Source organism: Sander vitreus, chromosome 4 (genome assembly GCF_031162955.1).
Source record: "Sander vitreus isolate 19-12246 chromosome 4, sanVit1, whole genome shotgun sequence".
Taxonomy (NCBI): domain Eukaryota; kingdom Metazoa; phylum Chordata; class Actinopteri; order Perciformes; family Percidae; genus Sander; species Sander vitreus.
In genome coordinates this window covers 4,100,957-4,366,992 of record NC_135858.1, presented here as the reverse complement: position 1 = coordinate 4,366,992, position 266,036 = coordinate 4,100,957, and the positions used below count along the sequence as shown (strand labels likewise).

Sequence of the window (266,036 nt, the reverse complement as noted above, 5' to 3'; positions counted from 1 at the left end):
TTGTGCACATGTACGCATGCACAAAGTCTTCAAACAAAGCTAAAACTGCCTTGTTGCTCCAACAAGACTTAGTAATATCTCACATTCAGCAGGCAGGTGCTCACCTTGTGCTGCGACCAGATAGGGGAAAAGCTTTGCTCCCAGCATTTTCTGTGATGATGTCCTCAAAGTTATTAGCATTTAAATGAGAAAAGAAAAGCATCATATCTAGATATCACAGGGAAACTTTCAACAATATAAAAACTTGTTTAACAATTCAAGAGTGTTTAGAACCAACTTTTCTCATCTCCTGAGGTGAGTGACTGAATGTGAGTGAGTGAGTGAGTGAGTGACTCAGTTAAACAAGCAAATGAACAAATTAGGTAGGAGAGGAGAGAGGAAGGGGATTTCAGGCTCTCTGATCACACTGAATGAAAGTAAGCAACTCCTTGGAGCCAAGTTCACTTGAACGACCTTCCTTTTCCCCTACCTGCGGTTGGTACTTTTGAGCAACAGTTTCCTCTGTTATTTTTTGGCAAGATGTGGTGCTCCATACACTTCCCAGACTCTGCAGACTCAACGATACTTTACTGCCAGTCTCGCCTCTCCTGCCCCAGGGAAACACAACCCACAGCAGCCAGAATGAAGGAAATGACTTTGATTTCCTTCCACTTTTCACACATCAAATGGGGAAGGGGACGAGGACCGTATGCTGGTCTTGACCGAGCTGGATAAACAAACTCATGCCAAAGTGTGTGTGTGTGTGTGTGTGTGTGTGTATGTGTGTGCGCGCGCGCTCACGCATATGTATTTCTGTGTCGTTTCAATTGTGTGTGTTCGACACAATATAATGTGAGGTACAGGTGAGTTAATTTCTACCCACCACTGCTCTACATCAGTGTTGACATTATGTGAAAGGTAAATAGTGTGTAATTGAATAAAATCACAAACCGAGACATCAGCCTGGGGAGGACTAGCCAACCCACTTTGAGATTCTCAATACACCTCTGTTCTCCGAGGCTGGCTGTCTGGGGTCTTTTTTTGGCTGTCACTGTAAAGTTGAGTGGCAAAATTTGAACAAATAATCCATCTACCCAAGTTTGAATGGTGATTTCATTCAGCAGAGGACTGGGTCTGATTATAAAAAAAAAAAAAGAAACACTACCAAGTCCTCTAGGTGGGTCATATATGATTCATACTTAGTATGTGTCATACTTCCTCCTCACACCAACCTTCTGGGAGGTACTGAACTAGGACAGAGTTTATGTTGTGCTGCTAGTATCCATGGGGGATGTAAAAACTGGATTACATCACTGAGCCACTGAAGTGTTTAGATACGTATGCGTGAGAAATCATTTTCACACATACAATGATTATGTATCAGAATCTGTAAAACTAGTTGTCTGGGAGGTCCTGCTACCATCTCAGGACAATTTAACCATCAAATTCACAGAAAAATGGGAAGGGCTCTGGACTTTTTCTGCTCACTGAATTTCTCTATTCTTAAAGTGACTAGATGTAACTTTTAAATGTTTCTGAAACTGAGTAATTTTCCATCTGATGATCATAAATGACCTGTAACAGCAAACGAGACTAACAGTGAAAAGAACGCTATTTTTATTTAGTTTTTATTAATGCCTCTGCCCGGGTCCGATTTCCCCACAAAGTCACAAAATGATTTAAGGCAGGTAGACGACGCTACAGAGCACACATTCTGACCGGTCACAGATTTCAGCTGAAGACGAAGAAAAGCCTGTGTTATTGTATCCAGCCAGGTAAAAGGTAGCAGGAGATTTCTTTATATAGGCCTAATTGTATTTTAATTTTATATTAGAAGTTATCTGTTGTAGTTATGGCTGATACTGGAGCAGGGCCAACACAGGAAAAAAGGAAATTAAACGAAGAACTTAAAGCTAAAAGGGAAAGTGAAAGACAACAGGCGAAATCACGAATCACACTCGGTCGGGCTTTCAACAGATGGAGACAATTACGGGATTGTAAATGATTCAAAAACGTCCCAAATTGGCCTTCAGGTATATAATATGTCTATTTCATTCATAAAATAACTTTAAAGTGCGCAATGTGGTTGTACGTCAGTAGCCAAAATTAAATGACGTCCCCCTTCCATTTAGTGCGGACGTGTTATTCCTTTTAGTCCGTGTTTGTGTTGGCCTATTTTCTGTTCCCTTGTCCCCCTGTACCTGTGTAAATTGTCCTTGGGTTTCTTGAAATGCGCTACATTAATCTAAGTTATTATGTTGGTTGCTACAAAAATCTCTTGTGCTTTTACAGTGACAGTGATACTGGGTTTAGCTCACGAGACATCCAAAGTAGGATAAGTTAATGTGTGCAACACTTGAAATGCAACAATGCATCTGCAATGTATTTCCTTATTGTAAATGAATGATTTTCTGTCTGAGCAAAACATTAAACTACTCGCGACTACATGACCTCCCGCTAACGCTAACTCAGTAATCTACAGTGAGCAATACAGCACCGTAAAGAAAAGACCTTTATGACAGCAGGTGTGGTTAAAACACTACCACTTTTGTCCAAAGCGGCCGCTAGAATCAACACAAAAACTGAAAGTTACTCATAGCCACTTTAACATGAAAGTCGGGTAAGGTCCAGACTTTTTCTAGCACTAACTTCCTGGAGTCTTTGCTAGTCCCAGCTCAGAAATAGTCCCCAAACACAACACATATAAAGTCACAACATGTCATTTTTACACTCTGGTTTTAGTACAGATTAAACAACCAAGATATAACATGTCTATTAGTAAGAGTTAAGCCATGGTTACACTTGTCTTTTCAATGGGACTTTTGTCATCTGATCATGCCAGGACGCAGTAACTCTCACGTCTGTACACTCCGAGATCAGAACTTGCTCGCATTGGGATCCGATCAGCCAGACCACATGTCGAGGCGGCCTAGCTCACATTGAGTTCAGATTTCAGTAAAGTGTGGACAGCACGTGGGCACAATACAGACAATTAATCAAAAGTAGGTCTAACGTCATCTTCCTGCCACACAGGAGTACCTCTCCCGAGCGAGAGCAAAGGCAAGAGAGGAGGAAAACTGGGGCTGGAGCACAGCTGAGACCCGCTGTCTTATAACATTGTGGTCACTGTAGTTGCGTTAATCACTCGTCTCCGCTGCTCTCTCCTCAACAAAGTGCATCTTGTACGGGCCCTGCCACCATTACAAAATAAAACGAAATATAAAGAAAAGGCAGGCTCTCTCTTGCACCAAGTGCCACTTTGGATGCACCTATTGCACGGGAATATATCCGCGTGGAAATATATTTGATCACTATCTGATCAGGCAGGTCGCATTAAAGTGTCACACACATACACGGACACAGCTGAAGTCCAATCTGGCTTCCAATCTCTGTTTCAAGTCTTCATGCTAAGCTAAGATAACTGGCTGCTGGTTCCAGCTTCAAAATAAATGTACTGATGTAAAGAAATAAATGAATAATTGAAACAAATAGTTTTGGATTGTTTATATACTGGTATCTTTAATTTTCTAGTTTAGGTTGTTTCATTGCCAGGCTTAGGGCATGGTCATTTTATTCCATGTTTCTGAGATAAAGTGCTTCCTCATCTTGTGTTCATATTAAACAGCTGGCAACATGATACACACTTTGTTCCCACAGCTGCAGTAGCTGCTACTACAATCTCAAACACTTAGCAGAAAACCCATTACACAACCACCACACTAATAACTACTGCCAGTCATGCTGCTGGGCAGATCATTGGTGTCCCACTCCCCTCACTCCTGGACATACCAAACCTGCCTCACCCGCTAAGCAACCAGCATTGTGGGTGACCTCAGCCACCCCTCAAACAGCCTCTTTAGCCTCTTGCCATCTGGGAGACGGTACCGAAGCATTCGAGCCTGTTCCACCAGACTGACAAACAGCTTCATTCCCCAGGCAGTCAGGAAGCTCAACACTCTCCCCCTCCCCCTCTGCCCCCAAGAACTCTGGACTCTGAACCCCCGCCCCCCCCCCATCAGGATCTACACTGGCCACTCAGGAACTCTTCCTTTATATTGCACATTTCAAATAGCTTCATCTTTAGCTTTCTGTACTGTTTGATTTTGCCTTACATTTGCACTATTTAGAATTTATTACTGTATTGTACATATTACGTATCTTTCTTTATCTTATTTGTACATATTACTTATCTTTTTTATCTTTATTTGTATATATTTCTTATCTTTTATTTTATACTTGTTGTACATGTCCTTATTGCACCGTGAGTCAGAGAGAAACGTATTTTCAATTGCTCGGTATGTCTGGCACATATTGCAGAATTGACAATAAACTTGACTTGACTTGACTTGATAGTCTCTCTGCCTCTGTTGTAGTGTGCGTCCTTTTTGGCTTAACAGTCTGGCTCACAGAAAAGCATGACTCTTTGTAATGAGCTCTCCTCTACAAAGTGAAACTGCCTATAGGTTGACAAGCACAGTGTGTTTGTGTGAATGCAGTCTCACAGAGGTGGAGACCAAGGATATGGAGAACAATTTGTGCACTCTCTCCCATTGGCTTTTTATCTATTGTGCTGTTGACTTGGCACTGCTCCGCTCCATGGATGCTTCCTGAGGATGTCATGGCACTCCTAGTGGGTAAGAGTGCAATACTTCCTCTCGGCTTTCGTTCACTTCCTGCCTTGCGATAGGACGCCGAGGTCATGACCCCATCAAGCGAACCCATATTCAAGTTCTACTAATCTGACAGAGCTTCTGTCACTAAATACTGTCCAAACCTGCTTGGCCAGTTGCACCTTTGGTGCATGTTATGATTTGATTGTAGACATCATTAGCAAAGACAGGTGAGTTTAAACAAATGTCAACATTGTTTGTTCACATACTACAAGTATTGAAACGCCGTCAGGCAGACAGATGATAGATTGAATGTTAACTGTTGAAATGCCTGAAAGGAGAGTAAAGGGAGATCTGAAACTGAATGTTGCAAATATTTTAACTCAGCATTTGTTAGTGTTAGTAGTGTTAATTCTAATTCATTTCACTACTTTATAATGTGACTCAGTGTTAAACTTGTTAAATAATTGCCCCAAAAAGCATTCATACTTTTCAAAGGAGAATGCAACATTGCATCATCAAGTTTCTCTGCTTTAGTTTATCTATACATACATCCATTGACATTCTCCGCAAGGAAGTGAAGTAAAGGTAAAACAGTGGAATGAACCCACTCAGCAAAGCCACAACTGTGGTACCACTTTTGTTTTAAGTTTTTAAGTGTTGGGAGTTGCCACTGAAAGGTTATCTTAAACTCCATGGGAACTTATCCTGCAAACTCTCACTACTGACTTGTACAACTATTGTTTCTGCAGAGACAGGATACTCCCTTCCTCTCCCACACCCTCACTCATCCCACCATGAAGTCACAAACACCCTCAGAATCTCAACCTAATTCATTTGACTTGATTGCTGGTAGACCAGCACAACACACGTAAATGCAACTTAAAACATATATCATTTTCAGAATTTATTTTTGGGCATCTTCTACTTCAACCAACGTAGAACGGACACAGAGCTACCCCCTTCTTCTCTTCTTCTACAGTACATCAACCTCAATAGACCAGAGTGCAATTCCTCAGATAAAGGTTACTGACTCCACCTAAATGAAGAGCCAACATGAAGCCAGCTGGAAAAAGGTCAGCAATGTCCTCAAGGAGTGGGTGAAAGACTTGAGGAAACATCAAACCAAAGTAGAGGTAAACAAAACAGTGTGGGTCTACAAAAAAGTTTAAATACAATTATTTGCTTTTTGTGTAGCAGCTGCTATTTCCATTTTCCAAAAGAGGATAAAACAAAAAGATTTAAATGATAGTTTTGGAAGCAGCAGAAGTTAAGTTTCCTACACAATAGATTTTAATTTTCCAGAAAGTTATTGAATAGAAATATGTCTTAATAACTTTTAATTATCATCACTCACTAAACCAATAAAGTAAGGATGTTTAAGTAATAATATTAATAATAATAATGATAACTTTTATATATATAGTGCCTTTCAAGAAACCCAAGGACAATTACTTGGGTTTCCCCTTCCCTATGATGCTGGCCTCTTTCCTCTTTACCAGCTCAAAGGATACCAGTGCCATGGTTACAGCTCTAATATTCAAGGGTGTGCCTTACAAAAAAACAGTGGGTGACTTGCATGTACACCACCTAATAGTTATGGAAACTCACTTCTTAATACAAAGCTTTTACGACGTGTCATCCTGATACCAATTGTTTTCTCCTGTGTTAAATCCAAGTATGGTGACTCATGTTATCTCTCTGTTGCTGTGCTACTGTGACTGAGATACAGTCGGTGTGAGCCTGAGGAAATAACAAAAACATGCATACTGGCACTTCAGTTTCACCCATAAATCTCTCAGCAAGATTCTAATAAAGACTGGCAGCAGGAATGATTTGTATAGTCATCCTCAAACGTAACTTAAAACTACCTCCGACTGTATCCGTTTGCATGGTGTATGTACACTTGGATGTCCCCACATTGCCTAAGTGTATAGGACAGCATAGATACATGCCTGCATGGCAGGGTGACAAGAGACTTAGTAACATTGTGTTATAAGTACAGTGAAAACTCTCCATGTGAGTTACTTGTGTTGTCTGCTATAGTGCTGGAGGGGCTGTGGGCCCTGCATGTCTGGGCTGCTTTGCTTCTCAGTTTGTAGACTACACAGCACCAGCAGCACTAAGGGCCAAAGCCTGGATTGAATTAGTTTCTTTGGGAACTGAGTAACACTGTCAACATCACTAAACGATACACATACTTTAACAGTTTTAAGTTTGGATTTATCCTTAATCACTACAATATACTTTTGCGGACTTTACACAAACATGATCAATCCTTTTTAATGCATTAATCCTTAATTGTGTTTGGGTGTGAACTAAACCCACATTAAATGATGTCATGAGAGTGGCTGCTGGGCTGAACATTGTGTGCCCCTGGATGTTTTCAGTAACCCTTTCTCACTTTTCTAAAAAACACATATTAATGTGAAAGGTGCCAAGAAATGATCGGGCATTCAGACCAAAAACAGCACTGCATTAAAAAAAAAAACTTAAGAGGCTGTGTTGGTGTGGGTATGTAGTTTCAAGTAGCAGCAAGACCAAGTATTCAGATCCTTTACTTAAAGTGGCTATATGTAACTTTCAGTTTGTGTTGATTCTAGCGGCCGTTTTGGACAAAAGGGTTAGGGTTAGGCCTATATTAAGAAATCTCTTGTTACCTTTTACCTGGCTGGATACGCTAACACAGGCTTTTCCGGTGATACAAAGAAATCTGTGAACCATCAGAATGTGTTAGTGTAGAGCCGGTCTACCTACTGCAAATCATTCTGTGACTTCGCGGGAAAAATCGGACCCAAGCAACGGCACTTCTAAAAGCTACGTAAAAATACCGTTCTTTTCACTGCTGTTACAGGTCATTTAAGATCATTATATGAAAAATTCCAGAAAAAAGAGTTCCAGAACCACTAAAAAGTTACATATAGTCACTTTAAGTGAAAGTTCAAATACGACACTGTAAAAAAACTCTGTTACAAGTAAAAGTCCTGCATTGAAAATGTTACTTAAGTAAAAGTATTTAAGTATAATCAGGATGTACTTAAAGTATTAAAAGTTAAAGTACTCAATGCCAAAAAATCCTCACATTTTAGAAACTGGAAACGATCCAAACAGTTCTATCAATCAGTGTGTTTAAGTGTTTAATGGTCTAATCATTTCAGCTGTACCTGTAGGCCTATATATTGTTGGGCGGTTTGATTTATAATAAAAACATATTTTATAAACTACACTTGTTTTGTGTGCAAAAAATATAAATTTTTAAAGTAACTAGTAACTGAAGCAGTCAGAATAATGTAGTGGAGTAGAAGTAGAAAGTGGCATGAAAAGAAAAGACTCTCAAGTCAAGTACAAATGTATTTAGTTACATTCCACCACAAGACACTGACATAGTATGTGTAGGAATATAGTAGTGGAGACAGAAATGGTAAATCAACGCTTTTGTGTGTGTGTGTGTGTGTGTGTGTGTGTGTGTGTGTGTGTGTGTGTGTGTGTGTGTGTGTGTGTGTGTGTGTGTGTGTGTGTGTGTGTGTGTGTGTGTGTGTGTGTGTGTGTGTGTGTGTGTGTGTGTGTGTGTCTGTGTGTCTGTGTGTCTGTGTGTGTGTGTGTGTGTCTGTGTGTGTGTGTGTGTGTGTGTGTGTGTGTGTGTGTGTGTGTGTGTGTGTGTGTGTGTGTGTGTGTGTGGGGTTAGGTACTTCATGCCACCTCTGCATAAGTCAGTGCCCCGCTTGGGTCACAGTGCTCAAGATAACCCACAGACCTCACTTTTTTTCATTAGAAATAGTTTTTACCCAAAACATTGTTGACAGTATGTTCTGTGGCTGCTGTTTATGGTATAAAACATTTTAAATGTAATTTTTCAAGTTCTGCCCCACTGACAAAATTCAATTCACCTCTATTGTATTGCTGTGGCAACAGAAATCTCAAAACCTGTTCAAATAAAACCATCTGCATCGATAGATATTCCTACATTAGGAAAATATAATTTTTTCTTTTCTTTTAGTTTCTAATTTGGGTAAATTTATATTCTTTTCCATTAACAAAAAATAAAAAAGAATCACTGAAGGCTAGTGAGTGGATGACCTGGCAGGCAGCGGGGAAAGGCATCATTATCAGATGTCATCCATCCTATGCTCATATGCTACAGATGTTTTACCCAGTGCTCCAGGTGACAAAGTCATTAGGTTTTACTGTATGTACTTCTGATTATTGGTAGTGTTGAGTGCCACAGTGGATCATCCTCTACTAAGATGATATATGAGCAGGTTATGTGAAGGCCTGTGCCAAAAAGGACCCCCTTGCTCTCCTAAACACCATCTGTCATGTTCTTTAATAGTTTTCAATTTAGCAATAACACAGCAATCCTGTCAGTAACGCGCAGTTTGAAATGACACTGGCTTTCATTCTTTTTAAAACATGAGCAGGAGACTTCATCAATCAGCACTCTGCATGAACCTTCTGAACCACACACTGTTTTGGTTTCTAGGCTTGGCTGGATTTCTGTCCTTTCCTGAAACCCTCTTTTGCTCTCCTTATACGACTTATTGGCAGTGTCACCTCAAGAGGGTTTTCCAGCACGGATCTGCTCCCTGGCATCAAACATTAGCTTGATGCACAAAAGAAACTTTTAGTATGACTCACGCTCGAAAAAAAAATCCTTTCACCCACAGTTAGAAAATACTTAACTTCAAAGCAGCCTTTTTGGTGTTACATGAGGAAAACATATTTGTGCAACTGCCTCAGGAGTTTATGTCTAATTATGGTATACAGTGTGAGGGAAGTTTGAGGACAATGTAAGCATGTCACCGAGTCGGACTGGTGCCATGTCTTTAAAACAGGCCACAGATGGAACACACTCAAAAAAACTACTTATTAAGGGTGGATCTGTTGCTGTTAGATCTCTGCGGGCGATATTGATGACAGGCAAAGCACTCTTCATAGACGCTTCATAAAAAGGAAAATAAATATGCTGTGCAGAGTGGCTATTCTTATCAGACATTTAAGTTGTTACTATGCACCGATGCAACCCTAGTAACAACCCTAGCCCTATTTACTGTCATCGGTCTATATCGGCAAATACGGTGACAAGCGCCGATGGCAATAACCGATGTTAATCTATTTTACGCTGCCTTAATGTTGTGTTAATTGGTCTGACTCATACAACAGTAGCCTACCCAGCTTCAAAAAAGAATGTTCCTCTGAGTTGTACCTAGATGTTACGTGATTGATGAGCAGCTCACAACAGCACAGACTGGAGCCAATGGCTAAGCATGTTGGCCTGGTCGTCATTTAAGGGTTGATCACTGTTTGCATGTCTTGGAGTGCACGTTTAAAAGACCTGTCCCAGCTTGGAATGCAGTGTATAGATTTTAGCCTCTTTTAACTCATACAGTAGTTTCTGGTAAATTACTGTTATAACCTTTCAGGCACTTTTCACTAGCTATTCATACATGCACTACATTCAGTAACATTTTCATCTTGCGCCTTTTCACACATGCCATGGCAATGCCGAAATAGATGGGGCAAGGGACAGTCCAGCAGATGGCAGTAATGCAGCACTTTTCAATGCCTACTGCCATAAAACACAACAGAAGAAGAAGAAGATGTGGGGGGGCAAGGCCGGATGTAAGTGTACGTGGGGGAAGACGTCTCTTATTATTTTTAGGAACATGGCGGGCGAGGAGCTGTTTTTGTCTGGTGCCTTATAATGTATTTAATATTTAACAAGTTTGTGACGCAAGTAATATTTTTATGTGATCTATTTGAATCAGAAACACGCATTTGATACATTAAATGAAATATTGTTGGATGCTTGGATGCAGTCTTGTAATTGGTTCGCTCGCTCCACGTGAAAGCGTCTTTCGTCAGACAGACATAACCCTTTATGGGCTTGTCACATTTTCCCTGAAATGTTACTAGAAATTGAGGTGGGAAATTGGCAGTACAGATTTCTCTGAATATCGATGCCTTCTCCCATTCACACATGACACCATGCAGGAAATGTTCCTGAACATTTCAGGGATAGACTGCATGTGTGAAAGGGGAGATATTTGACTCAGAAATAGAGGGCACTGCTATTGTTAAAGCTCCAATGTGAATAGTTTGCCATCTGGCTTAAATGTTAATACCACTGGCTTGTCTTTATTGTAAGAACTAAAGTAGGAAATGACCCACTACAGGAACGTGTTAGCAAATGTCTCCAGGGCACACAGACTATTTCCCTCTTGAATAAGAAAGGATGAAAGGATCTTTTGTTGGGCTCTGGGGTAACAATTCTGGCCATCCTCACCTTTGCATTGGGAGTTTTCTCATGAGAAATACCTGGAGGGATGCATGCAAATGTTTGGTGTCAATAGCGACCCTCAATGGTGAGTAATTGGAGGACTGTCCCTACTTAGCAGGTGAGAAAAGGTAATGAGGGAATATATAACAGAGGGAGGGCTAAAGAGGAAAACCCCGCCTGCAACTAAAACCTGCAGCTCTCCTGGATAGAGAGTGAGGGAATGCAGCGTGGAACAGGTGATCAGATAATCCCCCTATCCCAGCATGCAGCACACTCAAGTATTAGCAAGCACCTCTCTGATGGAGGTCTGGATAATGACACACAGCTTAGCGATGAGAGAGGAGAGATAGACGAAGAGGAGATTAAACATAATGGGCCCTATCTTGCACCTGGCGCGGCGCGGCGTGGCACGGCGCAGCGCAACGCAGCGCAAAGCCCGACACAATTGTCTTTGCTAGTTTAAGACCAACGCAGTTGTCAGTTTCCCGTCCAGCCCCCGCGTCGTTTAAATAGCAAATGCACCTGTGCCCATCTTTGCGCCCATGGGCGTGCTGGTCTTACAGGGAGGTGTGTGCACACTATGCTTGTTACACGCACAGGGACGCGCAGCAGCACACAAACATGCAAAAGATTAAAAATAAAAGTATTACAATGTGAAATAGTATTATTGTGTATATCTATAGAGTTTATATTACATGTTATTATGGTTACTGGTGCTTTCACGCACGAGCAGATCAGTTTCTTCATTAAACTAGCAAAAATTTGAACATGCCCTAAACGCACCTGCGCCAGGCGCTTCACGACGTACGCTTAGATCGTTAAAATATGGCCCAATGTCTCATACAAAACTGCACCACTTTGTGTTTTTATATTTTTTTTACTGCTCGAGAAATAACTGCATGGTTGATATCAGTGTGTGATTAGCATGTCATTCAGCATGCTCAAACTCATCTTGCGGATTTTAACATCAGGAAAAGCCAGAATAGAATGATCACAATTTTGGTGACGTTTACCATGTTCACCATGTACTATATGATGTAGCCATTTTGCCATGCCTTTGGATTTTGTTAACTATAAGCTGACCTGCTGTTTGAACTGAATACCACACTACTTTAAACATGCGCCAATTATTTACTTTGAAGGCTGTTACATAAAACATTTACCCCTGTCAGTCAAGAATAATGTCCCTCAGTCTACAGAAACAAACCCATCCATCATTTATCAGCCTGAGCAAACAAACACTTTCAAACATCATCAGAGGTTGTAGTGAGCATTCTGCTCAGTGAACTCTGACCTGGCCTGATGTGACTTACACAGCTCATGCTTGACAGGAGTTCTGCTCGGTCTCTTTAAACCATTTCTTCTCTAGCTCTTTGTTTCTTTTTCCCTCTTTCTAATGCACATGTATGCAAATACACAGACTCCCGTCCCCATTGCATACACACACAAACACGCAAACACTACATGTACCTCACCCCAAGGTTTTCCTGCTGTGGGTATTTACATCACAAGCAGCTGCAGGACACTGGTGGTCCATTGACGGGGAAATGTGCCTGTCGCAAGCAAACTAAGATCAGTTAAAGTGTCTCTCCAGGAACAACACATCTTACAGACACAGTTGTTGCCGACTGGTCTCCTGCCTCTAGGTGTTCAAGCTTGTCTGCTGGCTTTTACATAATACATATTCATGTGCCAGGTCTCTTGTTGCTGGTAAATTTCATTTGAAGAGACAATAAAGGAGTAGAAATGAATGCCATGGAACTTTATACAGACATTTATGATTCCCAAAGGATAAAGTCTATTGAGTTTGGTAATGCCTTAACTTTACCTCTAGTGCAACCATCAGGTCAATTTCCTGCAAAAACTCTTGTTTTTTTTCATCAGCTTCAGCTGTACTTTGGGTTTAGAGCTAATTAACAAATATTAGCATGCTAAACTAAGGGGGACTGCCCATTTCTCCGACGCTCCATTGTGCCGACCTGTCAATTAAACGAAAACTTCCCTATGGTCCTACAGCCCACTAGTCCGACGTCCCGTTGGTGGCGAAATTACGAATCCCACTATGGCCACGCCAAGACCCGCCCTACGAAGCAGCTTGATTGGTTGGGGTTAGGCATTTGACCTTGAGTGGTTAAGGTTAGGATAGCCGATTGGTCAGGGGATAGGACCTATATAAATGGGGTTACGTTACCTAACGTAAGCATGGACGCCTGGCCAATAAATGCTATTGAAGGGCGGGTCTTGGGGGCGTCAGAGAAATGACATGGCACCAGACTAAGATGGTAAACACACAAGTCATTGTTAGCGTGTTAGCATACTGGTGTTAGCACTTAGCTCAAAGCATTACTATGCCTAAGTGCAGTCTACACAGTACAGTGTTTTTCTAGGCCCTTAGTGTTGTTGATGTATGTTTACACCCCTTGCAGTCCAGTGCCCTTGCAGACTTGACATGATGATTGTAAGCAAATAAGACCTAACGTCTGCAAAGGCCCTGTTTGGAAGGTCAATAATTGGACTCGGCCATGCTGATGATGCTTTCCAAAACTACCAAGCCAGCCCTTAAAAAAAGACTTCCGCCATGGCAGGTTAGGTGAGTTGGAGCTGAAGAAATGCCACTGTTTGATTCAGACTGATATGGAGATGGAAGGGGGGAAAATGAATAAACCACATTGAAATTCTCCAGCCTTGCACTGTTGCTCCCATGAGAGCAACCAAGCAAAAGGAATATCTAATAAAAACAGAGAGGAGAAACAGGCAAAGAAACTTTGGGCTGTGAATTATTGAGACATTTTGAGGTTGTAGTGTGTGCATAGGATTGTGTTTATGCACAGTTTCATGTGGGAGACCTCATGAATGAAAGGGTATATGCAGGATTGTAGTAACACATGGACTCTGATATTGAAGGTGTCTGATCGAGTCAAATTCAAATCCCTCATAATCCAGTTACACTTCCAATTTTTCACCATATCCAAAGCCATAGTCGTGGCTCATGTATGACAAGATAATGTTAATAACAGTCAGTTTGATCATGACCTCCATCCTGTGATAGATCACCAGGCATGAAGACTCAAAGCTTTCATTTCTGATGCTTTGAGTTGGATTTCTGATGTAGTGTGGCCTTCGCACAGTGCCATGTGGAGAGTAATAGAAATTGGTGATGAGTATGTGGTATCCATGGTGACCACCCCATAGTTAAAGGGAGGGAATCTCTGCCAGCATTGTGTGTCTAGACCATGTGAGTGTCTCCAGTTGGATGAAGCAAGTCTGGCCCATCTCTCGCTTTCATGTGCTAGATCAGAGCCATGCTAATGTTACTTTCAGCAGTATTAGCAGCACTCAGCTCAGCCTCGCTTTAATTGTCAAGTGCACAGCAACCTGTGATTGTAAATTACACTGTTTTTTATTTGTTTGTAAGAGCAATGCCAAAATCACTAAAACCTGCTGCCTGTTTCACTGCGATTTAAGAAACCAAATTTAGAAATTTTAATGTTGTAGAAATTTTTTTTGCCATTTGACAACCAATATTAGTCTCATTGGCAAGTTGTTGACTCAAATCTATCTTCTTATTTTTTAATACTTATGATTGTGTGTGACAAGCATCAGTGTGTTTAAAGAAAAGTGTTATTTTTTGAGCAGCTATTTCACTCACCACTGTTTCAAGCATTGTTGCACCGTTGTATACTGTATGCGTAGTCTGGATATCACCAGACCAAGCTCAATCTTTAAAGATTGAACATTAGTCTGGGGAGTTTGCTCTGTATTTTCTACTGCACAAGAGGCGTGATCAACAGGCATAGTTCAAATGACTCTGTACGCAATTGGATAGTCCTTCAACCAATCAGACCAACTGATGTGACGTGTGACTGGGTGACGTAGCAGCAACAGCGGCATCAACGTGTTGCTGCGGTTCGGTGGCTGCTATGTTGAATGTAAACAAAAAGTTGCTTGGTCGCTTCTCTATCGTCATTGTGTTAAACCTGCCAATAGCGCGCCAGGTGGATAAGCCAGTTTGTGATTGGTCCCCGCAAATATGTAACGGAAGCAGGATAGAATAACGTACAGGTTTCCAGCCTGAGCTGCAGGACGAAATCAAATCGCCGGCAGATCAAGCTGGGTTTACCCGGTATACTGTATGCGCCTACAGCAATTCAAAATAATGATACAGCTAATTTACGTTGGCTTCTGCAAGTGCTGCTGCTATAAGATTGCATTAAATTAAATATGAACTAGAAGGGCACCTGGACAGCACAGACCTCCACCAAGGCATACTATCTCACAATGTTAATTTAATGTGAATTTTCCCAGTCAGTAACTAATATTTCCGATTAATCCGACACCACATGAATGCAGCTCAAACGCCTTATCTAGCAATGTTAACGAAAGTAAAAAAGAAAAGAAAAGTGTGATTCAGATCAGCTCCAAAAAATGAATAGGCTCTTCCTTGGCCCATGCTACATCCTTCCACTTTTCCATAATCCTGCTGATAGACAAACAAACCAACAAACTGAACCCAAAAAAATAAACTCCTTAGAAGAAGTATTAATGACAGATTGAAACATCTGTTAATCAAGGGAAGACAGTTAAAAACTACATATTTAAAAGAGTAATCAAACTTTCACTAGCAAGATGAAACAGCTCCCATAAATAGCTGGTGCCCCTCTCTAAACAGAAGAGGCTATCAGAGATGTTTCATGGGTTTATGGGTATTTATAAATGTCCTCTTGCACATGCCTGATTTGATACACACCAACAGACTTGCTCTGTAAATCACACCGTAGAGCTAGGGTTCTGTGCATCTAACTGACGTGAAATCAGTTCAATACAAATCCATAGAGTCTGTCCTGACATGTACGTATACAGTCCTCCTAATAATAATAATAATTTACAGCTTGTGTACTGTAGAGATGATACACCTCTCGTAAACAGCTATTATTGACCTCCCTGTCATCTCAGCAAACATTCAGCCTGACCATGAGCAGACATGTTTAAGAGAAGCGTTGAGGTGTATGATCAGGATGCCTAAATGTGTGTGTAAGTAAGGGAGATACAGTACCAATACATGTGTGGCCACAATGCATATTATATATAAATATATATATATATATATATATATATATATGTTGTTAGCCAAGTTATTGGATATAGGGAACATAAAGACACCATGGACACATAGTGATGTCAATACAATATGATTGCACTATTGTTTTACTATCGGAGTCTTCATGTATTTTTCTCTGAGTTTGAAGTGACATAAAACAAGTTGCAACACCTGTACATTCAGGCAGACAGCAGTAGAGAATTATTGTTATTATATGTAGATGTATTCATACTTTCCTCCAGGGTGGCATTAGTTCATAGAGCTTGTCAGTGTAGCCAAACGTCTCAAATAATAAAACATAGTCTGTTTTGGTTACAATTGCTTAATGATGTGGTTTTAGCACAACTGTTATGTTTCCAGGGTAATTGATAGAGAACAACACTTCCTTACCACATACAAAAGCTGTAAGTAATGACTTCCTGGGGCTTTAAAGGAGCAGAGTAGAGGTCCCAGTCTGAGCTGGATTTAGGCTGGAGCACCTGTTCATATCTGCAGACTTAGCTGCTCATCTCTTGCAAAGTAAAGCCATCAGACTGTCCTATTTGGCTTCTTAGTGCTGAAAATGAAGATGTTCAATTTTTTTAAGGAAGTATTATCTTTGAACATGGTCAGCTACTCATCCACTACCTGAGAATTGAGAAGACTCTGTAGACCTGTGTTTCCATAACCACATCATGGCCTATAGCAAGGTAACTCTGCCCGTCCACGCAGCCAATAAAGTGAAAGTTCAAAAAAGAATAAAACAGAATTACATATTATTTGAGATAAGCATCCGCAGACGGGGCGGGGGGGGTGAGGGGGCAGTGCTCTGATAAGCATTTACCACCTGTTCCCCAGAGCCACAGATCCTGGCATTTGATAGCAGCTCAATCAACATGGCATTGCTGGTATTTGGCAGCGTTATCGAATGACAGATAATCACCTCATTGTCCTGCATCCATATCCTGCCACTGCTCAATACCAGAGCTGGATTGAAATCAGCCAACCATCAGTGACCTTTAATGAAATACTGTATTCCAGCATCCCTCTGCTAATCCAGTCAGGTATCTCATCATTAGCTATCTGGTTGTGTGGTATTTGGAGCAGGTGGGCAGCCTTGTTGCGGATGCTGACTGACATCCCCTTTCATCTCAGGCCCAGACCTGCTCTTTCTTTTATGGGTCTCAGCCTCACATAATGAGAGCTGCAGAAAAACAGACGAGGACTACATAATGTCTCAGCTGCAATGGTGCCCAAGAGTGAGATCACCATCAACAAGTAAAAGCTGTACTTTGGCTGTGACAGATAAACCCTATAGTAATATGTACATGCTTCAGAAAACATGTAATGATGTTGGATCCAGGAATAAACAGTCTTGTATTGATTTAACGATGATTTATGAATGTGCTAAAATGCTTTTTGTCATAGGACTATTCATGGAACTCTAATTTTATTTAGCTACATAAGCAGATCATGTCTTAAGATAATCTAGATCTTAGTTTACATGTGTGAGGGCTGCTTTCTCTGTAGGTTACGATGTTACACTGTTTTAACACCTTTGTAGTCCCAGATATCTCATTTTAAATAGCCCTTTATGTGTAAATCAAAAACATTCTACAGGATGTCAAAGTAAGACATATCATGGTAAAACAAGGTTTTTACCAACATAAAGGTGTTTACAGTATTAACTGTAACCTCTGGAGTGCTGTCAGGCTGTAGCAGGTACTAATCTATAAGGCCAGAACAGGTACTTCTCTCTGACCTCTCTGGCCTCTCTTTTCAAGCCACTCTGTAATTACTTTGACCTGCAAAGACTGACTGGCTCTCCCCTTCACACTTCAAAAGAGAGCATCCCTCACACATTCACTCTGAAGATGAATACAGCTGTTACGATATCATCTGAGGTGACCTCCAAGAGTTCAAATTCCTATTCTTTTCAATGGACTTTGTGTTTTTTCTGGCTCTTCGGCCAACTCAAAATGTTTGTCATTTTTCATCCCTTTTTAAGTTAAAGCAGAGTGTGCAGTGTGCATTGTGCAGAGGAGGCCAGCTACAACATATAATGAATGCTTTATGCAGTATGTTGAAAATGCACACAACACACAAACCTTTTTGAGATTTGAACACTCAGTATGGCACCACATATTTATTTATTTTGTGTAAGATTTAAGTGAATTCCACTGACACCAAAATGAACAAAGAAATTAAAATATTAATGTATATTGTTTTTAGGCTTATTAAACTACAGCCCATTCATGAATGCTACATTTTAAACCACAGTAACCCCTGTACAGTGCACATCATGCCTTGGCAGAGTAAAACTAGGCTGTAACTCATCAGTTACAGAAGCAGCATGGCATTCCTTTACAAAGTGCTGAATTGAAGTCAAAGCCTCCATTATCTATCAAAGGTACCACATTGTAAGCAGTGTGTAGCAGCAGGCACGTGCTTGGCCTGCCTCCTGCGATTTCCAATTTTATTTTCTGTATGCACAGCTACATGGCTTTGTACCAAAGCTACAATGGGTAAAGCTGTCTAAAAACACAAAAGTACAATTCTTTAAATGTATTTTACATTTATTACCAAACATAGTATTGGACATAGTATTGCACAACAGAACAGAGCAAGGTTCTGCCATTAAACCCATTATACCCTTGTGCAAGCTTTGAAAATAATAAATAATTCACGTGCAATTTGAATCAGAATTTGCCACTCAACAGTTCCTCTGCAGCTCTACAACAAACTGTCTCAGTGCTCACACATAGTGTCAGCATTTCGGTTTGGTTCAACACTGTTCTTATGAATTGAGTCTGAATAAATTACTCCTATTCAGTTGTATTTATGTAACTAATTCATATTTTAAACATATCAAACCCAATTATTGATACTAGGGTACTAGGATGTAATTGTTTTTGCTATAGTCATTAAATGTATTTACACTCATTAGTTACCGCTATATATAAACTAGTAGTTTGCATTGTCAGCGGCGGAGTCCGCCATTCCCGCTCGGAATTCAGATGGTGTGCACGTAAACAAGGGATTCACCGCGGCCGTGTTGGGTCAGTGGGTAGAGCAGGCGCACATGTACTTGGAGGTTTATGCCTCAACGCAGGGGTCCAGGGTTTGAGTCTGACCTGTGACGATTTCCTGCATGTCTTCCCCCCCCCTTTCTCACCTATCTGTCCTATCGAATAAAGGCAGAAAAGCCCAAAAAAGAATCTTTAAAAAACAAACAAGGCATTCATGCATGCAAGTGCTGGATGAAATTCAAAAGAGAGCGTGCACAGTGCATGCATTTTATGCACATGTGCATACAATAATTCTTTAGTCTTGTTTTCTTGTTGACTGTATTCTTTAGTCTTAATTAAGCAAACAGTCTTTACAGCAATGTAATGTGATGAATCCCTGGAGCCCGGGGTTTGTTTGAGTGCAATGTAAACAAATACATAAGTTGCACTTCTTTTATTGTAATTTTAAGTGGCTATTTTAAGTGGTAATTTAAGCCTCTTCCTGTCCCTAGTGATCAATAAACGTGTAATTCCAAATAGAACTCTGGGACTTGTATTTTTCAGACTTTCATAGCTTTGCCATAATTAACTACAGGTGTCACCAAATCCGGAAGTCAAATCTTAAGGAATGTAACTTTAACAAGTCAAATTAATCTTGTGCTTGAACTCGAACTCTTGCTGTATTTTTCTTCAATCAAATGAAAAAAACACCATTAAAGAGAAATCATTCACTTGTTTTTCATCGAAATGACTTTGCTTCTAAATTGATCCGTCTGCTCATGAAAGTAGCAAAGGGATGTCCTTTGCTCTGCAGTGATGTATATACTGACAAACAGTTGGATGGATTCAATGCCTTCATTACCCTAACACACCGAGAAAACAAACTCAGAATTACTGAATCTGCAGGCCTCGTGGGAGTCGACTGCCACTTTCCTTCTCCCAGATTTTCCATTCTTCATCAGCTGGTTGATTACCCGAACAAGCCTAAACCTTGTCTACTCTCGCTTATGGTAGCCCATTACTGCCAGGATTAGCATGAGCCTTGTTCAAAGCAGAGAGGATAACAGGGTAATTAAAATGAACAAGCTGATGTCATCTAAATTTAGTAGTTTGGCAGAGGGCACCAACTAATAATGCTCTATTGAATCCCTTCATTCACCCATGTTCCTGGGTGCAATTAGAAGCAACACTTGTTCCACAAGGGAAGTCACACAGGACGCTTTGGGGACTGGCTAAAGTCCCTATACTGCAATACTTCTGCTGAAATAATGTGGGCAGAGCAGTGGTTAGTTAAAATTAGTGTTCTGGTCTCAGAGTAAAATACCTAATGGCCAATAAAAGATAATACAGGAATGCCATTCTCCTCTATGGGAGGCATGGCTGTAATTCACTGTCTTCAGTTAAAATACCAGTTGTCATTCTGCAATAATTTGTAGTGGCCTTTCTTGTAATTTGTAGTGGCCTTACCTTGAACTCAGCTTGAAAGCATCATCAAATACAGATGTGCATGTGGCGGCAGGTCAACAACTTGTTGAGTAAAGTTATGAGCCACAATGTTAGCAGTGTGATGCAGTAGCAAGGCCTGATATGTGTACTGAAGGTGCCTTGTTTTCAGTACTGTATGTTACAAAATTTCACAAGTACTTTGGCTGATGCACAACAGGGTCTGCAGCAGAAAGACTCCACATTGTATTCCCAGTTTTCCCTCATGCAGTACCCTTGACCCTTGAAGTTAGTGAGTCCATGAGTCATTTATAAAAAGAAGTTAAAGGACAAGATATAGAAGCAAAAGATAAGGTTGGAAAGTACTGAATAATGGATGAATGCATTGATGATTTTACTTGGTACTTTAATGGGATTTGACAAAAAAAAATGAAATGTACTATTGCTAACTTTATTCTGTAAGATACAGAATACATAATATGATTATCAATGAAGTTTAATTTACTCATTATATTGGTTTAACTGTGCATTATTCATTTTTAAAAACATAATCATAATTTCAATTCAATTTTATTTATAGTATCAAATCATAACAAGAGTAATCTCAAGACACTTACAGATAGAGTAGGGCTAGACCACACTATAATATACAAAGACCCAACAATTCCAGTAATTCCACCAAGAGCAAGCATTTAGTGGCGAGGAAAAACTCCCTTTTAGGAAGAAACCTCAGACAGCCCCAGGCTCTTGGTCAGCGGTGTCTGACTGTGCCGGTTGGGGGTATGATGAACAATAGCAATAATAGTCACAATAAAGATAATGGAACAGTGACTAGAAATAGTAGTCGTAGTAGTTCATGGCATAGCAGGACACTGCAGGGTGTTACAGGATGTAGCGTGGCACAGCAGAGCATAGCAGGACGTGGCAGGACGCAGCAGGATGCAGCAGAACAAAGCAGGACACTGCAGGGCACTGCAGAGTGTGGCAGGGTGTAACAGGGCATAGCAGGGCATGCAGCAGGACCACAGCGACAGCTACAACCATGATTTTGGTGCCACCCTAATCCAGGTAATATGATGGGCGAAAAAAAAACATAAGGACTCTGGGGAATAAGCTCCCAGGAGCTAGGTTAGTAATAATAATAATCAATTTCCTTCTGTTTATTAGAAATAAATTCAGAAGTGGCCGGGTTGGGTCAGTGGGTAGAGCAGGCGCACGTATACTGAAAGGATTATACCACGACGCAGAGGTCCAGGGTTTGAATCCGACCTGTGACGATTTCCTGCATGTCTTTCCCCCTTTCTCACCTAGCGGTCTGTCAAAAATTAAAGGTGGAAAAGCCCAAAAAATAATCTTAAAACAACAACTATGTTTTAACCAATATAAAACAAAGAAATAACTCTCAATATCTTGTTGAAAGTGAGATTTAAAAGTAGCCCAGAAGATTATGTTATCATGATGTGGTGTTGTGTATAGCTGCTGCATTAATAGATATATAATAGATTAAATGACCATGTGTAATGTGAAAAGGGGTCGCTAGTAGTGACAAATCACCCAATTCTCCTAATGGAAGCTAATGGTTTTCTCTAATAAAACCACTGTATGCTACCTGCCCAGCACAAAAAAAAATGGCAAACAGACAGTGTTGTTAGCTAGTGAACATTGTGGAGCTTTTACCAGCTAAAGAGGCAGATATTTCCCTCAGGAGTTGGTGGAGACCAAAACAGAGCTAAAGGGAGGGTGAGTACTGGACTCGGGTGGCCATGCAACACTTTTGACTCCAAATTAATCAATGTGTTTACAGCTTGTTCTGCTGCCTTCAAGTGGACAAAGAGAGCGTAAAGTTTGGCAAAAAAAAGGCATGTGAAACTAAATGATTTACAAACACCATACGTACTGTAGATCAAAATAAGAGAAAATTATTTGAAGCAAGCCATTACTCTTTCTTGAAATAAAGGTTTTTACAAGTAATCTGATCCCAAAAACCCATATCTCAATTACCCTTTCTCTCTAAATCTTTACTGATAGAGATGCATTTATTTTCCCGCTTCCTCCTGAGGAATCAAAAGCAGATGTAGGGAAACATTACCGTTGGCAAAACAGCACAGCATGATTAGGAAAAGAGGATGAATGACAACATACGGGGCCCCAAAACCTATAAATGGACACTTTTCAGGGGGACAGGCAACATTGTGTGATCTGGAGAAGAGGTCCAATCGCTCCATAGCAGAAGAGGCTCAATGGAGCTTTTTAAAGAAGTAAACTCTGAGAAAGTGCCAGATCACGATGAGGGCAGGGGTGGAAAAACAGTCATGACGGTGAAGGCCAGACCTAGCATTTAGATGAGTTAGCTTCCACATCCTACTTACATCAGGGAATAAGCATTAATTCCACACTGTGACTGGAAAGACGAGCCAGAGCAGCTTTCTGTGTTTTACATTTACTGGAAAGGTGGCTGCATTCCTTTTGGTTTATCATATTCGGATATCCGGCTTTTAGACATTGACCTTTGGTTGCAGTCTGCAGCGTTAAACTCAGTCTATGTGGAGCAGAGCTAGGCTGATTTTAATGTAAGCTGGTGGCAGTTGAATATGCTGTGACAGGCCTTGGACCCTGTTCTCCTGTCCTTCTGCTTCTGCAGACAGCCTCCAAAGGAGACTTGTCAAGCCCAAGGGTCTGGTTAATGCACTCTCATCCACTCAGACATATACAGACACACGCAAAAAAAACACACACCCACACAAAGACCTTTTCACTTTTTCTCCGAGGAAACTAAATCATTCACCATCTTCGTCAAGCTTAACAAATCGCCTCCTATACCACTTTGGAAACATTTGCAAAGGCTTACATGTATGGTGTTCTACTAAATAATGCATATTTCAATCATAGGTACATTAATGACATTCCCAGAACAAACTGGTTTGGTGTCTGAGTTTGTCCAAGTTTGTTTAGAATATGTGATGCCCCAGGGCTCGGGTCCTTTCTCCAACTCCACTGATACTTTAAATCAACTTTAAATTTGGGTCTTATTTCTGACGTTTTGACGATTATTTCTATCAGTTATACTTATACTTACTACAGTAATTGCTGAGATGAGAAAGAGCCAACTTCACTAAAAAAAGAAGTCAGACAGGGCAAAGAATATGTGCGGGAAGACAATCATACAGGTTTTAAACCAACTCCCATGTTAGCAAAACCTATTTGGAAGAGAAAACAAAGGAAAATCTAATTCTTGTCCAAAATGTTTGGTGTTATTACAGGTGCTGATTCCTGTTGATCGTTGTCTAATGAAGATAAATAGAGACATGGACACGATGTTGAAGCAAATCCTAATTTTAACCATGTGGTTAGCATTGGGGTGGGGAGAAAAATCGATACAGCATAGTATCGCGATATTTCCCGTGGCAATACTGTATTGATACACGGACGCCAAGTATCGATCGTTTATTATATAAATTTCACATGAGAATTTAACTTTTTGGTAGTAGAATAATAAAATCAATAGCTTTTTCAGTCCACTAGATGGTGCCGTTTGTTTTCTGGTGAGGTCAGCAGGGGTTACTGTCAGCATGCAGGAGAAAGTAGGTAAAATAAAGATGGCGGCATCAGAGAAAGAAGCAAGGGGGTAAGCCTTTCCCCAGAACCAAGCCCCCAGGAAGAGCGCCATGTCTAAAAGCCACCATGGGCTTAGTGGATAGGGGTGGTTCTGCACCCCATGGCCCAGAAAGACTTTTCACATAGACTTTGCATGGCGAAAGAAACGTCTATATTTCAGCGGATCATTTGTTTCGGGGTATATCAACTTACCAGCCCGAACAATTAAAGGGTCCTTGTTTAAACGTCACGTTTTTAACATTTTTAACATTCACTAATAGCGAATCCAGAATTATTAAATTAGGCATGATGAACGCGCATAATGGACGCGAGCAGAGCCCGTTCACATGACTGTTCTCCTGAGGTCATGTAGCTAGCTGTAATAATGGATATAGCTAATGGTTGTAATTCACCATGTGTTCTATTAATACATCCATGGTATTATCTTATGAAGTTATGATACATCCGAGGGATGTATGTATGCTGTAAAGCCTGTTAGCTATCGGCTAGCTAGCTAGTTGCTAACATCAGGGGTAGCTAGCATGGCTGTATTAAGATCTATACATAGCTAGCTATATGCCTACATAACGTTACTACAGACATAGTGATTGCATCGCCTTGGTTCTCGCTTATGATACATCCGAGGGCCGTATGCTGTAAAGCTTGTAACGTGAATGAGAGCTGAAGCCATGGATGAGCTTTGTTCACGAAACTGCAGGTTAACTGCTAGCGCTAGTTAGTAGCTAGCTAGCTAGCTAGTAGCACGACATAATTCTTAAATCTCCTTGGTTGTCTAGCTAAATACATCTATCGTTTATTTAGCTAAGCATGTAAACGATCGGAAACAACAAAAACACAATGTTTAACGTTAGTGAATATTTTAGACAATGAAAATGGCGAATTCATGAGTTTGCCACTTGTAAGAGACACGAGCGATAAGCTCATTAACGAGCATGTTGCTACCGGTTGCTAAGACAACACAAACAAATTGTTGCTAGTGCGCGTGTCCATCGTGACGTCATGGGCCAACAATGCAGAAGATCCGAGCTCCATGTTTGCTTTATGCACTTTTGAGCACTCTCATTGGAATGAACTGGGCTTCCCACCGAACACTGTATCCAGTTCTCTTAGAGAGAGAGAGAGAGAGAGAGAGAGAGAGAGAGAGAGAGAGAGAGAGAGAGAGAGAGAGAGAGATGATGTTGTCTCGTGTTGTATTGGGGTCCAAGCCGAGGCGATACTACTTACTGATTTACCTGACGGAGAACGTTGCAGATTCAGAATGTAATCACAAAATATCACAATGAAAATGTGGAGTAATCAGATATTAGCGTCATGGACTCATGACAGTGCGCTACCCACCCACCCGTTATGAGAGCTAATCAGCACATATCTGCGTTAATCACCACCAGAACCGGACCGTTTGTGTGTGTGTGTGTGTGTGTGTGTGTGTGTGTGTGTGTGTGTGTGTGTGTGTGTGTGTGTGTGCGCAGAGAAAGAGAGAGAGAGTGACTCCCTTGCTGCTGCAACAGTGTGAATTTCCCCATTGTGGGATTAATAAAGGATTTTGAATCTTGAATCTTGAATCTGGAGAGGGAGAGACAGAGAGAAAGAGAGAGAGAGAGAGAGAGAGAGAGAGAGAGAGAGAGAGAGAGAGAGAGAGAGGAGACACGATGTTGTCTCGTGTAGTATGAGAGACTCATGAGTTAATTTAAAGAGTTGGGTGAACTCAAACAGGTTTAGTGCTCAGTCAGTGTGCAGTGGGAGCGGGGGAGTGGCCAACGGCTAGAGCGGCAAAAGCCAATGTGTGCTTCTTGTAACGATATATATTTAACGATATCTTTTGCATTTCTAATCCGAGCAACGTCAGACGTGGCACTGCACTTACTCGTGCCTGTAGGAAGACACCTGTCAAGTTTGAAATCCATTGGACTAACGGTTCGAGAGATAATCGCATAACACACACACAGACACACACACTGACAGACAGACGTTCCTGCAATTTATACAGTGGGGCAAAAAAGTATTTAGTCAGTTTGTAGGATTGTTAATGAATTTATTTGCAAATTCCTCAGGAAAATAAGTATTAGGTTACCTACAAACAAGCAAGATTTCTGGCTCTCACCGACCTGTAACTTCTTCTTTAAGAGGCTCCTCTGTCCTCCACTCGTTACCTGTATTAATGGCACCTGTTTGAACTTGTTATCAGTATAAAAGACACCTGTCCACAACCTCAAACAGTCACACTCCAAACTCCACTATGGCCAAGACCAAAGAGCTGTCAAAGGACACCAGAAACAAAATTGTAGACCTGCACCAGGCTGGGAAGACTGAATCTGCAATAGGTAAGCAGCTTGGTGTGAAGAAATCAACTGTGGGAAAAATTATAAGAAAATGGAAGACATACAAGACCACTAATAATCTCCCTCGATCCGGGGCTCCACGCAAGACCTCACCCCGTGGGGTCAAAATGATCACAAGAACGGTGAGCAAAAATCCCAGAACCACCTAGGGGACCTAGTGAATGACCTGCAGAGAACTGGGACCAAAGTAACAAAGGCTACCATCAGTAACACACTACGCCACCAGGGACTCAAATCCTGCAGTGCCAGACGTGTCCCCCTGCTTAAGCCAGTACATGTCCAGGCCCGTCTGGACTTTGCTAGAGAGCATTTGGATGATCCAGAAGAGGATTGGGAGAATGTCATATGGTCAGATGAAACCAAAATAGAACGTTTTGGTAAAAACTCAACTCATCGTGTTTGGAGGGGAAAGAATGCTGAGTTGCATCCAAAGAACACCATACCTACTGTGAAGCATGGGGGTGGAAACATTATGCTTTGGGGCTGTTTTTCTGCAAAGGGACCAGGACGACTGATCCGTGTAAAGGAAAGAATGAATGGGGCCATGTATCGTGAGATTTTGAGTGAAAACCTCCTTCCATCAGCAAGGGCATTGAAGATGAAACGTGGCTGGGTCTTTCAGCATGACAATGATTCAAAACACACCGCCCGGGCAACGAAGGAGTGGCTTTGTAAGAAGCATTTCAAGGTCCTGGAGTGGCCTAGCCAGTCTCCAGATCTCAACCCCATAGAAACTCTTTGGAGGGAGTTGAAAGTCCGTGTTGCCCAGCGACAGCCCCAAAACATCACTGCTCTAGAGGAGATCTGCATGGAGGAATGGGCCAAAATACCAGCAACAGTGTGTGAAAACCTTGTGAAGACTTACAGAAAACGTTTGACCTCTGTCATTGCCAACAAAGGGTATATAACAAAGTATTGAGATGAACTTTTGTTATTGACCAAATACTTATTTTCCACCATAATTTGCAAATAAATTCATTAAAAATCCTACAATGTGATTTTCTGGATTTTTTTTTTTCTCATTTTGTCTCTCATAGTTGAAGTGTACCTATGATGAAAATTACAGGCCTCTCTCATCTTTTTAAGTGAGAGAACTTGCACAATTGGTGGCTGACTAAATAATTTTTTGCCCCACTGTAGATAGATGTCACAAGTGCATAACCCTAACCCTGCCTTACTTGTAGAAATAAAGGCTGATAGTGGGTCCCAAAATGCTCCCAGTTTGCCATAGCTCAGTTGCAGTTGTTGAACTCTAAATTGGGAGCACAGGACTTGCTATCACACTTATCATCTCTCCTCTCTTATCAGTCAGGCGTGCTCTGAAGGCAAAACAACTCAAGACTGAAACCAAGGCACGCTATTATATTTATGAAGTTCTGCATGCACAGTTCACTTACCTCTCCTGGTTCACATTTATACAGGCAGTTTGTGCTGTCTGTGTTACTTGTTTGAATATTTTTCTAAAATTTAGTATGTTTTATTACAGAAGTATCAGTTCCCTCTGACAAATAAGACACATCTGTTAGAAAACAACAGATTTCCAGATGAGCAAGTTCTTCAAGTTTGGCATGCAGAGCCTGCTTACTGTATCATCCAATCATGTGTTCAAGGCACCAGGCTAGCATTGGCTATATTTAATGTAGGTCTTTATTGCTTGTGAGTGTTTTTGTGATTTACTGTTCAGTATTAAGTCAGTGTGTGTGGCCACTAAGGGAATAAAAAAGTCCTCTCACCCAGTACAGAGAAAGGCTGGAAGGCCGATTGGCTGGATCAGCAAAAAGTGTCAGCGTTGTAGTATTCTCCACTGTAATATTAGTAGAGATGCACCAATTACAATTTTCTAGGCCGATCCCGATTTCCGATTTTTTATTGAGTTTGACCTGCCGATACCGATTTTAGCCGATTCCGATTTCATTTTTTCTAACCACTTTACAGCACACACACATATTTATTTTCTATATTTTCTTTAATAGAAGAGTTTGCATAGAACATAGAGCATTTTTTGAACAGATAATCGATCGCTATAAAATAGAACTATATAAATTACTCCTGGTGTGGGAAATTCACACACATCTAAAGTGTAATGTTATGGAAGAACCATTTCCTTCTTTTCACGTCCAATATCCAACTAAAAAAACAGCGTGTAGTTCCTTTTTTAGCAAGTTTGCTTTATTTGTCATTGTGCATAAATATGAACAATACCGTTGCTGTCAACGGGCTTATCTGCTAACGTTAGCTACCGACGGTTACCTCGGAAAAATCCAGCAAATAGCCGGCACCCTACAGTGCCGTTACATGAAACAGATGATTTAACGTCACCGCTCATTTTACACACAGTTTAGCAACAAAACTAAACGCTGAGGGAAGATTACTACGCTTTAATGTTGGTTTTGAGCGGTATGCATCCCCACTGACCTGGAAAGCGTTTTAAACAGTAACATTAATACAGCGTGTCGGAGGAATACAGCGTCTCCTGCAGCGGGGAGTCAGAGGCAGATGGACCACAGCATTCGCTAATGTTAGCTTCTTGTCTCATCTGGGGTCTGATAAACAGTAAATTCATCAAAGTCAGTGTGCCCAACGCTATTTTCCGATAAACTGTAGCTGTCATGGCCCATCACGTGAAAATCGTCAATCTGTACATTTCTAAATATTAGTAATTCATGTGTTCATAATCATTGTGAAAGCAAGAGATAATCAAAAACCTACAACCTCTTTATTGCAACACAATCTGTTATGCAAAAGCAATGCACAGATACAGCTGTGTTGTATTGTCTCCTTTGGAATCTGTATATTTCCATCAGAAAACACCATCAATCAGATTGTGTACAATAAACTTGCCTGGATTGTTTCCCCAAGCTTCACTTTAGAAATGCTAATCATAAACAGTTAGGGAATCCGGACTCCCATATAAGGGGTTCTTAAACTTTTTCAGCCCACACTGAATGAATTTGGCCTCATCCTGAACTTTATTAAAACCAGTTGGTGCTCTTGTGATGCAGGGATTCCTAATAAGCCCATGACCTAGAATATTTCTGCTCTCAATGCAGTTTCAAAACAGACCAGCAGACCCTATGGGTTTCATTACTGGAAGTACTGGAAACACAACAAAGAATTAGGGTGTAAAGTTTAGTTTCAATTTAGATTAGGTGAACCTTACCATATCCATCTCTCAGCTATCAGCTCAGACGAGAGGTCCACTGTGAGGTAGGATCATCAGTGTGTATGTGCAACTCTAACGCCAGACAAGAACGTCAACATTGGACGAATTGACAAATTTCAATTTTTTAATTAACGCTGAATCTACATATTTGCAACTGCAATATGGGTAAGGTTAGGGAAAGATAGCAAATAAAATAAGGTTGAGGTGGGGTTAGGGTTAGGCAACAAAAACACTAGATTAAGGTCAGTGAAAGAAAAAATATGAATACAAAAACCTGAACGTTAATTACTGTTGCTACACATGCCAAGCTTTCTGTTGTAGCATAGCACAGATTTACCACCCGCAAATGCTTAGCAGTTTTTGAAACAATGGGTCCTTTATTTCAGACTTCAGGCTTCCCATTTCTAGTTGCCGATCATTGTTTTTTAGGCTGAAATGACAAAGCTGGTGTGGTAAATTAAGTTGCAGCACTGCGTTGCCGATGTGTGAAAAAGGAACTTCGTTGACACTGTTCTTGATTATAAAAGGTTTATTACATCAAGGATTTCAGCATCATGACGGATCCTGCAGAACCCGGAGAGTACAAAGCCAATATGCACTCTGTCTTGCTGCAGCAAGAACATGGCTTATAAGGGGTACGTTTAGGTAACATGTTAGATAAAGTAAATAGATGTGAGTTGGCAAGTAAAGGTCTGAGTCTCTTTGAGTCTTTTTGGGGGGCTCCAACACTACACATAAAATCATTGATCCCACTCAGCCCCCAATCACAGAATCACATAAAACATCCTCTTCAACACATCATTCCACTGAGAGGAAAATCATTAAACTTACTTCACTAACACAGTGCTTATTATGTCTCAGCACATTTGAGCTTTATACAAACTTTAACCTTATAGGCTCTTCAGATACTACACTGGCACATATTACCAGCTGTAACTTGCTAATTAAGCCAACAGTAGCTCCATAAATTGGTTTCAAATGCTCTGTATGGCTGACTTTTTTTATGTTTCCAGCAGACTCTTCGAATCTTGTAAAAAGGTCTTAAATATGCACGTCATGGCTACATACCTGACATTGTGCTTAAAGATGGAGGCTAGAACTGCATGTCCCAGGCATAGGTATAGAGGACATTAAAAAAAAGAAGCATTGTGCAGTATAGCGCTAGTTAGTCCTAGTATTTGATAAGGAACAATGTAAGGTTAGTCATGGTTAGTCAACATGAACCTACTTTGGCTGCCCAGCTTACACACTTCCCTTGGTCACGGATGTCATGACTAGTCTTTTTTATTTAACCTACATGCCCACAAATTACTGCACAGGAGTAAGTTAATGGTGTCCTCCCTGACCTTTTAAGTAGTCCACTGAATCAACCTGCAGATCCTTACTCTCAAGCATGCTACATAAAGGGCACACTACTCCCTGCATTGGTTGTAAATGAATGCTGTTGTTAGACATAATCATGAGGTGTGAATTCTTCTTTGTAATTCCTAGGGGTACTGGGCCTGTATGTGGCACACTAGCTGTACTGATCACCACATAAAGCATGCCAGGCTTTCTTGGCTACACTAGCACAGAATCTAACTTCTGGCACCTACATGTATACTGCCAATGCTTCATCACAATGTCTACAGTAGACTGAAAGCAGGCTTTACCAAGAACAATCTCTCCTGGCAGTTGAGCATGCCCGCCGTCACCACATGCTAATGTTTGCACAACATCTAACCAAAGCAAATAAGCAATCTACTGTACGTCCTAGGTCTGCACTCTCAAAACGCTGTGATCCTAGCTTGTAAATTAACAAAACACGGCTCCATCTGAGCGTGTCTCCCATGTGACCGCTTGGTGTTTACACCCATCATGCCCTGTTAATTACCCGCATGTCTCTGGAGCCTTCAGTTATATCCCCAGCGATTACTGGCGATAAACAACCACATTTCATAAATTGATCTTATCTTTTAATCGCCTTAATTGCCTGTATTGCTTTGAGGATTACCTGCCCTGTTCCTGGTGAGTCTTAATCTCTGGACTTCAAAACAAAAGACAGACGTATGTAAAACAATACCTGATATAAAAGAGGGGAGGCTTCACCCCGCTGTGGGTCGAGGTATCTTCACGCAAGTTCTCCGCACGGAATACCAAGTGGCTGCTGGGAAAACCTTTGTTGTGCCATGATGGGGAATAGGGGTATTTGACTTAGATCTCTATGATTGCTTGTGGGCTGTGGCTACACACCATTTGCTGCAGCTCTCAATAGTTGTCTGCAAGGGAATGCATAAAGCGGCGTTGCTTTCAGCACAAGCATTAATAATTTCTCTTCACCATATCTCCAGAAAGAAAATGATATTCCAGAGATATAAATATATATTTTAAACTCTTTCAAATGATCCTGTATTTTAAAAATGGTTATTGTCTTGTGGTTAACTTGTGTATTCTGCCGTGACAGAGTGTGCTTATGCAGTGGAGTTGACCCCAGTCTGTCAGACACTAATGCAGGCACACATGGGACCTGGCTTTATCATTATTGTGGGAATGTCACAGATAGAGATTTCATCTCATATGCCTTTTGTTTGGATGGTTTTACACTTTTATCACTCGCACATGGAGCCTGTCTGACCAAACCGCTCACGCACAGGCTTCAGGCCTCCCCTAACCTCACAGTATCTCAGTTATCTGCCTCACAAGCTATGACTATGTCACCCACATGGGTCATATGACCACAAGGGTTTTGCCACATAGTAAATCATCTTTTCAGCATACTTTTTGTTTTGATTCTGTACATCTGCTTTTCATCAGACAACTGTTTGCGCGTGATTTTTCACAGACCTTCGTTGTATCAGGTCTCCACTCAAAATCCGAAAACAGCTTGTCGCTTAACAGATTATCAGGTGAAAATAGAATTCATATGGGGGTAGTGATTGAAAATGTGTGGTTCATAAGAAACTGCTGATGAGGTGTCACTTCTGAGCCAAAGAAAACATTTAAATGGCACTCCTGAAACGTTGTACTGGAAGTTGGGAGGATGTTAGATGTCTGTTTCTCATTTGCTATTAATACATACACATACATGTGTGTATAGGCTTACTGTTATGCAGCACTGTAGGCACATCACTGTAGGCATGGGAAATTTTAAGACAGGAGAAACACGATATAGTCAGTATATAATCACCTAATTCACAATGTGGCACTAACTACAGTATATATGTTCTGTATCATATTTCCCATTTACCTGTACTATTTAACAACGTTTGAGCCAGAGTATAAATAATATTTATCAACCTTTGGTTTATGGTGTTGCACATCATTAAAATGGCTAAAAGCCTCTTTTTTTTCTATTTTAATTAAATGTTTTGATAAATGTCTCATATTAACTACAAGCATATCCACAAGAAAATGTTCAACAAGACTAAATGCCTTGAAACTGTGCATCAAGACAACAAGAACAACCGTGTAGGTTTATTGCATGTCACACTGTACAACATGGGTCTAATAAAATCTTGGTCACAATCTGGGTCAGACTGTAGTCTAGTGTGTCAGCATCATAATACTAGGGGTTAGGGGTGGGAATCACCAGGGGCCTCACATTACAATATCGTCACGAGTCTTATGTCACAACATGATATTATTGCGATTTTAAACATATTGCAATATTCTGCGATATATTTTCCAGCTTCAAAATTTGCCCAATTTCAAATGATGTCCCCTAAAGGAAACTTTGTCAACATCTGTTTTATCTAAAAAGATACATTTCTCTGTTTGTTCATCTCACTTCAATTGTATTGCTGCAAAATGGGATTGTCAAGCAGACAAACTGACCAAAACATGTATAATAATAGATTGGGTAACACTTTACAATAAGGGTACATTAATTATCATTACTTAATGCATTAATAATCATGAATTAACTGTTAATTACAGTTAAATAAGGTGTCTAATACACATTTATTAACAATGCTCATGTTTGTTCATGTTAACTAAGGTATTATTTGATGCATTATTTACCATTAGTTAATGCCTTAACTGATTGTTAATTACAGTTAACTTTTTAGTTATGGTTTAGTAATGCTTATTCAGTATTATTATACATTAATCAAGTGTTAGTTAAGGTGCCTATGTTCTCAACTTTACAATAAGGCTATCAAAGAGCATTAATGACTATTTAGTTATGGTTTAGTAATGCTTACTCAGTATTATTATACATGAATCAATTGATAGTTAATGTGCATATGTTCTCAACTTTCAATAAGGCTATCAAAGAGCATTTATAACTGTTTAATTATGGTTTAGTAATGCTTATTCAGTATTATTATACATTTATCAAGTGACCAGTTATGGTTAAGTGATGCTTATATAGCATGCACAATCATTTATATAGGTTGGGCTTTAAGTTAATGTCTACATGAAGACAAAGGAACAAGCAAACCTGTGCATGGAGACTATGGAGTATTTTCACTGATCTCACCCTCTACCAAAAGTAAGTCATATGTTGGAGGATGGACAAATATAGTGGACAAAAGTATGTGGACAACCATAACCCGTAAATAAACAATAAAAACAGTTTTCTCATAATGAGATGGCTTGGCTGTGAACCTTAAGACATACATGCTATCAAACTTCTTTATAAACCACCTAGTAATATTAGGACATACCTTTATTAACAAATAAACCCTTAGTTGATGTTATCAAGAGATGTTTGTCAACATTTACCTAATGTTTAATATTGTATCATTAACTGTTAAGTGATGCTTATTACTGTAATAACTCATATAAATAGCATCTTATAAACCATTAAACAATGAATTAATCAATACATTAGTTAACATTAACAACATTTGTAAATGATAGTTAGACATTTTAGTTAGATGTTATTTCCAGGTTAGGCTTATTAGTACATTAACTAATGGTAAAATAAACACATTATTTAACTGTTATTAACAGTTAGTCAAGGAATTAACACATGGTAAATAGACACCTTAGTTAACTGTTACAAACAGTTTGTCCAGGCTTTTTACTATATTAACTAATAGTAAAATAGACACCTTAGTTAACCTTTTGCTAACAGTTGGTAAAGGCTTATTACTATATTAACTCATGTAAAAAACACACCTTAGTTAACTTTTATTAACAGTTATTCAAGGATTAATATTGCATTAACTAATGATATAATAGACACCTTAATTAACTGTTATTAACAGTTAGTCAAGGCCTCCAAAGTCATGAAGATTCATTCCCCCTCAAAACACTGTGTTTTATAGCACAACAAAATCTAGACCTGATAGTCTTAAAATAATATATCAGGTCACCCAAGTTTCATTCTTGTCATCAGATTTCATTTTTTAAAAGTCAATTTAAGGCCCCTTACAGCTACGTCATTGTTCCTGAGACTTGCAACATGTAGCCTTGATAACACAGTCCTGATAAATCCACCGCTGATTGAAAACAGTGAACCCTACATCTCTGGTTGTTGTCTGGAAATGGAGAGCCAGGGAGCTTGTTTGGCTGACCTTTCCCATCATTAATCAACCAGGCCAGGCACGACTCTGCATGTGTCTGACATGCCATCACAAACAACACCATGCTGCAGTTAAGCCTTCGAATACTACACAGATAATTTCTAATCAATGTTAGCATGCTAATGAGATATGCCATATGGGTGAGCCAAAAGGTCATTCCTGTACAGGTTCTGGGTGACAGCTGGCTAACAGCCTCTGTTTCAACTCTATGATCCATATTGTGTGATAGAAAACATTTTTTGGAGGTAGGCTGCAACCTTCTCCCTTTAACAACATACGTATGGTGTTTTGCTTTCTTTAATCAATGATGTCATCCTACATCAATGTTGGCTATGTAAGTAGTTTTGATATTTAATTCACAGTTGAGAAGTCAACTACCTCTAAAATAGGACACAGATCATTTTAAAACTATAGCACATTTCTAAGATCAGAGCGTTCTGTCAACCAAAGTGTTCCTCTGATTCATATGTACGTGATCTGGTTGCATATTTTGAAACAGGTCCAGAAAGCACATAGAACAGGAAGGTTCACCAGAGGATCCCCTTTCTATGGAGTATTTCCAAACTGCCATACTTGGAAAGTAACTGATGACCCCCCCCACCTCCTTACAACTTCACGCAGTGCTTTGCATCTGCCCTTGGGCCATCATTGACAGAGAACCGGCCATTCCGTGTAACACGAGAGGTGGCGACTTGACCGCGGTAGAAAAGCTGAAGTGGTGAGCTATAAGAGGCGTCCCACGTCACCTAATGGGGGACTTCATGCAGGGAAAGACAGACAAGAGAGCGGGGAGACGCCATGAAGATCTGAAGGAAGATTCTGAAGGAGGAGCGGCCGGCTGCTGGCAAGGAGATTGGGTTTCCCAACAACTTGTTGCCTGGTACTAAATAAACGCTGGCATGTTGTGTGGAGACACCCGACACCCTGGCTGAAAGGGTTGTTCACCCCAAGTTGTTCACAGCACCCAATATCTGATTCTCCCTGTGCCCTCTTAACCCCTTCATTCCCGTTTCTCTTTGTGACCTATCATTCCTCTCTTGCCCATTGCTGCTCCTGTCATGTCTGACCTGCCAGAAAATTGCTTCCTAACTGGTAGGGCATAGTCGCCTGTCACTAACAAGGATGTAGTTTAGTAACAGTAATGTACTGTATATGTGCTAGTATGAGCATCTCAGTCTTGGTGATTAGGCATTAAAATGTAATACTTTTCAGAGAATTTACTGCAAATGTTCTGCCTGTGCACAAGCAAACTATTGACCATTCTCCTTAAAGTGCTGCTTGGCCTCAAGACCCAAAACCAATTCCAGACAACACACCGAGAGGCGCCTCAGATTCTCCTGATTCAGAACTCCAAGGATATGCCCCAATATGTTTCTTTTGCCAAAACCATTTCACAGAGAAAAGGTCTGCCCAGTACTACAGACCTCACTAACTGGCTTCCGTAGCACAAAGGGAATTTATCATTAAAGAAGCACAATCAATATCTCTCACCCCCTGCGTGGCAAAAGCAAAGCGAGGCCCTGATAGCTGCTGAGCTAAGAGAGGGGAATGCGGGGTACCAGAGGAGCTAATTAGAGAGTGAATGTCGGCTATCTTGTTAGCCCACATCCAGCTGTGGGAATGGTGCTAATGAGGCGTGCTGTACCAACATAGACAGGCTGTTATTGCAACATGGAAGATCACTGCACTTACTAATCCTGTATGCTTGTATAATCATTCAAATACTGCATAATTGATGCATTTATTCCCTTCTGGAGCTTCATGTTGGCAAGCAAAGGAATTCTGCCAGCTACATGGACACAACATGCAAGATCATGTCTGACACCATGTAGGCACTTCAGAAATGCTCCAAACATTCCTGAGGCATTCAGAAACAGCATGTAGGTCTATGCGTATGAAAATACTTACAAAACATATTTTAAATGTGCTAAAATAGTTTGGTTTGTTCATTAACTTTTTGTTAAGTGTATCAAATGACGTTCCAATGTGTTTGCAGTCACCAACAATCTGAGTCCAGACACAGCAAGTATTTAACACTAAACTTCCACAAATTGAATAACCTGCGTTTGAGTGACTGCTTGAGAGGTACCTCCTCTGCTGAGTGATCTAGTAATTACCAATTAGCAGTGGTAATGGCTTGCATCCAGGCAAAATGCTGTGCAGCGTGCCTGTTTTATCTTCATTAGAAGGAAAGGGGGCTGTGATGAGCGAAGCACATTTTGACCCCTCTCTCCTGGGATACAGCACTTGGCAGCAGGTCAGGCTTCATATCAGAATAAAAGTCATTCCTTTTTTCCCCTTCGTTTCCTTGTTCTTAAAGGACATGCTTCTTGCGTGCTCTCTTGGGAGAGGTTAAACAAAGGTTCTCCGAGATTTTCGTAAACCAAAATTAGCTGTTCAAATCAGCCAAATAAGGTTAATATGATAAAGTGTATATCAGTATAGCTCAACTACACAAAGCTCATCAGGTGAGCTGTAATGTGAAATCATTGCAGGGGCACTATAAAATACTTACCTGAATCGTATTACTCTATAATCGTATTTAACCCCTCCGGCTATGGGCTTCAGTTCATAACTGCCAGTTCTCAAACAACATCTAATGGCCGCCTCATGTAGTTTGGGTTTAAACATGCTCCAAGCCTTTTCTGTGAAATTACAATGTACAATATTGCAGCAGAGCTTTTTCAACACGACCTCTGAGATTGAAAACACGGAATAATTCTGAGGCCAATTTCTGCTGCTCCGTCAGCGTCGCCAGTTTCATAGGCTCCTCACCAGGATAAATATTTACAAATGTGCACTCAATAACATCTGCGGCGGTTTGGGCTCAGCAGCATGGTTGGAGCAGGGGAGATGATGCACATCATGAACTCATGGGAACGTACATGGTTTTAGGTTCCATCCGCTCATCGGGAGGCTTCAAGTGCCACAAACAACTGGTCCCAGATGTATGCCATGATGCAACACAGATGAATTAAAAGCTCAGGGGATATCTTTGATTGTTTAGGGTAAGGAACAGATAAGTGGCAGTTGGTGAGATTATCGTGGTGTAATATAGATCAGCAGATGGGATTCATGTAAAACATCTGGGTAAACAAAGACATTTTTCTACTACTCTAACATATGAGGAATGAGTTTGGCAACTTAATTAAAGAAATTGAGCAGAACAAAGTCTTAATAAAATAATATAACAAGTTAAAGGAAAGTCCAAGTTATTTTTTCCCATTATTAATATAAAACTGTTTGGCTAAATGACAGAGAATATGGCACACATCCTTAAATAATGTTTTCTTACAACCATCAAAACTGAAAAAAAAAAAAATCTACAGATAAGCTTGGGATATTCATTTTCTTCCATGACTAAGGCTTGAGGCTTGCTTGGATACTTATTAAAAGTCTTGCAATGTAAAATGTTACAAATCTTTGAATTTGAATCTATGTATTTATCTATTTTATCTAAGTCCATGCAGCATGTTCTGTTTTCTACTTTAAAGACAGTTACCAGTAATGCTTAAAGCAGGTGCAAAAACATCCAATCCAAGTCTTCAACCTTCCTTGAACCTGTGCATTCAGCACATAATGCTTCAGTGTACACTGAACAGGTGCATGAACACACCCTGCTAAAGGCTTTTTCATGCTTTACCCTGGGAACCTAACAGTAACTGTGCACTTTCATGAGCACAGGGAAGCCCAGTCAAATGTTAAGCTTTGATGGAGTGAACATATGGGACATATGGGACTTCTGGAAGAAGAGACACCTGCTAAGATATAAGCTACTCTGTGTCCGTTCCAGCCATACCAATAAAATGTATTCTTTCTCATATGAATCACTCCTTAAAAGAAAACTACCATTTTTTTCAACCTGGAACCTGTATTTACCTTCACAAAAGTGCTCGTTTTTGCCACTGACAGGCTCAGATTAATATTCTAAGTGTCTAACAACATTATGGAAAGGATTTCTAAGGAGGTTAGAGGAGACCTTTCTGTTCAAGAGTAAGATCCTATTTTTAAACATAAAAACAGCTGGGTTTAGCGAAATTGCGTTCGCTAAACCCACCAGACTCAATGTAAATAAACAGTAATTTTAGCATCGTAAAATACACTTTATTCAAGGTCGACAGAAACTAAATTAAACTATGAAAAGCCGTTTTCGGTCATCTTTCCACTTTTCCAACCATCACAACTCTAGTTTTGGTTAAAATAAGGACATAGTTTACCGATTTACATTTACAATATGTTGGCTCTATACACGCTAAAAGTATTGCTTTTTTAAATGGAGTCTGGTGGGTTTAGCACTAGAGACCTCAGAGCTGTTTCTGGTTAAACAGAAAGGTCTCAAAGAGGTTTTAAAGGTCTATCTCTGAAGGGATCCTTCCCATAATGTTGTCAGACACTTAGAATATTAGTCTGAGCCTGTCAGTGGCGAAACAAGCACTTTTGTGAAGGTAAATACAAGCGGACAATTGCTCTATTAACTTAAATTGCATCTTGCTTAATACTGGACCAATGTCAAAGATAGTTGTTCCCATCAGTCACTTAGACACAAAAACATAGGAAAATAGGTTCCAGGTTGAAAAAAAAAAAAACCTTCAAAAAGAGTGTAACACTTTTAATTGGTATGTACATTCATGGGTAAAGAGGTTGTGACACGGATGATTTAAATAACATTATACATCCCCATTAAGCAAAGAGATGCAAAATGGTGACAGATTTTCTCAGATTTGAAAAAAAAACTTTTGTCAGATATTGGATGTTACAAATCAAGCAAATATAGCCACATTTTAATGTTTTTAATGCTTTTTAATGTATTACCTGTTCCAATTCCTGTTTCAACTTCCTATTAATTCAGACAGTGAATCTTAGGTAATCATTTCTGCAGGATATACTGTAACTAAGGGTTAACAACTTCCAATGAAGCTTTCTGGAAAGAACTATGTCATTTTGGCAATAATTATAGGTAAAGAGAGATCGTGTCCATTTGACACGCGTCCGATTAATTTGTTCAGTTTGTCAGGCAAGCATATAATTCAGGAGAATAAAGTTTCCAAACAGGATAGGATTGGGAAGTAATGGACTCCGGCTGTAAAATACAGCATTGCCCAAATTTCCCTCTTTTAAATTATTTTTCTCTTACACACAATAACACACATTCAGTATACAGCATGAACCATCAATACATATAATGTGCTTTAACCATTAACTTCCAAACATTATTGCATTAATGTATTTGTATTTTTTTATTTATTATTTAGATGCTGTTAAAATACAGACGAAGAGCCAAATTAGCCCTCACACCATCACAGACAGGGTGTGCATTGGGTTTGGAAAGATGGGTAAAAAAAAAAAAGGCTGTATGTAATCCACAATGTCACATAGCTGCAAAACAGCACACAGCTCTGCTAATGCAAGTTACTTAACATGTCTTCTTAATTGCCCTGTCCTCCTTTTAATCATTATTGTGCTGCTTGGATGATTATTCCTATTTCTTCAGCAGTGGAGAGAGCAGATACTTCCGACAGCAGAATATTTTATGCAGTTTCCGTACAAACATATTTACATTTTTATCCCACTCTGTGTTGCTTCCTCAAAAAGCCAAAATGAACCAGAACCTGATGCTTATCCATCTATAATTTGAGGAATCTCTGTATGTGTGTCTCCACACATGCGCAATACAGCAGCACGCAGTACAGCAGCACGCAGTACAGCAGCACGCAGTACAGCAGCGAGGGGCGGGCGTTTGCTACATCCCTACAAGGCTCATTGATTGCAGTGCACTGGCTACCGGTGTCAAAAAGGATGAAAATAGGGAATACGCTGAATCTCTGGAGCCTAGCCGCGACTGGTTGAGCCGTGCTGCATTATATGTTACAGGTTGGGCCTCTCCAGCACGTTGTTTTGTTGCCGGCGGTTGCGAACATTTCTCCAGCCGGTCTGCGCTCTGCTGAGCCGGGTTCCCTGCTTTTACTGCCCGGGCCACATCACCTAAAAACTACCACGACGTGTGACTGCTACACGAAAAAAAGGGGGACACGCAGAATGGGTTGCAGGTTGAGTTTTATAAAAAACTAATTACAAAAACATGCATTCACAAGGTGCTTTACCTATGCCATATGGTAAAACCGCCTGTGACCGCACAGTACAAGTTCTGCTTTCAAATATTTAGTTAAATTAAAAAGACAGGCATTATCAGCCCAATGTACTTCAAGGTGGAGATTTTAAACTCTAATATAATGCTGGATAGTTTACTGCATCATATTTTAACTGTGATATTTCGTGAGTAGAATCTAAATCGGCAAAATTCTGTCATGTAGGCTAAATGTTTGGGGTGCACGATTCAGAAAATGTCACGATTCCATATCGATTTTTAGGCTCACGATTCGATTCAAAATCGATTTTCGATTCAAAAACGATTCTCGATTGAAAAAACTATTCACAGTATGTAAATGTAGTTACTTTTCCCATGTGATTGCAGTAGACATACAATAAAAAAAATATGAATCGATTTTCGGAATTCTATGAATCGGTAGAGCTTGAATCGCGATTCAAATCAATTTTTTTGCACACCCCTACTAAATGTAGTAGTACAATTTTTTCCTCTGAAGTACAAGTACACAGTAAGTCAGTAATATAGGCCCACAGTTGCTTTGGTCCATTTGTAAGGGGGGGGAAGACATGCAGCAAAGGGCTCAAGATTGGAATTGAACCTGCGGCCACTGCGTTGGGGAGTAAACCTCTACTGTACATATGGGCGCGCACTCTAGCAGGTGCGCTACCCAGGCGCCAAAACAAGCAGGCATGTTTTAAACGGGCACTGCACTAGTGATGCCAAATGAATGTTCAGTAGTCGTAGTGAAAATGTGGGTATGAGGTTGACATGCCTCAGGTCTGGTCACAGCTGAATCATTCACCGACTGAGGGATGATTCAGCGGCGGTCTGGAGCAAATCAACTGAGGCTCTAAGATGTGGATTTGTCAAGCCCACTTATGTTGCTCATACCACAAACATACACTTACATCCTGGCTAAGTACATCCAATACGGGAGAGAGATGAGCAACAAGAGCTTACGATCAAGAAGGTCCAACAAGTACATAAATTACCGTCTTTGCTTAGGTTACTATTAACAGAGGTGTAGGAAGATGTGAGCTTTTGGTTGTGAGCAATATGTGGATATGGCCATTTTTATGTGTGTATATAAAAGGTCACAAAGGTCATGGTCTCTGAGGCTCCAGCCTCCACTCTCACTTTGGACAATGCACCATAAAAAAACTTCCACATAACGTGATGGTTAGCCTCCTTTCCCACGCTGGTGTGAGCTGGGGCCCCTGGCACCGAAGGCTTATAAAACGGAGCCCAGGTTGAACCCCTCCAGCAGCGTGACAGACAGGGCACCAAACTATTCTTACCACCCCCATACACACCCCCAGCATAAATAATGCCTGTGTAAGTGAGCTGCATCGCCCCCACAGCTGCTGTGACCATGTTTTTTTATGAGTCGTGGTATGACACTGTGCCCCATGTGAGCTGTAATGAGCCTTCCTACCACTGATCAGGTAAGGATGGGGATACTTTGTTTTAATGGGGTATGCTGTTTAGTGTTAAGTTACCCCATCATTAAAGTGATAGATGGCAATTAAGGTGTGGATGGTGCAGGCTGTCTGCTACCATGCTGGCCTACTGCTGAGCAACGAGGAAATGAAAATTATTCCAATGTTCAAGGCAGGATGGTGTTAGTAGTTATTTTACTAGATGACCTGTTTTTTTTTTTTTTTCACAAAATGTGCAAGCATGCATACTGTAGTTAGAGGTACAGCAAAGTAGAGGTAGACTGTAGGATCACATACATTACATAACGCAATACCTATCATACAAAGCAGATATGGCAATATCAATTTTCTAATGTTATATTTTCGGCCATGTTCTGTCAATGCTGGAATGTCTTTGGACTCACGTCGTGGAGGTCAGAGTTCAATTTATTTGAACTTGAACGGGCAGAAATTTAGATCATTGTGTGCTATGCCCCTCCCCGGCACGAGTACCACTGCAAAATAATGGCAATGCTTAATGTTGCACTTACACGTTTGATGTGAAAGCAGATTAAAAATCGTAAAACCATTTGGATACCTTTTTTTTCTCCAGTGATACTGAATAGATCAATAGATCAGTGAAGAAGCGAAGAAGCATAACTCTAATATAAAATCGATAAGAATTTTTTTTTTTAAGGATTATTGTGTGGCCGTTTTAAGCCTTTATTTGGATAGGACAGTTTAACCTTGAAAGGGGAGAGAGAAGGGGAATGACATGCAGCATGGGGCTGTAGGTTGGAGTCGAACCCACGGCCGCGGCGTTGATGAGTAAACCTTTATATATGGGTACCCGCTCTGCCAGGTGAGCTAACCAGGTACCCAAATTTCGTAAGAATCTAATGAAATTGTCACTTATAATACTAATACTAATATAACATTAGGCCTAACTGTCTTTACCCTCTACTGACTCGTACGGATATGTACCTATTGCATCAGTCTTTTTGCATAACATGATGTACAGTAGGCATCAAGTTCTTAAGACTCTTTTACAGGCTTAGATTCATTCACACAGCAGCGTAATGTGTTCACTTAAGAAAAAAATATTTGCATTAAGCTTCCGTACATTCTAGTGTATGAGTCAGTTGAAGGCAAAGTTTTAAACCAACGCTTGAAGCTAACATTAGTTAGCTAGCTATGGCTGATCAAATCTACCAGCGACAACCTGCTTTTATCTACCTCAGACGGAGGTAGATAAAGGAACCATTGTTTCAGAAATAACTATGAATATTGAGTGGTAAATCTACCATCATTATCATTGTAAACTGCATATTTGCTGTGTGAGAATGGAAAGCTTGAGGCATAGCAACAGTAACTAAAGGGGTCAGGGCTAACGGTCAATAAAACTATTGTGGTATACATTAACCACATCCCTCCATACTACATGACAGACAATAAAGCAAGAAAACTGAGGCTACACAATATGTAAACAAATGAATGACCTGACAACTATAATCTATAAAAGTCATTGTTAATAGACACAGAGGGGAAATGTATGTCTTTTGTGAGGAAGGAAAGAAAATGTTTGAAATGACTTGTTAGCCAACACACTGGAGAACTGAAGACTCGAAGGTGGAGGCTCCTCTCTCCCTCGTTTCCATTAAAGTCACACAAGCAGTTAATGCCCTCCAACTTGTGGTGTAGCATTACATTGAACCCCATGAAACTATCCTGGCTGTGCATTAACCAATGTCATATGTTTACTGAGCGATGGGCCGTTCTGCCCCAAGACGTCTTAAAACCCATTCATGAGTCTAAGACGGCAGGAGAGCTTTTAAATACTGATTCGAGGAGGCACTGAGAGACAGGTCATGGGAGTTTGAGAAGTTATTTTATGTCTTTGTCAATCTGAGGTGAGCCAATAGTAAAAGGTGCTCTATAAGGTGAAAGTCTAACCTAACGAGTGTTAACACAGGTAAGCATCTCAAGACACACTGTTCATCACTTTTATGAGGGTCAGTGGCCATGGCTGTGCAGAGGAGACATAGTGGCTAATGACTCTATGTTTACTCAGGGACACACACAGCAAGACCATTGGCTCATTTTATACCCTGTTTGCTCCACCCTAACCCTTTGGCAACGAACAGGAACCATTTACAGTATATTTACTTAACGGAACGGACTATGTTACACATAGTAGCTGTTTATAATCGTGCTTCACTCCGCCAAGACCCAAGATAACTTTTAAAGGTCTTTGCTCAGCATTGTGCCTCTTAAAGTAATAACCTCTAAGATTTTCATTCAAATAAATGTCTGTTGAGTCATTATCTATCTGCAGATGAGGTAACACAATGGTGATTGAGCCTATGGCCTACTGATGAATGCCCTTGCATTTGCAGTATTACGAAAAAGGTGTCAGAGGCGACATTCCCAGGAAATATTAGAAGCGGCCATACGCGGAGTCTGGGGGGGGAGCACTGCCCCCCCTGGTGGCCTAAACTGGGAAATTGCACCGTTTCAAAAATGAGTGGAATAATTACGTCTGGCATGACCAGATCTTTTATAAATATTTTAAATAACGCAAAACAACCAAATGGTGGTAGGTAATACATCTGATTTCATATACTGCTTTATTAAAAAAAAAAATTTCAGGGCTCTGCCTCTCACCTAAGACCACTGTCAACGCATATGCAGGACGCAAAAATTACTGTTGCACTAGTCTGGACATCTTGCCGTGCCAACGTTGCAATAAAGGTTTCCTAAATGCCATGTAGTCTATATAAATTTGCTGTCAGCTTACTAATTGATAGCGTGTTTTGCGTAGATTTGGACTTTTATAGCCATGTTTTATTCCACTTTGTTTAAACGGCGAAGTGGAGAGGCCACGTTCACCTGTTTGGAGCTGGCTGGTGAATGTGACGCTCGTATCGGCCTTGCTGGATACACCGTGACCCTTTTTGTGGATCTACTGATCGCTGTGGATTACTTTTTTTTCGTGTCATTGGATTACGGCAAAATACAGATCTTTTTTCTTAACGTCTCTTAACGTTTTATGGTGTGATTGCGTTTCGTTTCTGCGTTTGGAGAGGCGTCTCAACAGACTGTAGGTCGAACACTGATTGCTCACTGTTACATTTTAGTTGAATTTAAGAGTCTGGGCATTCCACCACCGTCTGTCTATTGTGTTCCAAGACAGCCGTGCCGTGATTGGATTTCATAAGGGCGGATTGTTAAATTGTTACAATGTAAAATCTGCTTAAAATTTTGGTCTCTGCTAACGTTGTGAGTAAACAGCCCCGGTGCCAACTGCCAACTGACTATTTGGATCTCTGATGATGATGATGATGAACTGTTGGGAATTACCTGATATCTCCAAAGAGAACGCAAACAGAGTTGTTCGAGATTACAACTTTAACAGCTACTGGCCGTTTTGTGTTTGAGAAAAAAAATGTTTTTAGAGCCAGCGTGCGTCATGTAATGAACGTGGGAAGTTACAATACCCAGTTTGGCCACTTGTCAAAATCGCTTTGCAGTACAGTTCCATTCCTGGGTGTTTAGTGGACATGTGCTAGTGAAGGTGTGTTTTTGTGATGACTGTTAAAAAAACTGTTAAATCCAAACAGCTTCAATAGCTGATGGTTTGAAAAGGCTGTGGGGCCTGTTTTGTATCACACAGGTGTTACTTTGTCATGTGTCAAACTGAGAGAGGAAATGTTCATTTTGATAGACAGCAGACTCGTTCCTCCCATCCAGTTCATCTGAAAGCACCACAGTGTGCTGTATGCCTTTGTAAATGAGCGACTGTTAAGTATTTAAAACATGCAGAGGGGGCCCCTTTGACAGACACACAAGTTGTAGACAGGTTCTCTAAAGACATTCTGAGTGACAATGTAAAGGGGTGGAGGTCAGCGGGGACTTGGTACCTTTGCCTCTTTCATTTCCTCCAGGGTGAAGCGCCAGTCCCCTCCTGCCTCCTAGTCTCAGGCCAAGAGACGCCTGATGAGATCCAGAGAGAGGTCAAGCCACATGCTCAGACATAGAAACCTCTGTACAAATTCTGCACATACCAAGCTCTGTTCGTCCATAACAGGACCAATGCACTCTGTCCCCTCTCTCCTCTCATGGGGCACAACACTAAAGGAATCAATAGACTGCACCAAGAAAGTGATACAGTACGTGATGTGCGGTCAGGTGCTGTTATTCTTTCCATGCTTAATCTGCAAGATGACAATGTGCGTACCGGAGCGTAAAGATTATGCCAGGAAGTGTCCTGAAGCAGGAAGACTTAAGGAACATAAATGTTCACCGTCGCAGCACAAATCCTATACAAGACGTCTTTACGCTACTCTCCCTCACTTTGTTCCTGTAAGGCTCAAGGATTTCCATCCTCGCCGTCCCCTGAAAAGTATCAGTTCCAGGTCAACCAACCAGAATGTTCTGCCTGCGGCACCCAAACTTGTCCACTGGACTGTTGCTTCCTGTAATGAGAGATTTGTTGTGATTTTCATCATTGTCAGCAATGGCTCATTTACCACTCCTCCAGATAATGACCTTCTTTTGGTGTCTGTCTCCTGTGAGGTGGGTGAAAGAACAGGAGGAGAACAAAAAGGTGGAGAGCGAGTGAAGATGAATAAAGTTGTTTGTTCTGTGTGTGCTGGGTCATACAGTGTGTGTCTTTGTGTCTACCCGAGTGACTGCAGAGAGGTCAGGACACTGACAGACACACAGGTGTGGCTGCACTTGATGAGCAGTGCTGCCAAGTCTGAACAGAGAGATAATACTTGACCTCTGAAGTGCTGACAAGTAAGAGGAAGAGAGAGGAAGAGAGCAATAGGCAATATTTAACTAATAACTAATATCGGGGAAAAAAAACAAACAAAAAAAAACGATGTGAATCCACAAGAAATAACTTTGCAGCGTGTATCGCTCACTGCAACCCAGTCTCACGGCAGTTCGTGAAATAGTCACATTATTTAATCTATTGATTCGTGTTCACAGGTATGGTTTTCTCCTTTTTATTCGTGGTGGCCAGCACAAAAATGTAAAGTAATGTATCCCCGTTCCCCGTTGTTTTTCATTCGTCCTGTTGTTGTTGTCGAGTGTCCCCTAGAGACCGCGGATCGTGTCCCGAGGTTTGACGTTTGCTTTCCCCGGTAATCTTTTCCTAAACCCAACCTCTGTATAGATGGTTACCATTTCGTGCTGGCCACCATGAAAAAAACGAGATAAACGTGTTGTTGTACACGAATCAATAGATTAAAAATAACGTGACCATTTCACGAACTTCCGTACTGTGTTGCTCACTGCTAATTAAGCTGTAGCCTGGTAGTAGTTCAGTTCTCTTGTAGCCAGTAAAGCACTATACGGCCCTGATAGATCCAGAGGAGACTCATCACTTTGATCCATCCATCCATTCATTCATCCACCCATTCATCCATCCATTATTTAGACCATAACAGGCAGGTAGTGTTAAAACCTTTGATCTGTTTCTTTAAAGAAGAAGTTACTGTTACTGCTACTACTGATGCAATCCAGCTTCAGCCTATTAACACATCTGCAACTGTGGGCAAACCCATACAATCCCTTCATTGTGCTGGACCTTCAACCTGTCAAGACCTACTTTTGTTTTCAGTGTCCACACTACAGCGTCTATTGCCACATTCCCACAGCTCCACACAAAAACCCAGCCTTCTGCGGTCAGAGCTGCAGTAGAAAAACAAAACCCCATTGCCAGCTTCATATGAGAACACTGTGAGATCCTCATGCGATATTGATGAAAGGCTCCACCCAGACGGGTTATAGATTTTTCTAGGCCTCCTTTGAAGAATATCAGAATCTCTTGTTTTTGTTCAAAGATTTATCAGGAATAGAGATGAAAACCTGTTCTATGGGGACTGCTGCCGAGATCAGAGATATGTGCACTTCTGTCTCTCAAACACAGATGCACCCACGTGGTGAGGAGTCTTTCCAGGGTTAGCAAAAACTGCACGAAACGATCAAACATCATCAAATGATGCAAACTCTGACTTGAGAGTGCTGTCCAGTTGTCCAAACTCCACAGTGTGAATGAGAGGAAGGAGCCTTAGCTTTGTCTTATATGCTCTCATCCTAGGGATGAATGACAGCTAAGTTGTCTCTGCCTGCATCATCCTTCATCATTGCCCAAAGGGCATATATAACAGTAAAGCAGTGGTGGAAGAAGTATTCAGATCCCTTATTAAAGTAAAGGTACTAATACCTAGGGTTGGGTATCGTTTGGGTTTTTTCCGATACCGGTGCTAAAACGATACTTTTAAAACGGTGCCTGAACTAGTGCTTATAATGGATATAATATTAAAAAAGGAGCCCATGGTCAGCCGTATGGTCAAAATGAAATGATTGATTAATAATGTAATAACAATAACTTACAATGACTTATTTCACTAGTAAATTGCAAAAGCAAATTTACAAAAACATGCACCATATGGGAAAAGGGTATTTTACAATAACTTAAAATGCACCACGAGGCTGGCGAGTTTCAAGTGAACGCACCATCTGTGTTGTTTTTCTGACAACAGCAGCTGCGGTCAGACTGTTACGTCCCGGTGTTGGAATCCCCTACAGGGAACTACAGTCACAATTTACACCGCTTAACGTAAGCTGTCAGCATTTTAACCATTGTTTTTAATCCATCTACTAGCTAACGGTAACGTAGCGTCCTGTGCAGCGATGCTTTTGAAAAAAAAAGTCAGGCACTGAAATGAGGCACCGAAATTTTCGTTCTTATTCGGTCTCGTTACTACCGTTTACGTCGGAACCGTTTCGGTACCCAACCCTACAAATACCACACTGTAAAACTCCGGTTTAGGTAAAAGTCCTGTATTAAAAATGTTACTTAAGTAAAAGTATTTAAGTATCATCAGGATGTTCTGTGTTTATTCTCCTAATCACTAAAACTGTAAATGTAGGCCTATATATTTTTTTTTGGATAGTTTAATTTATAATAAAACATCATATTTTATAAACTACATGTGTTTTGTGTGCAAAAATCTTACTTTGTAAAGTAGTGCTGTCATTAATGTAGTGGAGTTAAACGTATAATATTTCTAGCGGAGTAGAAGTAGAAAGTGGCATGAAAAGAAAAGACTTAATTAAAGTACAAGTACCTCAAATTTGTACTTAAGTGCAGTACTTGAGTAAATGTACTTAGTTACATTCCACCCCTGCAGTGAAGACTGTTTTAAAGCGTGCTCAGCAAGACATCATACTCACTCTCAAAAAAATATTTTTTTTATTTCTCATCCTAAATTAGTATCTTTACTGCTCCTTTCCTTTCCTCTCTGTACTGCCGTTTTTCTCTAACCACTCTGTCTGGTAGCGTTAACCATAAGTGTATCCTGTCACCCTGAATCTACAAACTCTCTCGGTGGCAGACTGTTCCTTGCGGCAGACCACAGGTACATATACTGAGGGCAGCCCATACTTTTCCAATTCAGAGGTTTTGGCTCCAGATTCATCAACTTATCAAGAACGTTTCCTTATAAAAGTGTGAAGAGCTTGGATACTGACCATGCTTGGTCCCACTAACCTCCCAAATGGCTACACCTTGACCCCCATGATCACAGGCTGTGCCAGCATATATTGTACTAACACAAACACTTGAACACACAATTCTTATCTGCCTTCTATTTTAGTGAGGTCTTGGTACTGAATAGACAAAAGAGGCACTTGGACATAGAGCTGTAACATTTCCAAATTTTGCTGTAAAATTAATTGTCTCAGAAATAATTGTGATTAACAATATAACTGTCTCTTTCAGTCAAATTAAAGTTTTGAATGAATTCAGGATACATCTTTTGGTTATATATTGCTGTTATGGGACCCAGATAATGCAATAACACAGGTACACGGCCTATAAGTAAACCACGTCTCTTTATTATCATAAAACATTTTCTCTAACTGTATCGCCCCCCCTTGTCATTTTTGTTGCTATGAACGTGTATAGTGCCAACAACTAACAATTGAAATAATAATAAAAATATAAAGTCCAACCAATAATCACTTCTTTTTTTTAATTACAATTTGGCACATCTAAACAAAATCAACAATTAGCAGTCCTATGCCTTAAGACCTTAGCTAATGTTAGCAATTAATTGCAGTTAAACAAAGAAACCGTGAAAATGTAAAAAACATTGACAATTAGACAATCATGTAATAATTGTTAGGCTAATGATTACACAAAGTGAAATCTTCAAACCCAAGGGTTATGGACAACTATTATTATTTTATTTACATGGGTTGTTTAATCATGAAACAAGACATCATATTAGCTTCTATTAAACATTAAAATGTTGGTTGTTCTATGTATAAATAAATAAAAAGAAAAGCCTTCAGCCATTTTAAACCAGTCTGTAATTTATGCATCAGCCCAAGAATGATCATTTTTAACCCATATTTTCTAGTGGGAAAAACCGTCAGCTGAGCCAGATGTCCTCAGGTCTGCCACACTACTTCTTAACTCAAGTCAAACACACAGGTCAATAGATAGCGAAGTTCAATGAAATATGTTTGCTGTACTGTTAGCACAAATACAGCAAAAGTGAGGCCTGTTTACCCAGGAAAAGCTGCATCAAAAACCATGCCTTTTTAGGGAGTTGCAACCTATAGTTAAAAAAACGTGCTCATATCATGAAGATGCTTCCAATTGAAAGACATTAGTTTGGAAACGTGCTGAGAGTCACGAGAAAAACGTGTCCGTGTACACGAATCAATAGTTTAAATTTCGTGACTATTTCACGAACTGCCGTGAGACTGGGTTGGGAGTTAACTCTGAGTCTGGTTGTCACAGCAAAAACATTACCCATTATTTACTCATTATTTTCTCAACATCTGTGTAGAGTACCAAACATTTTTTTTAAAGTCATTTTTAGTCAAGAGCTAAAGCCACAGACGTTCCTAAAGCCTTTGATGTCATTACACCACTAATGAGCTTATAGCCAGAGGATTTAACTTTTGGGGCATTTTTAATCATTTCGTAAGAGCATGTGCACAGGCACATATAGCACAAATTACTCATACCTACTTTAAAGATCTTCCAGCCAGGGTTAAGTATGTCATCTGTATGATTATGTGATATTTTATAAGTGGATTCTTAAGGTACAGTTCTTCAGTTTACAGCTGTCTGGGGTTGATGTCTTTTCTCTTCCTGTCCACATTAACTTCTCTTTGAAAACTACAGGGTCTTGCCAATAGAGCATTCCCTTGAGGGAACACACATGAGGGATGTGACTGTGTCAGTGTTTTAACCACTGTATCTGTGCTGAGTGCTTCTCTTCACAGAGTCATCCACGTGCCTGACATCATCCGTCCCAGGAGCCACATCTGGAGGCCACATGTGTTCAGGACCAGGGTGGACTGGAGCCAGGACCCAAAACAGCTCAGGGGGACATTTTATGCAAGGCTGGGATTGCTGGATTAACCTGGCTGCATGTCAATCATTTATAATTACCAGGACTGCTTATTGATGTGAGCTCCTTCACCGCATTTTGACTGAAAGTATTTAGTTAGTAGCAGGGGATACAAACAGTACATGGCATTACCTCTGACCGACTTGATTGAGCTCTACTTTAACAAATTAGGCTTAACAAAAAACTCCGACTTAGCTTTTGATTCATACGTATTCTCCTTATCTGCCAAAGATGTTCCTGGTTGTCAGTGTTTTGGTTTGAGTTTAGTTCATTTCGTAACAGGAAAAAAATACGTTTTCACACCTGAAACCAAGGTCCGGACCAAGGTTTATGTTTTTGTTACATTGTATACATTTGATCTCTTAACCCTGTGTGAGCACAACCGGTCCTTGCGGTCCTCAAATCAGCTGGTTTTAGAAGTCCCAAGGTCAAAGTACAAACGGTGGGGTGATCAGACTTTTGCAGTCGCTGCCCCGACACTCTGGAACAAGTTACCCCCTGAAATTCGGACGACTACAGATGTCGAGCTTTTTAGGTCTAAACTCAAAACTTATCTGTTTAGAAAGGCTTTTAATACATAGTAGTGGTGTGACAATTTCCCTCTCCTATTTATATGTAACCTTTTCTGATTTTATTGTTTCTATGTGTCATTCTTTTTATTGTATGATATGTTATATGATGTGTGTTTTAGTCTTGGTTTCTGATGTGAAGCACTTTGGATACCTTTTGGTTACTGTAAAGTGCTATATAAATAAATGTTGATTGATTGATTGATTGATTGATCTGGAAAGTTTTGGTTTCACACTGCATTTATGCATGCGCACTAAAGAACTATCCGTGACAAAACTACATCCTGTCGTCATCACATACGTGCGCTGCGTCTCCCAACAGTTGTAACTGATTGATTTGTAGACGGGCTTCCCCGTCCTCTCGTATCCTCTCTCTGTCAGAGATTTTGGCGGCCCTTTTTGTTTTGTTGCGTTGTTGAGAAGCAAGACACGGGAACTTCACTTGGGGTTTGAGGAGATGCAGCATTTATTCAGAGACAAACTGAAACCTACTCTGTACATTTACTACCACATAACAAGTAAACTGCTGATTTATTCTCTGCTCTGATAGCCGACAGCTGTCTGCTCTGAGCACATTCACCGTCTCTCTCTCACATACACGTAAGCACTGAGCTATTCCTTAAGGAGCTTGCCCGGTTTTACGATGATAGCCTGCCAGAGCTTCCTGTAATTGGTCCAAAAGTCCGAACCATCCAAAAAGTGTTTTCATACTGCAAACGAACCGAACCATGGTTCAGTTTGGTCCGGACCGAGACCACCTCTTTTGATCGGACCAAAATTTGGTCTTTTGATCCGGACCGTGGTCCGAGGCACCTTTCTCACCTGCAATATTGGTTTGGACCAAACTGAAAAGTCAGAAAGTCCGGACCAAATGAGGTAAGTGTGAAAACGCCCATAAAGAACAGCGGTAAAAATGAATGACCTTTTTATAATGTATTATCATTCCTAAAAATTAAGGGACTTCCCCAAATCCAAGCACACTGCTCTGCAAACATGTAATGCATTTAATACTAACTTTCCTCTTTTTCTATGGCTAGTACTATGTGTTGTGGGGACAGAGGAAGATGTAGTTATAGTGCATTGAAAATCATTTTATCTTTTCTTAAAAGACCAAACCGGGGTTCTTGCATGTTTTAGCCATACATCATAAATCATTTTCCAAAGCACACCATATTGTCGTAAACTGTTGAACGTGTTTGTTTTTTTTTATCTTCAAAAGAGCCATTGGTGCTCCTTTTATTTCCATACGCAAATCAACTTGCAAATGCTTGAAACTTGCTTGAGCTAGGTAAAGTCTTACAGTAAATGTGTCATGTTTTATGTTTGTCTGACTTATGGTGCGTTTATGTCCTGGGAGAAGCTGCCTCCCTCCACTTGTAACCAAGAGAAATCATTTAGGTGTGTCACCAAAGTGTTACAAATACAAATGGTTATGTTTAATAGGCTCTGCTTAAAAAAATATTTCAGTGTTTACCCCTGAAGAGGCAGCACTTCCGTAGTAATAAAAAGTCTCACTTCATGTCCTATGCTATTTAGAGCAACAAGCAGACAAATCGGCCAATGCATTTCGAGGCGTTCTCTTTTTAGAGGACACACAGTTGCCTATTGGGAAGGTGATGCTGTGATGGTGCAGTGGATATGACACATGCCTTTGGTGTGGGAAATCTGGGTTCAATTCCCACTGTGATACATCAACCAGTGTGTTCCTAAGCAAGACACTTAACCCATAGTTGCTCCTCCAGAGGTGTGCAACCTCTGATGTATATAGCAGTTGTTGCTTTGGATAAAAGTGTCAGCTAAATGACCTGTCATGTAATGAGAAGGAAGCATTTTGTATTCAAGATCAGTAATTAACCCCAACCAGATCAGGCCCACAAAACCAAGTTAACAAAGAAGTACCCGTGATAAACAAGTATTTTCATTTTTTATTTTTCTTAAGTTTAAATAGTAGCAATAAGTTCAAATAAATGGCGTAAAGAATGGATGGACTGGATACAATGTGTCGTCAGTAGTAATGTGGACGTTTAATTGGCTGATGCTAGCTGTAGAAGAGTTATGATCTGGCAAACGTCTGACTGTCATCACATCAGCCTCACTTCCACATGTACAGCTACAAATAAAACGTTTTGCCCATGCTTCGACTCATCACTGTTTGATTCACAATCCCTGGATTGTCATGATTTTTGTTAAATGTTTGACTTGATGTTGATCTCAGTGATGACAAAAATTACTTTTTTCAAGCCAACTTTTATAAAATACGGATGAATCGACCCGGGTTGTGTGACACAGGGTTTATAAACAGATCACTCAAAATCATTCCAAACAGTGACGAAACATCAGCCTGACGCACAAGCAACAAACAATGTTCTCTGCTCTTTGATCAATGTCAACTCTTCCCCTGTTGCTTGTGAGCACCACTTGTGTGTGTTGACATATTTACAACTGTTGTGGAAGTTATTTTTTTCAAGTGTTCTTGGAAGTTGAAGACTAAGAGACATGGAGGAGTCTGTCAGCTGCCCCAAGTGGAAGGACAAATCAGTCGTTTTGCACTTTGACACTGATTTTGCTTGGTGTCATGTGGGAAGCTAATATCAACTGTAATCAGATAATAAGAACCAACATCCAGTGTATTTAGTTTCTTGGCTGTATTGCATACAGCCTTTTTTTCACATCGCACACACGACTAAAAACCTTAAATCTTACTGCTTCATTTGTAAATATGTACATATAAATCCCAATTTGAATTCACATGTACTCAAAGGTATTTCTAAAACTATTTTAATGACTTATTGGTGCTCTAAAATCAAAAACTATAGCGAAAACATTCACATTTGCCAATGCACTCACACTCACATTTCCAAGAGTTCACCGACATGTAAGCTACATTACAGAAGAATATAACAGCCCTGTGTACTGTATGTCCACTCAGTTGGAAAGAAATGGACGTACAGAGGGACCTGAAAAGCTTTTTGCAGCTAGCTGTTCTTGTAGCGGCTGGAGACTTTCAGTGTACATTAGTGTCAGCAGGTAACACAGTGTGGAGCCCCTAATGCTCCTGGGACTGGCATCTGCAGGCAGGACAACAGCAGGCAAGGAAACAGAAGGACATGAGGGATGGAAAAAAAATAGAGACATACAACAGGAAGAGTTGAAGAATCAGACAGTGGTAAAAGGCTATGCATACAGCTGGCGTTTAACACTTATAATGGTAGATTTGATCTTTTATCCACTAGGTAAAACCTAGATTGATTGTTAAAGCTGCAGTACGTTGGCCAAAAGACGGTAGCTAAAAAATGAAAATATATGTCAGAATTCCAGAAGAACTGTGGGCTACATTCCTCTATATCCTGATTTAAAACTGAAATGTGCAGAAACCCATGCAGATCCTAACAAGGTCTGAGAGGCAGAAGGCCTGAGTCAATCCTGTCAATCACTCCTAGCCTATTAGATAGCCAGCGGGGGGCTGGGAGGAGGGGGAAGCGTATCATGTCTTGTGCTGGTTTGAATTTCTGGAAATTGAAATTCCTTTCCTCCCAAACATTTCTTAAGCAGCTTTGAGATGGAAAAAAAATCTATTAAAGGATCTAATCCAAGGGTTAAAGCTAGTGTTAAATCCATCCTTCCTTAATGGCAGGAGCTCTTTTTGTCCTATTATAGCAGCTATAATGCCATATAAATTGGAGCATGTCAGATTTGTTAAAAGGCAAGAAAATGCTGGCATCTTTTCAAGTAATGTGTGTCGCTGGCACAGCTTGTCAGTTTGAAAAGGTTAAAGTGACTTTTTTGTATCTTGTATTTTTCAACTTAGAGTGACTGCGGTTTTTCGACAACCCTAATTAGGTTTTCAAAGAGAACAAAACTGCTTTGCAAAGTGTGTGAGAAAGAAAATAATGCTGCTCCTTGTGTTTATGCTTGCAACTATGTTTCAATGCACATACGGATCATATTTGCAAGTTTGTGCATGGGTACATGTGTGCATACTATGCGCAGACACTGAGCAAACTTCTTTAAATGACCCAGAGCTATACCATGCCTGGCACTGGTCCCACAATAAGAGGGAAATACAATCTTTAAAGCTTACTGTATTAGAGGAAAAGTGCAGTGCCCCTCTACGGAAAAGTCTTTATGAAAACAGGTCCTGTTCATTGCCTCACTCTGGAGTGTGTAATGGCAGGTTACAGGGGACAAACAAAATTACATTTTATACACACCCAGGTCCAAACTATTTTTTTATCCTTGCTGTGTGGCACTACTCACTCAGACTCACTTCATGTTTTGTGGAGAGAAATATTTACTGTATGTAATCTATCGACACAAGTTTATAACCGTCAGTACACATCAAGTCTGTAAGACTAAGGGTCCTATCTTGCACCCGGCGCAGTGCAAAGCCCGACGCAAGTGTCTTTGCTAGTTTAAGACCGACGCAGTTGTCAATTTCCCGTCCATCGCCTGCGTCGTTTAAATAGCAAATGCATCCATCTTTGCGCCAATGGGCATGCTGGTCTTACAGGGAGGTGTGTTCAGGTGAATTCTGGGCGTATTGCTATCTTGAGGCAGCGGGAAGTGATCGCACCAAACTAAAAACTGGTCTAAAGTAAATAACGCAGCATTTCATTGTTATTTTAACAGCAAATTAGTAAAATTCACCTAGGCTTACGCACAGCGCGCGCACACTATGCTTATTACACACACACAGGGAAGCGCAGCAGTACACAAACATGTAAAAGATTACAAATAAAAATATTACAGTGCAAATCCACCATCATAATAGCAATGCGCCAAGGTACAAACACGCCTGGCTTTTAAAGGGAATGGGAGATGACACTCTGATTGGTTTATTGCATGTTACGCCCAAAACACACCTATGATTAATGAAGACACTAAGTACAACCCTTTTGAACCATGCGCCCGGCGCACGGACCCTTTTTTCTGCTATCAAACTAGCAAAAGTGGATTTGGACACGCCCTAAACGGACCTGCGCCATGCACTTCACGCCGTGTGCTTAGATCGTTAAAATATGGGCCTAAATGTTAGTGACGTTAGTCGAACATAATCTACTTGACACTCAAAATGAGAGAACTGGAGGACTTTTTTTTTATGTACACAGCTTTATGGATGGCAACGTCGGTCAGTCAATCACTTTGGTCCAGATTGAAATATCTTAAAACTATAGGATCTATTGCCATTGCATTTTGTACAGACATTCATGGTTCCCAGACATGACTTTGATGATCCCCTGACTTTTCCTCTAGTGCCACCATGAGGCTGACATTCATGGTTTTTAGTGAAATGTCTCTTTAACTTTGGATTGAACTATCATATTCAGGTCAAAATGTAAATATGTCCAATACTTTAATTTATGATCTAATATCTGTAAAAACTAACATTAATCAGCTTTAGCTGTACTTTGTGTTTAGGGCTAAATGTTAGCATGCTATAACGTTAAACTAAGATAGTACACATAGCAAACATTAAACCTGCTTAACTTTAACTTAGCATACTGTTGTTAGCATTTAGCTCATAACACCATCGTGCCTAAAGACAGCCTCACAGAACAGCCAGCATGGCTCAATCTTGGTAATTAATATTTTATTGGTTTCAATGAAACCGTTCCATTATATTATTATTTTTACTTATTAGAATTACTTTATTTGTCAGAAGTATCATAATTTGAGATTGCTATTACACTCACTAGCTTTAATGATAGTAATTCTTGCACACACTGATTGTTCATGTATTGTTTTTAGTCTTGTTTTTCTGTATTTAATGTTTTATTTGTTTGCATCTGTTTAGTCAATAATAATGTCCTGTATAAATGTGCCGAAATTGTGTTCATTGTTCTATGTTGCTGCAGAACAGGAACCTGCTGTAAACCAGTTTTTAAGCTCTTAAATTTTTCTGTATAATAAATGAAATGAAATGAAATCATGTTTGGACAGCATGGCTGCCTGAACAAAATATTCTCAAATTAGCATCTGTGCGTATGTACGTCTATTCAGGGATCATCTCTCAGACATTTCAGCACATTTCTTAGTCCTTTTTATTTTACTGTGACTTTTATCTGTATCTACTCTAAAGTGGTTACACATTCAACCTGTTGGGAGGGTCTCAGATCCAGAGGACTAGACTAGGGGTGGAACGGTACATGTAATCGTATTGAACTGAAACGGTACACGGCGTCACGGTTCTGTTCATGAATTTACACGGAGAATACACGGTGTAAAAATAAATAAAACTTGTGTGAAAATGAGTTTATGTAATGCGGCACTACGGTTAGATACGCGGGTTCCTTAGGGACACCTAATCTGTAGCCCTGCCTTAGCTCTGAAGCTGTTTGGCGTGCTGCCTATGTAGCTGTTCTCTGCCTATGTATGCAGTTTTAATGAGTCAGAGATAGCAGCACTAAGGACGAGTGTGGTGAGTGGTGGCGACCCACAAGAGTTAGAGGACCAGTCAGTTCCAGTAGTACAGGCGAGAGAGAGGTGATAAGACTGCTGTTGTAGATTAGTGGTACTTTTCCAGCGTTGCGGTTCCGAACCGTAACGTTAGTTGGGACAGACGCCTTGTTTCCTTAGGCTAACTATATTAGCTTTAGCCAGGCAGGGAGCAGCTTTCTGCGGTGAAAAATGGCCGGGAGACGTCGTGAGAATCATCAGGTCATTTAGTTTGTCTTTGCAGAGAACAGAGATGCTGTATTTTCAGTTTTATAGCTGATTGTCTTATTTTGTTTACAAGTTACAGATGGAGTCTGGAGATGATTTGGGGTACTTATTGTTTACATCTTACTTTACATACTTCAGGCTGTTGCAGCTAGCTCAGGGGAGAGACTGTATGACACTAGGTGGTACAGCCTGAGACATGCACAATAGAAGAAAAAATATTGCCTTCTGCATTTTTGTTTTGCTTTTCCCTCCATTGTACCGAACTCGTACCGAACCGTGATGTCTGAACCGAGGTATGAACGATGACTTCTGTGTACCGTTCCACCCCTAGACTAGACATCATCATGTAACACACTCAACTGAAATGATACCAGGAGTAAAGGTTTAGATAAACAGACAAACACAAATAAACTTAATCAGACAGGGTGAAACTGTCCCACCACTACAGAGACCCTGCTGATTTCACAGACATCAGTGTCTGCTTCACATCAATCAAAAAGATGAAAGACAGGGTTCTCCCTCTTTGCAATCAAGATGCACACTAAGATTTAAAATATGTAACCTTTTTTGTCTCCAGGGGGAAACTGAACAAAGCAGAGAGGTTTAATCAGTTTGGACTGTGATGAGATCATGAGAAAAAGATACGTATCTTTTGTTTTGTCCTATCGTGATGAGAGCAAACATTTTGAGTTAATGCATCAGACAAATGCTCAACTTGGATGGATGGCCCTGGGAGATGCTGGATCCAATTTAGTTGAAGTCTGTTTCTCACAATGGCACAATGGAAGTAGCAAGAGGCACATAAGCTGCTCAAAATCACCCAGATATATCACATATTACACGAGCTTAAATCAACTGAAATATTTTTATACTTGTGTTCGCATAATGCAGTTAGAAGATGCCACCATGATGACATTACAGTATACGTTTTCATGGTTGGCTTCCATGTGGTCAGTGACATAATGTGCCTACAATGTCACATTGTGCAGGGACAAAGAAATCATAGCTAGAACCACAATCTGATTACAGAGAGACAGAAATACTGCTTAAAAGTTCAAAAGCTTCTCCTATATAGTCTATTGAGTGGGTGGTCTTTTGGAACATAGCATCATAATGCCATGTTGAATAGTGTTCTTTTGTCTGCTTAAGGCCACATGTAGCATGAATGCTACAGTTACTGCTTGTACATGGTAGAAGGCCCAGTGGCACAAAAGGCCCTGAGTGTGTAATGCAACTCTGAAGTGGTAATGATCCCTTGCAGTCTGTATGGGAGGTACATGGATGTACAGTAAGCAGTCACATGCCAGCAAGAGGGTAGAAGTAATGCCCCAATGTCAGATCACCCACTTTCTTTCACCAACATCCACAGCTGAAATAGCTGGAACCTATTATAGTTATTGGTTCATATTTCTGATGCAGTAAAAGATCATCAGCTTTATATCTTCTGCTTTCTCTGTGTTGGAATTTTAAACTCCGGGCGATTTCTGAAGACTACGGTTAACTGCTCCTCAGATCTCTGCAGGGTAAATCCAGACAGCTAGCTAGACTATCTGTCCAATCTCAGTTTTCTGTTGCACGACTAAAACTACTTTTGAACGTACACGTGTTCCACCAAAATAAGTTCCTTCCCGAGGCTATTTTTCAGTGGCACCGTGGCTCCGTGCAGCGCTTAGTGCCACTCATGACGATTGTGATTGGTTTAAAGAAATGCCAATAAACCAGAGCACGTATTTCTCCCATCCCAGAATGCTGTGTGGACTAGCCAGACCCTCCTCCGCAGGGCTGTGAAGGAAGGTCTGGCAATGCAAGACTACACTCAGGTAAAATTAAGGTGATTCATAAAGGCATATGCTATTACCTCCAAATAAAGTGATTTACTGTAGATACAGTAATATGGTTAAATTACTGGCTTGCTTTGCTGAGCACAATGTTATCATAACTGATAGAAATGATGGCCAAAAACATTTACATGTTAAATGTATAAAGTCTGGAGACTTTATACATTTAACATGTAAACACAACACAACGCAAGTTTAGCATTTTTGTCTTTAAAGAATTAAATAAAATGCATTTACATCCACCTGTTTTTATTTGCATTTTTATTTGCACATAAAAGGCAGAGTGGAAACAGCGGGGTGGAAAAGTGAAATGTCTTGGCAGAGGTGGAAAAGTTGCGCTATTATAAAAAAAGAAATCAACAACATGCAATGGAAACAGATCTTCTGGAAATTTCATTCAGAAGGAAACCTGACTTATTGGCTACAATCGGTTTTAAATATAGTTTAAGTTTCATGTTTTACCAGACACATCCATTTTGTCTGCTGTTTCTCTGTTGTGTATGTAGAACTAAAACAAACTAATGCCGACCTTACACCAAACAACTTTTTAAGCTACATGATATCATGACTTTGCGTAAACATACATGCCCACTTTCTTAAGCCAAGTGGTGCGTTATCTGTACGCATTTTGAGCTATCCGCGTGTATGTCTACGCTGTATACAGCAGACGTAAACATACACGCCACTTGGCGTGTTATCGCGTAAACATACACGCCACTTTTTTGTTATCTGTACGCATTTTGAGCGCCGTATACAGCGGACGGTTGGGTTTAGGAAAAGAAGAAGCGGTTGAGTTTAGGAAACGTGACACGCGGGATACGATCCCCGCTCTCTTGGCTGAAAGTCCTGTGTTTCGCCCTTTCATGCTACTCGCTACGGTGTAAATTCACACGCAATCGCAAGGTAACGTAAGTCAATGGAGGCCAAACGTCGTTGATAGACACGCAAGTATGCGTCTTGATAACACACCAAAAATGGCATACGAATTGGCGTGTCATACAAATGCCACTTCATGAGATCAGTCTGTTTTAAGCGATTCCAATGTCGCAGACAAATTTCCAATATCGGAATGAAATCGTTTGGTTGAGTCATAAAATTCTGTCAGAGCTGTTTTAAGTCTTTTTCCCTTCTTGACGTTCCGACAAAATCAAACCTGTTTGGTATTATTGTAAGTTTTAAGTCTTGGTAGTTAAGTCTTTGCAAAATCTTATAGTCTGTGACTAAAATCTCAGTGACATAAAAGATTGTCTTTAGATGTGAGATGGCATCAGACTTTAGTCTTTTCAAAGTCTTTTCGGAGTCTTCTAGTGTATGGTAGGTATAAGACACTTAGGTTGGGTTTCCCTGTTATGTACATGCTTTGTATTTTTTTTTTTAACCTTTATTCATCCAGGTAAGTCGATTGAGAACAATTTCTCATTTGCACAAATTCTCATTTGCAACGACCTGTCACATTCACACAGTTCCACATTCATACCTGGAAGCTGCCCAGTACAACCACAGTCTGATCTGCCGGCCACTGAGCAGCTCCACTGGAGCGGTTGGAGGTTAAGGGCCTTGCTCAAGGGCACCTCAGTGGTGGTAATGAGGGAGGGACAAGCTCGCTTCTTTAACATTTGGGCCACCACTGCCCCAATATTGTAATAATTTCCATCCAATTATATTTGTAGTATAGTAAGTATAAATTGTACATCCTTCCTGTCATATTTTTTCAGAATTTTTTCAGAATTGGAAAACTCTGCAAAACTGTTGTATAAGTTCATTTATGTTAGACATTAGAATAAGGAGGGGAATACTGGAGCTTAGAAGAGTGACCTCTCATGACCAAGCTGACTGACCACATACAAACACATTTACACAAGTCTTTAGTTCATGCAGCCCCAACATCTTCTGACCCCCTTCTCTATCTCCACCTCTAGACAATCTATTACTCACCTCTCCACCAGCACACATTCATTCCCACAGCTGACAGGCATCAGGGCCCCAGATCACAACCTCTGTGTAATTTATGCTCGACTGTGCTGCGAGGCCACGTGCCTGTTCATGTTGTTTATGTGGAAGCTGCCGACACGGCATTAGAGGTTTGACACTAAACTGTTAGTTTACTGAACTCTGAGGTCCTGCATGGTACAAACTAAATTCTTTTCGAAAAAACAAACAGTTTTAAAGGTCTTCTAGAAGTCTATAATTTTGAGGTTCAGGACTGTTGTGTGCTACAGAGAGACAAACACAGGCGATGTTACTGACATTTATTAGTGAGGGAGGCGAGGACCTGGAGCATTTAAAAACATTTAAAGGCTCGTTCCAGGGAGAAGTGGGGAGAACAGGTTTGGAGAAAAGCAGTGAGGCACTCTTACGCTGCACTATAACTAATGGATGCTAGTCATTCACGAGGCACATATCAAAACTGTCGTACGAAACAGTTTTAAATCTGACTTCAGGGGCCTCTGCTTTTTCTCATTTTCTGTTTCATTCTGTCTTTTCGAGAGCCATAATTGCTCTCGACAGCTGCTGGGAAACTTGGAAGATAATCTCGGTGGAAAAAATCCTCTGTTTTGACATAATTACCTCTGTACAGAGAGCAACTCGGACCCCCTCACTCACTTTCTACACTTTCTGCACAAGTAAACAAGCTGTTTCTGAAAGTGCTGTGTGGGGGATTTTGGCACTCAGTTGCAACATTGAGGAATAAAAAAAAAAAATGAGTGTGAAAAGAAAGTGACATCAACTTTTCAGTGAGTAATGTGAAAAGGGAGGATGGAAACTTAACAGAAGAGAAATAGATGTCCTGTCTGTGAAATGGCAATTAGCCTTTGATTTTTGTCACACATGATGGGCACGCAGAACAAAAATAAAATGAACACATTGGACTGTTTACTTCAACTTTTTAGTTTTGAATAAGGAAAACTAATTAAAATGCACAGTATGACATAATCACGGTTGTACAGTACTTTTTTTTGTAAGCTTTCTAACTCTTAGAAGTGACACACGGAGCGGGTGGTGACCACGAGGATCCATCACTACTCTCAATTTAGCACTGAGTCAAGTGCCACCCTCTGTCCTTACACACATGCATAAAGAGTGATGATATTTTCATAACCCGGTTATGGTGAGGTAACAGGCTATAAAGGAAGGCCTCCACCAACAGCTGCAGTGAGGATGACATTGGCCCCAGACACTGGGATCTAAAATGAACTGCGCCCTTTCCCTCACACCTAGGCCCTGAAATCCATTTCATTTACACAGAAACCACAGAACAGGAACAGAAGGAAAGGGTGCCACTCTGTAGTCAGCAGCTTGTCAGCATTGGGAGGGGTGGAGTCGTCTTTAGAGGATTTCTACACAGGATAAATATCTATCATTTGTCATCAGTCTTTTAGGTGTAGTTTAGATCTAGTCTAGTGGGTGTAGTACCTGCTCAAATTATAAAAGGTGCAATGTCAAAAGCTGACTATTTAAAAAGGTGTGGTGGCTCGGAACATATTTTCCTTTCCTCCTTAATCATACTTTCCAGAAAGACCCATACACAGAAAACAGCATTGATGACCGTAAAATGAAATACAGATTTAGTATTTATTTGACTTGTAAATGACTTTGAACTGGAAAAACAGCCGGAACAATTAGCCATTAATACATTCGTAATTGAATTTGACAAACAGGGTAATGACACACTTAAAAGACTGAGATAATAAATAACGCTCAGGAAATCCTGCTTTAGTCGCGAGTCAGTCATCTAAATATACATTACTCACTGGCGACGGTATAATCAGCCATCATGCACAAAATAAACACGGTTCACCATCTTTATTTTGAAAAGTAAATGGAAACAATTAACTTGGAGCTGTATTGCCCAGAGGTTCAGCCAACATCTGTATGTTGTCGCAGCTGTCCACATGAAACACAGTGAGCGCGTTTGTGTGTTTATGTGAGTGTGGAGGAAGAGGAGGAGGAGGAGGGTGGTGACACCAGCCATTCAGCTCATTTTAATCCACAGATAACAGAACATTTCGAGAGGGTTAAATTGTTATCTGCTTTTGCCAAGGCAGGCATGGGTTTAATGAAAGGTAAATTGTAGCAAACTAATTTAAATGCTTTAGGTTTTTAATTAAATCAATAGGTTTTATCAATATTGATTTAGAAAATAGGTATCTTTTTGTGTACATTATGCAAATGGTTTTCTGTTCGAAGCCTGACTGACTGCACTGAAATACCTATTTCGCGTGACCATCTACAAATTGAGGTATACTGTGGACCACAGCGGTGTGTTTGTTTAGCTTTGCCATTCCTCTGAGTGTGTATCTGTGTTTGTGGTAGCCGTGGGGGTCCTTGGGGACAGTCGGGGCAGTCATCCCAGAGCAGAAGGGAACAGGTGGCTATTCCTGTAACCAGGCCTTTCCCTAATACCAGTGAGCAGAGTGAGCATGGTGTTAACACTTTTACAGCTCCCCTGGGCAACGTAAGACCCATGGCAGGCCTGTTTAAAAGCCTGTGGTGACAGGTCACCTTGGCAGAAGGTGGCACTGTCTGCCTGGGTGCTCCGCCAGGTCACACGGGTCAAATCGGTGGACAGACACGCAGCCTCAGAATCGAGATGCTGCATACAAACAGGTGGTGTCTGTCTAGTGATGCTTTCCACTAAGGACTGTATTATCATTATATTAGTCTATATCCACGTTTCACTTCTGGGATTGCTCAGATGCCGCGGAAATTCCGCCGTATGCCCTTCTTTTCAGCCGGATGTCCGTCACCTTTCCGCTTTCTCTGTGTTGGAATTTTAAACTCCGGTGGATTTCTGAGGACTATGGTGAACTGCTCCTCAGATCTCTGCAGGGTAAATCCAGACAGCCAGCTAGACTATCTGTCCAATCTGAGTTTTCTGTTGCACGACTAAAACAACCTTCGAACGTACACACGTTCCACCAAAACAAGTTCCTTCCCGAAGCTATTTTGCAGAGGCGCTTAGCACCGCCCAAGATGATTGTGATTGGTTTAAAGAAATGCCAATAAACCAGAAAACGTTTTTCTCCCATCCCAGAATGCTGTGTGGACTAGCCAGACCCTCCTTCGCAGCACTGTGGAGGAAGGTCTGGCAATGCGAGACTATCATTATACAGATTTCCTAGTGTCAAAATAACAATATTTTAATTATTTCACAATACAAATGTTGGAGGTTTGGTTTCTTGTTCAGAAAAAAAACACAAATATTGCACTATTTAAGTAAAACATCTTAATTTTTAAAAATGTACATAAGACAAATTAAAATCACTATTGAGAGTTATGGTTTCACATCAGCCAACACATTCCGGCATAGCTGCAAATCCTATATATCACAACATCTTGAGTCAAACCCTATTATTAATAATATTTAATTATACATGATATTCTAGTGCAAGGTCTTGATTTTCCTTTTTTTCACACAAAATGAATACTGGATGCAAACTAAATATGGGATTTCATCTTAGCTTATTGACTCTCATTGTGATCAATATTGTGTCTCTGTAGGCTGAAGAAAGCAGAGAGCAACTAGCCATAACATAACCATAACTAGCCAGAGGGAAAGAGATATTTTGATCCTCTCACTCGAGTCAATCTATGGTTTGACCCAGGGGAAAATGGAATAGTAATCAATCAAGGCTGTATGTGATCCCTAGGGACATCCAAATAACATTAAAAGTATAACATTATATACTAGTGAATCAAGGTAAATTCACGGGGAGAAATTGTGGGCCTTCAGGCCACAGCATCACACAAAAAAATGTGTCTCTGCTTCTGATCATGCTGTTTTCATGTAATTCATGTCTACACATTTGGTACACTAGGGTGTTCTTTCACATACAACCATCAGATATAACCTGTTAATACATGTGCACTTTGGAGGTACCCTTACCCCCAATCAATAACTATTTATTATCATTGAATTTTCTGCATATACAAATTTGTCTTAGTAATATGTTTTCCACGATGCATATCATCACACAGATTGAAACCTTAAATTAGACCAAGCATCAAACATGCCTTGACTGTAGGCCTACAAATGTTGTGTCGACATATTCGCGCACACACACTTCTGCACTCTCAACAGGCAAGGGAGCAATCAAGTCCTTGACGACGGCATTTGCAACATATAGTGCCCCAACCTGACTTGCAATTGCAGCACACAGCTCCAACACGGATTGAAGAGCAGGGTCCTGGTTGGGATGGATGGGAATGAGGCATTAGTCTTCCATGAGTTTCCCATCCATTCCTGAACCTGATGGTACACTCTGAAGCTGCGAAACATGGCAGACGAAGAGGTTGGTGGTAAATTGCGAGGGTGGATAGCCTAATGCACTCTGTTAAAAAACATTTCAGCCCGATGGAGTTGAGAGAATCAGTTTCTCTGCCTTTGTGGATTAGTATCATTGCCCTTTCCCCTGCAGCAGCAGCAATTTCATCCTTGGTGGCAGATTGTTCTTGAAAAATGCTGGCCTGTACTTGATTGTATGAGTGGCTTTTTCTAACCAGACGCAACTCCAAATGCACTGGATATTGTATCACAGCCAAGCATGGCACGCTTGAATGAGATGTGTGTGCTGTTCACTAGTTTTATAATATTAACGTTAAGACGTATGTTCGGGAGAAAGCTTATGAAGTACGTGTGACAAGTTTACAGTAACCTAAATACAAAAAAAGTATTACTGAGGAGTACACTGAAATACACATTGCTGTGTACTTCATTGGGGCACAGACACTCACCATGTTTTTAAGTGTGTAGTTTGTAAAAGTGAATTCAAGTGGGCTAATTGTTCTATCAAGTACAAGTGACAGCACCATACTAGTACAGTGATTCATCATACTATAGATACATACATCACATAGCTTCTTGCCCTTATCTTAGAACACCTGCAGCTACTTAAAAGCTTGACCTTAGCAACAGAATGAGGTAAATGAATTTCAGTTTAGCTACTTTCATCGTGTGGCTTCTTTATTTCAGCCATAAACGCATCACTTCAAGGTGATAGATATATGTCCTTCATCATGAGGCTTGCATTGGGTGAGACATCAAAGGCATTACAGCCTTAAAAATACTGTTGCCTATACCATTAATCCAATAACCTTTAAGCTCATCAGGACTGTGTTGCTTTCACAAGATAAAGCAATCTTTTGATTTATGTATCAGCTAGAATAAAGAAAGGCTAGGATTTCACAGGGAAACACTATTAAGGACGACTTAACGTTTAGAAGATCCTAGTTCATGTTAGAGGTCCAGCCTGCAGTGATGTATATGGGCTGTCGACTGACATTACAAGTAATATTCTCCTGGCTCAAAAGGCTGGCTTGGATTAGTATGTGAAGTGCTTCATTTGTATACTGAGAAAGCTGAGCCTAGCTTGATCAAAGAAAGATACTGCAGCAATGCTATACAGCCAAACAGAACTGCTAGCAAGCCTGTTGACTTTTAGTCTGCTTACGTAAGTTACATTTTTCTGTTTTTAGTTTGACTATAACTGCAATTTAAGTGAGTTTTTGAAGGTAAATTAATTCCATATGTCTCATATCAATACATGAGATATACATTAAAGGATTTGTTACTCTCTTACATTTGGTCTTGATTTCCCAGAACTAATATGTCCAGTGCGCCCTGGGGCGGCTGTGACACAGCAGCTTATTGAGAAACTAGCCAGTCTATCAAAATTATGAGCAATATCGACCAACCGAAGGGAGATATCATACATCAACGGGGTGTATTTTTCTTTCATAAGTTCAACAAATGTGTATTGTCTCCAAACAAATTCCATCATCTAACACAATACCAAGTTTCACGGAACCATCACAGCAACAATTACAGGGAACAAACGGGTAAAATACAGCTATTGAGAATGGTTATATAAGCTGCAGGCTCATAGCCAAACTGTCCACATCTGTTACCTTTTTTTTTTTTTTTACCTGCACAGTGATATTTATAATCTGAAGGTCTTGGGTAGTACAAAAAATAGGAAAGGAAGGATGAATAATAAGTTCACTTTAGAACCTTTCCTAAATACAGTATGTTTAGAGTAATGCAGGACTATAAGTGCCTTGTTTGGAGTGTTTCTCACACAAATGTACAGAAGGTTGATAATTTCTTCCCGCATGAGCCTCTTCTCGCTCTTCCCAAATATCCCTGGCCCTGACTCTATAGGGGGAGAACATAAATCTCACCCTTTAAGAGATTACACACTATTAAAGGCATATGATCCAGGTTGGATGGAAAGCAGAGCTGTGGAGGGGGCTACAGGAAAGACTCCAGTTTGCCTGGAATGACTCTTGCTGACACACAGACCCCATTCTGTGCCTCATTCTCAGTTTATTACTGGAGTCCTGCCAGTATATTTGATTGCTGCATAACAAATTTCAGTGAAGGGTCATAGTGAATCTTTAAATGAATGATAATGTAATGGCCCAGTGACCCACATAGTCAAACAGCACTGGACATGAGGAACTTTTTGTATTTGTGCTCTCAGATATTCACAGATAGTAGTTAGATATATACGTCATTGTGCCAGTTGATAAAGCAGCAACACATTGTCAGATTAGCACACTTTAGGGAATGGATGGATGGAGAGATAACTGGAATAAACACAATTCAAGGGTGAACTCTTCAGTCAGATATTGTGACTCTTAAAACCTTGGCTCTCTGACCCCCTTACCTCATCAGGAAAAAAGCAAACTATCAGCCTAGCTTTCTGTTATCATACTGCAAAAGTTAGTTATGACAATTCCAGCTCTGAAACAAAAACGAAGACCAGAGTCCAGCCTTGCCAATGCAACGAGCAAACAGACACAGTGTGTAGCATACAGCTAAATACACAGAGTGATGTTAGCTTACCGGTAGCCTGCAGCTTGACTATTCCAGACACCATGACCACTGAGAAACAACAGAAAATCCTCCTGCTTCCCTGAAGTCACCAGTGTGGCAACATTGTGTATTCCCCGTGTGAGTTATGTAAACAAACAACAAAGGTAAAAACAAGTGGACTCTGACGGGACTCCATGATGCTTTCAGGTACAGTCACTAAAAAAAAAAACTCTGACAAACGCAAACTGTTGTTTCAAAGTATCCTAAAATGTTTAAATCGAAAATGGCATTGAATTGTGACCTTCAAAAATTATATATATATATATATATATATATATCATGCTGATAATGTGATTAAAAAACACAGTTTTGCTTCATTTAATCTAATTACATGACTAAGACTGGTCTAGCCATAGGGCAGATACAATATTGACAATAGATTATTATTTTTCATAGTTATTCATGGTTCCATCTTTAAAGTGTAACCCCCAGGGTGTTGTATTGTCTTGACTAAGAGAGGAGTCAGACGTGAGATCTGGAGATGACAATCTCTATATAATCATCCTAAAAACCATCCTGAGGTTAACCCTTTCAACTTAATAATAGACCTACTTCTTATTAGATACAGACTGACACATACACATTCAAAATCCCATAATGTATTGATTGATGATGGAAACAGTATGAACCACACGTCTAACTGTGTCTTTATAACCTCTGTAAAAAGTAAATCAAATAAATGCACATGCCGTGTGTTTGTGGTTACTAAACACACTCCGACACACTGTGAAGCGCTCCTTTTCTGACAGTTGAACAAAAGCTGCTCTGTTTGAAACAAAACATCAGAATGTGCAAGAGGCCCCAGACTTTACTTGGCTTCCCCCCAAGCTCTCCAATGGCTCATCAAAGTGAGAATAAGGAAGGAACTCTGCTGTGGTTTCATGGCAAGCTCAAACATGGGCTCAATCTTTGAGAAGATGTTTGAAAAATTGCCATCTTTTTCCTTTTTACCATTAAGGGAAGTGTAGTAGTAGTGTTAACACCAGATAAAGAAACATATCAGCATTGTTATTAAAAAGTCTTTGAAAATCACGTCTTTTGAGTATATCTAAAATGAGAATATCCATGCCTCATCTGGAGTTAATATCACTTGGCAAAAGAGAGGCACTTACAACAGACTGCCTAACACCCAAGGGTGGAGCTGATGAATCAAGACAAGTTTGTTAATGTATCTGTCCCTGGGTGGGAGGCAGGCGTCTGGCAAGTCAAGCAGAATGGCCAAGGTCCCTGGATGGCAACATGACAGACAGGAGGGGGGAATGGCTGGACAAGATGCCTGGGAACCTTGCTCTAAGAGGATGACAGCTCTATAAGTCAGGCCCTGATAAAGCAGTCAGGAGTGACAATCTCTGGGCCCCAGCCAACGCAGCGTCCGTCCTGCTCAGATAAAGTCAGACAGGCCATCCATCAGTCCGGAGACAGAGAGCTGGACCCATGCTCTCCCACCTCAATGGAAACAACTCAATGACCAGCCGCTGTTGGAATGCGCGGAGCCTCCTGCTCTCAAGAGGCAGCGATGGGAGGAACAAAGATGGCTGTGAACCCTCTCTGGAGAAATCATGCATAGCGATTAGTGGGAGTGTATGACGCCTAGCCTGTTAAAAGAGAGGTGCCACGTCTCTGGAAGAAAGGGTGAAGATGGTGGTTGACAATGGGGGGACATGGCATGTCTCCAGCTAAGAGGACCACCACGGCTGCGGACAGCAGGCCAACACTAGAGAACCTTCATACCATAATGAGAATGCAATAAGCCATGGAAAACTGAAAATGTCACACAATACATTCCACACGTCAAGCCTGTGCAAAGGCTAACAAAGCCAGTGTCATGGGGAAATGAAATACAATACCATCTCCAAGTCCCTTCTGCAGATACAACATGTTACACATTTTCAGACAGAGGAGATAAAAGGGATTGGATGCACAAAGAAAACTATTTTGAAACGTAAAATTGCCAAGAATCTTGTGAATACACACTACTGTAAATTTAATTATTCAGTGCAAACATCTTCACCTGGAATAGCCTTTTCACTGCATCCTCTCTATGGACAACCTCTCTTGCTTTCTGCTCTGTCTATACCCACACAGCTTTGTATTGTGGTCTCAAGCCAGGAACTTGTCTGTCTATCGCTCCAAAGAAAACATAACCAATTTCACGGAAACAAACCATAATTTCCCTCTCCTGTTTACTGAGAATTAGCCTCTTAAGGTTGCACGTGACAGAAGTGGAGCAGGGGGTTTGCATTAGTGAAGGACCAAGCTAAATATGGTTTGATTCTTAAAAGAATTTGCATGCTATAAAATATATTAAAATGAAGGCTACCAAAAGCCATCTATTAAATGTGTTTTTGAATCCCGCCAATACATTAGCTCATTGTTTGCCTCAGTGTTTACAGTGGCTGGTTAATGTTTCTGAGAAGTTATGGAATGGGAGGTGTGTGGCTGTTGAAATGGCCCTGTCACTGGCATCCGGTGTATGTCTCTGGGACTGTTATTACACTGTTTCTGTATCGAGTCTAACATATTAAGGGAATAGTTTCACATTTTGGGAGATATGTTATCACTTTCTTGATGATAATTACATGAGAAGATCCATACCACTCTTACATCTGTCTGTTAAAGCTAGCTTGCTAAATATGAAGCTACAGCCAGCAGCTGGCTATCTTAGCTTAGCATGAAGACTGCAAGCACGAAGGAACATCTAACCTGGCAATATCCAAAGGTAACACTGTTTAAGGTGTTTCATCCGTACAAAAACAAAAATGTAAAAATGGCAAGTTGTGGTTAATTAAGGGGGTCAATGCCAGGTGAACTGATTTCCTCCCTTGTAAAACCACAAATTGTAGTTTTTTACATTTTTCTTTCTATACTGAACCAAGATCTAACTTGTTAATTAATGAGAGGTGCCGGTAGCTGGATTTTGTTACATTTAGATAGAGTCAGGCTAGCTGTTTCTAGTCTTTATGCTAAGCTAAGCGTCTGTGGGTGGTTACTTAATATTCAACGGACAGTTATCAGAGTGGTACCAATCTTCCATTTTTTTGATTTATTATTTATTTACTAGGACAATGCACATTAATCAACATTTCATTTCAGCTCATTTTTAACTGTAGTCCTAGTTACCTAGAATGCATGTCTTTAAGTATGGAGGAAACCGGAGCACCCGGATGAAACCCACGCAAATATGGAGAGAACATGCAAACTCCACACAGAAAGGCCCTGCCCGGAACGGGGATCCAACTCTGCCTAGATCGGGGATCTGCAGTGCCTACTTGCTGTGAGGCAGCAGTGCTCACCGTGTCTTCGCCTACTCCGGTAAGAAAGCAAATAAGCGTATTTCACAAAATGTCAAATTATTCCTTTAACACTGATATCAAAGGGTATAAAACAGTGTGATAACTCTTCTGTAGTTGTGAACTTTCAGCATGTCCTAACTTCTCTGTTAGAACTGCCATCAACACTTTCTGTTAAGTCCCAGCCTTGCATATCCTAGGACACCAGGTTATTGTTTACCACCAACCTCTATTACGTGTCACCTTCAGAGGGGATTGTGCTCATTGTAGCCTGGCACAATGACTTGGAGTCGTACTCCACCAGAAATAGCAACTTGTCCTCATTTCAGAGTCAAATGCCAATAGCAAGGAAACAGCATTCCTGTAAAACAATAGCATTCCAGTCTTCCTTCATCATGCTCCTTTACGGAAGGACTCTCTGCTCAAAGACATGCATATGCTGTGCTCAAATGTTGTTCTATAAGCAACCTTTAATCATGCTCTCAGAAATGCTTTTAACTTGGCAGCAGAGCAAGTGTGAAGGACATGCTACAGTATGTCAAAGAATGTAATTCTTTCTTCAGCTGTGATTGCCATGCCTCGTCTCCTTTCCTGTGTATCCAAACACTTTTCTTCATCAGATCGTGTTCAAACACTTCTTTAATTACAGCATAACACATATAGGTGGTTGGGCTGGCAATCCACACAAAACACGGCAACTGAATTAATGACTGGAAAGTTTGCTTTGGAAATGTCTCAACGACAATATGCTAAAGCAAAACTGCCACTTGGAAACCATTGCAGGCAAGTCAGTGAAATTGAAATGGACAATCCATTAAACTCTCACACACAGAATACAGTGTGGAAAACATGAATGTGTTATAGGAAGGAAAAAGGACGTCATAAGTTAAACTCTGTATCTAGTATGTATTAGTAAGACTTTGCTGTCATACAGCACACTTTCCTGTTTCTCTCGGCAGGCTGCTTGTAGCTGAAAAGAGTGTATGTTCAGGCAGGTGGTTGAAAGTTGCCAAAGTGCTATTTTTCCTATTTCTGTGAATGAGGTAGCTTAGGCAACAGCTGTTTCTCATCAGCAAAACTTCAGCCATATCGCAGTTTATAATGGAGCACAACCCCCAAAGGGAAGACTGTTGCTTTTACTGTATGAGCAATAGTAAATCATGTTGCTCAAGAGACAGTGTTGCAGATTTTTCCCTCATGTAATAAAAAAAATCTATGAGAAAAAAATGCTAACAAATGTAGTCAAGAGGATTAAGCCAGAAGAAGAGCAGCAGATCACGGCATGTCTCTCAAAATGACATCACATACTGGAGGCCTCTTCACAAATCACCTTTCATCTGGAGCTATGCTAACTAGCTATCATTGCTGCACATGCAATGTGATGCGCAGCCATGAGGAATGTATGATCATCCTGTGTCTGCTCTGAACCTGGGAAAGTTGCAGAAGGTGTCCTGGCAGGGGATCAGACAAAGGTAAAGCTGTTCTTCCATCTGATGGGCTTCACGTTGTCTGCCAAGGCCAGCTACCTGCAGAGGAAAGGTTCTGCTAATATCAAAGGCAGGTTACCTGGTCTGAATCCAGCTGTCACTGCGTTTCCAGTTTATCTGGCCCAAGGGAACATCTGTCCCTCTCATTGAACTGAATCCAAAGTCTCATTAAGGCCTTATTTAGAGGAGTAGGGGTGGTGGGGATGGTGCTTAACTCATTCTGGCTTTAAAAACTGAGCTTATAGGTAGCTACACTGTTTGCACTACATTATTTTGCCTCTATTGTTTATCACCGTTTTCCCAACATTCCAGCCTGCAGTGCACCATTTGTCCTGGTAGCCTCTCTATTCACAACATACAGGGTGTTCAGCCATTGTCAACCTGAAACCCCAGTGACTGCAGGATAAAGGGCCCCGTAAAGTCCTCTTAACACACTCACACCTGATGCTGCACGCAAACAAAGACCTGTAGATTCGTCATGCCTCCAGCCAGTGAAGCTGTGAGCGCACAGTTAGAGACATCCTTTGTAAGGATTTGGGCAACGTTTATCAGAAAAGACACATTTTAGTGACATGTTGTTTCTTCCCCCTCATTTTACAATCCTCTTGTGTAGTTCGAAGACCTCTCAGGGTCCAGTATGTTAATGAATAATCAAGTCTAATTACATTGAGTTTGAGGCTCAGTTTTAGACAACAGTGATAGGGTCACACTGATAAATTAAGTCACTTCACCAACATAAGGAGACACAATGAATACATGAGGAAATTAATACACAATCAGACCAATGCTGCCCTTTATGAGCAATGCTGTCATGTTACTGATTGGATTTAAAGTGGACAAAAAAATCTCAGTTTATCTCACATTATTGAGAAAAACATTGTTAACTTTCTTGCCAAGAGCCAGGTGAGAAGATTGATATCAGTCCTAATATAGAGATGGGTATTGATCCTCTCCTCTAGAAAGAAAATATTTTTACCATTTTCCCAAAAAATTGAACTGTTCCTTTAACTGTGCTAATGGTAGTACTTATTTCTCTGGACTCTATGTGCTTGGCATCTCAGTGGAAGAGAGATTGCAGAGGGCCTCAGCACTTGTGTGTTGTGGCTAATGACCTATGTCACTTCCATCTGCTTTTAGATCAGGATAAAGAAAGTGAAGATTGGTATTTTATAGCCTTAAGAGATGCAGCTACTGAGAGTAGAGGTGCAAAGGACATTATACTGACCAAACTGACTAAAAACTGATTTAACCACACCAAAGACACTTCAAGACTTACAAGTTCAGTTGTTCACAGCCGCTGCATTACTATTCACCCCACAAACCAAGTATACTCCCTTGTTCAAAGAATTACACTCCCAACATCAACTTTTCATTAAATATACATAAATCCAACATGGTTATAACGTGGACTACAGTGAATCTGCCTTAAAATGCAGAATGATAAATACTCAATCTATATGTAAATACGCGGTACATTGGGAAAAAAATCAAAACGCAGAAAAAATGCATTAGCTGCCCTATTTGATCAGAGCCCCAGGACCTGAAGTTAGGATTTTTAATGGAATCTGAGGAGAGGAGAGTGTCAGAGCCGAGGTAGGGAGGTGAGAGTATGAAAGCGTTCACAGGAGAACTGGCTATCTGAGAGGACGCCGGATAACAGAATGGACCTGAAAGATTACTTGCACTGAGTGGAAATGGATTTATTGCATTTGGAGGTCTCAGCAGCTTTTCTGCACTCCCACAATCACAAAAAAGACGAGAAAGTCATGGTTTACGTCAAATGGAAAGTAACTTCTCGTTTGACACTCAAACAGTGGTTTTCTGTTATGGCTCTCAAACGAAAACCTCAGTGTTCCATGTATAAAACATAAGAAGATGGTTAAGTTTCTACCATTTTAGGATATATATGGCAATCCAGACAATAGTTGTTAATGTATTTCAGGCTGGGTCCAAAATGACTCCCAGTTTACCATATAGTGCAGTATATTTGTATGCCAGCTCTATGTATGAATGTCTAAATTGTGAGTGTGAAAATGTATCAACTATAGTGCCCCTCAAAAATTCCACAATTGAATGAAGAACGTGTAGTGTCCACGGCATGGACTTTCTGCTAACAATCCCACAATGCAATGCTCCACATTTTATAGAAGATAATTGTGACTCAACAGCTGTCAGTGATGTTGCAAAATGATAATGATTCAAGTGTCTGCAATTTCAATGTACTGGTCACTATTTAGTAAACTATTTAGGTACTGTTATATACAAAGTATATAGAATAAGTATAAGTGAGCGAGGGAGTGGTTTCGAACACAGACTCAGTCTGGAAGTGGTAGACCAACCAACAGACCTTCATTACCATCCATAATGTCATGTCACTGACAGGGCTACTAATTATCTGCTGCTGCTCTAAGCAAAATTTCATATTGTTATTACTTGTCTTTAAAGGAAATGAAATAACTCAAATCAAAATGTGATGAAAAAAAAATCATCAAATCAGATTATTTAAAAACAGCTGAACTGAAAATCACATTGGGTCAAACACACTAAATGGCCGTGGTCAACCCGCTAATTGAGGAATGTATTTGTCTATGGAGTCTTATAAAGAGTCTTATAAATGCTGTGTGCATGTCACCATCTGTCTTTTACAGGGTGTGGAGCAGTAAGGTATGGCGATATGTGCCATGTAGCTCTGTATGAATCATGTGACATTCCACACATAGTGATTAGTGCCAAATTATTGTCCACACTGGGAACCTGAATGAAGTGTTTGCAGATGCCTGCTGATGCTGGGGCTTCAAACCTCTAATCCCCAAACTATAGTTTAACAACTTTGGAACAACTTATTTACGTCTCATAAAACAGAGGCTTTAAGATCCCGGGACAAATTACCCCACAGTTAAAGACAGTGGTGCTCTGATGTCATCGCTGTCATATGAACAAAGAGGACTTACTGGCAGTAAACAGCAGTAAAAAAAAAAAAAAAAACTGATGCCTGGGCCAATGTGAAATCACGTCTTAAATGTGAATGACTGTTTTCATGTTGCACATATGTATTGAAAACTGAGCACAACACATTGTAGAAAGAGTAGCTCCAACCATGCTTCATTTCAGATTCCACCAAGTCAGGCTGCGTCGCTTTGTAATTCTCTGCTGAATTTTAGATTTAATATCTTGCTGTTTAAAACTCATTCTGATACAGGTGCTGTAAATCAGACATGAAAAGACCTTCACCTTGAGAACCACATGTTCACAGCTTGGGGATTTGGTGAGATGCTCTGTGGGTGCACTGAAAATGCTGTATATCATAAACATTATGATCTTAAAGTCGAAATGCTGGAAGTGAACTAAATATTGTTACAGGCCCGTCTGGAAGATAGATAAACAGTTTGTAATGACACAGGGAATTAGAGAGAGGAGGAAGGAAATGGGTATGTGTCAGTCTTGACAGGGATAGTACAGTAGTTAATGCGTCCAATCTGCATGCTAAATAAACCAAGATGCGCACACACAGACACACGTATAAATCATACGCCATCACAAAATCTTTGATTGGACAGACAATAAACATTTTCTCATTGTAAAAAATGTCCTAGTGACATACACAGATAACAAGGTGGCCGCTCCTTTGCACATTTCTGCACATGATATGTAAAATTAATGATTATGAGGCTGCATAAACTAGGTGTGATCTGTTCGCTTGTTACAGCGATTGAGCAAAAGTGAAGCGCAGGCTTCCTGCACTGACTGTTGAGTGAGACTGTCCAGGGCTGTTGGCTGGAAAGACAGGAGTGAACCAGTGTATGTAAGTGGCAGCAGCTTCAATCACGAACCGTTTATGTCCATTAGACAGACAGGAATTATTTAGACAGGAAGCTGAATAGATACTTGTGATGTCAAACGGCTGTTTCATGTTGCAAAGGTTCAAATATTAATTTAGGGTAAGCTAAAACGTTGACATTATTTGGACCACAATGGACATTTGTAACACAGCGGACTACCCACAGTGCTATGTAGATGTGTTCCTGATTATATCATTACGAGCAGCCCTGTTGAAAGTTGGGTTACATCCTCATAATGTAAGACATCCATCAAGGTTTTAGAGCGGTTTTATTAAACTCTGAGTTGTAGTAATTAAGTAGAGTGAAAGCTATGAGGGAGTGAATCATGTCTGGACAAATACGTATTTCATAATTTACAGCAGCCCTTGTAATTTTGGTGATGAATAGTCATTCACAGGACTGGCCAATACATTTGGACATTTAAGAAATGCAAATAGCACAGTTGTGACATGTGGTAGGTGCAAAACAAGTTGTATACTTAATGAGCCCATTGGTAATGGAGTGTAACTACATTAATAGTATCTCACGCCTTTGGGTCTTCTCCGTGACCTCCTCACATAAATCTTTGTGGCATGTTTGTAACCACTACTTAATAACCTGCGGTCGCTGCAAATGCAAACCCCACACATACATATGAATGTGAAGTTCCCGTGCAGGCATACACGCCACGGTCTCGTCTGACCCATGGAATTCATCGGATAACACGTAGATCTGTCCACACGTTCTAACTGCCCTGGTATACAATAAATGGCAGCAGCTGTTCTTTAAAAGCTGCGTTTAACGAATGAGATTAATTAAGGTGTTCTTGCTTTAACAGCACAGGCCTCCTCTCCCCGACGGCTCTGTGCAGCGCCAGCTGTGGGAACGCGGCTTGCTTTATTGCCCCCTAGCTTGTGACACACTTCCTGTGCTCGTCTTAGCATTCTGCTTAGCACCGTGTTAAATTCCTACGCATAATAGACATTCTTCTGCCAAGAACCACTGAGAAGGTGTTAGTCATCTATTATGGGATCTGTAAGCAACAATAGCTGCTTAATGGAAAATACGGAACCATATCTATCCACAAAGGTAGCACAAAGTTAAGTCTGCATATGGAAATTATCATGGGAATTGTGGGTGCAGGTATGCTGATCATCTCCTTATGAAATGTTTTGTGGGTAAAGGTGCTGTGAAGGTTCAAGAAACAGTGTGATGTGAAAACGGAGCTGGAATCGGTCATCTCACTCTTAACTTCTACTTACAACTATATACTTCTCTTAAAGATTGCCATTTGCCAGGCCTGCACTGAAACACTGCCCTACTGTAATCACTAATTATATATATATATATATATATATATATATATATATATATATATATATATATATATATATATATATATATATATATATATATATATATATATATATATATAGTGTGATGAAGTGTGATGAAGAAAGAAGAAAGCAGTATGATGCACCAAAGGAGAACTTCAGGTGAAACTGCAGAGTTTAAAAGCTAAAGGAGACTTTAACGCTCCCACCCTTTACTGTTATCCCTCCAAAGTCCTCTGCTTCCACCTAGTGGTGACAAACTAAATTGACCACACTCTGAAGAATTTGGATGCCAAACTTAAAATCCTTAAAAATAAAAACAAATTTATTAGCAATCACAGGGAAAGAATGCATTACATCTACAGGAGCATTTGTTGAAATAAAAATGCTAATCTTATTTACAAAGTCTGCGATTGAATGTGTTCAGCAAGTTCAGCACATGCACATACAAATTGCAAATAGGCTATATTATTACACCGGTAATAAAGCTTTTCCCCAAATAACCCACAGTCACCCAAATTTGACAGCCCCTCACTGCTGCGGTCCCAACAATCTGACATTTAGGATTACGACGATCACCAACAGACGCAGAACATGTGAGATAACAGACCACGTGTGATGGATTTGTAGAAAACATTACAGTAAACTGCAGAAGCCATGTAGCCATACAGCATTGTAGCAGAAGGGATAACTCACCCTCCTCCAGCAACGCTCACACACACAAAAATACTTAAATTGATCACGAAGCACTGGCCAAGCAAGGGGCAGTTTAATATACAGTGATCAAGCCATTGTCTTGTCGCTGACAGGAAATGATCAATACATCGCTTTTAGATGACACAGCGTTGTTCTTTGGGCTGCTAAGGCTTCTGCAAAAAGACATCAGGATTCAGACAAGGGTGTGGCAAGCCATGGATGACATCCAGCATCTGACGCTTTGAACTAATGGACCGTCGTCTGTTCTCCATAAGCTCAGTCATCATGACTAACAATGGCTTTCTGTTATTCAACCCGGACAAAATAGGGATTTTGAAAACACTTGGGCACACCCATACTGTGTTCAGACAATTAAAAAAAAAAAAAAATAAAAATAAAAAAAATAAAAGAAATCCTTTAACAACCTGAGAACTGCAAGAAAAAGTTAGCCCACATTTCAAGCTTCATTAAAGTGTCACAGGCTTCACGTGAAACAGCATTCAATTACCCACCAACCAAACCAAATGTAACATTTTCTCATTCACCTCACATCAACCATCATTTTTGTCTCTTTTCTTTTTTAGACATCATAATGCATTTATGAGATAACAAAACATAAAATGAGATTGTCGAGGGGTGGGGTTAAGTGGGATCAAGGGATAAATGCTGCGCCTGTAAAAAGTGTTTATTTATAATAGTGGGTTAGAAGTTGCACTGGGCAATCTGATTGGAACACACACTTAGCCGAAGGCACTTAAAACTCTGCAGACCTATCTTAGGATTTTGCTTCAGACAAAACCATTCACAGTCTTACCTTCTATTAATCTTCACGTTATGTGTAAACTTTGACTGTAGTCACTTAATAAAATATATACTTTCTCACGCCAGCAAATGAAATGCAGGCTATATTGCGAAGATTTAAATCAAGAATTTAAAAAAGGTATTAGCACAAGCTCATCATTTGGCAAATAACTGTTAAAAACTACAATCACAGCCTCGTCACCTAAACACCACATGTTGACAAGCAACAGAACGGATGTTTAAATGTGGAGGAGGTCCATCCTAGACCGGGTAAACCCAGCTTGATCTGCCGGCGATTTGATTTCGTCCTGCAGCTCAGGCTGGAAACCTGTACGTTATTCTATCCTGCTTCCGTTACATATTTGCGGGGACCAATCACAAACTGGCTTATCCACCTGGCGCGCTATTGGCGGGTTTAACACAATGACGATAGAGAAGCGACCAAGCAGCTACTTTAGTTTACATTCAACATAGCGGCCACCGAAGCGCAGCAACCCGTTGATGCCGTTGTCGCTGCTACGTCACCCGGATCGTTGGTCTGATTGGTTGAAGGACTATCCAATTGCGTACAGAGTCATTTGAACTATGCCTGTTGATCACGCCTCTTTGCAGTAGAAAATACAGAGCAGACTCCCCAGACTAATGTTCAATCTTTAAAGATTGAGCTTGGTCTGGTGATATCCAGACTAGGTCCATCCTGGACCAGCTGGGGAACACCACACACTGTAACATCGTTAAACTTGCAGTATACTCGCCATTCCCGACCTGTTGCGCGACAGTGTAACGTCATGGGAGCGCCGTAACTATTTATACTTGCGCGTGGCGGTCGCGACCCTAGTTGCAGTCTTCTCCTGAACAGAGGTGTGGCAACTGAGGAAAGGCTACCGACTTTTGCCATTTCTATGGACTAGAAGAAGAAAAGGGTAAACAATGGCAGAACTGGATGAGGAAGAACAGCTGCTTTTGAGCCTGCTTGTAAAGAAACAAAGAAAAAGAAGGTGGAATGTTCGTCCTTTGAATAACGCCAGACATAACTATGGTGAGTTCAATATCCTCTTGAAACAAATGAGGATGACAGACGAAGAGAAGCACTTTGAATACTTCAGAAAGTCTGCACAACGATTCGATGACCTACTTCGTCGGATCAAGCCTGTCATTCACCATAAAAGAACTCATCTAATAGCGTAACTCTCGCCAAAATGCAACCTAGGGTCTTTTTGTGAATGTACCCGAGTCAAACTTTCGTTTAAAAGCAAATTTAGGACGGAATCGCCACTTTTAAGATTCACCGTATTTTCATTTTTCGGTCAAATGGCCTTTTGAATGGGAGTGCTAGGGACACTTTTATGCTAGCCTCAAAATAGATATTTATAAAACACTAAGAAGGCTCGACACAACATAAAACTTTGCTCGTATCACCAGGGGCTCTACACCTTAACGAAAGCATTGACAACATTGTTTGTGTACACAGTTTACTAAAAAGAAAGGTTTTGAGCAACTCACGTTAGCAGTTGTTGTTCGCCATTTTCCCAGTCAAAAATAGGCGATCTCCAAATGCGAATCAACGGACTCCATAGGAGGAAATGTCATTCCTATATGAGGCTCCTTTTTCAACTACAAGGTCAATATTGTGTTTCATTAACGACAAATTATCCGTGCATTTATATGGAACTAAGCTTTTGGAGCTTTCCATCTTTACTCTCCTCCCTCGACTATTTTTGACTGGCTCGATAGACGGCGACCGGAAGAACAACTGCTAACGTGAGTTGCTCAAAACCTTTTTTAGTAAACTCTGGGTACACAAACGATGTTGTCAATGCTTTTGTTAAGGTGTAGAGCCCCTGGTGATACGAGCAAAGTTTTATGTTGTGTCGAGCCTTCTTAGTGTTTTATAAATAGCTATTTTGAGGCTAGCATAAAAGTGCACCTAGGACTCCCATTCAAAAGGCCATTTGCCCGAAAATACGGTAAATCTTAAAACGTGGTGATTCCGTCCTAAATATACTTTTAAACGAAAGTTTGACTCGGGTACATTCACAAAAAGACCCTAGGTTGCATTTTGGCGAGAATTACGCTTTAACCCAGTACGTTTACAAGAAAGAACTCGTCCATGCTTCCTGTTTGCGCTAGCGAGAGCTACGTCATTTTGTCACACTGTCACGTGAGGTCGCAGGTCGGGAACGGCGACTGTAAAAAGGCCTTTAGACTCTTGTTTCGAAGGGAACAGAAGCTATTAAAAGAAATTTTTAAAAACTTAGACACAAAGCATGTCTGTAATGACTGGCAATAAGGCATGATGGGTAGACAATCCACCTTCTAGCACAGTACTGTAACAACTTTTCAAGACTCCAGATAGTTGGGGTGGCGGTAGTGCTGTACAGGGGCTACACATGTATGGTGTACTGGGTGGTGCAGGTTTGACGGTAGTGAGCAGATAGCTGGAATTACTTCACAGAGGCAGTGGAAAGGATGGCTGTCGAGGTCCCATGACTATTAGGGGGCTGAGGCCAGAGCTGCAACTGGGGAGGGGGGATGGGCGCTTCATTTTCAGCTTCTCCGTGACTTTGAATGCTGGATGAGCCACTGCAGCGTGATATCTGCAGAGGGGAGGATATTAATAAATTTTATAACCTCAGCAGGCCCACATAGATGTAGAACCATTTAAACACTGATCTGCACTTTACCTATATTGTCCTTCTCTTTGCAGGAGACAGAATAGCAGCAGATCTCTCGGTCCTGAATGGCAGACAGATTCCTGAAAAAAGGAAAGTAGGAAACATGAAACCTCTATGTGGAAATTAGAGTCTTATGTTGAAGTGGATAAAAAAAAAAAAATAAAAAAAAATTCCCCAACAATAGAGATGTCCTGATCAAGATGATCCAATACCGCCATCAAAACATTTGTCATTTTAACCAGATAAAAAAATGTAAAATGTTACATATAAAAATGTGGTCACAAGCGTGGCTATTCAAACATGGCAGGTTTTCGCAGGATGTCCAGGATGTCCCGTGTCGCGCAAGTTACAATTATAGTGACGATTCTCTCTGACCAATCACTGGTGTGCAGTGTTTTAATTCCACCTTTTAGTATCGGCTCCGCTCGCTTGGAACCTTGAGGGAGGTCATACCAAAGAAAGTACCAGGTACTATCCACAACTTTTGCCAATAGAAACCCAAAAAGGAACAGTTTCCAAGCCAGACAAGTTGAGCCGTGCCATACCATGCAGGGGAAATAAGGCAAAATGATTCACTTACACCATATGGCCAGAAGTTTGTGTTCCATGATTCCATGTAATTGTTGAAGCCAAAACTATGGTCATTAATATGCTGCTACAAACAGGCTCCATTCTTCTGGTAGGACTTTTAGTTTAGTTTAGTCTGAATATTGTGGACAGTCCCCTTTAATTATCTGTATAGTAAAAAGGAGCAGCTTTAGCCTCTATTGCTAATTTCCGGCTGTAGTCCCCGGCCAGTTGTCAATAGGCATCCTAAAATACAATGTTTAAAACATTTTTTATTTAAATTCACAATATTTATGTATTATTTAAGTATTTTTGATTTAACACAGTAATGTGGCTACCCATGTCCACATTCTTTTGGTCACACAGTATATCATTTAGTGTGTTGAAATGTCTGATTTTATCATTTTTGGATCACCACTGGGAAAGACTCACATGGTACTCCTGACGATGATTTATCCTGCACTAGTTATAACTATAGGATACTTGACGCCTGAAGCAAGTCCTGACGTTTGTGCAGGATTATCAACAAAAATACTGTAGTCTTGAGTGCCTCACATTTTTTCAATCAGCTGCTTCTCATCAAGTGCGTTGGGTAGGTCTCGTTTGTTGCCCAGGACTAGAACCTGAAACATGGAGAGGAAAAAAAAGAAAAAAAAAAGAGAACGGGCTGATCAATATCCACCACAGCAATGTATCAGCATTATCTCACAGTGTGAGCAGTCAATTTAAAGGATTTTTCTCAACCATGTGCTTCACAAATCACAGAATCCTTACTGTTAGGGAAAAAAGAACTGTCAATTCAATTATCCTGTCAGCTTAGATATAGAAAACTCATTAAAAAAAAAAAAAACCTGGCTTGGGCTCAAATGACCACTTAGTGTTTCATCAAGCCTGAGTCACTGCAACCCATTAGTCGCAGTGATTACTAATTATGAGTTTAATCCGTGTGTATGACCAGAGTCACCAGACCCTCAGAAATCAATGTGATGAACTAAGGTGAGGCTGGAACATCATGAGCTTTTGGGCCAAAGACCACAAGTGTCCTCTTACGGGAATTCCTTGTAGCTGTGGTTTGTCTAAAAGGTTGTGCAGTTCATTTCTGGAAGCTTCTATCTTCTCTCGGTCTGCAGCATCCACCATGTAACTGCAAATGGGAGAAAATAAACACGACTTAGAGAGTTTGGCAACACTAAATACCAGTTTTACTAAATCAAAATTGAAAAACAAATATTTAAAACTCTTACTACGACAGGAATTTTGTAATGACAATTATATGGAGAGATACCAAGCCAAATTTAAACATATTGAATTAGTATTGTATTGCAACAGTATGTATAATTTCCATTCAGTTTTCCAGGATTCCAGCGACCTTAGGAAGTCAAATAGTAAATGTGTGGTCATAAAGTCCACCTGCTCTACTTTGTACTGTCCACAAACTTACACTATAGCATTGACTCCTCGACAGTAGCGCTCCCACATGCTTCGGAAGCGAGGCTGTCCCCCTATGTCCCATATCTGAGGAGAGAAAGCACGGAATCAAAAATGCAGTCATAGGCAAGACAAAAGCCTTGTTCCCTTTATAAACCAATCATGGCACCATTACTGATAGGGTGCAGACTAGGCAGGGCTGGCACTGGTCCAGTGTAAAACAGAATTCAGTTTTTTTCCAACAGTGAAAGCATTCAGTTGGACATTTTGCTTGTTAGCTTACCTTTATTGTCACATTGCCTTTAGTGACTTTCCGCATGTTGAAACCAACTGTGGGAATCATGTCTTCACTGAACTGGCCTGACTGCGCAAGAGAAATGGAAGACAAAAAGCAGCATGAACTATTAAGTGTGATGAAATGGTATTAGAAATATTCATCCAATGAGCCTTTTTTCTATCTTGGTGCTATTTAATTTCTACCATTTGTGTACTGACATTCATACAATGTCAGTGTCTTTCCATCAGTATCACCACATAAAAACGTTTCTACATGTAATTAAGTCAGTATGGTTTGTTTCATCTTATTTAGAAGTCACATGAAAAGTCGAGCGGAAATGCACAAGAAAGATATTATTTGATTACAAGGGTAATTTTTTGCTGATTAAAGCCTCTAACTGAATTTAAACATTTGAACATGAATCATGTTAGGATGATGGCATCTATGCATCAGCATACTTTAGCTTCCAATCAAGCTTCCAAAAGCTTAATGTGCCATACAAGGCATTTATCCTAAAAGCGGGGTCACCCATCTCGATGTAACCTGCATTGATATCAAACATGCAGGACAACTTTAATATCCTTGGTTGTATAGCTCATATACAGCCTGGGCCCAGTCCAACAGTCTTGCAAAGTGAAGAAGGCAGCTTTGTTCAAACCTACTTACAGATCACCTGATGTGACCACAACAGAGTCAGAAAAAAATGTGTATTCATGAGATGAATCCAGAACACAGGGAGCCTACAGTACTGTGGCCTATAACTTGACTTAAGACTATAGTGTGGTCTATAGACCTTTTTCACGGCAGACAGGTTGACCTGTCATAGTAGGCAAAGCACAGGTGTATTCAAAGCCATTAATGATGGCTGCATTCCACTTAGGAGAGGCCCTGGTATTGGGCGTGCTGACTCACTGAAATAGCTTACTGGGACACTTGATGGAATTGAGTCATTGTTAAGGTTATCATATTTCAGCTGTGCTTTTCCTACTATGACAAGTCAAAATGTCTGTTGTGAAATAGGTCCATTAGCTAGAAACAGAGACATAAACACTGGACTAACAGAAAATATCCCTTAGCTATACCCCATACCCACCCAAGGTTGTGACAGGTTAAACAAGCTAGACATAAAAACAAACTGGTCAAACAAAGAAAGAAATATTTATAAGTTTTAACATTAACAGTGTTAGACCTAACAACAGAGGAATATCGTCTAATGCAATTCCCCTGAGGGGATCAATAAAGTGTTCCAATAGATGACATGCTGCGACTAGGTGACCCAGGCCGCTTCAATCCACCCTAGCTTGATGACGTAGACAAGACAGACTGTTTACAAAGTTAAACGTGTGGCCCGTGTTGTCAACATCACTCCGGCAGCTATTACAAAGCATTCCGTTCCCATGACCGGTTTCATAAGTATAAAGGCACAGTCATACCAAGAACTTCGTCACTCTAGCTAGCCAAACAACAACTGAGTGAAATACTTTACCACAGCAAGGCACCAACACTATCCAGTCATACAGTCATGACTCACAATTAGATATAAATGTTGCAGCGATTAAAAATATTTTTTAAGATTCAACCTCTCCCAGGTAGTAACGTTAGCCTGGGCCCATACCGACAGTGCTTGTTTGCTAGCTAGCTACTTACTGCAATCACATTGACGAATGTGGTTTTCCCAGAGTACTGAAGTCCCACCAATGTAAGCTCCATTTCTTCTTTCCAAAAGAGGGACCTGAACCAGTCCAAAAGCCTGTTTATGAGGGCCAGCATCTTGGATATTAAGGTAGTCGCAGTCTCTGTGGCAGTCTGGATGTGAACTGGCTAGCTGTCTACATAGGAAGTAGCTAGCTGCTTTGTCATATCATGTGATCTACTGACAAGTGTCGCTAGTGCCTGCGCGTGCGTACTGAGAAGCGCGTGAATCTCTCGGGAGCGCGCACGGTAAAAGGGGAGAAGAACAAGTTTATGTTTTTACATGTAAAACGTTACGTTTTACATACTGTTTCAACACTGCTCTGTCATCAGAACTGGTCAAAGATAAGTGGTTAAACAGGATTTCAAATCTATGGCAACTCAATGCCACCCCATTTGTGGTAGGGTGAATACAGATATACTGTATTCTGACAGACGGTATGAGCATTCTGGTCTGTAACTACTTTTTTATTTTATTATTATTTTATGATATTACCATATTATAAACAAATCTGTATTATCTGCATTCCCTCTGTTTAATATAAAAGATGTGAGATACATATTATAAAAAGAGAAATATTATAGTTTTAGTGATTTATTCTATAATAACTCTGCTTTAGACACTTCAGATACTTTACACACTAGGAATTTATTTTTTTATGGCATTTTCCCATAACAGTCCACTAATGAGCTATGTGTTAAAAGACTCTCAATGATACTCTCTCTTTGTGTGTGTGTGTGTGTGTGTGTGTGTGTGTGTGTGTGTGTGTGTGTGTGTGTGTGTGTGTGTGTGTGTGTGTGTGTGTGTGTGTATTCTTTTTTCTGTGTGTCACAGAATTCTGCAGGACAAATCTATGGCTTTAAGGCATCACTGTTCTAGAACCTTATGTCACAGGCTGCAGTTGATGAACACACAGCCAGACACAGCTTCAGAGGTTAATTGCACTGGGACTGGACTGGACTTGGTTATCATTTAAGGAGAACAAATAATTCACACATTCAGCAGGATTTTTTTTTAGGAGTGTCTGCTGTGTACATGGGCAAGAGGAAACAACAGTGAAGCATTCATGCTGTAAAAATGGACAATAGTTAACAACATACCACACCTAGAGATTGGCATGGTTTTATTTCAGTTAGCCTAATAGCTGGTTTGATTTGCATTGAGAGATGATTTTATGGAAAGTACCCCATGCCAATCTCTAGGTATGGTGAAGGGTATGTGATGATGTGGGGGGGCTATTTTAATTCCAAAGGCCAAGGGAACTTTATCAGGATCATAGTATCCTGGATCCATGAAATAACTGGCCTTTAAAAATAAACATCTGCCTGCCTCTATGGGAATTTAACATAGGGGTGTACTTACTTATGCCACCTGTATTTTAAGGAAGAACATTTATTTATTTACCATACATTATTCATTCACAAAGAAAATTGGTGTCCAAAGATTGGCTTTTTCCTCATTTTTTTAATTAAGGCATTAAGATCAATTTGCAAAAGATGATTTTTGTATTCCTCTTTTTAGTCAACTTCAGCATGGGTGTCCTAATTTTTTCACATGACTGTATTAGGAAACCTCTGTATGTATAAGTGGCAGTAATGTATTGCTTGTGGAAGTTAGCATATTTGTTTGGGAAGTTTTCATTATGATTTTTGAAGTCACATGTCCAGGTCTTTCACCTTCCCAATCTAAAATGCTGACTTTCATAACCTATATGAAAGTGTTCATTGTTCATCATTTGCATATTGATCTGGGAAGTTATTATATATCAGTGTAACATACTTGGAAATGTCTGTGTGTATAGGTGGCAGTACCCTATTGGTTGTGAAAGTTGGCATATGACTTTGGGAAGTTTTCAGTGTGATTTTGGAACTCACATTTCTAGATTTTTAACCTTTCCAAATTGTTATGCTAACTTTCAAAACCAATACTTTTACTTCAAAAACTAATATGATACTTTTGCCTTCATTGTGTAGCATGGCATATTCATTTTGGAAGTTATTATATATCAGTGTAACATACTTAGAACCGTATAAGTGACAATACTTTTACTTCGAAAACTAATATTAAACTTTTGCATTCATTTAGCATGTCATATTGATTTTGGAAGTTATTGCAAAACTAGCATACTAGTTCAAAAAAGTATCTGTGCAAATGTGGCAGTACTCTATTGGTTGTGGAAGTTGGCAAATTAGTTTGGGAAGTTTTCATTATGATTTTGGAATTCACACTTCTAGGTTTTTCTCCTTCCCAAATTACTATACTAACTTTTAAAACCAATACTTTAACTTGTAAATGTAATATGAAACTTTTGCAGTCATTGTGTAGCATGGCATATTGATTTTGGAAGTTATTATATATCAGTGTAACATACTTAGAACCATCTGTGTGTATAAGTGACAATATTTTTACTTTAAAAACCAATATAAAAACGTTTGCGTTCATTGTGCAGGATGTCATATTGATTTTGGAAGTGATTAACATACTTAATAAACCTCTGTGCCTATAAGTGGCAGTACTCTATTGGTGGTGGAAGTTGGCATATGACTAAGTATGATTTTGAAAGTCACACTTCCAAGTCTTTCACCTTCCCATATTACTATGCTGACTTCGAAAACCAATACTTTTACTTCCAAAACCAATATTAAAGTACAAATACACAAATCTCAATCAGATCTGAATGATGTAAACAAAGAGGCTAATGTGAACAATGATAGTCAGTGACTAAAATAAGTTAACCAGAGAAGAAGAGTCGGAAAACTGAATAGGCACAATTACCATAGAACTTGTAAGCCTGTAAGGCTTTTCTATCCTTGTTCCGTATTTCAGGGTCTCTCAACCTTTCTTCAGCTGACTCTAGATGATCACAATCATTAAAGTAGCCAACATTTTATTAAGCTTGACATATAAATTGCAGGTAAATAAGTTGACAAAAATGATCATAACAAATTTTCTTTTATTAGAGGCAGAAAAACACTGTCACCTTAACACTGCTTGAGTCCAATTCCCTTCTAATCTCATTGATTATATAATCTCCACATGATCATAAATCTGCATGAATCAATAACCATGTTGTGAATTTAAGCCACGCAAAGACGTTCTGCAGCAAAAATCTGTGCATTGTTGACTGCTCAAGGCCCGTCACTTCGGTTGGCAGCCCTTGAATGCGATTGACAAAAAAGAGATGAGTGAGAGAGGGTCTCATTTTCAGTGACATATCACCCCTTCATTGCTTATTATTATAAATATATGCTTTTAAGATGTAGTTGTAAAAAAAAATGTAATTACCTGTGGCCTGACAAGTGTATTGTACTTCTCGGGGGCTGCAGCACTCATTATTGTTGTGTAAATAGTACCTCTGGGGATTATCAACATAGACAATAGATACTATCAAATGTCATGCAATGTATTTAACAAGCTATGTAAAGGTTCCTTAGAAACATAATTTTAAATAATAACTTGCACTCAAAAGGTTATCATATGTTTTCACTGAAACTCAGCTATTGTTGTTCTATATGCTACTTGCTATGTACTGAAGCATGGTGTCAAACAAAGGCCTACTGACATTATTGCTGAGGTGGGGCAAAGGGAACAGAAACTGGTATGCACACAGCTGACCCCATCTCAGCAACATGAACATGTCATGTGATCATAATGAACAGATAACGTTCTACTTACCCATTACATACTGGAAACCGTGACAGAACCTGTGGGCCAAGCCTCTGTTAGAAATCAATTCATTGTCGCTGACTTTCAAATTGTGCAGTGTACCATCTCTCTCAGTATCACGTTTACATTGGTCCCCTGAAATTGATGGATTTATTAGTCCATGCTTGCCTGATACAATGTCTCCATGTTGATGTGATCTTGGCCAGTAGCATTTAGTGCTTTGTTGGCTGCGTCTCTACAAAATCAACACATAACAACAGCATTATAACAGTAACTGCAACAATTTTGTGGAAGTATAAATCACGTAAGATGACTCACCTTCGATGATCCCAGGCTGGGGGAGGAAGCCAGTGGTCAAAGTTTGTCTCCACTCTGTACCATCTAAAACAGGAACACACAATTTTATGTTTGGGTTCACTTGTGCAATCACACTTAACATACACCTTGATATATCAGATTCTCCTCAGATATTTGCCTACCCTCCATTTACAGGATCCAGTGGCCAGATATCAGCGGGGCCCACTCGGTCTCTGGTGATGACAGCCCCTTCCCCTGCTCGCACCCCGCCCACAATGTAATACACCCCAGTGATGATATGTATCTTGGAGAGACGCATCACTGCATCTTGAAAGTTCTCTGCTTCCTCCAGTGTCTGTTGGTTACACACAACCGGTCAAAGTTTCAGTTCTTCATTCATCATTCATAGCAAACATCCTTATTATGCTGACTTCCGTAACATACTCACCTCCCTCACCAGCCAGCTCACTGGGGATCTCCGTAAAAGAAAAGCAGACACCACATTCTTCCACCAGTTCCACCAGTGTTCACTGCCTGATGAGCACAAACACGAATACAAACATGAAAACACAGAAGAAACAATACAATCTGACAATTGCAACATTTCTGGACAATCACGACTGCTGGCAAAAAGAGTGGTCTTACCTCGCTGGTCGCCAGAGACAGTAAACTTGTTAGGACTCTGTCCCGTCCACAGGCCAACGTAGCCAGCAAATGAAGTTCCACTGTATGCCACCTTAATGGGTGTGTAAAAACTACAGAATTGCATCATTCTGCAAAGACTTTCATTTTGGACCTGATAAAACTTACTGACTGGTGATTCTGGATAAAATATTGTTGGGGTGTAGCTTTTTTGTTTAGTTTTTAAATGCTATGAATACATACTGTACCTTTCCATTCTTGAGAAAATTTACGTTGATAGTCATATTCCTCAGAACAGGATGTGGATAATCAAGATTCCTGCCGTGGTACACATGCCCATTTTTGTCCTGAGCTACGATGCTTGTGCAAAATCTGGGAATGCATAAAGTTTGTTTGCAGGTATAAGAGGGCTTTCACCTTAACCCTGCATACTTGTTAGAAATCGTGTGCCTATGCATTGTATACAGATTTCTGTTATAAATGTGTTATTATATTTAAAATCATACATACGCAGATATTTCATAGGCAAAGTTGAGAATGATGACATCTGAAATGTTTCCTCCCAAGTGTGAAGCAATGCCACGGATCTCCCCCGCATAAGGCTGAGGAACGTACTTTTCCAAGGCCTTCACAATAGGTGTAACTGCATGATGCACCCATTTTGGAACTGTAGAGCTGACAACAACATAAAAAGAAGAAGAAAACATTTCTCTGTCAGCACTACTGAAGAGATACTGAAGATAACACAGTTATCATTAACCCAGAAGCAAGTTTAGCTGCTGATTCAAAGCTGGCATGATGTGTTAATATTAAGCACATTATTAGTATGTTAGCTTTCTAACTAATTCTAATTTTTTTAGATATTTGAGGTTATGTCCCTTTGATACAGTTTCCCTCCTCTGTATACGACCAATGTAATAGAAAGGGAAACCATACCATCTGTGGTCTGTTAGTTACCTAAGCAAGTTTCTATTTCGATTCTGACAATCCCATTTTTAATAGCCTATTTATAAATTACTCATATACTATTAAAATACCTTACCTATGCACTACTCATAACTAATGGATAACTTCTTAAACGCCTATAAGCATAGCATTACATGAAATGAAAAACGAAATGAGTACTTTCTAGAAACAAAAACTGTAACGTTAGTAATACTAACGTTAACTTTACCTGTATACAGTTTTTGTTTCTAGAATGTACTTCGAATGAAGTATTCGTCCTATTTAACAACATGGTATGCGAAAAAGAGCCTCTGGCAAACTTACTCAATGACCTCAGCAGCGGCTTTCTTCAGGTAGTCTACGTCAAAGACTTTAGTTAGAGGCATCCATCGCACTTCTGGATCTTCATCCAGACTGATATTCAGTGTGGGTGGAGCGAATTGTGCTCGGCACGACACGACGAGTCCAAGCAGCAGCACCGCAGCCCGCACCATCACGCCCGATCCAGTCCGAGCCCGAGCCACCCTCCGCAGGCTGACACTGACACCAGAGACGTGCCTGTGAATTGCAGGCAAGAACTGGAATGAGACTTCCGATCTGAGTTTTTCAAAATAAAAGCTGTAGTGGGCACTTGCTGGTGTGTGTCTTGTCTGTGTGTATGGGTCTGTGTTGTCTGTCGCCGTCTGGTTCGGACCTGATCCGGGTTGGGTTGGGGGTGGGTTGGTGGGGGATTTGGGAGGAATTTACATGCTGTTTTAACTATGCCTCGTTCACCATTGCCTGTATGATGTATGTCATTTATTCTGAAATTTAAATAAAAATAGTTGGAAAGAAAAAAAGAAAAATAAATAAATAAAGCTGGTCATACGGACTTACTTAAGTAACCAACCCTAACCCAAACCATTAAGTACGACTACAAAAAAATTAAGTAGCACATTTTACCCAAAGTATCAAAAGTGCAGAATGACCCCTGTCAGTGTTATATTATTTGATCATTATTATTGATATATTAACATGTGAGCGATACTCTAATGTTGTAGCTGGTCGAGGTGAAGCTAATTTTAACTGCTTCATTCACTGTTGGGTAGTTTAATAACAATAACAATGCATACATTCTTTGAACTGATTGTGTTTTGTAAGTAAAATCTTCCTCTGAAAAGTACCTCACAACTGTACTTTACTGTACTTAAGGAAATGTACTCAGTCACCTCCCACCACTAAATAACTACTATACTACTACTACTACTACTACTACTACTACTACTACCACCAAAATAATAATAATAATAATAATAATAATAATAATAATAATAATAATAATAATAATAATAATAATAATAATAACAACAACAACAACAACAGCTCATCAATATTGTACTTTCCTTGCTTCAATTGTGGAACTTAATAGGTCATTTCATACAGGGAATGATACAGAAAGTCAATTTGAGGAATAAGGGTAACTAAGATTGACAGAGGAACTCTTTGGGTTGGTGTGAACTTATTGATACGCATATCACAGTTGTATGCATATCTCATTTCCCTGCAAAGTTCTCATTATTAGATTGTACAGTATTTAATAATAATAATAATTTGCTGCGTTTTCCACAAGCACCTCACATACAGATGTCATAAGCTTCTCTACATGATGTTATATTTTACTAAATGTTAACTAATACAAAGTGTTGTGGTCCAGCTGCTGCTCCTCCTAATAAGGACACGCACACACACACACACACACACACACACACACACACACACACACACACACACACACACACACACAGCTGAAAGTGTCATGTCATGTTAACGGATACTTTTGTCTTTGGTGACTGGAAAATTGTAATGCATTAGGATTCAAAACAATCTTGGAGGCACATTGCACACAAATGCATGAATATGTACTGTACTGTAATCTATTCATTAACTTATTTTGCATGTGCAATACGATGTCACAGATGTGCATGTTGTTTGACGGTAGATAACTATTTGCTGCTATTTGAGATTAATTCATTTAATACTTTTAGCATTACAGTAATCTTTTTTATCTTTAATCTTCTCTTTTTTTAAATGAATAAATTCAGGAAGAAAAGCTCTTGGTAGCACAAGCTGTTTTTTACTTGATGTATGAAGTTGTAACGTAACCTGTAAACCGAACAAACCTAATAACAATTCATCAAGGTATGTGGACTCCACTGACCGAACCTGATGATCAGTAAAACTAATCTGCAATTGTGAATTGCAAACTGTTTTATTGTTTAAAAAAATAAATAAAAAGCAGTTGATAACTCATACATTTATTATGCTTAATAAAACAGCACTATGCGAAGAGTTATTTTTGTGTAAGCTAACACCAGTGACATTAACGTGGCCTATGGTCTCTGTACTGTCCCATTTGAAAGAGTTGTCGAGCTTCATGACCTCAGCTAGTTCTCCAAGTGCATGGCTGGATGAATGGAAGCTTTTCGGCTTTCTCTTTAAGGTCACCCTGTTCTTTGATGACTCACTAAGTGTTTTGAGCCTAATGAAAGATCAGCCTCTCAGCAATGCCAATTCTCCCCGCTGCCTCATTCACAGTGCACACTGTTCTCAGCGTTGATAACCACTGAGGCCATATCCACAGTCATCCCAGCTGTTATGTCCTTTGTGACACAAAGTTTCAAAGTTAGACATTTATCAGCCAGCATCTCAATAACAGAGTCTTCATTTCTGTGTTTTTTGGAAGCCAGTCTTTATCTCGTGACGATTTTTTTTCGCTGTCTCATTTACACTGGTGTCAGTGTTTTCTGCAGGAGCCATAAGTGTTTATGCACTTCATGCAGCGAGGCTCCAGAGAGGCCACATTCGGCCTCGGCTCAATCATGAATTCCCTTCCAGACAGTAGAAGATACATTCAGATAGGATTGTGATGCAGTTGAACCAACTGAACTGCCCTTTGCATCATGAGAAGCTGTCTAGGCTCTTCTGTGGCTGTAGCTGCCTCATCCATCGTGTTAGTTATTTTTGTGCCCCTGTGGGCTTTCAAAACCACATGAACTCATTTATAATTTATTTGGCCACTTGGGGGCAGCAGAAACAAGCCGTAAACATGAGTCGTGTTTGTACTACTGTAAAGTTGATAGGATGAACTTGTTAGCAAACAGTTGCTAATTTCTACATTTAGCTTAAGCAACTTTAGCATTCATTTGGAGTTGAGTCTCTAGTTAACTGTTGAATATGTCCAATATTCACTCTCATTTAAGCTCTGGTCAGGTTATATCAACTCCTGGGAAAAATATATGGCTCCTTAGCTGCTAAATGCTCCACTATGTTTACTAGCTGGCTGCTACTGTTAGGTATTTGGTGTTTGGTGCTGAGCAGGTAGTGTACAGTAAAGTTGCAGGCAGTACAACTAAAACAAAGAACTGAAAGACACTCCATCTAGCTGAGAGGAACTACAGAATTCTCTGTGGTTCTCTGTGTTGTCACTAGTTCACCTGTGGTGTGTGTGTGTGTGTGTGTGTGTGTGTGTGTGTGTGTGTGTGTGTGTGTGTGTGTGTGTTTAACACTGACAGTTAAATAGTTTGTGACATATTCTAAGTTGGGGTCCTTAAAGGCAGCATCATATCACTTGTGATCTGGCGAAGATTCATTTCAGTGCAGTATGCACTAATTCCACAAAGTGGTGCTAGTACTGCGTTTTGAGCACATCAGGACTTTCAACAGGCCTATGGAGAGTACTAAATCTCAAAATATCGTGTTGGAATTAATTCACTGATCTGCGGACCAAATTAAAAAAATACCGTTGTGATTACAAGAAAAGAAAAACAGCCATTTCCACATTTCTTAGTGAGGCATGGTGGGTGGTAAGCACATGATTTAGGCCTTTTCATTTTCACTATTACTACAACTACAGCAGTGTTACCACCCAGAAAACAGCACCCAAACAAGCAGCAGAAGGTCGGTCCAGAACGGTATTCCAAATTGTTACATATGAAAGTAAATCAAAGACATAAAGTCCTTTCTCCCACAACCTCAAATGTCATTTTCATCCACTGTTGGTGTTCTCAAGTTGCCAGACACATTTTCTGCTTCTACTCAGCACACTTTCAGTACAGTGGCTGGTATATGCTGCATGGTGGGCCTACCTATGGTATATAAACCATATGGACTATAATGGGGCTGAAATTACTAAACCACAAAAGTAAAATTCAGTTAATTCAGTGAATTTGTAGTTAAAGTTTACATTTTTACCGAAAAACATTTTTACAAAAACATTTTTTTTTTTAAACTTAGTTTTGAAACTAATAGTGTAGATTGCATTATAAGTGTTTATTAGTGTATAATATTCATGACGGTATTCAGTAAGCACCACGATTATCCCATTTGTGATAAGCTCAACGTTGCACTGTTAAAGTCAGTAAAATAGATATAAATATAAATATATAAATATAAATGTAAAATAAAATTCATTGACATCCTACAGACAATTTCTTAGAAATGCTTTTGAGTGTGAAATGTTTACAGCCTGTAATCTAAAACATGCTATTGATTTACAGAGGCTGTGCTGCTTTAGGGGTTATGTAAGTGTTATGTAAGTATGCGTTGTTATGAGGAGCTGTCAGGTTGTCTGGCTGCAACACATTTAAACCATCCGGCAGTGAAACACAAATTTCACAGGGGAAAAAAAGCTTTATTAATATTTTAATATATATCAATAATACTTTATATACAAAATATGTACAACAAACAACTTTTGTTACATTTCAAAATAAAAATCCGAAGTACCTCTTTTTTTTAATACAAAACTATTATTTTTGTTTGAACTTTACATTCGCGCTCTTTGCAACAGACACACAATTTAAAGCAAAATACATTTAAACACCTGCCATCGTTGTGTCTGCGTTATATGAGTAAAGGCAACAGCATGAGCTAAGATCAGGCCTTAACTTGACTGGGAATTTGTGGGCTAGATGCAAATCTGGTTGAGCACAATGCTATATACTGTACACGTTCTCTAGGCATACAGCAAATGACTACCTCAACCTTCCTCTGGTAGTGATGCAGGTACACTCAATGGGTCACGTATCAAAAATAGATGTATGAGTAGTATAAACAAAAATAATTACAAGACATCACTTTGCAGGAACTCCATCTAGATGCAAATGTAGTCATGAGTCACGAATGAAATCATAAAAGCAGGTATGGCCACATCACTTTAAACTGACATGAGTGACACACCTTGTACAGTGACAACACCCTGAAATCTTTGAACACGGTTAAAATTGTGTTCATTTAGCTGCAAGTTAATTGAAGGATCTAAGGAACAAAGTCTTTTGTGACGTTTTTTTTTGGTAACATTCCAGTCTAATCAATGGTTTGTTGTAGTTACAGGAACACAAACACTAAAGGTAGATCCTCCATTCACAGATCTACAGTAGGTAATAATAATTCAAGCAGCATATACAAGGGACTTTTGTTCAATCTTTACATTCATTACAGAGTGGTGTGTGTGCAAAAAGTAGGTCCAAATCATTTTGGGTGGGCTTATCTGTGCCTTACATTCTGTGTTTGCCTCCGACATTCAACACTGAGTAGACGAACCTTACTAAAAAAAAAAAACTCTCGCAATCTCTTGCGCAGTCATCGTCTCTAAACTGATCTTCACAGTGTTTCAGAGCCATGCAACAGGTGATCTATGAGCTTTCAGGTGGGCACTCCAGGTTGCCCCTAAAAGTCCTGTTTCAGTGTGTGAGGAGCTGATGATAGACGACAGTGACCATTGGGGGTCTTTGTTGGGGTCAATGTTCTGATGGGCCAAACAACGGCAGTGCTTTGAACAGATACCGGTGCATTTGTTTACCCTCTTTTCAACCCCATCAACATTCAGAGGGCAAGATTCCAACAGAAACACATCTGTTCAGTCTTTAGATTCCAAGTTTAATGAGGGGACCTGCTTTAAAGCTTTGTGAAGAGCATGGGAGTCCATGGGGTTATGGTAGGATACTGGAGACCCTGTCCTTGGGGACATCACCAGAGATGAGGGAAGTGTCTCCGTAGAGCCGCTCATGCCCGGGTACATAACCGGCATGCTCCCGGGGTACCAGCATTTCTCCAGCATGGGCAGATAGGCTGCCGCTGCAGGGGGGATGAGGTAGAAGGGGAGACAAAACGGGGGCTGGTTGGGGGAGAAACTCATATAGCTGCCAGGACCTCCTGCCATGTGACCAGAGAGAATGTCGTCTTCTGAGGATTCAGACCTTGATTTCTTGGCCCGAGGCTCATCATCCTCCTGCTTGATGACACCGGGCGTCCTCTCAGACGTGACATACTTGTGCTCCCCCTCCTTTGCATGGCTCTCTGACCACTGGGCTTTGGGGTCACGCTTGTCAGGTTCTCCACCATAGCCGCTGTCAGTGTCTGTGTCGCTGCCGCTCTGCTCCCCCGTCACATGCGGGTTAGTCCTTTGAATGACAGGAACACAGTTCTTAGCTGAGCCCTCGTGCGCCCTTTGAGGCTCTCCAGTGGGTTTCTTCAGTTTCTCCGAAGATTGAGGGATGGACTCGTCTGGGTGTCGGCTGCTTTGATGATGCAGGACTTCAGCTGCTACCTTTTGGATGTGGCTGATGACATGGGAAGGAGTCAAGTCCTTGCTGCTTTCTTGGCTGGCCAGATAGCGGAGGACCTCTTTTGCACACAAGTGAAAGCCGGAGCGGAACATCTCCTCACTGCTCTCTGCACTGTCACCTCCATGATCACCTGGTCGATTGGAACCACAAGGTTAAAAATAATCTTCACGTCACAACTTTCCTTGAAGTAGTTCTGATAGATGCAACAGATCGCAGAGCTGTTGGTGCTTAATGAATAACACCTGAATGGAATTTAAGTATACACATCACGGCATCAAACTTACTTATTTGCAGGTTGTTCTGTAGCTCGATAATTGTCTGCTGTTGCTGCTCCAGGACACCACTCAGGGCTTTCACATGCTTGAGAGTGAGTTCCAGCACCACGGCTTTCTCCAAATGACCCAGCGTCTAAAACAGGAAGACCTTCGATGAGCATGTTGATCTTTCTTATGTAACACATTCTGCAGACAAGCATCAAACACCCGGGAAGTCATGTAATCCCCGTACACACAAAATTAAACAACTAAAATAACAAATTAAAATCTAAAACATTGTTAGCATTTAGAGAATACAATTTCAAAATTCTATTTAAAAAAAAATAATGTTTATTTGTTCATCTCTGCTTTCCTCTTAAAATGCTACAAACTTTTATTGTTTGACGCTCCAAAAACTAAATCCAAAAAGCTGGAGCAAACAACTGCTAGCAACTGCTCAGCAGAACCATGTGGCGTGTCAGATTCCCTGGCTGTTAGCAGACATGCCATATGTAGAAGATAATACTCACTGTAAGCTTAAGATGTTCTGGCAACAAATCCTTCAGCTGGGCAATGCATTCGTTGATTCTGTCACGTCTTTTCTTTTCGATCAGTCGGTGTGGCAACTTGTATGTCTCCTGAAGGGTTGAAATGTTGTCAGTGAAATCCAGGATGCTCAGTTTTTAACCGATAATGACAGGAATATTAAGTATTTTATCTTGAATTTACCTTGCTCTCATCCACACGCTTCATGCCCCTCCTGGGTTTGTACACATACATGGGAAAATCGATTCTTTGGAGACGAGATAAAAAATAGTTTGGTAAGGGTTCAGTTCAAAGTGCTTTATATATGCTAGTATGATAGAATAAAACAGAATAAAATAGAAATTCCTCTTACCCTTGCATGTCAGCTATATCCAGTGGTGGGTGTCTTGGCACACAGGGAGGTGGTTGTGCGCTGGTAATTCTCTCCATAGTACTTAACTGTGAAACCCGAAGAAATAACTTCAAAAAGCTTCAAAAGGTCCAAAATGTATATCTGCAGTCGCTGTTCAAAACGAGAAAACAAAATGAGAAAAATCATACAAATAAATAAAGAAAAACGTGTCTCCAGTTATCCAGTGTGCGTGTGTGTGTGTGTGTTCCCGCTGTGAGCTGGAGTCGGGCACTGCGCAGTGTTGTCACTGAGGTCCGGACTCGGTAGTAGCCTGTCTAGGGAAGCTCCACGCCCGGCTGAATGTGCGAGCTGGGAGGGTTTTGACTACGTGTTAAATAAACCCTGTGACTGCAGGCACGTCTCTCGGCTTGAGACAGACTCGACACCGTCACATGAGCCTCACGTGTTGGACGAAGCTTTCAACTCCTCACCCCCCTCACAGACACACGCACGTACGCGCGCGCGCGCAAACGCACACACACACACACACACACACACACACACACACACACACACACACACACACACACACACAAACACACATACGCCTCCTCCCCCCGTCCTGCTGCTGTAGTAGGCTCCTCCACTGGGGCCGAGTCCCGTGTAAAAGCTACTCTCGGGGCAAGCCGTGTTTGCAGAGCTGACCGTGTTTACAACAGAAAGTAGAGCAACAGTTAAAGAATCGGTGAAATATTATTACTGCAAATACGGCAGCTTTTAGGCTATATTAGGCCTACCATTGTGAAAATAATTACTGAAAACATAGCCTCTGGAGTGACGTACGGCAATAACAAAACGACTTGTTTTAGCATATTAACCATTAGCTAAAGCCTGTAAGGTTATTACTGTAACAGAAATGCCACAGAAGTGTGAAAAAGGCCACAATAAATAATGTTTGTTGATGGGATGTTAGACCACACGATATAAGTTGTCTTAATAAGAACAACTAGCCCATACAACAACAACAACACTAATAATATTATTATTAATAATAGTAATAATAGGCTAATCTTAGACTGCTTGCAATGGTTTAGTCAGTTATAAACACTGGACTTAAAATGGATTTGATACCTTTTTAAGGGCTATATTTTATTATATTTGTGTATGTGTGTGTGTATACATACATAATATATATATATACATATATATATATACATATATATATATATACATATATATATACATACATATATATATATATATATATATATATATATATATATATATATATATATAGACGACTTATTTCCCCTATAGGTTGAAATATATGGGCTTTAGTACAGACGTGACAAATCCTAATAAATAAATTATAAAATCTTAATAATATGAGCAATTATAACAAGAGTGGTGCCTTCAAATACATTTTAGTGTTTCATTGCGGCCAACAGGGCAATCATTTCTACTTTTCACATTTAATAGACTGGAATGTGTCACGCGCTCAGCAGCCTAGAGCTACTGTACACACTTATCCCGCTTGCTGTGTGGCACGTGCACCTGCGACGAGATGACACTGTTGCTGCGCTTGGTTTTCTTTTTTTTCTACACCTGCTGCTGTACTATAGCATTAAACCTGCCCGTACCCTGTGGGTTGTCACGTTGATCTCCACATGGCCCGGAGAGAGCCGAGGAGCAGATCCCTGCCCATGACATCACACGCGTAGACAACCGAGAGTGCCCGAGTTGTCGGTCGGTTCCACCCGACTGCGTCCCGAAACAGCCAGATACTATAGATAGAAACAGATCCAAAACAACGGAGCGCCAGGGCGGAAACGAGGGAGCGGGGAAAGGGGCTTGTTTTAACGTTTGTTCTAAATCCTGACAAGACCTTGAAGAACATTAAACAGAATATTAAGAACATTAAAATAGAATGTCAATGAGGCAGGGGCGTAGCACAACATTCTGTTTTTTTTTTCAGTTTGCTGTTGCTGCACTTTTCTAAGCCGTGCCAATGTCATTATTCATCAGGCCAGAGCATCGAAAAAGATGTTGTCCCCAATATTCAGTGGGGGGGGAGATGTATACTCCATTACAATAAAAATAAAAGTCCTGCTTTCTAGGAATGTAGTTAAAAACTAAAAGTCCAAAATGGCCCTTAGTTGTCAGTCATATATTAATATTTAATTTTTTAATGATTATGTATTATTACGTAAACTGTACTGTGTTGTAGTTAGTCGAGGTGAGGTGGAGCTAATGTTAACTAATTAATAAACTGTTGGGTAGTTTAATCTATAACAATGCATCATTTTATAAAAGTATCATATTTTGTGTATGTTAAATCTTAATCTGAAAAGTAACTAAATGTACTGGAGTAACAATAATAATAAATAAGTAACAAAACATTTCCTCTGAAAGGTAATAGCATAACATGGGAATACTCAAGTAAAGTACCCCATTGTACTTAAGTACAGTACTAGAGTAAATGTGCTCAGTCAGTTTCCACATATTGTGACTGTAAAGTGTCATGTGGCACAGCACTCATTTTCTAAAGACTACGTAAAAGATTCAAATGGAGACACTGTTAGCTCAATGTAATGTTCTCTGTGCACTAGTAATAACTGATAATCAATGTTACCCTATTGCTAATTCTGCTTTCCCAACTCATGAGTCCTTGGGTGGAGTTCAATTGTTGCACTGATGCACCCTACATTTCAAGCTGCAATAAGGACATTATATTGAGAAGGACATTATAGTTGGCAATAATCTACATAATGGTAGGTACCCCATATTATGAGCAGATTTGATCTGATTCAGTGTTTGATGTTTTTTTACACATTGCACTGTTTAAATGAAACCCTGTCATGTAGTTGTGAACTGGTTTTTGGGGACACACTAATTAGCAGCATACGCATACTATTACTTCAGTTTTAGTTTGACTCAACACAGAACAGTGTCTTGACTCAGGAGTATGAAACTAAATACGACAGTGTCATTTACAAGGCATCATTTTTTGCTGAACACATGGTAAAAGACTGAAAGGCAGATAAACATCAGCTCATCTGAAGATGAGTAGAGCTTGATAAATACTTGGCATGCAGAGAATTTTTCAAGAGAGCCCCGATTAATGAGGATATAATCAATTTTAGATCCACCCGATTACACACATTCCACTCGTACTGCCAAAATTTGCTGGTTTCAGAGATTCACGTTTCCAGTTGACAGAGATATAGTTTCTCTGAAAGCTGAATTAATTAAACTAATTAATTCAGGGCATGATCTAGTTTAAGTTCTGAAGTGGCTGAAATTCCTGTATTTTACTTGTGGAATATATTGTATATTGTCAATGTGTGGCATTTATAGCTGCACCTGAAACATTATTTACATTGTGCATATGGAATAGAAATTTGAGTGATAATGTATGTGGATGTATAAAAAGACTTTGAGGCAACCAGATTACAAAAAACTAAAAAGCACATTACTGGTTTACTTTATATGGATATTTTCTAATAATAATCCTATAACATCAACACAACATAAAGTAAAGGATAAGTACATCAATTTTATTAAATAATTCTACTTTAATATACAAATTGACAGTGCTTAGATTTTTAGTTAATCTTAACATTCAGGAGGAACAGTTTCATTCTCCATCTCATTTTTCTATACAAAAGCAATGATAAGCAACAAACCTTATGTACACATAGTAGTCCAAAAAAAGAGATACAGGTTAGTGACTCTGCACAAGCAGCAAATATGTGTCAGACTTTTAAGACAAAAACAGGCACAAATGGAACATGTTTGCGGCCAAACAAGAAATTATGCTAAAGACGCTTATTACAGTAAAATACTCCTGAGCAAATTGTAATAGCATGAGTGATATTAAACACATTACACAGTATATTTGACCGACAAGTCAAACATTCTAAATGTCTTTTAGAACCCAATTAAATAAGAAATCAATCAAATCAAAATTTGATTTACACAGGTGAAAGAAAACTATCTGTATATATTGCTCTTACACAATATACTATCTCTATTGAGTGCACTTGACACTCAAGAATTATGCACATTTTCAAGAAAAAAAGAAAAAAAAATTAAAATAGAGTAAACCAGCTTATTCAATATTATCTCTATATTTATGTAAGTAAAGACAACCAACTACTCCCTATTTTATCCAGAGACCATAAGTACAAACAAAGAATTGGCCCACGCTTTTAAATAAGATTGACGGAACTTAAATCCACACGCCAGTGGGGTTGCATATTTAAGTTAATATATTGCACAACATACAAAAATAAGACATTTAATACTGCTTGTTATGCTAGAAATATAAATAGAAAACATTAAAATAAAATAATAAATAAACAAATGGGACTAATTCCTCCTGTCCAGTCAGCTATGCCGTGTTTCAAGTTCAACCAGTAAAGGCCATGTGTTGAGAAAATCCAATTTCTTTCTAAACAGAAAACATTTGGCACCAATTCCAACTGGACTGAACAGAACGAGGTGGGTGAGTGTTACTGTTCGGAGTAACACATGCGTGGGGTAGAGCTACACATCGCCTTATGACTACCTACTGTATGTTACAGTATTTCCCTACACTCACACTTAGTGCAGTATACATTATGTGCATTCGCTGAGTGGGAAATGCACACTCTGTCCAGACACAGCCGATGCTAAGCTGCTTCATGGCCGTGTCACTTGACCTTATGCAGGCTGCTGGGGGTTGACGTTCATGTGCTGAGGGTGTCCCAACAGGCCAATCCGCTGCTTCTGCTTCCTCTGTTCGGTCATCTGAAGAGCACAGAAAAGACAGATTTAAAAAAAAAAAAATCATTCCACCTGTACCTCTGTTGGCACGCACATCCTCTTCCAGTGAATATGCTGGCAGCCTCCTTGTTCTATAGGCTTCATCGATTCATTCTTTCACATCCCTTTACAGAAACTAACATGCTGCACAAACTCTGCACACTGCTAAACTGAAACAGATTCTTTTGAAATTCTGCCAGCCTCGTCATCCACATTGCTATGTCCTCTGACGAAAGCAGCAGAATACAAATTACTAATACTGAAACTCAGTCAAAAGAAATTTAAGAGATCAAGCAAAGCGCGTGAGGCATAACACAGTTGCTAACCTTTGTACCAGCAGGAGAAGAGTGGCCTTTCTGCCAAGAATTGACTTTATTCAACATAAAGAAGTGATTTGCACCTCAACACTGAAACACAACAATATTCAAAGTGAGAAGATAAAGTGGTCTTGTAATGAGTGTTACAGGAGGCATAATTCTGCATAGAGCGACGTGTTAGAGAACATATTAAAACACATCAAGTGGACAGTCTAAGCTCAGTTAGCATTAGAATGCTGACTTTTCTTTTTTTACACTATAATTGTCCCATTAAGCCAATTTTACAGAGAACGCCTGCAGCACAAGCTTCCTGTTTGTGGTCTACTCTAAATGAATGCCAGTTTCTTCCTGAGTAGAATCTAAATTTAAATCAAGTTGCCGACACTTTTATATGCCTGCACAATCATTCTTATTTGAATTGTTTCTTAATAACATTAGTCAAAACAGGCTTTACACATGTGGAATTTGGACTGAAATGTGGCCGATGCTACGTTGCCCTTAGCAGCTTGCAGCAACACAATAATCATTTCCCCGTCTGGGTCAAAATGTCTCGTTGACATTCACTTCCTCACAGATAGTTCTCATTTCAAGTGTAAAGACATCTTTACTATTCTGTTACTAGAAACGGTAGATTGCAGCAATTGTGCAATTTCAGCCTCATTTGCCTTTATACACAATTATCAGCAGAATGTATTCTTACACAACATAACAGCCCTCAAGTCTAAGGGTATGTTTAAAATGTTTAAGTGTGTATGTTTAAGTCTTTTAAAATGATTCTGACATTATCACTGTACTGTCCCACTAACCAGTCTAGAAAAGCAATTATTTTGAAGGAAATCCCTTTCATAATTCTGTGCTCGTCTAAATATTGAGAAAGGCTTAATCCAGTACATAAATCAATGAATAAAAAGACAACCAATACAAACTGACCAATTAGGTGAGTAGCTGCATCACAGGCTCTAAGCAGAAAGGCCTGGAGGAACTTTATCAGAAGCAGATGCTAAGAAGGGTTGAATCTATCCTGTCAGATAGTTCTCATCCCTTACAGGCTGAATTTCAGATGTTGCCATCTGGATCACGCTCCCAAAATTCACAACCAACAGATATAAACACTCTTTTGTACCTGCAGCCATTCTACTTCTTAATTCTATAAAGAACCATAGATAACTTATTGACTAACTATTTATTGATTGTTTACTGTTTTTATTGTTTTTAACTATGCCTGCAAGGTAGGCAATCTCTGTATAGTGTGTGTGATTTGAACTATACTATCTGCTCTACAACAAATTGCCCCATTTGGGGACAATAAAGGAACTTGAACTAAAATCAGATTGAGAGCCTCATGAGCTGTGTTGTGAATTATGACTCACCACCTTTGCATCTGAAGGGCAAAGAGTGACAAAGAAACCTCGAGCAACGTCTGCTGTCCACATCTTAAAAGAAACTTGTCTCTCAATCATCAAAGTTCCCCCATGATGAAGTCAGAGACGTCAAAGTCTTTGCGTCTGTCAGTGTTTCACTTTAGTTTAACCAACCTGTTCTTTGAGCTCCGTTAGCTGGCCGGACAGGTTGGACACCAGTTTCATGGTGGATTCTAGTTTCTCCTGCAGGTTTCTGATCTCGTTCTGCTCCCCGTCTGCATCGCTGCTGACCAAGGACATGGCCCTCATCCGTGGGAACCAGTCCAAGTTGTGCTCCTGGTAAACACAAATCTGAATGGTCATAGCAAGTACATCAACACAATGAAACTGACGTATCACATTCTTTACTAAGTGATTTTTTTTTTTGTTCTTTCTAAATTTAATTTCTGCAATTAAACTGATGTAATTTCAACTTCTCAGTGTAACTGAAAATGCTTCACACATTACAACACAAATGGTTCAAGGGTGAACAAATGCCAAGCCCTATTTGATTAGCGTTTTTCACTGGTTTGTCTCCTTGGCTGTGGGAAGTGATTTCAGTGAATCAAACTAAACATACAAGTAAGGGACTTTCCATATTGCAATCTCATGGGATATGAGGGCATTCTTGAAATGACTGGGAACAGGCAGTTCACTTATTGGTGATATGTTTCCATCACGTCTAGTCCTACCATACACACAACAAAACCTACAAAAGGCTGTACATCAAGATGGAGAAAGAAACGTCCTCATTTGATTATACATCGCCTCACATGCAGCGCTGGCATAGACACACAGCTCTTGAATGCTCCTGTGAGCCACAGACAAGAACTGCCATACGCTGTTTCACCAAGTGCTGAAATCAAGTATACGAGCCACAGTAGCTGGACCAACAGAGCTGGTGTTTTAGTTGGACTTTCTGCAGTTGTGTGTGTAATGCTGAGGTCTTTCAAAGTGTTGGGCAGAGAATTACATTTGTTTAACTTAAGAGTACACTATTGAAATATTGGCTGTAGCAGTGATTTCTACTGAGAAGAAGTTACTGAACAATATGTCCTGGCACCAATGACACCTCTGCTAAGTAATACTGGCACACTGGTGTCAGCAGAAACCAAAAAAAACATCCAGGTGAAATGTGTAGATTCAATCAGTTACTTTCATAACTCAAAAAAAGTAACGAGAGCTATTAACTGCCAGAGAATGCTGACTGAAAGTTGAGGTGTTAAAGTTTGGCATACTGTACTGTGAGCACGAATGGTTGGAGTATGGCTGATGGTGTAAACGGATTCTAACAGTTAAGAACAAAAAGGCAGCTTTACATAGTGGAAGGTGTTAGTAATGGTTGGAATTTCAATTACTGTCTATATATGATGAAATACTGAAGCAAAAACAAGTTATAATCATTCATTTTATAAAATCATACCCCGTTTTTGATATTGTATATGGTCGACATTTTTTTCAGCAATAGCCATTTAATCTAATTACATCTAACTATCTAATTGAAAACTGTGTGTGTGTGTGTGTGTGTGTGTGTGTGTGTGTGTGTGTGTGTGTGTGTCTCCCGCATGCGCAGTGCAGTAGCGGGGGCGGGGAGTTTCTACATCCCTAGACGGCTCATTGCTAGTCTCGCATTGCCAGACCTTCCTCCACAGCGCTGCGGAAGAGGGTCTGGCTAATCCACACAGCATTCCGGGATGGGAGAAAAACATGCTCTGGTTTATTGGCATTTCTTTAAACCAATCACAATCGTCTTGGGCGGTGCTAAGTGCCAGACGGAGCCACGGCACCACTGCAAAATAGCTTCGGGAAGGAACTTGTTTTGGTGGAACGTGTATACGTTCAAAGGTTGTTTCAGTCATTCAACAGAAAACTCAGATAGGACAGATAGTCTAGCTAGCTGTCTGGATTTACCCTGCACAGATCTAAGGAGCAGTTAACCATAGTCCTCAGAAATCCACCGGAGTGTAAAATTCCAACACAAAGGAAGTGGACAGTAGCGGACCTCCGGCCGAAAAGAAGGACATCTGGCGGAATTTCCGGCGGCACCAGAGCAATTCCGGAAGTGGAACGTCGCGGCTATAGACTAGCTCATTGCTAATTCTAACCTAACGTTTCTCACTGCTGCTGCGTCACATGAAAAGCATTCAATTAGTGAAATACAGGGTGGGGTTTATTGTGACACATACACTGGAAACACAATGTATTCGTCAAAGAGGTTAGCACGATCCTTTATCAAAAAGCTGCTCAACGAGTGTTTGCTGCCCCCAGAATTCTCTGGGACTTGTAGTATTAAACCCCACTTGCTGATACCACCAGTAACCACTGGGGCGTCTCCAAATTAACCGGGACTGAAATCTTTAGGGAAAGTAATAACATTTTGTAATATTCTTCACCGTTTCATGTTGCTAGATATAACAATGATAACCCGGACTACGACGCAATATTAACCGTTTATTGGCCCAACAGCGTGTCTTTGCAGCAGCATGGCTAAGTTACCCATAATCCATCAGGTGTATCTCACTACGGATCTGATAGTAGCCCAAAATACACAACACATTTTCTTTTTAAATATTAGAAAATAAAACTAGTACAGATTAATCAAAATAATATAAAGTATTATGATATGGAAAAGTCTACTTTATTGTAGCTTTAACGTACTTTACCTACTAAAAATGGCAGAGACCCAAGAAAGAAAGAAACCCAGCAGCTATCTCAGGGGTTGCCGAGTTTAAACAGGGCTGAGGGCCACTCGGCTGCATTCTTTCACACTTCTGTCTCCTCCGGCACTTGACCAACACATGCCATTGTTACTGAGTGCTGTCTGAACCTGCTTCCAAATAAGCCACAGTCATGGGAGCACATTCATGTTTAATTCTTCACAACATAAACACACTCTCCAGGCCATGTCTCTATCATGTGTCCTCAATCAGCATAACCATCAAGGCCTAATGCAGCATGAATGAAAAGCGAGGATGCTACATAGACCGCTGAGGTCAAAACAGCACAGTGCAGAAGAACTGGTCTGGAAAAGTCCCGTAGGTTTCAGTGGTTGATATGGAGGCGTAAGGGCAAGTGAGGTGGCCGTCAGAACCACAAACCAGTCCTGGGTCAGGCAGCAGCCTGAGGGGAATCACATAACACTAAGATAATGAGCAGCACACACTCATTCTGAGAGGAGGAGAGTTCCACGTCGTGAATGCAAAGAGACAGAGGCTGTGTTTACCTGGTTAGTCTATTAGAAAATAAACAATTACAGATTTAATACTTGTTACTAATAATACTAATATTATATAAATAAAATATAAATATTTTCTTTCTGTATTTCATACACACAAACAGTTCTGCTCATATGCTTATTTCCCCATTTTGGATCCTGTCTGCCGGCCAAAGGCCCACGTGTGTTTGTTTGACGACAATTGTCACCAGCAGCTCAGCCCTCTTTCCATCCCCAGTATTTACAATTGAAAGCAATTCCAGTAAACTGAGAAGTGAAGCCACTACTAAACACTCTACATCACGCTGGTTCAATGGAAATGACGGAAGTACATTTTTCATTATCAAAACCACATGGGCATGAGAAAGAAACAGGATGCTGTGTGGTTAAAACAGCAACAGAAAACATCACCGTCACGCCACAAGCCACCTGACAACCCACTCAGTCAACACATATGCAAATAAATGCCCCCAGAAATGTCACATATCCGAACAGACAGATATGGTTTCAGCATATTTTGCTGTACTCATGTTTTGAATGTCTGCGACTATGGATGTTTCAAATCAGCTCGTGGAGCTGGGGCATCCTGCAGTGTTGAACGAATTGAGAATGAGAGAAATGAGTTTGAGCCAAGCATCATCTTTTTACACCTTAGATGTGACACTGAGCCCTCCGTCATTGACGTCAGTCCCAGTCATTGTCAGAGTGATCTGACTTCTACACCCCCCTTCAGTCCTTACTTCCCCTTCCAAGTTACTGCAGCATCAAATACATCGAAATACGGTGGGCAAGATGCAATACAGATGAAAGGAATTGGGCCTATTAATCATGTTGTATAAATAGTGTGGGATAAAGCTGTAATAGGTTGCATAAAATACAACAGCAAGATCTAACAACAAATGTGAAAAAATTAGGACACCCAGGAAAAAAAAAAAAAAAATCATCTTTTGGAAATTGATCTTAATGCCTTAATTAAAAAAATGAGGAAAAATCCAATCTTTAAGTACACCAATTTTCTTTGTGAATGAATAATGTATCGTAAATAAATAAATGTTCTTCCTTAAAATACAGGGGGCATAAGTAAGTACACCCCTATGTTAAATTCCCATAGAGTCAGGCAGATGTTTATTTTGAAAGGCCAGTTATTTCATGGATCCAGGATACCATGCATCCTGATAAAGTTCCCTTGGCCTTTGGAATTAAAATAGCCCCCCCACATCATCACATACCCTTCACCATACCTAGAGATTGGCATGGTTTTATTTCAGTTAGCCTAATAGCTGGTTTGATTTACATTGAGAGATATTATTATGTAAAGTACCCCATGCCAATCTCCAGGTATGGTGAAGGGTATGTGATGATGTGGGGGGGGTGGCTATTTTAATTCCAAAGGCCAAGGGAACTTTATCAGGATCATAGTATCCTGGATCCATGAAATAACTGGCCTTTAAAAATAAACATCTGCGTGCCTCTATGGGATTTTAACATAGGAGTGTACTTACTTATGCCCCCTGTTTTTTAAGGAAGAACATTTATTTATTTACCATACATTATTCATTCACAAAGAAAATTGGTGTCCTTAAAGGTTGGATTTTTCCTCATTTCTTTTAATTAAGGCATTAAGATCAATTTGGGTCAAATAAAATGTAAATATATACGTTATAAGTTCAATAAGTAAAATACAACTAAATCTATATAACCACAAAATAGAAGACAGTACTGTATGTCAACTTTAAATGTGAGAAATAATAGAGAAAATGTATGGCCGAGTAACACAAAGAGCTTGGCTAAAGTTTGTCACAAATGCTACTGCTTAATCAGATTAGAAATGTGTGTTAGAAACGTCTTGACAGACAGCAAGATAGGTATACGTCTGAAAACCTACTGAATCCTAAATTAAATTATTTAGACACTGTGCTTTGTATTTTTGCATGCACTTTGTGTTTTTGAATATTTACAAAATAAAATAAATACCTGTTGCATCTTGTCCCTCCCTCCCTCTCCCTCTATATCTATACATGTCCTGTCTGTATCTCTGCTATCACCATCAAATAACAACAAAAAATTATCTTAGAATAAAAAAATTCTACTCAGACAACTCAGACAATAAGACATGGAGGTCCTGCATCAAACACCTGCATGTTAATCTGAGAGTTAATGTTAAGGATGACTGGATCAGCTGATGGGTCATTGGAGTCTTTTGCACCATGTGTGCCTTTTCTGCTCTGCCTGCCCCTGGTCAGGACGCAAGATTAACAAACTAATTTTGGCTCAGTGGGGTGTAAGGTTAATGGGAGAGAGGATGGGGGTTAATCCCAAATCAGGTGGTTCCTCACAAGACTGAGTGTAGCAGATCAAGGCAAAAGGCAGCGGCGTGTGTAAAATGGTATATAATGAGAAACTGTGTCAGAAACTGACAGCAGCACAAGTGCGTCAAAGAAGCAACCACTTCAGAAGAAGGGATTTTCCTCTGGCAGTTAAAAAAAAGCTTTCTAATTGCTCACAGTCTAGGAGTATGATGCAATAATCAAAACAATCAATTTAGTTTTTTGTTTTTCAAATGAAAAAATTCCAGAGTTGGCCTGGTTGAATCAATTAATAATAATAATAAGAAATATAAATACTTATATATATATATATATATAAAAATAAAAAGCTGGATTTGACGTGTGTGTGTGTGTGTGTGTGTGTATCATTTTATGATAATATAACATTTGCTAGAACTTGCACCAGTTTTGGATTTCATTTAGAATTTTTTCAGTTTAAATTGCACTGTTTTAAAGCACTGTTTTTGTTTTGATATCAGCATGGGAAAAAAATAAACTACATAGAAAATGTATTAAAAAAAAAGTAAATACACATATCACAACATATATCTACTCTACTCACTTTATTAGGTACACCTTGTTAGTACTGGGTTGGACAAAGTGCTGGAAACGTTCCTTTAGATATTTTGGTCCATATTGACATGACAGCGTCACGCAGTTGCTGCAGATTTGTTGACTGCACATCAATGATGCAAATTTCCCCTTCCACCACATCCCAAAGGTGCTCTATTGGATTGAGATCTGGTGACTCCGGAGGCCATTTGAGTACAGTGGCTGGGTATATTGCTGGAAGTAGCCATTAGAAGATGGGTACACTTTGGTCATAAAGGGATGGACATGGCCAGCATCAATACTCAGGCATGCTGTAACATTTAAACAATGCTCAATTGGTACTAAGGGGCCCAAAATGTGCCAAGGAAATATCCCTCACACCATTACACCACCACCACCAGCCTACACCATTGATACAAGGCAGGATGAATGCATGCTTTCCTGTTGTTTACTCCAAATGCTGATCCTACCATCTGATAAAGCAGCAAAAATCGAGACTCATCAGACCAGGCAAAGTTTTTCCAATCTTCTATTGTCCAATTATGGACAACCTGCGACACAATTGTAGCCTCAGTTTCCTGTTTTTAGCTGACAGGAGTCAGTAGACCATCTGTTTCAAGGTACAACGTGCGTTCAGAGATGCTCTTCTGCATATCTCGGTTGAAACGAGTGGTTATTTGAGTTACTGTTGCCTTTCAATCAGCTCAAACCAGTCTGGCCATTCTCATTTAACTTTTGCCATCAACCAGGCATTTTAACACAGAGAACTGCTGCTCACTGGATATGTTCTCTTTTGGACCATTCTCTGTAAAATCTAGAGATGGTTGTGTGTAAAAATTCCAGGAGATACTCAAACCAACAACCATGGCACCAACAACCATACCACAAAGTCACCTTTCTTTCCCATGCTGATGCTTGGTTTGAACAGCAGATCATCTTGACCATGTCTACATGCCTAAATGCATTGAATTGCTGCCACATAATTAACAAGCAGTTGAACAGGTGTATATAATAAAGTCGCCGGTGAGTGTATATCATAATATTAAAAAAAAGCAGAAAGATTGTTGTACGGTTCAATAACTATTGACTTTTTATTTAAAAGGAGTTATCCTCACACTGCTGATAAACAAAAACCATGAGGCTATGTCCTGGGTTGCCTATCATGAGGTTATATGCAGTGTAAGACCTGTGTTTTTAATAATTAAAGCAAGGCAATGCTGCTTCAGGGGATTAACACATTTTGTGCCGATGGCAGACTGTCTGAATGTTAATTCTCCATTCACAAAGCTGACTGATGCGTTAATACTTTGAAAGCATTCAAGGTCACGGAGGCAGGGATTACAAAATGCAGTCCTGGGACTCTGGGATAGATGAGGTAAAAACCATCGCTGGTGCAGAGAAACAAAAAGGCTGCCGTAATCAACCCTGTCCAAACCTATATAAACCTGGAGTCACAGCACTAACTGTGCGTATTTCTTTTGGAGTGAAGGTTAACCTCAGTAAAGACCACAAGGGTAGCGGATACAGTGTTGCACGGTACTTCTGCATGTGTAGTCTCTAAAGTGCATGAATTGTTACCAGCAGTAGCAAACAAATGGGGACATAGCTTTATTTTTGAAAGGAGGGGAGCTTGAAGAATTGAGGATTTGTTCACAGCAAGTATATTTTATTTATTCGGAACATGACCCTCTGTCAGTTTACCTATCATAAGCCCTGCTGCGTATATTGGAAAGTTGTTATTATAGGTAGGACTTTTAAACAGTTAAAAAGCTAAATGCATGTGCATGACGACATCCTTACCCTGATCATCTCGGCCACGTAGCTCTCAGGGCCAGTGTATTCTGTGGAATCCTTCACCTTCACCAGGACGATGAAGAACAAGTAGTGCCACATGTTGTGCTCAACTTTGATGTGTTCTTCAAAGGTAACCGTCTTATTGTCAAACTTGTCTCTCTCCAAACCTAGAAATTAAGGGCACAACCCCAAATGCAACACACACACACACACACACACACACACACACACACACACACACACACACACACCTCATTTCTTTGGAAGAGTGAAGAAATATACTTTGTGTGGAAACATGACATAATCATTCTTGTGACTGAAAAAACAAGAGGAAATGGGGTCACAAGGCAATGGCCAGACAAAACAGGTCAGCTGAGATCTGCTAAAAATGTTTTTTTTGGTCACATCATATCTCTGTAATCCATTTACATTCTTGCATTGCATTTGCAAAAGACAAATAACCCTTAATACTGTTGCCCAACAGGAAGCAGTAAAATGACCAGAACTGACCAATGATTGTTCAGAAGTGACTGTTTAGTGACAGATGAAGCCAGTGTCTGAGTGAGTGTACAGTCTAACATGGTCAAGACCCATATGGCAACAGGAAGAAACACTCCTCCACAGCAGCACCTGCCATGACTAACCATTCATTCTGGGAAGAGGAGGCGTTTCGTTGTTTACACTACTTAGAAAAAACAGCCCCCATTTTGCACGGAGGCCTGATGTGAAGTTGCAACACAGCAATCACACTCTCATACAAGAGCAAGCTCAGAGCAGACCACTGGTTTGATTTGTTTTGAGTTTGTCATCATCTGCAAAGCTCGGCATTCACACCTGCTGATTGTACTGCATGACTGTAGGGCTATACAGCAGTGTTTTAAGTATCGCTTGCAGCTTCGACTCAAATAGAACTGCAAGGCATTTCCGCCTTATTTATTCTAAGAAGGGAGTACGACAGTATACAGTGATGCTGGGAAAAGGACAGGAAAGGAGTGTTTAAGGTCTTGAGTCACATTCTCCATGTTAGACGAACAATAGTGCGTGTCTATAACTGCCGAGTAGACAGAATGCCTTTTGAAAACAAAGACACTGAAAGATGCATCTTCATTGGTTTCCTCACCGCAAATAAAACATGTTGTCTTCAGGATTTCCTCTTTTTTCTGCTTCTCACTCCTCAGGTCAGCAAATGTGTCGATGATGACACCAAAGATGAGGTTGAGGACAATGATGATGACCATGAAGAAGAAGAGCATGTCGTAGATAACCCTGGCTGCAAAAAGGGGCTCCTGTTGAAGCCAAAGAGGAGACAACTTGTAAGAGCAAGCATTATCAGCTGGTGTCACACTGGGAATGCCATTGTCACAGTGGGAATATGGGCCTAGTTTAGAAATTCAATGTACAGTAGGTTGCAGAGAGCTTGACTCACCATCCTATTGAACTATTACTCAAATATTTACAAACGTAGGTTTACAAGTTTGCGTTTCCTAATGGTCACAATGTCGGATTTGACTAAGAACCACTTATAGTATTTATTTTCTCATTAAAGACTTTGAGCAAAATGGATTTAACTCATATGCAGATATGCCAACAAGGCTGCATGTTGACCGTATTCATAAAAATATATATAAAATATATATATTATATATATATATATATATATAAATATATCTCCAACTAGCATTATAAAAAAAGAGAGATTTAGATGTTGATGTCATTTTTTGTTGAGCAGATGACATCCGCTAAATAAATATTAAGTTGGTAATATTAGACATATTTATTTATTAGTAATATGTATTCAAGAATTTAGCTTACAGTGAATGCTCATCATTTATGTAGACACTGATCTGTTGAGGAATATTTAAAACTGAGAACAGAATTTAAGAAACTATTCTACAGTTTGTAAATCTAACATTCAAATCGGTGAAATTAGTTTCATTGCTAAAATAAATCATATGTCAAGGAAAAAGGTATGTTTATGGAAATATGGAGCCTATTTATATCACATTCCACTGCTGTGACTCATAATGCCCTCTTTGCATACAGGATACTATGCATGAGCCATCCTTGTGTATCAAACACAACCTGACAACTGAAAACAGTACAGAGAATTCACATGGCTGATAAGCTAACTGAGGTTTACATTTGCTTGTTTGAGTCATGCCCTTGTTCTATGGGTCAAGCTGCAGATGTTAGAGAGTGTACATGCTGGACAAGTGTCATTAATGCTTATTTCTGGCATGTTTAATGTTATGAAAATCCTACGCAACCTCTGACCTTTCTCTGACAAAGAGCCTTATTAGACATATTGTAGACTTCACTGCACTTCTTACAGCAGCACCTTATCCTTTGGCTATAGAATTAGCCAACCACCTTTTTTTGCTTATTATTCAAACATGTTATGTACAATCCTTTTTGTTAAGTTATTGTTAATACAAAACAAAATCATCATTAAAATGTTCACTATTAAAGATCTAATATCAAGTTTTCTCCATCCACTTTAATTTAATTCAACTTAAATTAATTTGTGTGTGTTATAAGGCATGTGATGTTATTGAATTTTGTTATTGAGTGGTAAGATGTCCAAGTTCACTATAATTTAATAGCGTGTGGCTGAAATTGTAATCTAAACTCAACTTGGGTGCGATTTCTTTCTTGTTGTTTGTGTTTTGGTGCTTTGTACCTCTTTGGATGGCTTCCGCAGGACGTCCCCAACACCTCCTCCACTCCTGAGGCCGTGACTTAATACTGTGACAATGCACATGAGCAGGGAGTCACATGATCGCTCCTTGTCCTCAATCACCACCGCTGACGGCTGGATGGCAAGGGAAGCTATGAAGACACAACCAATATGGTCAGACAGTCATTTCTTGTTTAGGCTGAATGCAAAGCGTTGTCTGCTCCATCAGCTGCATTGCTACAACTAGTCAACGATGCCTTTAACCATAAATCCATAAAGAATAGAATATAAAGAACACTTTAGATCCGGGGGGGGGGGTATCAACTTGTGTTCAAGTTGATATCGTTATCGCGATATCAACTTGAACACACAATGAACACATTGCAAAAGGCTGCAACATATCGCGAAAAGACTCTCAGAGATGTTGTGAGTTAGTTGAAAGAGAGTATCAGTAGAAAATTGCACTTTAAAATGTAACTGTCACTTTTTTAGTGCTGCATTTTATGTTCAATTCAATGTTCAATTTGTTCAATAAAATGTTGAAAATTATTTTTTTTCTTGCTTTTTTAAAATTCAACAAGCAATTTGCTGTAGTTTAGCAGAATACTGAAAGCAGCATAAATACAGAACTGAGTACACGTTCATATCTGTTTATTTATCGCAAGTAATATCGTTATCGCAATATTCAACAACGTTATCACATATTTTCCTCATATCGTGCAGCTCTAGTGCATGTGCTCATCTTTGACTGGAGGCTTTTCTTATCAAGGTCAGTAGGTTTGCAAGAACTTGTTGTTTGCTGTGAGCAGCTCTCTGCACCATCACTGGGTGACCCATTGACCTACTTGTACATGGTGCTAATTAATCCCTGACCTTTCAACCCTGGGCCCCTGTCCCCTGAGACGCACAATGAGCCTAAACTCCTGGTGTTTGACCCAGCTCCCTGAAAACAAATCTCCTCTGGCTGAGTCAGTCGTCTGCAAGGACATAAAAACCTTCACATACTCATACAAGCTTGCCCTTACACATATAGACATAAGGACACAGTCACACACTTGGGAATCTCTTGAGAGTCATGCATGCACAAACACGTGGATTCAAACCTAAAAGAACCTTTGATCCTGACGCCCAGTCTCTCACACACACACACACACACACACACACACACACACACACACACACACACACACACACACACACACACACACACACACACACACACACACACACACACACACACAGAGTATCCTTTCATTTTTGTCAACCTACCATCCATCACAGCCTCTGATGAACAGTTCTCCCCATTCTCTTTTTGGCACACTCCACCAGAGAAGAACTCTCCCACCATACTGGCTCCATGCTCTATTAAATTGGGAAAACAAGACATTATGCAACTGTACAATTTGTATTTACAATTTTTATGTGCATATGCACTTATTGGTGATGCTAAAAGCAAGATAGGTATGGTCATAAAAGGAAATGCATGTACATTAAACTGGACACAAACTTTTTGTATTCACACCCAACCTGTGTGTGTGTGTGTGTGTGTGTGTGTGTGTGTGTGTGTGTGTGTGTGTGTGTGTTGCAGAAAAACAGTCCATGTTTTACGTTGACTGTGTGGGTCGGGGAGGGCAAGTACTTTATGTTCAGCCCGTTAAAGGAGTGAGAACAAATCTGTATTTCAACATACCTAGTGTTTTGTTGGGTATCCTGTCGACAGCCAAAATGAAATCGTCTTTGAAGAAGATATAGCCCACAATGGAGAAGAGGTAGACGAGGATAAGAGCCAGCACAGCTGTCAGAACAATGGAGCGCCCATTGCGGGTCACACTCTTTATTACGTTCAGCAAGGTCTCTTCTCGGTAAACCAGATCAAAGAGCTGAAAGAGGAAGGATTCAGAGATAAAATGGGTACACATTATTTGTTTGGATCATTGCCTTTATTTAAATCTCCTTGCCAACATCTCATGGTTAAATGTTGGCGGAGAATATGTGAACCTTTATGACCAATCAAATGGCATCTAAAACCCATTTTTATCTCATGTTTCTCTGTATTACAGCGCAAATTAACAGCGAAAACGTCTTTATTTCTAATCAGGATAGGTTGGACATTGCATTGTTAGTATACCACTATCTAGGAAAGGGTGTCTAAGTCGGTACATATGCATATAAGGTTAGTAATGGTAAGATTATGTGTTGTGTGTGCGCTCACGTACTAGCAGGCTGTAAAAGAAGACATGAACGAAGACCCCCAGGCTACAGATAATCAGGTAGAGCAGGTGGTACAGGAACTCCACGTCCATGATCATGGCTATGTAGCCACGTGTGAAGGTTCCACGGTTCCCAACGAAGCTCGTAAGGAAGATCACCTTATTACATAACTGGAGAACAATGGAGAACACAAAGAACACAGAGATGACATGTAGAGGAAAAAGCCATGTTATGATAGTGCACAGAATGTTCAAACTGAGAAGGGAAGGTTCACATATCAGGAATAATATATTTGGGTAGGATTTTGCTTATTGTTCAGACCACTAAAAATAAAGTGGATGTGCGTTGACCCTGCATCAATGCCTAACAGCAATGCGTGACATTTCTATTAGCAGCACTAATGCTACCTCAACTGTTAAACCAATGTGTCCACTTGAACGTGAAATCTGGCTGAATGCTTGAGTTGCCTTGTTCCTGCACTGTGCACACGCAAGTCCTGTATCAATAATTTTATTGTTTAGTTAAAGTTTGGCATGGGACTGCGCCGGTTGCCAATTTCAGTCAACCATTTACTGTGCAACAAAGCATATCGAATTGTAATACTACATGTGAGTTCTGTACAAATGCTAACTACTTTCTGAACACACTGTTACACACTTACATTGAAACCCCCCAGCAGGAGCAATGTGGGCTCCAGGCCTACAGAGAAGATCAGGCGCAGGATGGTTGAAGCAATGAGTGCCCGGATACCGTGAGGCTGAGGCAAGATGATGACAATAGCCAGAGAAACCAGCATGGCCATCCACAGCAGGGCAGACAGATGGGGCTCCAGGGTACCTGACAATGAAGGAGGTCACATTAGGGAGAGGTCTGACTCTTTCCATTCAGTCATTAATTATGTAGCCAACTATTCTTAGTGAAATAAGTGTATTGCTCTCTTTTTACCATGTCAACAAGAGGCCAAATCAGTTACTCAGGGGTGAGACACTGCAATTCTATAACACACTTAAAAACAGCTTAGAGCATTAATGGAAAAACAAATCCTGAAAAAACTACTACACGGGTTTATCTGAAATCTAACTTTATTTTCGACAGCTTTACTCCAATTTATCTTTTCTGCATATTTAGAAAGAATTGTGACATGTATGCTATGTTTTATAGTTGCAGTAAAAGTATGGTGAGTGGTATATTCTAATAAGCCGGCATGTGACACAGAAAGGGAAGCCAAATCTGTATGGCTTGTTGAATCCCATGTTTTCTGATCTAGGCAGCCCACAAAAACTGACTGGGTTGTCTTATTTCACAGTTTGTGGTTTGGTAGGCACTCCAGATACCCAAATATATGTGCACAAGCACTGAAAAGGTGAGTTTGTTTTTTAATCATATGTCCCCTTTAACACCCAAATGTATTTATCAAGTTAAAAAGGTCAGACAGGTTTTCTTTTCACTGAGACACAAATAACGCTACACTGAACGTCTCTGCTGAGGCCTCGTTCTTCACGTCTCTCTGTGTACAGATCACATGACAGGTACTTGTTACATAACCCCCCTGGTTGGCTAAAAATACACCTGGCTCCAGCTAAATTCATCGAGATGGTCCTGGGCACTGCATCGTAACATGCTGCCTGGGCGCTTGGACTTGGCAGCCAACCTAGACAGAGCAGTTTGGACGTCACACACCTCCAGTCTAAGACCATTCATCTCTCTTACTTGCTTACTCTGCAGCTATAAGAAGATAGAGACAGAGACTGGCCGTTACACTAAACCACTTACACTTCAGTAAATTCTACATTCAGCCTGATGTTTGCTACATGATGAAAATTGAGATTTTACTTTGCATATCTAAGTTTCCCTTATTGTTGACAAGTGTCTGAGCTATAGCTCCAGTGTCTACTTGCACGGTCACATTCGAGCAGAGCCTGTCACAGGGTGGAGGCTGGCACTTTGACTACTACTGGTCAAGGCTTACCCGACTAGTCTATACTGGGATTCCGGGATTGCTCTGGTGTTACCAGAAATTCCACAGGATGCACCTCTTTACGGCCCGATGTCCGTTTCTTTCCGCTTTCTTTGTGTTGGAATTTTAAACTCCGGTGGATTTCTGAGGACAGACAGAATCCAGACAGCTAGCTAGACTATCTGTCCAATCTGAGTTTTCTGTTGCACGACTAAAACGGCCTTTGAACGTACACATCTTCCACCAAAACAATTTCCTTCCCGAGGCTATTTTGCAACGGCACTGGGGCTCCATCCGGTGCATAGCGCCGCCCAAGACGATTGTGATTGGTTTAAAGAAATGCCAATAAACCAGAGCTGTGGAGGAAGGTCTGGCAAAGCGAGACTACCTGACTAAATACATCCACCTGACTTGAACATCGGCATTAACCTACAGAAGGTGTACAGAGGACTTATTCAAGGCGTTTGTTTCGAGTACATCTGCACTACTGGCCACTACAGGGAAAAGATCCCAATCACAGTTTCTCTTTAACTAAACCACCTAGCGAAAACATCCACTTACAGATGTGAGTAGCTGTTGTCCATTCAATTGTCAAACGAATTCTAGGCAAACTTTTGAGACGTCACAAAAAAAGACTATGCTACTAAGACTATGCTAATAAGGTGCGTTTCCATCAACTGGTTTGGAGCAAATAAACTAAGCAACAGAAGAGGTTGATGACAGGAAACAAAACAAATCGCCTTGGCCATTTACGATAACAAATAAGAGAAGTCTCTGATTCAATTTAGCAAGTTTTAATTGTTCTTTCATGTCCGCGAGTATTGGCCATGTTTCATGCTGTCCGGGGAGCTTTACACGGTATAGAAATATCCAGAAAGACGACGACAGCGGAGAAAGGTGATCAGCCTAGCAAATCCAGTTGCCTTTGCTTATCAGAGAACTACCATGACCTGGATGACTGAGAACCTTTACAGACATACTTCACTGGAGTAGTTTGGTTAATTCAAGTTTTACAAGCAGTTGGCTTGCCTATTAACAGGAGACTTGCATCCAGGACACAGTGTGATTATGTGTGTGTAGACATTAAATATTCACTATTGAGCAACTTAACAGTGGCTGAGCTTTTTAATTTTCACATGAAATGGCTTCAGTTTGGACCCAACATTGGCGTGTCCTGGAATGAACTGTTAAGCTCCCCAAAGACCTTTAATACTGAAGACCACATGAGGTTTCTAGAGCTAAGCTAACAACCTTCTTTTTTTTCTCTACTAAACCGCTGTGAGGAAGTTCAAACAAAAGGGACCTCGCCGTTTGACCCCAGAAAGAACAATTGGAAGTTTATGCGAATCACAATGTGCATCTTCTCTCTGCTACTCTGCACTGGAACAATGCAGGCCTTAATGGCTGCGGCTTTTCACATCCCCACAAATACTGCCCTCAAGGAGAACTGAGAAAAAAGGAAAGGAATAAGAGACAGCAAAACAAACAGAAACTGCACGTAAAAATTCAGGTCTGTCACCACATTCCTTTGGTTTGTGAAAAACCTCCTGTCATGCAGAAAGTGGTATCTTAGACATAACCCTTTGAATGGATATTGTATCTCTAAAGTAATCTTAACACCTAATTAGTGACGCAACACCAGACTTTTCCAGATTTTCCCAACCTAAATGTGGACATTTAGGCCACATGACAGAGCGTGACTGATCAGGGGTTAATACGGCAACAAGGTCAAATATGTAGATAAAGGAACTGACTTACCTTTGGTTTTTGTAATTTATGGTAAAATTGCTAATTTAGTTTGTTTTTGTTTTTCCTACACCCTGAAGAATGCTGCTTTGTGCCAATACGTGTGGGTTGCTGCCAAGTTCTAAGATTTCAATATGAAATATCCATCTAAATAAAAGTTTTCACAAGAAGAGTGCCTTGGACCTTTTTTTTTTTTGCTCTTTGAAGTTTTTGTTCCCTTTCCAAAGAGCACCTTCATCATTTGTTTTAAACTTCTGAGCACTTTTTTTTCTCCTTAGTTTGTTTTCTATTGTCCACACTTCGTGTCGGAGAATGGTTTAGTTCAATGTTCTTTATACATATTCATTGAACTATATCGGAGTTTACAATGAAATCTAAAATATTTCAGGGTTGGCAAATTAAATGTAAAATGTTTTGTGATAAAAAATATATATATATATATATATATATATTTTATGATGAAATCTAAATTTGATTGATATTTCAGAGCTGACCACAGCCAATAGTCTAACCAATTAAACACATTGTTACAGCTCGGGTCCATGTTTAGTTGTCAGCAATTGCTACTTGCAAACACAACAACTATGTGACGTGACAGAAAGATTGAAATACTGCAGTTGAGCAGTTTAAGTTGTATTTGTTAATATGTTATGCTATATTATTACAAAAGCCTGTTTAGTAAAGGTTTGTTTTTTATTCTCTATTTTCTTCCTTAGAAACATGTCAAACTTTGAGGATATTAGAATCCTGGTGTTGTCTCTCAGTGGTGGCCACTTCTTCTTTTGTATTATGACCAGGGCTTTTAAATTGACACCCACCAAATGCGGAGAAAATTTTACATTGGTGGGTAACATTATAAAGTTACTTGCCAATTTGGCTGGTGATAAATGAAGCAAATAACACTGCGTTTGAATCGGCAGGCTGCAGAAACGACGCGACATGTCCGTGTTTTCCGGCAAGAAATTTGGGCGGTTTTGTCTATGTTTGGCTTGGAAACGTAATCTTTATCTGGCAACACTGCTACTACCACAAATCCTACATTTCCCGTGAAAACTATGTTGTGACGTGTCATGCAACCGTTGGCTACATGCCTAGTGTGTGTGGTATCGATAGCGGGCTACGCTGAAACGGAGAAGACGAACAGAACGGCGCAAAATTAAAGTAAATTTAGGTAGGAAAAACAAATGTGGAGATATTTTTCGGGAGTTAAGAAACGAGAAGAGCCAAAGAGGAAGGCTGCAGACACAGGGGACCACGAAGATGAAAGAGGAAGGACTATATCTGCCATCAACCCAAATAAAACAATTTAAAGAAACATGGATGCTTAAATGTATTCAGTGGCACTCATAATCTGGTTTATTTTCCCTGGAAAAAAATGTGGCTAACCACTAGTGGAAAGTCTGATTGGCTGGTTACTTTCTACTACGAAATCTACTAGCCACATTGGCTGGCGATCAAAAAAAGTTAATTTAAAGCCCTGATTATGACACGGACCTATCCTTCTCCTGCACCAATACAACAGGCAAACAACTCTGATCTATTAAGAACATTTAAGTTTAAAACTGTGAAATGATTTATAGCAGCTTTGACACAGATTAACAGATCAATTATAGTATTTAATGTTGTGGATTAACTGAGAGTAATGTAAAACGTCGGACTTTTCGCTGTATGTAAATCTAACTCTTATCAAGTAGGTGTCACTTTCAGTGGTATATTCAACAGTGAGTAGCATGGTATTGTTTCCTGCTAGAGTTTCTGGCCTTATCGGGAGACCACAGTTTTAACGTAAGTCTGTACACAAAACACACAAAGATTACTCAAACTGAGACCAGAGAATAAGATTATAAATCTGATAACATGTTACGGCTTGTGTTGGTCAAGCTCAGAAAAGGTAAATGGCACTGCAGTTCAATATTAAAACTATGTGCTAGATTTTTATTCTCATCACAACTCCACTTGTGGTGAAACTCACTTTGGGAGGTGTAAGGCTACACCTAAACCACAGTCACGAGAGCACAGAGTGTTCTGTAAATTCCTGTGCATACATAACACTAATAATGCAGCTAAGGTACATGTTGTGATGCCAGGTCACTGTTGCAAATGAGAACCTGTTCTCAACGGCCTTCCTGGTTAAATAAAAAAAAATAAAAAACATCCCAACTGCTATAAATACATATTCGGTATTATTGCAAATGCTGGGATGTGACTGTTCAAGCTACATCAGTTTAATTAAGGTACCACGTGTCCAGGGGAAATCAAATGTTCTCATGACTGCACTCCATCTTCTGTAGATTGAATCTGTAGATTTTGAGGTTGTTGTTTTTTTTTTTTTAAAGCTGGCTTAAAGCAGATCTGAAGCTTGTTGTCAGAGCAAAGAGTCCTTAAATGAGTACCCCACAGATTTGGCATTGAATGCATATACCATTGATTGATTCAAGATATTTTTTATACCACACATAATCTTCTTTGGCAAAACCTGACACCTACATAACCTAAAATGCAACTTTAGGGTGTGTTCGGGTATTTCGGGGTATGTCAGTAGCAGCTAATATCGCCTTAGCCACTAGCCTCAAGCAGAAATGAGAAGCAGGCTACAGAGGTCTGGTAAGCTCACTTCTGTCTAACTCCACACCCCCAGATTTGTTTCATTTTAAATTTGTAGTCTGACGCTGACTCAGGTGACATCACTTGAGGACATTTATCAGATTTTACACAGCTCCCTCTGGAGCCATGAAAGGCCTTATAAAGCGGTTCTCTCATATGCGGTACAACTCCCCAACACCTGTAAACAGACTGTTTGTTGTGTTATTTGTAAAATAGGTGGAGTTACCTTTTAGGCTCAAATCTGAAAAAGTGCAAGCCCTTTTTAGGTTATTTGTCAGTTTCCGACATGGACAGAGGAGAAATTGACTGTGGCAGGACTACGCTCATTTTCAATTACTGTGGAAATTGGTTGTGTCCATCAAAATATTGGTTTTAGAAACCCAAAACTTAGAAAGACGTTTTCAGACTAATCCGAACAGAACCTCTGAGAGATCATATTGGCCTTAACTTTACAGTTGACCTGGGGTAGTTGAGTACAACCCCCTATTAAACACACTAAGCCACCAAATGTTTTTTACCTGGCAGCAAGGAGCTGCACCTGGAGGGCGTCAACGTCCAAGCCTTGACCCAATTTCCGTTAATCTTTGCCATACAGGTTGTACGTGTTGTTTTGTACAATATGCCTCCTGCCCCACCCATGGCCTTGCACATTTAATGTTTGTGCCACTCACTCCCATTTCCTGAGTTGTAATAGTCACACTCATCGTTAACCACAGCACACACACACACACACACACACAAAATCACAACCTGCTCCAAGTGTTAAAGCGCTAAAAAAAAAGAGAAAGTTTAAAAAGTGAAGAATGTAGCAGACTGACCTCCACGGACACCCTCCAGCGGGTAGAAGAAGGCCACAAGCAGGTTCATGAGCACAGCCAGGTTGAAGGAGATGCTGCTCCAGAACGACATGTTCCTGGAGCACCAGTACAGGATGGGCTGAGCTGGAGGGCAGGGTATTCAATTTCACACAGGTCATTGTACTGCAGTGAGATTGCGCAGACATCTCTATATTAACAGTACAATACACCAAGCACAATATAGCCAAGAATTTCACTGAACACTTTTACAGTAAAAGTAAAACACAAAATGACTGATCAGTGTTTCACATCAAGGAGGAGCAAAACGCATAGAATGTCTGCTACTAATTAATTTCCAATTAATTGTAGTCAAAGCTAAGAAAATTGGGGATGATTTCCTATGTAATGTAGATACCCCATGTTGATGAATTTGTTTTGTGTTTGGCGTGAAATAAATCATCTCAGTGGAAAATTTCTTTCATATTTTTCCACTGCAACACAACATTTTTGCCACGTTTTATGATCTACACTTGAATCATTCAAAAGTTGAATGAGGAGTAATTTCAGTGATTTTAAAAATGTATTGAATTTAGGGTAAAACATTATCAGTGGTACAGAATTAGAAGGGGTCTATGTGGGGTCTATTATCAGCACCAAATCTGTAAACAAAGGATTCACTTTGAACGGTAAAATTAAGCAAAACTTAAAATCTATTTAAGTAAACAAAACCAATTGTCATGCACATTTCACATACACTACACAATTTACACACACACACACACACACACACACACACACACACAGGAGATCAGTATCGTGCCAATGCTTTTCTGAGCCAGACTGTTCATTGGAGAATAAGAACTGTGGGTGGGGACTTCTAGCAAAAGACGTCACTATGACAAGTGATTAGCACCAGCGGAACAATATGGTCTCCTCCTGATTCATTCAGATAGGAGAGAGGTGGTTGTTAACACATTATAGACAAACCATCCTCCTTCAGGCCTGACCATGAGACAGGCCACAACATGCTCCTAAACCAGTCACTTCACTGCAGTAGCTGACAGAATCACCCAGGGGGTCAACAGGGACCTGCCCTGCTAAAAGGGAAACTCAACATAGTGTTCAGGCCTGCACGACTACGGCATTTAAGATTAGCGAAAAACAAATGCTTAGTTTAAAATAAAGAATGTCTTATGAGATTCCTCGTCAAAAAAAAAAAAAATCACACATTATCTTTTCTTGATCGCCTGTGAAGAGCTTCTTCCATCTTGGCTTGCTGTTCCTGATCTCCCACCTGGTGATTCGGGAGCTATCCTGTGTCCACTACGCTGCCTTGGTTTTTCTCAGTAAGTATGGCCATTTCAGAAGTGAAGAATGTGTGACTGAGCATGACCTCAAACTGTCAGGTAGATGACCCGTTAATCCCATTAAGATGGGACACTCTTGGAGCATCCTGCTAGCTCAGTTGAATAAAAGGCAATATGAAATCACAACATCCTGAGTGTGAATCCAGTCAAGGATCTTTATCACGTTATATCTATTTCACTGCCATCTTTCATGTCCCCGTTTACTGTCCTAATTTTGCTTATAATAAAGCAGGAATACCAAAAAAAGAACTTATTAAATCAAAGACTGGCAGCAGGCTTCACGCTCCATCCATAAGCTTTCTCCCTCCAGACAAAACAACATTCTACACTGTGATCTCTTAACCCCCAGTTGATCCATCGTTCACAGTTTTAGCTCTAAAATCCCTATTCATGCACATTTCACATACACTACACAATTTACACACACACACACACACACACACATACACACACACACACACACAGGAGATCAGTATCGTGCCAATGCTATTCTGAGCCAGACTGTTCATTGGAGAATAAGAACTGTGGGTGGGGACTTCTAGCAAAAGAAGTCACTATGACAAGTGATTAGCACCAGCGGAACAATATGGTCTCCTCCTGATTCATTCAGATAGGAGAGAGGTGGTTGTGAACACATTATAGACAAACCATCCTCCTTCAGGCCTGACCATGAGACAGGCCACAACATGCTCCTAAACCAGTCACTTCACTGCAGTAGCTGACAGAATCACCCAGGGGGTCAACAGGGACCTGCCCTGCTAAAAGGGAAACTCAACATAGTGTTCAGGCCTGCACGACTACGGCATTTAAGATTAGCGAAAAACAAATGCTTAGTTTAAAATAAAGAATGTCTTATGAGATTCCTCGTCAAAAAAAAATAATCACACATTATCTTTTCTTGATCGCCTGTGAAGAGCTTCTTCTATCTTGGCTTGCTGTTCCTGATCTCCCACCTGGTGATTCGGGAGCTATCCTGTGTCCACTACGCTGCCTTGGTTTTTCTCAGTAAGTATGGCCATTTCAGAAGTGAAGAATGTGTGACTGAGCATGACCTCAAACTGTCAGGTAGATGACCCGTTAATCCCATTAAGATGGGACACTCTTGGAGCATCCTGCTAGCTCAGTTGAATAAAAGGCAATATGAAATCACAACATCCTGAGTGTGAATCCAGTCAAGGATCTTTATCACGTTATATCTATTTCACTGCCATCTTTCATGTTCCTGTTTACTGTCCTAATTTTGCTTATAATAAAGCAGGAATACCAAAAAAAGAACTTATTAAATCAAAGACTGGCAGCAGGCTTCACGCTCCATCCATAAGCTTTCTCCCTCCAGACAAAACAACATTCTACACTGTGATCTCTTAACCCCCAGTTGATCCATCGTTCACAGTTTTAGCTCTAAAATCCCTATTCGCAGTGGCACGAGACTAAAAAGGAGGGCTGGTGTAAAGGTTAATACTCTGTACTACTAAATCCTGCCAGAACATTTTTGTTTGCCTTCACCTCTATGTTTTCTGTTTCTAGAAAGACTAAATACAGGAACCCTACACAGTAATCTCCTTACAAAAGGACAAACAGAACAGAGGAACCATATGCAATTTCCCAAGTTAAGACATTTTTGTGAATTTTGCGTACTGACCACAACTGTTGTGTTTATCATTCACTACATCACTCTCACAGAGCTGACATCACTCTCTCCTGGCTGGAAAACATCAATTTACATCTTTATAGAACACATTTCCTTTACCTCATCTTACCCTTAATTCACTTATATTGTTACTATTGTAACTATATTGTACTAATAAGTTGATAAGCTGCTTATTAAGGTTTACATGCTCACCACTTCCATTCCTCCAGGTTTCAGAGTTGAGCGAACAGAGTAAAGCCCCTTTCACATACAGTATGGAACCTACAACATTGCTGGGTTGAATTATTAGAGTGAGTAAGTGGTCTTTGTTTTTTTTTGTGTGGTATAGAAAAACAATATGTGTTGAGATTGTTTGCAGATACAGTATGTATGATCATTACAGATAGATTAGGGTTTGTTCTACTTTCTACTTCTATTTGTTGTCTATTTGGAGTACCTGGAGAGGCATGTGAGGCTGTTTTTAGAGTGTGATCTTTATCACAGCTGGTTGTCCATGGTGCTTTCCAGTGTTGCCAACATGTTAGACAACACAGAAATAGAAAAATAATTTCCTGCCCTACCATTTTTAATAATGGCGTCTCCATTGTAACATCAGAAAAATTTCTTTCTTTGGTGGCTGAGGCCTTTTTGGCTTTGAACGTGTATATGTGAAAGAGGCTTTAGGATCTGTGTTCTATTCAGGGGGGTCCTCAGGGGCCGGGAGGGATGCAAAAAGACAGCGTGTAAACCAGGAACTAGGTTACAAGGAGTTGAGGAAAAAGACGCACAGGGAACCGTGTTTGTGTCACCAGCAGCCTCTTGAGTACCTCGCAGCTTCTTCTGCCAATTCATCTCATTGAAGAGGTCCTCAGAGCGCAGGAAGAAGTCATTGATCTTACTGCCTTGCTCATCCCGCTCCGTGGTGTAGTAGACACGCAGCTTGGACTCTTGGGTGAGGAACTCGCAGATGTTAGGCACAGGGAAGACTATCTGCTCCATGGTACGATCCAGCCGTACAATCTGTACACAACCACAGAAGCAGCCACCAATCAGTCACTGTGGCAGTGTCTGTACTGTACTATCTTCTTTAAAGCCAAGTGTTTAAAGATGAATCATTCATTCAAATGGTCTGACTGGTTATTGTCACAAACTGTACTGTACTTTGCAATACAAATAAAAGGGTTGTTTTCTTAAGATAGGGGAAATTTGCATACAGGAAACAATCAGTGTTGCTTCTTGCCAAACATGCCAAATATGTTTGTCACTCTGTCAAAGTACACACTGTCACTCAAAAGCAGTCCAAGAAAAACATCAAGTGCCTCAAGTCAATTGAGATACCAAAACATGTCCTCAGTCTCTGCAGCAACACAGATTCAGTCTTATTATAGATGTCAGAAAGTGGGCAGACAAAAGGGACATTTGGGAATATTTCTCAGTAAATCTTCAAAATTAAAAATACAAATACAAAAATGACAGAAGTAGCTCCAAAATGGCACAGTTTAGATGTAACATGGCCCTAACCACTGACCTCAATCTGAGCTGTGTGTTTGGCATAGAATTCCAGGGCCTCATCACCCTCTCCATATGTCCCCCCTGGCTTCAACATAGCCTGCAGTTCCTTGTTGTGACGGGCTAACTGAAATGACAACACCATGTGACAATGACAAACAGATCAATGGCTCATGTGGTGTTGATTGATTATAATTGTAGACATTACTAAGTAATGTTTTAAACAGAATAGACAAGTTATTGAGCAGGTTGTAGGAGATGGTGCACTATTGAGCAAAAAGATAGCGTAGAATGGTGGGTAATATGTCTTTAGCAGCTCCAGAAAATGACACAGAGGTACAGTAACAGTAAGTAATTGACTATGTCATGAACTACATTATGTGGCCGTGCATGTGCTACAGCATTTGCACATGGGTGTGTCCGTGTCCACGCTGATTTTACGGACAGTTGTTGGCTCACCTGATGTGCCAAAATGTAGATATTATGACCAACATTGCGTGGAGATGCAGAGTGCTCCTCCTCTCCATCTTCACCCTCCTGTGGCTCCTCCACCTCTATCTCACCCTGCATGTAGGCCTTTTTGATCACTTCCACCTGCAAGAATATAGACTGTCACATAACATCCACCTAATACTGTTAGATGATTTGCATGATGTCACACGCACCAGCTCTTTAGGCCTCATGTTGTACAGTATCCTCTCAGCGTTCTCGCTGTCATGGCGACTCTCCATAATTGCAAGAAGAAGCTTTGAGGCATTATTCTATGAAAGGATGAGAGTACAGACAACAGCAAGCAGAATCAACTCAGGTTCATTTTTTTGTATGATGATCAGCATTCCAAACTGTACACAGGGAGTAAATCATTGAAGAGGAAATCCAACTGTAAAAATGATTACTTTGCCATGTGTCTTTGTTATATACAGTAATTCCTGATGGAGTACTTAATGATAATGTGCTGTCATAACTAGTGCTGTCAGTTAAATGAGTTATTAACGGCGTTAACGCAAACCCATTTTAACGGTGTCAATTTTTTTATCGCGAGATTAACGTTCTTTTTGGCCTAGCAAACTTTGTAGTTTTTTTTCACATGTTGTTGCAACAACTAGTAACGTTAGAAAAACTACAACACCACACCGGCTCAAGCTAGACCGGAAACAAAACAACAGACACACACTTGTTTGGGCTTGCGAGCCGGCCAAAGAGTAGTAGGCTAACATTACGTTTTGAGTGGATGGCGAGCGCGAGACGCCGAAATGGATGCCAATAAGATTCGGAATGGAAAGTTTACTTTTAAAAAGTTGCCAAATGGTTCCATTGACAAGACCAAAGTGATCTGTGTGTTTTGTCGTTGGGAACTGAGCTATCATCGCAGCACGTCCAGTCTGAAATACCACTCGATGGCCAAGCACACAGCTGATGCCAATTCTCTGCCCCCTCGTCAAAGCCAGGCGACAAAAGCACAAAGCAAGCCGATCCACTTTTCCATGTTGATAAGAGCATTAAAATGAGAAAAAAAAAAAATTGGACAAAAAGAAATCTAGGGACATTTAGAATAGATAAAAATGTGCGATTAATTGGGAGTTAACTATGACATTAATGCGGGTTAAATATTTGAATCGTTTGACAGCACTAGTCATAATGTATTTTAGTATACCTAATTTAAATCAACACTGTTTTTGAGATTTTCTTCAGTCAGAGATTTTCTGTAATGACTTGAAAATCTCTAGAGAATGATGTCAATGTGAGTTTTCCACAGAAGAAGCAAATCAAACACTAGCACACCTGTTACGTAAAACCAATGTGTTTTCCCACTTCCTCTTATTAATAATCACTCACTTTGAGTTCCAGCACTAGATCCATCCTCTTCTTGCCAAGGGGGTTGATGTCATTGAGGATGAGAGCGATGATGATGTCAATACCATTGCATTCATGAGTGGCAATGCAGTTCTGAGGAACAAATGAAATTAACGTAGTTGAAAGTGTAGACCGGAACAGGAGAGCTACAGGCTAGCAGTAAGCAGTAGCAACATTATTATTAAAAGGTAGAATTATAATAAACGGGACCTTTATGCTAAAACTCTTAAATATATAATATTTCATGTTTTCTGATGCTGCTGGAGTTTTGTTGACATCCTAAATAACACAGAAGTACACCAGTCCAGTATTGCCAACAATGATCCGATACCAAACACAATCTGTAATCTATTAATGTAGAGGTCAAAATCTTTGATTTCACAGCCTTCAAGATCTGTATTGTCTGTCAATCAGCAATTCAATATTTAATAAACAGGCCTTTTCCTATTACCTCAGATTCAACAGCCCTGGCACAGTCAGGTGCTAATGAAATGGGCCACCTTTATATTGGCAAGTCTTGGCTTTGTACTCACAAGCTACAGTTTATTTTGTGCCACACCGCAAATTAATTAATAAAACTAATAAATGGCTTGTGGCAGCCAAATGGTTTGGAGAAAGTATTTTATACCATTTAACAAAGATAATTAATCCCATACAAACAAAAATAATTCCAGCATCTGTCTTTTTCCTCTCAGTAGATATGAACTAGTCACCCTTTTAGTGCTGTTAAAGGGAACTGAAATCAGTGACTGCATTTAGCCAGTTGCTTGTTTAGCTCATGCCAGTTTCACACTTGCCATAAAATGCCCCCACGGCTGCATGAACAGAGGATGCCATCACCATCACGTGACAAGACCAAGCAATGTTTATTCATACCAAAGAACAAACACAGGCAGGTTGCCCAGAGTCGGCTGTTGTGTTATACTGTTGAAGAAAGACGAGCGACTGCATAGGTTTATTGCAGCAGCCGAGTGCTGGCCATGAAAAGGGAAAGGCTCAGGTCTATTTACAGTACTACCCAAACAAAATCACCAGCATGAAAACTAAAATAAAAAGTTCCCTCTGATGTAAGATGAGGATAATATGATCAAGTAGTTGATTAGAAAACCACATTTGAACATCTAAATGAAACGAAAAGGTTCTATGTTGTTACAGACAAACTGCAGACTAAAATACGGTTAAAAGTACATCTTAAGTGTGCGCTTGTATACTCATGCTCTGTGTGTACATGCACCTGGTTCTCATGACAGGGACCTTGGCAATACTCAGTCAGGCTCTCCACAGTCTGGTTGATGAGTCCTACGTTCTTCTCATTTATGTAGAGTCCCAGCAGCCCCAGTCCACCTGTGGTGCTGCCACAGATACAGTCCAGGAACTGAAGTGTCTCACACACAAGATTATAGTTGTTCTTGTTATTCTGGTTACGCAGAAAGTTCTGGAGATGGATGGAGATAAAGTATACATTAACTAGGCATAACCTTCGTTCTCAGGACCCACCTTATCCCCTAGATTTGGGCAGTGTGATATACAGTATCTTTGTCATCAAGACAGTGTCTCACTTTGTACCAGAATAGGTTTACATGGTTTAATTTTCAAAAAACACCATATTTTTGTTGTACTGCACCGCTCTCTCTCACTGCTGCAGATCCTCTTTTTACCTGGTCTCTGTTTTAGCTACAGAGTGAGACCTCTTTTCTTCTTCTGTACTATCTTTAATTGCACTCGCACATGCGCAGTAGCTCAGATGTAGATCATGTCAGCTAGCTAGCTAGCTCCATAGACAGTAAAAGAAAGGCCGTTTCTCCAACTTCGGTCAGTTACAAGGCAGGATTAGCTGGGAGACTTCTAAATGAGGGCGCACATGGAAGTAGTTCTTTTGTAGATTATGGTGAACTTGTGTGTGTTGTTGCAATGCTTTGCTATTGAGAACGAGGTAGCATGCTAGAGTTAGTATTAGCGTTAGCTACAAGCTAATGGTTGCGATTAGCCAGCTCGTTTCGGCTTGTGACGTCACAAGCCGTGCCGATTTTGAACAGCTCACCTGGAGACTGAAGGCAGGACACATTCAGAAACCGTATCTCACTCAGAACAGCATGGATGGATTTTTTTCAAAGTTTGTATGTGTGTGGAAGCACCAGAGACACAAAAGAACACCCCAAATCCCAGAAAAAGTGTTTCAAATACAAAATACAAAAATACAAATAAGAAAGCCAAAACTGTGAGACTTGATGTCGAGGAAATGTCCAACAAAGTTAAAGCAAGCTGATCAGTCAGTTTGTACTAGAAACACTCCTTTAAGCTTCTACTCAGGGAATATGAAACCATTTTACCCCCCAACATTTTCTGTCTTTCTCTGAAGTGAGAAATATATATATAAAGTTAAGAGTCATGAGGCTCATCCTACTGTTGTCTTCTTTTTAAGCATGTCAGCCTTTACACCAGCCAGACAATTACTCCATGTTTTTGTAAGGAACATAAACAGCTCACTGAATTGATCATCTGTGCTGCATGGCTAGCAGTAAATCAATATCTTTCACCCACGCTGGGTCAGGATGGACGAGACGGAGTGATTCATCATTGAGCCAACTATCATTTAATGAAAGTATGCCTTGGTTTGGGGTGCAAACTGAATCAGTGCAAGAAGGAAGTCTTCTGTCTGGGCTGCTGGAGCTAGCCATTACTAAACACCAACACACACATCATAGCGAAACCAGACCAAGACATACCAGATATGGAAACAGCTGCATCAGGAAGTTCTGCAAATAGTGCCTATTTTCTACACGGTTTCGTTTCTGTATAACCGAGTGTGGCGATAGACATTCAGAACACAGGTCAGGCATGTCATGAGAGGGGTGGCAGGGGGGTTTAGGTAAAACAAAAAGAAACAACAAAGTGGAGTAATTGCTGACCTGCAGATCTCGGTTGTGGTTCTCACAGAGCAGCTGCATGAGGCGCAAGATGGGCTGCATGATGGTGATGATGACGCTCATCTCGCCTTCCTCCTGGCTCTTATCAGCAGTCGGGACGGGAGTGCCATCAGCGGCCGCTTGGTGCTCTTCGGCTTCGACCTCACGGCGGTAGGTGGTGAAGGCCTTCTTGGTGACAACGGAGGCCTCCACTAGCTGCTCCTTCACCTCCTCAGTCACCACCGCCACCACCGGCATGTCTTTGACTAACCATAGTTATAGGAGGGTTAAACACAGACCATTGGAGATATTAAACTGTGTTATAAAGCAGGGGTCTTCAACGTTTTTTAAACCAAGGACCCCTTAACTGAAAGTGAGATGTGTATGGCAGCCTAAAGCCTTTATACATACCTTTCTAGTGCATAGAATACTAAGCTATTAAAATAATAATTGTCGGCATGATTTTATAAATCATCTTTTAATACACATAATGTACATGTGGCACAGTGAATCCTTAGCATTAACTGTATCTGTGGATGGCTACCTTAGTGACTACCTTACCTATAGGCCAGTAAGCCAGTAAGCCTATCATCAGTGGGGATTTATATTTGCTAATAATATGTTGGATTCATGTTAAGACATTTTTATTTAAATCCCCCCTGCAGTGACTCTGATGACCCCCTAGGGGCCCCGGACCCCCTGTTGAAGATGTCTGTTATGAAGAATGTTCATTTAGTCACGTAATCATGTACTGATTCATACCATACTCATTTACACTACATGCATGTCTTAATTTAAGAAAACCAAGGCTTTATCACTTAATACTGTCAGACATTCCTAAAATGAATTACTACAGAATGCACAAGAATAAATAAATTATGCAATTTTTGTTTTAATACATAGGATTTTTTATTTATTTATTTTTACTAGGGCTGTCAAAATAACGCATTAATTTCGATTAATTAATCTGAGAAAAATAACGCTGTTCTAGCCACCATTGGACTGTAAAATGAAGGAGGGAGACGAGAATGTTCTGCCTGGATCATTAATTGGAACATTTACTTGTAAAAATCTTCTTCCTGCCAACCCTGGCTACTGAAATCTGGTGCCACTGATATATCTGCACTTCTCTCTGATGCTCTGAAGACGATACAGCCAACACAAACACCGCTGCACGTGACGCTAGTTAACACTATACTCGACAGCAGCTAACGTTAGCCTACCGCTAGCTAGTAGCTGGATTAAACACGGTTAAAATGCTGACAGCTAACGCTAAACGGTGTTAAGTTTGACTGTGTTTTACTGTAGAGGATTCAACACCGGTATGTAACAATCTGCAGCTGCCGTCGGAGAAACAACACAGACAATGAAACTGGTAAACTACAGCCTCGTGGTGCATTTGAAGTTATTGTAAATGTCCTTTACCATCTGGTGGTTGTTTTTGTCGTTCAACAGCAATTTACTAGTGAAATAAGTTATTGTTTTACATTATTATTAAATCATTTAATTTTGACCATATGGCCTTAGCAATAAACAAGCCGTTCTTTAATGTCACCGACTGTTGTTTAGTACCTTCTTTTTTTTTTCTTTTCTTTTTTTACTTTCTTAAAAAGTATCGGTTCAGGCACCGTTAATTATGTATGCGATTAATTTCGATTAATTAATCACAGAGTATGTAATTAATTAGATTACATTTTTTAATCGATTGACAGCCCTAATTTTTACCTTTATTTATTCAGGGAAGGTTCACTGAGAGGAAACCTCTTTTTTTGCAGGAACGCCTTGATCACATTCACATTTAGAGACTGGTTATTCAAACAGACTAAGTGCCATGTACACAGAGGATAACGGATGTTGATTTTGCCAGTTTGATCAAGAATATGATCAGATATTTCCAGTTAGTGACCCTTCACCTTTCTTGCGTGCTGGCGTGTCTTTGTCTGCTGGCTCCTCATCCTTCTTCTTGCTGCCCAGGTCACTAGTATTGACTGTCACAGTGGCTTTGATCTCCTGCTGGGCCAGCTTCATGCGCTCATAAAACACCTTGAAGAATTTTTCCGACTTGTTGTCCCCAGTTAAACGTTGGTAAAATGACCGCTGGAAAAAAATACGAAAGAAGAGGACAATACATGTTATTAGGGCTCCACTTTTTTCTGTCTTACACTTCTCTGTTTTAAAGAAGTGTTACTGGTCGGCTGCTCCAATTGGAGTAGTTTACACACCACTTTCTGCTCTCTTCTTCTTTTCTTTTCTTTTAAACCTAATGTTATGTCAAAATGCTGTTTCAAGGTGGTTGACTTTCAACACCAACATGTTACCAGCAATGTTTCCATTCCAAGTTATCCTTGATCAGAGAACAAGGTTTTTGAGGTCAGAGCACTATTTATTTATTTTTTTATTAAGGAAAATTCCGGTCGATTTCAACATGTAGCTCTGTTGTTTGTAAATTTGGAGTGCTGTCAGTAGCGAGAAAAACGAAAACAATCGGTGCTGCCTACACCGTGTTATCCTCCTGCTACAGTTTGCACCCAGGAGGCTGAAACACGGCAAGTTTTAAACCGTGCTTTTAGCCTCTTAACATGTTAAAAATGTCATTACAAGTGCCTAGCCATGTGAAGTGATTCCTTCCGAGTGAACACAGTGAATCTGACTGCAGTAGATGTGAAAGAAATGCATAAAAGTTTTGCTAATTCAGCTCTGTTTAGCTCCGGTGTTGAGACGGCAAGATTTAGGGACCGTCTACAAACTACAACACAAATATTATATACAATACAGTAGTGTCTCCAAACATACCTCGATTATAACTTGTCTCCTGCTAGTTGTACAACTGCACTTTAAAAAAATAAGCATATGCCTATTTTTGAAAATATTTTTGTATCTCTTTTTGATGTTGACGGTCCCGAAGCACTCGTCTTGCCGTCTCAACACCAGAACTAAACAGAGCTGAATTAGCATAAGTTTTATGCATTTCTTTCACATCTACTCAGTCCCTCCAGAAAAACGCATTTATGCGATCGCATAATTCAATGCATAATTAGCCAAAGTCTGCATATTCATGCGGGGGGCCGCATTTTTTTCAAATACGCCGCACTTTCGCCGCATAAATTGCCGATTTCAGAGCAAAATATGCAGGGCTTGCATGATTTCATAATCCCCGCATTTTCATTGCAAAAAAAAAGTCACATATATCTTAGCAGAAAGTTGAAAAATGTTGCGTTTACTTTACACAAGAGCAGCCATTTTCCCCTGTTGCCATGGGAACATTATAAAGTCACGTAATTACACGAAGTGAACATCATCGAAAAGCTGCAAACCCCGCGATGAAGCCATGATGAAACCGCAGTTTTTGCAAGTTCCCGCAATTTCATTGCATAAAATTGCATAAATATCCCGCATATTCCATCGCATTTTTTAAGAAAACGTGCCGCATATTCAATGATTTTTGCCCGCAACTATTACAAAAAAACTCCGCATTTTTCTGGAAGGACTGTCACTGCCTTCAGATTCACTGTGTTCACTCGGAAGGAATCACTTCACACTTGTAATGACATTTCAAACATGTTAAGAGGCTAAAAGCACATTAAAAACTTGTTGTTTCCTGTTTCAGCCTCCTGGGTGCAAACTGTAGCAGGAGGATTTGTTTTTCTCGCTACTGACAGCACTCCAAATTTACAAACAACAGAGCTACGTGTTGAAATCGACCGGAATTCTCTTTTAAGTAACCGCCACTTCTTATCATTGTCTCTCTGAGAGTTTCTACAGTGCTGACAGCCAGAGGTTCTGTTAGAAGCAGTTACATAAGCCTCCTCTCAATGTGCAAGACATGCTGCAAGGCCTCACCGTGCTCACCTGATTCCAAACCATCTGCTCTCTGCCCCCTTCTATGTAACACGTTTCGGACACCCTGAGGACTACGCTGGGCGTTAACACTTAAACAACAGGCGAGCAACAGCAAAAACAAGACAAGATTTGGGGATATTTACATGCAGCCAAACTCACTTACATGCACACACATAGACACAGCTACACACCCTGCTGAGGACACACTACTGTACATGTGTCTACTTTACAAGCGTGCACGTGCAAACACACAAAGGCGTGCCAACACAAACCAAGCAGGTAAACACACACTGCTGTAGGCACATGTTCATAGAAGTTGCCTCACTTGCGGTGCAATAAAAAGTACATTTGTGTGATTGCACAAGACCACAAAGGTTTTTACGAGTTTTTCAACTATGCAGCAGTAAAAGTTTGATTCAGCATGAGCAAGATGTTTGTGATGTCAAGGTGAGGTTCTGCTGAACTAAACAGAGGGCAATCTTGTCTGATAGCCTTGTATGCATGGAGTTGTTGTTTTTCTGCAACAGGCTCATATGCTCTGTCCCATTCCTCTCCACAATCCCTCCTTACATAAGACCTGTAATCAGCTCAGTGGTTACAGTGAGGGCACACAGCGCCTCAGCTCAAACACTGTTACATCAGCCCACAGAGGGCGAGCAGTGGAGAGAGGGAGAGGAGAAGGAAGAGAGGAAAAAAGGGAGAGAGGAAAACCCTGTCCTACTTTAACAGTGCCAGAACGGCACGAAGGGAACGTGTGGTGTGAGAACGAGGAGGGAGGGTCTGAAAATAGAGGCGGGAGGGGGGAGTTTTCACATACATAGATTCTGGGGCAGTTTTGAAAGCCTGTTACATAAGAGTAAGGTTTAGCTCAACTCAGATACGATTCAGAAAGAGGGGAAATACATTCAGTGAAACAACATGCAAGTGCAGTAACATATGAAACCTATGTAGTGAGAATCTTTGCAGAATCACCTGATTCAAGTCCTAAGGGAGGCAGAACACTTAATGCATTAAAAACATCGTGTTGATAAAGAGTTGTTGTCCTCTCTTTTATGCTTGTTTTTCAAGCTGTTAACATCATGTTGTTGACAAGATAGGGTCATTCGTTGATAGTGATCTGATTAGGAGTCAGCAGGCCGACTTCTCCAGACAGACACAACAGCTCCGGGATAGCAGCTTTACAAGATTACCATATTAAATAGACCTCATGACTGTGGCCATAAAAACCCAATTTCTTCACTGATGTGAAGGGGATCATTTTGTCAACGTGTCTGTCATATATGCCGTGGGCAAAAGAAACACAATGCAACGACTGTTGCCCCGTGCTCTGCCAGCAGAGTGAGTTAAACTATGGCTGGGGATGAAATGTTTTGGTACCAATCCAAACAGAGCACAGAGTATCAAAAACTGTCAAATACTAAAAGTTGGCATCACATGCCTGCTCAGTTATTTTGTCTGCTGTCTGGTACTCCTTTTCTTTTTGAAAATTATATTTATTGGGTTTTTCAGAAATGACAAAACAGATACACGTACACAGAAAAACTGACAAAAAACCCCAAAACAAAAAAACAGCTATTCTTATGTAGCTGTTATGCTGAATAATATTACATTATCTCACTGTATTACAACATTCTCTTTGTTCATGTACTCAGCAGACATATACAGCAGTTGCAAACACAGCAGACAGATATTAAATAAATTGTCCCCATATTTAAAAAGATTTTTTCAATGGCTAAACAAGTGGAAAGGCTTTAAAGGGGTGATAGAATGATTATATAGGGTATTTTACACTGTTCCTTAAGGTCTCCTAATAGGGTATGTAACATTGGTTGGGCTGAAAATTGCCCGAATGCTATTTTATTAGGTCCTTAACTACCCTGTGAATATGGCTCTATTTGGAACAAGAGCTTTTCTTCCAAATATGGTATGCTCATGAATATTTAGATAAGGCGGGGGCTATTTCGTTATTAAATTCACTTCTGAGACTTTTTTATGCGAGAAATCAACTATATAAAGCTTAAATATGGGCCGTTTTACAAAAATTGATGGTTAATTGCAAATTTGGTAAGATGTGTCGGACATTAGCTATTGCATTTGTACAGAGAGTCTTGCCACTCTCCATTGACAAGTGTTAACTTCCTTGAAGGCGGGTACTTCATTGAAGTTTAAAACTATTGGATCTGCCCAGAGCCACTCTGGATCTGCCATAACCAATCGCTAAAGTTTTGGTCGTGACGTATGTCATGCGCATGTGCAACAAGAGGGGTGACCGACAAGGCTTCCTCAGCATTAGCATCGCTAGCGTTAGCCAACTCCTTCACCACTAATGGAGCGAGCTGGAAAATCAAACTTTTCCCGAACCCCGTGGGGAGGAGGGCCACAACATCATGGCCACCAACAAAACTCAAAGATTGTTCTTGCTTGGGCTTTAACTTCTGGATATTCGGCAGCGTTGCCACAACGGACTGAATGGCTTCGCTTGCATCTTTCTCCGCTGCAATTCTAGCGCACGGCCTCAACGTCATCGTTCTCAGCCACTCCCTCTGTTCGCTGGACTGCCAAAACTGTTAAAATTGAGCGTAAGTACGTAGGGAGGGCGGAGCCAGGCTACAGTGGGGCCTCCTTTCTGATGATTCTGTGCTCCTACTTATCCCTCTATTCCGTCAGCTGCCACCTCGGCTCCTGGCATCAACACGGGCCAGTTATGTAAGGTCTGTTTATACCACCACCACCAGCTCTCTTCTGCCTTTCCAGCTTGACACCTTGGTTAGTGACAAAGCCATCTCTGTGCATACTGGGAGGGTCTTCGATGGTGTACTCTGCCACCGCCCAGCTGGTAACCACAGAGATCTGCTCTTTGAAGCTACGAAAAGACAGGAGGTTGAAATGAAAGTGAAATGCACGTGTGTGGATTTCAAGTTCTCTGTGCAGGCAACAAGCCAAGCAAAGTATAAAATGTAGCCAGTGACTTCAACAACAACAAAAAAATGCACTGATTAGACTGTAAAGCTGCACCGGGCAGGATTGAAATAATTCAATTTCTATAAACTACAAACTGAGTTTCAAAGGAGAATCCCCTGCCTACTCTGTAGTTAGAGAGAGAGCTGTTATGTTGATGACGCTGATGCCTGGAAACTCACTTTGCAGAAGCTTTTTAAAGCTTTCCAAGAGGTAGCTGTAAAGGGAACATGAACCGTGCAGAGGTGGGGGGAGTCATCACCCTTTGAAGGGGCTGAGAGTATTGGCGTGCCACAACAAGCCTTTTGAGTAAGAGTGGTGGCACCTGTTTGGTCCTGTGACAGTTCAACTTCTGAGGTCATGAAGACAGTGTTGAGTAGATGGATGGTGGGCTGGGAGGAGCAGAGCTACACTTCTTATATAACAAAAGTTTATTTGTTATAAAACAAATAAACTTTGTGACCTCCAAGTATAACCAGGAGAGTGTGTGTGTGTGTGTTCTAATGAGGTGCACAGATCAGTATGCAATAGGTTAGTTTTATGCTAAGATAGAGTCACTGTGCTTCATGTCTGCTTGAGTTTCACTATTGGTGTCACAGTATTTGCTGCTCATCACTGAACAACCTGGAGGGTGTGAATACGTATTAAACAACATGTTCACTTGTCCATGATAATCTACTGTACGCAGGCTTGGTGATTAAATAAAATAAAAGGATGAAATAAAGGATATCACCAACATCCCAACAAATTCATTTATGATTTAATAAAAGGATAAATAGGAATATGGGCTAAATCCCGCAACTCAGTTCATGAGCCTTTAATATCCTTCACCTAATGTTCCACCGTGTGGCATCATGGCAAAGTGTCATAAACATCTCTGTGGAGGGAAGAAGTAGTGGCCTGTTTAGTATGTAATTCTTCAACATCATGCAGGGGGAAAGACGGGAAAAGGCTGGTAGAACTGTGCCCTGACCCAATTCTTTTTGTAGTAACTAATACACTTACCCTGTCCGTCAGGGCTGCCATATCAAATCCAGCTATAAAACAGTTTGTAGAAAAACACTTCATTAAAAGGATATGAGGATGAAGAGAGATGATTGTGAGGGTGGGTTATTAATATACTGACTGTACTGGGGGTGATTATAGGGTGATGGGTTGTTCGGTGTAAAATGTAAAAAATGTTTGGTAGGTGTTTAAAATTACTGTATATTTGTTATCTTGCTATGAATATATAATATAAAATATATAATGATACAAATATATACAAAAAATACAATATCTACTAAGGGTGGCACGGTTCATGAAAAAACATCCGAACCGTTCGGGTCGCTTGTTTCGGTTCGGAGTGTGTGTGCGTCGCACGGTTCGACGGTTCATGGCATGCGCAATGTAGCCCCGTGCCCATATGTGACCTCAGACCAAGCCCCCAGGAACAGTCTTAAAGCAACCATGGGCTTAGCAGCCAATGGTGGAATTGCACCCCTCTGGCCCAGAAAGACTTTTCCCATTGACTTTGCATGGCAAAAAGAACCTCTATATTTTAGCGGATCATTTTTTTGGGGATATCTCAACTTACCAGCCCGAACACTTAAAAGGGTCCTTATTTAAAACGTCACGTTTTTAACATTTTTAACTTTCCCTAGTAGCCAAATCCAGAGTTATTAAACTAGGCATGATGAACGCGCATAATGGACGCGAGCAGACCCGCCCTGCACTGCGCATGCTCATATGACTGCTCTCCCGGGGTCGTGTGTTCTATTAGTACATCCATGGTATTATCTTATGGTACATCCGAGGGATGTATGCTGTAAAGCCTGTAACGTGGATGAGAAATGAAGCCATGGATGTATTAAGAGAAGCTCTGTTCATGAAACTGCAGGCTAACCTTAGTAGCTAGCGCTAGCTAGTATCTAGCTAGTAGCACGACACAATAGGGGTGGAATGGTGCATGTATTCATATTGAACCGAAATGGTACGGGCGTCACGGTTCGGTGCATGAATTTACACGGAGAATACACGGTATAAAAATAAATAAAACTCACGTGCAAATGAATTAATGCAATGTGGAACTAATGTAATGTGGAACTACGTTTTGATACGCGGGTTCCTTAGGGACACCTAATCTGTAGCCCTGCCTTAGCTCTGAAGCTGTTTGGCGTGCTGCCTATGTAGCTGTTCTCTGCCTATGTATGCAGTTTTAATGAGTCAGAGATAGCAGCACTAAGGACGAGTGTGGTGAGTGGTGGCGACCCACAAGAGTTAGAGGACCAGTCAGTTCCAGTAGTACAGGCGAGAGAGTGGTGATAAGACTGCTGTTGTAGATTAGTGGTACTTTTCCAGCGTTGCGGTTCTGAACCGTAACGTTAGTTGGGACAGACGCCTTGTTTCCTTAGGCTAACTATATTAGCTTTAGCCAGGCAGGGAGCAGCTTTCTGCGGTGAAAAATGGCCGGGAGACGTCGTGAGAATCATCAGGTCATTTAGTTTGTCTTTGCAGAGAACAGAGATGCTGTATTTTCAGTTTTATAGCTGATTGTCTTATTTTGTTTACAAGTTACAGATGGAGTCTGGAGATGATTTGGGGTACTTATTGTTTACATCTTACTTTACATACTTCAGGCTGTTGCAGCTAGCTCAGGGGAGAGACTGTATGACACTAGGTGGTACAGCCTGAGACATGCACAATAGAAGAAAAAATATTGCCTTCTGCATTTTTGTTTTGCTTTTCCCTCCATTGTACCGAACTCGTACCGAACCGTGATGTCTGAACCGAGGTATGAACCGAACGATGACTTCTGTGTACCGTTCCACCCCTACGACATAATGATTACATCTCCTTGGTTGTCTAAATACATCCATCGTTTATTTAGATAAGCATGTAAACGATCAGGAGCAACGAAAACACAACGTTTAACGTTAGTGAATATTTTAAACAATGAAACGGCGAGTTCATGAGTTCGCCACGTACGCCATGGATGTATTAAGAGAACAAACTATACTTGTAAGAGACATGAGAGAGAAGCTCATGAACGTGCATGTTGCTACCGGTTGCTACGACAACACAAATAAATGAAAAGCATGTTGAAATCATCAATGTCTTCCCTCTTGCTGTATCACAATCTCACCTAGCTTTCCTCAGAGATGGTCCCAATAGTGTACTTAAAGTCAAGTCAAATTCAGTTTGTGCATGATTACATGATATAACTATTTTTTAATACTGTATCCTAAATTGTGGATAATTCAGTCACATATCATATGCTGAAGTATATTTCTGGAGTGTTAAAGATTAAAAGAAAAAACAAAAACAACAAGAACCGTACAGAACCGAAAACCGTGACCCTAAAACCGTGACACGAACCGAACCGTGGGTTTTATGAACCGTGCCACCCCTAATATCTACTAATAAGGGCTGGTGAAAATAACAAGAGTGATTTCGTCCCGCTCCTTTTCGGACATATTAAATATATTGTTTGTAACACTTTATAGATATAGTTTTCCTTTTGGCGCGTTGTTACGCACTAATTGTGTTTTTATATTTTATTTTATTGTTATTTTTTGTTGGAAATAAAAATAAAGAAAGAAGTCATTCTGAAGCTAACTAACAGCTCTCCATCTTTCTCTCTTATGTACACTTTTCCCTAGAAATTTTGTTGGCTAGGTACGATCTTGGATAACCTCAAAAACAAATAAACAAACTGCTTGGAGAAATCTGTGGGCATGTTTTTGTCCTGCTTTTCATTTAGACAACAAGAACCCTTCTGTCCTAAAAAGGGGCCGGCAACCCATCGTTATGCAACACAGGAAAATGTGGTGCATCTGCTGATATGTTGTAAATTCACTCTGGACCATACATGATCCTTCAACAAAGCTCACTTGTCCCTGGACCATGCCAAATAAGGACATACTTAAATTCTGAAACAAGAAGCTTCTTTATAATTGTGTCTCCTCATGTGTAAGGTAAGGTAAGTAGGAAAACTGCCTTGTTGCAGTCGATGTCAGAGGTAGAAATGTTACATTTACAGTAGATTCTCTGTAATTTATGCAAATGACTTGGTGCTATTTCCCTAGATAGTACAATTACTGTGTAACAGGATTACATTCACTCCAACAAGACAAAGAACTTTTCAAACATTTACGATGGCCTGAGGTCCACGCCCCAGTTGAAAGTGCATGCCACAGGCTACTTCCAGCAGTGGACACTGAGCTTCTGACCTAAATCAGGTCAATCAGCACATGAAATGACGGCTACAGTAAGTCAATTAAGTCACATGAGTCGATCTGTCCTAAAGGAGGCTGTAGGGAGTGGCCTTTCCTCAGGTAGCACCAGAGAGCTACTGATACTGAAATCTACTGGATCTCTCAGGAGGCCCCTCAGGGTTTATGCCTTTTAATGCCCTCTTTTCACCAGCAAAGCATGACCCAGTTAAGTGTCTGGTTGGAATGTTAGGGGAACTGGGGATCTGGCTGTCATTCACCCAGGCAGAGAGGCAGGCAGCAGCTTATGTAACATGAGTCATGCTAGTGCCTTTGTGTACATTGTGTGTACAGAGAAATTTAACCAGTGAAGGTGTGAAATTACACTTTCAGTTCATTATTCTCATACGAACATAGGACTGCAACATGCTTCCAAATTAAAGCAGTTAACTTGTGCAGTTAATGCAGTTAAAAGCTGCCTTCTCACACTTTTCTCTGTATTTTCCTGTTCAATCAGTAAGGAACCGTTATAATTATCTATTAGCTTGACTTCCAGTTATGTTTCATATAACATTTCAGTGGGGACAGCAAGAAACAATTAACAATTAAATCAATTAGGAGGAGTCCCAAAGATTCCCGCCCCTTGTGTCAACACTATGCAAATAGGAGCCTATTATGTAAGAAGCCTGTTTATACAAGAGAACACAAAGGAGCAGACATACACAGACCACACAACCAGAATGCACTAATAACACAGCTTGCAAGCACCACACATTCACACACTTGGTTACAAATACATGCATACACTTATTCTACTCCATGTAGACACACACACACACACACACACACACACAATGTAGTTGCAAACACAGCAGCTCTCTCCCCTCCCTACCTGCTTGATGTGAGATTCGCAGAGTTAGCGTTGCCTTAGCAACCACTGGCTGGCTGTGGGGAGGTGATGACGTGTCTGGCTGCACAGCTTTGACCTCTCCCAGCAGACTACTGTTCCTCTTCCTTTCTGACTTCCCTTTCTCCTCTACATGGCCCAAACTGACTTTCCCTTTTTTTTCACAACTCAAAATGCCTATAAGTTCAAACGTTTCAGGATGTGTTCTGCACACGACTCTGAAGTCTAGTTGTGTGCCCAGGTTGCTTCAGGGGAATAACTTAAATTCTCCACGCCAAAGCTTTCAACCCTTGAGAGAACATCTCCTTGTTGAGATTCTGCTCATGCCTCTCTGAAGGGAATGCTTTTACTAGTCCCATTTAATTGCAGGCTCGACACGTGAGTGTTGGACCTCATTAACACTTCACATCCACCCTCCTCTGCACTGTTTGTGCTTTGTACTCTTGAACCCAGTAAGTCTCACTTACCTGGATGACCGTGTTTCCACCCTCCAGCAGAGCGATGGCCAAAAGTATGCTCTCCTGGAAGATCCGGTCACTGGTAGCATTCATGATGAGATCAATGACCAGATCAGAAGCGCCTTCTTTGTCCAGGTGGCACTGGACCTCCGCCAAACTCAGTTCTCCTCGACCTCCGACCCCAGAACTGACAACTATGGACACAGTAGTGAAAATGATTATCATCATCATCATCATCATGTATTCAATATTTAGAGCGGTTACATACAAGAACAAGGGTCACAATCTGTTATATTTGAGTTTGACCATTTTCATTATATTGCTGGTTTTTGCAGTTTGATGGATGCATTTATCCAGAACCTAAGTCTAAGCATTCCTATTTAAGAAATGAAGGTAGTGTTGTTGTTAGATGTAGCCTACAATAAATAAATGTAATATATGAGTATTTCAATTTCAGGAGAATGCTAAGCTAGTTCAGCTAACAAAGAGAGTGACAGCATTTGTTATTCAGATTATAAAAGCAAATGGCAAATGCAAACCAGATCTTGCTTGCCTGGTTCCGAACCAATTAAAGTTAAAGCAGGATTAAGAATCGGGACGACAATTTTCTACATTTAAAAGTGTAAAACTGTGGATGAGAAAAACGCAGCTGTACAACGTGCATAAATAACAACTATTAAAAAAGGTATAATATACTGTATGTAAAACACAGCGTTCAAAGGTGGCCCCTCCTCATCGGGCTCAACGAGCCAGAGTGGGAGAGCAGCGGTGGTAGAGCGAACTAGAGAGTGAATGAAGAGAGGGAACGCTGTTAGCGAGAACAAAGACGCGAATCAGAGGAATAAAACGTTATTTTCTGATTGTTTTTAAGGCGGTTACGTTCTAAAGCACAAACATGCCTTTTATGTGCCTCAGTGTTGCCCCTGCAAGTCTCTCTCTTCTACTGTGAGGAGCTGCTGTGCTCTAAAGCTTTGGTTATATTCGTGCGCGCCATCTACGGGGGCCGGCGCCACAATGTCGCATGGGCTACGAGCATGCACAAAGACGTTTATGCTCAACGCATTGTTCGTTGCAGTAGTCTCCGAAACACCAGGGGGCGTACAAACAAAATAAGCAAGAATTAGTAGAGAAGAAGAGAGCGGAAGGAAAGGAAAGCAGGCTGCCTGGCAACAGTAGGCAACACATCCATGATAAACACAGACTTACACGAAACATTACATGTCTCTACTCTAATCATTAACGTGTCGGTCGTTTATCTCCAAATCGAGGGGATAATTACAAAATACAAAAATAAGGGATTATTTTTGTATTCGTCTATACATTGTTAATATATCAAATATTGCATTCTATACGTATTTCTTTGATCAGTGCAAAAAAAAATAAAAAATTTGCTTTTGAGGGTATAAAGGACAACTAATCAAATGAGCAGTGTAAGGAATGGAAAGGTAACTGTAGTAGACAGCAATACAAGCTTACACTTCCCCTCCACGGATCCTACCTGATGAAACTGAGATGAACTGCATAGACCGCATTCACCAGTATTATTTCATTCACAAAGCAAAACCATCAGAATAATCAGATAAATGCTTATCACATAAAAAGTTACATATAGTGGCTTTAATAAAGCGTCCAGAGGCTGTTTAAAAAAGGTTTATATATGATTTGATCAAAATAGTTTGTCAAGTGAGGAATAAACCACAAGTGTCTTGTTTTTATTCATTCAGCCATAACACACAAATACCAGATGTGTTTGCAACCCATGGAAGTCCTTAACTCCTACTGCTACTACAGCCAGCCAGGAAAGCAGTGGTGAGATAACAGCACCCATCAGAGCCATCTCTGGCTGGGCGAGCCACTGAATCAACAACACATCCCATTCTAGACAGAGCTTGGCTCTCTGGTCGCCTGGCAACAACACGGCCCACGTTATGCTGAGGCCACTATGCTCAGTAGCAGAGCCGAGGTCCAAGGGCTTAAAGGAGTACAAGACCATGGCTGTGAATCATTTTTGTTTTGTCTCTAAAGCATTAGATGAATCATAGCTGTGATGAGAGACATGTACTCACTAGAATGGATAAATGTCAGTTATGAACAATATTTCATCCGAGAATGTCAGCATTGACTCCCGGGGTCCACCACATATAAAGGAGGTGGCGGAGTTAACTTTGAACACTGTGCGTTTACAAACTGTGGGTGATACCTCCTACATAGTATACCTTTAAGTAGAATCCACATTAGCAAGGGTCATAAGATTTCCTGGACATAAGCAATTCTGAAAGATTCCAAAGCTTTATAAAACACCTTTTGTGAAGTTTGTTTTCTGGCTGTTGTAAATATAATAACATTTTAGGCGGGCTGTTCTTTTACTTTTTTAGTTGCGTGACTAAAGCTGAAAGGGTTTATGTTATTCTTTATTTATAACTAAACTAATCTGTCCCTGACATATTGCAGCTGACATTTATAAACTTAACTATTTTCATGTTTGATTCAATTCTTTTGTGCAGTGTTAAGCTTGTTGCAGCACGGACCCAGTTTCAAAATAATCTCAACTTATCTTTATGAGCATAACCATGCAGACACACAGATACTATATTGTCACACACACACACACACACACACACACACACACACACACACACACACACACACACACACACACCTGTGGGTGATTTCCCCTGCGCTCCAGGAGAGAGTGGACCGTTGCTGAAGGTTGTTAGGCTCTCTCTCCTCGGGCCAGGTTTGAGGTTCCCATAGTATCGATTGACCAAGATCTGCCGCAGAGCTTCGCCCTATTAGTGAAAATGTACGTTAGGAGATAAAGTCTAATTAAGGTTACCTTGTGACAGAAATGGAGCTGGAACCCAAGGGCAGTGAGACTTTGCTAATGTAGCAGTACAAGACCAGAAAATGAATGCAAGAATACACTTATAGTTGGAAGTTCAAAAGCCAACAAAACAAAAAGTTACAATGTTACATGAACACCTGTGGTAAAAATGGATTTTTGAATTAATTTTAGAGATGCTCAAGGCAATTAAATTAAAAAGAAATACTGCAGTTGTAGAGAAATGTTGTATAAATAGAAATAATATAAAGCAAATACATCAACTTAGTTACACAAAAAAGAAGAGGAAGTTTGCCATAGCACTGACGGCTAATCTTAAGAAGATATTCAACACACAGCATATTCGTATTTCATTGTGTCCTCTCCGATCTCATCATATGCTGACTGTCAGTGTCCTCATATTGGTTTGATGTAAATCAGCTCAGTGCAATCACCTACACATGCCACAAGACGTCAAAGAAGAGATGAACACCCAAAGTTAATGCCCATCCGTTGGTGTGCCACACGTTACATATAGTATAACTGACAGGGGAGTGAGTGAGTGAGTGAGTGCCATGCTGTGGAAGCAGTGTGACTGTGAGGGCATCACAACAGTCAGTCAGTTGTCAACCATCAATGGAGGCCTGGACCAGACCACAGCAAACCAAACTCAGTACCTACCCTCCTTTGATCCTCCAGTTGCTTCTGTGGCTGGTTGGGATCAAGCTCCTTAAAAGGTGAGGTGAGTTAGCAGAAAGCAATAAAATATAAATTAAAAAAAAAGGTCGGAAAGGAAATTTTGGGAAGAAATTAGAAAAAAAATAGGGTGTTAATACAGTGCAAATTAGTTACTTTAATAGCATGCAGGAAATTGGGTGCAAATGAGATCATGCAGTTAAGAGGGAAGTGGTTGTGTCAGGGAAGATGTTGGGTCAAAGTCATGCAAGGCTTAATGCAAGGAAGGACTGATATTCATTCAAAAACAGCATATACCTACATAACCCTTTCACGCATAGTGGTCACTACAGTGGACAGCTATTCAAACGCCATTTCCGTGCATATGCATGATGGTTTAATTGCACATCAGCCATTTTAACATCAAGTAACACCTAATGAGTAATACAGTTGTGAAATTTTGTGAAGTATTGATTGTCTGCTGGGAGGAAATTATTACTGTCCTGTGTTTCCAGCTATGTTTCAACTACAATTAATACTATTAAAGTGACTTTGTTTTCTTGAAAATAGTTATCTGCAGTAACTGTTTTGGCAGACTCAGATGCCCACTCTTGGCAGTCCAGTGTGTGAAATTTCAAACATTTTAGTCTTTGCCCCGCGGTGCCACCCTAATTATTTTACACTCACAGAGGCAAAAATGCCCAAATTATTTACATAACAGAGAATGACAAGCTGTCAGAGGGGGAGAAACACAAGCCATGAGAATGAGAAAAAAAAAAAGAAGAAAAAAAAAATAAAAAATAAAAAAAAATAAGCTCTGTCCAGGTTACATAATGGAGCTGTGAGCTACTGGCACACACTGCAAGCACCAATCTGGCATGGAAAAACACCTCACCCATGACTTCAACCCCCCAACCCCCACTGAGAGAAGGTTAGGAAACTGGATTTTGCTCAAAAACCAAGAGGTGGAAGGAAAGATGAATGAAAGGCAGGAGGGAGAGAGGGAAGAACAGATGAGTGGACAAGCTGCAGGCGGTTAACATACAAGGGCCGATATATGCAGCATAATCCAAGTTGCACAGAGGTAGCGATATGGGGGGCCCTCAAAAGAGGCGATGTAACAATTGGGATGGGATGTGACTCTTATCTATTTAGATAAAGAGATGTTTGAGACCGAACACAAGTGTAATGGGATGAAGTTCGTATATAAATATGAGGGGTCTTAAACACACCTCGGCAGGGACTTCAGGCTCGGGCGGAGGTGCCAGCTGATTGGAAATAAAAGGATGATGTTAGTCAGAGTTTGAAGATGTTGAATTAGTTATGTTGCTTCTGCATCCAAAGAGTAGCTCCCGACTCTATCTCTTGTCCCTAAAGAACTCCTGCATCTATCTATATTTGGCCTTGTACTGCTCACTGAGATTGCCAGTCACATGCACAACTGCATATCATAAATGTGCGTGACTAAAAGAGCCAGGGGCAGAGAGAAAGCGGACAAAAACATGTTGCTCTCTGAGACCTTGGTGATAATGGATTGCTTACAGTATGTAGGAGTCATTGTATTTCAGCGTGTCCCGTGCTTTGTGTTTTAGGCTAGGCTTATAGGACTGTATGGATGAAAAGCAGCATTACCCTATAGCAGCATGAAAGCAGAGATCTGTTTTGTACTTCATCACACTGCTACACTGTGGTATGTTTAGTATTGTGTGATTCACTGTTAACCTACTACCTAGTGTTGCTGCCTGCACTCTACATGTCAAGAAAGGCAGGGGCCAATGAAAGCAAAAATATGCATACTCACCTGTGTGCCAATATGTACATTCATCTCAGTTTGCTTATTGGTTGCTATAAAGTTCACGTGAGAATCATTTGTGATCCAGCAGATTTTTGACATGGTGGTACCACATCGGGGAATACAGTTCAGTTTAACTACTTACATATTTGACAAGGACATATTGGATAGTTTGTTTAAACAAAAAACAAAAGTGACAACAGTAGTAGAAATAAAAGTAAAGGACCTCATCACCAAATGTCATTTTTTTCCCTGAATCTGATTAAGACGAACAACTTATCCTTGAACAATAAATATTGGCTTGTATGGCAAGAGTTGCATGGGTTATAAAAACAACTAATTTTTAGTAGATTTGCCAAACTACTGGAACCAACAAAACAGGTCCCTAAATTCATAAAATTTAATTTAAAATGAAATAAAATAATAAAATTAAATTTCATGATAACCTACAAAGCATACAGATATACATTTTCCAAATGTTCAGGAAAGTAAACAACTTAAAGTTTATAACGAATACGTATATACATACACACACTAAAAAAACTCGCTGCAGAGAGGGCAGCAGATGTCAGAAACTAAATAACAATCATGCAACCTAACAATATGTCTCCCTTTGTAACCTAGTCATGCTGGTTTATGGTGATTCATTGTGCAACTGGACAGGAATTTCCCTATATCAATCCCCCTTTTACGCCAACACATTGATTTCCACAGTAAAATGGTGATGTATCACGCATGCAAAACAAGCTATAGTCAACACCATCACTCCCCGTCTTCTACTTCAGTTCGAAATTTAACTGCTGATGGAACATGATAACCATCATGTGTAATCTGACCTAATTTCCTATGGTAACCACTGTCAACAGCTTGCCTGTAATCTTTTTGCATGCATAAAAATATGCATCAACTGGACCGCTTGATCCCATAATTGTCAGCATCAGTTCCACTTGTTATGTGTGATAAAACCTCCATAGACAAATAAACACAATGAGATTCAGGGCATTTGCAGTAAGGTATGCAGTTACGTTTATATGATCTTACTGATCAGAAAAACCTGTATAATTCTCTGGGAACGTGCACCTTCCGCGAGGGCTGCTAGTCAAACAATCCCTCTGTTTACAATAATATAACTACAATAAGGGCCTCCCCATATTACAAAGCAGCCAGACACAATGAGCACTGCATAACCTCACCTCAATGGGAAGTCATAATCATAGAAAACAAGTCTTCAGGGAAAAGGCCAGAAGCACGGTTTTGTATAGCACTCTGCTGACAATATAAAATTGGCCTGTAACAGAGGCAGACCTCAAACAGTTAACATGTGTTATGCTGGCTGAAATGCACACTCACCACCCAAAGTAAATCCCCAACTTTCCCATGCCTCCCCCTCCCCACCAGTCTACCCTACCCTGCCAGCCTACATGTGGGTCGAGGTGCATCATTGCCACAGTCTCCAGGGAGATATCTCTGCTGCACTTTTATTACTAATTACCACTGAAAGTCACACATCAGTGGAGAGCTGAAAATTCCAGGAAAACTGAGGAAAAAAGGGAAAGAAAATTGTTGGCTCTTATGTAACTGCTTCCTGAGAGCTGGCTGGAGCTCAACAATCGTGCAGCATTAAGTTACTGGCAAAGTGCTGTGGGCTGCTGAGGCACGTATGCAGCTCCCCCTGTTGACCAAGAAAAAAAACAAAAAACAGCCCAGTGTCTCCTGACTTCACCCACAGTAACAGGCAGGAGGATAAACCAGGACAAGCAGAGTCTATCTGAGGGCAGTTTGTAAGAGTTAGTGATGGGAGTGGCAGCAGGAGAAGTTGCACACTGGCAAAGTAAGACAAGACAAGACAGTAGAGAAGAAAAAAGCATGGCTGAGAAAGTGAAAGTAAAATAGACAAAAACAATAATATCTGTCAAAGGGGTGGCCAGAAGAACGCATGAGGTAAAAAGAGAAAACAGTAATCTAGAAATCTCTAGCTAAACAAATAGTAAATGGTCAGAATGATGAGGAGAAAAACACAGACAGACGGAGAGCTTGAGAAACACACACATCACAGCAAAGATATGTTCCCTTATATAATCCATACTACATGTGTGGATTACATGCCGACCGTATTACATCACCAGAATAAGACAGAGACACAATCTCCATCTGACCTCTTCAACCTCCCACAGTCTCACTAACAAAGAAGTTCACATGTACGTGAAGGAAAGAGAAACACACGCAATGAATGATATGATTGGATATGACAATGCGGGTGGCAGGCCGGTTATGCCTCGCTTTCCCCAGACTCGCATTTTATCACATTTCTATTTCGGGAAGAATGAGATAACCTCAGCTAATGGGTGAAACGTCGCTCTGCTTCATCCTGCTCTCTCATCTCTCACACACACACACACACACACACACACACACACACACACACACACACACAGACACACGCAGACACACGCACACGCACGTGAAAGTAACAGCTGCACTCATTCGGAGAGACCTTTGAGTGGGAATTGGGTGTGTCATGGTTAAGGTCAGAGAGCAGCAGCGGGCTAAACACTGAGGTTACATAACAGCTACCATGGCAGTTTATCTTGCTCCTACTAAGAGGAAGTTGGGGTTTTGGCCTGTCTTCCATCTGAATGATTTCAATACACATGCTGTCAGCTGACAGTCAGGGCCAGGGCACTGTATGCTTTTGTGGTTTATATAAGTGTCTGCATGAATGACATACAGCATGTGCCTAGGAGTGAGGGAGTATGCGTACATTCTTAAGATGCATAGGAGTTGATGAGACAAAGGAACAGCCCTGTTTTGTGAGAGGGTTAGGGGATTTCCATTGCAACAGGACCAAGCGCCATGTATAAGGAGGGAGGGAAGGAGGGAAAATAATACAGAGACATAACAGAGAAACTGAGCATATCACTTCCTGGCAACTCTGGAAAGACCCTTTCCGACAATTTCTCCATTTCCCAACTAACATGTTTACTTCCCTTGCGCTCACCACACTCTTGATTAAGTGACTAGTGTACCGTTTTCAGTGTTATTTTCCTGCTGGCACAGATTATCCTGCTCTGACACTGTGTGCTTTCAGCTTTGAAAAATTTACTGATTTCAAGAGAAGCTGCCAAGAAGAATATACACATTAATATGTGCTGTCCCAAATAAAGTCAGTAAAACTATCCCAACACAAGGTCCACTTACTGTTCTCCAGAGCATTCAACCACATTAGACAGTCCTAATCAGTGGATGGAGTTTGCTCAGTTGTCATGGAGATTACTCTGTCGATATGAGAGTTTACCAGCCGCTATGATTTTCTCATTAGCAACTTTAGGACTTCTCATCTAAAAAGCGTAAGAAAAAAAGCTAGCAAGTGGACTTTTAACTTGTGACAAACTACTAGTTCCAGGGTCAAAAAAGGACTTTGATACTGAACTTTAAGCCAACATGGACAAGATGTCCTTAACGTACCATTAATTAAATTATAACAGCTACTGAGCTTACATGTCAGCTCAAATCTGCTGATGAAGACCTTGTGATACTATTGAAAGCTCCAGAAAAAAAAATGTAGCAGACCTCGAATTAGTACAGTTTAGGAATTATAAACAAAGTAACTAAGTAAGTGCTTTACAATAAAAACAACAGTTTAAAGAGCAGAGCAAAAGAAATATAAAATGCTCATAATATGAAAAACAGAAAACAGTAGAAGCAATAAAAGCAAAGTAAAAAAGAAGAAGAGTGAAATGGCAAAAGGACCTGATCAAACTATAAAAAAAGACCTCACATAAGTGTGAGTTTTAAGAACAGATTTTAAAAAAGGGCACTAAGTTGGTTACACTTCAGGCAATACATTTTAACGCTGACAGGCCCAGAATGAAAAGGTTTGGCCACCCCTGGCAACCATTAAGTAGTTGAAAAAACGTGAAAAATGTGTATCATGTGTTCTTGTCTTCTAGAAATGCTCAAAAGATCAGTGGCTATCATGAGTAAGCTAAAGGAGAGGTGGATTGACTTCTGGTCTGAATAAAAAGAACGGCAGCGGCCCACATGAGAGGTAACTGAAAAACGACAGTTTGGTGGGTAAATAGGACATGCATAGAACCTCAAAATCCCATTGATACCCCTTTCCTCTGCAAATCTCACAATTTCAAACTGCTGCTGAAAACGGGCAAATCTGAACAAAGCTAAAAGATGACGTCAACTTCTCAATTCCTCATTTGGCTCTCCCTTCCATCTTAGTAACGCCCCAAAATTTACATAGGCCACTAACTGATCTGAAGTCTTCTAAATCTAGGTCGCGCAAATCTCAGACACTTTTTACATTGTTCGCCTGCTCTTGCATTACTAAATTCACTTCTGATCCTTTTTTATGCGAGAAATCGCCTATATAAAGCTCAAATATGGGCCGTTTTACAAAAATTGATGGCTAATTGCAAATTTAGTACGACTGTTTCGGAGTTCAGCAGCCCCACAGTATGCCGTGACAGCGGCGCGGTGCTTGCTCGGATCGCTGGCTTTCTGCCTGGACTGTCAGACCCCGCTGCACGCTGGCTGGAGCTCTCTCAGGACATACGGAATACTGGCCCAGAGAAAAGCGGACAATTGAGCGGGACATGTGGATTTAAATCAGTGGCGCAGTGGACTCGCAATCCAACATGGATCCTCAGAGAACGGTGTCGAAAGCATTGGTGTGTGCGCAACACACAGGAGGATGAATAGACTGTAACGAAACTCTGTATCTGGTGTGTGTGTGTGTGTGTGTGTGTGTGTGTGTGGTGGCGGGGGAGGGCGGGGACATGGGCACACAGGGGAACGTGTATGTGTGTGTGTGTGTGTGTGTGTGTGTGCTAAGCTCAACCAATCAGCGTGCAGCTCATCTAAATATTCACAAGCAGGCCATATAAAAGGCAAAAAAGCTCTCGTTTCAGTCCACTCCCATTTAACAGGGTAACATTAGGGCAAAAAAAAAACAGCAAACGAGACATTTTCAGCCCAACCAATGTTACATACCCTATTAGGAGACCTTAAGGAACAGTGTAAAATACCGTATATAACCATTCTATTACCCCTTTAAAAAATATCACTTGAAACTGAAACAAAACTAATATCTTAACTAAATGTTTCGGAAACAAACATCCTACAAACTATGAATAGATTTGTGTAGGATAGGTCCCATCCTATATTAGTCACCAGTGACATGTGAGATATGGTTCCTTTGTATACACACTCATAATCCCCATGACATCTACCCCCTGTCACAAACAGAAAGGAGAACCCTGTTTTATTCACTACTTTAAGGCCACAGGTCAACGCCACACAAATATTTTTTTCAATGACATGCACATCACTCCACACACAGATTTGCATAAAGATGGGCATCGGCCAGCTTTTTGACGCGCAGCATTTTTTCAAATGCAGCGCTGCCTTCCTGGGTTGCTTTGCGGGCGCATTAAAGTCGCTCGATGTCACCCATAGGAATAAAGTGGAGCGCGGTGCGACAGAAATGCAGCGTAACTTAGTCCATGTGTCAAAGCCTATATAAACATTTTCCAAAAGTGCCATTATCAGTTTATTGACTCCATTATGCATGGTGATGCACCCCTGGTTGTCTCATGTCACACAACTATCTGACTCTTTAACAATCTGCAAATAATGAGGCTGACCAGTTCACTGGTACCCTGGAAATCCAGAGTTCTCACGAGAGAACAATTTGAATTTGCTCAGCAAGTCACTCTGGCATTCAGTAATGATGCTCATTAACTATGCCCTTGTAGCCAAGCTGCACCAATCACATCGGTGTATCTGATATAGGCGGGCCAGAACAGATGACGAAAGTTTAAGCTCAGCTGGTTGCTAAGCGTATGGGGCTCTGGATACGTCACCCTGTGTATTGTTGTGATTGGTCAAAGTGTTATCCAATTGCGTGTAGTGAGATTTTCAAATGCATGCTTGGTGCCACCTCTCAAGTTGGGCCATTTTCATTTCTCAGTGCCAGACCCTTAATCTTTCGGATTTGTGTCTGGATTTCCAGGCTAGCTCACTGGAGAATCTACAGGTAAATACTCAAGATGTCCTATAAACACATCCCACCTGCACATGTATTGTGTTAGTCTTTATTTTCTTCTGTTTGACCTTTCTTTTAAAATGTGCAAATAAACATTAACATATTGCTGATTCACCGTCTTTTTCAGTTGAGCGCCATGAGGACAGTTGGCAGCGAGTAGCATGGACTAGGTCATTGGAGCCGCAGGCTTTATGCTTTCCTATTAAACCTTCCATCTATGCAGCTCATGTACAACATGTAAAAAATGACAAATAATTACTATGATCTTAATATACAAATATACTATATTATTACAGCTTCTACACCAGAGCCATCACTGAACTGAACTCCACAAAACAACATCCCCCTCAACATAATGTCATATCTTTGTATTAGTTATTCATTTTTGTATTATTATTTTATGTTTCATATTTTAGGCTTTTCTCTAATATTGTCTTCTTAATGGGACAGGCGTATGAAGAAAGAAGATTCCAAATGGTTGTTACAACGTGAACAAAGTATGTGACGGTGTTCTGATCAAAAGAAAGAAAGACAAAAAGATCACCCTCTGTCCCATCACGGAAATCCCAGGGCCCAAAAGTCCCACACAATTTGTGATGAGCAATCTTAGCTGCATATAAGTGCTGTAATAGGCAATCTGAAGAATTGTTCTGTTACAAACAAAATTAATAAAGCCGGTGAAATAGATTTACAATAGAACATCTAAAAATTGGTTGGTAAAATGCAACAATGTTGTATGCCTGCATTCTCCAGAATGTATAGTAAAACCGTATTCTTCTAAAAAGGAGTGCCTTTCTTCCTAAAAGAGTGCACTCCAATACAGTAAGTAATAAGTAAGTAAGTACACGGCCATATACAGACACAACAGACAAGCATAATGTGAGCTAGACATGCTAGCAGTATGCTACACTTTAACATGGAGATCAGGAGCAACTCTTACAGGCACAAAACAGGAAGGGATGGACAGAGCTACCGACAGGTGTCACAGATGAGAATGTGATGCTAGAAAGTCTACTTGCAGCACAAGCATGTCTATGTTGTTATTGGGAGACAAATCAAATGTACATCACAATAGTAAGTAAAATGATCAACCTCAGCCACATCCATTTCATCATCAAAGGCAATCAGCTGTAAGAGAAAAAGTATAGGGGGCAGAGTTAGTAGAGCTATGTTAGTGAGTTAAAGCTCCATCACGTGTGTGCAAATGTAAAGCCTGTCACAAACACACACACACACACACACACACACACACACACACACACACGCAGCATGTCAAGTTACGTAGTGAAAACTCGTCATGAGAATAAACCTTAGGGCTGATCTTGTTTTTAATGTGTTTTTCCTACACACACACACTCAGCTGTACATGAGCCCTATAGCCAATATGCAGAAGTCACAAGGGCATGCTCCCTCACTGGATCCCCACCTGTCACCACTGCCAATTACAGTACATTAAAAAATTGAACAAGGGTCTCTGCAGTGGTGAACCTTTGATTTCCCTGTGACACTTGGTACACTATGTTGCAAACACAGCTTTGGATTCTGTAATGGCTAAAAATAGATCTACAGATTTAAAAGCTTTGCAAAAATGTGTGATCATGTTGTTCTGCCTGCTTACAGGTGCATATGCTAATGCATACAGGACAACTCCTGTCTTACTATCTGTCGTCTATATCATATCTGTATTTATAATTCAACACAGTATATTATTGAGCTCTAATTTTGTCTTTGAATTCTATTTTACTTGGCTGTCAGTGCTTGTCATCTTTGTAACATAAAAAGGCGTATGTTTTTCAATTATGTTTATGTTCAGCATGCTTGTAGATTTAATAGAGCTCTGTGGTTTATGTGCTAAGGAGTGACTCATAAAGCAAGGCTGATCTTAAAAGGTACCCTGTGAATTTTTTTGTTGTTGTAAACAAAGTTACTGTGTATTTCCATACAGTGTTTTTTACCAAAACACAGTGTTTAGACTTTGAACAAACATTTTAAATGCTTTTCCCTCCCACGCTTTTTGTAAATCACTGAAACCTGCCCAGTTAACATCCATGTTTACTATAGCAGTCTTCTTCTTCCCTTTCTTTTGCCTTTTACCATCACCAACGTTTGGCAGTGCCTTTTGCACATGCATGAGATAAAAAACAGAGCAGGGACTTACTCATAAAAGACATGCTCCATAGCGCTATAGTGGTCAGAAATTCCACAGAGTACCTTTAAAATATACAACTGTACCAGCCATTGAATCAAAATATGAAAATAATGCCTTCAATTTCATGTATCAAAAAGCTAAATTCCAGTGGTCGGTTGACATACTGCTATTGTTGTTAAAACAAGGTGACAGAGTTGAAGCAATCAATTAAAGATTAGTTTCATTAGTAGCCAATGATGTCATTAGTAACTGATGGATGTTGTGTAAAATGTTTGAGTGAGAGTGTGGAACCATGTGTGATGTTAATAGTATTAATGTTAATATGCGTTACTTCAATCATTTGGATCTATTGTTTGATAAGGTATTAAGGGAAGAAGGCAAACAGGTAATCAATTTTGTATTTAATATGTGCCAGTGTTTGCCAAACATAAAAGGAGACGTGACACAGAGCATTCATAAACTGCCTAGCTGCAGCCAGGGATTTTAAATAAAAGACTTGATTTCCAGCGTGCTATACAGGCTCCAGAGGCAACTAAGGAGAGCTCAGCCTCTTTTATTTTACAGGGTTTTTTTATGTTATGTTGTCCAGTACCTTTGCTGCAGTGGGACAGGGAAACTGTATCCTGAGTCATTAAAAGTGTTTTATCTCATGTGTTGGTGAATCTTGGGCATGACTACAATCAGATCATGAAAAAAAGGAACACAGAGTATGTACCTTTTCCCCATAGCCCCGGTCTTTTGTCATCATTTCCCTCAGTGTCTGCAGTACTTTGATGCACAGACGCTCCTCATTCTCCTCCAGCAACTGCTTGGTGTGTTTGATCAATCTGGTCAGGAAAAGAGATGGAAAAATGAGTGCAATCCATACAAATGGATTGATGAGAGCCGCATTTTTCCAACCATCTAACTCTGAACACTGAATGCATCTCAACTCCTATGACCCCATAACACATTATTTTGGCCAATTGCTATTATACAATATACCTCCTTGTAACCCAAAATAACAGATTTGGAGGCTAAGGGCCTGACAGCACACTTAAATGAATGAAATTGACAGAAAAATTCAGAGTGCATTAGGAAAACCTCCACTCCAACACCAGGGAGATGTTTTTGAGCTCTCAGAGACCTATAGAGAGCCTAGTGATTAACATAGCTAATGAGGGTTGATACACATTTCCACAAACTGCTGTACTCCAGCCAAGTAGTGTAATCCCTACAAAAACAACAAAAGCTCTATGAGGCCTGCCAGGTTCCTGTAATCCAAACTGAGTTTATGGTTAAAAGGAAAGTGAATGTATCCACTACAGTGAACGGGTTGCTTAAATCCTTTTTTGGGTCAAAATTACTTTACTATTGGGCAATTTGGTTTGAAAAGTCACCAGGATTTCTGGTGCACTCATAGTAGAAATCTCAATGTCCAGGACCTCTAAGTTGCACGCAAAACAGAAATGAATTAGCAAATAGTTTTGTTGTCAAATTAAACCCAAAGAACAAACAAAAAATTATCCAAATATGGGTGCTGGATAGCCCAGTTCAGCATCTCAGTTAGCACTTCCTCCGAGAATATCGCACCCCAAAATAAACTGGCAGAATAAAACTCCACCATGGGCCTAATTCCAACCTTTAGACTTACTTTGATATGAATCCTCCACTTTCACATTTCTTGCGAGCTTCTGTGTTCTCAGGGAAGAGAAGCTCTGGACGATGCAGGACATCCACCAGCACTGAGTGCTCAGCTTGGACCAGCGGCCTCAGTCGGTCCTCCAGCGCTGACACTATGTCCTACAAAGCATAGGGACATACAGAGCTTAGACATCACCTGAAACTGCTGTTTTACCACAACACTTGCATATGCAATATGTAGCTTCTATAAATGATTTATGATTGTATGGTGATTTTAGTACTGTGTCAACTTTCAAGTGAGTGGCAAACAAAAAGGCTATTATTAGGAAGTGAAAAAAATGATGTGTTGAAGCATACTTTCTAAGAAATGCTGTTCCCTAAATAAAGGCAAGACAGAAATCGAAAGGAAAACATCGTGGGAACCACATTACTCTTTGCCTGGGAATGGATTGGTAAAAAATCCCAAACAACTTAAAGGTCCCATGACATGGTGCTCTTTGGATGCTTTTATATAGACCTTAGTGGTCCCCTAATACTGTATCTGAAGTCTCTTTTATATAGACCTTAGTGGTCCCCTAATACTGTATCTGAAGTCTCTTTTATATAGACCTTAGTGGTCCCCTAATACTGTATCTGAAGTCTCTTTTATATAGGCCTTAGTGGTCCCCTAATACTGTATCTGAAGTCTCTTTTATATAGGCCTTAGCGGTCCCCTAATACTGTATCTGAAGTCTCTTTTATATAGACCTTAGTGGTCCCCTAATACTGTATCTGAAGTCCCAAGTACTGTATTCCCAAAATTCAGCCTTGGTGCAGAATTACAGCCACTAGAGCCAGTCCCACAATGAGCTTTCCTTAGTATGTGCTATTTCTGTGTCTGTAGCTATTGAGGAGGAGAGAGGGGGGGGCAAGGTGGAGGGTGGGGATGTGGCCTTGACCAACTGCCACTTTGCTCGTTTGAAAGCCATGATGTCTCTGGGCGGGCAAAGCAGAGAAAGGGGAGGTAATCTTGCTCCTTATGATTTCATAAGGAGCAAGATTCCAGATCGGCCCATCTGAGCTTTCATTTTCTCAAAGGCAGAGCAGGATAGCCAGGGCTCGGTTTACACCTATCGCCATTTCTAGCCACTGAGGGACCATAGGCAGGCTGGGGGAACTCATAATAATGTTAAAAAACCTCATCAAGTGAAATGTTCATGCCATGGGACCTTTAAGAAACTATGAAAATATTATGACTAGGTTGGTCTCATAATTAGAAAGCTATGCTCACCACAATACCACCATCATAGTCAGAATCAGGTTTATTGCCAAAGTAAGTTACACGTACAAGGAATTTTCCATGGTGGTTGGTACATTCATAAACAAACAAACATATTAAACATTAATATGAACTAAACAATAAATGCAGAAAAACGAATACAAAATAACTGTTTAACCTAAGAAAAAGGAGGCAGGTCTCATAATTGGATTTTTTTTATTTCATTAAAAATAAAGTGTAGTTTTCAGCCACTCCCTTACGATATATATCCTGTTGTATATAGAGAACAGTTGAACTGAACCAGACAGGTCAAAGATTTTTCAGACTTCCAGTGAATACTGAGTCATGTGTTACAAGAAATTAGGGTGTAGCAGCTTGGCCTATGACTAAAAACTACAAAATGCATTTCCTGCAGAAAATGTGTGGGAATGCTGAACAGCTGAATTGCTAAAGCTAAACTGGATGAATAGCTTAACTCCGTAAGAAGAAGTTGAAGTAGTGAGAATAGTTGAAAAAGTGGAAATCGGTTTAATAAGTATGAATTTCATTAAAAAGTTGAATAACAACACTAATGTATAAAAGAATTTATCTGAATTCTTTAACTGAAATTTAACTGAAATTATGAATAAGTATGGAAGACTTACAAATGCTGTGAGAAACATTGATGAAAAGGCAGAAATATGGAACAAATTGCTTGAAAAATCTCAAATGCATTGTACTACACTGCTGAAAAACTTGGAAGTTGGAAGCTGAACTGCACATAAGTTAAGAGCTGAAATACATTTGTAGAAAAGCTGGAAGCTAAACTGTAATACAGTCAAAAGTGGAAGTTTCAATGAATTGACTAAAAAGACTTCTTATCAGCCATATCCATTGCATAGAACAAACAAGCAGAAAGAGAGAAAGAGACACAGAGAAAGAGAAGAAAGAGAGGAAACGGAGGAGAGAAGGAAAGAAGAGAAAGAGAGGAAAGATAGGAGAGGAAAAAGAGAGGAAAGATAGAAGGAGAGGAAAAAAAGAGGAAAAAAGAGAAAAAAAAGGAACTTTTAAATGCTATATATTAAAGTGACCAGATTTCTAGGTGGGTCCATGGGCATGCTCTCCTGTAAGAAAATTTTGTCTACTTTAACGTTTAAATGCATCAATCTGGTGCACTTTGGAAAGTAATTCAGAGCTTAGACTTGATTATTCTTATCTATGGATGGACATATTTGTGCTGTAGCCTGAACTATTTTGCACTTCAGAATTATAACCATGCACACACAGGTGGAATAGTTTTTTCTTCATATTTTTCCATTAATGTCACTAGTAAGCATACCAGTAGAAATATGTATTCATATTTGTAAGTGGATAAGTAAGTGGGCTTATCTGGAATCTGGCAATATAATAACCATTATGGGTATATATAGTGGGATACACTGGCTAAGCAATTAACAAAAATATCTGTGCTGACAAATAGTTTACATGAGAATACATTATAATTTTGGCCCTTTGGCTGAGTCTGTCAGAGGAAGAGAAGGAGTGTGGTTGTGAAGAAGTTGGTAATTTCATGGCGCAGATTAACACTTTTGCATGCACTATATCCGTGTCATATTCTCATTAGGGGCCGAGCCCTCCTAAAAGGTCTGATCCTAGAATCGCCCCTGCTGCTACTTCATACTTGTACTCCACCTCAGAGGGAAATGTAATGTTTACTGCACTACATTTATCTGACAGCTTTTGCTTTATTGCTTCACGCTGGGCTTGTTTCTGCAACAGCTCATTGAGTATCAGATGCAATTAAAACTATTGAGCAAATATTTTCCTTTGACATTGGTCCAGTATTAAACGAGATCGCTGCAGTCTGCAACGGCGAAACAAGCTACAATGTAAGTTAATAGGACGTCAATTGTCCAGCCTGTATTTACGTTCATAAAAGTGCACGTTTTGCTGCTGAAAGGCTCAGATTAATATTCTAAGTGTCTGACAACATTATGGTAAGGATTTCTAAGGAGGTCGATCTTTCTGTTAAAGAGTAAGATCCTTTTTTAAAACAAAAGAAAGTCTGTGAAATTGCGTTCGCTAAACCCACCAGACTCCATGTAAATAAACAGTAATTTTAGCATCATAAAATGGGCATTCTATAACATATCTGAGCTCTGAGGCTTGCTCTGGCTGTCTTGAGCCTGTGCGTGTAGGGTGCACCACTATTTGATTCCAATTTCGGGTCTGTCAGTCACAGGGAAAACCGGGGACAGTCACTGTATGTACTGTATGTGTGGCTATGTGTCTGTCTGTCTGTCTGTCTGTCTGTCTGTCTGTCTGTGTGTGTGTGTGTGTGTGTGTGTGTGTGTGTGTGAATGGCTGTGTGTGTGTGTGTGTGTGTGTGTGTGTGTATATGTGTGTGTGCGTGTGTGTTTGGGGGTGTGTGTGTGTGTGTGTGTATGTTGTGTGTCTGTGTGTGTATGTTTGCATGTGTGTGTGACTGCGTATATGTGTGTGTGTGTGTGACTGCGTATATGTGTGTGTGTGTGTGAGAGATGTTCTGTTATGTTCATATTGAACTATCTGTAGTTCAGTCTGTCAAGGTTACTAATGTCATGGTTACCATGTTTTTGAACACAGTATGGAACGATTTGAGATTCCTTTAATCTTTAATCAGCTAATGATCATAGCACCTGCTGTTAATTTATCACCTGTGGCACGCTGCAGCTATTCAGAGACACAGAGCAAGCTCTCAAATAAAGGCTCAGACTGCAAAAACAATAAGGGATATCAGTCAAATGACGTAATCGTGACCACCACAAGGCCTTTGTGAACGTATCGATAAAAAATGTATGTGGATAAACTTAAAAATGTGGGCATATCAGCGATTTAAAAAAGTTAAAGGTATTGAGGTTTAATACCTGAGGTTTTTGTGAATGGTTTAAAGTTTGAATCACGTCTGTAGGTGAAATAATGTAGGAGGGGATACATTTTGAAGCAGAAGAGGATTTGAAGGATTTGAAGCATGCTCTCATTGAGTTTAATGTTAAAATAAAATGATTAAAAGCTTAATATTTAAAAATCATTAGCTGAAGGAGCTGAACATTTTAAAAGTTGAATGGGTTTAATAGCTGAACGTATGCAGAAGTTACAGAGAGCCAAAAAACGTACAGAATAATAAAAATAAAGAAAGAACCGAATAACAATAGTTGGAATGCTGCTAAATCAGCATTCCCACTAATTAGAAACCCCTTCTCCACTATTTTGATTGCATTCTTGGCATTTTACCAACAATCACACACACCACTTTTTATATGGTAGTATGGATACATTATTAAATAAATTAAAATGAAATGGAAAAAAGAATGAACTACTTATACTGTAATTTTAAGAAAGTAGTACAGCGTGTTATGCTACCGACCTGTAGCCTCTCAATGATGTTTCTGTAGTCTTTAGACGAAGTCAGGCAGGAGTCTCGTCTGGTGGTGTTCTTGGCAGATAGTCTCCAGCTGAGGATGCTCTTCTGCACAACATTATTGGACTTGACAAACAAGTTGTTCACCTGACTGTCCAAGTCCACCGGGATGGCAATGGCTCTGCTTTTAGCTGGGTGGAGTTAAGAATGTAGATATTTCTTTTTATTGCTTTTATCACGTGTCACAATGCTCTTTTCAAAATGTATAACAGTGATTGTTTTTTGTTAGCCCAGTATCTTACCCACGTCTGAGAGTACTTTAATGCAAGCCTCCACTGAAGCCTTCTGAACAGGGTTAAGCCAGTTACAGTGGTACACCCTGAAAACTCCCTGGAGCAGTTGCACAAATACTGGCTGACGAGTCTATAAGACAGAGAAAGCAAATTAAAAGAAAAAACACAATGAGAGCGAGAAGAGACTAAAACAAAGAACATACTGCATAGAATAGACAGAGGAGAAAAACTGTAAACAATAATTTAATAACAAAGTGACTAATGTGTTCCCTGACTAGGTTGAACTCATAACCCAATTTGTGCTAGAGACGTTAATGTGAGGATACTATAGCACCTATGGTGGAAGGTTCTACAGCTTTTGGTCCGGTAGGCCACCTGTTTATAATCATATGCAGTCCCAACACATCACACCAAACCAGTGTTTAGCAGAGAGTACAACTGGTTTCTACCACCATGATGAAAGAGTAATCTATCAGCTGGCCACAGCCCTAGAGTACAATAAATACCTCAGTTATCTTTCCAAGAATGGCGGCCTGTTGCAAGAGAAAGGAGGTTTGGACGTCATCATGTATAGGTAAACCTTAGCATGCATAATTCTCAGAATGTGCGAAGGCTTACATAACAGTAAATCAAGCATTACCAGGGCCAACTTAGAACAAAACAATTCTGCATAACAGGAAAACAGGGTGTCAAGTGAGCAACTGTATGTAATACAACACCACGTTACAGTTTGAGGGATTTGATCTATGAAGGGTAAGGTCATGATTTACTGGGAAAGTTGTGGGCGGAAGGACACCAAAACATCAAGGTCTAAGAAACGGAGTAACCACGTTGAGTGACTGCATCATCTGCACCATATCCCAGTAAAACCTTTTGCAACACACCAGATCTGGGAACAACAGAGTCTGTGTGCTGACTAAGCTTTGAAAATGTGAAAACCCACAGTGAATATATTTCTTAAAATTCAGAGCCTGTTGATTAACACCCAAGGGTTGGGAAACAATGTGTGGGAAAGTTACCATTACTTACATACAAACGGCGAGCCATCTATGCAGAGGGAAGAATCATATTTTATAGTATATATATATATATATATATATATATATATATATATATATATATATATATATATATATATATATATATATATATATATATATATGTGAGCAGGGTTTCTTTCTATCAAATAACTAAATTCAAGCATATACAGTACATGATGTATGGACTTTAAATGACAATTGCAACACTACTTGTATGTATGTATTTCAAATGTTATATTCCACAATCTACATTACCTGCAGGCTTGTGCTCTGGTCAGAGAAAGGAGAGCTAAAGAAACATGTGACAATGCTCATGACTGTCTCCGTTACATAACGCTCCAGCATGGTATCTGCATGCTTCCTGTCACTGGTGTTGTTGCACACCTAGGCAAGGACAGAAAAGATATTAGCATGACGCACAGCCACTGGATCACACTTCCTGCACATGGGTGGGTAACGGGTAATATTATGTTTATAGCATGTTGTGTTGACATAATCAACCAAACCCATGACATAATATGAAGCAGAATAGCACGCTCCCACTATACTATACACTCACATTGTCTGACTGATAACAGTCGGTCTTACTTTGAGATGTCAAATACATTGTGGCTTACCCTACAGATGTCCACCAGGAAGTTCTCAAACAGCTTCCACATATGGTTGGAGGTATAAATTTCCTTCATCTCCACCTCTGTGTCGACATAGCAGTGGTTCAGGAAGTTGATATAGGCAATCTTCACCTATTTGGGTCCCAAAAAAACTAAATTCAATAAGACATATTTGTGATGGGTGGACTGGTGATCCATGAACAGAAACTATCCCTCAAAACATACAACATGTGTTAGTTCCTCAGGATTTTAAACAGGGGCAGAACCTACAAAAAGGCAAGACACTTCAGTGAGCTAAAGTACACACACACACACACACACACATTACTATCAGTTTGTTTCAGTGCACAAAGATTCTGAATACTAAATAAGACACATTTTACCTATAAAATAAATAAAATTCAAGGCGCCCTGGTAGCGCATGTCATCCCCCTCTCCCACTTCCCGTCTTAAGCTGTTCTATCCAGTAGTCAATACAAGCCCCAAAAAAATCTTTAGAAAATCAATTAATAAAACTCATTATTCATACCTCAGGGATACAGTCTTCATGGGTGACGACCCGTACAATATCATCCAGGGGCAGCAGGGAGTTACACTTGATCTCAGTGTAGACGTTCTTGCCCTCGGTGCAGACCGCCAGCAGTTCCACCAAGTGAATGTGGTACATTAGAGGGCTGTTTTCATCCATGCGGTCCCGCTCTGAACGCATCATCTGGACTAGGGTCTGGAAGGAGGCACGGTCGTTGTAGAAGACGAGTACGTCCTCGCCAGAGTTCACCAGCTAAGTGAGGGAGATTCACAGTAGAGATTGCAGTCTCATTAACAAGAGATTACAGTACATCTGTCAGTTACCATTTCTGCCAGCATCACAAAACCTTAAAAAAAAAAAAAACATATTTCAATTAGTACTCTATCACCAACCTTTTCATTAATATTACTTTCTGCTTTATTTTGAATCACTATCTCCTCTTTAGTAGGTATTACTAGCGTTACAAATTTTCTATCTTCTGGTATTAAGATCATAGAACCGACCTCAGCCATGACAATGTCCTGACACTTCTTGATGAACTTATTCTCGGCCTTTACAATGGTCTGCAGGAACTTGAGATATTGGACATGTCGACCGTGCGTCTCAGTACAGTGGACAAAGTGCTGAACCACTCGTTCGTTGATCTCACTGCACAGCTGGAAATTATTCATGAAGATGTGCTGCATGGTGACTGCCTCTAGAATCTGAGAGGGTCGGAAAAAGGGGACGAAAAGGGGTCCGTGAAAATGAATAATGTGACGTGTGAATTTCAGATTTGTTTTTCTAAAAGATAGTATTTCGAAACTAAAAACTAGACCAACAAACCATCCCCCGTTTGAGTAAACCTGAGATGACTGTACTACTCACCCCTGGGTTGAGAAACAGGTTAATATGCTTGTGGAGAAGAGTCTGATTCGGCTGATTCCCTGCACAGAAATTCTGCAGGAACTCGTGAGCCAGTTTCATGATCTCCTCCATCCGGATATCCTCACCCTAATGCAGATAACATGACAAAGTATGGCTTTCTTTTTATTTAATTATTATTATATTATTATTAATGGGGAATTGCAATGGAATGTGTAAAAGCTTTGAAACGCTTTAAAGCTTCCTAATTATTATGCATGTGATACAATATTCAGCTGCAGTGTTGCACCTTCTCATAGGGGATCTGTAGGAGCTCCAGCACCACACTGTGAGCTCCCATGTTCCTCAGGAGCCTCTGCTGCTGTTTCTTACTCTTCTTCCCTGAACTCCCCTCCTTGACACACAGCTTACTGAGACGCAGCAGAATCTAAACACACAGCAGGAGGACTGTAATTGCAGGCAACACATCACAAACATGATTTTTTGAACATTTGATTAATGTACAAATTAGCATACCTCTTTTACAACCCGGTAGTTGTAACTACTGGTGCTTTCTGACTTCTTCTTGTCTGAACCAGGTGAGTCTCCCTGTTAAACAAGCAATAAGGAGATGAAGTCCTTTAAGTTATATAGCCTTCCTCTAATATAATCTATATTGGGGCACATTAGGCTTTTAATGATCTCTCTGTCTTCGTCTGTTCAACAAATGTTCTCGTACACTGTACCTTATTTTTGTTTTCAGACTCTGAAGGTCCATCTCCGTCCATCCCATCTTCTCCTTGCCTCTTATAAACCCACAGTTCAGACTTCTCTACAATAGAACGCAGCTGGTCCAGATCAGACTTGATCTGCTTGTAGTTATCTACATCTTGACTGGTCACCAGCAGCTGGACCTGCATTAAGGTGAAGAGTGTCAACAAGATTTGCAACAACTTAAACTTAATTTCAGAAAGCCTTACATTCCTCAATTATCAGTTTTGCACTTGATAAGGCCTACTTGTTTGAAGGCCATGAGGACCTCCTGCCTCTGGCTGAAGTGTCTGAAGAGCAGGTGAAGCGCTCCAGACACGAGAGGAGGGTAATCATGCATGGTCAGGTGCAGCAGGACTCTTAGGAATGTGCGACCACCGTGGTCATCCAGGTCCAGTGGAGTGTTCTCCTCACTAAAGAGTCGAATTGGAATGGAAATTATACAAACTTTATCTTGCTTTATCTTATCTCAAAATAGCTCAGGAAAGACTAGCAAGATATGGATTACCTTCCTCCAAAAATCCCCTCTGCCTGTTCTTCAATGTTCTCAAAGTCAAGATTTCCTAGGAGTTATTAAAATTTTTTTTAAAAATCTAAATTTCAAAGAAATTAATTTCAACATTTATAGGAGACAAAATGTTAAATTACGATAAAATTGATATAGCAGGAAAAGCAAAGGTGAAACAAATGTCACTAATGACTGCTCTGTTCTATTAAGTGTCCCAATGAGCCATGACAGTGAGCCAGCATGCTCAATGTATAATCCAAAGCAAAATTCCTCGTATGTGTCCTCATACCTGGCAAATAAAGCTGATTCTGATTCAATACTAAGACCCTGGAACTGGCTCACCTCAATGCAATGCACTCGTTATTTATGGTACTAATCACACCTGTGCTTTTACTGCTACGATAAGCCACAGTGTCTGCTGTAAAAAAGAAAAGAAAAAAAAGCCTATTAAATCAAGTGGCATCTTACCTGTGACATTATTAGATCCGTTCTGACTGGCAGTGTTGTCTGCTTGTGGGTTATTCTCATCAAACTCCCGTTTGAAAATACAAAGCAGGCAGGAGATCCTGTAGTCTAGCCGTTCATTCAAAATGAACTGAAGGAAAAGACAAAAAAGTTACAACAAAAAGAAGAAACAAAGTTTTGCCATCAAGAACCGGAACCAGTTTCCTGATGACCCACCTGTAGTATCTCAATGACTTTGAGCTTTGTGTCCATGACCATGATGTCTTCTCTCTCTGGTTCAATCTGTGTTTTAACCACATCTCCCTCAGGCTGATGATGAGTTGGTGTGGTGGGCAACAGGCCGCCTCCTCGCAGCACTACCTGGGTCATCAACTCCCCGACTCCATGAATGGACTTCATCACATTACTGCCAGCTACAGTACATGCAGAAACAGATAACAATAATAACACTCAAATCCACATAAATTACGAATATTTGTGTGGATTGATCTTACTTGTTTTTAGTTTGGATATAAAAAGGTCAGAGTGAATTAACAAAAAACAAATGAAAATGTATTTGAAGAGAATAATACTTGTAGTATGGTTAAAAGGTCACTTTTAAAATGTATAAAAAAAATAAATTAAAAAAATTACTTCACTAACCCACTTTAACCCCTAGGGCCCTACCTTGCAACCGGCGCAGCGCAAAGCTAAGTGTCTTTGCTAGTTTAAGACTGACGCAGTTGTCAGTTTCCCGTCCAGTGCCTGCGTTGTTTAAATAGCAAATGCACCTGTGCCCATCTTTGCGCCCATGGGCGTGCTGGTCTTACAGGGAGGTGTGTTCAGGTGAATTCTTGGCGTATTGCTATCTTGAGGCAGTGGGAAGTGATCGTTCCATTGACCAACAAAAACCTGGTCTAAAGTCAATAGCGCAGCATTTCATTGTTATTTTAACAGCGAATTAGTAAAATGCGCCTAGGCTCATGCACAGCGCGTGCACACTATGCTTCACACACACACACACACACACACACACACACACGATTTCAAATAATAATATTACAGTGCAAATCCACCATCATAATAGCAATGCGCCAAGGTACAAATGCGCCTGGTTTTTAAAGGGAATGGGAGATGACACTGATTGATTTATTGCATGTTACGCCCAAAACACACCTATGAATTAATGAAGACACTAAGTACAACCCTTTTGAACCATGCGCCTGGACCCTTTTTTCCGCCGTCAAACTAGCAAAAGTGGATTTGGACACGCCCTAAAACGGACCTGCGCCATGTGCTTAGATCGTTAAAATTAGAGATGTTCCGATACTGCCTAAAAAGCTGGTATCGGTATCGGTAAGTACTGGAGTTTATGCACCGATCCGATACCACGTAATAAAGCCCTAAAGAAAATCTACGTTAAAGTAGTTTATTTATGTTCTTTTTCCGTTATAACTGACTGTCAAACTGCAGAATAAAAGAAAGTTCTGTGGCATTCATTGTTTGTGTTTGTTCATGTTTCACAAAGAGTTTAACCTGAGCCAGACCGACAACAAAGATAGAAATCATATCACATCCATACAGGGATAGTAGTATACTATACATATTATTATGTTAAAACATAATAAAATATATGACACACTGGTATCGGATCAGTACTCGGTATCGGCCGATACCAAGTTCAGGTATCGGAATCGGTATCGGGAAGCAAAAAATGGTATTGGACCATTTCTAGTTAAAATAGGGCCCATAGTGGCACATATCAATGGCACTCATCATTTTCTTTAATACGCATTTATGAAGATTTAGTTGTGACTTATCTTTAAATTACTTGCAGGAATTGTTTCTGTACATACAAAATTAGCCCTTGACCTGTATTTAAATGAATTAATCGGTCCTTGAATTCTTTGACACTAAGGGAAAGAAACTGAAAATTACTAATGGCAATCTTGACTTTCTTTGTATGTTGATACAACATCCAAGTTAGTAAAGGAAAACATTCTTCACCAATGCACAGTAAAGCGAGTTAAGCATAAAAAGGAGGTGGATTTTTACCTTTGCTTTCCTCTCCCTTCTCAATCTTGTCGATGGGGTAAATGGTGCTGACATGGACACAGTCTAAAATGTTCAGTAAGATCTTTGTCAGTCGAAGCAGGTCGCTAAAGTTGTAGAAACCAAAGTATATGAGGTTCCTAGCCAGGTTCACTACCTATGGACAAGAAAATTCAGACCCATGATTTATAATTTAATGAAACCATTGTGACTTCTCATCTGCTCACACCACCAAACAAAGAGGCAGTACCTCAAAGGTAAGCTTGTTTTTCTCCTTGTCAGTGAAAGGGATGTTCTGTGACACCACCTCTCTCAGGTAGTTCTCCACAAAATCCATTGTGAGGCAGAAGCGCTCTTTGATCTCATCTCTGGTGGTTCCATCGTTGTCATAGCTGGGTAATTAAAGGAGAAATACATCTAAGAGATGCTGGAACATCTTTGGAATTGTAGTACAAGTCAATTTAAAGTATTCATGGGATATACTCACTCATCAATAGCAATCTTCGAGGGAATCTCAGACCAAAGACGGGCATATTTGACAGGTGTGACCTGCTCCTGAGGGTCACGGTCCACATGCATGTGCAGCATCAGGCGGCAGAAAGACGCCCGCAAGTCAAAGGGCAGGTCCTCATCAGACATACAGCGCAGGATCAAATCCACATCCAGCTGACCAGAAATCTTGTTGATAGCCAGGTACTGGCGGTCCAGACACATCCGAGCAAAGAGGTTGAGCTGGCACCTGTAAGGAAATATTATGTGAGTTTGGAATTATTACAGTAGCTTTCTGTCATTTAAAAAAACTGTCATATTCAAAATCCTTGAATATTATGTTGTGCCTGTGTGGTGGTGTTTTTCTGGGAAGAAAATGTCAGTTAAATATTTAAAAGGAAAGGCAGAAGATCTTGGTTTGAAAACAATATTTTAAAATTGACACAATTCTCTTCTTCTGTTTTGGATTCTACTGCACTACTGTGTATTACTTTGACAAACACTCCCTTCAGATTCATGTTTGAATGAATCTAACAGGATTTTACAACAGTGTATATGTTTTATATGTGTATAATCAAATAAATCTCACCTGTAGTAGCTGACCACCTCCTGGTCATCCTTCTGACCCTCCTTTGCATCCTGAGCCAACTCCCGGACACTCTTACTCCGGATCTCCTTACAATTGTCTTTCCAGAACAGCCAGACCTCCTCTTCATCCTCTGCCTCCACTGGACTATCTTCAATTGTCGTTGTCTCAATCTCAAACCTCGACAGGACCAATCTGGTGAACAGCATAAATGTTATTTCTAAAAGCTCATTTCAGTTTAGCAAAAATTCTAATAATGAAGAAAAATGAGAAGCTAACTTGGTTTCGATGAGAATGTCAGCATTGGTAGGGTCCAGTACTGCGTTGCAGATGAGCTCCTGTGTCACAGGGATGGACTTTTGCATCGAAACGCAGAGATCTGAGAGGTAGTCCAGAAACCTGGGTGCATATTACAATAAATAAAAATTTTCACTTATTCTTCCTAGGTATTGGGGGAGTTAACAGATATGCATGGTCAATTCAGATTATATTACCGCCTTATGTCAGGACCTAGGGTAAATACTAGGGCTGTTAGCGTTAATGCGTTAATCGCAATGCGATTAAGGGCCGACTCGATGCGATTAATTTTTTTTTAGTCGCATTAATCGCATGCTGGCATTTATTAATTTATTTTACACTTCACTCGGCTTTGCGTCGTGCCTAACAGGCTATTATTTTGACCCTTTCCAGCACCGTTACTCAGCATCAAGCTGCCACTTCCTCGTAACACATCCTGCTGCTGCAGGCTGCAGGCATGATGGAGAAAGACAGCAGCGATGAAATCCTGAATGACGCTTTTTATTTTCCTAAACTACCGGACGGCTCGTAGACAAGTCGAAAGCCATATGCACGTTGTGTAAAGCCCAATTAAAATATCACCTAAGCACGTCAAGCTTGAGCTACCACCTACGGAGCTAAGCATAGTAGTACAGTTAACGTGATGCTACCCGCTAGCATGCTACCCACTCAGGCAAAGCAGTATTTTGGAGAGTGCTACTTGCCGACCTGTAGATGAAACCAAATCCCAAAAAATTACTACAGCTCTTGCGAAACAGGTGGCAACTAACTGCAGACCTGTCAGCATCGTAGACGACTCGGGTCTTAAAGACGTACTACAGTTGGCATGTTCTGACCCGTCTCGTTGCTGTCGAGGTGGACAGCAGCCCCCCCACACACAGCCTGTATGACACAGAGAAAGCAGCCCAACTGGAACTGCTGCAAGGTGCTGCAAACGCTGTCTCATTAACCGGTGATCACTGGACGTCAGTGAGTAATCAACATTATTTAGGAGTTACTAAACACTATATTGACTCTAGTGAGGATAGGGATTTTTAGTTTTTTAGTTAGGTACTTGGAGGAATTGTGCAATAATGACAGATTCACACATTTTTCTTTTGTTTACAGTAAATAAATAATTACAAATCTTAAAATCAAGTTCATAAAGTAACTTTCTTTGCATTCATTTGATTCCCAATCAAGATACACTGGTAAAAATTGCTTTCGATTGTTAATATGTACTTAAAAACTGTTCTGAAATGCAAAATAATAGAATTTTAATCATGTGATAAAATATGCGATTAATCGCGATTAACTATAGAACTTCAACGATTAAAAAACATGTATCGTTTGACAGCCCTAGCAAATACTAATGCCGTTTTTTTGCTCTTAGTACAATAACAGTTCAAACTGTGAGGCAGACCTTTGTCCAAACTTCTGGATCAGCCTGATTCACATATCATTAACAGCACTTGACAGGACACAACACAAGCACACACTGTCAGCAAATGACTTGCGGTGCCAAGGTCATGCACAAGCAGTTCCACTCATACTCCTCTGCATACATTTAAATACATTTACATAGATTTACATTCCTCAGGAACTGTTACACAAACAAATCTGACCCAAACTGGCCACAGCCACTTTTTCTATGCCAGTTTAGGATACCAGCCAGGGCCTGCCCCTTCCTGTGAGCCTCACCTCGGCTCCCGGTTCTTCCTCACTAGAGTCACAAATGTGTCTATCTCGGCAGCAGTGATATGTTTCTCCAGCAGCTTCCGGTTGTTATGGAGCAGAGCGGTTATTGTGTCTTCTGCCAGCACATCATATCCTATCTGTTTCTGCATGAAGCGGAATTGTTTGGCTATGTATTCCTGTAAAGACGAGGACAGAGGGGATGATTACTGCAAAGAAAAGGCCAAAGTATTAGGGGTCAGAGTGAAGTTGTTGGGTCCACCTACCTGGTTCTTCCTGTAATCTTGCTGGGAATGGCGTAACACTCTGTAGCAAAGCCTGCAAATATGTCTAAACGGAGCGTGGCGCTGGTCTCCAAGCTCCTCCAGTCGCAGCATGGGACCATCACCACTGTCTGTGAAGGGTGCTTGGAGGAGTTTGAAAATCTGAAATGGAAATGGAGAATTGTAACACCTGAAAATGTAGTTGATAATGAACTTTAAATCAGTGCAGTAAAAGACAAACCTGCTTCAGGATATTTTGCTCTCTCATGAGTTTCTGTCTTTCTCTGTTGGGTTTGTTAACCATGATCTCCAAAACATCCTGCCCACTGTTGGGGATGTCCACCACAAAGAAAACTAGATCCTCCAGCAGCTTGGTGACAAACCTGAAGAAGAAGTCAAACACAAAACCCTAAAACATTACAGACCTTTTTATAAAAACTGAATTTGTTTTAGAACTATAGCAGCTACTTTAGTGATATCTGGCAATCCTTTTATCAGAGATTTCCAAATGTATACTACATAGTAACACTATATTTTTCCCCACTTACCTTCTTTCATTTTGTGTAATAGTGCCCTTTTCAAGCTTGCCAGCGATGGATGCCAGCACTTTACTCGCGTCATTGGCAAAGTCTAAATCACGCACTTCTGCTGGTGGCACTGGTACAATGGCAAAAGCTTCCTTGTCCTCTTTTACTGCTGATGTTCCAATCTGGAAAAAATAATTGTTTTTAGTGTATCGGTTTACAAAACCTCAGCTGTGCAGTACATGTTGACCCAAGCGTCAGCTACTCACCTTCAACATAACAGGTTTCTCCTCCTCTTTGTCAATGGGGTTGTTGGTGCTGTGAACCCACGTGTTGGTGCACAAATGTCTTAGCCTCACATAGGAGCTCCTAAAAGTGAAAGAGGACATTTTCTGAGATGATAAAAGAAATGAAGGGCAAAAGAACACAGTGTCATACTGCTTGGAAAATCTGACTGAGAAGATACATGTTTGATCCCTGAAAGAACCTGATTGGCTATTAACAGCCACTAGTCCTATCAAAGTGTACTTTTGACTTGTTTAAAGGTGCTTGCTCTAAGTGATGAGACGCGTTTTTTAGGCTACAAAATTTGTTGTCACATACAGCAAACAAACTCACTATCCGCTAGCTGCCTGTCCACTGAACACACTGTAAAAAAAAACGCGGTCTCTGTAGACAGCCCAGGCTCCAAAGGCAACAAAAACAAACTGGCCAACCTGCACCACTAAACATAACAAAGAGTGTTCCAGCCAATAACTGACAAGAAGGATTTGGGGGTGGGGGTCGGGGGGGGGGTTAGTGCCATGGATGTATTAGTGCGTTGGAGGGAGGGCGAGGGGACGGGATGAGGAGGAAGGAAGGGCGAGCTTGTTTGACAATACTTCGAACATCAACAAGAAGTAACGTCACCCAACATCACTTAAGCACCTTTAACTTTTGACTACTGGATATGCCTTGACTAGGATGGCCAATAATCTATATTGTCCTTTAATGAGTCACTGATTTCTTAAATGTTCTGATTGGAGCATTGTTTTAGCACCATTTACACCTGTGTTTGTGTGGGACTAATCAGAAGACAAATGTTAGGAGGTTTGACAGGCTCATTAAGCAGGGTTGCTCCATTGCAGGGTTGATATTGGATTTTCTTAAGGGCACTCTGCATAAGATACTAAATACATTTACAGAGCACATTCATGCTCCAGATGAAACCTTTTCATTTTAGACAGACCATGGGCTTTCCTCTAGAGCCACTCTAATGCCAAAATATAAACCGAGCACACAAGATATCTTACAATGTAACAGGCAATTAAACATTTTGATTGTTTTGATCCAATGAGCTTTTCTCCAGCACCATACTTGGAACAAATAAATGTGTACAGTATAAATGTGTACAGTATAAAAGTAGAGAGGAAGAAAACTTGAACTACTACTAGAAGAAATACTTGTAGTAGTGTGTGTTTTGAGAAGATACGTTGATCGGAACGGTTGATTACAGCCGGGGACATGTCTTGCATGCCATTTCCCTCACCATCTTGTCGTGTCTACGGTGACCTAATAAAGCCAAAATGCCCCCAAAACCCTCTGTTGTAAAACATCAAATCACTACCTGTCAACTATGCTGCTTTCTTAAAATCTCCAGGGAGACAATAGTATTGTTTAGAGTTCAGGTCCATTAAACCAGTTGCTGGTTTTCAAACATTAATGTAACACCGATGTCTGTGTATCTGTACTGTGTGTGTGTGTGTCTCTCAAAAGGTCAGCAGCTACAAGTATTGATCGGTTTGATTGTATAGAGTACCGCACCTAATAAACGTGTTAAGGTGGTACAGTGTATGTTTGTATATCAGTTTCTATCCTTGCTACTCAGAACACAGGAGCATGGTATGTAAACAAACTGCCATAGTAGGCAAGAGACTGCTTACAATGGCTTCCTCAGCACAGTGTGTGGCATTGTGGATTAGCCAGCAGTGACACTTACAGTATCATCTCAACTCCGTTAAGCACTTAACCTTCACACATTGTAAAGTCTGAGCCAACTACGTCTTTCATACCCGCTGCACGTGTGTGTGTGTGTGTGTGTGTGTGTGTGTAACTTGTTAGGCATTCAGGAAACATAGCAGCAATAGCCATATTCTTGGCAGGCATTACGTAAACGCCTACTGAAGCTAACAGGCTTACCTTTGTGTACCGGTTCTGCGAGAGATTAATTAGTCTCCTGGCTAACGTTTGAGGGACAGGGTTATTTCAGGTAGGAGAGGGAGGAGCTAAAAGTAGTAGCGTGCAGCATGCAGGCACGCCTGTGCCTATGAGACACAATGAAGGCTTTGACACGAGGTGGAGAGCCTCTGTTTTTATCTGATGTGTGGTGACACAGACAAGTGTACAATTGTAATTTTAGAACTATACATTCCCTCAAACAGGGAAGATCCTTGCTCAGACATGTAGCAAGGATCTTACATGGGCTTTTGAAATGTAGTTTTTTTTCCCCCTCTTATGCCCACTACCCAAAATATTTTTTTTTGTCGTTTTCTGTAAATTGACATTCACGCACACTGAGACACACACACAAGTCAATAAGTGATCAAAACAAACAGCCGGTAACCCAGGCATTGCAGACCATACATAACAAAGTGTCCTTGTCTGTAGTTGCAAAACCAATAAACTGCCTTCCTATTAATGCTCGAAATTCCCCTTCAACTCTAGAGTCAAATATTTACTGATGCCACTTTGATTTTGCTGTAGTCTTGACATCACATGTGGTACACAAACAAACCAACATGTTTTCCCCTCCGTAGTTAGAGGTATAGGAGAGAAGATTATCATGTTTGTATCCTTAGATGTCATGCTCTTCCTCTGCGATATCTGAATGTTAGGCCAATTTTAAATTAATCTATGCCCTCCAGAAGAAATACTGTATGTTTGCTGTGTGTACCTGGGCACCATGGAGTCTCCGCCTCTAAGAGTGGTAGGGTCCAGCTCAAAGATGGAGGAGATGTCCATGCCGTCCGGAACTGGCACCAACGTGTACATGATCTTCTCCTGTGGAGCTCGCAGACGACCTCGTAAAGCTTCATTATCTGCATCCAGCTAGAGAAAGAAAACATGCAGTGAGAGAGCGCAAAGCACTGGCTACAAACCTCAGTGTGAAGTTCACAACATATATAAAGTCACGCTATCAATCCTCAACCATGATGAGGCCAAGGTGTATGCATTTTTTTCACCTTAACCTATTTGTCACCTCTGAAGCTGATTTCAAACATTAGCTCTCACTCTTGACTGAAGTAGTGCAAACCAGTGAAATATACTTCAGCCATCACTACAGACTGTTGGGCCCCTGTTGGTTCATAGTTGAGAACTACAGGTACACACAACATCTCTGTTAGTGTCAGAATGGTTTGTACAACTCCGCCACCTAGTTGTGGTTTTCATTGAGACATATATCAGCTGAGATGATGCCATGGTGACACCCTGTGGTGATCTACTGCTACTAAAAACGAAGGCACACACAACCTAGATGCAAGTTGACAAATTTGATAAGAAGAAAAGAGTTGTTGATAATTGAGGGCGCCGAGAGAGAAATTGGACAACAAAGCAGCAAAGACGGTATGTGCAGACATGACAATGATTTTTGTGCTAGGTTGCTGCAGCCAAATAAAGATTATATGACAGTACCTGGAAATTAAAGGGTGTAAAGTCCACCACCTGGAGTAGAGAGCAAAGATCCAGCATATAATTGAACAGATTAGATCAAATAGAGGTAGGGCAAGCAGCGTGACGTTGCTAAGCACTCAGAGGAGAAGAGATCATGTCTTACCGAGGACCGCTGCTCAGCACTCTCCTCCTCAAAGTCTGGATTCACCTGGGAAAAACACTCGCATGTCAAATATCTATTTTAAAATTGTGGTCTCTGCACCGGGGCATCCAATTAACTTGTATCTACACGGTCACCACATGACTCTCTAGACCAACCATGTCAGGTTACTCATAGTACTGCTGACTAAGGGCCTGTCCACACCAAGAACGATAACTACTGTATAACCATAACTATAACGATGTGAGCATCCACACTGCTGAACGATAAAGTTCTGCAAAACAGCGACGTTAAGCACGCACTGCACGCTGCAGCTGATAATAATTCATCATACACTGATACAGCAGACGTTGCAACGTAAGATTACAGGAATGTCTGTAGTTATATCGTACATATTCGTGAATTTGGGTACCGGTGGTCCCTGGGACGCCGACACCGCTGCCTTCTCCAGGAAACAGCGGGCGCACAGAGCTCCATAGTGCCGAGGATGAGATGAGAGGAGGGCGGGTGGTGTCAAGTCTGTGCAGAGCACCAGGACAATAACACCGACGGTATGATAACATCTAAAAACACAAGATTCACTCTTAGTGGTTTCTGTGACATGAGAAATACTTTAAAAGTACTGATGTTAAAAATACACAGATCTAAGATCGTAGCCCCGCCAAGGGGAAAAGTCACATCACGCCACCGACCACCTGTGTGAAACAAATCTCTCTGCCATGTCATGTTGTCAACTCAGATGGATTCCGATTGTCTGTCAGTGTTTCTATCCTTCGTCAAATCGCTCTGAAAGTGATCCCAACGATATCGTTCTCCACGGTCGTTGTCGTTATAGTTGTGGTGTGGATTCCCGCCATCCACTGGAGTTAGAACGATTTTTAAAACTACAGATTTATAGTTATCGTTATAGTTATGGTTCTTGGTCGTTATGCTATTATGTCAGATACACACTCTATGAAAAGGCAGTTAAACAATGCATAGGTACAGCATTTCAACAGTGTGAGATAAAAAGGTAAAGAAGTTGACACACACCTCACCCATCTCAGCAGCCAAATACCACCCTGTGGCCAAGTGTTTAAACCTGAACAGGCTGTTCCAGTAGCCTGCACCTCCCCTACATGGGTCATGGTGGACCACCTGGCAATGGCAAATGACATGGTAAAGAAGGCATAAATAAGCCTTATGTCAAACTGATACAAGGCTGCACAATTTGGGTTATCTTAGTACTGATTATTACTATTGCACTAAAGCAACATAAAGAACTGTGTGCTCTCTCTCTACCATGGTGGTAGGTTTTTAATTTATTTTTTAAAAACAAGACATTTAGTCATCTAGTTGATAAAAGGACAATGACAGAAATACACCAAAGCTTTTATCTGGAGAACGTGTTACACTAACCTCTACTTCCCACAGCGCTTTGCTGCTGGTGGCAGAAGTGGCAGACTGCCGGCCGGTTGTTCTAAGAAAAACATACTGCTTCTTTCTGTGGTCGTCACAAGTGAGGAACTTCTCCTGCTCAGCATGGAACAACCGGACTACATCACCCTGCCATTACATACACACACACAAACAAACACACGCACACAAAGACACATACAAGCACAGTGTGTAACGGATAAGAAGAAAAAATGTTCACACATATTTTATGTTGTTTCTATTATCTTGCAGATTTTGATTCAATGTATCTTAAATACTGTGTTTTAAATGTTTAAACATGTTCTAATGTCTGCTTTGTAGCCAGTTAATGACTTCACAAAGCTATTTTTTAAATACTATAAGCTGATGTCATACAAAAACTTGAGGGTACCTACCCCTTTGAGTATTGTTTCCTTGTTGTCACTCCATTTCATGAACAGAACAACTTTCCAACTCGTGTTGCAATTTACAGAATTGACCTGACAGGCAGAGGAGAGAAGTATGTTAACAAACCAGAGATATGTACATCTTATTATACAGTATAATGCAGGCTTTTCATATTCTACTTTGATGAAGCAAATGTGCAATCTATCTTGTTTCTTATTTACTGTACACCACTGTATGACAATCGTTCATGTACAGTACCTCATTGCATCCTGGGTTGTCAACTAGCTGGTGGCTGCTAGCATGTAGAGGCTGACCCGCATTTACAGGGTTAAGGACCACTTTATCTCCAATCACCACCTTCAGAAGCAATATAAATACACAGAACACACTGTACTGCATTCAAATGAGTTTTTAGTTTAGCTACATTCAATAAAATCAAAAGGAATTTGTTACTGGTACTCAATAACTAGACGTGATACCATAATGCAATATGGACTAGAATGTATGTGTCCTTTTCAATCAACATGTTTAATTACAGAATTCAGTGAAGGGCAATAGAAATTCTTGAAACGAGATGAAACACTGCTGCTCTGAGGAGAAACACTGCTGCTCTGAGGGCCTCTGTGTGGGATTGCGCACTCCATTTATATCCAAACCAAAAGTATGTCAGGTCCCAAGATATTAGCTATCATTCTTCAATTCCCTTTTTTCACAAGGTTAACATGCAGCTATTACATTGATTCATACTTAGTCTTGCTTTGCCAGACCTTCCTCCACAGTGCTGCGGAGGAGGGTCTGGCTAGTCCACACAGCATTCCGGGATGGGAGAAAAACGTGCTCTGGTTTATTGGCATTTCTTTAAACCAATCACAATCGTCATGGGCAGCGCTAAGCAACGGGAAAAGCCGCTGCAAAATAGCATCCGGAAGGAACTTGTTTTGGTGGAACATGTGTACGTTCAAAGGTTGTTTTAGTTGTGCGACAGAAAACTCAGATTGGACAGATAGTCTAGCTAAGTGTCTGGATTTACCCTGCAGAGATCTGAGGAGCAGTTAACCGTAGTCCTCAGAAATCCACCGGAGTTTATAATTCCAACACAAAACAGAACGGAAGCTAACGGACATCCGGCTGAAAAGAGTGAAATCTGGCGGAATTTCCGACGTCAACGGAGCAATCTCGGAAGTGGAACGTCGTGGATATAGACTAATTCATACTAGCCTCCAGATAAGCACTAGGGAGAGATGTGCACCATATTGTGTGAAAGGACCTGATCAGATAGAGAATCTGGTGTAGCCCTGACCCTAAGCATCACTCACTAACTACAAACTAATTTGTCAGCAGCAAGCATCAATAAAAAAAGTTTTGGTCGAATCATCAGTAACTTACAGTATTTGTGTTTGCTCACACCAGAGTGCACACACTTTAAGATTACCTCTTTAAAGCGATCCAGTGAGTGCTGACAACCAACTGAAAATATATACTGTGCTGCTTTATATTGATGTGAGAAAAGGTTTTAAACTAAACACTTATTTTAGTCCAGTGACCTGATTGATTAATGTGCATGTGAGGCAATAATAACCAATAGGCATTCTGTGAAATTATTCCATCTAAGAAGTGCACATCTGGACCTCTAATGGAAACTTTTATGGATTTACAAAATGAATACATAGCAAGTAGCCTCTCTCTCCATTGAACCTTAACCAAGACAATGGCCTCAAAACTGGAGTTAGTTCCCGGCTCCTGTACATTGAATGCCTCAATTACAGGAGACACATTTCCCCAAAGAGATTAATAAAGTGTAACCAATTACACTTTAATAACTTGATCAACTTCCATCAGCCACTAGCAGGAAATGCAGCATAATCAGCAAAGGTTTAGTCCATGTGGTGCATGCTATATCTAGAGTACCATATCTCACATCCTTAAAAGACTATCCCACCAATTCAACACTGCACTCCTATAGCATTGTCAGATTCACAATCAATATTTTAGTTTTCAAGGGTTCAAATCAATGCAGCAGAACCACAGACATCGTCTTTTTTATTCCATGTAAACAAAAGGAAGGGCACATTGCAGCCAGACCTGGTACTCAGATTGAGCTAATTGTCTTCTAATCTTTAATCTTAAAAAAAAAAAGAAAAAAAAAGAAAAGAAAAAAGCCACATGGAAGTTCATGGGACTTGTTTTCAAACCCTGTGAAAAGTCTGAAAAAATGCATCCTTAATTTCTCCTACTAATCATAATTAACTTAAATCCCACACCCCACTCTACCCACACTGTCTCCCAGGGATCGCAGCTTGTAGAAGGGCTGGATGTAGAACCAGGATCCCTCATTTCCCGCTGAGTCCAGAGTCACTCTCATGGCATTCTTCTCCAACAGTGCAGGGAGGCGCTTGTTCACTGTCAGGTATTTATTGCTTTTCAAGTGCAGCAACTGATGGCAAAACCAGAAACAGCGTTACATAATTAAGAAGTAAGTAAGAATCATATAAACTCTGCATATTTTTGGGGCCCACAACCAACTTAACACAATCATACAACACAACATATGATGTTAGAACCAGTACGTTTGCACTGCAGAGTAGACTCAAAGCGTGCAAGATGCAAAAGTGCACCTCTCTGTATTAGTTAGTATTGTTAAAAATAATTTTCTATGGCAAACCAGGAAACAGTTAGTGCTCACAATAGCAAGCAGTTTGTTGCAACTAGGACATTCTGCACTAGAACATCCTATACTTTCTCACATGTGTATGTCATAGGGCAGGAATGCATGACCATTCGTAGTTTCAGGTGATCTCATACCTGTGTGCAAACCATTCCTGGGCAATGAGCAAAGCAAGATATGACATTACAACTGACAACTTTATAGCACACCTTTGTGCTGTAGCAATTATTTAAAACTCTTCTCTGATTAAAACAGAATCATAGTCAATATTATCAAGCACACAGTGTCGTATAAAGAGCTAAATGTTGCTGCAGATGAGTTAACCAAAACACCTTATCTGATAGGTTCCTGAACACACCTGAATGACATTTCCATACTGGATGACTGATCCCAGCAACTTGCGGTTTTCAGACTCATTCTGTTTCTTCTCTAGGTCAGCAGCATGCTAAAACACAGAAAAGGGAACACAAATGCTCAAGGAAACAGAGGGCATTCAATACCATTTCTGGAAAGAATCATCCTACATACACATTTCACATAATACACAATACAGGGCTGTATTTTTTTGTCACTAATACACTAATCTATTATTTTTACAATGACTAAAGTCAAAGAGCAGAGAAATTAATGTGAAAAGGACACTTACATGGAGTTTGGTGAGGAGGACTGTGTCAGTGGTGCTGTTGCCTCCAGGTTTTGCTGCCTTCCAGAACTGTTTCTGTGCCGAGTATCTGTTCATTGGACACAGTTTGAAAAGGCAGTCTGGGGAAAGAAGACAAGAAGAGTAAGGTAAAGAGCCAAACGTTATCATTTAGTATTAGTTTTTCTCAACAAATACTAGACTGCCTGACCTCATCTTAAAGAGGCGCAACTCAAAAGACAACAGCAACATTTTGTGATATTGTTCCACTGGTAATTCAAGTAACGGGAAAATACATATAAAAATCATCAGCCAGTTTTGACAACTAGTACAACTATGTTGCGTCAAGCCACATTGTAATGAATTTGGCTGTGGATGGATATACAGAGTAAACCCATGTTTCCATGTCTTCCTCTAGTTTTACTACTAGGCAAACATGTCCACTTGTACACACGAAATGTCAAAATAGTAGAGTTATTGCATTGAAACATATTCATGCTCTCCAGAGCATAAACATTTGTAATTTTGAACCCTCTGTGATCTCTCCTCTTGTGCTTATTTCTGGCCAAAACATTGTGAAATACATCATTCTACTCATCCCTTTGATGTGAAAATAGAGCATGAAATGGTGCAGATCAGGTGGGGTGGCCATCACAGGGCATCAAGGATAGATTACCCACCGGGCAGAGCAGGTGTCTGCTCTTTGGGGGCCAAGGAGCTCAAACAGGCAGCTAGCAGCTTCTGGCCCTGAAGGGCAATGGGGAGCAATTAAAGCTGAAACTGATATCTGTAACTCATCATTTTCACATGGGTTAAATAATGAATTTCATAAATGTATTCATTAATGTGTAAATATTTTCCCGTTTTGAAACGCAACACCCCATCTCACACATGCACATTTTAACAATCAAGACTCACTCAAGACATTTAGTCTTCCTGGTTTACTTGCTCAGCTGCATAATAATAATAATAATAATACTAATAATAAGTTTTAAACCAACAATATCTTCCAGTAAGACTGAAATATGCCAATTTGTCCTTGTTGTGCATCAAGAAAATGCTGTAAGGAACAGTGCTACTAATAATTACGACATTGGATATGTTTAAAAATGTTTAATTAATAGTAGTCAATGTTTTCATACACATACAGTATAACTATACGCTAACTGGTACTGAACAGGGGACCCAATGAGCTATAAATAGCCACTGTGGCTGCCTCCATCTGAAATGCGGCCAACACAATCTCCAGGGGTTGGCAATCATGGGCATGGGGTGGAGGACAAGAAGAGAGGAGGCCAAGGACCAATGGAGAAAATGGGGCACTGGAATAACATCTGCCTGCCAGAAATGAGCAATTGAAATAAATGAGAAAAATAAAAATAAAACTGGGACGTATGTGAATGTAATGGGCAGGGAGGTATTTGGCAGAGGGTAAGTTTACAGCCTAAAGCTCTAAAATGGCGTTGTTCTCTCATCACTTAATGAATGCACTTGTACAACTGTTTCTGTTACAACACTCAAAAGTGACAAATGCAGTTCTTTTTTCAATCAATTTTTGCTGCAGTAGTCTACAGTATTACTTGGGTTAAACTGCTAAAACAAAATTTACAAGGACATACAGGACCTGTAGTCATTGCAACATACCTAGTACACATCTAACTGAGCAGACCATCTAGCGGGTAGTTAAGGGCTGTGACTAAAATCACTCCCTATTTAATATATAGCACACTATATTTACCATCCTTCATTCTATTGTGAATATGAAATGTATCCTCTATATTGTGACTTTTTCCACCATGGAGTGAAAAAGGTAGTGTCCATGGTATGTACACTACTTTCTGCTTACAATCCACAATATATTGTGTCGCATTGTATGGATGTGAAAAATACAGCTGTGTGACTCTAGACCTGTCATTGATGACAGGTGTTTTATATTTGGAGTAGTGAATGAGTAAACAATGGAGTGATTTCAGACGCAGTTTCTAACTTGTTTTGTATCTTGTTGTTTGCACATTATGTTCATTCTTTTGTTTTGCACCGGGGACCAGGGAAACACAATTTTGTTCCTCTATGTACTGTACTACACTGTATATAGATGGATGACAATAAACTCTTATCATTAATGGTACAAATTACACCTATGTTTGACAAGTCTAATTGTCCTTTGTGAAAAGGGTCTGGTACAGTATGAGAATTTGTTTTATTCTGTCAGAACAGAAGCTGTCACACAAACAACAAATAAAACTCTTCTCCATCTCAGAGATGATGGTTGTAGTCATGTAGTTGACTGTAGTTTGACTTTGACCACCGACAGTAGTCTTAAAATACAGTTTAAAGCTTGTGGTTTGCTCTTTTACAGTTTGCTATCTCAGTCTTTTAGTTGACTGTTGTAGTTTACTGACTGGCTCCCAGGCATCTCACTGTAATAAAATAAAACGTGAATTTCATGGAAGCTAGTTTTTCCCCCATGTGATCTACTTTTCATTTACAGTACTTTATTTTTTATTAAATTTGCTATGGTAAACTTCCCATCAGCCATGATCTGTTTTGTTTCTAAGAAGCAAATATTACATTACATTTATTAGCAGCAATGTGTACAAAACTCGACGCGTCCAAGGTGATGCATAAAGCTGTAGCGAGTGAAGTTCACGGCTGCTTTTGTTTTAAGCATTACTTGCTCAAAATGTTATCTCTTGCAAAACTGATCTGCCAAAGTTCATCAACAAGAAATTACAGAGAACAAAAAAAATATTCTCAAAGAAAAAGTATTTAGTCTGTTGGGCAGCTCATTTTGGTTTCACTTGATAAGTAGAAATCCTCTTTGTTGATACAAGAATGGGATGCACTTTGTTTTAAGTGCCCTGCATTAGAGTTGGGTCAATATCATTTGGTGTTGCATACAGTATCTAACAAGTTCTACTTTACATTTGCATTTGCATGGGTTGACTTAAGGTGGCAATAGCACACTTAGTTTATCACAGGTTACTCTGCTGTTACTGCCATTTTATGGTGTGAAACCACAACTTTAGATATGATCTGAATAGCTCAGTTAGAAACCGACAAGTAAAGTTGTTTATTTGCATCCCCAAATTAAAAGGCAGGGTCGTGTTTAAATGCATACAACAGTATTACCTATCTGCTGTGCATCCGAACTAAAGAACTCTTCCTGGTACAGAAAACTGGCACATAGGCTGTGCCTCTCAATGCACAGAGCCAGTACAGCTAGCAGCAGATAACGGTGAGTAACAGCTTGCATTTGCACCTTTAGTGCATCAATCCTGGTAAAGAATATATGACATGGACATCCTGGAAATGGATTAGTAACACATCTGGAACCTGAGTCAAATAGTTTTGGATTTAAGGGGAAATTTAAACATTAAAATGTATTAATATTTAATCCATATCTCAATTTCTGCATAAGCACTCACATAAATTACGATTTGAACAACAGCTAGCATGCCCCTTTCTCAAAGGTTCAGACCAGGATGTCATGTTTATTGTGCGTTTATTAAACACACGAAAAGTACAATCCACTCTTTTTGGTCAAGACTATAATTTTAGTGGCATGAGCCATTTCTAGTGGATGCCTTCCACTAAGTGCATGGAAGATTTTAAAAGACCACTCAATGTACAGTACATATCCGGTTACTGAACACAGCTAATGTGATTCACTGTTTGATGTAATTTCTTGTTTTGTTTTAAGTCTGTTGTTTGTTCTTGTATGTGAAAGTCTTTATGCTGCTGTCTTGGCCAGGACTCCCTAAAAAAGTGGATTTGGAAATACGCTCTTGCATGAAACCTTATGTGACCCACCTTTACAGTGGAGTGTGCAGTGGTGACTCAGTTACTTCAAAAGGTAAAGAGAGATTTTGTTTGTGTGTGTAATCTACCCCGCACTGCTCCACAGTGCATTACCTTCATTTTTCCTGATTTAATCTGTTGGCTTAGTAAAAAAATAAACGTGTCATGCGTATATCAAATTCTGTGAGGTAGATCATCAATTTGACTGAACAAAGAAATGCTTCTCCCTTAATGATAATATAATGTTGTTTACAACTCTATTGATCATGCAGGGAACACTGTGCTGTTCAAACACAAAAGGTTGTCTTTTGGTCTGGCAGCCATGGTAGTGTCCAAAAAACAGCCATACCCTGCACCTGCTGTGAACCAACGAGCAGTGCATACTCACTGGAACCGCAAAATCATATGGACAGGGCACACGCTGACAAACTGTCACAACAGACCAATTCATACAACAACTGCCTCAGACGAATCACCAATTCCAGATATACATGGAGTGCAGTACAGTCAGTTCTGTGATATGTGTTGAGTCTGTATTTTGAAGTGTTATATTAAAAAAGTGTATTTTAAAACACCTTAAAATATGCTGCGATCCAATTAAAACCCTACAAAAATACTAAATACAGTCTCAACAATTACCATTCAGTTGAGCACTTTTCTGCTACAGTCTCAACAATAGTTATCTGTTGCTATCCTCCCCTTCACCTATGCTAAGGCAGTGTCCACTGTACATGGAGCATTCGACATTCAACATTCAACATAGAGAGTGGCAAAGAATGACACCTGCCTACCAAAACTAAGCAGCAAGGCTCGAGGGCATACACGCTCTCACAGTAACTGCTCTAGAAGTTGATTTCTGCTTTCGGGAATGGACCAGATTTTTGACAATTTGGGGAACCATGGGAGGCATAAAGTATATCCCAACAACAGAACGGATGAGGGAAATTTATACATTTCTTATTTAGCCTTATTTTGCGCTTTTAGTGGACGTGCATGGACGGTGCGCCTTTGACCTATAGGATTACATTGCAACCCAGTTTGCGGCTGCAGGTTACAGTGTTCTCGCTCAATACTGGAACAATTTCCAAGATTTCTGTTCACATTAGTCACACAATTGCATGGCAAAACAGGGTCCAGGTCGCCGGTTCAATCCCCAGACCGACAGGATAAGATCTGGGTGGGGAAAGTGAAAGAGCAGCGCTTGTCCCTCCCTCATTACCACCACTGAGGTGCTCTTGAGCAAGGCCCTTAACCTCCAACCAGCAGCCAGCAGATCAGACTGTGGTTGTACTGGGCAGCTTCCAGGTATGAATGTGGAACTGTGTGAATGTGACAGGTCGTCGTTGCAAATGAGAAATTGTTCTCAAATCGACTTACCTGGATAAATAAAAGGTGAAAAAAAAAAACTATTTAAAAATTAATTTTCAGTTGCATAGAATTCAGCAGAATTCTGATTCAGAGATTTAATTTAAGTTGTGACCAAAATGAGTCAACGGTCTTTATCACGTTTTAAAAAAATAAACCAAAGACATAATAAACTGTAAAGAAATGTGACATCATATCAAACTATATACAAATGTATCTATGAATCAATGTTGTGGTACAATACTCTTAGAGAATACAGTCCTCCACAGTCAGTGAGTGCATTACCCCCTTCTTGGTTGTAATTATCACTCATGGATGACATTCAAGAGACCATCAGTTATGAAGGGGACATGTTAAATAAGGTTGTGCAAGGGTTTCTATGTATAGAAAGCTACATTTAATTTAATCAAATTGCAAAGTGCACTGTTCCAAGTAAATGAAAATGACATTGGCAGTTGTGTCATTTCACTCTTAACTAATCTACTAAAGACATCCTCCCGAAACCTGCCAAAACGTATAGAAATGTATTTGCTCTGAAGTGGCAGCCAATTTGATACACTTAGCTACACCTGTTGTCACCTGGTCAGATGATCATTCATTTCTGTAGTGACTGATGACAGGGTCAGAATGTGCCATAAAAACTGCACGTTTATGCATCTACCCTGTCTTGGTAGAAACAGACGGATGTTGGTCGCATAATGGTGTGCCAAATGTTTTCTTAGGCCCTTTCTTTCCAAGTGAGCATATCCGAAGGCAACGGCGCTCAGTGCCATTGCTGCTAACCAAGTGATCATACAGTCAACCCCTTTTTTTCAAGTTCATGTGTCCAACCAGATAATATGCAAATATAACCATTCCCATCTCCACATGGTTTCAGGAAGACAAAAGAGACTTTATTTCAATCCAGTGGCCTGCCTCCAAATGTTTCCACAGTGAATCACCTTGCATTCATTCACAGCATTAATGCATGGTCTAAAATCGCAACAGAATTTCAAAACATTCTGTGAGCAAAACATGTCTCAAAGAATTCAAGCAGTTCTGAAGGAAAAAAAAAAAAAAGGGGCTCTTACCCAGAACCACAGCCACTTACTCTACTATTACTTTTTTTAGTAAAGATCTAACAACCCGAGAAACGTATAAGGAGACAATTATGCATACATTTACATTACACAAACTGCAACAACTTACCATAGAATCATCCAAATAACCCAAAAGTAGGGTTGCACGATATTGACAAAAGGTGATATTGGTATATCGATTATGAATATTGCGATATCAATATTAATTTCGATATTTTTAAAAACGTATGTAAAAATTACAAAAGTTACGGGAAAACGCATCAAAACAGATTTATAACAACGTTTTCTTACAACACAAGGTTTATTTCAACTGACTGTCATATTTGACTGAACATGAATAAATTACTAACGACCATGTCTACAGAACATGACACGTTCTACTGGTTGGACAGTATAAAATATATAAATAATGAGAACAGGACACAACTTTTCTTTCGCTTTTCCGATTTGTTCCGTTTTGTTGTCTCTATCAATTTCTTCACTGACACTCTCTCAAAATATGAACACGTGGTACGCTACATAGAGTTTGTCACGTAGTGGACCCGTGCGCTGACGTGCACTAACATGTGCAAGTGGCACGGTAACTGGCCAATGAAACATGATCATGATCAGCGTTTCAAGCGGGCTCTAAATCGAACACAACTAAGCCACACAGCCAACGGACGGGACGCAGCGCTCCACAAAATGAACAAAATGTTGCATACTTATTTACTTACTTTGGATATATTGCGATAACTATACTGAGTCGACAGATCTTGCACCCCTAGAAATAATATTGCGCAACATGATATTGCGATAACGATATTGAGTTGATATATCTTGCACCCCTACCCAAAAGTAATGCATCATCTACAACATGTGCAGCCAAATTAAAAAGTAAACAAAACAAATCCCAAGATACACAACTGCATACTTAAAAGACTGGCACAAGCCATATATTACACTTAAATTGCTGAACATCCTGACTTGACTTGACTTGATGAAGAGATCATCAAGTGAGAAGAAAGTGATTTTAAGGCCTTACCTCTGAATTTCTTGGGTGGGTTGTTGAGGTCGCCTGTGTCTGGTTGTACCACACAGCGGTCATCCACAAGCCTGGGGGCACAGCCATCATGATGATGAGTCAATGATTCAATTACACAAGACACATACAACTTAAATAAACTAAAACTCAATACACCCTCAACAATCATTCAACATTCTCAGAAATAGTATTTTCTTAGGATAAACCCACTGAGAGTCATCATCTTGTTTTCAAGGGGTCCCAAACAAACAACAACCAACCAGCAAACAATTACAAAAACTAAATAGAGAAAGGAACAAAATGAAGAGTTACTGTATAACCTTAGACTACACACAATTAAAAGATAAAGAATGATTAATCTATAAATAAAGGAACAGTTATAGCATTACTGAAAATATAGGCAAATTGTTTTAAAGTGCTCATTTTCAGGTTCATAATTGTATTTTGAGGTTGTACCAGAATAGGTTTATGTGGTTTAATTTTCAGAAAACACCATATTTTTGTTGTACTGCACATTGCTGCAGCTCCTCTTTTCACCCTGTGTGTTGAGCTCTCTGTTTTAGCTACAGAGTGAGGCATCTCACTTCTGTTCCATCTTTGTTGGGGGTCGAACATGCGCAGTAAGTACTGCTAGCCAGTCAGAAGCAGAGTATGAGGGCGTGCCACGCTAGCAGCTAGGCGAGCATTATAACGTGTGTTACAAAGTTATAATTTATCATTTATATAGCGCTTTTCATGGTACTCAAAGACACTTTACAGTAAAACCAGCACATATAGCACATTAAAAACAGATAAGCAATAAAACCAACACATAAAACAAGGATATTAAAAGCAATTACAAACAATAAAACCAGTAGCTATCAGGTGAGAAATGTAAGACTATTGTATGTGGAAAGCTAATCTGAAGAGGTGTGTTTTGATTAGTGTTTTGAATGTGTCCAGGTCAGTACAGTCACGGATGTGTATGGGTAGGGAGTTCCAGAGGGAGGGGGCTGCGATGGTGAAAGCTCTTTCACCCCACGGTGCGTGGTCCTGGTAAAGGCTGGACTACAATAGAGCTGTTTGGAGCAGTTTGTGAACAGCGTTTTCTCTAGAAGATGGTCAGTCCCTTTGGGGAGGACTTTGGGCTTTTTCACTTTGTAAACCTATAACATGCACAAAAAGATATACAACACAATAAAGGAAAGGGGAAAAGCCAAAAAGCATAATATGAGCACTTTAAGATGTGAAAACAAAACATTTTAAAATAAGCAAAATGATCACAAAGAACAGATATTTAAGGTAACTTATTACAAATCAGAAGGATCCCTAAATGTAACCTTTTTCTTTACCAACTTCCTTAGACACAACGGAGACCATAAAGAGGACCTGATCAGAGTGTCTTAGTGAATAATTAGGAATATAACGGACAAAGAATTGTTTTAGTAAAGTTTTACTGTTTAGAAATTGCATGCATTTAAAAATAAATGTATACCAGGGAAACTTACATCTTATATCTAGAGGGAGCCAACTGAGTGTGTACCATAACACTGTGCAAGAGCAATCTAGTATAAATCTGCAGTCTATTATATATAACATCGAGGGGACGAAGTTTTAGAAGCATTCTGATCACTGTATCACTGTCACTGTAGTTCATCTTTGGCAGTATAAATTGTCCTACTTTCTGGAGGGATCTACCATCATTACAAGTTAAAACCAAAAACTTGAATCTGGAGTTGAGGTTCTGCTTCACACTAAGTAACATTGAATAGGTATTTGTTTTATCATGCAGTAATTTGTTACAGCTGACAACCAAGTTTGTAGAATATTAAAATCAAATTGCAGGGTCTCTTGAATTTCTGATACAGAAGCTTTTGATGTTTATATAATAGCATAGTATCATCTAGTTGTGCAACAATCGGAAAAAAGAACGAGATCATTAATAAAAAAAATAGAGAAAAGAATTAATGGCTGCATTCCAATTAAATGGGTCAGCTCCAGGGTCCTGGGTTAATGGGACAATGAAATGGAACAGAGCCATTGTTAACAGTATTACTAACAACTGCCAAGTCAAAATGTCTGCTGTGAAAAAGTCCCAACTGGACATAGAAACTGTGTGATTTAATCAGTTAGCTCATTCGTGACACATGTGTTATGGTTGTGTATGTGTTTCAGTTTCCGGTTTTATTTTGTAGTCTGTTTTCTCCCTTGTCATGTCTTGTTTTACTTCCTGTCTTTTGGTTTTCCCACCTTTGTGATTGTCTGATGTCTTTCACCTGTTTCCCAGCCCTTGTGTCTTAATATATTATTAATATACCGAGTATTATGAAAGGAAACATGCATCATGGGAGAAGCTGTCAACCAAGGACTGAGAGAATGAAGATAAAGATTTCTGAACATGGGGCACAAGTAGATAAGATGGTAATATCTGTACCAAGAGAAGAGCCTGGGCTTCTTTCTTAAAGAATGCCATAATCTACTGTTGGAGGCTTTGTTTTTTGTTTGGTTTATTATCACATTTGTGACATGTATAAATGCAGTTTTGTTTTTGATCACTGGGTGGAGCATTGTCACCGGAAAGTAGGGCTGCAAAATTAAATCGCAATTGTATCGAAATCGCAATATGGACTAATGCAATATCCAAATCGCAGGGGGGCGCAATATTTGTTAATGGCAAAACATGTGTCAAACTAAATTGAATTAAGTATTGTGGTGCTGCAGAGAAAAAAAAAAATCTTTGTTTGGTACAGATCCTCGCAAAAATCAAACTATAATCATTTTAATTTCTTTCAATGTTAATATTTTTCAATGAGAATAATGATACAAAAACGATCATTCTCTCCAATACTGTGAATCATATCGCAATATCAGTCAAAATAATCGCAATTAGATATTTTCCTCATATCCTGCAGCCCTACCGGAAAGCATATAGCTAATCCACAGCCAGAGGTACACAGGTGTGTGTGTGTGTGTGTGTGTGTGTGTGTGTGTGTGTGTAAGGGGAAAGCAAACAGCTTTTCCCCGTGTCAGCGTGGCTTGTCAGTGGTATCGTTTTATTAGTGTTTAACTGGAAAGCAGAACGAAACGTACCTGAAATGAAATGGACAAACTGAAATATACCTACGCTACGGTGAGCATGCACCGTCATGAGATAAATGGGTCACCGCACTGAAAGATATTTAATGTAAGGACATTGATTTATTGGCAGCCCAGAACACGCGTCCAAACAAGTTCTCACCGCATTGGCCTCATGTAGGTCTGGTTAAAAGACTCAACATCTACTTTAGCACCATTATTCCACCTTGTCTTTCCAAATAATATACTAAATATTTTGGTAAAACACGTTTTATTTTTTATTTTTTTAAATGAATAGCTCCATCATACCCAGGAATTCTGGGGAAACCCCTGGGAATACCACCAGGTAGCAGAGCAGCACAAATAATACAATTCAGTAGGATGCTCTAGCCAGTCTAGTCCGTTACATCTTTTTATAGCTCATGCAGTATACTCTGCACTGCAGGAGCACTGTGATGATGAAGGAAGAAAGCACATGGTGTGAGAGTCTCCTCTACAGGAATGAAGAGCCATAGCCTTGATCACACTGATGGCTCGATGGTGTTTTAAGCCTCCAACGTCGCATTTCAGACAGCTAACCCTAACCCTAAACATAACCATTGCCGCGCTGCCTGGAAGGCGACGTTGGGGGCTTAAAACACCGCACTGTATCTAAGTTCAAGAAGAAACCTCATTGCATTGTGGAATACAGGATCATGGCTGTATCCCATCTTTCTAGCATCAGGCCATTGGGTGCTATCCTCTCTGAGCAAGCAGCAGTGGTCCAGGTGGCTGCAGCCATCTCTCAGGGGTCACATTCAGTATGCTGACAGCAAATGAAACACCTTATACAAGAGTGCTATTTATAGTTACGTCCTCTAAGCTCTTCTCTTTAACAGTGAGCCCTCACAGCAGCGGTGGGGAGAAATGATTACTAGGCATACAGTAAGAACACTAGATGGGAAATTTGACAAACAAGCTCGGTCATGGTGGCAGTCTTAAAAGCTGTGCACACATTTGTTGCCATGGTGGGTGACGCATGACACTGAACTGTGAAAGAGCATGGTTTCTGAGACCTGGCAAGGAGGAGTGCTCTGCACTGCCTGTGGTGATTGGCAAATAGAATTGTGACATGGCAAGAGGAAGATTGCAGCACTTAAAATGAGAGGGAGGAGATGACAACACCAATGCTGTGCTCATTTTCACCTATGGACAAGAAAAACAAACACCCAGGAAAAAAAAGGAAAGAGACAGGCATGATGCAAGAAAATTAAGTCTGGAAAATGGAGCCTGACATGTCGGATATGCTGTCAGATATGCTGGACGGGGACATTCACATGATCAATGATCACCCTCTCTCTTCTATTATCTTCTTATAGTCTTTTGATAATTCTGTGACTGTCAAGCACAGAATAAGATACACGTTTAACTTGTTGCCTAGAATTAGGGAGGAGGAAAGACGTCAAGTACTTAAATAAATGGTGCTCAGCATGTAGCAGGAAGAGACAGGGTAATTTGAGGCCAGAGTACCAACTGAGCACAGGATATCAAGGAAATAAAAGGAGAGCAATGACTATAGCAGGATCTACCACTTCTCAAATAAGATAACTTTATTCTTAACACATTAAACATTTTTTATTTGGCGTCAGCGTATCGATTGTCGTATCGCACGAAGAAGGACAACGATATATTGCCGTACTGATATTTTGACCTACCCCTACTTAACACTGCCTCTGCCGGTCATCCAGGATTCACAGAACTGTAGTTGCATTTGTAACTTTCATTTGTTTTGTAACCTGTTCTATTTTATAGTTGTGTATTCTGCACAGTGGGACAATGTTGTCTGAAACTCTGTCCCTCCATCAAGCACACCTGGAATCCTGCAGCAGGGGAGTGGAGGTAGAGAAAGGGTCATGACAACACACATAAAAACAAGCAGACTTACCCTAAAGTGCTGATAAATCCACTGGTGGAGCCCTCTGCATACAGGGAACAAACGTCCCCAATATGGAGGAAACTGGACATCTTGTCCGACATGGTTCCTCAGGGTTGACTACACCTGCAAAAGATTGACACCAAAGGTCTTTAAAGCCATCACCACATATAGCGGAGCTCAATCAAATCACACGCTTGGAGCCACTATAAAAAAACATTTCACTCACTCAACTGAAAATTAACCAATGACAATTTAAATAATCAATTAGTTGTTTAAGTCCTTTAGCAGGTACAAATACAACATTTACTTATACTAATTCAGTCCTGTATCCCAGTCCAGGGACTGTTAGTGAAGATTATAAAGTACACTTTGTTAAAAGACAAACCCAGTACCGGAGACAGACCGTCTTCTCTCACCTACTTGACTCTCATGTAATATATATTCAATTGCTGTATATTGGTCATAATTTATTTAGCCATAATAACACTCTGTATAGTTGCAAGATACCTTGTTGTGTATACATACATAGTATTCTATTTATTATTCTAATTTAAAGCAAAACTGTGTAACTTTTTTGCCTTAAAATGACAACTTTAAAATCATTTTGATGCTACTTTGACTTGTACGTAAAAAGGGAGAATGGGGCCTCTATCCCCCTCTGTGCCCCAAACGCCAATGTAACTTTGGGGAGCGAGTACAAATTCTATGCTAATGCTGCTTATGTCGTGTGTTGTTGCACTTGCTTGATGTTTGGCTGTGTTAGCAAAGTTGTCAACTCGCTAATTTTAGATCATAAGTAATGTAGTCATAACAAATGCACGTGTACAGCTGTCCATATTTACGACAACAGCGTTTAAGTGAGTTACACTAAAACTGTAGGGGCGCTAAATCACAAAGAAATAGTACACAATGTTGGTTTAAATGCCCTCTTTTTTTCTGTTTCTGAGTGATAATAAAAAGATGCTGAAAACCCATTTCCAATTTCCCATTCCCAACATTTGCTTGTTACAGCTCCATGTTCCACACATATAAGTTGTGCATAACTGATAAAGTTGAGAAGAACTTGTAAACAACAACAGTTGTGATAATTGTGGGGATCCATCATTACTTTTATGACACTGCCTTTTCTTCTGCTGGGGTTTGTGGACAGTAGGGTGTAGACCATCTGAAATGTGTGTAGCCCATCCTCAGAGCACCACCTACTGTAAGATCATGAGTAACAATTGCAAGAACAGCAATAGTCTAAAAGCAATAGCATTTACATTAAGCATTAATAAGAAGAAGAATAAGAAGAAGAATAAGAATAATAAGAAGAAGAAGATATTTCCCTTCTATAAATTTGGTCTGTGTATTTTGTTAATATGGGTTTGGCCTTCAATTTAAAGCATGCATTTAAAAGGCAAATACAATGAAAGATAGGAGTTGATAAACTGCTTCATTAATTTATTCAAGATGGACACATTTGTGTAAAACGCATGCATATAATTATTATGAAATTAAATGCAATGAAAAATACATGCCAAGTAAACTAAAGTTTTACTGTGCACTGTGCTATCGTTAGCTGTGTGAAACCAATACATGTAGCCTACATCTTACATTTAGGTCACCATTCTTTAGTCTGTGTTAGGTTGAGAAAAAGTGGTTAGGTGGGAAGGAAAACAAACACTACATTTTACCATCGTTTTAGCTGGAAATTTGACAAACTCACAGTTTGCAGCACTATCATCAAACAAAAAGGTCTCAATCGAGGAGAGTACAAAATATGAACATTTTCATTATTAAATTTACGATTATTTCTATAATATCGATGGGCCGTATTAAGCTAAAGGTCATATTTACCCAGATTCAGATGTTCCACACCAACTGTGACTACACAGAGTTTGTATTTTGTTTAGTAGAGCGTTTTGTGACACATTTAAACTGTTTTCTGAGATGCCAAATGGGACACAAACATTTCTGCTAGCTAAATTAATTGTCAAGTCGCCTCATTTTCTGTCGCACGAGCTGCAGCAAAACAGCAACAAATGAACGCGTGGGCTACTTCCTTGACAGGGATGCTCACAGCTTATTGACAAAATGAACAATGCCCTATAGCTGGAAAACTACAGATAGATAAGGACTTTACCTGGCACAAATGAAAGAAGGCGTCAAAGATAGAGAGAGAAAGAAACGTGTGAAGAAGTGGGTCAGCACAGGATAATTTCCACAGCGCTATCCTCGGTTAAGTCCATGGTAGTGAAACTCCAGGTAAGAGCAGGCTGAGCGGCGGTTATCTCTGGCAGCAGAATGCGTCCTCGGCAACAATCCGCTTCTTACCTCCTCCACATGTCACTGAGGAAACGCCCCTTTCGTTACTATTTATACTGCAGCACAGCTTTCTGGGTAATATAGTTTTTTAGGCATATTAACTGCTGTCACGTAAAGTGCTCTTAACTGATACTCATTGTTGACTTGATAGGAATTTAACAAGCCTGTTTATTTCATAATTTTTTTTTAGATATAAGGTTTTCATCTTGGAGGAGGATAAACTGGTAGCCTTATTGAATTCAGTTTTATTCAATTATTTATTCATCCCCAGCAGAGCATACATCTCAATAGAACAACGTTATAGGCTACAATGCAAATTATGTTTTTATTTTTTATTTATTTTTATTTTTTTTGGTTTTGCAAAAGAGCAATATAGTAATTGTGAAACCTGGAGTTTTTATTAACCAAAGAGGGTTTTCACGGCGCGTCATCAGACGAGTCATCAGAGCCGAAGTCGCCATGTTGGAGGTACTCCGCATCACAACAAAGCACAGGCACAGAAGTAGATCCCGAATGGCGTCAAGGAAAATGGTTAATTATTGCCGTGTTTTAGGTTGTACCAATAGGTCAGACCGAGAAAAACATTTGGAATATTATCGACTTCCAAAAGTTATTAAAAACCAGGGAGAGGAATGCCAGACGTTATCAGAGGAAACTCTTTCCTGGAAAGGAGGCGCTTGTGGTTGGCAAAGCCGAGGGAAAACTCTGTCTTGTTCGGTCTTTGAAATGAAAAAATTATTGAGAGTCACTTGGCTACACCTTGAGTATCACAATGATATCATACAGTTAAGGTTAGGTTGATTAAAGACGTTATTGCATTACTTACTTTGGCCTTCACAACACATTGCGTACATACTGCGTCTCCCTCACCCATCCCCACACCATCTGGTTATAAGACTCCAAACTTTTGTAGGATTTAAGGTCTTCTGCTGTGTATGGGATCGGCGAGAAAACCAGGTAGTTGACTATATCGGGATATGCAATTGAAGGAAGAATCACCGGGTCGCCATGGATCCAAGAAGAGGGAGCCAACTTGTAGGGATCTGCACCGCCAGCAAACTGTAATTTCTCAAAATATCGCGCCTTTTTTTGTGGTGCAAGTCCTTCCATGCCTTTGCATCTTGGACGCGTTTTGATGAGCTTTTCTGTTGTTTAGACATAAAGTATTAAAGTATCCAAAGTGCACAATACTCCATTACTCCATTCAGTTGTTTACACCGAGTGCTTCCAATATGGCCGTGCATCCAGGTTACCGCCCAGAACGTGACGTCGGTGAAAACCCTCTATTGTTGACTGCTGCACTGATAGACAAATATATTTCTACAACTATTGGATGGATTGCTATGAAATTGTTTACAGATATTTATACTCCCCAGAGGATGAGTCCTAATACGCTGACATACGCTAACCAGAAGGACACAAGTTTCACTTATCCTGTGAAATATACGTCTCCTAGACTGATAGGCACAACATTCATCATCATATGATCCCTAACTTTTCCATTAGTGCCAATATCAGTTCAAGTTTCCATTGATTTATGAGCAAACACTTGTAAAATGAATGGCATTCCCATGGGCCACAACTGCACTTTGTGCTTAGTGCTAATTAGCAAATGTTAGCATGTTAAAAGATCATGTGGTGAACACAAAAACTGAGATGGTGTACATGGTAAACATACCCGCTAAACATGAGTATGTCAGCATTGTCAATGGGACCATGTATAGCATGCTGACGTTAGCATTTAGCACAGAGCACCACTGTGCCTAATTACAACCTCATAGCACATGTGGCGGTCAGCTCTTGGTCTTGTTTGTCCACTAGCTAACACCTCAGTGTTCAAAATGTTTGCAATAGAAGATAATTAAATAAAAAAATCCAGAGTCCCAGCTCTGTTCATCATCATGAACACCATGATCATGAGCACCATGTCTATTATCAAGTGCAAACTCCTTCACGTTGTGGACTGTAGTGGAAATGTCTCTGACGGCTCAAATCCATGTGACGTGGGCTTTTGTCAGTGACTACATTATTTCATGTATATAATGTCAAAAACAGAAGCACACATACTGCCTTACAAAGAGGTGGTCATGCTGTGATTGTCGAAGTGTGAAAGGACATCAGCAATAACAACAAAAGACATCAGTTGTGTGTGCAGTCTCCTGTCAGAAACACTGATTTGGCCACTGGCAGTCAGACTTCTAGGTCTGTTTAGTTTAGTCCATGTTTGTATGTTTTTTGTTTCTTGTCTCACAAATGTTAAGTATTGCAGGGTCTATATGTGCATGTGTGTGTCGTATACAGATAGATAGCATCTTTCGGTTTTGCTCATGACATGGACCACCAGGATTCCAAGTTTGTAATGTAAGCTTTGGAAACCTCAGTCTCACAACTTTGAGTGATCTGGTTCATTTGCAGTTGACCCATTAAAATCACGCTGTGACATTTTTAGCTACTGGAATTGGAACAGACTCTTTGCGAAGCATTTTGCGATACTGAACTCACAACTAACTTGCCACATGAATAAAATCAAGTGTAGGCAGATTGTCCTCACAGAGAGGCTCACCTTTCAATTTCTCCAGCCTGCGTACGGTAGATGGTTACATTTGAAAATGTATAAAAGCTTGATTGTTCCCAATTATTCCTAATTGCAACATGAATGATAGAAAGTGAGGCACAGGAAGAGAAAGAGCACTTTCATCCCTAGAATAGACTCAGTGGTATTAACCAAACACATTGATGTGCTGCTAATTTGGTTTCTCAGCCACAGAATCTATAGAGGGTTGATAAGAATGGAGTTTCCTTTACCATAAAAGTGCTTGTCTTCTTTTTCTACATTCCATATCCGCTTGTCACTGGCACAGTGAGGTCTTTGAGATGTAAATTATTGCAGATTGCTATGTTGTACAGTACTAAGAGGCCACAAAAAACATCTACACTGTGATTCATGTGTTAATGCACTGCATTCCTGGTGTCGATATAAAACACAGTTCTGGTATGATGCAGAGGGGGGAAAAAATACTTCTCTCCAATTTCTGCGCTGCCAGATACACTCCCCTCCTTACTGGTTATGCAGTCATTTATCATTGTCAAATTATATCACAAAGTATATCAAAAGTTCATTCAAATCCATTTGTGTAAAAAACAGACTATGCTACTCTGTTTGTTGGATCATAATCAATGTATAAGGAAGGATGAAGGATAAGTGTTTTGTCTCAGAGCATCATTGTCTTAGTCTAAATGCATTGATGTCAAAATCATGACATCACAATATCTAAGAGACTAACCTTTATTCTACTGAAAGTATTTCCAGGCTTTGGTTAAATTTGACATCAAGTGAAGTTGAATATAGATCACTGAGTACTCAGTTGTCATGGATACAGTGTACAGACGACTGCCTTCCATTCTACCACAGAGCAACAAAAAAAAATGGTTTGTATAAGTATAAATCTGGACACAACTGCGGGTGTGTTTTTGAATTGCAGCATGTCAGACATGGTTTGATTTGTAGCTTGATAAACCCAATGCTTTCTTTATTCTCTGGATATTTTGGTTATTATAGTACACTTCCTGAACCTAAAGAGGTTGTCTGCTGCTAGAAGGGTTCCCCACACAATGCATGCCTGCAACAAATTGTTTTTCAAAACAACTGTAAGGGTCGTGAAAAAACGCACATTTGGTGGGAGGCAGCAATGATTCACCCCGACTGGTGGTCTGACTTGTAGCTGACTAGAGACGTGGGCCGTTTTTTCTAATGATTAACACATGACTACAAATTAGTGAATGCAGCATCTGCATGCATGGAATGCATCAGGGATGGGAGGGATGACAACATACAGCGACCATCTGTGTGGCGGCACAGATTGTGAGATTTATCATTGTGCATGTGTTCGAGTGAGTATTCTCATGTGCAGATTCAGGCCTTCCCTAAGCAGCGATGTGTGGGCACAATGGTTGGTAGTTTTCTTGTCTGAGGCTCCGATAGTCCTTTGTGTGGGCCACACCTGCAAACTAATCCTGGCATTCATCAGAAATGTCAGAATAGAGCTAAATATATTAAGAACAAAGAGTCTCTTGTGTTTCCATTATTACTCTTGAAAGGAATATTCAATCTTGATTTCATATCAGAGATAAAGTCCATATCATCTATAGCCTTGCTCAAAGGAGAGATGGAGGGCTCTGTAACTCTTTAACTCTATAAACAATATAGCGGCCCCTAACAGCTGTTCTGGATCTGGGACAGTGAACCACTGAAGACATGATGCCACTGGGAGCAAAACCCATAGATAATAGCGTATTAGTGATTTCAGGCTAAATGTATTATACTAATAGAACTTATTTTAACTTCAGCACTGACACTCACCGTTTTATATTCTGTATAGATTGTTCCATCTGACAATTTAAACTCTATTATCGGAGCTCTGACAATTGGAACAGTGAGTCAAGGCTTTTCTCAGGATCAGTATGTAACATGCACAACTGGAGGCTGTGTGAACAAGTGTGGCATAAAAACAAACTTTGACGTTACACACTGAGCACACAACCTTCCAGTGTAATATAAAAGACAAGTTATACAAAAAGCATTCTATTATCCTCTCTTTGTCTGCCAAACCTGTTGAGTATATGACGTATGCCAACTGTTAATGGCATCATGTTCCTGGAGAGTTGAGTCAGTTGCACAGTCAAAGCTTAAAGGGGCGCTGTGCAGTTTTGTCGCTTTTTGTCGCTTTTTGCTCGCAGGTTTCTCTATAGAGCTCCACCTACAGCTTCGGAATAGATATTTGGCAACACTGTAAAAACTCACTCGGTCAGTCTGCGTTTCCTCTTTCTCTGTTCCTCCGACAATGCTTTCCTAGCTTTCTGCAAAGAATTTCTAATAAGAGAAGAAGTTCCACTCTCTCGTTACTTCCGACTTCTGAAATGGTTGCAGTTCCACCAGAGTTCCATATAGGGGGCGCTCACAGGCCAGTGCAGAATGAATGGGACTCTATGGAGCTATACCCCTCAAAATCCATTCTTTTCTCAGGATATCATTTTTTGTCTAGTAATTTGAATGTTGCATTTGAAAGGGGAGGCTAAGAAAATACACACTGCTGGGTGTTAGATTTTTTTAAAGTGGCTTTTTTGCCAATGTCAATGACGTCATACACATATACGGCCAGAGATACTGCTTTACGGCAAGCTCTGAGTCGCTTCCTTTGTTCTCTCGAGGCATCGACAACACAGCTGACAGGTTAGGCTCTCCCTGTTAATACAACACAGCTGACAGGTTAGGCTCTCCCTGTTAATACAACACAGCTGACAGGTTAGGCTCTCCCTGTTAATACAACACAGCTGACAGGTTAGGCTCTCCCTGTTAATACAACCCAGCTGACAGGTTAGGCTCTCCCTGTTAATACAACACAGCTGACAGGTTAGGCTCTCCCTGTTAATACAACACAGCTGACAGGTTAGGCTCTCCCTGTTAATACACGTGCTAGAAAGAGGTTTGCTAATGTTTTAAAGACCACGCCGAAATATTCACTCTGACATTCTGGTTCTGCTTTGGATGCCGTCAAGCGGGATCTCCGATCGTAATCGGTCCTTCACTGACCAATCAGCATTCATTAGCAGAATGCTAGCGTGTTATGGGTAACAACAACTCAACCTGTAAGAAATCGAAAGGACACAAGTACTCGTTCATTCAACTTCTGACCTATAATCCATGTTGAACTTGCAAAAACTACAATCAAATCTCAGATTTCTCAACGACAATCAGGCAAAAGAGACAAATTTAGCTGTGTAGCTCCATAGAGTCCCATTCATTTTGCACTGGACCGCGATCACCCCCAGTGGAACTCTGGTGGAACTGCAACCAAATTCGGTACAATGGGGCTGAATAGGGAGTGGAACAGCTTTCCGTAGACAGGCTTTGCTTTCTGCTTCTTTTTTGCCAGCTCAGCCATGACAATAGTGTGAAAAACTCCATCGCTACCAGCCAATTCCTGGATGGGGGCGTGTATGTGTGCGGTGCCTAAAGCAATTTGTTACATCGCAAGACCTGATATCACGCAATACTTCCTGACGCTGAGGCTGGCGACTCGCCGGCCAAAAGTTGCAAGGGTGGTTTTTCAGCTCACAGGCGCTAGGGGGAAGTGAGACGACCACCATTCAACCCGAAAAAAAGTCATATAACCATTCCAATGACTCCGAAGCTGTTTAGTTAAGGTAAATTAAGCTAAAAAAAAACTGCATAGTTCCCCTTTAAGAGGTTTACCATAACTCAGTTTACTCGGATCATGGCAAAAGTATTGCCAAGAAACCATGTTGGTCAAAGAAGAGTATTCTTCTTTTAGTGCAGACCACAGGCATCCATTAAGCAAAAAGTGGGATAGCAAGTGGAATAGGAGAACATAGCAGTGAACCATCAGGCACAACATAAGAATACACTGAAGCCTTTTTGTGTTCCTCATTTTTTATAAACTTGCAGTCAGCCTTTTAGTTGATATTCATTCTGATGCTTGCTTATAAAAGAGAGGTCCCTCCTCCTAACTTGCCTGCAAGACAACAGGTATTGGTACAGGACCCTAGTATTAGGTAGAAATCTACCTCACTAAAAATAAAAGACAATTATGCTGGCATAATGGCCTGCATATTCCCAATGGAAATAGTCTGATTAGACCAGCTGCAGAGATATTCTAATTAGGCCTTGTGATTTTGTGGTATACCTTGTTCCCAATGTAGGAAAAATTTGTTTTACATTCATTTGGACCTTGTATGTTAATCTGCATGAAGTAGTGTATTGGTGATAATGTAATAATGATTAAAAAAAAAATTCAGATACTCATTTTATGTCAGGCTCTTACAACAAGCTTCCCAGCTACATTCGGCTAGTGCCCCCTTCACAGAGAGGAGGATCACTTCAACACATCCCCTTGGTTACAGCATAATCAATATGGCAGATCATACACATATGCCTGGGGAAATGATATGCCAGCTGTTTGATTTGTGGAGACATATACCAGTAGAATTTTGCCACCTGTTGTTACATAAACACTTTCCTGTTTGAGCTAATCCTGCTGGAGGAGAGCAATATCCAAGGAGGCAATGGTCTGATTTTACCTATTTAACCTGCAGAACATGTTCTGTAAGCTGCTTTAATTGCAGGTAATCCATTAGGATCAGTAGGGTTAGAGGATTCCTAGCCTCACTTTCACTGCATTTCATAACCTACCTGGTTTTCTAAATCAGTCTGTTTTAAATTGAATTAAATTAAATTGTTCATAGGATATATGAAATAATCACTTTCTATCAAATAACAGTTTATTCGACTGGTCATGCTCCCGCCTGTATACGCGAACATTACTGTCTTTCTAAACTATCTTTTTAATAAACTGTCTGTACACTTACAAAGTTCTCAATGCTTCAGTTTACATGTAGGGACCCTCATTATGCTACCGTGGAAGTGTGGTGCTATTTTGAGCCTTGTTAGTGGTATAGAAATAGTGATTTCTTTTAACTTTACCCGTGCCCTGACGACTAGCGTTATAAGCTAATTAGCGGTTTGCGCTAAAACTGATCACATTCGATTAGCATGAAAACATATCCCAGAGAACGGTCGACTTGGTACACGTGTTATTAACCCCTAGGTTCATTTTGCGCCGGATTTGTACTTCAAGCATACTGAAGACTGCAGATGCGCACTCAAAAAGTGCTTAGTCAAGAATGTATGCACTGAGTAGGTGTAGTTAAGATATGTATGTATGAGTAGGTCTGATGATCAGTGGTGAAAGCAGCTGGGGAGGCGGGTGCTTTTTGGGCTCCAGAACTTCCTGCTGTGCATGCTGCAGGTGTCCTAGGCTAGGCCAAATATAACGTAACATCTGTGATGGGAGGAACCAATTTGATAAACCCCACTGACATCTCTTTCCGCTAACACTGAAGTAAAGCTGCAAAATACAACCTACTCCATTAGTCGGAACAGGACAGGGTATAACAAAGAATCATTTCTAGTGTGCTGGTAAGTGAAGAGCCACACACATTTCTAAAAAGCTTCTTCAAATTCTATTTTGAAGAACATTATTAAGCACTTGTCTTGACTGAGTTAACTTTGATGGTGAAGCAGTTTGAGTATTTTCTGGCTGCTGATTAATTTAGTGACCCAGGTTCAAAGACATTCATTACATGCTGTTTGAGCTGTTGCTATCTAGTCAATACAAAAGCAACACGAACACATAATTGAAAATGTGCAGCACCATGTGTTTCAAAGAAACAAGTGATTTACATTCACAACAAAGTCAAGAGTTGAAAGAAATGTTTCAAATTGGAAATTTGCCAGCTGAGGCCCAGCAGATAGCTGCCATTAAAAAAATCTTGACTTGGCTGCAGGATTCAAGGCAAGGACATCTGCTTCCTCATCAGAGCGGTGCTCTATTTTTGAACCAAATGGACTGTCAGTTGTAATTTCTCCACTGGTCACTCATCCTGAGTGTTTCGCTCCTCTATCAATGTGATGCATGGCTCTCATAAGTATAGAGTGTATCTTTGTATGTTTTGTTCTTTGAAGCTACACTTGGCAAGCCATTAGGTAAAAGTCTTATTAGCCTAGATCAAAGTGGGGCTGTTTTTGTAAGGATTAAACAAACAATATCAATAAGTCAATGTGTGAGCTTTAAAGGTGCTGATACTCATAATGTGTCACCTTTGGACATAGTCTGGCTAGCTGTTATGCGATAAACTAAACAAATGCTGGCTGTAGACTTAAATTTGAATTTATCATCTAACTCTCCACAAGAAAGTGGATAAGCATATTCCCCAAATTGCTGAACTGTTGCTTTAAACATGTCATCATTAGGCAACCTAACTGAGAGCAGGTGTAATGAGACCACAAGCAGTACGCTTTGCCTCAAGAGAGAACATTAAGTCCCGGAACTGATTAACTAATTGCTATAATAGTTGCTATAATATAATAGTTACATTTTGCTTGTCAGGTCACTTTGGTAAGAAATATTTCTGGGTGCTTCAACTTGCTGCGCTTGCAAGCCAAGTATACCTCCAATACCATTCAGACAATAGTCTTCTAAAAACAGTTATTTTCCTTTAGGAGAATTATTTTTTACTTTACTTACTTTATTGTGAATTCTGCAATATGTGCCAGACATACAGAGCAATTGAAAATATGTTACTCTCCGACCCACGGTGCAATAAGGACACGTACAACAAGTACAATAAAAAAAATAAAAATAAAATCCTGTTGATACTCTCAAAATACAGTGCTCCTGCATTGAAAGGCATGCTTGACACGTTTGTTTTTGTATGGAGGGGGTGTGGAGCGGGTTCGGTGGGGAAGTTCACCTCATGTGATTAATGGTGGTTGCTAGGTGACCATCCTGGAAATGAGCCATTCATTTTCAGCCTAGCACTTCAACAGTCAGGCTTTGAGAGCAGCCTTCGTGCACCTCCGAACCAGCCACTGCAGACATCTGACTCAAAAATGACACGAGTCGCGCATTTGAAGAGATTGTTTTTTCTCATATTCGTAGATTTGTTGTAAGGACAGTAGTCTCGCATTGCCAGATCTATCTCTCAAGGACAGCCGCACTGACTGTTCTTTCTCTCAGACAGAGGGTGTGTATCATACACCTTGCAGATGTCAAACCTTGATTTGGTTTATTTGTTGTTGTATTATACTACTGCTGTATGCATCCAATCACATTCAACTGCGGTATGAGTTCATGATAGTTCGACATTTTGGTAAATATGTTTTTATGAACAGTCTTAGTGCTAAGCTGACCTGCTGCTGGTCGTAGCTTAATACTTACCATACAAATATGAGATTGGTTTCAGTGACTCTTGGCAAGACAGTAAATAAGCGTATTACCTAAAATGTTAAACTATTCCTTTCATTGGAGTTTTTAATTCTTGAGCGTATAGATCAGATCAGGTACAATGCAACAAAAAACAACAGCCCATTTTGAAAAAAAAAAAAAATCTCAGGTAACACTCACAGAGGAGAAAATATAGGTTGAAATAACAACATCCTGTGCCATTCGCCTCTCCACTGGGTGACACAAAAAACAATCAACTGGGCACAAGTCTCCGATCAGCAGAGGGCTTCCATCTCCCCCCACCATTAAGTCTCTCTTTAAGGCCTAGTGTGGTTGAAGCACTAGTCCCATTTCTGGATGAAACCCGGTCTCTATCCTAATTAACCCAGATGTGGATATTAATAAGATGAAAGCAGGTCTAGACTAGAAACGGGGCAGATTGAACAGAGAAGGTCCTGATTTCAGAATGGTCACACTGAAGTGGGACACCTTCGCCCCTCCTTTGACAGGGGAATAGTCTGTTTCTATATAAAAAAATACCCCCTGGCCTTTTTTAATTGGTCCCACCTCTCTTGAGGTTTGAGAGCAATGAGAAGCTGAGAATATCTACAAGGGAAGGCTTCATTGTATGAAGACAGAAAAGAAATGTCAAGTTGATGGAAACATATGACAGCTATTACCTTAACGGAACATTTTGGTGTTTTGTTTTTGACTGACATGACAACTTCCTAATGCAAAAAGCTTTCTATATTCAACACAATGCTTTAAATACTCACTTCAATTCTGTAGCCTATGTGGCTATTAAAAGAAAACTATTGAACATCATTCCTCCCATCACTGTCAGTGCAAAGTATGACTTAAATGCGCCAGGACAAGATGACAGCTGCAAGCCTGTAAATCTGGTGGGAAATGTCCTATACAGAACAAGCATCCCTTGATAGATGAAAGGAAGTGTACATGTCAAAAAACAGGAATGACAACAAGTTTAGTCCCTCAGAAAAAAACCCTGTTTTTTCTAGCCTTGAGATTTAGTTTTCATTGCATCAGCTTACATTGAGTGGGAGACAGTGGCAGATCAGGAGACACCGGTTGAACCAAACAGGAAACAATGACGGGCACCGACATGACTCATGAGCCATCACGTTGCATTGTCTCGTTATAATGAGTGGTTGAACTGACCAAGATTTCAGGGAAAGTGAAAACAGACCAAGACACAACTAAGTTGTTTTTTCTTTTTTTCACAAAAATCTTTTCTCCATCATTCGGCAAAAACAAATCCATCTCTTGACATTCAGATAAAAACAAATGTGATAGAAATATTAATTTAAACTATTTCAGTTGATAATAGATAAATCCAATGGAAGGAATTGAACACAGTGGTTGGCACCACAGTGGCACTCTTTCCTCTGGAGTCCATCTGCCCTACTGGCCTGTATGGCAGCATCACTTTGTGTGGACAGCAGCTCTACAGGAGGTTGGTTACTGTATCCTCCTGAGTAGTCAAATGTCAGCTCCTCTTGTGCATCAATGTTCCGTCCGGCAAACAGCGCCAGCCTAGGAACCAAAGAGTGCACACGGACTGGCTGCATAAACAGATTGGGCTGGCAGGCGTGGTTGAGAAAGCGGCCTACGTTTCCCACCATGGCAGGGTCCACAAATGTCTCAGTGACGGAGCCTGTACCTGCATGCTCCCTTACACCAATGATGTAGTTATTTTCCTCAGATCTCTGGGCAAGCTGCCTGCGTCTGGCCTCCTCAAAACTGATCACCTCTCCTGCATACTCGCACACAAATGTCCCATGTGGAATTGCCTCTAGTGTCCTCACTCCCCAGCCCCTCTTCTCGGTGCTGTAAACCTCCAACCTGAGTCTTAGCCCTCTCTGCACCACCCGGTTAGAGCAGGCATCACTGCAGGTGCAAAGGGCATTACACTCAAACAGAGGTGAGCAGTAACCAGAGTTCGTTTTGGTAAGGTTCAGCCGTGTGCCGGTGGTGTCGTACGCCTGACCATGTGTCTGCAGGCAGGAGCAGTTCTCAGGGAAGCAGGAGCGGGAAAGGCAGGAGCATCCAGGAAGGGTGACTTCACTGGGGTCAATAGTGCATCCTGGTCCCTGAATATTATCTGGGGAATACTGAAAAATGAAAACAAAGAGTGTTAAGTTTAAAACTGTAAATAACAGAAACACAAAACAAATAAACAAAAACAGTTGAAAAGATATGAGGCCAAAATGTCCATAATTCCTGCAAATATTCAATTTACAGCTGAAACAAATAATTGATTTTAGGTCGATGGACATAAGAGTAGTGTGCAACTATTTGGATTATTAAAGTGCTGGTATTATGCTCATTTTCAGGTTCATAATTGTATTTAGAGGTTATATCAGAATAGGTTAACATGGTTTCATTTTCAAAAAACACCATGTATTTGTTGTACTGCACATTGCTGCAGCTCCTCTTTTCACCCTGTGTGTTGAGCTCTCTGTTTTAGCTACAGAGTGAGACATCTCACTTCTGTTCCATCTTTGTTGGGAGTCGCACATACTCAGTAGCTAGGTAAGGACTACTAGCCAGTCAGAAGTATGAGGGCGTGTCACGCTAGCAGCTAGGTGAGCATTATAACGTGTGTTACAAAGTGACGCACGTTGGTCACGGAAGTAAAGGCTGGACTACAATAGAGCTGTTTGGAGCAGACAGTCACAGGTCCCAGCTTCTAAATTGTGAGGTTTTTCTGCTTGTCTTTGTCAAATGTGATAGTAAACTGAATACTTTTGAGTTTAGGGCTGTTGATCAGGCAAAACAAGACATTTGAAAACGCCACTTTGAGCTTTGGGAAATTGTGACATTGTGTCATTTTATAGACAAAAAGATCGATAAAGAAAAGAATCTGCAGATAATTCATTAATAAAAATAATAGTAGCAGTAAAGCACAGGTCTGAATGCTTTGCAACTGCCAATGTGAAACCCATCAACCTACTTAAACAACCACATAACCACATACAATAGTTTCCCCACATTCAGCGATATAGTATATATCAGATTCATAATTGGAGCACTGTGAGCAAGGAGTGTTAACTAGGACAACTCATTTGGTTCTATATAGGCAGTTATTTCTGATTCCATGTGTTGTAGTCAGAGGCTATGTCTGTAGCCTTTAATGATTTGCTGTCATCTGCTGGTAAAACAATGTATTTCATTTGATAGAGTTGATCACCATCAGCTTTTTGATTTAGGTTTGGCACCGTAAATAAAATGCATTACAATTACTATGCTGTTTATTACCATTATCTAATGTTTTCCAAAAACATGTGAACATAGTCTTTGATTGCAGTGTATTTCTGGCATCCCTAAATCTTTGGTATACAGTTTCTTGCTATTTTAGTGAAAATAAATTTGGAAAGCACATATATATTAAAGCCAGACAGTATATCAGCCAATACTAACTTACTGAATATAAAATGTGCTGTCTGATAAATAACAAAGATATATTTGAGGTAGAAACATTGTCGCCTTTACAAAGTCTGTCCATCAGAGAGCACGGTTTTATTTTTCAAAAATCATTCATTTTTTACAAAATGCTTACCTCAGTAAAAACACGTATAGCCTGTTAACATAGTTAGTTCCCCTCACATTTTAGTAAATATTTCATTATATCTTTTAATGGGACAACACTGAAGAAAGTACACTTTGCTACAATGTAAAGTATTAAGTGTACAGCTTGTATAACAGTGTAAATGTGCTGTCCCCTCAAAATAACTCAACACACAGCCATTCATGTCTAAACCGCTGGCAACAAAAGTGAGTACACCCCTATGTTAAATTCCCATTTTTTATTTTTAAAGGCCAGTTATTTCATGGATCCAGGATACTATGCATCCTGATAAAGTTCCCTTGGCCTTTGGAATTAAAATAGCCCCCCCACATCATCACATACCCTTCACCATACCTAGAGATTGGCATGGTTTTATTTCAGTTAGCCTAATAGCTGGTTTGATTTGCATTGAGAGATGATTTTATGGAAAGTACCCCATGCCAATCTCTAGGTATGGTGAAGGGTATGTGATGATGTGGGGGGGCTATTTTAATTCCAAAGGCCAAGGGAACTTTATCAGGATGCATAGTATCCTGGATCCATGAAATAACTGGCCTTTAAAAATAAACATCTGCCTGCCTCTATGGGAATTTAACATAGGGGTGTACTCACTTTTGTTGCCAGCGGTTTAGACATGAATGGCTGTGTGTTGAGTTATCTTGAGGGGACAGCACATTTACACTGTTATACAAGCTGTACACTTAATACTTTACATTGTAACAAAGTGTAATTTCTTCAGTGTTGTCCCATTAAAAGATATAATGAAATACTTACTAAAACGTGAGGGGTGTACTCACTTTTGTGAGATACTCTATGTTTATTCTCTGGCTTATAGCAGATACAGATGGGATGAGGTGGCACTGTCAGCTGGCATGTAAATACTGTGTACTGCACAGTAAAACGTCAACAAGTGACCAAGAATAAGCCTTTATTTATAGCCGACATTTTGACATGTCACAGTAGGGAAAACCGCAGGTAAATAATACAATGAATGATGGCTGAATTCCCTGTATCTGCTAAAGTTTCAAGGTCCTGGGGTTGTACATGCTGTCTCACTGTCAGTCTTCTGGACACTTGAATACAACAGAGCCATAACACCTGTGTTTTTCCCGCTGTGTAAAAAGGCCTCGTTGCAGAGAAAAGAACAGTTACTGTATTGTTGCGGGGTTTTTTTTTATTTGTAACTTCCAAAATGTATAGGTTCTTATCTAATTGACGTATTAGTTAGCTGAATAGATGTAGCTAAAATAACATCACATTGTATGTCACGCTAGACAACGTTACAACACTCCTCTCGCAAAATAACGGGGGAAAAAACTACTAAATAAGGTGGAAGGGCTAAATGTGTTTAACTACGGAGAAAGAAATGCTACGTAACGTTACCTGAAATTCAGGAAACTTCATACTCCACTCAATTAAAACAGGAACATCCTCGTGGCCGTTACTCAAATCCACACGTCTGTCATTACTCATATCCGAAGTTTTAAATGATATAAAGACAGATCAGCTGGATGTACAACAACCAAAGACAGTTAGACAACAACTCAAACCTAAAATGTGTGATTTCCGGTAGTTTAATTACAGGCCAGCTCCCTCCAGTGGCGTATTTGTATTATTACATCACTGTCTGTAATAATAAACCGTGTGTGGCTTGACCATCTGGCCATGTAGGCCATACTCAGGACAAAGTGGGCAGCAGCAGCTTATTAAGGACAAATACAGCACAGGCACAGCATGAGATAATTGTTTTCTCTAAACTACTGTGAGGGTGGAACGAGAGAGCATTAGAAACGATAAATCGGTTCTCACAGTGCCGCACCTATTTATTCTGTTTTATTCAAAGTCTATCCCATTTGTTCAAAAATGCTCTTCTTACTTTGCTCGATGGCAGTAGTGTATAACAGTTTTTCTCAATTGCTAAAACCCTAAAACCCCATTGGCTGAACAAAGTTCTCAGTTGCCTGAACTCATTTAGCTAATTGTGCAGTCTGTTGTCAATACCTTAAACCATTTCACTTTGTAAAACACAACTTACAGATCTCACTTAGACTTTCAGCAAAACTCTAAACACATTCTCATTCTCTAAACACATTCTGCACTCTAATGCACATGTCATCCATACTGGTAAACACAAGTGGCAACAATCAAATACAAATAGAGAACACGTCATTGATTGAACACAACCACTCAAAATTGATTTCACTTGTTTCAAATGATGTGACACAACCAATATAAGTCAGTTCAGAGAGCAAACAGGTTGTTGAAGGTGGGAAGGAGAAAGTCTGAGAATGGATAGAAGAAACGATGTGAGAGGACGAGGACGAGTGTGTATGTGAGGTGTCAGGGCTGGATAAGGCACACAAGAAGCTTCTTCCCCCGTTGCCTCAGGAGGGACAATATTGCTTGTGATGTCGACGAAGTGCTCTGGCCTGACCCAGCCCAAAGACAAGAAGAAGCACATTGATCACATGTTAACTCCTTTGATTTTTGTCCCTTTTAGTATTGTATACTGTAGTACAGTGCATTGTAGGCCGTACTGTACAATGAACACATTGTATGGCCCTGAACGTTGTGCTTTCCAACAGTACTGACTGCTCAGTAGATTTTGACTGGTTGCAGGTTCATATCAACAAAGAACAAGAATTACAGTATCACAGAGACAAAGGACAAGTTTGTGAGATGCAGGGTACAGTACTATAAAAATAGGGGTACAAGGAGGAGGAAGAACAAAAAAAAGAGAGAGCAAAACAGAGTAGTAATTTCTGATCAGTTTTGAGCTACTATGATAGAACGTGTTTTCGTTCATCTAAAGACAATGACGGAAAAATATGAAATTTGTTTTGAGATTAAAAATGTACTTCTCCCTGAGAACTATATGTTTTGAACAATGTGTTTTCTACTTGTTGGTGTATTGTTTACTGACTGCTTGATAGTGTATATCATTTTGATCACTTTGTTTATGATTTGAGAGCAGTGTTTGATTGATGCGAAAGTTTCATTTTGCGAGAGGAGTCAGAGGTTTTGTAAATAGTGCTTGAAGATGAGGTTTTGTGTTTAATGTTCTCAGAAAATGGAGCAAGGTTTCAGAAATTGTGAGAAAAAACTGTATTCAGACAGCTGTAGTTATATAATATGGCCTGCAGATGGCAGGACTAGATAGGCAAAGTACTAGTATTCATATGTATCATGAATCCACAACTGAACATCTGCATAGTGAGCAAGTGAAATGAAAAGAATTAGATGATTGAACATTAGAAGGAATAGATTAAAACATGTGCCAAACACTCAAAATTGCAATCATAATGGTTAAAAAAGGTTATCCTCTTCAAAGGCTATACCCAAGTCTTAATGATTAGGCACTCTTTTACACTCTTCATCATCTGCTCCCTTTCTCAAAGTACATTTAATGCCAAAGAGCATATTCTTACTACCCACATGAGCAAACAAAACCATGGCCATATGAGTATGCCTGTGGGACCCTGTGGGTTCATAGCAGCCCAGACAAACTGAGAGAAGATCTAATAATTATAATAATATAATAATTCAAGGACTTTTATCACTGAAGTTCAGTTACACAATTCAGCTGTTTGTCAGATCTGGTGTTTACTGTCAGATGATTCCAGACTATTGCACAATTCATTTTTTGCCCATGACTCCAGAGTGGAGAATAAATAGTCATTTTGTTTGAATGTTGTTCTTTTGTTCAGTAGACACAGAAAGTTATGTAGAGTGTCCATGTCTAACCTTTATATGGTGTTGCAATGTTGCCATGTGTATTTCATATGCAGTGGTTTATTCTCTGGTGGCTATCTGAGGCAGATGGGGGGGGGGGGTTGTCAGCTGGTATTTCCACGCTGCACACAAGTGACCGAGGACTTTCCATAGAGAATCAGCCTTCATCTTTGTCCTTGGGCAAAATTAGTGCTGTCAGTTAGTCCTGCATCTAGGTTTCACAGATTGCATACTCAATCACAAACTGAAATGTTGTGGGCTTAATGACTCAACTGTTGTGTTCTCAGATCTCAGAAGATGAAATAGCTAATACATGACATGCATTTGTACATCTACACATGTGCGGTGTGTTAGCATCCTATTTGATAAATAGCACTAACACAAAGTACAGCTCCTGGGAATGTGATACATATTGGACAAATACAAATTTTGACCTAAGATCGCGCTAGATGGAAAGTCAGGAACACAAAATTATTATAATTCATCCTGAAGAGGAAATGAACATTTGTGTAATTTCATGGCAATCCATCCAATGCTTGTCAAGATATTTCATTCAAACCCACAGATGTCAACCTCCTGTTGGTGCTAGAGGAAAAGTCAGGGAATCAGCGAATTCTTTGGGATTCATCCTCTGGGGACCATTAAATGTATGAACAAAATAATTTGCCAATCCATCATAGATGCTGAGAGTTTTCACAGGAAGTAAAAACCCTAACCCTTGACCAGTTGGTGGTGCTACAGAAAAAGTCAGGGTATGAACAACTAGGATTTATCCACTGGGGACCATGACTGTGTGTGTACAACATTTCATGGTAATCCATACAGTGATTGCTGAGACCAAAGTGGTGGACAGACTGACTGATGCCAATATTGCCATCCAAAGAGCCATGCTGCAAGCATGGCTAAAAATGTTCAAAAAAAGTTTCAAGGAGGGTGCCTGTCAAGATAAAGGTGTCAGACTGTAGTTCAAAACTGTTTAGTGTTAAATATTTAGAAATACATCAGCAATTGATATGATAATTCATTTAATTTCCAACTTTTTTTGTGAAAGAGAAATGTTAATATAAAAACAATTTATTTGAAATTGGGCTAGGGGCATGGTACCAGTCCTCCCACATATTCAATTGTTCTTTCATGTCTTTGGGCCTTAATTAAGGCCTGAATACTAATTCTGATGACTGCGTTTTTAAGTATTTGGTGAAAAGGTAATTTGCTTCATGTACCACATAGTATCTTAGAGCAGCAATATACTGGATTTTCCATTGTTCAATCTAAACATTTATGGTGTGATTTTTAACAGCATTTTGACGATTTCAGGTTAATTTGTGGTGTGTCCATTAATTGAATAATTCAACACATTTGTACACATCATTTGTTCTCTTGTCCTCTTTATGGTGGCCTTTCCTGGAGTATGACTTGACATTGTGGTTCTCATTCTGTGGCTGAAACAGCTTTCCTTGCTCAAGATGAGGCAGATTGTTAATGGGCCACAAACACCCACACACACCCACACACACACACACACACACACACACACACACGCGCACACACACACACACACACACACACACACACACACACACACACACACACACACACACACACACACACACACACACACACACACACACACACACACACACACACACACGCGCGCACACAGAGATCAACACAGGAGCAGGACTTATATTGGCTGGACTACAATTGGTTGAGGAGTTAATGAACCAAAGGCATGAAAGAGCATGCTCTCTGGGGAGATTATCAACAACAGTCAACAGTCCAGCACTCCCTCTGCTACTGTACTGATTGACTTGGCCTCAAATTGGCTGCGATGTTTCTCCCAGCTTGTGAGGAGAGCTGCGCCGTGGATACACTCTTGGCTGATCTGACAGTGGAGAACAAAAGAAATTTCAAAGGTTTCCCTCATCTGCCTTTGTCAGCCTGAGTAGGCATGATTATAATGAGTTTACCCCAGAGGTTTCAATGAAGCTTTATCTGGCTACTCCACTAAGTTCATCAAAGGCAGTGAAACAAACAGGAAGGCAGACATGCAGAGATTAGCCACAGAGAGGATTGGAAAACTAAATGATTGTATTTTAAAATCAAGGTGAAAAACACAAGAAAGAATCAAGTACACAAACAAACAAACTAAATGTCACTGCATTCAAACTTTTGACTAAAAACAGGATTCACGGGAAGATGACTTCAGCCCGTATTCGCACCCCCTGCAGCAGTCATCCTACGAGACTCCTGGTTGGCTTCCTCTGCTGCCAGGCAACTGCAGTGACAGTGTGATTTACTCACATGACAAGATTTTGCAAAGCAATTAAGTGAGGACTCAAGGGGGTTCATCAGCCTCCTGAGGCAAGCAACATATTTAGCTCTTCACTCCGAGTTTAAAGAATGAATGAAGTTTGATATACATTTACAAAGAGACAAGTGTTTGTCAAGACTGTTGCCGCTAAACATCTGTATTCCTTCATTAAAACTCTTTGCTTTCCCTGTATTAAAAATCCCTGTATTAAAATCATATGCCAACAAGAATCTATGTGATTATGTGTACAGTGGAAAAGAGTTCTGCAAGGAACATTAAATTGACAACATCCTCAAACCTTTATCAGAATGTGGCAGACATAAATGTCGAAGTAGCAGTAACTTTCTACAGGAAATGTTAATTTGACTTTATTAGAATGTGGTAGCCCATCATATTCTGTGAAATCTGTAAATGAAGCCTTACAAATATATCCAGTAATTTCACAGGTTAACATAAGCATCCAAAGAAACCAACATGGAATGTGTAAAATGGTAAACTTATTTATTTTTAAGATAATATTTTGGCCTTTATTTCATAGGAAGACAGGAAAGGAGGGGGGATGACATGCAGCAAAGGGTGACTTGTCGGACTCAAACCGGGACACTGCAGTGAGGGCTGAGCCTTAGTACATGGGGTGCATGCTCAACCAGGTGAGCTAGCAGGGCGCCCCAGTAAAGTCATTTATAAAAAGTTAGTTATAAAGTTATTAGAGTATACAGCATAATCAAATGACTAGCACAAAATGACAAACAAGATTACAAATGGTTGTTTTTTTTTAAATAAATTTTTTATTAGCACCATTTATCATTCAGACATACAGAACAAATTCCACAATATGTGCCAGGTAATATCAGATGGTGCACAGAACAGAGAAACACAAATTGAACAAGAACAAAAACCCTCTCCCACCCTCTGCGGTCTCGAGGAAAACAAAACAAACAAACAAACAGAAATCACACCTTGCCTAGACACTCTCCTCTATGATAGTGATGTTGACCCAGTTCTTCTGCCTCCTCTGGGTCAAGAAGAGGCAGATTTAGCTCTTTTAGGAACTCCTGGCACTGTGTCGGATCTGGATTGCGGGAGGATTCATACAACTTTGAGTAAAAGGATTGAAAAGTGGCGTTGATATCCTTAGGAGTTGTTGAGATACCTTGGTCCGTGCGGATGCTGTTGATAACAGCTCTGGACTCGCTTTGTTTTAATTTCAGAGCCAGCAATTTGCTTGGTTTGCAACCATTAAAATAACAATTTTGCCTCACTCTGTGCATTATGAATTCATCTCTCCTTCTTAGCAAATCATTTACTACATTTATTTTATGACTGGTGACTAAAAGAGTATGTGTAGATTTAGAAAAACACGTCTTTAGAGACTGCTCTAGATTTACAATGTTCTTCCAACTCTGTACTCCTTGCCTCTCTTTTTCTCTTCAAATTGACCACAAAGGAAGATGTGAAATCTCTAATAAATCCTTTAGTGGCTTGCCAAATGAATGCCGGGTTTTAAACTGAGTTAGTATTGATTGATATAAACTCAGCCAGTTTGGCTCTAAACTCTGCCTCAAAAGCTGTGTTCTGGAGAAGGGAGTTATTGAATTGCCACCTTCTAGATCTTTCTTCTAACACATCACAATGGAATGTGGTTATCAGCGCATTGTGATCAGACAGAACCGCTGGCTCTATTGCTATCATGTGGAACATTGCCCTAAACTGTGAGGTGGGAGTGGGTGAGGTGACGTGCGGAAAAAAGGTGTAAATGCATCCTCCATATATCTGTAAGATGGTGGGACTCCACAACTGCTCTAAACATGTCTGATGTGTGTTTTTGGGCCTTTGTGTGGTTGTTCCCCGATCTATCCTGAAATCTAGCACTGCATTCATGTCCCCCCCCCCCCCTATAATTAGTGAATATTCGTTGAGAGAGAGCAATTCATTGGTTAGACGTGGGAAAAAGCTTACGTCATATGTAGACGGTGCATATACCGAAACAAAAGCTATTTTCCTACTCCTTATTGTGGTACATATATAAGATATCCTGCCTGATAGATCTTTTCTACTTTGATCTACGGTGAGTGTGCATTTCCGCGACAGTAACATAATAAAGCCCTTGGTTTTGGTGTCATCACTAGATGAAGCAGCAATCTTGTAGTATTTATTTTGTACGAGATTTACATCTCTTTTACGTAGATGTGACTCTTGTATAAGCGATACATCTATATTCTTTCTTCTTAAGTAGTCCAGGAATTTAGCTCGTTTGATCGGCCCATTTAGCCCCCTGATGTTAACTGAAAGGATTGAAAGTTCATCCATGTTCAAAATATACATGCATACATGTCTCGTGTACCCTACTGGAATTCGCTGATACATTTGTAGCAAAGGGTGAACTGTTAGATCTAAACAAAGTGTAGTAAAAACATAAAAAATAAAATAAATCCTCTAACCCTCTGAGACCGCAGACCCCATCCCCTATCTATAAGATACGTGGCCACATCAAACGCAGCTCGTGCAAACGCTGTAATCAGGCTTAAAGCGTAGCGTTGCTTTGGAATCACGAATCGGCCCTTTCTGCTGTACTTGTCTCGCCCCCTGGAGGATTGCTTGGTGGTCCTGATATCTCAAACACCTGAAAATCAGAGTACATGTCGTTGCACCCTTGCCGTAGATTCTATGTGCTCTGTCAATTTCGATGATAGCCCTGTTCTGTAAGGAGGGGATACAGACCAGTAACTGATCTTGCAGGAACCCAACTGGGTCATCGTACATCGTTGCGTCGGGATCTGTCTTCCATTTCGGCTAGCTTATGCTCAAATTTCTTCTGGTCGTTAATACAGGCACTCACAGGTTTCTCATCTGCCTGTTATCCCCCTGTGTCTTGTCTATTCATTGCATCAGCTCCCTGTCTCTCTCTGTCCTGATGTGTTGCAGCAAGGTATTTATTTCTGCTTCAAGCACACTTCGTTGCCCCTCCAAGACCTTGGCTACAATGTTCTCCACGTTTAGGTCTGCACTAGCATCATTAGCCCTGTTAGCCACTGCCATGTTGGCAGATTTCCGTGTCTGGGTAAATGACTCCAACGACAACGAGACCTGCTTTCTTGCACCTGCAGGCATTTCACTGAGTCACTGTAGTAACAAATAAAACGATTGACGTCAAAAAAGAAGGAATAGACCTGGTTTTTCAATGAAAATACAGAGGTAGGTGAGGAGCTCTAGCACTGAGCAACCATTGCGGTTGACGGTCTTGTGACCTCCCCCACAAGATTACAAATGTTAAGGTCCAGCACAGCAGTGCATAATGTCCAGCAATCAATGCACAGCTTTCACAAATGAAGTCAGCCAGGCATGTCTTGAGGTTCTGTTCTTCCAATCCAATCAATACCCTTTGTCTGTTTCCACTTAGCTAGCTACTGGGTCAGTGTCTGTGTTTGAAATGAAGTGTAACAATCAGTGAAGACTTTCTCGGCAGGACCCGTTGTACTGTGGAAAGACAAAAGAGTCTCTCACCTCAGACAATCTGTTTGCATTTAGCTTTGCTTAAAAGACATGTTTGCTGTGTCAAATTCAAGCTGGAACCTACATTAAATCAGTGTTAAACAGCATTCTCATTTAAATCTTGCTGGTCAATTCAGGTCCAGTGTGGCAGTAGGACAACCTGTCAGCCATTGGTTATGAACAGCACAAGATACCCCTGGATCCCTGAGGTACAATGGCGGCAGTGGTAACAGGAAACAGTGTACTCACTGTTCACTGCTCGTTTTAAGCCAATCATCAGTAATGATCATGCAACTAAACTGAATCCATATTTCTCCGAGCTATCACTACGTTCTGCCTCCAGCACGCACACAGGCATGAAATGGGCTGTCTATAAGAAGTCCATTTGCGCCAGTCACAGTGGAGAATGATTACAACACACAGCAATGGACACCATTTAATGTGGTGTCATTATCATGGAAAATGGAAAAAGGTTTTGAACAATGAAAGACAACTTGTTTTTGTTCCTCACATAAAAATGTAACCTAGATAATATGATCCTTTGTGCAAATATTTGCTATCGGCTGGGGCAAGAAATAGTTGGTAGTCAGAAAGAAGATACTGTTATCATGAAGACAGCCACAGTCTCTAATTTGATTAAGTAGTTTCACTGTTCTTTATACTTCTTAGATCCACATTTAAGATATTTGTCTTTGAAGTTAAACTGAATGGTTGCATGCTCCTCTTCAAGTAAACTTTTAGTAAAAGTTTAGTAAACTAAACAAGAGTCTAAAGCCATGCTGGATCTGAGGCCGTACTTAAGCACAGTGGTGCATTGAACTAAATGCTTATATCGAAATGAAATGTTGAGTTAATGATGGTGCTAGATGTAGAGGATCTCCATTAACGTTATCACAATTCATCCTGAGGGGGACATAAATGTCTGAACCAAATGTCACTAGTAATCCATTAAATTGTTGTTAAGACATCTCACTCAAAGCCACAAATGTCAACATCATGGTAGTGCCACAGAAAAGGTCTGGGCATCACCAAAGTCATTAGGATTCATTATCTGGGCACGATTAATGTTTGTACAGTTGTTTACACCATTCCTTCCATTAGACGTTGATACATTTTCCTGGGTAAGTGAAAACCTTGACCAGCTGGTGGCAGTGGAGAAAAACTCATTGGATCACCAAAGTCATGAGGATTCACCTAGGCAACATGTGTGTCCGTACCAAATGTAAGTTCAATCAGTCCAATAGTTGTTGAGATACTTCAGACCACAATGATGGACTAACCAACTAAGAGATCAACATTGTCATCCCTAGGGCCTCATTGCTAACATGCCTAATAAAATGTTCTAAACCTGACCAATCCATTTATAACTCTGAGCTCGGAAATGCCTGATGAGTAAAATCATGGCCTTTTGTCTCAGCTCCTGAGAAAATGATACTTTATCATATCATAAAAGGTACACACTGTCTACCTAATAAAATAAAGCAGTGAGAACGCTCACTGTCTCTCATGTTCTAATGTAAATAAGGAGCTTCATAAAGGGAAGACCAATTTGGATTTTGTTAGTCAACAGATGGTCGACCTTTTCTGACCTGCCTTCTAATGTCACCATTGTGCTGAAGGGAAAGTCAGAAGCAGCATAAGATCAGGCCAAAATATGTTGGAAATATTGCTATACAAGGCCAAAATCTGCTGGCTTTCATTTGTTGTAACGCTTATGCAAAAAATGCAAACAAAGAGCACATGCATGTGTGTGGCCACTTACTGTTTGCACACACACGCACACACACACGCACGCACGCACACACACACACACACACACACACACACACACACACACACACACACACACACACACACACACACATATAGGTGAACATTTTGTTCTATTTTGATGACCAGGCAATCAATAGAGTAATTAAGTGAGGCCACCTCTGATTGTATTGTCCCATTATTATTTCACCTTCATGACAGTCAAAGCAGAGCATTGGCTATAAAACTGTTTTCCCAGTGAAACAAAACATGTGTGTGTTTATTAAAATAGTCTTTTGTTTATTCTGTAGGCTTATTCTGTTTCTGAAATTAGACTATTTTTACCCATTGATTGTGACTTTCATTACTACAGAGCATTGTACATGCCTGTTCAAATAGAATAAAGACAGCCGTGACAGAAGGAGCTATGTCTAAAAGGATGGAAATGAGCAACCAAGCCTCTATGTCAGCAGTAAGACTTGTAACACACATTCGTACTTACAGTATGCTGCAGGCAAAAAGCAAAGCTGTTTAATTGGGCCCTGGGAGAATACACCAGAACAATCCGTCCAACAATTCATTATGCATTTAACAGATGATTAACATTACCAAAATGCTTTATGTTTCCACACTTCTATTGTGATTTTTCCCACAGTACGCCTCCATGATTACTGTAAGATAGCAAAGAAGCAATAATCTCATCACAATACAATCGAAATACACAACAAAAACAAGTGAAACAAAATTTCTCTCCTTGTGATTGTGTTCCACACTACCCCAAAAAATAAAAAATAAACAATGTCAGCTTCAAATCTGGATCAGATTCTCCAGGCTGTAGAGAGATGGCCCACCACTCATAAATGAGAGATTTCCTGTTTTGTTGACACTGGTGGAACTCACCTCATTGCCCCTATAATGCAGAGACTGCATTTGTTTTACCACCATTTTCATAATTTTTTTTGCTGTTCAGTGACCATTCCTGAAACAGGCTGTTTGCATTGCGATAAAAAACTAATCTAAGATGAGGAAGGCACACTCTGCACATATCTTTGTATACCGTAGATTGGTGTTTACAGGAAAGGGTTTCCATGCCTTCAAACTGTGCCAGGAAAATACAACTCCCAGAAACATGGTCGGCACCAATGCTGAAAACCCATGTAAACATAATTCATCAAGACCAAACGTCTACAGCCTCTGTACCAGCATTTTGAGGCTGTACTATGGCACAGTGGAGCTTTGGCTTAAAGCTTTAGTGCATAACGTTTTGATATTATTGAACGTCTGTTACATTCAATCCATTGCCAAATGAGTTGCTGCAAAGCTAATTATAAGCTCCACACAACTCTCTCTGTATTTCTCAATATGACCATGTTCAGAAGACTGTATCGTCCGGCGACTTTCGCGTGCAGAAACTCAAGTGAAGAAATGTACCTCTTCTGAAGACCTTTTCTGTGGCATGTTTTTCTAATCCTCCGTGTCCTCCTTGGCTATTAGCAACTGCGTGGGGGAAGGGGTGGGGGCAGTGCGCGATCACGGAAGGCTTGTATCATGTGGACGCGCCGACAGTTTTGTTGTCATTACTTAGAATTCCTCATGGGGGCGACAGAAACTATGCACTATAGCTTTAAATGAAAAAAAGGTATATTTGGTAACCAAAGTATTGGACAAATAAAAATTTTGACCTGCACTTACTGTAATATAAAGCAAGATTAAAAAAAAAAAAAATTACTGTGAATATCTGTACATCATTTTGTGCCAACCCATCTAATTGATGTTGAGATATTTTACTGGATAAGTGAAAACTTTGACCTGCTGGTGACTCTAGACAAAAAGTCAGGGCATCCAAAATGACAATACATCCAATAGCTGTTGAGATATTTTAATCAGGATCAAAGTGGTGGACTGACAGACAAACCGACAATGTCATAGAGCCACCGTGTAAAGCATCCGTGTAAAGTGCTCTAATTCTAGGTTTCATAAATGAGAAACAGAAGGTCTTTGATAATTATACACATTTTTTCCAAAGCTGATGTTTTTCCACATATAAATTAAAATAAAAGTACCATAAAAATTGCTGGAGTTCAGGCAAAACCAAGAGCTTCAACTTTACCACCTGCACAGCATCATTCATGAAATGCTTGCTGGGTAATAGCTTTCTGAGGAGTTAGATTTACCTTTGTAAGTGTGAGATTTTTAGCCTAGAAATCTAGACGCACCCTAGTGGCAGAAAATGCAATTTTCAGTCTAACAATTCTCCGTTGGCTTGTGAGCTGGAAAATCCAAATTCTGGTCAGGCCAATCACATCGTGTATAGAGTCGATGGGCGGGCTTAACATAAGGACGGCAGTGTTGCGATGGTTCCATGTGAATTCCCTGCTACTTGAAAACAAAGAAGATGGCTGCTGCTGCTGGCGAACAGTGGTCTTTCGAATTGGCTTTGGCCTCGACTCTGGAAGACTTGGAGTTAAGCACTGAAGTCATTCTTAAAAAAGGAAGATGTGTTTGGATTTTGCCGACCGGATACGGCAAAAGTTTAATCTATCAACTAGCGTTGCTCTGGTTGGCTATGAGTGCAGAGGGAATTTGAAAGACAACCGTTTATCCCGCCCCTCAGATTGAGCCCTGCCAATGGTGAGTTCCCAGACCCAACATCTTGATGTGGGTCTGGCTTGTCAGGCTATGAGATTTTGGGAATAATAAGAGAATAGCCTCACAGGTGCTGTCTCTGCAGGGCAGCCAGTTTGCTCTCAGTAAAAGGTGTGAAGTCACACCCACACTCTCTCCACAACAAAATAACCGAGGCAGTGCCAGTGTGATCGCGAGCCTACACCCAACAAGAAGCCATGATGACTTTGGTTATGTATGTCTCCTCATTCAGTCTTGGATAATCAATCTATGTGAGATGACCTTCTGTTGAACCATGCTGATGATCATCACTTATCATCACATTGTCCAAATACAGGTAGCAAGGAGCCAGGGCTATCACAAGCTGAGTGCTGTGTGGATTACCAAAGGCAGTGAAATGCTGTCGGCTTTTCTCACTTCAGTTTCTTGTACTTAGCTGCCTATGACTGCACTCAGCTTTGGGGGAGGCTCTTGTATTTTATTTAAAATAGAATTACAATTTCAATCTCACATGGTAAACTGGAACTATTCGTGCAAGGGTGCACTGTGCTGAAGAAATACATATACAACAATGTTTTCTGCACAGTAACTGTGAATCTCCGCAGGAGCAATTGGTTAAGATATTTAGCCTTAAACAAAACAGACACATTGCGAGAACAGAACAGCATCATTTCAGTTGTAAAAAGTGCTAATCTGTCCACGTCATATACTTGAAATCTCCCCAATGCCAAGAGAAGAAAGAGTGGTGTCACATCATCACTTCACCTTCCGCTCTGTCCCATTGGAGGGTGATCTTGCCTGAGAGAAAAAGCAACTGTCAATTAGGAAGAGGAAACTGTCCCAAGCTTTGCTGTCAAAAGTGACCTTGTGTGGGGTAAACCTGGTGATGCATGTCATTGGTGGAATCAGAAGAGGATGTTTAAAAGCTAATACACATTTCATATTCCCTCTCCAGTGAGTAGGAGGAGTCATGTCAAGGGGCTACTTATGTTTCACCTACAGTAGCTGGTAGGAATTTAGATATCAGGATTTAGTTGTACAAGTTTATTCCAGCCTGTGCAGCTGCTGCTCATGAGAAGCTAGATCTTCAACAGGGGGTCAAGGAACCCTAAGGGGTCCTCAGAGTCAATGCAGGGGGGCCTCCAAATTATTGTTGATAGTAAAAGTCTAAACATGAATCCAACATATTATTAGCAAATATAAATCCCCACTGCTTTCTGGAATATAGGTAAGGTAGTCACTGAGGTAGCCATCCACAGTTCATCCTAAAGATGTACTGTTTGTAACATTAAAACATGATTTATAAAATCATGCCAACAATTGTTAAGCTGTTAGGCTAATTGAATTGCTTAGTATTCTATGCTAAACAGGTATGTATAAAGGCCTTGGGCCACCCTACAAGTTATTGTAGGCCCAGATTAATATGCAACTTCATTTTATACAATATGTAGTAGGGGGTACCTGCTCTCTGTCAGTTCAGCCGTCCTTGGTTTAAAACACGTTGAAGATCTCTGAGTGATATCAAAGTTGACAGGCTTATGAACAACTTCATTATTATTATTTTTTTAATAAAAACATTTATTTAAAAAAAAATCTATGTCTGTGAATCTAATATCCAAACACAGCAGTGTAGTGTACTGCATAGTTTTGGGAGGCTGCCATTTTTAAAATCTGGGGCAAGTGAATAAAAAATTGCGTTCGCTATTGACTAACCGTCAATTAATCAATTGGCTATTAAAAAATGGCGAGTTTGTGCAGGATGTCCCATGTTGCGCGATTCTCTCTGACCAATCAGTGGTCTGCAGTGTTTTAAGTCCACCTTCTAGTATGGGCTCACCTCAACCCAGGTGGTACTAAAAAAAGGACCAGGTACTAGGTCCTATTTGTGAAGGTAAATATGATGCAAAATGCGAGAGCTTGTAGACTTGATGTGAGCACTGGTAGAATACAATGTGAGAACTTGTAGAACAAAAATCTTAACTAAACTAAAGATTTTCACTTGTATAAAATATTCACGCACATGAGCTGAATTTGAAGTCACTGAAATATATTCACAAATGTGTAGATAGATATTTACATAAATACAATGACAGCTGCAAACTTGTAATGCAACATTTAATCATATTCATTTTCTTTTTACATGAGTCCATTTTCCAGTACAACCACAACTCAGTGAATACAACCTCTCAAATCAGTCACTGCAACTTCACATGTGCTCTCTCGCATCACAAAGTGACACATCTGGCTTGCTGGTTAGCTAAAGCTAGCTTTCTAATTCCATCAAGCTTCCATACTACACTAAATGAGCTGGACAAAGTTGTCGCTCAGAGCTCCACAGCCTATGTCCACAGCTACAAATTTGTTTTGCACCACAAGAAATGTTGCAAAAGTCAGGAAAATTTTATTTATGTAAATATCAATCTACACATTTGTGACATATGCTTTTTTGTGACTTCAAATTCAGAACACAGGTGTGTGACTATTTTCTACAAGCTCTCATGTGTTTTTTTTAATATTATTTCTGTGACTTTAAATTCAGCTTACATGTGTGTGAATATTTTGTACCATCGCTCACATAAAGCCTACTAGCTGTCACATTTTGCATCATATTTGCCTTCATATCTATCCACAAAAAGCCAAGTTGAGTTGTTGAATAGAGTGTTCTGGGCTACTGTAGAAACATGACGGTGCAACGTGGGGTACGCCATGGAAGAGAACCTGCTTCATAATGTAGATATAAATGGATCATTCCAAGGCAATGAAAACACAAAAAATGTTATTTCTAGGTGATTATACCCACATGAAAACATAGTTATTTATAAGTATTATATTCCATTTTTGCCTATCGATCACCCTAAATCCTACAAACAAGACCTTTATGACAGATGAAAAAGAGGCATGAAGCCCAGCTGAGGAGCACTCTGTGCCATTGTACTTCACCTACAGCTTTTCTCGCTCCACACCTTTGAAAGCGGACATGATGTTTTAGTGGTTTCCCACCTGCGGGGGTGTCGACCTTGTCAGTGGTATTTCAGGCTCTGGGGACTTCTCTCACTTGGCTGCCAGCACCCACAGGTTGATGGAAGGAGGGGTTGTCATGGAAACAGGCCACTGGGATGGGACACAGTGCAGGCTCTAGGACTCGCTTTGAAAAGCTTTCATTGATAGCTGTCCCAATGAGCTGATTTCTGGTCTTTTACTAGACTACCCACTGAGACGGTATAAAGGCTCGTCCGTTCTGTGCAGATAAAAGGACGACAGTGGATGTTTCAGAGTAGCAGTTTGTATGTGCAGGTTTAACAAATGCCAGATTACTGTTCACCCTCCTCTGTCCATCATTCTCAGCACAGGACACAGGTCTCCCTAAAGGGTCCATGACATTCGCTGACATTTTTCTTGTAGCATCTCCTGATATCTCTATACACAAAGAAATCCAATAGTATGAGACAGTGTTTAAACCATTTCTTCATCAGCATTTCTTGATGCACACAAAGCCAAGTCCGTTACTGACAATAGTGTGACATTAAGAGTCAAGGGACTTCATCTGGGGTATATAATGTGTATTAGTAACACTTCATTTGAACACCCTAATTAGCATTTATAAGCAATGTATAAGCATTTATAGAGAACTAATAAATGTTATAACACACTTTAATGTAGCACAGATATTAAGAATGTTTAAATGTTTATAATTTGTCAATACATGTTTGGGTCATAGATTTGGTGTTTATTAATGTGTAGGCCTATGTGACAAAAAAAACTTCACTCAAGGTCCCCCTTCTCGATTTCTTCCAGAACTATTATCTTCCTCTCATGGTCTTTATCAGCATTTGGAGTTTGTTTAGTTATCATGAAAGTGAAGAAGTGTTTAAATAAATACATACTATTAACAGAAATAAAGATATGACCAGTGTTGGGGAGTAACAGAATACATGTACCGGTGTTACGTATTCAGAATACAAATTATGAGTAACTGTATTCCGTTACAGTTACAATTTAAATAGTTGGTATTTAGAATACAGTTACATTGTTGAAATCAATGGATTAGATGACGATACTTCTCTGTTTCACGGGTTTATTCACTCTCACAACTCCATGCATTTCCCAGAAGCCCCAATATGAAAATGAAAAAATGAGCTATTTGCGTGATCACTGATAGAGGTAAAGATGGAGCCGGAACCGGCACAACAGAGCCAGGGCAGGAATGCGTTTCTATCTTGGAAATTCAAACAGCATTTCACATTAAAGAAAGAGAAGGCAGAACGAAATATAACTGTGCACTGCAGTGCAACTTCTGCTTGCCAGCAACCAAATTCCTTTCAGCGTCCAAATTACTCCACCTCCAACCTGAAGAAGCATCTTAAAGTAAGTTATTTTTAGCCAAGGGTAGTCGTCTGCTGTAGTTTTACTGGTCACCTTGCTATTTTATAGTTGACGTGCGACTTTACATTCTCCTACATGCTGATTTACTAGCCCCAGAGCCGTTGAAAGACTAGCCCCGTTTGACATGTTAGCTAACGTTAGCTAAAATTAGCTCATGGTAGCTTAGACTGCGGTTCGATTTTTGTAGTATGCAGTTCGGGACTACAAATACAAAAATCTATCTGCTTGTTTAGGTACACATTCAGCCAGTTGGAACAGAAGAACACAGCAGAATAGGCCTGTTTAGTAAGCTGTATGTGATGGTCGCATTCCTACTTATAAAATGCAATTCAATGTGGAAGTAATCCAAGTATTCAGAATACGTTACTCAGATTGAGTAACGTAATGGAATACGTTACAAATTACATTTTTGGGCATGTATTCTGTACTCTGTAACGGAATACGTTTTGAAAGTATCCTTCCAAACACTGGATATGACACAAAGGGTGCCATATTATATGTGTGAAATTATATTGCTAGCTAACTGTTTATACAGTAGTTATGGATGCTTCACAGGAAAGAGCATGGATGAGAATGAGCATGTTGTCAGGGGAGACTAACCAGAGACTGTTTGATTGCACCACAAAGCCCAGACCTGTCAGTCAACATCTGGGGTCCCACTGGAGATCCACTTTCCTAGGCAGTGAGCCACGGAGATTTGGATTTGCATTGTAGTGGACTCTACATATTACTTCCGTACAGATATTGCAGGGAAAACAGATGGTTGTTTCATGTCATTTTACGAAACGAGATGAACATAATAATCACCATCTCCTTCGATCTTGTCTCAGCTGAATTATACTCCCCATGTTGCTCTCTAAGGGCGCTGACACACAGAGCTGATTATCGGCCGTCGGACCGTCTGGCAAGGTCGGTGACTTGAGTCTGTTCGGTATGTTCCGTGCCGTCGTCCGTCCGAGGAGCCATCGGCGTTCATTTTGGCCGACCTGACATGTTCAGTCGGAGACAGCGCAGTCGGGACACACCCGGAAATGGCGAGTGGATGAGCCTCTCAAAATCTGACGAAAATCTTTTAAACTAACCTTTGTTGATCTGAAATCAAGACAGATTCAGCAACTACATGGCCTATTTCTATTTTAGTACAATATGAGATTGTATTCTGAACAAGCCGCCATGACAGTCTGGCTGTGAATTTCCGGAGAAAAAAGAACCATCTGACGCGTTTGTCCAATCAGCTGCCGGTTTTCATTTTCTGGGAAACAATCAGACTGTTAATGGAAACATTACAGAGCAGCGCCGCCTGCTGCTATGGAGACGTATTACGTTTTGCGCATGCGCAGAGCGTATGCTCAGGTCGGCATCTCTTCGATGTGTTCTGAGGCACTTTTTGGACCTCGGGGACCCGACTGATCAGTCCGACTGCCTTTTCTGCCGACGGTCGGCCGCCTGGTTGGTGTGTAAGCACCTTTAAGCTTTGGAGATACAGAGGTAGTCTGACATAAAAAAGAAACAGTGAACAACACATGCAGGAACCACATCCAGCGTCTTGGTTTTGAGTAACAAATGTTTTTTAAGTTACTGTACATACTCCAAGGCATATTGTGCAGTAATTATATTGTACTGGGACTAGAATCTCATTATTATTCTCTAATAATTGCTCTGCAGTGTGGGTTTGAGGCAAACACACTGCAATCTGCACCTTCCATTATCTCTCTCTCAACACTGATGTTGTAACCAAACACCTAGAGCTACACTCATCACACTGAAATTAAAAAAAATTATATGAGTATGATGATTTTTTTCCCCTGTATCAACAATTTAAGTTTTTCAACCTTTACTTTCAACCTGTAAATGTCTGTTTCTCCAAAGCATATTTATTTAAAAAGTCCTATGATATGCTGGTTTTTGGATGCTTTTGTATAGGCCTTAATGGTCCCCTAATACTGTATCTGAAGTCTCTTTTATATAGGCCTTAGTGGTCCCCTAATACTGTATCTGAAGTCTCTTTTTTATAGGCCTTAGTGGTCCCCTAATACTGTATCTGAAGTCTCTTTTATATAGACCTTAGTGGTCCCCTAATACTGTATCTGAAGTCTCTTTTATATAGGCCTTAGTGGTCCCCTAATACTGTATCTGAAGTCTCTTTTATATAGGCCTTAGTGGTCCCCTAATACTGTATCTGAAGTCTCTTTTATATAAGCCTTAGTGGTCCCCTAATACTGTATCTGAAGTCTCTTTTATATAGGTCTTAGTGATCCCCTAATACTGTATCTGAAGTCTCTTTCCCGAAATTCAGCCTTGGTGCAGAATTACAGCCACTAGAGCCAGTCCCACAATGAGCTTTACTTAGGATGTGCCATTTCTGTGTCTGTAGCTTTAAATGTTATTGAGGAGGAGAGAGGGGGGGCAAGGTGGAGGGTGGGGGTGTGGCCTTGACCAACTGCCATGCTTCGCTCGTTTGCAAGCCATGATGTCTCTCTCTTTCTCATGGGTGGGCCAAATTCTCTGGGCGGGCAAAGCAGAGAAAGGGGAGGTAACATTTCCCCTTATGACGTCATAAAGGGAAGATTCCATTCCATCTGAGCTTTAATTTTCTCAAAGGCAGAGCAGGATACCCAGGGCTCGGTTTACATCTGTCGCCATTTCTAGCCACTGGGGGACCATAGGCAGATTAGCTAACTCATTAAATGTTAAAAAACCTCATAAAGTGAAATTTTCATGCCATGGGACCTTTAATATATGTACTGTTTTCTAAAAATGACACTTGGTGTTAAAATCATGGTTTAAAAAATATGAGGAAAGAAGATTTTATTTAACTTGCTCCTCAATAAACAACATGTTTGTGTGTGTAAACCACAACAAAACCAGTGATTGTAGACATATTCTAGCAAAATAAGAAAAGAAATATTTAAGAAATTTAAAAAGCCTTACATCTATTTACCTAGTTCATAACATTCATATTTCTATTGCTGGTTTACAGTAACTGCTCTTCAAACTGAAAGTCTAACTCAAACATACTTATTGTGTTATTATAATTAGTTAATGTACAAAAAGTAATTTAAGTCATAGCTGATACAACATTACAGAGGAATTGCTAACAATATTTAATAGACAGTATATCAAGTCTAAACATACTTTGTCAGCTTATATTTGTGTTGATAGACAAATTAGTATATATATTTCAGTGCACAACAGTCAACAGTGAAACTGTTTTACAAGAGAAAGAAAGATGGCAGTCTCTAACAGTTCTGCCATAGTAACATGTCAAAAACAGGTTGGATTTTAGCTTTTCCTTTGCTTGTGTACTGAATCTGTGACAATGCTCATGCTGTGTTCATTAAAACAAGTACTAAAAATAAAGCACAGTGACTACTAAGTCCAGGAAGCTAAACAAAGCTGCCATATTGTGTGTCAAAATGGGCGAAAAGGTAAAAAGGCAATATGCTAAACTAAAGATCTGAAAATCTTGGTTCGTCATTTGCTTTAAAGAGCAAGTTTGAGAGAACTAATAAAACAAACAGAAAACATGAAAGCAAAAATGACTTTGTTCCCTTACACAAAGAAGCAAGTATGTATATTTGTGCTCCTGAAAGAAACATGTCTCTATATCTCCCACTGGAGAGTTCTCACCACATGTAATAGCTGCGTGTGGTGTCCACCTGACTGGGTTTGGTCTCGGATGAGCCCTCTTTCTCCTTTTCACTGTCTGCTTCCCACAAGTTGATAAGAGGAGGGTACAACTCGTTTAGTGGTATTGACGAGGTTTTCTGCATGTACTTTTTCAGAGAATGGTGATAGTTTTTCCTCTTCCATCTCTTGGCAATATACACTCCTAAAGAGGCCAGACTGATGATTGCAAACATTGTTCCCATGACTGCTGCAAGAGCAGTGTTAGTCCCTTGGTCAGATATTTCCACAGTGAAGGCTGCCTGCTTCGTCGTCACATTCACGCATGACTTCTGTGTTTGTTGGTGGATGTTGGAGACGCTGAGGCACACCTCGTACTCAGTTGCTGGTTGTAAATGCGTAAGGTTGTACTCATGGACATCAACAGGTACCCTGGCAGTGTAAGTAATATGTGGGTTGTCTATTTTCATGGTGGCAGATGACCACTTCAGGTTAGAGGTCATTACATTGGAGTTTATTTTCCAGGAGACCAGGATAGAGTGAGATTCTGTTTGTTTGACGTAGATCTTCATTAGCTGAGTGCTGTCTAACAGAGTGCCATTCACCCGTATAGCTGTCACTCTTGTGTCAGCTCCCTCTGAATTTTGAGCAACACAGGTGTATCTGCCAGAGTCTTCTACTTGGATATGAGAAATTCTCAATGTCCCTTCACTGCTAAGGCTGTACTTGTCAGATAGGGTGTCCATCATTACCTTGTTCCCCATTGGTGTCACCCAGTAGATTTCAGGCTCAGGCTGGGACATGGCTCTGCAGTCCAAGTCCAAGGTCATGCCAATGTCAAGGTTGAGGTGGCTTGGGAAAGTATCATGGGAAATCAGGGGCAGGCACTGGTTTGCTAAATTATTCTGCAGCACCTCCCGCACATGCAAACCCCTTACTTCTGTTGGCATGGCACAAAACATGGATGGAGGTTCCATGAAACGGACACTGGTTTTGTTGGAGCTCATCCACTGTATGACACAGTCACAACGCAGAGGATTGCTGTGGATGCTGATCTCACGCAAGTTGGGCAGAGAGTCCACCGTGGACTGATACAGGGCATTCAGGGCGTTGTTGTTCAGCATTAGACTCTCCAAGGCTGGGACATCACGAAAGGCCTGACGGTTGATGTAAGAGAACTTGGGGTTGTTTGTAGCCTCCAGCTTTGTGAGCTCAGGAAGATTGTCCAGAGCATACTGGTCAATAGAAACCAGCTCTCCCATGTTGTTTATACCCAGCTCCTTCAGTCTCAGCATGTTCTTGAAATCTCCTGTCTGAATCTTGTGCACCGGATTTTTGTTCAAATCCAAGAACTTTAGGTTAGGCAGTTTCTGAAAGGCTTTCTGAGGAACTCGGACCAGCTTATTGTCATAGAAAGAGAGGCTCTCAAGATTGTCAAGTCCCACAAAGGCATTTCCAGGGATGTCTGTCAAATCCATCCCAGCCAAAACCAGGCTTCTAAGGTTGCCCAGTGGCTTGAAATTAAAGTCCATTATTCCAACAATGGGGTTCTCCCCAATCATGAGGATCTCTAGGTTGGGCGTAGATTCAAACCACTGGCTGTTGATGGTCTTGAGCTTGTTGGAGTTTAGGTGAAGCCTGAGCAGGTCATGGAGACCAAAGAAGGCATTGGCAGAGATGGTGTTGAGCTGATTGTGGTTGATGTAGAGCTCCTGCAGGTTGCTGAGGTCCTGCAGACAGTAATCTGGCATTTCCATGATCTGATTCTCCTCCAGATGAAGTGTGGTGAGCTGGGACATATTGGTAAGGCCAACATCTCGAATGCTACTGAAGTTGTTCTGGGACAAGTCTAGCTCAGTCAGGTTGAAGAGCTGCTCCAGCTCGTCATCGGTCTTGGCAATGTAGTTGCTCTGTAGGAGGAGAACCTGAGTGTCACTGGAGAGGTTTCCTGGGATGTGTGTTAAGCGAAGGTCATTGCAGTCCACAGTGATGGCTTCTCTGTAGGTGGACTGAGGGGTAAACCATGGCCGGATCTCGCATACACACAGCTGAGGGCACTCATTGCTCTGGACGAAGGATAGTCCTATCGATACCAGCATCAGGCCAGCATATACCTGGCCTAGAGGTAAGCCGTCTAACCTCCGTCTAGCCATGCTGGTGTAGGACAGGAGGAGGGTCAGATGATTTGGGGAGAGAGTGTGTTACAGTCATCAACCAGACTTTCCGCTGATTACTGTAGGTCTTCCAGTCCAGTGAAATGGTCAGGAGTTGAAGCAGAGGGTAGAATTTTACATCAAGATCTTGGAGCCCCAGAGTAATCTGGAAAAGAAAAACAAAACATAGATGTCATTATACAGACAACAGTTTCAACCCCATGTTTAAAAGGGTATACAATGCATAATTACCAACTATTGGATGGATTGACACCACATTTTGTACAGACATTCATGAGAGGATAAATCCTCATGACTTTGGGGATCCCACTACTTTTTCTCTTGTGAGCTTGAGGTTGACATTTGTGGTTTTGAGTGAAATATCTCAGGCACAGAGCAACTAGCATGACTGCAGACTAGTCGTTTTGTAACAATTACTGGATTATCACATAATCTTCCATGTTCTTGAAAATGAAGCAGTGACTTAAGACAACAGACTGAGTTAGAACAACAACTGCTCCCCCACTATCCTTGTGAAACAGAGTTATGTGCAACATCAACAGTTTTGAGAAAATGCAAGTTCAGCTCATTACAATGCCTGCACAAAACACTGCTCTGAAGTACTTGGAAACAGATCAAATTCCATTGAGGGCTTTCATCTATCCAACAGGCCCATAAGGACTCGATCATTAGTTTCTCCGAACATCATTAAACACTATGAGATATTAGTATGTGCCATGACTCAAAGAAAGCAAAAAAAGATTTGCTTCTTAATTTTTAATGCAACGTATTCAGCATTCTGAATTTAGGGCAAACATGAAGAAAAAAAAGTTTTCAGCAGACCTAAGATTTTTTTCTGGGATGATTAGGTACAAACGGAAAATTGTAAACTTTGAGGAGTATTCTTTAACTCTAAGACTACAGGAGAGGGTTGTGTGTGAAACTGATCTAGCTTCATCGCTTGGTCCAGCGAATGTGAGCTCCAGTGAGGTACAATTGGCATCTGCTTGCCCATATGGCAGTAACACTTACTCCAATGAATTGGAAGATAAAGCATTAATTCTGGCAATAAATAGACAGCCTCTACTCGATGCCAGTGCTACATTTTAAAGCTCTTACTGTCTAAATACATGGGCATTACAGCATATAATATTTTATGTATGGATGGCAATGTATGTCAGTCAGTCAGTCCACCACTTTGGTCCAGACTGAAATATCTCAACAACTATTGAATGGATTGCCATGACATATTGTTAAGACATCCATGGCTGTTTCCTGTCATTTAACTTACAACTGTTTTGATATATTTGGGATAAGTTTTGGTATACTATTGTTGTCTATGCACTCCCACGCTTTGGGATTGATGTGTTTTGAGAGGGTTTTAATTGTGTACTTGAATTGTTAATTGTTTTGAGATGTTTATCACCCTGGGTGGGTTGGATAGCTAACCACACCTGCCATCATAGTGGCTATGGTATGCATATGCATGTAGAGATCATTTTTAAACATTTTGATCTGATGAAATTCTGACTTGGATTTAAACATACATTTGTGGTTTGGTGCTTTTACTCTCTACGACGATGAAGCCTCCTGACTTGTCCTCTAATGCTACATTTTGTGGTTTTGAGTAAAATTCCCGAACAACCACTTGATGGATGTCATTCAATTTGCTACAGATATTCACATTTACCTCAATTGTAAAAGCTTTGGCAATTATTTAACTTTTTAGCGTTTAGTGCTAATTCGCTAATGTTGGCATGCTAATATGCTAAACTAGGATGGTGAACATCGTAACCATACCTGCTGAACATGTTAGCATTGTCAGGTGAGATTAGCATTTAGTTTAAAGCACCACTGTGACAAACACCTTGATATTTGGGGCCTCACTCTTAGTCTGGTTAATGATGACTTGGATTAAACCATGCCTTTTTATATACCTTTTATCTCATTTACATGAAATATGTGTCTCACTCACTCAATAATTCTGTTCACATGCAAATACTGTGCACAGGTTTAATCCCTCACCATTGTTTATTAACAGGATTAGGTGGCCAGCACGTCTTTAACAAGCCTGTGTGCTATCCTATAGCAACAGAGATCCCAATACTTAGATCTATTTACCAAAGGTGGCACCCCATCCAGTGCAGAGCCATTCGGCAGCACCACAGTACCATGGCCTTCTCCACCACACAGCTTTATGGTCAACACCAGCTTAAGAAGACAGCACTTAAGAGGCTTTCAAACAAGAGAGCTGACTAATTCATCTGAATGCAAACTGCCTGGCAACAGCACCAGGGAAACAAGAATACATCTCTTCCCTTTGGGACAGGGTGGAGTATGGGTGAAACAGGGATAGTACAGTATAATGTCTTTAAGATAAAGCAATGTATATTGTGACGATTGCTGTGCCAGTCAGGATTAGAGGATGGAGATACTGAAGAGGGGATTGAGGCAGTGTAATAGATTCAAACCCAGAGGAGAGAAACAGGTCACTAAGCACTTAAATGAAAAGCATGTATCAGTGGAATCAAAGAGAAGTGAGTGTTCCACTGTATGACAAGAATGTTAATTCATTGGTAATCTCATTATGAAAATAATTATTGATTGTAATTTTGTCAATTATTAAATATTCTGTCCCAAAAAAATTTAATATAAAATAATTTTCATTTTTCAGAAAAATGGGGAAATCTTTCAAAACACCATACACAAAACACAAACTTTTTCATTGATAATAATTTACTATTTTTTTTAGCTGACTAAAATCAAACAAAAAGGCAGATTCGGAAAGTAAATACTTGACGGATTTACACCAATATACTGTAAAATGTTTTAATTGCAAAGGATTACAACTGTGAATAAATGTAATTGTGCACCTTTGACCCACTGTTAAATTGTTAGCATCAGATTACAATCTTGCATCTCTATGACATAAAATTAGTGTTGGAGAGGCAAAAGCAAAAAGCAAGATATCAAGAACTGGACCCAGGTATATAAAATGCATAATTTTCTGCTCTCACATTCTTCCTCATCCACAGTATTCTCCACAAATGGGGTTAATCTTAGATTCTCCCCATTTGATAAATGCTTTGTCTATGTTCCCCCTTTATAATAAGTAATGTAAGATTAAAAAGTTTCTGAACACAAAAAATATGACACTATGTCACTTGTCAAAGTGAAAAGTAAGTTAGCTGAAAAAAAAAAAAAAATGTTGTGATGTAACTATGAGCACTTAAAAGACTGGAAAAAAAAAATCGGTGTCAACATCCTGTTGGTTTTCAACAACAACTAAAAGCTGTCTAGGACATCCTGACGCAGGCTTCACAGCTCCATTGTGATCAGAGTCCCAAAGCCACAGGAAAGCTTAAAACACACAGCAGGTGGAAGAACACTCAACACAACACCAAAGGCAGGAAGGCAGGAAATGGAAAAACCCAGAGGTTGTAACCACGGCCACCTTTGAACCGGTGAATGGGATACTTGAAATAAATACCAACAGCTTCAGACATAATCTGCTTTGTTACGTGGAGTGTTACTGTAGTACAGCTTTTATTGATCAAAGACACAGAACTCACAAGTGGGACAGGTGTTTTAACACTAACCCCACAGAAATGGATCAGTAATCTGATTATGTAAATGTATCATCCTTTAGACAAGGTGACCCGGTTATTTTCAATTAATATACTTTTTAGCCACTTCGTCTTTGAGTTGAACCCATTTTTTTCATTTTTATTATTATTTATTGTATTCCCTCACCCCTACCTACATCCTCTATCTACCCTAATCTACCGGTAATATTGATACATATTCACATGAGAATGTCCTACTTATCAAATGTTTCAAATGTATCAAATGCGTTAAGCGTGCTAGGTTCTGCTGGTGATCGTCATCAGTGGGTTAGTGCATTGATGCAGGTTACCATTACAAAGTTAATGGAGCAGAAGCAGCACAGATTACCAAAGGTGGTCTTATGTTAAACACTAAACAGTAGTCCTCACAGAAATGACAGACAAACTTATTACTGCTGATCTTGGCAGTACCCCTTTAATGTTGAATTACCTGTGGTTGGATAAAGTGCATTAAGTTCATCTCATGGTAAAGCAGTACTTTCCATGGTGTCAAAGGAAATGAAGAGAATGAGAATTTTAATGTATAAAGGACGGGTTTCTAACAGAAATCAAGGCTGTCGGAAATGTCGAGATCTATAAAAGATCTGATGGAAAACAATATTTGTGAAATATAAAGGTTACATGGGGGGGGGGGGGGTTAAAAAACACAACAGGACGTCACACAAATAGGCCATTTGGTGGCTCGATGGTGTTTTAAGCCCCCACCGTCGACTTCAAGGCACCTAACCCTAATCGTAACCCTTGCCTAACCCTAGTGCCTTCCATGCAGTGCTGCCTGGAAGACGATGTTGGGGGCTTAAAACACCCATTTGATGACACTCCCGGATTTCCGGACCGACTGATCTAGTGTGAATGAACCCTAATTTAATGGGTTACCTCCAAACTGGGAACCTTTTCATGGTATTTTCATGGTTCCTAGCTGGTACCCCCTCCAGATATAAATATATGACCTGGAGACGGCTGACTAATGCCCTATGACCTAGGTATCAGACAGATTCCCCTAATCTACATTACAAACATTAGGTTAAGGCCTGCTTAAGGAACCTAAGAATGACTGGAGATAACCAGCTTGGTTATACCATCTTATTTCAGACCACCGTGTCTACTTTTTTGTGGCCTGTCTCATCTCTTTGCCCCTCGCTATTTTCTCTCTCTTTCTTCATTTTGCAATCCGCGCCGCCTTCATCACGTCACCTGTGCACAGCCCGTGAGCGTGTTGTGTGACAGTAGTAATCATCCATCCCTAACACAGTGGACTGTGTAACAAAGCTGATCGTCGATGCAAAGAATTTGTTGATGATTTTTAGTTAACAAACTACTCAAGTTACTCAAGGAATCGTGTCAGCCAAAGCAACGGCCGATAACAGTGTCCCAGGTCCAAACTGCTGAAGTTTCATTGGAAACAGAGTTCACGTTGAAGGCCTCTGCAACGGATTATATATATATATATATATATATATATATATATATATATATATATATATATATATATATATATATATATATTTATAATTATATTATTAATTATCCATTTTGTATCTGTTCAGTGAGGCCTTGCTGGGGTTAGCCCTGGCCATTTTTCACATTGCTGGATCTTTCAACAGTAAAGTATCAATGGTTAAATTTAATATGATCATATACAGAAGATCATTAACTGCACGCCATGAAAGTAGAGAAACTGTCACAGTGATCTAACTTGTTAATTGGCATCCTGATGTAAGTTCAAAGATGTCACTTCTGAAAGACCTAAAAATAACAGCTCTGTAAAAAACAATAAAAAACATTTTCTCATTACTTGCCAGCACTACTGTAGTTGAGCCCCGTTTTACCTATAAAGTTGTTATGAGCTGACGTGCCAATGTATGTATGATAATGACAGTCACTACACTCATCCAGGTTAGCCAAGTTCTCAGAATCTCAATTTTTAAACAGATTGAGAGGGAATGAACATTTTTGAATAGTTTTCTTCTGAACTGTAGAAAAGATGTCCGTGAAGTGTACTGATGAGAGGAAATTAATAATTTTCATCTATGTATCAAACTTTAAAGAATCCAGGTTGATGACGATGAGTGACGGGAGATGTGAAAGCCCTTTCTTAGATAAAGTCTCCCTCTGACCCACTCTGACTGATTAAGCCCAAGGCTCAGTTAGGACTCTGAGGACACTCAAGCTCATCTAGAAATCAAGAAAATCCTTCTTTGAATGCGATGAAAATTGAGAGTGACATGAGAAAATGAAAATGTGATTTCAACTGGATAACAAGAGTCTTGCATTAGGGCTCTCTTGGGAGAAACACACATATATCCCCACTGGCCCAGATTTGCTTTTGAGCTTTAGTTCACTAAAATCATCCGCACATACATAAAAAAAGGGAAAACAAATTAGAGGTGGTGCAAGTGAGATGAACAAACCCCAGGGAGCCTATAAACACATCTTGTTAGTAACTGAAAAAAAAAGATGTGACCAAAACACTCCTGAATTAGATGACAGAACCTGAGTGACAAGGAGACTCAACAAGGGGGAATATTATATAGAACAGACTGGTGCTGTCACAAGAAGACAAATGAAGAGAAAAAACACCTAATATATGAAGTGAAAACTCAAATGTCTCTTTTTTTGTTACCCGTCTCATCTTCAACACCAGAATAAATAAATAAACACATTTTTCAGCCTATTGGGAAACGCGTGTCCAAGCAGCAGACACATCAACAGTTACACCTCCCTTGGAGACTACATAGTCATGTAAACCACATCTTTGTTTTTGTTAGTTGAAAGAAAATCTCAGCAGAAAACTGCACATTAAAATGTAATTTTAATTAATAATTATATATAAATAATTCTTTTTTAAGTGGTGCTTTTTATATTCAATTCAATGTTCAATTTGTTCAATAGAAGAATGTTGAAAATGATTTCCTTTTATTTGTTTTAAATTCAACAAGCAATTTGTTGTATGTTAGCGGAATATTGAAAGCAGCACAAATGCAGAACTGAGTACACGGTTTATTTATCGCAAGTAACAATGTTATCGCGATATTCAACAACTTTATCGCATATCGCACAGTCTCCTCATATCGTGCAGCCCTAATAAGACCATCCGCTTCCTAGCAGGAGTCTCAAATAAGCAGGACTTTTTTTTTAAAACAATGCTTGTAACAGGCGGTTTCCTGTAGAACTGTGTTCGCCCATCCAGAGCACAATAGAGAGGAAACAATGGCGCATTTGTGTGTACAGTATAACTGTGTGGATTGCTTCCCCTAACATGCACAAAAAAATGTGTTAAGCAACACACATTATGACAAATATTATGACCATTTAAAGAGGTAAGAGGAAGTGTGAGTGTGCCTGCGTACATGCTGGCTGGTTTCACAATAGACGATTCACGTTAGGTCTCCCCTGGTTGGAGACAACTTCGTCATCAGCAACACTCGTGGTATTGATTTTACAGCTGCTTGATTGCTGCACCTTTCAAACTGGTTCACCTTCAACCAGGAAGCGTGTCAAGGGACACTTGAGTGGAAATCCTAAGCCTCTCTCTCAATTATACAACAATGTCTTAGTGGAACAGCTGCTAGTAAGGTATTATGGTAAGAAGAGCAAACTGCAGTGTGAATGTATTTGAACAGGAGTGGAACCTGCTATCACTCCAAAAATCTTAAAGAGGTCTTTTAAATCACAAAGTAACAACATTTAATTTATTCGTCATAAAGTTCATCATTAGGCTATTAAGTTTGAATAGAGAGAGCCATAAAATGAGTTTCTCTACCCGAAAAAAGGTTAACTGAGCAAGATTAAACGGAAAAGGGTAGGGCAGCTTTTAGTTTTTAAGCGTTGTGATTTTACATTAAAATAATTATGATATATGAGGATTGAACCACCAACAACTACCTACCATCTGATCTAAAGCCACCTCCTCTTACAGTGAAGTCAGACCAGATAAATGCAGCCTCCATCCAACCTATAGGTTTGCCAGTCTGCCTTGTTAGCCTTTCAGGTTCAAACTAGCCACTGTAGCCTAAGCTCGTAAACTAACCTGCTGATCTTATAGTATTATTAATGTGATGGTCACGATTGCTTTTATTAGATATGAATGTTGTGTTTGTGAGGCTAAAGTCCTTAAGGGTTAGAGGCAGGCAGCTGGGCCTGATCCAGTCTTTTCTGCCAGGCACGTGACCTGACTGGGTGAAAAGGACCACAAAGGGCCACCCACAAGGGGCTCCTGTTGTCCAACCACACACACCTCTGTTCCCCAGAGCCAAGGGGCAGCACAGGTGTGTTTCTGAATGTCTGTCTCTGAAACTTCAACACATGCACACGTCCATGCCATGGAAAATGTCATATCTGCTGTACTTGCTGCAGAATACACATTGATGTCAGGGAGAGCGGGGTGAGCTGAGCTGAGCTGAGACCTGTAGTCCACAGAGAACAAAGGGTTAATGCCTCAGCCCTTCTTATAGGAATAATGGTGGAGGCCTGAGCTCAATAACTCACCCACCCCCTCCTCACCATGCCTTATACCCCTGGGACCTAAATGTTGGTGAGGGGGAGAAGCCCTCTACCCCTTCCCATGAGCCCTGCTGTCTCCAAACCCTCTCACACACACACACACACACACCCACACCCCTGCCTGGAACACAAACGCCCTATTGTCACACTATATCGTCATGATCTAGTTTAAAAGAACATCTTAAGTGTGTGCCTATGCAGCATGGTGTGTGTCTGTGTGTGTGTCTGTGTGTGTGTGTGTGTGTGCGTGTGTGTGTGTGTTTTGTCCATGTGAGGCAGCATGCCCCATTCAGGGGAGAGAAAAAAACAAATCAATCAGGTGATCCTGTTCATTCAATTTTAAGGAATGATATAGTCTTTTGCTCGATGGAAAAGCGGTAGTGCAGCACCAACCAAGACAAAGTTTGCAAAAATGAAACAGCTTTTGTTCCAATGTGACATGTCAAAATAGGATAGACAACAGCAGTTTGGCTCAAAACCTCAAAAAAGTCTTTATAGGCTACTCAAATATAATGAGCAACTGCTCACAAGGAGACTGAGCTGTTTACTTTAGTTGTCTATTGTACTGCAAAGTCTTTTATTTGCCCCAGAGGTCCACAGAGAAAAGAGGGCTGACAGCAGTTTGTTGTTAAAAGAGGTCATTAATAGAGTCATATGGGCAGAAACTGAGTAGGACAAGCAAATCCCGCACACTAAAAATAAATCCCTTTATTATCCTTAACCTTCCTACAGTTTGTCCCTCTGCCTAAAGTTAAATGATGATAGTCAGCAGTCTCCATCACAAAAGCGCAACAGCTGCAGCGTTGGTGAACCACAATAGACCCCCTGCCAATGCAACCCCATTCTCACCACAGCATCTTTTCCAGAGGGCCTTGTCTGTCTAAAGACTCAGCGGACTTATTGCTTAGAACGAGGAATCGAGACATCTGCCGACATACTTTAACATTAATATGCAAATCACATGTAGGCTACACAACGTTAGGCACGCCGCAAGCAGCTCCTGCTGGCACTGCAAGTACCGCAACGAGATCAAAGTTTGTTTTCTGTGCTATCATTTGACGCATTGTAACGGGTTACCTGCTGTAAGGTCCAATGTTCATATGTGTATTCTAAACTGATTTCAAGCCTGAAGTAAAACACGACTGCATTTACATTTAAAAAAAAGAAAAAAAGAAAAAAAGATCATGCCCTTGAGTGTGTCTGCATCCTAAATAAACTCGCTGCATCGTCCTTGCAGGGAAACATGTTGTGAATTAAAACATATTCACAAAGTATGCATGGTTTTACACATAAAAACAATTGTCTACGACTAAAACGTTTGATTGAGGGTTTAAATGATGTGGCTGCCAACCGCATCACTAAACACATATTGTTTCCTCCCAAAACGCAGCTTATAAAGAAACAGACTACAGCAGTGGAAACCCTATCTTTCCTTTCCTGAGGGGTCTCACCTTGTTGGCATTCCAGTCCGATGTTTCCAAGCGCACAGGTCTTTTATCCAGATATACGCGTCAATACACAACAATAAATAAGATCAATGATATAATGCCAAGTGAACGGTCTTATCAAATAGCGTAAGAACACATATTCCTGTATCCTGTTTACAACGATTTGTCGTTTGTGTATCCGATCAGTCACAGGGCGCCTCGGAAAGAGGCATGGTGCGGTCTGCACAAAGATCTCCAACCTGCTGCCTACAACCCACCACCGTCCGGTTTGTCGTCCTGATATTCCTCCGCTGTGCCGCTGCTGCTGCCGCCGCCGCCTGCTCCTCCAACGGATGGAGAAGGAAAATTATTACAAAAAATAAAAAAAATAAAACACCTGGCGCTGTCCAGACCAGTCAGCTGATTCCCTAGCAGGCTATTGGCTGAGAGCGCCTGCCTGTCACTGGCGGCCAAGCAAAGCAGAGCACCATCTGCTCTGGGCTTGTTGTGATGAGAACAAAGGCAGGAGAGGGCGGCGGGGCATGGGGCGAAGGGGGGGTGTGTGGGTGGGGAGATGGGGGGGAGTATATGGCATTAATGCTGAAAACAAGCCTCCTCCTCTATACATAATCATTGATGATGATAATACTCTATATACATAAATGTGTTACTTTGTGTCACTAAAAGATCACAGACGAGACTTATGTGATCTCAGAATATTTTTCTTATCCGTATTATCTTTCTCTTTAATCCTAGTGGAACATTGAGCTCAAAAGCAGTATAATCCACATTTGCTGTTCCCCTTTAAACATAGATTTAGCAAACTCTGATTTACAGTTTACAAAGAATCTCTCATTTGAGGTTTAGCCTATACATGCATGCCCAACACCCCAACATGTATGTTCATTGTTGACAACCACAAGCCCACAACCCCCTAAGGCCTAACAAGCAGCAAAACTTATTTTTAAATTCTAGTGAACATCCCAAAGTTTCCAAAAGAGTGTAAACATGTTGAGCTGAATTACAGGGAAATGTGTAGGCTATAAAATGATGGAACACCTAGAATATTTCCATTTGATGGAATGAAGCCATAACAATCAGTCATGCTGATTGCTCATTAATAATTTAAAGGAGACATATCATGATCATTTTTACTCGAACATGTTTACATGATTTAATGTTCAAAAAACCCATTCTTTTTGTCATACTGTCCCACTGAATATATCTGTGTTCACCCTCTGTCTGAAACGCTTTATTTTAGCACCTGTCTCTTTAAGCCCCCCTCCCAAAAAAGCCCAGTCTGCTCTGATAAAATTGCGAGAAACATATGGTACACCTTTGTAAATGTAATTCTCAAGCTGTGGGTGGAGACACTTAGATGGGGGCGGGCTCTGTATTCTAATGAGCCTGCATGTAACATAGATAGAGGAGCCAAATCGGAATGGCTTGTTGAATCCAAGCAACAACCTCCGGTGCTGAAAAATGAAGCCAACACAAAGTGCCAAAAACTGCAGTTCCTTGAATGGCCACTTTCAGTTAACTCCAAAAGTGAGTCAATCCCATAGACAGTGAAATAAATGGACACAACGTCACCGTAGACTTCGATGGAGACCAGTGAAGTCAATTAGAAGCATTTTTTCCGGTGATGGCTGAGCGTTGCTGCGCAGCCTCAAACTGAGCTTGAAGACGTAGATGTGACGTGAGCAACCTGTCTGAAATTTGTAAGTCTTCTGGTAGCTGTGCCAAGAGAAATCTGTTCGTTGATCAATGTTACTTCATATGAATTCACCTGCCACATACCGAAGTATTTCTAATCCATCAAAACGTTGCTAAAATATTTTTTTCCGATGCTTTTCATGGACTCTCTATGGGCTTCTCCCATATGCCTCCACGTCCCCCCGATTGCCTGCGAGCTTCTCCTGACTATATGGTAATTTTACTGTGGGCTTTATTTTGGCTCTTCAGAAACCTATGGGTGATGTCATGGAGACTATTTCTCATTTTATAGTCTATGGAATCCCATGTTTTCTAATCGGCAGCCCACAAAAGAATGACTGGGTTGTCTTATTTCACAGTTTAAGGTTTGGTAGGGACTCCAAATACCCAAATGCATGTGCACAAAGCTCTGAAAAAGTAAGTCTTTCATCAAATGTCCCCTTCAGTATTGTATAAGGTATCAATGTATCAATAGAAAAATATTAGAAAATATCACCACTATGTCCTTGTTAAAAGCTACAGGTAACATGCACAATTAATGCCATCTTCATCAAACCAGTCATTTATTTTACACGTGAAATAATGAAATGGCAGCATAATCAAACACAAGAACACAAGAAAAATATGCACAGGTCATTAAAGTAAGTAATATCATGCAGTGGTCTTTAAATCTAAACTAAGATGAATACAGGATCCCATTAAACTGGAGCTCAGGCTGAAAAGCATCCTGGCACCATAAGCATTTGTGTGACCATGTATGATAGCATTAGCGCGATTTGAAGAATCCATTTGTCACGGTTGCGGCGAGACTATGAACCCGGTGTTGCCATACGTGCAGCAGCTGAATGTGCTGCGACTGCTCCTGTTGCCTGTTGCCATGTCCCAAAGTGCTTGGCAACTGCAGCAAAGCAAAAATGAGATGTGAAGGGGTTGAAGTAGAGGCCCTGAATAAATAATTGCGCTTCAGTCCACAGCCTCAAAACCTAATCCTCTTTTCCAATTCACCTTCCACTGAACCTCCCGTTTTAAAAAACTCATGTAGCCTAAACCTTCTTGTAAACATTTGTCTATTTGTATTCAAAAACAGGTCTTCCTCAGTGAATGCCTGCTCTTTCTTGGTGCAGCCCTGTTGAAAAGCTGCATGCACTGGCCTCTAGAATCAATTTGTATCATGAGTGCCCTTCACTTTGAAGCACCACCGTCTTCATGCACTTCATGCACAATCTTGAGCAAACACTGATTTCAGGCACTAATTTCACACATATTGCTGATTTGAAAATGCAGAGGAACACAATAGCTAAATGCTAATTACCATGCCATGCAGGTAGACAACATCTAACAGCATATAGTGCAGAAAGTGCTTTGTTGGGTTGATTTTAAACCAGTTAATGCTGTCTACCAGGAGGTATATATTGCAGGCTTCAAAGCCACCCTTGATGAGGTGAAGAGAAAGGTGTGTGGGTAGGAGGCAGGTGGGGAGAATAACTCTTATCTGTACACCATGTCTCTGGTTCTCGTCCACAGAGAGAGATGAAGACAGATGGCTCACTCTGGCCCCGTCAGAGCCACAAGGCTGTGGATACAGACCCTCACACCCTACGGACACAGAGCCTCAAGCATATTGAGGTAAATCTAGTCAGAAGTGATACAGCTCCCAATCACTACTAATGCTTTTACAGCAAGCTCGAAAATGCAGTTTTCCCCAAATAATTAAGGATGGCATGTTAGTAAACAGGGAAAGTCATCTTTAGTTTTAGTGATAGATCAGACTTTTGGTTTTGTGATTTCAAGACCTCCTCGTGTTTGCAGAGTAAAGTGTTTTTCTCAGACCGCACCATTTCAGCAGCTAGTTCAGCACCATGGACAGCACACATACAGTGGCTCACCTGTGGCAGTGTCACCATACAGTGCTGCAGAGAGTGAGAGTGAAATGTGAACCGTGCAGTGCAAATGCATCATAGCTTCCTTCTCCTTTTTATTCATGGCACACAATGTTTAGATTTGAAAACGCTAAGACATTCCTCCACCACATCCTTGAACATGGAGCACAGAAAAAAAATCTGACCACTATATTCAGAAATCCACAATCTGATTCCAAGAATAAATTGATCCTACTAAGAGGTATTGTCTGTGTAAATGTAGTTCATTTTGAGTCAATTCCACATACACCAAATGTGTATTAACACTGTACAAGATAGAAACAAAGCACTATTTATTCCTGTTACTGTGCTAAAAACTACAGTACCCAGCTGCTTTATGAAATTTCTTCAACCGTTTTAAAAATGAAACTATGTGTTTGTGACCAGTTTCAAAAAATGAATGTCTTGTACAGTATTAATAAATGGGCTCCGGGAAGTAAGAAAGTATTGAAAGAGGGGCTCACACCTTGTTGGTTTTGGTCTTTTCGAGAGATTTGTTGGCAATAAGACAAATAAATGATAAAATCAGCTTATCTTTTAAGAAACTGTCATCAACATCTCTTTCACCTGCTTCATGCAGGTTTCTAGCACACCTTCTATAAAAAGTCATAGCCTAGAGGACATACAGTAGCTAAGCATGAATTCAAACTTGAATGTGTATTAATATATTTATATATTTTGGCTAATAGCTCACCGAAGGCAGAACACAGAACTCTAAGCCTCTACAAGCTGGAGATCTATTACTAGTCTTTTTCTCACTCAGTCAAGCAATGCAATATTATGTGTAATGTTACTTACGAGACTCAATTAAATATAAAGGTATTTATTGATTCACGTTGTCAGCATACACATTCAGTGGCCAATGGCAGTAAGGTTCTTGTTGACTTGTCATAGTTTGCTTTTTGTCTCTTCTGTAGAAGCTTTTGTTTCTGTTTCACTTTATTCTTCTTTCGTTCTGGGATGTACGGAATTGTGGTGCGTAGCCTATGTCCCGTAGGAAGCTCAGCAGGAGACGCTCCATGTTCAAGCGCCGATGCTCGGTGACTCAACAGAGCTAGGTATGGATCGGAGTTAATTTGAATGTTTAATCTTCTTTCTATCTCTCACACGCTTTTTAACAGATGTTTGGTCTTTGCTTAAGCTTTCGCTTGATTTATTCATGATGTGAAATCTGGCCATTAGTCTACACAGTCTGGCTGTGCTCATTTTATGTTGCGTCTTCTTTGTCCCTTTTTGAAGTTTAAGAACGACAACAACAAAAAGAAATCTTTTTGGGAGAGTATTTCAACAACTTTGATTCAGCTGTGCATGAATATCCTACTGTATGTTGTGTTTTTCTTTTTCCGTTGGACAGTGTAACTGGTTTGGTTTGTTGGTTGAGGCCAACAGTATAACACACCACTATCTCTCTTGTTATTACTGTTCATTATCAGGCCTGCATAAGGGGCATGGGTGGGCTAGCAATGTCTGTGTCCTCATCCATTCATCATGTTTAGGTGTTGGCTTGTCTGATCAAGAGCCAGACAGGATTATGGGATATGTTGAAATTCATTTTTAGTTTGAAAAGCCATTTGTTTTCTTTCTTGTCACCTTATAATCACACTTTGTTTTTTATTAAGATGTCCCCTCCTTCCCATCACCCTAGGTGATCCTTATAGGATGAGCCACCGTACATGCTAAGCTTTAAAGAAGGCTCTGAGTACCAGCAACATACACATTTTTTGCTGTGCGTGTCTAAGTTTCCAGCAAACTTTAATCTCTCAGGAGCTGGATTGAACAAAGAGTTTTTGCTGGTATGACTGCCAGGTGCAATAAAATTATAGCTTTGTTTGATGGCAATTTAGAAATAAGTGATGAGGAGAAATATCAATGAAATTAGCCTCTGTGATAGGAATGCTTATGCATGCTGTACAAGTTCTTGCTTCAAGGCGTATAACAAATATGGATAATCTCCCAGTGTAGGCAATGTGTGAAATAATGGCAGTATATTGTTTAATTTTAGCTTTTCCAATCTCTTCACAGCCTACACAGCAGAAGCAGAGAGGGCTATAAATAGAGAGAAACAAACAAATTGTTCTCTTTTTCAGGTAGTGTCAAGTGAAAGGGGAGGAGGGAGGGTGGTGTCAGAGGTGGATGTGGGTGTGAAAATGATTGAGGGCTGGACCTGGGCGAAGCAGAGCCCGATGTGATGTGGCATTTGGCTGGCGAGCCTCCGGGAGGTCAGACTGTCAGATGAACTGATAGTCAGCTAACCATGAGCCAGGTGATGCTGCTGGGAGGAGGCAGGAGCAGACTCAAGATTCTCACTAGCTGGCTGGCTGGCTGAGATGCTCGCTAGCTGGCTGGCTGGCTGGAGCCTCAGTGAACTACACTCCAAACTCCCATTTAGCGCCCAGTTGCACCCAGTTGAGAAAGTGAAATTTTAAGCATATTTTTAGCCCACAGTTAAAGGTACAATATGTAACATTTCTGCATTAAAATGTCTAAAAACGACCATACCTATGTTATATATTTTTTTTAGTTATGTAGTTACACTATCCCAAATGTTTCCACCAAATGTCAAACCCAGAGAAATCTGTTATTTTATTTTCAGACACGGGACATTTCCTTTAGTCACCTTTCACTCTCGTAACTTCCGTCAAAACACGGCACCCAGATGATACGTTCGAGTGTATACAATGTCATACATACAATGTCACAGAAAAAAATACTCCTAACGGTAATAATGCTTTTTCTGCCACAAGGCATCATTTTGTGATTAATTACATGCCACTTTGCAACACAGTAATACAGCAGAGATCTTATTTATTGATACATATCAATATCGATCCAGCGTAACATTACTACAATGTGATGGTTGACAAGTAGCTAACGTTAATGCAAATGCTTGGTGGATAACATTATAGGTTTAAAACATCGTTCAACATGCTCTTAAAGTTATTAGAAGCATGATTGTTTTCACCACGGATAAAAGCAGAGTCCCCCAACAATCCCCACCCACACCCGTCTCTCAGCCTCGTTGATTAGCTAGCTAGCGTTACAACAAACCCCGTCCGCCCAGTGTTGAAACCATCCAAAAGGTGATATTGACATGTGAAATATATTGTGATAGTCACTGTGATTTTAGCTGCTGGGTAATGTTAGCTTGCTGGCTCACTAGCTAACTGGTCAGCTACCAATACAGATCGAATCAAGAAAAACGTAATTATGTTGGGGAAAATGCAGCTATTTTATTAGAATGAAAAGTTTATTCACGTTACTAAACGTAACGTGAATAAACTTATATGGGTAAACTCGTCCATGAACAGCTGCATTCTAACCAGCGAAGGTGTTTAACAATAAAAACTCCCATAATTCCACACAACTTCCCAATGTCATCAAAAGTCCTTGTTTACAATCCATTGTTTTGGTTGAGAGACCCCTAGCGGCAGAAATTACATATTGTACGTTTAACTGCTTGCATTTTGCCCTGTAGGGGAGTACCAAACCTTTCATCAACAAAGTTCCTGAGGCAATGATCTCTTCATCTGCTGCCCAGCTCTGCCTCGCTCTCCCTCACTCTCCGTTCTGTTTATCTCCAGTTAGCCTCAGCGCTCACGTTGCTTTTTCCTCCGGCAAGCCAAGCTATCCTCACAGGGCTTATTCAAGTGTCTGCTTTTCTGCTTAGCATGGATTTCTCCTTCACAATGCACCAACAAAGAGCTTAAAATGCACCTCACTGACTGCTGAAAGGTTGTTTTTTTTCTGATTTGATTTTCAGAGGACAGACATGGGAGTTAGACAGAACTCGGAAGGCAGAGCCATTACAGGATGCAGGGACCAATTTGTCCTTTCAATCTGTTACCTGAAGCTGTACTGGTGCAAATCACAGCTCTAAGCACTAATAACAGGGTAAGTTGTCCTGCCTCTCACATGTTTGTGAGAGATGTCAAGCAAGCGCAAAGTGTACACATCCACATAGTCTTGAGAAGAGGCCTAATTAGGCAACATAAGTGAAAACACCGGTGTGGGTGGACTATGGGAGTGCAAAAATTAAATAAAAGACATCTTCATATGTAGTGAGTATGGCTTTTCTGTTTGCAAAGTTAGCCCCTCCTCTGCTAGAGAGTGAATAAAGAGAGGGTGCGCCGTACAAAGCAAAAATCTGAGGAATAAAAGGCTCTTCTCTCATTATTTAGCAGCGATTATGTTCTAAAGCACAAATAAACACACCAACCCATTGTCGGATTATGAGTGAATGATTTAAGCATTGATATGAGATGCTGAGGGGCAAAGCGGCAATTGGGAATGAGAACAGGCTGCACTCCCTGCGCATTGTAACTGGCTGGGGGTTACACACCCATGTGGGGCTCAAAGGCTCTTTGACCACGCCCAGAAATGTCCCACACACAGGCAACTAAAAATAAAAGAGAGAATGCAGGCAGAGGACCGATCTCTGCAGATACAGACACCACCACACACTTCTAGTGGGTCATAAGTGATGATTATGAGGGATTACTTTTGTATTAGTCAATACATTGTTTTTTGAGGAAAGCATTACATATTATACCTTTAATTACACATCTTGTTTGATAGATAAGTGCAATGCATACAACTCCAGAAATAAAACAATTCACATATAAACAGGACATATTATGAATTAAAAATGAATGATAAATGGACAGTTAATGTTGATGAAGTTGATGTTCAAAAAGCAGTGAAGTGGTCTACAAGTCCACAACTATTTCTGTGCATAGATCTGGCTTTGTACTCATTAGTACCTGTATTAGCAGTATCACCCTGGATTGGCCAAAACAATGACTAGACATTTGTGGTGGTATGGTATAACATTAGATTATAGGCAACCGTTTATCATACAGTAAGTATTATGGGGCAATATCCAGTTTTAGTAAAAAAAAAAAGTAAATAAATAAATAAACAAAAGGTGTTAGCAATATTACCTTTACCATTAATGGACATCTTAGCCAAATGGTTGAGCACTTAAAAAATCATTAACATAATCATGTTGACTAAACCCTCCGAAACTGAACTAATAAAAATATATGAATTATTTTGAAAAGTAAGTTATTTACAGAGCACTAACTTCCTGTTAAAGGTTGGTTCTGACAACTGCAGTGCATTTTAGGCCCATATATCACAATGTAAAACGCGTTCTACATAACAGTTGAAAAGACTTTCAGCTATAGTAGCAGGAGAAGTACTAGGCAAGTGGTAATATTTTAAATATACCCATTAATATTGTGCCAGAAATCACTAAATGTTCTAGTAATAGTCCACATCCAACTTTTCTTTATAAAACCCTCTTAAATCAGGTGTGTGTGTGTGTGTGTGTGTGTGTGTGTGTGTGTGTGTGTGTGTGTGTGTGTGTGTGTGTGTGTGTGTGTGTGTTTTGCCTCCCTGACATACTGGAGGTCATTTAATAATCTATTTATCTGCTCATGTTGTAGCAGCCCTCTCCCCATGTAACAGATTTGAGAGGTGTTTCATTACTCAGCCACTTCCCTCACTTCCCTCACTGGCTTCAGTAATGCATCCCAGCAACAAGGCATGCATATGAACCTTCCAGACCTACATGAAAATACTAATTCAGACCTCTAGATAGCATACCCGATGAAAAACACTACCAAATATGCCCCAAAAAGCTGAAGAGTATCTTACTGCATCTGCTTGAGGGTTGTGGGCTTTGTAATATGAATAAGCAAACACATAGTAAGAGGGTTTCTCTGTACTCTGTCAACTGTGTGACAATGGCAAAAGTACAATCCTGATTCCGAAAGAGTCTTCCATCTTATCCCAAGAGAGCGTGTAGCCTTTGCACCACTGAAGAAGTGAATTTACACCACAACAAGCACAAGAACGCTGTCTTTAAATATTAATAACATCTGCCCAGTAACCAAACAGCGACCAGCGAAGACATGTCAAGCTTTAGAGAGAGGTCAGCTGTTCACTCAAATGGATGGATTTATGGAGGGGAAATCAAGAGGTGGAGAATAGAGAAAAACCACCACCAATGAAATTCATATATTCCCACATGGAGAGCCAAATACAGATCGAAAGCTAATTTATAATCTGCTCTTGCCTTCTTTGCTTCAGCCCCCATCTCTTGATACATACAGTGGTGGATATCCTCCTGTGGTCACTAAGCATCTGCAGGGTAAAGTTGGTAGTAAAACTGATGTGTGAATGGATGGTCCATTTTCTGGCACTCTCTGGTGGGAATCATTTATTATTATCATGTTCCAGGAGCCTGAGAGCAGGGAGGTGATTTCAGCACGTCGGCCAGAGCTGCAGCTTTAAAGATGGGAATTTCCCACAAAAAAACTCTTTCCAACTTGAGAATTGTTCCCACTCAAAATATATGTTTGTCGGGCACCCGGATTGCTCAATTGGTAGAGCGGGCGCCCATAGGTTTACTCCTCGACGCAGCGGGTCTGGGTTTGACTCCGACCTGCGGCCCTTAGAGCTGTCAAAATACACCAGAAACAAAATTGTAGACCTGCACCAGGCTGGGAAGACTGAATCTGCAATAGGTAAGCAGCTTGGTGTGAAGAAATCAACTGTGGGAGCAATTATAAGAAAATGGAAGACATACAAGACCAATAATAATCTCCCTCGATCCGGGGCTCCACGCAAGATCTCACCCCGTGGGGTCAAAATGATCACAAGAATGGTGAGCAAAAATCCCAGAACCACACGGGGGGACCTAGTGAATGACCTGCAGAGAGCTGGGACCAAAGTAACAAAGGCTACCATCAGTAACACACTACGCCGCCAGGGACTCAACCTATAATACCTATATTATATGTTCATATATTACTGCATATATTACTATATATTGCATGTGTAAAAGAAAAATGCAGTTATTGGTTTTTAAGCAGAAATCCTCTTTTGCAGCCAAATATCGTGCCAACACGTTCTTAATCCAAATAATCTGATCAGTGTGATATCATGTCTGCTCAGACATTGCTTTGTTTGACATTATTGTGTCACTGCCCTTCTGCTTTGTTGTTGAACCTGAGAATAGGATTCAGCAAAAAAAAAAAAAAAGACAAATCAATTTTGGATGCTGATTTCAAGACTGATTTACTTCAATTAACACTCAATAATCTGCAGCGACTGCAATTTGAGCCATACAGAATCTACTCAAGTCAATACAATGACTTACTTCTGTCAAAGTCTGATTTTGATGTTCCATATTGTGGACATTATTCCATAGACCTCTTAATTTCTCATTACATCAGCTGCTTCGGTAGGGAGTAATTTGAAAGTCATTAAAGTGGCTATAATCAATATTATAATGTTACAATTTATTACTGTAAGTCTTTAAGTTTATATACTGCTTAAAGTGGCTATATGTAACTTTCAGTTTGTGTTGATTCTAGCGGTCGCTTTGGACAAAAGTGGTAGTGTTTTTACCACGCCTGCTGTCGTAAAGGTCTTTTCTTTACGGTGCCGTATTTCCCACTGTATAGTACCGAGTTAGTGTTACCGGGAGGTCATATAGTCGCAATGAATGTTTTGCTCAACCAGAAAATCATTCATTTACAATAAGAGAATAAGTTACAGATCGGCGATGCATTTCAAGTGTTGCATACAGTAACTTAGCCTACTTTGGATGTCGTGTGAGCTAAACCGGGTGTCACTGTGCATTAGGAGTTTGTTGAAGCAACCAACGTAATAACTTAGATGAATATAGCGCTTTTCAACACAGGTACAGGTGGACAAGGGAAAAGGGGGGAAGTAATTTAGTGTCAGCTACTGACGTACAACCACATCGCGCACTGTAAAGTTATTTTACGAATGAAATAGACATATTACATACCTTAGGGCCAATGCTATGGAGGATATATTTATTCATAATTCAAATTGAAAGTCCAAAGAGAAAAGGAAGGGAGATCAAATTAAAAATATTATTTTACTACGCTACTAGGAAAAATCATGCCATGATTGAATTTAAAAAAAGAAAAAAGGAAACCGAAAAAGCAAAGTTCAAATGTAAAATGATAATTTGAAAATGTAAAGTGCAATGTAAAAAGTCAAATTTCAAATGCAAAGCTTAAATATAAATGCTTAAACTGAAATCTTTGAGATCTTTTATTGATTGAAAATTGCAATGGAAATAAGAAAAGAGAAACATCAAATATGAAACTCAAAATGTGAAATGGAAATACTTAAATTAAAATCTCAAATAGAAAAAAAGAAATAATTTTAGCCTTTGCACTTTATAATTTGAAATTTGAAATGATATCTTTTGAATTTTACATTTGGCAATTGCCATTTGACATTTTAGGATTGACGTTTTCCATTTAGATTTAACATTTGGCTTTTCCATTTGGATGTGACAGATGTCAAAAGCGTATGTAAATGAGGAGGCGTGGCCCAAAGGCTGGTGGGAGGGTCTGAAACGAAAGGGGTGCAGAGGCACCTTATGGACAGCAGGGGGAGGTGACTGCTGGGAAGCACGCTGAGTTGAGGAGCATCCAGGGGGGTAAGCTTCGCTTCAGAGCACGAACCTCCTATGGCGCCATTTTGATGCTACCAAACGATCACCCGACGTTAGCATTCCATTGACTGCCATTCATTTTGACGTCACTTTGACAGCAAATAACTTTACATCTGAAGCGTTTAAAGACTCTATTTGTCCTTTGTTTATTTCTAAAGAAACACAACAATGTATTAAAGGCTCCATTACCTTGTATCTCACGTTATGGCTCCGTAGTAGACGTTTTTATAAAAATAGGCTAACGATTGTGTCATAACCACGCAGAGTAGAGGAATTACCGTACAGTACAGGAGAAGCTCGCAGGCAGTTTCGACTTACATTAGCTGTTTAAGTTGAATTACCAATGTTAACTAGCATTTTAGTTAGCAATAATTAGCCTGTGTCCATGTTATCTCTCTATGCTCTCCGTCTCTGCAAGATTGGGAATGATTGAGATTTCTCTTGGCACAGCTATCAGAAGACTTACAACTTTCAGACAGGTTGTTCACGTCACATCTGTGTCGTCTCTCTCAGTTGGAGGCTGCGCAGTAACACTCAACCCTCACCGGAAAAGTGCTTCTAATATCCTTCACTGCTGAATTTAGTGGTGACATAGCAGACGGAAATTGGCTGCTGCTACTACGGCAAACTCCAAATCTAGATTATAGAATCGATTGCTTTTTTACAATTTTTGTCTGCTATTTGGTCATTACAGGATCACTGCTGTGATTGAAAGTTTTTTGTAAAGACAAGACAGAATCGTTTAGGCCGAAATACCACCAAAGAATCCAAACTCATGACTAAGTGTCTTCACTCCTCCCTACCTCCACCTACCAAAACAAGAAAAACTTAATGTCATCTATCAGCTGGATCTAATATGAAAAAAGGTAAGCATGCTCAGCCATGTGTGGGACCAGGGAGCTGTTAAAAGAAGTCTGAGGTTGCATATTGTAGTCAATAAATAACAGACGCCTGCTGCCATTAGGCAGGCTGTAAAGGCTACACAAAAGTGGTAATTACACCTGCTGGCCCTCTGTGGGGAGGGCACAATGCAGCTCTTTTAAACACATTTGCAAAATAGGATTGTGGATGTGTTCAGCCCCCTCCCATGACTGGCACAGACAGGAGGAGCTTAAAGGTTGACCTCATGTGGATCAAACATAGAGTCAGCGGTCCAAGTGACAGCCTGGCTAACAGCATGAGATCTCACCATAGGCGCAGAGATTTGCTACCTCACCCAACAGGCCATTAAACTGCTCTTCAATAACAATAATGTCGTACTGCTCTCAAATAGACACCATCTCTCTTTTCTGCTCTTTTTTTGGCTATGTACATAATGTTTGTTGCCCATACTTTATTAGACAGATGACCTGCTATTCATGTTGTGATGGAGCAGTTACATGTGCATAATAATATATAACTTATATATAAATAAATGTTTAAATAACAATGTATGGGCTGTAATTAAATCCTTAAAGGGCTTGTTAAAATTCCAATTATGTGAATGCATAGCTAAGAAATCATCAACTGACAATCAGGAAATTAGTAATGACTTCCGTAGCAGAGCTAAAATTTAGAATACTGTTGCACAAAACTTCTTCTTTGATACTTTTTTTTTTTTCCAAGTAGTATTTTATCTGGCCATATTTTCCATTTCTCCTTATTAAGAATGGCTCCTCTTGATGTTGAGTCTTGGCTCTTTATATTGTGTCAAACAATCGATTTGAAAAAGAAACACAAAAAACATCATAAATGCATCAGTGAACTTGATGTAGTTTGTTCTTCTTACCTCACTACCATAGCTAACAGTCTAAAGCTATGCTAGCCGGCTAACATGCTGATGTTTAATAGATACATTTAACATGTTCAGAATCTGAGTTGTGTGTTAGCAAGCTTAATTTTTACATTTTATACCTGATGGTGGCGCTAGAGCGAAGTCAGAAGATCATTAGAGTTATTGCAATTCGTCCTTTGGGGGACATGGATATTTGTACCAGATGTAATGGGCAATCCATCCAATAGTTAAGACATCTCACTCAAAACCAGTCAACCTGCTGGTGGCGCAAGTGGAAAGTGCGTAGGATTTGTCCTCTGGGGGCCATGAAAGTCCGTATGAAATTTCATGGCATTCCATCCAATAGTTGTTGAGTTTTTTCAGTATGGAACAAACCGCCCCAAAAAAGCAAAACATTGTACACAAAAAAAAATATCTGCTAAGCTCAAAAGTGCAGTTATAGAGTGACTGAGTCATACTTTGACTGTAAACCAATATGCAATCCTTTACTAACCTGTACAGTCGTTATCCTGAATAAATGTAGCAACATCAGCATACAAATGATGTAGTTTTGCTTTAATTTTCAGAGATGACAATAAATCAGACAGGGAAGTAAGTAAGAGTCAGCTGTGGTGGAGCTAGGGGGTTGTGTTGGGGACTTTGTGCAGCAATGACTTGCATTTCTATAATGGTTTTGCATGAATCGTCAACAAGTGGAACTGATGACATGTTAGGTCTGGCAGGGTTGCCCTTTGAGGCAGAAAAAGGAGAGCAGAGAAAGAGGCTTGGGTATTTGCATTCTGCAGCGGAACAGATGGAGCGTCTGTCATCCATATGCATGAGGCAGGCGGCTGCCAGCCTACCACCTTGACCCTTGCTATTGGACTGTGACCTTAGACTCAATGGAAGAGAATGGGACCAGTCTGAGCTGCGCAGTTAAGGCTTTATCCTGGGGCTGGGAAACGTGGCTGAGCCTCGTGATGCCAGAATTCCAGGCTGTGATTGAGACTGTGGAGGAATGCCGCTCTGCTCTCCAACACCTGCCTGGTCATATGCAATTCATGTTAGTAAATGATGGATGGAGGGGAGGAGACATGAGAAAAGGTCACAAAGACACTTCTGTATATGATGCAGATGCCTTGGAAAGAAGCACAGCTTTCAGAGAAGGATAGAGGGTACAAGATAACTAGAATTATCTGTTTAAAAAAAGATGTGTTGAGAAGAAATAACACTTGGTAAACATACTAAAGTCCATCCTACTGTAAAAACAGACACTATTTATAAAATATGTTCATATATGCTACATTATCTTTACAGTCTTTACCTACATCGTTGCTATTATTTCCTATCATTTTGGTTCCCTTCTGACATGCTGACAAAAGCAAAGGCAGTAACAGCCACTTAATTATACAATTAACCTTTACACTGTTCCAGGGAAACTAAAAATAATCACTGTGAAAAATGCAACAGAAATGACTGCAATCCATAATTGAATGAACTTTTCACAGGGCTGTCTCTGCCTTGTTTGGTCCCTTCTGTGGAAACAGATTTCTCTTACAGTGATGGGAGTTTCATTTCCACTCTTCAAAGGTCCTTCTGCCTCAGAATGCCAATGGAGGTGGCACAGTCACATGCCATTTTGTAACGACATGATGGAGGAATAAATT

The 266,036-nt window shown here is 40.2% G+C and overlaps 6 protein-coding genes across 21 annotated transcripts; all 6 read right to left on the bottom strand.

The window, feature by feature from the left end:
- Positions 1-80,168: 80,168 nt before the first annotated feature.
- Positions 80,169-88,180, bottom strand: LOC144516466 (ADP-ribosylation factor-like protein 8B). The gene is made up of 7 exons (XM_078247783.1): positions 87,957-88,180; positions 86,316-86,396; positions 86,046-86,119; positions 85,655-85,748; positions 85,160-85,227; positions 84,047-84,117; positions 80,169-83,959 (listed from the first exon to the last, which is right to left on the bottom strand). Exons 1-7 carry the CDS (start codon positions 88,077-88,079, stop codon positions 83,910-83,912), a joined length of 561 nt encoding a protein of 186 aa, XP_078103909.1. The 5' UTR covers positions 88,080-88,180; the 3' UTR covers positions 80,169-83,909.
- A 2,757-nt stretch (positions 88,181-90,937) lies between these two features.
- Positions 90,938-94,113, bottom strand: LOC144516465 (N-acylethanolamine-hydrolyzing acid amidase-like). Its single transcript, XM_078247782.1, has 11 exons — positions 93,877-94,113; positions 93,118-93,282; positions 92,856-92,979; positions 92,611-92,701; positions 92,414-92,499; positions 92,148-92,320; positions 91,987-92,049; positions 91,837-91,903; positions 91,678-91,706; positions 91,288-91,357; positions 90,938-91,158 (listed from the first exon to the last, which is right to left on the bottom strand). The coding sequence occupies exons 1-11, from the start codon at positions 94,044-94,046 to the stop codon at positions 91,141-91,143; spliced, it is 1,056 nt and encodes a 351-aa protein (XP_078103908.1). The 5' UTR covers positions 94,047-94,113; the 3' UTR covers positions 90,938-91,140.
- Positions 94,114-98,219: 4,106 nt separating this feature from the next.
- Positions 98,220-101,737, bottom strand: bhlhe40 (basic helix-loop-helix family, member e40). The gene is made up of 5 exons (XM_078247781.1): positions 101,310-101,737; positions 101,141-101,204; positions 100,942-101,049; positions 100,442-100,565; positions 98,220-100,287 (listed from the first exon to the last, which is right to left on the bottom strand). The coding sequence occupies exons 1-5, from the start codon at positions 101,384-101,386 to the stop codon at positions 99,449-99,451; spliced, it is 1,212 nt and encodes a 403-aa protein (XP_078103907.1). The 5' UTR covers positions 101,387-101,737; the 3' UTR covers positions 98,220-99,448.
- Positions 101,738-104,824: 3,087 nt separating this feature from the next.
- itpr1b (inositol 1,4,5-trisphosphate receptor, type 1b) lies at positions 104,825-203,457 on the bottom strand. 16 transcript variants are annotated; one of them, XM_078247764.1, is made up of 64 exons: positions 203,274-203,457; positions 201,158-201,271; positions 196,180-196,250; positions 188,917-189,032; positions 188,629-188,715; positions 187,881-188,039; positions 185,864-185,962; positions 185,614-185,697; positions 185,201-185,347; positions 184,835-184,939; positions 184,195-184,365; positions 183,806-183,850; positions 182,924-183,078; positions 180,261-180,360; positions 180,016-180,176; positions 179,709-179,850; positions 179,471-179,629; positions 179,211-179,383; positions 177,513-177,632; positions 177,237-177,428; positions 176,646-176,897; positions 176,409-176,550; positions 176,162-176,315; positions 174,344-174,540; positions 174,131-174,257; positions 173,663-173,717; positions 173,402-173,567; positions 173,130-173,297; positions 172,921-172,992; positions 172,694-172,831; positions 172,408-172,533; positions 172,044-172,244; positions 171,541-171,792; positions 171,018-171,143; positions 170,656-170,784; positions 170,390-170,407; positions 169,867-169,893; positions 169,370-169,490; positions 169,074-169,258; positions 164,441-164,589; positions 163,523-163,634; positions 161,751-161,786; positions 154,041-154,076; positions 152,815-152,862; positions 151,972-152,101; positions 149,322-149,506; positions 138,870-139,053; positions 136,960-137,222; positions 135,285-135,485; positions 134,033-134,143; positions 132,862-132,957; positions 132,656-132,790; positions 132,216-132,323; positions 131,476-131,707; positions 127,712-127,834; positions 121,248-121,423; positions 120,592-120,756; positions 120,066-120,255; positions 119,645-119,737; positions 118,379-118,527; positions 116,819-116,984; positions 115,705-115,865; positions 107,947-108,108; positions 104,825-106,079 (listed from the first exon to the last, which is right to left on the bottom strand). In XM_078247764.1, the coding sequence occupies exons 2-64, from the start codon at positions 201,247-201,249 to the stop codon at positions 105,993-105,995; spliced, it is 8,532 nt and encodes a 2,843-aa protein (XP_078103890.1). In that variant the 5' UTR covers positions 201,250-201,271; positions 203,274-203,457; the 3' UTR covers positions 104,825-105,992. The 16 variants fall into 16 exon arrangements, with proteins under 16 accessions (XP_078103890.1, XP_078103892.1, XP_078103891.1 ...); XM_078247766.1 differs by having other exon boundaries at positions 131,515-131,707; XM_078247765.1 differs by lacking the exon at positions 169,867-169,893 and having other exon boundaries at positions 203,274-203,456.
- A 9,082-nt stretch (positions 203,458-212,539) lies between these two features.
- Positions 212,540-218,387, bottom strand: setmar (SET domain and mariner transposase fusion gene). The gene is made up of 2 exons (XM_078247763.1): positions 218,231-218,387; positions 212,540-215,390 (listed from the first exon to the last, which is right to left on the bottom strand). The coding sequence occupies exons 1-2, from the start codon at positions 218,318-218,320 to the stop codon at positions 214,593-214,595; spliced, it is 888 nt and encodes a 295-aa protein (XP_078103889.1). The 5' UTR covers positions 218,321-218,387; the 3' UTR covers positions 212,540-214,592.
- A 19,580-nt stretch (positions 218,388-237,967) lies between these two features.
- lrrn1 (leucine rich repeat neuronal 1) lies at positions 237,968-250,794 on the bottom strand. The gene is made up of 2 exons (XM_078247366.1): positions 250,503-250,794; positions 237,968-241,088 (listed from the first exon to the last, which is right to left on the bottom strand). Exon 2 carries the CDS (start codon positions 240,920-240,922, stop codon positions 238,769-238,771), a length of 2,154 nt encoding a protein of 717 aa, XP_078103492.1. The 5' UTR covers positions 240,923-241,088; positions 250,503-250,794; the 3' UTR covers positions 237,968-238,768.
- Between the last annotated feature and the right edge of the window lie 15,242 nt (positions 250,795-266,036).

Coding starts and splice junctions, on each gene's coding strand:
- LOC144516466 (XM_078247783.1), bottom strand. CDS start 88,079: ATGCTGGCCCTCATAAACAGGCTTTTGGACTGGTTCAGGTCCCTCTTT. Junction 86,120..86,315: donor AAGGCAATGTGACAATAAAG/GTAAGCTAACAA, acceptor TTCTCTCCTCAG/ATATGGGACATAGGGGGACA. Junction 85,228..85,654: donor CACAGCTACAAGGAATTCCC/GTAAGAGGACAC, acceptor TCCATGTTTCAG/GTTCTAGTCCTGGGCAACAA.
- LOC144516465 (XM_078247782.1), bottom strand. CDS start 94,046: ATGGTGCGGGCTGCGGTGCTGCTGCTTGGACTCGTCGTGTCGTGCCGA. Junction 93,283..93,876: donor GCCGCTGCTGAGGTCATTGA/GTAAGTTTGCCA, acceptor TGTTGTTGTCAG/CTCTACAGTTCCAAAATGGG. Junction 92,321..92,413: donor TGAGCTGGCTGGTGAGGGAG/GTGAGTATGTTA, acceptor TGTAACCAACAG/ACACTGGAGGAAGCAGAGAA.
- bhlhe40 (XM_078247781.1), bottom strand. CDS start 101,386: ATGGAGAGAATTACCAGCGCACAACCACCTCCCTGTGTGCCAAGACAC. Junction 101,050..101,140: donor AGCGTGTGGATGAGAGCAAG/GTAAATTCAAGA, acceptor TCAACCCTTCAG/GAGACATACAAGTTGCCACA. Junction 100,288..100,441: donor ACAGAACAACCTGCAAATAA/GTAAGTTTGATG, acceptor CCAATCGACCAG/GTGATCATGGAGGTGACAGT.
- itpr1b (XM_078247764.1), bottom strand. CDS start 201,249: ATGTCGGACAAGATGTCCAGTTTCCTCCATATTGGGGACGTTTGTTCC. Junction 152,102..152,814: donor AACTGGAGGATCAAAGGAGG/GTAGGTACTGAG, acceptor TTTCACTAATAG/GGCGAAGCTCTGCGGCAGAT. Junction 118,528..119,644: donor ATCAGAGGCTGTGATGGATG/GTAGGTTGACAA, acceptor GTGTCTTCATAG/CTTCCCTTGCCATCCAGCCG.
- setmar (XM_078247763.1), bottom strand. CDS start 218,320: ATGAGTAATGACAGACGTGTGGATTTGAGTAACGGCCACGAGGATGTT. Junction 215,391..218,230: donor TGAAGTTTCCTGAATTTCAG/GTAACGTTACGT, acceptor TTCATTTTTCAG/TATTCCCCAGATAATATTCA.
- lrrn1 (XM_078247366.1), bottom strand. CDS start 240,922: ATGGCTAGACGGAGGTTAGACGGCTTACCTCTAGGCCAGGTATATGCT.